The following is a 204,134-nucleotide window of genomic DNA, read 5'->3' as shown; positions in this document are numbered from 1 at the left end:
CTGATGGTACTCTACTGCTACAGTTCAGATCTTCAATGTCTCCAAATTGTCCATGTGTTAAAGGCTTGGTCCTGGGACCATAGTGCCTTAGGGAGGTGGTGGAACCTTTAGGAGGTGGGGCTATATGGCAAGAAGCTAGGTCACTGGAAATGTGCCCTTTAAAGGTATATTGGGACCCTATTTCTCTCCTCTCTCTCTCTCTTTTGCTTCCCAGCTGCCATGAAGTGAGAAACTCCTCTACCCCACACTTCTACCATGATGTACTGTGCTGCCAGAGGCCTGAAACAATAGGACCAAGCAACCATGGACTAAAACTTCTGAAATCATGGGCCAAAATATACTTTTACTCCTTATAATAAAATCGATTTCTCAGGTGTTTTGTCACAGTAATAGAAAGCTGACCAACACACCTAAAGAGTTCAGGCACTGGTTGGAGTAGCTGAGGGGAGTATGGCATTGCCCCCAGGGCTGTAACAGTGAGTGGACTTCAGAAAGCAGTGGCTGAAGCCCCAGATCCATCACATGCCCTAGAACCAGGCATATGAGTGGCATAGTCTTAGAACCTACCATATTATAAAATCCTGCCAGTGATGTCAGAAAGAATGATTTGTGGGCAATGTTGTACTAAAGGAAGGTGACCTTTTAAATGGAAGAGACTGAACTTCAATGTCATCTCTTCCCCCTTCTTGCTCTGTCTCACTCTGGTAGGCCAAAAAATCCATTCCTTCTCTGCCTCCCCAAAAGATAACCAGGGCTTGGTGGTACAGCAACTTTGGAGGCTGAGGCAAGAGGACCACAAGTTTGAGGCCAGCCTCAGCAAATTAGTGAGAACTTATCTCAAAATAAAAAGGGTCTGGGTGCCGTGGTGCATGCCTATAATCCCAATGGCTTGGAAGGCTAAGGCAAGGGGATCTCGAGTTCAAAGCTAGCCTCAGCAACTTGGTGAGGCCCTAAGCAACTCAGCGAGACCCTTCAAAGGCATAACCCTTCAGCACTTTCAGGTGTCAGCTAAGTGTGTTCATCAAACCCTGCCCTCTAATCCTTGTCTCCTAAGCACTGAAAGATTGTCAAAAACCTCCTATTATTTTCAGAGACTTTATGCTTAGCTTCCTAATCTCTTACCTCAAACAACACCAGAATTTGGCAAATGTCTTACAGAAAGCTGGCCATGTGTCAGGCTCCATTCCCTCTACCTCTCTTTTCACTGAAATTTTGGCATCCTAATGGATTGCAGGTTTGATCTGTCCCTAAGGATGCCCTGTGGCAAAGCGAGGCTCAGAGTCTCAGCCTGTTCTCTTACCCTGTGCCCCAAATCAGCAAATGTCCTCAGGGAAAAGGCAGCTTCACAATCTCAGCTCACCTTTTTGCATTCCCTTGCTCTCCGGAAGCTTGGGCTCTCTGATCCTAATTGATTATACAACTTTCCAATGCTTCTGAACAGTTTTTGTTTATAATATGGCTTTTTGAGCTGTTCTTAGTGGAGGCACTGATTTGTTAAAAAAAAAAAAATTATGATTTTCCTATTCTCTATCAATGAGCAAATAAAACAAAACAAAATGATTAGAGGGACAAAAACATATTGAGTGGTCTCTAATAAATCACATGTGAAAGGATTTAGGAATACAGGTGATCCTTAATTTACGATGAGTAACATCTCAATAAATCCCTTGTAAGTTGAAAATGAATACAATGATAAACCTTGAGCTATTATTGACCCGGTTGAATGATGTATCAGCCCACTGAATGATGTATCTTGGTCACAGCATCGTTCAGAGTGTTGGGCCTTTCTTCTCATGAGCACACTGCTGACTGGGAGCTGAGGCTCACTGCCATTGCCCAGCATCACAAGAATGCCACACTGAAAATATCAAGAGTTGGGAAAAAATTAAAATTTAAAATTCAAAGGATGATTTCTATTGAATGCATATTGTTTTTCACTGACAACAAAGTCAAAAAAATTGTAAGTTGAATCATTGTAAGTTGGGAACCCTCCACATGGCAATTACTATCACTGCTCATCTAGGCAAAAGATGCTGATCCTAATGGAGAAAAAAAAAATGGTATTGGGGATTGAACCCTGGGGGCACTTAACCACTGAGCAACATCCCTATCCCTTTTTTATTCTTTATTTTGAGACAGGATCTCACTAAGTTGCTTAGAGTCTTGCTAAATTGCTGAGGCTGGCTTTGAACTTGTGATCCCTCTTCCTCAGCTTCCCAAGCTGCTGGGATTACTGGCATGAGCCACTATACCTGGCTAATGAAGAAAATTTTTAAAGAATTAAAACACCCATATATAATTGTATACCTTTCCCACTAGCCCATAACTATAAGCCATGATGGCCTAATATCATCTCATCCTTACATCCTTACCTTTGGTCTAATAACAAGTATATATATTTGGTATTTTTCTCCTTTTTTAAATATTTATTTTTTTACTTGTAGTTGGACACAATACCTTCATTTTATTTATTTACTTATTTATTTTTATGTGGTGCTGAGGATCAAACCCAGGGTCTTGCATGTGCTAGGCGAGTGTTCTACCGCTGAGCCACAACCCCAGCCCCTATTTTTCTTCTTTTGGTACTGGGATTGAACACAGGGGTGCTTTACCACTGAGCTACATCCCCAGCCCTTTCTTTTCTTTTTTTTTTTTTTTTTTTTTTTTGAGACAGGTCTCGTTAAGTTGCTGAGGCTGGCCTTGAACTTGAGATCCTTCTCCCTTGGCCTCTTGCGTCACTGGGATTACAGGCATGTCTGTGCCACCAACACTGGGTATATATGATTGCTCTTGGCTCTGGTATTTCATGCTTTCAAGGCAGCTTACTGTCAAAAGTCCTTGCAAAGAACTTCTAGTTGACTTGTGTTTACTGCATTCCCAGTTCCTTGAGCATCTTCTGGAAAGTCAGATCCTGTTGTGTGCACGCTGGTGCTTAGCTGAATCCATTCACTGTGGGAGGAACCAGAGTTCAGTTCTGAAGGAAGGTGAAGCAAATGATGAACCTGGAGCTACTATTGACCCAATTTCAGGGTAGTGGCTGCTGACTCAGCAAGCTATTACTTGAGGGAAGCACAAGGAAGCCCAGAACATTCTGCAATCACTGGCTGTGGCACTAGGAAGTAGGCCTACTTATGTGAAGCTGATCCAATTTGGGAAGTCAAGTAGGTTGAGTCCAATATTAGCCTATTGTATAATATAAAACTAAATCTGGGAAAGGTAAGTTGTTAACTAACATTAGATGGTGGAGGAAGGAAAGGAAGAAAAGTATGCTAACATACTCATGGTTCATAGTAAGAAACTGATGTCTGACCTAATGTCTGAAGGAAGAGAGAACTGAGCCAAAGGATATTACATAAAGTTGCATATATTCACCAGAATGAAAACATAAACTTTTCTAAATATCAGAAGTGAGAAAAGACAACTCTTCTATGCAGAAGAAACGCAAAATATTACGTAGATGCTCTGCTTACATTAGCTCTCTATAGCTGCTATGCCACATTCCTACGAATGGAATGGTTTAAAACAATACAGATTTATTATCTTACAGTCCTGGAAGTCAGAAGTCTGACATGGGTCTCACTGGACTAAAATCACAGTGTCAGCGGGGCTGTGTTCCTTTGAATGCTCTAAGGAAGAATCCACATTCTTGTCTTGTTCCGGCTTCTAGAGGTTTCTAGCTTTCCTTGGCTCAATGCCTCCTTCTACAAACCCAGAACCAACTGGTTGAATCCTGATACTCATCACTCTGAAGGGCTTTTCTCTTCCACGTTAAGGAACCTTGTGAATACATTAGGCCCACCTGAATAATCCAGTACCATTTCCCTATTTTAAAACTAAAGCCTACATCAGGCATGTAATCCCAGCAACTCAGGAGGATTGCAGATTCAAGGTCAGGTTCAGCAACTTAGTGAGACCCTGTTCCAAAATAAAAAATAGAAAGAGCTGGGAAAAGAGACTCTGAGTTCAATCCCCAGTATCAAAAAACAAGAACAATACAAAGCCTCAGGGCCCGGTGTGGTGTGGTACTTGCCTATAATCCCACTGCTTGGGAGGTTGAAGCAGGAGTATTACACATTTGAGGACAGCCTCAGCAATTTAGCGAGACCCTGCCTCAAAATTAAAAAAAAAAAAAAAAAAAAATTAAATGTCGCTCAGTAGCTCAGTGGTAAAACATCCCTGGGTTTAGTCCTTAGTAATAATAATAATAATAATAATATAGTAATAATAATAAGAAGAAAATGAATAAAATCAGTTGATGAGCTCACTTTCTAGGAGTGTGTGGTCTGTGAGATACTATTGCCACCAGCTGAACCATGGCAGAAGAGGGGGGGAGGGGGACATACCACGAATGTGAGGCACATAGCTGGAACCAACCACACATTCTAAGACAGCAGGTATACACTGTGATCCTGATGGTGTACTCTATAGGATGTCATTATGCTTGTAATTAACTCAAAGGTTAATGATTCAAATTTACATTAGGGATTAAATTGTACCTTTAATAAGATTATAACACAGTCCCAGTATTGCTCCTCCCACACCTACCCTGCCCTGATCTTTTTTCCTTTTTCCTTTTTTTTTTTTTTTTTATTGTGCACAAGATTGAATCCAAGGGCACTCTACCACTAGCTACATCCCCAAACTTTTTTTTTTTTATTAAGAGTCTCACTAAGTTGCTGAAGCTGGCCTTGAACTTACCATCCTCCTTCTTCAGCCTCTTGAGTCACTGGGTGCTCTTGCCTTTTATATGTCCTTTCTTCTAATCAAGTGACTTTTAAACTTTGGATATATGTGTATACAGAATCAACTTTCCTGAAACTACTCTTACCTTTACAAACTGTGAGACATTCTGACATTTTATAGTCTACTTCATATTTTATTCTACTGGCGATTGAACCCAAGGACACTCTACCATTGAGTTATATCCTCATCACTTTTGAGTATTTGGGGGGCGGGGTACTGGGATTTAACCCAGGGGTACTCTCAACTCCTGAACCACATCCCCAGACCTTTTTATTTTTTATTTTGAGACAGATTCTCGCTAAGATACTTAGGGCCTTCCTGGCTTTGAACTCATGATCCTCCTACCTCAGCTTCCTGAGCCACTGAGATTATAGGCGTGAGCCCCTGGGATTATAGGCATGAGCCACCGAGCCCGGCTAACACATATTTCTTTATTGTACAGAAGGAAGTACTTCTCAAATGTTTTTCCTGAAGAAAAATAATCAGAATAGCCAGATATCAAACACAAAAGCAGTCCATAATATACTTTTTTAAAATAAAACACTTAAAAAATACATAGTTAATTGTGTTAGTCAGCTTTTTGTCTTTGTGACCAAAATACCTGACAAGAACAACTTAAAGGAGGAAAAGTTTATTTTGGCTCACAATTTCAGAGGTTCTGTCCATGGTCAGTTGACTTCATTGCTTTGAGGCAGAACACGATGGTGCAACAGAATGGCAGAAGAAGCTGCTCAGTTCTTAGCAGCCAGAAATGAGAGTCCAAGCGAACACCCCTACAGTTATCACCCAATAGTCCATTCAAATTATTAATCTGTCAAATGGGTTAATTCATTCTTGAGGTTATAGCTCTCATAATCTAATCATTTCACTTCTGAACATTCCTGCATTGACTAACAGATGAGCTTTTGGGGAGATAACTCATATCTAAACCATAACATTAACAAATCAAAAGAAAAAGAAGTATGTCTTCTGCTTAAAGTTACAAAAGTGGGCTGGGCCCGATAGCATATATCTGTAATACCAGCAACTCAGAGAGGCTGAGGTTGGAAGATTGGGAGTTCAAAGCCAGCCACAGCAATTTAGCGAGTCCCTAAGCAACTTAGTGAGTCCCTGTCTCAAAATAAATAAGAAGGGCTAGGGATGAGGCTCAGTGGTTGAGTGCCTCTGGGTTCAATTCTCAGTGCTGAAATAAATAAAAATATAAAAAGTTACAAAAGTAATAGCAGAATTCACTTCTGTAATTCTAGCAACTCAGAAGGCTGAGGCAGGAGAACTGCATGTTTGAGGCCAGCCTGGGCAATTTAGTGAGACCCAGAAATCTCAAAATAAAAAAATAAAAAGACCTGGGATGTTGCTCATTGTTGAAATGCTCCCAGGTTCAATAAATAAATAAGTAAAACAAAGACATAATAACTCAGTGGTAGAGTGCCAGTACCACTTAAAAAAAAAAAAAAAGGAAAAAGAGGGGAGATGTTGATAAATGTTGATACAGTAGAGATGTTCAGTTGTCACATTCATGTTGCAGAACCCAGAGGTTGATACAACTCATATTTTCTATGTCAACATATAAAAGAGTTGACATTGCCGCCAACATCTGTGGGGATTTGGGGTGGTACAGCTTTCATCCACCCCATTCAGTAACAACTTTAAGAGCTGTGTTTCCTAATCCTATTCCACCTGGTTTGGGTAGAATCGTCTCTAACTTAGTTTATCTGTTCTTGCCAAGTGAATCAACCATGCAGCTCTGAGAGCTTTAGCCTGTGGCCCAGGTTTCTACCTGTAGATTTTCTTGCTTCTGCAGGGGCAGCACCTGTGAAACGGGGTATGTTTAATGATAAGGGGGGCTCTAAGCTCTTTTATTTCTATGTTTACATTCTCTTTCATTTATCAGGAGGGGGAATGTTGTCTTGACTCTATGGGTGGAGAAGGCTCCAATCCCTGCTGTGGAAAAAAATTTCCAGGCCAATGGAATGGGAGAAGGGTACAGGACACTTGTGTGTATCATGTGACAGGTGCTGTGGGTGTGCCACACATATCCCCTGAGCACTCACCCCAGCACACTGAGGTTGTTTACTGTGCACTGCAAACACCTCTATGTCCTCTGAGGCTTTTCTTTTATTTTTTCTTTTTGTCATAAGAGCTAGGTTAGCTGCCAAGCTGGTAAATGGGACAAGCTGGACATTCCAGAAAATTAATGTCTCTGGAAGTAGCAAGCTCTAAATCAATGATACATGAAAAGTTGGTGGCTAATGACCCCAACCCTCTCATCCCTCTGTTGGGATAACTCTGATGTGACTTCCACGCGGTCTCCAGAATTCTCTAGTGGAGTCAGGCTCTAGTTACCCACAAAGGAAACTTGCTTGACAACGCAAACTTTTTTTTTTTGTCTGTTATTTTTTTTTTGGAACTGGGGGGTCAAACCCAGAACTTTGGAAATGCAAGGCAAATGCTTTGCCACTGAGCTACATCCCAGCCCAACACAACCTTTTTTTATTCTTATTTTTTGCAGTACTGGGATTGAACCCAGGGGCCCTTTGTCACTGAGCTGCATACTCAATCCTTTTTGTTTCTTTATTTTGAGACAGGGTCTTGCTAAATTGCCCAGACTGGCCTCAAACTTTGATCCTTCTGCCTCAGCCTCTGAAATCTCTGGGATTATAGCCATCATGCGCTGCTGTGCCTAACAACTCCCCCCACTCACCTCACCCCGGAGCTGGGGATCAACCCAGGGCCTTGTGCCTGCTAGGCAAGTGCTCTACCATGGATCTACATCCTCAGTCCCAAGATTCTTTATTGATATTGACTCTCCTCCTTTTCTTGTTTCCCTACTCCCTTGAGATCATGTCTCAAACTATTTGTATTTTAATACAATCATGCACAATATAACAGAAAGCACAAGCAATATGTTCCCATAAGATTATCATGGAGCCAGGTGCCATGGCCCACACTTGTAAACCAAAGAATCAAGGCAGGAGGATTGCAAATTGGATGCCAGCCTCAACAATTAGCAAGGCCCTCAGCAACTTATGGACAGCCGATCTCAAAATAAAAAAAAAAAAAATTAAAAGAGCTGGAGATGAAGTTCAGTGATAAAGCACCTCTGGGTTCAATCCCTGGTGCCAAAAATCAAATAAAACAACAACAAAAAGATTACAATGAGCTGAAAAGTCCCCAGCACCTGGTGATAGTAGCCATCACAATATCATAGCTAGTGGCACTGGTGTGAACAATTGCACTGCACTGTCAGTCATATGAAAGCATAGTAAGTACCTAATTATTTATAGTACCTAATACTTGGTAATTACGATTAACAACTATGTTATATATATTTACTGTATTCTTATGTATTTGTTATACTCTGCTTTTGTCATTGAAGTGTACTTCTCTTTATTAAAAAAAAAAAAAAGTTTATGAAGCTGGGTGTGGTGGTACCTGCCTGTAGTCCCAGCAACTCCAGAGGCAGGATCACTTGAACCCAGGTTACACTGGCAATATCTTATACCTCTTGTGTTTATCTCCTCTCTTAATTGCATCATTTTCTCTTGTGCCTATTTTAATCTCATGTTGTTTTGTTCATCTTGGCCCTAGGAGCAATAGGCTACTGTGTGTGTGTGTGTGTGTGTGTGTGTTGTTTATATCACATAAAGCCTAAGTGCGTAGTACGATAGGCCATCTAGACTTGTGTAGCTACCCTCTATGATGTATACACAATGGCAAATTCTTCCCATTAATAAAGTAACACATAAGTGGACTTGGGGTCAGAGCCTGGGGAAACTCACATTAAGATACATCCAGACCTAGTCTTTCAATAATAGCTCCAGAGTTTTCTTGAGCATCCCCCGCCCCCACCATCACCATCACCATCACCAACACCAACACCAACACCACTCACTTTCCCTCTAGAATTCCATAGTGGAGGTTGCCTTTGCTGCTGTCGCTTTGCCAGCCTGTCTGAAAAGAGCCCACAGAGAGGACTTCTAGGTGCTAGGTGAGAAACCAGACCCTGTGGTAGCATCTGAGCCCCTGAAAAAAAAAAAAAAAAAAAAAAACAGAAAAGAGAGGGCTGGGGTTGTGGCTCAGCTGTAGAGCGCTCATCTAGCACATGCGAGGCCCTGGGTTCGATCCTCAACACCACATATAAATAAATAAATTAAATAAAGATTTTTAAAAAATAGAAAAGAGGACATCAAAATGTGTTTCAAGCTAGAAATATTCCAGGAATTTTCAGTTAAAAGACCAATGAAATTCCCAATTTAGTTTAAATCCAATTTGAGTTTAACAGAGTTTTAATCCCATTAGGGAAACCCAATCCCTAATGGGATTAAAAAGTGAGAAAGAGTTGGGCAGGGTGGCACACACCTGTAATCCCAGCGATTTGGGAGGCTGAAGCAGGAGGATCTCAAGTTCAGATCAGCCTCAGCAATTAAACTGGGACCTAAACAACTTAGTGAGGCCCTGTCTCAAAATAAGAAATAAAAAGAGGCTGGGGATGTTGCTCAGTGGTTAAGTGCCCCTGTGTTAAATCATCATCCCACTCATCCCGCCCGCCTCCCAAAAAAAGGGGAAAGAGGAGGGGACTTTCCGCTCCAGGTGTGGGGAGAAAAAGAAAAAGCCTTCCTGCCTTGGCTTTGTGCCAATGCAGGTACAGAAACAGACATGATGGGAATTGATCTCTACTTGCATAGGAGGAAAACCCCACGTGGGCTTCTTTGGCCTCAGGGGCCAAGCACTCCCATGCCCAGGGGGAGAAGGGATGGCCAGTAAGTTTAGCTGGTCCCCTGGAATAAGAAGAGAACTGCCAGAAGTCCCTAGTGAACATTCTACAATATAAAGCCAGGTAGCATTAAAGGGCAATAGATCTCTGCTTTTCTTCTGGGAAAAATCTGAGCCCCAAAAAAGATGAATCGGGATTTACATGAAAGCAGAGTCTGCTCCTGAAGGTGGTTTTGGGGAAACTGGAACACTTTCCCTACTCCACAAACACCAACATTCTAGGCCAATGTTGTGATATAATATTTCTCCTGTGCAATTCAGTACTGCTGCAAATCAAAACGCAAATGCCTCTGCTTGAGGTGGCAATATTAGCTATTATCAGATATCACTACCTAAATGAGAGTTGCTTATTTATTGTTTGTTTGTTTGTTTGTTTGAGAAGGAAGAGGAATAAGAGAGGGAGGAGGAGAAAGGAGAATTGCTTATTTCAGAGTGTCACAGAGAGCATATTTTGCAGGGGGCATAAGGCAAAGAACCTGGAGGGAGGGGCTCAGACATAAACTACAATGATTTCGGAGCTAGGATCTCTACTGTACCTGGAGTAGACTTTTTTTTTAATAGGGATTGAACCCGGGGGCACTTAACCACTGAGCCGTAACCTCAGCCTTTTTTATTTTTTATTTTGATATAGGTTCCCTTTGAGTTGTTTAGGGCCTTGCTGATTTGCTGGGGCTGGCTTTCAACTTGCCATCCTCTTGTCTCAGCATCCTTAGCCTCTGGGATTACAGTCATGCACCACTGTACTCGGCTCCTAGAGTAGATTTTAAGACTGTTAGAAGACAAATTATAATACTTCAGTTTAGAGATCCTAATTGGTTTTATTGTCCATTCTAGAACTGGGCAACACATCATTCCTTCAAATACAATGAGTGTCAATAAATGAAGCAGAGGAGGTTGGTTTTATAGACAGAAAAGTGCTTAAGAAAACAGAACTAAAACTAAAAAGCTTCAAAGTTACTTTCCTTGTAAGGCAGGGACATTGAGACAGATTAGGGAAATAACTGATTCATTAGTATCAGGTTGCTTCAGGTTACCCTTTTGTGTGTGTGTGAATGGATTAAGACAGAAGGAATTTTATTGTCATGCCAATTGGAACTGGCCAGTTTGGGGAAGTAATCTGTTTGTCATCTCTCTAATCCTGATTTCTTGGAAATTTAGATTAACAGTTTAGTTTCTGTTTGGTGGTGTGGAGCTTTAGTGTGATCCCATTTTGATTCTTAGCCTAGTCTATCAGCCCAGTGCAAGAGCTTAGTTCAAAACAATGACCTCTTATAATTTTTATTTAACAAAACTGGTAAGAGGGGACAGGGAGGTAAAGGAGAAATTCCCTTAAAGATAAAATCTTTTTTCCTTACATTTACCTCATAGTCAGCATCTACCTGATTCCCCCAAGCCCATTTTAGGCCGAATCCAATCATGCCCATACATTTACTCGTGTCTCTGGCTACTTTTGTAATACAACTGCAGAGCTAAGTAGTTGCCTTGGAAACTAGTTCACAAAGTCTAAAATATTTGCTATCTGGTCCTTTTCAGAAGAAGTTTGCTGACTCCTAAACCAGTGGTTCTCAAACTTGAGCATGTATTAGAACTCCCCAGAGGGCTTATTAACACACCAAATTGCTGAGCCCCATCCCCAGGTCTCTGATTCATTTCTTCAAAGATGGGAGCTACGAATAAGTTTGCTGCTATTGTTTTGCGAACCGTGCTTTGAGAAGCACTATGCCAAGCTCACAATGCCAGTATTTAATGTAATGCCTTTTCTTTCAGTGCTCCATCTCATAGCTTGGGCTGCTAAGGCTCCAGACTACATGGCGATTTTGCCTGATTTAGCCCATGAGGCAATTCTAGATCTGCAACCATGAGTCCCAAGTCGCTGATGCTTGGGGGTTTCTGATAGAAGCTGCTTTATGAAATTTCTGGGGAAAAGTATAGGCTTTGCCATTGTTACAGAGAGAAACCCCCCCCCCCCCGCGCCACAAATACAGCAGCTTAAATAAGAAAGAGATTTCTCATTTCAGTGTTCCAGTTGGTCCAGGATGACAGGTTATTCTGAATCACATGATTGTTCAGGGACCCCATTTCTTTACCTTATTTTTATTTTTATTTATTTATTTATTTTGTGTGTGTGTACAGGTGATTGAACCTATTAACTTTTTACCACTGATCTATATATCCAGCTCTTTTTATTTTATTTTGAGACAGAATCTTGCTAAGTTACTGAAGTTGGCCTTGAACTTGCAATCCTCCTGCCTCAGCTTCCTGAGAAACTGAGATTACAAGTATGTATCACCAAACCTTGCCCTGTTTCTTTACATTTTGTGGCTCTACCATCCCCATCAGATGTAATTCTTATTTGCATAGTTACAGGCAGATCCTTGCCATCTCCACATTCAGGTACCCAAGAAAAGGTAAAAGCAGAAGTCCATGGCCAAAGTTATAGAATCAGCCTAGGCACCCACCAACCATGAATGGATGACGAAAGTATGGTATGTATACATAATGGAGTATTATTCATTTGTACAGAAGGATGAAATCATATAATTTACAGGGAAATGGATGGAACTGGAGATCACCTTGTTAAGTGAAATAAGCTAGACTCTGAAAGAAAGACAATGTTTTCTCTCATATGGGGAATCTAAGGGAAAAAAAGATGACATGAAATTAGAAGAGAAACTATTAGAGAAGAAGATTGGGAGGTTGAGTGAAGAGAGGAAAAGTGGAAGCATGAGGGGTTGGAAATGATCAAAATATATTATATGCATACACCACAATGAAACCATTATTCTGTATAATTGATATGCACTAAAAAATAAAAGGTCCATGGCAAGTGGTTCATTGTAAGTTGGAGATTGTCAGGAAGTTGCTCCTATCTTTCACTTCTGCCTACTTCTCATTGACTCAATATTAGAGGCTGGGGAATGTAGCTTCTGGTCAGGCAGCCATTTACCCAGGAAGAGGAGAATACATTAGAGAGGACAGCTAGGCCCAGAGTATGGCATTATTTTCTAGGGGCTTAAGAAAGTGAAGGCTTAGTTCTTTCTCTCCCATGTTGACATGTCCAACCAGGTAAGCTAGAGGTATGCTCCAGGTTACTGTGGGGCTTATTTTAGGATCCAGGTGATAGATGGAAGTGCTGCATTTAAAAAATTTTTGCTTTTAAGATAATTTGTATTAAAATGCAACATGTATACATAAAAGTGCACAAATTGGAAGTGTATCACACAGTGACTTTTCACAAAGTGTTCACACCCAGGTTAACAAAGTAGAGACTCTACATATAACTTGAGCATTGCACCAGAAGTCCCCTTCTCCTCCATTGTCGCAGTCCGGCTGCAGCAGAATAACTGGGGGGTGACGAACGACTTGTGTAGATTGATACAGCAGGAGTAGGAGCCATTTATTGTAGGACAGGAGCGGTATTTATACATTCCACACAGCTTATCTAATTAACATAAACTAGATACATCAGTCAACCAATAAGGAATCTCCACATTTAATGGTTCGCTGGTGTTACTTCACAAACTACTCCCTCTGGCATTTTGCCAGGTGCCATCCAGACTTGTTTACTAACTCTAACATTCCCCTGGCAAAATGCCAGGTGCTATTTTGACTTGTTTACAGACTCTAACACTCCATCTAGTCACTATTCCCTTGTCCAGGGCAGTCACCCTTAAACCTAAAGCACAGGTGAGTTTAACCTATTTTTGAATTTTCTATGCCAAAGGAAATGGGGATGTGGGGCAACCAGGGCTTTTACACACTGTCTCATATGGTATGATCTTTTCTTTGAATCTTTCACTTGACATTTTGTTTTGTGTTATCTGTTGTTTCATAAAACACACATATATTTCCATTGTGAAGGTTTTTTTTTGCATTGCTTAATATTTCATTTATGATTTATTCATCAATTTGTTTAGCTTTTTTGAAAATGTGTACATAGAGTTTTATTGATTAATCACAGAAGTTAATTTTTTTTAAAAAAATTGTGATAGCTTTTCATCACTATAATAAATACCTGAGAGAATAAACTTATAAAGAAAAAAAAAACAGTTTATTTGAGCTCACAGTTTTGGAGATTTCAATTCACAATTAGTTGACCCTCTTGCTGTTTGACCTGTGGCTAGGCAATATGTCATGATGGAGACATGGCACAGAAAAACCACTCATCTCTTGACCAGGATGCAAAACAGAGAAAGGGAAGGGACCAGGGCCTCATAATTTCCCTAAAGGGCATGACCTCTGAAAACCTGAGTAACTCCTACGAGGCCCTGCTCTTTAAGATTCCACAACTTCCCATTAGTATTTCCCTAGGGACCAAGACTTTAACATGTGGGCGCTTGGGGGGGGGGTTATTTCAGATCCAACTTATAGCACCATTCTACTTTTGATGGCCAGTATTTGTTCCCAGGATTTGACTACTACTGATAGTGTTTCTATGAAAAAGAAATATGTGTGTGTGTGTGTGTGTGTGTGTGTGTAATATATCAAGGATTGAAGTCAGGAGTGCTTAACCACTGAGCTAAATTCCTAGTCATTTTGTTTTTTTTTTTTTATTTTGAGACATGATCTCATTCAGTTGCTTAGGTCCTAGCCAAGTTGTACAGGTTGGCTTTGGACTTGCAATTCTCCTGCCTCAGCCTCTCAAGCCACTGACTGGGATTGCAACTCCTGGCTCCATGAACATTCTAATGCCTGTCTTTTAGTAAACATACATTTGCTTTTCTCTTGGAGTAGTATTGTTGGCTAATCTTATTAGTTATTTACAAACAGTTCTCCAAAAGGATTAGAGCAGTTCACACATCCATCAGCAGAGGATAACATTACTACACATGTGCACCAACACTTAACAACTTCAAGTACTGATTCTGATCCGGTTGGACTTTGCTGTAAAGTGTTAGACTTTCCTTTTTAATAACCACACACAGTGCCTGGAGATACACAAATGAAATGTGAAATGAGCATGACAGCTTGTCCAGTGCTCTCCATCAATCACTAAACCAGGAAGCTAGTGGCCTAGCTATAAAACATGGAGGTTTTATTTTAAAATCTGGGTATTTTAGGGGAAAAAAAAAAAAGAAATCCATCAATAGAAATCCTATGTTTCCTATGACTATAATTGTCTGGAGTTCAAAGCTGGTGGTTCCCATTCCATTCATTTTCATGGTTCTCTTTGCCTCCCATGACTGACCAACTTTATTCATTTACCTTGGCTCCCTGATCATAGTAGACAATTGAGTTTCATGCATTGTATACCCTGGACTCCCTCCAACCTTGGTCAAGGCATCCAATATAACCATTCAAGCATGGCAGTATGCCAGAAATACTTCTCTGTTCAATATCTGTAACTATTATAATTTTTTACTTAATGCAGAGAATTACTTTCTTCCTGCAGACATCTTAAATAGAATAAGATGGACATGGTGAAATAGCAAATTGTTTTTCAGGGTGAATAAGATAATTCATATGTCTTTTCATATATCTGTTGCTGTGTAATAACATCAATATCTTAATGCAAAATTTTATTTGAGGGCTGGGGCTGGGGTTCAGTGGCAGAGCACTTGCCTAGTATGTGTGAGGTACTGGATTCGATGCTCAGCACCACACTAAAAATAAATAAATAAAATAAAAGTTTAAAAGAATTGTGGGTCAGTAACTTGGTCAGAGTATGGTGTAAATAGCTCATCTATGTTCTACCACATCTGGGGCTTCAGCTAAAATAGTTCAAATAGCTGAGGTCTGGCTAAAATAATTCAACTGGGGCCATATGTCTAGACCTCAGACCTTGCTATTTGCTTGGCTCCTCAGTTCCCTCCTCATGGCCTCTCCACAAAGTTATCTTGACTTCCTCACAGCATGCTGATCTCAATGAAGTTGGACTTCTTACAAAAGCTACCAGGCCTTCTTCAAGTGTTGGTTTGGAACTGGAATATCATCACCTATGCTGCATTCTGTTGACCAATGCAAGGCACAAAATCAGCAGATTCAAAAGAGTGAAAATAGCCTTCAATTTCTTCATGAGGAAAACAGCAAAGACTTAGTGACCATCTTTAATCTATCCACTTTTCATCTGTCTCAGTCCATTTTTCTGTTGCTATAACAAAATACTGGAGGCTGGATCCTTTATAAGGAAACGAAGTTTATTTAGCTCCATGTTCTGGAGATTCAAGAGTATGGCACTCATATTCACTTGGATCTGACAGGGACCTTCTGGATATATTACAACATGGCAGGTGGCATCATGGTGAGAACACACATGGGGGAGAGAGATCACATGACAAGACAGAAAGCCAGAAACATTCAGAAGCTATACACACTCTTTTTATAATAACGTGCATTTTGGGGAGCTAGGTGGGAGCCCATGAAAATTACATTAGACCCATCACCTCCCACTAAGCCCCTCCTCTCATACCACTACACTGGGAAAAGAGCTTAGAGCTTGTGAACTTTCGGGGGGGTCACATGCAAACCATATCCAAACCATAGTTCTACCTTTTTCTCTCTTTCTCCCTGATCCCTCTCTGCCCTGCTGTTTTTCACAAGCATGTAGTATGTTCCAGTCTCTAAGTTAGAAGCACAAAGACAAAACATAGTTCTTGATCTCAGGAAGCTTCCAACCTAGTGGATAATACAAACAAACTGACAGTTATAATATAGAGTGGGAAATGCAACGATACATATTCACAGGTTTTTAAAAGAGGACAATGTAGGGGCTGAGGTTGTGGCTCAGTGGTAGAGTGCTCCCCTAGCACGAGCAAGGTGCTAGGTTCGATCCTCAGCACCACATAAAAATAAATGAATAAAGGTACAATGTCCATCTACAACTAAGGGGAAAAAAAGAGGACAATGTATTGTTTATATTCAGAGCCTGGATAAGACCCCTTTATAAATGTTAATTAAACTAAAGAATGAGTGAATGCTATTAATCATTAATACCCAAGAATGAATGAGCTTATTTAAGCTTTTTTTTTTTTTTTTTAACAGTGTTGGGGATTGAACCCAGGGTTTCAGGTATGCTAGGCAAGCACTCTACTACAGAGCCCTCCCCCACCCCCAATCTGAGTTCTTCCTATGTGGAGAAACATCTAGAGGACAAAGTTTGATGAGATTAACTGCCCAGCTATTAACTTACCTAGAGATAATCTCAGAATTTAAACATTTCTATTGTTTGGCATAAAATGTTGTATGTGTTAATATCTGTGTGTGTGTGTGTGTGTGTGTGTGTGTGTGTTTTGAAGCACCCCCAGCATCATGAGCATTCTCTCAGGGTACCTATGGATAGTAACTAGAGTGGGCATTCAAACATCCCTGGGCCCCGTGGGGGGACATAAAAAGAAGGGACCATCATGGAAGGCAGGTTCCTGAAGGACAAGGAAGAAGAAGGTCAAGAGGGATTCCTTTATCTCCTGGTTCTGCTGGGAAACTTGCAACTACACTGGTGCTTGTCCCCTTGTCAAAATTGCCTGAGGAAAACCAAACACCTATTTGTTTAAGTTACAGCTTCAGGGTAGAAAGGGAACAGGTTTTTTATTAACTGCAGTCAAGTGTTTTTCTAACTGGACAGCCCATAGACAACAGAGGCTTCAGGAAAGGGGGACGGAGAAATGGATGCTGCAGAGGTACCTTGGGTCAGGTTTCCGGGCAGCTAGGCTGAACTTGGGGAGTGGTGTGCCAGTGCTTTCTTACAGGGATGGGGTGCTCACAGGAAAGACTTGTGAGGGACAGAGGGGGCAGGATGAGCCAGCAGGATGTGGCTTATGAAGTCCTGGCACAGCCAAGTCCTGGCTCAGCACCCCCCCCCCTTCCCTTGGGAGCTCTGAAGTATAAATTGCAACACTGAATCTTTCTGCCTTGGGGCATGGGACTGGGCTTTTGTACCCCACATCAGTCAACCTTTGGTTTCAACTGCCTTAGTGTGTGTGTGTGTGTGTGTGTGTGTGTGTGAGAGAGAGAGAGAGAGAGAGAGAGAGAGAGAGAGAGAGAGAGAGAGAGAGAGAGGAGAGCGGTTTGGAAACTGGCTACTCCAGTTGCCCAAGGACACGTGCAGGATAAAGTTACAGGTGTGAGGAAGCCCTTAGCAGCAGCACCTGCTGCTGCTGTGGAATAGTAAAAGGGATCTCAGGGAATCTGGGCAGGTCACCAAAAGCATCTGCTGCAGATGACTAATTCTTTTCATGATTTATGACAAGCTTTAAAATCTAGTTATGTTTGCACCTTCAAGAATGGCTAAAGTGCTACATACACACGGACCAGGATGCTGCTTAGATGTGAGTGAAGACAAAGCAGTTAGAATTTTCTTACACTGCTGGCTCAACCACTTGGGAAAACTCTCTGGCTATACTGCCTGCTGACATTAAACATACAAATGTCCTATGATAAAGCAATTCCACCCCCACGAATACACCCAATAGAAAAGAGTGCTTATGTTCATCAAAAGACATGTAATAATGTCAACAATAAAAAAGGAATGTACTGCTGATAAATAGCAAAGGAATTATCTGAGTGAAAACTCAGTCTCCGATGGTTACATGATACAGGTATCATTCTCAAAAGGACAAAACTGTGATGATGGAGAATAGATCTCTGATTGTAAGGGATTAGGGTTGAGGTGAGGGGTGACTACTTCAGGAAAGGGGGACCGAAATGCTTTAAAATTTTTTTTTGTTTTATTTTTTAAAAATTATATGTGACAGTCAACTTTGATATAATATACATGCATGGAGTATAACTTCCCATTCTTGTGGTTGTACTTAATGTGGAGTTACATTGGTCGTGCATTCATATATGAACAATTTATGTCCAATTCATTCTACTGTCTTTCCCATTCCGATCCCCACTCCCTTTCCTCCATTTCCCCTTGTCCAGTTCGGTGAACCTCCACCCTCCCATACCTCTACTCCCACCTATTGTGAGTGCATACTAGAGAGAATATTCGGCTTTTGGTTTTGGAGAATTGGCTTATTTCACTTAGCATGATAGTCTTCAGTTCCATCCATTTATCAGCAAATGCCGTAATTTTATTCTTTTTTTTATTGCTTAGTAATATTCTATTGTGTATATATACCACATTTTCTTTACCCATTCATCTGTTGAAGGGCACCTAGGTTGGTTCCATAGCTTAGCTATTGTGAATTGAGCTGCTATGAGCATTGATGTGGCCTCATCACTATAGTATGCTAATTTAAAATCCCTTGGGTGTATGCTGAGGAGTGAGATAACTGGATCAAATGGTGGTTCTATTTCAAGTTTTCTGAAGAATCTCCATATTGCTTTCCAGAGTGGTTGCCAATTTGTAGTCCTACCGGCAATGTATGAATGTATCTTTTTTTCTTCCACGTCCTCACCAACATTTATTATTACTTGTATTCTTTTGGGGGGAGGGCGGGTACCGGGGATTGAACTCAGGGATACTTAACCACCGAGCTACATCCCCAGCACTATTTTGTATTTTATTTAGAGACAGGGTCTCACTAAGTTTCTTAGCACCTCACTTTTGCTGAGGCTGGCTTTGAACTTGCAATCCTCCTGCCTCAGCTTCCCAAGCTGCTGGGATTACAGGCATGTGCCACCCTGCCCAGCTATTACTTGTATTCATGATAATGGCCATTCTGACTGGATTGAGATGAAATCTCAGTGTAGTTTAAATTTGCATTTCTCTAATTGTTAGTGATGTTGAACATTTTTTCATGTCTTTGTTGACCATTTGTATTTCTTCTTCTGGGAAATGTCTGTTCAGTTCCTTTGCCCATTTATTGATTAGATCATTTTTTTTTTTTTTTGGTGTTAAGTTTTTTGAGTTCTTTATATATCCTGGAGATTAATGCTGTGTCTTAGGTGCAGGTGGCAAAGATTTTCTCCCATTCTGTAGGCTCTCTCTTCATGTTCTTGATTGTTTCCTTTGCTGTGAAGAAACTTTTTAGTTTGATAAAACTCTCATTTATTGATTCTTGATTTTACTTCTTGCAGTTTAGGAGTCTTGTTGAGGAATTTGGTTCCTAAACTGACATGATGGAGATTTGATCCTACTTTTTCTTCTAGTAGGCATGCAGGGTCTCTGGTCTAATGCCTAGGTCAAGGACATGTTTGATATGGAAATATATCCTGATTGTTGTAGAGATTATATAAATCTATATGTGCTGAAATTCACACTATCATACAACAAAAAAAGGTGCTCCTGTGCAAAAAAAAATTTTTTTTTTTTTAAATATGAAGAGCTGGAGATGTAGTTCTATGGTTGAGTGCTTGCTTAGATTCCATGACTGCCCTGGGTTTGATCTCCAGTACTGGAAAACAAACAAACAAACAAAATGGCTATTCAAAGCAGCTTTATTTATGCCAGCCTAAACTGGGAACCTTCCAAATGTCCATTACTAGGAGAATGGCATGTAAATTGTGATATGTTTATATTATAAATGCTACTCAGCACTGAAAAAGAACATGGATGATGTGGTAGTGCACACCTGGAATTCCACCTACTCAAGAGGCTGAGGTAGGAGAATATCAAGTTTGAGGCCAGCATGGGCAACTTTGTGAGACCCAGTCTCAAAATAAAACAAAAAGATCTGGGGATATAGCTCAGTAATAGAGTGCTTGCCTAGCATATATGAGGTCCTTGGTTCAATCTCCAGTATCTTTTTTTTTTTTTTTTTAAAGAGAGAGAGATAATTTTTAAATATTTATTTATTTATTTATTTATTTTAGTTTTCGGCGGACACAACATCTTTGTATGTGGTGCTGAGGATCGAACCCGGGCCGCACGCATGCCAGGTGAACGCCTGACCGCTTGAGCCACATCCCCAGCCCCAATCCCCAGTATCTTAAAAAAAAAAAAAAGCAAGGATGAATTTCACAGACATACTTTTAAGTATGTGAGACCCAAAGAGAACACAGTGTATTGTTCCATTTATCCATTTATGTAATGTTCAAAACCAAGCAGAATTTTTAAAAATATTTTTTAGTTTTTGATGGACTTTTATTTTCACTTATTTGGAAGTGGTACTGAGAATCGAACCCAGTGCCTCACGCAAGCTAGGCAAGCATGCTACCGCTGAGCCACAATCCCAACCCCAGAATGAATTTATGATAGTACAAGTCAAGACTGACTGGAAGGGTAAATAAAGAACTTTCCAGGGTGCTAGATATATACTATATTGTGACCTAGGTGATGGCTCCATAAAAATATTCATTTGTTAAGTTTCATTATGCTATACACTTAAGATTTGTACTTATACTAGCATAAATAATACCCCAGAATTTGTTTTTTAATATATTTTTTAAATTTTTTATTAGTTATTTATGGACCTTTATTTATTTATTCATTTGTTTATATATGGTGCTGAGAATTGAACCCAGTGCCACACACGTGCTAGGCAAGTGTTTTACCACTGAGCTACAACCCCAGCCCCTTAATATTTTTTTTAGTTGTAGATGAACACAATACCTTTATTTATTTATTTTATGTGGTGCTGAGAATGGAACCCAGTGCCTCACACATGCTAGGCAAAGTGTTCTACCATTGAGCCACAATCCCAGCCCCTACCCCACTGTTTTAAAAAGCTTTTAAAATGTAGATTATAGTGGACCACGCACACCTGTAATCCCAGTGACTCAGGAGGCTGACGCATGAGGATCTCAAGTTTGATTATCTCAAGATAAAAAGAAAATTTAAAAGGACTGATGATATGGCTCAGAGGTAGAATGCCTGTGGGTTCAATCGTTAATAACACACACATACACAGAGTGAATTTTCCCCTCTGATTTGTACATATCTAGGAGAAGTTGTACAAAGTGCTAAAATTCATTCTGGATCATTAGTTTCTTGACAGCAGACTCCTTATTTCTACTCAACAAACAGGGCACAATTCTAGGCCCTGAGGACCCATGAGAACAAAGACATGTCCTGCCTTTGATCAATATTTGCTCTTGATAACAAAAGGGATGATGATATTTGGAATTCAGGATTATGTTTTGTCCTGAGAACAAATGATCATTTTCCTCAAAAGGAAAAATTTTTTAAAAAATACTTGTAATACCACAGTGGGATTGGCTATAGATTAAACCTTACTTAACTATGGACCACTTCTAAGGGAAGCTTTTGCTTTTGAACCATAAAAAAGCATGGATCAGAATTCATACTAGAATGATCAGAGGAGCAGGGATTTTTTTGGTGAGTCATTTAACTTCTGATAGAGCTTTCTGGAAATATATTATTTTTTTCTTTTTGTTCTTGGTTAATCTGATTTCTTCTTGGTTTTGTCTTACACCTTCATGTTCCTCACAGAGTTTTCAAATAAAAATGGGAGTCTATTCCTTAGAAAACAAAACAGCTAAATCTTGATTCAATTATTTAAGGAAGTTTTTAATAGATGTTAAGTTTGAATAAAGTTCTGATATGAGTTTTTATACTTATCTTTTTATAGACTCCCAAAATACTATTGACCTATCCTTTAAATGCTAAAAGTATTCCAACTATAAAGAAACTGAGACAACCATATGGTTTTTAAAAATATAATTTAAAAAACACAATGGTTATGAAACTGGGTTACTATTGGAAAAGAGTAGGTGTAACATACATTTTCCCAGTAGTAACTCATTTATTCCACAGAGATCTGTTGATCATCTTTTTCAGTTTCTCTCACTTTTACTGACCATGTGAGAGGTGCTGTAATAGATGAAGTGCCATGAAAGATAAAAGATTTTCCCTAACAATAATAGAAGAGTTAAAGAAACCACACATGACTATGTAAGGATTTTTAAAACTTCTACAAGGATATCAAACATAGGAGCAGTGGCATCAGTAGACACGAGCTGATTAAAAGCTATTGCAGGCCAGGTGTGGTGGTAAATGCCTATAATCCCAGTGGCTGGGGAGACTGAGGCAGGACCATCTCAAGTTCAAAGCCAGGCTCAGCAAAAGCGAGGTACTAAGCAACACAGTGAGACACTGCCTCTAAATAAAATACAAAATAGGGTTGGGGATGTGGCTCAGTGGTCGAGTGCCCCTGAGTTCAATCCCTGGTACCAAAAAAAAAAAATGCTATTGCAGTTGATATCCTACACTGTGTTTTTGGCAAAGACGAAGAAAATATTTTTATTTGCTTAACTGTAGAGAAATTTTGGAGAAATCCAGAAAAAAACTAAGAACAGGGGCTACTCATGGGACATGGGGAGAAACTGGGCAAATGAGAGGCAGAGGTTTCACTGAGTACCATCTTGTACTCAGAAACCTTATGAGATGTATAATATTTGTTTACCGTGAACTCAGGACTGTGATAATCAGGTATGGCAAGATATACAGACATAGAAATGATTGTTATAAAGGAAGAAATTTACAATATTTACTAATGCTGAGAAACAGACAATGTAGCCCTTCATGCTGGGACGGGGGAAAGCTTTGGGGTCAGTTAGGAGACAGTGAGAGAGTGTAGGCAAGTGTCTTAACTGTGGTTTCCATGGGGTGGAACCGGTAAGGCAAGGTAAGCAGGTTTAAGAATGGCTTGGATATTCACAGTGGACTCTGGAACATAGGGCCTCTTCCTAGTTTTGTGGTACCTGACTCTGGGTGAACAGGGCAGGAGAGTATGGGACATTATGAAAGCCTGGTAGAAAAGGTGGTTCAAGTGTGGACTTCAGATTGACTTATGTGAAAGGCATACTTGCAGGGGAGTCCTTTAGGATTTGGCCCGCCTTGAGAGAGGCAGTCTTTTCAGATCTCATTTCTCCAAGAAGTCAAAACATCAGAAAATAAAGACATGGTTAATAAAAATGTTGCATGTGAAATTATTAAATTTTAACATAAGAGTGTATGAGTCCGCTTTGGGGATGGCTGCCTGACCTAAACTTCCACTTTCTCCAATATCCAAGATGACACCCAGTGGCCACATCTTTAATATTGTATGCTGATTTTGTTCCAGGATAGGTCCAAGATGGACCAATGTGGTTCTCTCTTGTGGAAATTTGAACATAAAAGACAGTAAAAAAAAAAAAAATTGGAGTTGAATTCCTTCAAGGCAATAATCATTTTCTATATCTGACTATCCAATATGATAGCCACAAACCACGTGGCCAGTGAGCACTTAAAATGTGGCTAATCTGAATTGAAATGTGTTGTGTGTATAAATTGTACAGTATATTTAAGAGAACCAAAAAAAGATGTAAAAAATGTCCTTAATGCATCTTTATATTGTTTATACGTTGAAGGGATATTTTGGGTATTTATTTGGTCAAATAAAGGCTACAAAAATTAATTTGACCTCTTCCTCTGTTCCTCCTTTTCCTCCTTCTCTCCCTCCCTTCCTCAATTCCTTTCTTTTTCTTTTTATTTCTTTGTGGCTTCTAGAAAATGTAAAATTTGAATTAAACACATACTCGTGTCTTGGCTATTACAAATAAAAACCCAATTTAAAAAAAATGTTGTGGTTATAACAAATATCTGTGGCTTATATTTGTCTTTTGGTGAATACTGCTCTAGACAAGAGGGCTATAAATGTTTAGTGAGGATCTCCTAGCTTCTTTCCTCCCCATATCTTGGTCATTCAACGGTTCCTTCAGTTATTTGAAAGCCATAAGAATGCTTTATATATATGTGTGTGTATAAGCTAGCTGTAGATCATTTTTGTTTCTTGTCACAAAGTTAGAGGAGAGAAATGGTGAATTAAATGTGGATTGAAAACGTACATTTTGATGTTTTATATTCTTGAATATACAAAAATAAACCATGGGATTAAAAAAATAAGCATAATAGTAGCCGGTGTGTGGTGGCACACACCTATAATCCCAGTGGCTCTGGAAGCTGAGGCAGGAGGATCTTAAATTCAAAGCCTGTCTCAGCAACTTAGTGAGCCCCTAAGCAACTTAGGGAGACTGTCTGAAAATTTTAAAAGGGCTGGGGATGTGGCTCAGTGGTTAAGTTAAATCCCTGGTACCAAAAACAACAACAACAAAAAGGGCAGGGAGTGGGATTAGATTTAGTTGATAAAGAGTAAGGTAAATCAAATGCTGCCACAGGGGGCATGGAGGAAAGGAAGGAAGCTGATTTTTGCAACAAAACCCTGTAACAAAGTAAAGGTCAAGAGACTGCTGAAAACTAGGATATTTTAGACCGGGTAAAGTAGTGCATGCCTGTAATTCCAGTGACTTGAGAGGCTGAGGCAGGAGGATTACAAATTCAAAGCCAGCCTCAGCAATTTAGCAAGACCCTGTCTCAGAAAATTAAAAGAGCTGGGGATGTCACTTAGCGTTTCTGGGTTTAACCCCTGGTACCCCACCCCCGCCAAATGGACTAGGGTGTATTAGTTACCTATTACCGAGTAACAAATGAATTTCCCCCAAATAGTAGTGATTATTCCATTTGAATTAAATTAAATTTAATTATTAATTATTAAATTTGAATTAAACACATGTTCATGTCTTGGCTATTACAAATAAAAATCCAAATTTTAAAAAATGTTGTAGTTATAACAAATACAATCATTTATTATTTGTCATGATTCCTGTGGGATAAGAATTCATATAGGGCACTGTGAAAATGGTTAATCTCTGCCTCACAGTGTCTGGAACTCAGTCGAGAGACTCAAAGTTTGGGGCTGGAATCAAGTGAAGGTTCATCCACTCACATATCTGGTGGTTAATGCTGGCTGTTGGCTAGAACATTAGCTGGGATGGTGACACACATGCATATGATCTCTCTATGTGCTCTGGGTTTCTTCATATTGAATTCTATGGTTCAACTAGGAAATCCAATTGTTTCGTATCTGAATATACCTGCATTAACACAGGAGCATAGATGAAGCTGTGCTTCCTGAATTAATACACCAGGCATAGGTGAAACCTTACCAGAAATGGGGAATTGAGCTAGTTAGTCTACTGCATGGGGTTATTCCCAGTGTTTTTCCTGGTTCCAAGGATGTTGACTGCCAGATCTATGACCTTGCAGGCAGGAAATTAGAGAATTTCTTTCTGTAGAAACTATCCACATAAGAAAAAAGACCTACAGATATAAACATTTCTTATCTAATATATGTATTTAATGCTACAAATTTCCCTCTAAGTACAGCTTTCACTGCATCCCACAAAAATGTGTGTGTGTGTGTATATAGTGTATATCTGTGTATATATATATGTATATGTGAGAGTGTGTGTTTTATTAATATTACTGTGGATTGAACCCAGGAGTGCTGCTTAACCACTGAGACACATAAGCAACAAACAAGCTCTCTTTCATTCTTTTCCAGCTCAAACACAGAGCCTTGTACACACTAAGCAAGTGCTCTACCACTAAGCTACATCCCCAACTATGAATCTGTCTTTATCTGAAAGAGGAATGTTGAAGTGAAATAAAGGATTCATTTATTAGTTCTTGCCCCATGTAGTTTTACACTCTGTTACTAGACACATACATATTAAAGATTATTATGTCTTTTGAAAAATCTATTCCTTTTTTTATTATGTAAAGCCCCCCCCCATCCCTGATAACTTCCTTTTCTTTGAAGACTGCTCAGTCTGAAATTAATGTAGATACTCCTTTCTTTTAATTAGTTTTAGCATGGTGTGTCTTTCTCCATCCAGTTACTTCTAATTTATAAGCATCTTTATATTTGAAGTGGGTTTTCTTGTAGAGAATATATCATTGAGTTTTATTTTTTGATCCACTCTGATAAAATATCTTTTAATTGATACATTTAAACCATTGCTATGGTTTAGATATGAGGTGTCTCCCTAAAGCTCAGGTATAAAACAAGCAAGAATATTCAGAGGTGAAGTTATTAGATTATCAGAGGTGTGACCTAATCAGTTGATTAACCCACGGACTTGGATTAACTGGGTGATAACTAGAAGCAGGTAGGGTGTGGCTGGAGGAGGTCCTTGGGGGAGTGCCTTTGGAATTCATATTTAGTTCCTGGTGAGCAAGCTCTGCTTCCTCCTGCCTTGTCCCGAGCTGCTTTCCTTCTCCACACTCTTCTGCCATGATGTTCTGCCTCATGTAGGGTTCAGAGCAATGGAGTTGAGTGTCTATTGGACTGAAACCTCTGAAACTGTGAGCAACAAACTTTTCCTCCTCTTTAATTGTTCTTGTTGGTCTTTTGGTTACAGCAGAGAAAAAGGCTGACTGAAACAACTATTGATATTCAAACTAGTTACTTTGATATAGTTGGATTAATATTTACAGTATTTCTTATTCTTTCCTATAAGTTGCTCTTGCTCTTGGTTTCTGTTGTGTCTTCTATTTTTCTTCATTTCATGATCTTAATTGAGCATTTTATATGATTCCACTTTCTTTACTTTCTTGTATATCATCTATACATTTGAAAATTTATTAAAAAGTGGTTGCCCTGGAATTTGCAATATATAATTACAGCTAATTGAAGTTTTAAATAACACCATACTACCTCCCCATTAGTATACCTTATAATAACAAAATAGTTCTAATTCCTCCTATTAAGTATACATAATCTAACACATTGTTGCTATTATGATTTTGAACAAACTGTTCAATTAAGAATAAGAAAAATAAGCTGGGTGCCCGCCCGCGGCTCTGGAGGCTGAGGCAGGAGGATTGCAAGTTCAAAGCCAGCCTCAGCAAAAGTGAGGTGCTAAGCAACTCAAAATACAAAATAGGGCTGGAGATGTGGCTCAGTGGTTGAGTGCCCCTGAGTTCAATCCCCGATATCCCCTTCCCCTCCCCCAAAAAAAAGAAAAAGAAAAAAGTTTATTTTTTCTTTTCTTATTCAATGCACTTTGTTTTCTTCACGTAGATCTAGTACTAGTCACCCTTATCTAGGGGGTATGTGTTTCAAGATCCCCAGTGGATAACTGAAACCATGGATAGTACCAAATACTATACATTTTGTGTTTTTCCTATACATACATATACAACTTTAATACCTTTTTCATCATAACAAAGTATTTATCACAGACTGCAGCTGGAACTTTTACACTTTGAGGTGCAATAACAAAATAGCATGAATTTCTTTTTCCTTCTTCACAATTTCACAGATAAATTTGTTCTTACTGTTGATCTTAGCAACACTGGCATTCAATGTTTTTCTTTCCTTTATTAATAAGGCAAGAACTTTTCACTTAGAGGAAGTACTTTGTGGCTTCCTTTTGGCATATTTGAAGTGCCAGCATCACTACTCTTGTGCTTTGGGCACATCATTAAGTACTACAATGCTGTGACAGTTTCTGATAAGTAATCCATCTATTAAGTAACTTATGAGTAGGTAGCAGATACAAAGAGGATACAGTGGGTAAAGAAATGATCCCCAAGGATGGTACAAGATTATTTCACATGAGTCAGAGTGGCACATAATTTAAAACTTATGAATTGTTTATTTCTGGCAATTTCCATTTAATATTGTCAGACTGCTATAGACCATAAGTAAACCTTCAAAAAGTGAAAGTATGGATAAGGCATGATGAATGTATATTATTTTCTTTCTGTCCATAGGACTCATTTTATCATTTCTTTTTTTAAAAAAACATTTATTTTTTAGTTATAGTTGGACACAATACCTTTACTTTGTTTATTTATTTTTATGTGGTGCTGAGGATTGAACCCAGGGCCTCACACATGTTAGGCAAGTGCTCTACCACTGAGCCACAACTCTAGCCCCTGTTTTATCATTTCTTGCAGGGCAGGTCTACTGACAAGAAATTACCTGAATTTTTCCTTGTCTAAGAAGTCTTTATTTCCATTTCACTTTTGAAGGATAATTTTTCAGGGTGCAGAATTATCAATGATGACTTTCTTCTTTCTCTCACCACTTCTAAGTATTCACTTTCTTCTTACTTTTATGGTTTCTGTGGAGAAGCCAGATGTAATTCTTACCTTTGCTCTTCTATAGAGAGGAGTTTTTTTCCTATTATTCTTTCAGGAAATTTTCTTTATCTCTAATTTTTGGCACTTTGAAAATGATATATGTAGGAGTCTGGGGTTGTTGTTATTGTTGTTGTTGTTGTTTAGGCTACTGTCTCACTTGTTGTTCTTGGAGCTTTCTGGATCTGTGGTTTGGGGTCAGACATTACTGAGTGGGATAATCTCAGTTATATTATTGTTTCAAATATTTTCCTCTGCTACTTTCTGTTTTTCCTCCATCTAGTGTTCCCATTATGTATGTTTGTCGTCATTGTTTGTCTGTTGGTTTTAGTTGTTTTTCAGTTCTTGGATATTCTATCACGGGTTCCTCCTTCTCCCCTACCCCATTCCTGTCTTTGTTCTCTTTGCTTTTTAGTTTTGGAGGTTTCTGTTGATATATCCTCACAGAGATTTCTTCTTCCACCATGTGCTGTCTACTAGTAAGCCTATCAATGGCATTCCTCATTTGTTACAGTATTTTTTGTTTGTTTTTGTTTTTGTTTTGGGTATTGACTGTTACAGTGTTTTTTATATTTTATTTCCTTTTTTAAAGATGGGGTCTTTCTGTGTTGCCCAGGCCGGCCTTGAACTACTTCTCTTAAGCAATCTTCCTACCTCAGCCTCCTGAGTAGCTGGGACTACATGTTTGTGCCACCCCCCCAGGCTTTTAGCATTTTTTTTTAGTGGTTATTTATTAGAATTTTCATTTTTCTGCTTACTTTATTCTAATATTTTTTGGTACCAGTGATTGAACCCAGGGGCACTTAACCACTGAGCCACATCTCCATCCCTTTTTATTTTTTATCTTGAGATAGGGTCTGACTTAGTTGCTTAGGGACTTGCTATACTGTGGCTGGCTTTGAACTTGGGATCCTCCTGCTTCAGCCTCCCAAGCCATTGGGATTACAGGAGTACACTGTGCCCAGCTGTCCTAATATTCTTGCATGCTGTCTACGTTATATATTGAGACCTTAGCATATTAATTATAGTTCCTTTAAATTCCATGTCTGATAATTCAAACATCATTTCCAAGATTGGTTCTGATGCTTGCTTTGTTTTGAAACTACCTTTTTTTTTTTTTTTCAGTATGCCTTATAATTGTTTCTTAATAACAGGATACGATGCACTTGGGGAAAGGAACTGGTATAAATAGGCCTTAAGTAATATGGTGGTCTGATGTACAGGGAAAAGAAGCATTTTATAAGCTGGGCACAGTGGCACACACCTGTAATCCTAGCAATTTGGGAGACTGAGGCAGGAGGACTCCAAGTTTGAAGCCAGCCTCATCAATTTAGGCCCTAAACAACTTAGCAAGACCTTGTCTCAAACTAAAAAATTGAAGGGCTGGGAATATAGTTCAGGGGTAAAGCATCCCTGAGTTAAATCCCCAGCACCCCTTCCCCAAACAAAGGAAACATTTATACACCTAGGATTAGGTCTCAGCCTTTTAGTGAGTCTATAGCTCTGTGAACTTCACATGTGCTTCTCAGTTTTTTTCTGCTCTGTGAAGTAACAGAACATCTAGAGTAGGTTGGAACTAGGTATTTCCCTTTCTTCAGATCAGTTAGTCTATGATAATACCCTAGCAAGATCGCCTCTACTTAACTAGTGTCTCCATTTCCCTACTGTTCTGAGTTTGTGCCATGAAACTGAAAAAGCTAGAGAAAAAAATTTTAAATGCATGTCAAGAACTTTGCTTGGGTACACTCATACACTGCTGGTGGGACTGCAAATTGGTACAGCCAATATGGAAAGCAGTATGGAGATTTCTTGGAAATCTTGGAATGGAATCACCATTTGACCCAGCTATCCCTCTCCTGAGTCTATACCCAAAGGACTTAAAAAATAACATGGGACACAGCCACATCAATGTGTATAGCAGCACAATTCACAATAGCTAAACTGTGGAACCAACCTAGATGCCCTTCAATAGATGAATGGATAAAAAAATGTGGCATATATGCATAATGGAATATTACTCAGCAATAAAAGAGAATAAAATTATGGCATTTGCAGGTAAATGGATGGAGTTAGAGGAGATAATGCTAAGTGAAGCTAGCCAGTCCCAAAAAACCAAATGCTGAATGTTTTCTCTGATATAAGGAGGCTGTTTCATAGTGGGGTAGGGAGGGAGAGCATGGGAGGAATAGATGAACTCTAGTTAGGGCAGAGGGGTGAGAAGGGAAGGGAGGGAGCATGGGATTTAAAATAATGGTGGAATGTGATGAACATTATTTTCCAAAGTACATGTATGAAGACACGAGTTGGTGTGAATATACTGTGTATACAACCAAAGACATGAAAAATTGTGCTCTATATGTGTAATAAGAATTGTAATGCATTCTGCTGTCATATATAAATTTTAAAAATTAATTTATAAAAGAACTTCACTTGGATCCCTGTTGCTGCCCAGGATTCATAATTATTCTTCTCTCGTCCATTCATTCCCCCATTTTCCTAGATGACTATTTCACACCTTCTTTCTCATCAAACAGCCAATATCTCCTTCTCCATCTTCACTCAACAGATGACCTCACTTCCTACTTCAGGAATCTTTGAATCTTAGGGTGTAGCGTCTCCACTCTGCTGCTGCCACATCTGCCCACCTTCACCATCTGCACTACATTCTGTTACACAGATGCTATAGGCACTATTTGTCCTCTTACCTAAAGACAATCCTCCTTCTTCCTTCTACAGTAGATCCCATCCTTTTTTGTTCACTGAATGAAATCACTCCAGATATTCTACCCTTTCTTTCCCATGCCATTAACATTTCCCTCTCTACTAGGTCATACTTAACTGGACATAAGTATTCTGTTACTGCTCACAACTTTAAAAAACAAATGAAAATTTCTCTTAATTTTACTTTCCCCGTCATCTATTACCTTATCTTTATTTTTCAGCCAAACTCCTCTGAAAGGTTGTCAATATTATTATCTTCAATATATTTCCCCATTCTTTCTGAAATCTGCTCTTATATGGCTTTCATATCTATAAGAAAAACCCCTAAAACAGTTGTTTTCATGATTACCAATACCTGCATGTGGAGAAAACCAGTTTTAGCCATCCTCTTTCTTGAAGTATTAACATTTGACACGGTTGATTACTTTCCCTTCACTGTTTCTTGGGACACTGCGTCTGTTGGTTTTCTACTTCACTGGCTTTCACTGGCTGTTCTCTCTCAGTCTTCTTTAATAGTTTCTCCTCTTACCTTCAACAGTTTCATGCTGGAGTGTCCTGGGACCTGTCTTTGATCTCTCTCTCTCTCTCCCTCTCTCTCTCTCTCTCTCTCTCTCTCTCTCTCTCGGCTCAAGATTTAAAAAAAAATTAGTTGTAGATGGATACAATATTTTTGTTTTATTTATTTATTTTTATGTGGTGCTAAGGATCAAACCCAGTGTTTCATATATGCTAGGCATTTGCTCCACCACTGAGCTACAACCCTGGCCCCTGATCTCTTTATTTGTATTCATTTCCTTGGTAATGTCATCTAATCATATGGCTTGAAATCCACATATCTAGCAACTCCCAGAATTATATATCTACAATGAATTCAATCTTAAATTCCAGGTTTGTATAACTAAATGTTTAGTCAAAATCTTCACTTACTTATATTGTACATACGTCATGCCTAAAATATATAAAGGAACCATTGATCTTTGCCCCCAGGTCGTATATCCACAGTCTTTCTTATCTCAGTAGATAGTGACATCATCCTTTCAATTGCTCAAGCCAAAAGCCTTGGAGTTGTTCTTGGTGGCTTCCTTATCTCATCTCCCACATCCAAACTATCTTCAGAATGTATCTAGAAACTATTTGCTTACCATCATCTCCACTGCTACAAAGCTGTGGCAATCCACTGGTATCTCTTCACTGTGTTATTCAAACAGCATTCTAACTGGTCTTTTGCATTTACCCTTAACCCATATTGTGTCAGCTGTCTTCTGAAACCCTGCAATAGCCCATATTCCATTTAGAGGAATAGTCAACATCTTTTCTATATTCTATAGGACATGAAATAATTTGATCTTACCATTACCCTTCTAATCCTCTCTTCTACCATTCTCTTCCCTGCTTACTCCATTCTAGCCACACTGCCCTCCTTGTTATTTTTCAAACATATCAGGCAGTCCCTCTCCTGGGATCCTGTGCACCAGCTCCTCCTTCTATTTGAAAGACTTTTCTTCCAGACATCTACATAGCTCCTCCACCCACTCCTTTACATCTTTACTCCAAGATTGCTTTATCATTGAGGTCTACCTTGACCATCATATTCCTAATTGAAGTCTAATTACTTTTCCCCACTCCACTCTGGCACTCCCAATTCTTACACCATGTTCTAGTTTCTTCTACTTTCTTACAATATAATGTATCATATAATTATGATGTCTATTTGTATTCTCTGTTTTCTTCCACTAGAATTCCTGAAGGCTAGATCTTTGTGTGTTCCCCCGCCCCTCCAGTTGTACCCCAGTTATCAAAAGCATCACCTGGCATGTGGTAGGAGTCAAATACTTTTTTGAATTGATGAATGTATGGAAGTGGGAGTGAGTGAGAATTCAGCAAAGAAGCCCCATTTGTGTATTAGTCTAGTAGTAGTGAGGAGGATGAAGGGAGAAGGGGAGGCTAATTGTAAGCAGTTTCAATATTGTTTGGCTGAGGAGAAGTTAAAACTAAAATAATTCACTAGCTATGAACTTCAAATCATGAGCAGAATTACAGATGTCTTAGATTATGTCCTGACTCTTCTCCCATATAATCCTCTTCTACCAGAGAGAACTCACTTCATTCAAAGATGGGTAACAATATATTTTTTTAATAGCAAAGATCTGTAGAAATGCCTACAAGAAAAAAGGAGAAAAAGAATAGAAACAAACAAGCAAAAAATAGGCAAAGAGCATTCACCAGAAAAACTTGCCCAGAGTAGAATCCGAGACAGTGGAATAGAAGAGGTCGCTTCCTGGCTACTCCATGGCGTGAAACCAAGAAAGCAGACAGGCAGCTTCTCCACAAGGTGGGTAAATAAAAAAGCAGGGGGTACTTTACTGGAACCTAAAACTGGACATTCAAAGCAGATTGGGGACACAGGAGGTTGGATATGATAAAATAAGGAAAAAGTCCCCATTGGCACAACTGCTGCCACAGCCAGGCTGGAAACTCCAGCCAGAGAGGTCTGTCTGTGAGCATAGAAGAGGGATAAGGAAATTAAAGGAACCTGTATTTTTCGGAGGCCTGAGGCATATCTGGGTATGGAGCTTTTAGAAACCAAAGACATTGGCCAACAGAACTGAAGGACACTCTTGCTTCACAACATCTGTGAGTGGGGAAAGATGCCACCATCTCTCCAGGCAGCACGTGGAGGACAAAGGAAGGAACCATTTTTCAACTGCACACAGGGGCCGGCAATGGATGAAGCCAATTCTGGGAAATACAGGCCCAGAAAAGACAAGCTGCATGACATAGAGTGTGCTTAAGTGACCAGAAGAAATTCAAATGTGGAGAGAGATTTACACAGGGAACAACTGGTTGCAGAAACCCTCCCGGCTCTACCCCTCAACCTCCAATCTGAGTGCTTGTAGGACCAGCTGGGAGAGAGGCATTTGCTGAGAATTCAAAAGGGGTGAGGGACAGTCCAAATAAATTGGAGACTGAACCCGAGACCAGGAAACATGGGGTCTTCAGGTGACGTAGAGGACCAAGAATTGGCTCCCCACCACAAGAATGGAACCCAGGGAACCCTGGGGTAAAGTCCTCCAGTGTGGACCAGCAAGTACTGGGCACTGGAGGTGTGCTGATTTAAAATCTCCAGATCAATTAGCATTCAGTGAAGAGCCTAGAGCCCTCCTAAACCTAAATGCTGCCTCCAGGAAGTCTACCTATGGGATTACCTCTCTTACTCCAGCAATCCAAAGGGTGGAGCATCACATCCCACCTAAAACTGCTGAGAAGCTGAGAATATTTTGAACTCTAATGGAAAAAAAAGCTTTAAATTTTCATCAAGATTTTTTTTATTATTCTTTTTCAGTTTAATTGTGACCTTAATGTACATGGACATTTATACAGTTTCCTTTTTTTTTTTATTCTCATCTCTAACATATTTGAAGCCAGTTATTTTACATGGATTAGTTTTTTGTGAACTAGTTTGTTTGATTAGTATATTTGAGTTTTGTTTTGTATTCTTTTATTTTTTTATTTAAATTTTTTGCTTTATATATTTTTTCTCCTACCTATTTCCTTTGATTCTCTTTTCTTCTGCTAACAGCCAATCTCTATTGTTCTCTTTCATGCTTCCTTTAATCTTTTACTTCTGTCTTCTCTCTTCCTCCCTCATGATCATTACATCCTGTCACTTCTGTTCTCTCCTTGTCTACCATTTGAAATGTAAACGCTTTTGCAAACTTGCTGTTTTTATCATAGGAATAACTGGTCATATGATTTCTGTTTATTGTGATAATTAACAGTATAGACATCATAGTAGGAACTGTTTGATTTAATGCTGTAAATTGTTTGCATTGGTTGTTGTTATTTGTCTCTCTCTAAACAGTGAGGTACAGGAAACCTTCAGGGATACCCTAAGTCCACAGGGTAGAAATTTTACTGCCTCAGATCCATACTGTTAGAAGGGTAGATATACAAAAAAAAAAAAAAAAAAAAAAAAACAAGGAAACAAATCACCCCAAGCAAACCAAGATACTCTAATAATATAGTACATATATATCGCAGTTGAAGAAATGTCAGAGAAAGAGTTTAGAATGTACATAAACTGATTTACGAAGTAAAGGATGATGTAAGAAAGCAAACATAGGTAGCAAAATATCACTTCAATAAAGAGATAGAGATTCTGGGAAAAAGAAAAAAAAAACCAGAAATCCTTGAAATGAAGAAAACAATAAACCAAGTTAAAAATTCAATGGAAAGGCTGGTTGCAGTGGTGCAAACCTGTAATCCCAGCCACTGGGGAGGCTGAGGCAAGAAATTCAAGAGTTCAAAGCTAGCCTCAGCACTAAGCAACTCGTTGAGACCCTGTCTCTAAATAAAATACAAAATAGAGCTGGGGATGTTGCTGCTCCTGAGTTCAATCCCTGGTACCAAAAAAAAAAAAAAAAAAAAAATTCAATGAAAAGCATCACTAACAGACTAGACCACTTGGAAGACAGAACCTCAGACAATGAAGACAAAATATATAATCTTGAAAATAGTTGACCACAGAGAGAAGATATTAAGAAACCATATACAGAACTTCCAAGAATTATGGAATAATATGAAAAGACCAAATTTAAGATTTTTGGGGTAGATGAAGGCATAGAGATACAAACCAAGGGAATGCACAATCTTTTCCATGAAATAAATCCAAAATTTCCCAAATCTAAAGAATGAAATGGAAAATCAAATACAAGAATCTTACAGTACCCCCAATGTGCAAAATTATAGCAGACCCACATCAAGGCACATTATAATGAAAAAGCCTAGCATATAGAATAAGGATAAAATTTTAAAGGCTGTGAGAGAAAAATATCAGATTACATATAGGGGGAAAACAATTCAGATCTCAGCTAATTTCTCAACCCAGACCCTCAAAGCTAGGAGGTCTTGGAACAACATATACCTAGCTCTGAAGGAAAATGGATGCCAGTCAAGAATCCTATAACCAGCAAGTTTAAGCTTCAGATTTGAAGATGAAATAAAAACCTTCCATGATAAACAAAAAATAAAAGAATTCACAACTAGAAGCCCTGCACTTCAGAATATTCTCAACAAAATATCCCATGAAGATGAAATTTAAAAAAAGAAAGAAAACCAGTAAATAGAGGACCTACCTAAGGGAATAGTCAAACAAAGGAGAAACTATTCAAATTAAAATCTAGAAATAAACCAAAATGACCGGGAACACAAACATATCTCCATAATAACCTTGAACATTAACGGCCTAAACTCATCAATCAAAAGACATAGACTGGTGGATTGGATTAAAAAACAAGACCCAAAAATATGCAGTCTCCAAGAGACTCACCTCATAGGCAGAGACATCTACAGACTGAAGGTGAAAGGATGGGAGAAAACATATTACTCACATGGATTGTGTAAATATGCAGGGGTTTCTGTTCTCTAAAATAGACCAAATGATGAAGCTATATAATTGTAATTATACAATTGTACTATTACCTTAATACATGTGTAGCATCTGTAGGGTTGTTTTGATATCTCTCTTTCCATTGATATTAATTTTTTCTTGCTTTTTGCTCAATTAGACTTGTTAGATTTTTGTCAACTTCTGGCTGTATTATTTCTTTTCTATTTCACACATTTCTGCTTACTTTTATTTGTTCTTCCTACTACCTAATTTGAAAATAATTTGATTGTTAATCTAGCTACTTTCTGAGACAAATACTTTAAGTTGTAAGTGTTCATCTCAGAACTATTTTGTCCCAGAGATGCTGATATTTTAAGCTTTTATTATCACTTAGTTCAAAGCACTTTTTATTTACTTTTCTTGTGCTTTCTTTTTTGATCTGTGAGATAGTTATCAATGTGTCATTTAATTTTGAAGTAGTAGAGACATGGGGGTGGGGTTTTATATATCTTAAGGTGATTGATTTCTAATGTAATAAATCATGCAGTAAACACAGTCTGCATGATTTCACATCTTTAAAATTTCTCAAAGCTTATTTTATGACAGAATGTAGTCTATCCTTATTAATTTTCTACTTGTTATTTTTGTGTATAGTTCTCTATAAATAACAAATAGATAAAGGTGGCTGATAATCTTGTTAAGCCTTCTAAATTATTACTCCTTCCAGCAATGTGAGGAGCTTAAAATTGTCACGTATAATTATGTATTTGTCTTTTTAGTTTTATTAATTCTTACTTCATGTATTTTGAAAGTACATATACATTTAGAATTATTATACTTTATTGAAGAAGTTAACCTATTATGGTTATGAAATGTTCCTCTTTATCTCTGAAAATACTTTTTTCTTGAAATTTATTATATATTAATAATGTTACTTCAGATTTCTCATGCTTATTTACCTCTTATTTTGCTTTTAATCTATTCATGTATTGATATTTAGTGTGACATATGTATAGAACATACAGTTATTGTTTGCTTTTTACACATCAAACATATATACCCTTTAATGACAACATCTAGTTTATTTATATTTAAATTAATTATCGATATTGTTGGAAAAAAAAGAACACCTGACATGTCAGTGGAAAATTGGGTAGATAATAAGTTTGATGATGCAATATTTTGGAAAGTGGGTTGAATAGTCCTGCTGTCAGGCTCAGAGAAAAGATTGTTGGAATACTTTTGTTGCAATTGTTCATTCTCTCATTTATCATATGGTACACAGCAACAGATTTATTTTATTGTTTGTTAACACTTTTTATTTTGTAAATTTTAAAATAATATATGCATATGTGTGTATATACATATAGATAAATATATATGTATATATGTGCATATATATGTGTGAAAAAAACACAAAGAAACAGGAAACACATATAGGCATATATATGCGCATACACACACACACACATACACACACACACATGTATAACCATAGGCAGTCTTTTAGGTATCCCATAATGGTTTTAATGTGACATTCTCTAACAACAAATAATGCTGGGTATTTTTTAATATGCTTATTTGCCATTTGATTATCCTCTTCAGTGAAATTTGTTTATATGTTTTGTTAATTTTTAATTGCATTATTTGCTGATTGTTGAGTTTTCCAGTCTTTGTATATTTTGCAAACAAGTATATGTATTGAAAAAAAAACTTGCCCAACATACAAGAAAATGTGACCAAACATTGCCATGACTTATAAAACTCAAAGAATCAATACCTGCAAAACAATAACACAAATCAGAGCTACAGCAGATTAAGAAATGAAACAACCAAAGAGATGAAATGAGTAACTTCAGCAAAATGATGAACTATGAAGCTCAAAGCTCTTGTTCACTTGAACAAGAAGGATCAAGAAATCAACCAGAAACCATATGCCCCAACTTTATGAGAGATTTTGAAAATAGCCAAAGTTCTACAGTGGCCAAGCCAAAACTCAAGAAAAAAACAGCTGCAAAATAGTAGAAAAGTTTTATAAAATTTTACTTGCTCTTGCCCACTGTTGAATGGCACAGTGGTGGTTTTGGTCTTGAGCTGTAGCAGCCCAATACAAAACTGTCATCTATGAACCAGAGAGAACAGAGCAGAGCTTATTTGTGAATTATTATGTAAGTCAGTTCTCACCTGGCAAAGAAATACCTGAAGGACTTGTTCGCTATCTTGCAGAGCTCAAAATATAGACAGGAAAAGCAAAAAGCAGTGCTCATGAAAGCTACAAAGGGACCTCAGACCAACAGATGCCTGAGGCAAGCAAACATGGAGAGATGGGTACACTAGGTAATCCATAGTCCAGAGGAGAAGCAAGGGTGAGGTTATTTGGGAAATTATGGCATTCAAAGGCAACTATGTATATGTGGAAATTTTTTGCATTCTTAGCCTAAGATTTCACATTAGGCTTGCCTCTAGGCTCAGAACAAGCCTAACTAACTGGTGAAGAACTGTCCTAACACAGAAGTGTGCAAGGAATGGGAGTGAGAGATGATTATTCTTCCTCTTCCTTCTCTTTATCTTTCTCTCTTTCTCCTTTCTGCTTCTTCGATTCTTCATTTTTGATCTGTTTTAGCTCCTGGTATTCAAGGATATCTCTAACAATATTGTCTCAACATTAGGAGAAAAGCAGCGAAGACTTCAGTAAACACACAAGACAAAGGATACCTTTGCAATAACAGTTTGGAAAAATCTCAAATCAAATGGATGACTACAGCCTTCAACCATTGAAAAAAGCAGACCTTGATAAAGGTGTAGAATGTGATTTCCACATAATCATGTGCCCAACTTCTAACAAAAAGTCATGAGACATACAAAAATCAGGAAAACATGGCTCACTGAAAAGAATAATATAGGGGCTGGGGTAGTGGCTCAGTGGTAGCGCACTCATCTGGCATGTGTGAGGCACTGGGTTTGATCCTCATCACCACATAAAAATAAATTAATTAATTAAATAAAAGTACTGTGTCCATCTACAACTAAAAAAAATTAAAAAAAGATATAATAGTCTAAAATATTTTTTAAAATAATAACAATAAAATAAATTGAAAGTAACATGAAGAAGACTATATATTGAACTTACCAGGCAAAGTATTTAAAACAACTGTCTTAAATATGCTCAAAGAGCTAAGGAAACGTAGAAAAGGAGAAGAAAATGAAATTAATTATGAAGATTGAAATGGTAGCATGTGCCTATAATCCCAGCTACTTGGGGGGCTGAGGCAAGAGAATCACAAGTTTGAGACCAGCCTTTGTAACTTAGTGAGATTCTGCCTCAAAATATAATAAAAATTGTGGCATATGTAGCTCAGTGGTAGAATGCATGCTTAGTGCATGGGAGGCCTGGGTTCAATCCATAGTACTACAAATAAAAAGAGGAAGAAAAGAAGAACAAAATAATGTCAAAAAGATCTAGAAACTATGAAAAGGAACTAAACATATTCTGGAGGTGGAAAGTACAATAGCTCAATTCTAGTGAAGTTAAACAGTAGATTTGAACAACCAGAAGAAGGAATCGGTGAACTTACAGTTAGAACAGTTTACATTATTGGGCCTGAAGAGTAAAAAGAAAAATAATGAAGAATGGTGAGTTGATACTAAAGAACCTCTGGAACACCTTCACTCTGACCAAAATACATATTATAGTGATATTATTTGAAGAAATAATTGTTAAGTACTCCCCAACTTGATGAGATACGTTTATCTACAATCCAAGAAGTTCAGCACACTCCAAATAGGATAAATTCAAAAAAACCCACATCAAGAAACTTTATAATCAAATTGTTGAGAGACAAACATGAGATAAATCTTGAAAGCAGACAGAGAAGTGAATTTTCATATGTAAATGATTCTCAAAGAGCTGATTCATCTAAGAAACCTTGGAAACCATAAGGCAATTAGATGATATATTTGAAGTGCTGAAAGAAAAAAAAGAATACTGTCAATGAGTTAGATATCTGGCAAAAGTGTCCTTCAAAAATGAGGGAGAAATTGCAGGGCATGATAGTGCATGCATGTAATCCCAGCAATTCAGGAGGCTGAGGCAGGAGGATGGCAAGTTCAAGGCCAGTCTTAGCAATGTAGTGAGAGCCTGTCTCAAAATAAATAAATAAATAAGCAAACAAATAAAAAGAATTGAGAGTGTAACTCAGTGGTAGGGCAGCCCTGAGTTCAATCCCCAGTGCTGGGGAAAAAATGAGGGAGATATTAAGAGATTCCCAGATAAGTGAAAGCTAAAGAAATGAATTATTACCAGGCCTATCCTACAGAATGTTAAAGAAAGTTCTTCAGGTTGAAATGAAATCATGCTCGTGGTAACTTGGAGTCATATTAAGACATAAATGTCACCAGTCTAGGCAAGTACATGGGGAAATTAAAAACCAGTATTGTTATCTTGGTTTATAAATCCACTTTTGTTTTCTATAGGATTTGGAATAGAAATAGATAATAATAATTATAAATCTGTGTTAATGAGAAAGATATATAAAAATGAATTTGTCATATCAATTAACATAAAGTGGAATTTTTAGAGGAGTAGTATTTTTGTGATTGAATTGTGTATTAATTAAAATGTTATAATTTGAAGATGTTATATGTAATTTCCACAAAAAACCCAAAGGAAATATCCATTGAATGTATGAAAAAGGAAATGTGAAGGGAATAAAAATGTGTTGCTACAAAAAATCAGTTTAACACAAAAGAAGGCACTGCTAGAAGTAGTGACAAAGAAATATGAGACCTATGGAAAACAAAGAGCAAAAGGGTAGAAGTCCTTCTATGTGAGTTGGTAGTTCTCATTAAATGTAAATTAATTAAACCCTGTAAACAAAGAGCTGAGATTGGCAAAATGAACAAAAATGACCCAATTATATGCTATTTATGAGAGTGCAGTTTATATTTACAGATAAAATTAGGTTAAAAACAAAATCATGTAAAAGATATTCCATGCAAATAGTAACTAAAAGAGAAATGGAATGGTTATACTAATAAAAGACCAAGAAGAATTTAAGTAAAAAACTGTTACAAGAACATAAAAAGGTCATTATGTCCTAATAAGAGATCAATTTACTAAAAACTGAAATAATTAAAAATGTGCACCAAATATTAGAGCTGTAAAATATATGGAGGAAGCATTTGTTGGGGGCCATGGCCAAGTCGGGATGGCGCCTGGCATTTTGCCAGAAGGAGTGGTTGAGAAGTAACGCCATCGAGCCATTAAGATGATGATAATTGAGTTAAGCTGTGTATAATTATTAAGATAATGACTGGTTGCTGTAACTGGATGATGCTAAATTGAAACAAGCAGTGTATTCAGTTGTGTATATAAACCTCTGCTGTCCGGCAATAAGGCGGCTCCTGCTACCTCGGGTGCCCGCTACTTTTGAGTTCTTGCGGAGTTCCTGTTGGCTCTTGTGGAGTTTCCGTGGAGTTCTGGAGAGTTCCCGTTGGGTTCGGGTAATAAAGTAGTTCCTGTTTGAACCTACAAGTGGCTCGTGACCTCCCGGTTATTTTGTGCCCAGCCAGACTGCGGCAAGCATTGAGAGCATTGAAGGGAGAAACGCATAGTTTTAAGATGCAGCTAGAGGCTCAACACCACTTTCAATAATGGATAGAATAGCCAAGCAAAATATCAATAAGGAAATAGAGGTTTGAACAATATTATAAACAAAAATATCCTAACAGTCCACCCAACAACAGCCAAATATACATTTTTTCCCCTCAAGTACATTTGGAAATTCTCCAGGACAATTGTTAGACCACAACACAATTACTAACAAATAAAAAAAGATGGAAGTCATAAAAATATATTTTTGAGTCACAATAGAGAGAAACTAGGAATCAATAACAACTAACTGGCAAATCCACAAATGTGGGAAGATTAAATTACATATTTTGAAGCAATTAAAAGTCAAAGAAAAGATCACAAAGAAATTAGAAAAATGACCTAAAACAAGTGAAAATGAAAGTATAACAGAGGGCTGGGGATGTGGCTCAAGCGGTAGCGTGCTCGCCTGGCATGCATGCGGCCTGGGTTCGATCCACAGCACCACATACAAACAAAGATGCTGTGTCCGCCGAAAAAACTAAAAAATAAATATTAAAACTCTCTCTCTCAAAAAAAAATTTAAAAAAAAAGAAAGTATAACAGAACAACTTATGGGATGAAATGAAAAAAGCATTAAGGGAAAAATTTTATAGCTGTGACCACATACATTTAGAAAGAACAAGGTTTTTTTTTTTTTTGGTGTTGGGGACCTTGTGCATGCAAGGCAAGCACTCTACCAACTGAGCTATATCCCTAGCCCTAGAAAGAAGAAAGATTTTAAATCAGTGAATTAACTTTGTACCTTAAGGAAAAACAAACAAAACCCTAATCCAGCAAAAAAGAAGAAAATTGTAAATATTAGAGCAGCAATAAATAAAACTGAGACTAGAAAATTAAAAGAGAAAAATCAGCTAAGCCAAAAATGTTTTCTTTGAAAAATTTCAACAAAATTGAAAACTGCTTAGCTAACTGACAGTGATAAAGAGAGAACTCCTTACTAACATCAGAAAGTAGAGGTGTTACTATTGATTTTTTAAAAGTAAAAGGATTATAAGGGAGTACTATGAACATCTGTATATTGAGAAATTGGATAACACAGGTAAAATGAACAAATTCCTACAAACATACAACCTACCAAGACTGAATCATGAAAAAAAAAAAAATGGAAAATTTGAGTAAGCTAGTATGGAGAATGAATCAGTAATCAAAACTCTTCTAACAAAGAAATGTCCTGGTCCAGATGGCTTCTGTTTAAAAGAGAAGGAAGTCACGTACAGCATTGCACTCTTGTGATCCCAGGGACTTAGGAGGCTGAGGCAGGAGGATCTCAAGTTCAAAACCAGCCTTCCAGGAACTTAGTGAGACCTTCAGCAACTTAGTACCCTGTCTCAAAATAAAAACAAAGGAAAAAAATAACTGGGAATATAGCTCATGGTAAAGTGCCCCTGAGTTCAATTCCAGTACCAAATAAATAAATAGATAATTTTTAAAATAAAAAAAAAAAAAAAGTAACACCAGTCTTTCTAAAAGTTTTCCAAAAAAATTGATGTGGGAACACTTCCTAACTAATATTATGAGGCCACCATTGCCCCAATACCAACACCAGAAAAGAAACCAAGAGAACAGACCAATATTTCCTATGAATAATGATGCTAAAGTCCTTAACAAAATATTAACAAATAGAATTCAATATTATTTCATGCAAAGTTATATACCTTGACCAAGTTAAATTTATTCCTGGAATACAAGAATGCTTCAATATATGAAAATCAACAAGATAGCATCTTAGAAGCAGAAGGCAGCTTTTAATAGACACCAATTCCAGCTTCTTAATCTTGGACTTAGCCTCCATAACTATAAGGAATATTTTTTTTGTTTTTATAAATTATCTAGTCTCAGGTATTTTATTATGGTAGTACAAATGGACTAATAGAGCCAAATATGAAAAACCCACACAGTTAATATCATACTCATTGTTGAAGGATTGAAAACTTTCCCTTTAAGATCAGTAATAAGACAAGGGATACCCACTTAAATTTTTTTTTTTAATTTTTTAGTTGTAGATGGACACAATACCTTTATTTTATTTATTTATCTTTTTAATGTGGTGCTGAGAATCGAACCCAATACCTCACATGTGCCAGACAAGCACTCTACCACTGAGCCATAACCCCAGACCCAAGGATACCTACTTAAAAAAAAAAAAAAAAAAAAAAATTGTTGTTGTTGTAGATGGCAAAATGCCTTTATTTGTTTATTTTTATGTGGTGCTGAGGATCAAACCCAGTGCCTCATGTGTGCTAGGCAAGTGCTCTACCACTGAGCCATAACCCCAGACTCAAGGATACCCACTTTTGCTACTTCTATTCAACATAGTATCGGAGGTTCCAACTAGAATGATTAGGTAAGCAAAAATGCATTCAGTTGGATACGAGGAAGTAAAATTATTTCCGTTTGCATGAATTTTTTTTTTTTTTTTTTGTGGTGCAGGGATTGAACCCAGGGCCTTTGTGCATGCAAGGCATGCACTCTACTGAGTTATATCCCCAGTCCCCTGTTTGCATGATAATATATGCAGAAAATCCTAAAGATTTGTTTCACAAGAAAACTTTTGCAGCTAAACAACCAATGAAACAAAAGATTCAGAATACAAAATCAACACACAAAACTGAATTGCATTATGAATCAGACATTGCTTTCCTATGTTCATATATGAATACATGACCAGTGTAATTCCACATCATGTACAAACAAAAGAATGGGAAGTTATAATTCATGTATGTATAATATGTCAAAATACATTCTACTGTCAAGTATAACTAAAAAGAACAAATAAATAAAAAAATGAATTGCTTTCATACACACTAACAATGAATAATCCAAGAAGGAAAATAAGAAAACAATTCCATTTAAGACAGTATTAAAATAGGATATTTAGGAATTAATGAAGGAGGCAAAAGATTTTTATGTGGAAAACTACAAAACATTCTAAAAAATTTTAAAAGACAATAGATGGTACAAATATGTAACAACAAATACCACCATTATGTACAACTATAATGCATCAATAAAAAATATGCCAAAAAAAGACATTAAATGGAAAGTCACCACTTGTTCACAGATTAGAAGACTTAATATCAGTGAGATGACAATGTTATGCAAAGCAATCTACAGATTTTATATAATACCTACCAAAGTTTAAACATTGCTTTTTTTTTTTTTTTACAGAAATAGAAAACTAACCTCAGATTCATATAAAATATCAAGTGACCCCAAGGAACTGAAACAATCTTCAAAAGAAGAACGAAGTTGGAGAACTCACGTTTTTTGATTCCAACACTTATTATAAAATTATAGTAATCAAAACAGTATAGTACTGACAGGCATAGGACAGATACACAAAGGAATCTAACTGATTAGAGAGCCCAGAAATAAACCCATATGCAGTCAGTTGATTTTCAATGATGATGCCATGATCATTCAATGGAGAAAGAACAGTCCTTTAAAAAATGTTTTGGGGAATATTGGACACCAATATGCAAAATAATGAAGTTGGACCTTACCTTACAAAATATACATAGATAAACTCAAAATAAGTGAAAGATCTAAATGTAAGAGCTAAAGCCATAAAACTTATAAGAAAACCCAGAGGGAAAGCTTTGTGACATTGGATTTGTCAATGGTTTCTTGGATGTGACACCCAAAGCAAAGGTACCAAAAGAAAATATTAGATAAATTGAACTTTAGCAATTAAACACTTTTGTGCACATAGGGACACCATTAAAAGTGAAAATAGAAGAAAATATTGTGAATCATGTATCTGATAATGTATAAAGAAGTCCTGTGGGCTGGGTATATAGCTGTCGGTAGAGTGTTTGCCTCACATGCACAGGGCAATCCTGGGTTCAATCCTCAGCACCACAAAAATAGGGGTGCGGGGGAGAAGAAGAAGAAGTCTTGGAACTCAACAACAAAAATGAGTGAAGGACTCAGACATTCTCCAAACAAAATTATGTAAGCAGCAAATAAGCACATAAAAAGATGTTAACATCACAAGTGATTAGGGAAGTGCAAATGAAAATCCCAGTGAGATACCACTTCTAGCTATTATATTATCGGAGGAGGGAAGAGACAGATGGAGGGCACAGAGAGAGAAACAGAGAAGGGAGAGAAAGAAAAAGGGAGGGAGGAAGGAAAAAAGAAAATAAATGTTGGTGAGGATTTAAAGAATTGGAACCTTCGTGCATTGCTGGTGGGAATGCAAAATGGCACAGTCACTGTAGAAAATAGTCTATCATTTCCTCAAAAATTTTTTTTTTTGGGGTACTGGGGATTGAACACAGGGGCACTCAAACACTGAGCCACATCTTCAGCCCTTTTTTAGAGACAAGGTCTGGATAAATTACTTAGAGCCTCAGCCTCCCAAGCCGCTGGGACTACAGGCTGTGTGGGCCAGCACCCAGCTCCTCAAAAACTTGAGTGTGTGTGTGTGTGTGGTTTGTATTGGTACCAGCATGGAACTCAGGAGTACTTTACCACTGAGCTACATCCCCAGTCCTTTTTATTTTATTTTATTTGGTACTAGGGATTGAACCCAGTGGTACTCAACCACTGAGCCACATCCCCAGCCCTTTTTTATTTTTTATTTTGAGATAGGGTCTCACTGAGTTGCTTAGGGCTTTGCTAAATTGCTGAGGCTGGCTTTGAACTCAAAATCCTCCTGCCTCAGCCTCCCAAGCTGCTGGGATTTCAGGCATGCACCACCATGCCTGGCTCCTTTTATTTTTTATTTTGAGACAGGGTATCAGTAAATTGCTAAGGCCCTAAGTTGCTGACTCTGGCCTTGAATTTGTGATCCTCTTGCCTCAGCCTCCTGAGTTACAGGATTACAGTTGTGCACCACTGTGTCTGGCTTTACAATTTTTTTTTAAGATGAGATATGAGTTAAAAGCATTGGAAAAAATAATAGGAATTTTAAAAATACATTCTAAAAATCATTGCCAAAGTATTTTGTAAAGCTAGAATTGAAACTGCTAAAGTGAGAAACATACTGAATTGAATTGAGAAACATGGGTAAATGCAATCAAAGTGACCAGAGTTAATAAAAAGATGAGAAAGAAAAATGATAAGTGTGGAAGGCAAGCAGAGGAGACCCAATATACACAAAATTCATGTTCCTGCTGAAGAAAATGGAAGAGATAGAACAGAAACTATATTTACAGATGAAATTTAAAATATTTTCAGAGATAAAATTATGAATCTAAAAATTGAATGGGGACCTCCTACCCATGGAAAATTGGCTCCAAAACAGTCTAGTTTTTGAAGTTATTGGTCTTCAGAGATAAAGTATACTTTAAGCAACTAAGCAAAGTAATGTAAGTAATGGAAAAGGAGATTAGACTGGCCTCAAAGTCTTTATAGCTATATTAATATTGGAAGATAGATGAGTGAACTTTATATAGTCTTCATGAAGAGTGTCAAGAAATTTATACTCAACCAAACTGTACCCCAGGTACAAATGTAACACAAAAATATTTTTGTGTGTGCTACAATTCAGGAAATACATTTCCTACAATTCTTTCTTAGCAATTCATTTTTTGGTGGGTGGGTAAGGTACTGGGGATCCAACTCAGAGGCACTCAACCACTGAGCCACATTTCCAGCCCTGTTTTGTATTTTATTTAGAGACATAGTCTCACTGAGTTGCTTAGCAACTTATCCTTGCTGAGGCTGGTTTTGAACTTGCAATCCTCTAATCTCAGCCTTCTGAGCCATTGGGATTAGAGGTGTGGGCCACTGCACTGGCACTTTAGCAATTCTAATAGAGGGAAAATGGAGAAAATATCCTGGAGATCTTTAAATGGAAAAGATTCATTTAAGGGGCTGGAGATATAGCTCAGTTGGTAGAGTGCTTGCCTTACATGCACAAGGCCTGGGTTCTAATCCCCAGGACCACACACACACAAAAAAGATTCATTTAAATATGGAACTAGGTAAGATTAAAGCAAATGTGGTTACAGAATAGAATGTAAATATTATAAACTTTCATGGTGAAGGAATGATATAACCAACAAAACTTGGCTGAGAAAGAGAGAGGAGATAGCAAGTAGGTTATGTATGCTGATATCTTCCATCTTTGGAGCTGATGGCCAGGAAAAATGCCATTTAAAGTTGATAAATATTAAAGGATAAAGGTAAAGACTAAACACAATATAACCCCCACCAATGAGTGGTATGGCGGGTGGATATATCATGTTTATAGAAAGGAGTAAAAAATAATAATCTAAGGAAGATCCCAGGAAAGAGTGTCAACTGTGACAGGAGAATCTGTTTTTGCAAATGTATGAAACAACTTCACTGAAGGGGTGAGAAAACGGTTCTGAATTAGTAACTTTAGAATGAATGACGTCACAAAATAAAACAAATAGGAAGTGCACATAAGCACAGTGCCCTTGTTCTTTCCTGCAGGGCTACAGATAACAATCCTGAGACTGCTGTACATGTATACTGAAGCAAGCAATTATATAAATGATGGCAATGGTGGGAGCCAAAGGTTGGAGTAGGAGTTTACAGATAAACAAGTGGAGACAAGAATAATCCACATGATAATGAACTAGAGTTGGAGTCCTCACTAACAACTGATGTTTTACTGCATATAGATTCAGATGATTACACATAGAAAAATTTGTAGGAAAAAAGAGAAATATTTACAGATATGTGCACATATACAGGTTGGTATACATGTATATATTTATTTGATCCATCAATTGAGAGGATTTAAATGAAAGGACAATCCATTAGCAACAAGCACACCTTCTTGCATAAAAAGAACCAGGGAAGCCAGGCACAGTGGTGCATGCCTATAATCCCAGAGGCTCAGGAGGCTGAGGATCACGAGTTCAAAGCCAGCCTCAGCAATTTAGTGAGGCCCTAAGAAACTCAGTGAGACCCTGTCTCTAAATAAAATACAAAAAAGGGCTGGGAATGTGGTCCAGTGGTTAAGCACCCCTGGGTTGAATCCCTAGTACCATTAAAAATAATAATAATAATAAAAGCCAGGGATCCTTGGAGGAATGGCTAATTTTAGGACTAGGGCACAACATTTATAAGGGGGGACATACCATAGCACCAGAAAAGAAGGAAGTGTTAATAAAGAAAAGCTCACGTTGATGGGATTTGTCAAAGGAGCCCTGGAGCCAAATGAAAGAGCTCCCAATGGCCAAAGCAGGAGCCATCTGAGTATAAAATATAGTAATGTTATATTATAACCCAAAGTATAAAATAGCCATGAGTACATGTTGATATAAATAAATGATTGAATAAATTTTAACTGGGGGGTGGGGAAGAGAGAAATCTCCCGCACAGAATTCCAAATTAGTTTTGGAGATACATTATTGAGTTCACAGCAATTAATCCTGGTGCTGGAGGAAAAACCGGTGGTTTTGGATTTCCTAAGAATGTCTATTGTCTTCAACCTGTCACCTTCTGTGTTAGTTTTCAGTCACTGTAACAAATACCTAAGAAACTTATAATGAGAAAAGTTTAACTTTAGCTAATGGCTTTAAGAGTTTTCAGTCCATGGTTGCTTGACCCTGTTGTTTTGGGTCTGTGGCATCACCTCATGGTGGGGAGCGTGAGGTGAAACAAGGCTGCTTACCTCGTGGGTGGGAACTGAAAAAGACAGAGGTCACTCTATCCCCTTCAGGGCAGTGACTGCAAGATCTACCAGTAGGCCTTCCCTCTTAGAGGTTCCACCACATCCCCAGAGTGCCGACTTGCAGAACTAGCCTCTAACACACAGGCCTTTAAAGGATATTCCAGATCCAAGTGATAGCACCTCCTATGGGATTTTCAAGGGTAGTTTTGACTATATATTTTAAAATTTTGGCTTCAATATGCTGACGGCACCCTTAATAACCTCAGCCTGAGGAAGCTGGGATTCAAAGACACTGGCCACAGGTGGAGCCTACTACAGGGCCATCCACAAGGAAAGGCTTTTTTGCTTTTATTTATTATTAATTATTTATGTACTTATTTGTGGTACTGGGCACTGAATACAGGGACATTCTCCCTCTGAACTATATTCCCAGCCCTTCTTATTTTGAGACAAGGTCTTGCTAAATTGCCCAGGCTGGCTTTGAATTTGTGATACTCCTGCCTCCTGAGTAGCTGGGATTGCAGGTGTGCACTCCAGACTTTTTTTTTTTTTTTTTTTTTTTTTTTTTAGCTTTAGGAGGACACATATCTTTATTTTTTATTTTTATGTGGTGCTGAGGATTGAACCCAGTGCCTCATACATGCTAGGTGAGCATTTTACTGCTGAGCGACAACCCCAGCCCCACACTAGACTCTTGTTTGCCTTTTAAATGATCATAATGGTGCCTTAGGGGGTGCCATGTGGCATGATATTTCTGCAATCATCTGATACTGAGTTGGAAACATTTACAGGAAAATCAGTCACTGATGCCAATGCTGCCAACACCCTCCACCTTCTTCCCAAACAAACCCCCCCTCCCGCCTCCTCTTTCATTCTCAGTCCTGCCCCATATAATCATTGCTTTCTAATCATTACTTCATGCCTCTCCCCTTACCTGTTAAGTTCATGCCCACTGTGGATTCCACCTTAAACCTCTGCCTTCCTCTGAAAACCATCTAGTAGAGTACTAATGATTACTATTCTTTAAGACAGAGGTGACTTGAAACCCATCTCTTCCATAATCACTACAAGGACCTGGCCCTGATTCAAGCCAAATAACGTAAGCCAAATTACACATTTCAGTGGTGAGAGCATTTTTCAAGTCCCCACCCTGTGTGAGTGAAGGTGGAACAAGCATTCTGTGACCACATTGTTCAAACATGGGGTGATGACTGTGTTCCCTCCTCTTACTTTTTTCTTTTCTTACCACTGACTACACCTCCAGTCCTTTTTATTTTGAGACAGAGTCTCACCAAGTTGCGGAGGCTGGCCTTGAACTCATGATCCTTCAGGCTCAGCCTCCTGAATTGCTGGAAAATTACAGGCAAGTGCCACAGCGCCTGACTTAGTTTTCAATTCTTGATTCTTCTCAAGCCCTGTACTGTTTGATGTTGCCTCTTACTTACAGGAGGCTGAAGGGAGAGGAAGAGGGTAGGATGCTGTTGTAAAGCATTTGGAGCAGCCATTTTTCCCTAAAGGAGAGCAGTGGTTACTCTGGGCACACCTAGGTCAATCCAAAATTGAGAGGGGCATGTGATTGAGAGCTGATGTGATCTTGGATGCCAAGACACTAGAATAAGCCTTGGTAACATCTGTAATCCCAGCTACTCAGGAGGTTGAGGCTGGAGAGTTGAAGGTTCAAGGCCAGCCTGGGCAATTGTTTTTTTGGGGAAAAGAAAACTAGAATAAAGGCAGATAAACAAGGTTCAAAAATTCTAACCTAAAATCATATTAAATTAGCCATGCTTCCTAACCTTTGTCCCACCCAGTAAGCATAAAAAAAAGATAATATTTGTATAGCTTGCTGAGATCAAACTTGAAGGAGTTTATATAATTCTAAATGAAGCTTCAAGGATGATAATTACATTTCCTTCACTTATAAAAAGAAAAAATAAAAAACACATCATATAATTACAAGACAAAAAGGAAAAAGTATTGAAGTAGATTTAAATATCAAATTTGTGTAAAATTTCCTGATAACATTTATAATAATATTTCTAAATGAAAAACTAGAACTTGCTTTTTAAAGTCTAATTTATATATATAATTTTTTTAAACAGTACCAGGGATTGAATCCAGGGGCATTCTATCATTGAGCTACATCCTTACCCTTTTTATTTTGAGACAGGGTTTCACCAAGTTGCTGAGGCTGGCCTTGAACTGCAATTACAGGTGTGTGCCACAGCACATGGCTTCCTGAATTTGTATTTAAAGGATCTAACATTTTTCTTCTATAATCAATGTATTTTTTTTTTCTAGTAATTGTGAGTGAATTTTGAATCCAAGAGAACTTAGTCATACCAAATATAGATCATCCTAGACTTAGGTTTTACAATTTTTGGACTTTACGATAGTGCAAAAGCAATATATATTCAGTAGAAACTGTACTTAAAATTTAATTTTTTTGGCAGGGTAGAGGGAGGATTGGGGATTGAAGCCAGGCCCTTAAAAATGCTAAGCATGCAGTCTAACACTGAGCTACCCACCCAGCCCCAATTTTGAACTTTGATCTTTTCCCATGCTAACAAAGTGCAATGTGATCCTCTTCATGATGCTGGGAGGGCAGCATCGCACAACTCCAAGTGAGCCACAGTATCATAAGGGAGACAACTGACACTCGATGGTGTGCTATGTGGCTTAGTTGGGATATTTCTTCGAAAGGTGAGGTGTATTCAGTGCATTTTCAATTTACAATATTTTCAATTTACAACGAACTTGTTGGTAGCTAATCCCATTGTAAATTGAGGAACATCTATATTTTGAAACAGTGAAACTCTAATTCACAGTTTGGGCAAGCACTGTCAGAGGGATCATACTGTCACCATCTGGGATCTCACCAAAAGCCTATTCAGCTACAAACTGATATTTTCAAAACATGTGAAGACAAGGATTCAGAGCCACTGTCCACAGCCGAAGAGAGAGGAGCCCTCCCTCTGCCTTCCCCCATCTCCTTCCTGCAGGATTGAGGGGGTCCAGGTCTTCTGATAGACCTGGGGGCCCCTGGGGGCTCATTGGCTGCAGTGCTCTCACATGCCTTTTGCCACATGCCTCACTTTGGTGCAGTCATACTAGTAATTAACCATCTCAACTAGCACACCAAAAAGAAAAAAGACATTATTCTCCCCATAGTATAGAGGAGAAAACTAGGCTCAGAGAAGTAAGAGATTGTCCCCAAAATGTTCAGCATGGGATCAGCTGCATTAAGCTAAATGTTCTACTTCCCACCGGTTTCTTGCTCGCAAGGCCAACTTCTGATAATGACATCCAAGCTGCAGGGCTGCAGCAGCTCTCCTGCTTGAAGGGAAGCATGCAAGACCCAAATATGGAATCTTAAAAGGCACGTTTCAGCTCAAGTCCATTTTCAGGTGAGCAAATAGCATTCCCAGAGGGCAAATGCCATTACTTGTGTATCAAGTGACTGTCATTTTGTTGTTGTTGTTGTTGTTTTCTTCTATGTTTCCATTCCCCCTCTCTCACCTGTGTGTCTATTCATATCTCTTTCCCTCCCTCTCTTCCTAGTTTGTAATGGCCATCTTCTTGCTGTGTCCTTACATGGTAGAGAGAATAAGTTCTAGTTTCTTTCTCTTCTTAAATAGGAATCTCATCAAGGGACTCTAGCTTCATGACCTCACCTAACCTTAATTACTTCCCAAAGTCTCCACCTAATACCATCCCTTTGGTGATTAGGTTTTCAACATATGAATTTCGGGGATGGGAGAGGTACACAGCATAACAATTCGCTACTTATCAATATCATTTTTGTCTGTTTTACTGTGATTATTTGACACACCAATCTGTCTTCCTTCCATGAATTTAGTTGCTTGAGGGATGGAGGGTGACCTTGAATCCACTCCTCCTGGGACATTCCCAGTTTGTTGGAAGAAGGAAAGTAATCAACACAGAAAAGAGCTGATCAGCAAGTCTGGATTTTTCTCTTTGAAACATTCATTTATTCATTCATCTTCAACTTAAAGAAACTCTTTAAGTTTTCCTAGAAAACTATTTTTATTCTAAAACATTGCATATGCTTAAAAATGTACTTAAACTAGATGGAAATTATTTTAAAGAGAAAAAATTACTTTTCAATGTTTGATGGTATGCAGTCACTCTCTCAACTCAGTAATTTAAGTGACAGTAATCATACAAAAATCTTGCTTAAGTTTATAAATATTTAAACAGATAATCCACTTTTTAAATTTCAGTTCATACCCAAAGGATTTTTTTTTAAGTAGAGTTCTTTTCAAGAAGACAAGCTGAAAAATCACAACAGAATGAAAGGTCATCTAATGACCTGATAAGGACATGCATCTCTGTTGAACCCTCACTGATCTATAGGGGGAAAATATCTGGGATCTACCACAAGTAAAGAGCAGTCAAATATAATTCTATTTCTTTAGATTAAATGTGTAAATACACCATAAATTAAATTGGTTCTCATTCCAGAGTTCATTAGGAATGGAACTTCATTTTCCAATTTTTAAAAAATATTTTTTAGTTGCTGATGGACCTTTATTTTATTTATTTGTATGTGGTGCTTAGACTTGAACCCAGTGTCTCATGCATGCTAGGCAAGCATGCTACCACTGAGCCACAACCCCAGCCCTCATTTTCCAATTTAATAGTACATTCTCCTCAGGCTGCAAAAAACAAAAAAACAAAACAAAAAAAGTGCTGTGGCTGGACTGACATTTGAAAAAGGTATCTTTTAAAATTTTTAAAATTATATTTCAATATTTTTTAAAAATATATTTTAGTTGTCAATGGACCTTTATTTTATTTATTTATATGTGCTGCAGAGAATAGAACACAATGCCTCACACATGCTAGGCAAGTACTCTACCACTGAGCCACCACCTCAGCCCCTACATTTCAATATTTGAGTGATATTTGCCTCATACTATTTATGCTCATATTACAGAGCCTGGAATGAACACAGATTAATGGTGGAGAAGCACTTAACTCTAAGCAAGACCTACCCCTAATCAATATGGTATGTAACTATTTTCACAGAAAGAAGCTTTTTCAATATGTATTTTAGTGGGAAAGACTGATTTAACGTTAAACATGTCTTTATGTACTGCACTATCAGACACTTAAAGTTTTCTGCCATGCGTGGTGGCCCATGTCCATAATCCCAGCTTCTTGGGAGGCTGAGGCAGAAGGATACAAAGTTCAAAGCTAGCCTCTTAGTGAGGCCCTACCTAAGCAATTTAGCGAGACCCTGACTCAAAATAAAACAAAATAAATAGGACTGGGGATATAACTCAGTGGTGAAGTGCTCCAGGTTCAATCCCAACCACCACCCCCTGCCCCGCAAAAAGAAAAAAAAAAGTTTCTGGGAGGCCATACCTCTTTATTCTAGAGAACTGAAAATGATGCCTTACCTAGTTCTTAAGCTACATTCTATCATTTGTTTTCCTAATAATATGATTATTATCATTACTGATCAAGAACTGAGGCTTCAAGGGTGTAAAAGTGATCTCTTAAAAAATTATGTGGGCCCCTCACCTGTAATTCCAGCGGCTCTGAAGACTGAGGAAGGAGGATCAAGAATTCAAAGCCAGCCTCAGCAAAAGCGAGGCGCTAAGCAACACAGTGAGACACTGTCTCTAAATAAAATACAAAACAGGGCTGGTGATGTGGCTCAGTGGTCGAGTGACCCTGAGTTCAATCCCTGGTACCACTGAAGCCAGATTTAAAGTTAGGTAGTCAGTGTAGTTAGGTAAATAGGGTCTAATAGCGAGTGAAATCTAAAATGGAGGCCATGCTGAGAATGAATTCTGGGAAACGCAGGACAACTCATGGAATGTTAATGACCTAGGCCCAAAGTCCATCCCAAAGAAATGTTAATGAACAGCAAACTTAAAGATGCTGACTTGGAAGTGCCCAGATTACTTCTTTGGCCCACCTGTGTCCCACCCCTACGGCCTTCCCACCTACATTCCATCAGCGAAAACTATAAAAAGGGGAAACAACCGCACTTCCACATTCCATCTCTTGGGTCCCTTCTTTCTCGGGAGAAGTCTTTTCTGCTGTCCTTTAATAAATTCTAATTTTCCACTCTGACCTTGCCTCGGGGTACTTCTCTGGTGTTATTCTTCAACATTGGGGAAGCAAGGACTCATCACCGGTCAACAGCAGTAACACCACCCCCACCAAAAAAAAAATTATTAGGGCAGCTAGGTCAGGACAAATTTCCTATCAGGAGGTGTGGCTGCCCAGTTAGCATGCTGTTTAGACACTTTTGGGTTTTGAGAAAACTCAGAGCTTGACGGTCCCCCCACCGCGTGAACGTGAAGTCAACTGTATCTATCACGTTTAATTATGGGTCCTCAAGCCAAAACTCCACGACTCCCACCCGTGTCCCTGGAGCCACCAAACTACCGGTGGTGGCATCTACTCCACAAAAGGACAACAAGGGCCTGTGTTTAGGTGAGGTATCCAGCAAAACACCTGGGTCAGCCAGATGGTCAGAAGTATAGGTGTGGGAGAAGGGTCAGCATGCTACTCCAGTGTGAATAGCGGACCCTCTAGGACACTCCGGGCCGCTGGGGTGAGGTGGGGACGAGACCGAGCTCAGGCACGGAATGCCGAATCTGGCAAGCTGCTGGGGTCACCTTTGGGTCGGAGCTTTTTGTAATTGAATCGGGCTTGTCTTTCTGCCCGCCGGGTAGGAAAAAGGTCCCACTTGTCCCAGGGGCCCTTGTCAAGCCACTCAGTGAGCAGAGCAAGGGCGCATCTCGGTGCTCGGCTCTCGATTGCTTGAGCCTGGAGGCGGGCAATACACAAAAAATCTGCGCTCGAGGTGTCACGCCTGGCCCGAACCGGCAGCGACGCGCTGACGGCTGTGGCCCCGGCGCCTGGGGCTGGCGGGAGGCGGCCGGGGCGGCTCGCGCGGGGATGTCGAGGAGCTCGAAGGTGGTGCTGGGCCTCTCGGTGCTGCTTACCGCGGCCACGGTGGCCGGCGTGCACCTGAAGCAGCGGCAGGACCTGCAGGTCGGTGTCACGTGACCGTCTCTTCCGGGGCCCGTGGGCTGCAGCCTAGGGCCTCTGGTGGGCTCTGCCCGCGTGGTCCCCGGCTGCTCCCCACGACTTTGCCCCCTCCTTCTCGCCTCTGGGCTCGGCGGTGGCGCGCCCTGCATCCCCACGCATTCGCGGCCGTGAACCTGAGGTCACCCCGGCCTACGGCTCCCGGAGGCCAAGCAACCCGGAGTCCTGGCTGACCCGCTGCTGGCCAGCGCCCAGGAGCCAGCTCCAAGGGGCCTTTCCCGCGAACGCACGCTCCTGGGTGCTCAGCAGTTCTGTTTTCAGCTCACAGCCAGCCCGCTGCCAAGCGAACCTGTCAGCGTCCCGCTTGGGCCGCTAGAAAGTACCAGTCAGGGAAGCGCTTTTTTTGCGGGGGTGGGATGGGGGCTCATTCTCAAGTTATCCACCTCTCACCACCCCTCGGGCCCCAGGTTGGCGCTGAACCCTAAGGCGGTTGAGTGCTAAAGATTTTATCCGGTGGTAAAGCTGGCTCCTCCTCACCCACCCACTTTCCGTGCCTTTTGGCCAAGGTAATTTGATGAGATGTTTGTAATTTTTGCTTAGGTGAATATTGACTATGGAAAATGTAGACTCTGGGAATGATAAAGATACAGTCCTCCAAATTTTCTTTTTGGTACTTCTATTTCTGGAGATGTCTGTGACTTAACTAATCCATGACTGACCGTCAGTCTCTCTCTCTCAGTTCGTATTTTCTTTCTCAAGTTGGCATATCTTTAGTGATTAATCACTCTCTGCCAGGCATAGCGCTAGGTACTTTGGGAATACAAAGACAAAGAAACAACCGCTCCAAAGTCTGTAAATAATTTACAACAGTGCTAAATATCGCAAGCAGTTCATTGTTGAACTTTCAAGTAACACCTTCTCAGGTAGTTGAGTAGAACCTAGTTTGCCAAGGGTAGATGTAATGATCTGAATGATCAAGAGTCAACAGTCTTCTTAATTTACTTGTCCAGGATTTGGACTATGCTATGTGGTTGGTATATGGAGATGAAGCAGATGAGGTCTTTGTCATTGGTGTTCATAACCTGTGGAGACAGGAGAGAAATCTTGTAATGGCACAAGAATTTTGTGATGGGGTTGGGATAACCACTGATGAAAAGGCACAGAAAGGATTAGAGATTTGGGATTAAGGTATGTCTATCAGAAGGTAGCTTTTGGAATAGAGGCAGGGTTCTTCCTGTGTTGAAGGAAAAGATGATGGTCCTGAGAAAAATTGAGATGAAGGGGGTATCTTTCTGCTCTCTGGGTAGGAAAGAGATGAAGAAAAAGATTGCCCTGTTTTTACATCCAGACCTTCACTAGGTACTCTCTAACAATGGGAAAGAATAGAACTAGAAGTACATGGTAGGTGTGTCTGAAAGTTGAAAGAAGCAAGAAGTTAAATAGTGACTACTGTTTCCTGACTGGAGTCTACCACATACCAGACACTCATGTTCAGTACTCATGGGTTACTCTTCCTTCCAGAAACCAAGTATAGATGGTCCCTAACTTACAACTCTTCTACTTAAAATATTTTGACTTTACAATGGTGAGAAAGCAATATGATTTGCACTCAGTAGAAACTGTACTTCAGATTTCAGTATTTTTCCAGGATAATGATTAGGGACTGTAATCCTCTCTTGAGATGTTGGGCAGGTGGAGTAAACCACAGTTCCCAATCAGCTACACACACATGATTTCAGGTAAGTGGTGCTAAGCTGTAATGTTTGGTAGGTTGGGTGTATGTAACACATTTTCTTTTTCTTTCTTTTCTTTTTTTTTTTTTTTTTTTTTGTGGTGCTGGGTATTGAACCCAGGGCCTTGTGCATGCAAAGCAAGCACTCTACCAACTGAGCTATATCCCCAGACCAACACATTTTCGATTTCTGATATTTTCAACTTTAAATGGGCTTATCAGGATATACCTTATCTTAAGTCAAGGAGCATTTGTAGTGCTACATGAGCTAGAGTTCAAGGTATCAGAGTTGAGATAGTGAGGAGGTCTTAGGTGGTAAGAGAGGTTCAATTCACAGGAAGGATGTATGAAGCAGTCACCTGGAGAAAGATAACAAATGATGGAATGGCAAGTAAGATCGGAGCACATGCTGACATCTCTGAAAAAGGAGATGAGGACCTGGGAGGCAGATGTAGAAAGAATGATCTCAACCAATGGTATAGGCTTTGGGAATAGGATGTGTAAATGTAAGGAGGTTGGTGACAGGTAGACCTGCGGTGGGGAAAATGGAGTAAGCACCTGTTGTTGTCTCAGTAGGGATCTTGCCAAGGACACAGGATTTAAGAAAATCTAGTACCAGTTGAGTTATCAGTCCTGGGACTCTTAAATTTCCCAACTCCCTCATAATAGCCAATGAAACTCCAGGCCTGGAAGATGTCCAGCAAATAGGTACTAGGTGAGTTTTTAAAATGGATGAAATTTTTTTTTTTTACAAACCAAACATACTCAGCCCTAAATTAATTCTATTTTTAAAAACTGCTGTTAAAAATTTATTGCGGGGGCTGGGGATGTGGCTCAAGCGGTAGCGCGCTCGCCTGGCGTGCATGCGGCCCGGGTTCGATCCTCAGCACCACATACAAACAAAGATGTTGTGTCCGCCGATAACTAAAAAATAAATATTTAAAAAAAAAATTATTGGGGGATGTGGCTCAGTGGTAGAGCACTTTCTTGGGTTCAATCTCTAGCACCAAAAAACCAAAACAATAGAAACAACAACAAAAATGCCTTATTACCTTACTGAAGTATTTTTGAGCTATGAACTATAAAATATTAGTTATTAGTAATGATTGAATTGATATTTTAAAAAGTCTCAAGCTGGGCATGGTGGTAAATGCTTGTAATCCCAGCTACTTGGGATGCCAAGGCAGGAGGATGACAAGTTCAAGGCCAGCCTGAGAAACTTAGCAGGACCATGCCTCAAAAATAAGTAAATAAAAAAGGGTGGAGGGTGTAGCTCAGTGGTAACCCCTGGTTTCAGTCCTCAGCATCCCACCCTCACACACACAAACACACACACAAGTCTCATCTTAGGTACCAAGTCTGCATTCTGAAATTTCTCCTTTTTAGTGCTTATTAAGGTAACTAACTACTATTGATGGGTTTTATTTTTACCTCTAGAATTAGTAGTCTTTTAAAAAAAAAACTTTTCTTTTTACATAATTGATAGTATTTTGTATAATTTCTACCTTTTCACTTTATATACTAGAAGTCCAGTTCTTTATGTTTTTTGGTTTTTGTGGTGCTGGGATTGAACCCAGTGCTTTGTACATGCTAGGCAAGTGTTCTACCCACTAGACTGTATCCTCAGCCCATTAACCCAATTTCCCCCCCCCCCCCCTTTGGTGGTGCTGGGGATTGAATCCAGGGCCTTATGCATGCTAGGCAAGCACTCTACCAGCTGAGCTATATCTCAGCCCCTCTTTGTTTTCTTGTACCTAAATTGTTAAGATAATTTGTTCAATTTTTAGTAACCTTTCTTTTTCTCTTGATGTTTATTATTCACCTAGGATAACTGTTAATAGAAAAGTAGTTCAGACTATTACTTAGTAACAGCTAATTTTTAAAGAATCTTATATCAGCTAGATTTTAAAAATTCAACATAGTGCCATTTAAAATTTATTTTTATTTTTTGTTATTTCCCAATAAGTTTTCTGGACAAAATGTTTAGGAATATCTTAAAATGAGAAGGAAATCATTTTAGTAATGATATTATAGTGCACTACCTAATTTATCTGAAGGTTTCTTTGTTACATTTTACATTTGTACAGAAAGTTAAAATAGTAATTGGGTATTTGGAATCTGAACATTTTAAGTGTATTTTGGTAACACTGTTATTTGGATTTGAATGGCACAAGGATAGGAACCACCTGTTCAGGGTGTTACTGAAATCTGTTTCTTTCGTTTTTAGAGGCTTCGTGACGGAGTGATCAGAGATATTGAGAGGCAAAATCGGAAAAAAGAAAACATTCGTCTTTTGGGAGAACAGATTATTTTGACTGAACAACTTGAAGCAGAAAGAGAGAAGATGTTATTGGAAAAAGGATCTCAAAAAACATGACTTCAAAGGAATGTGAAATAGCACTGAAACCGTGTGTGTTATGTATGTGTGTTGATAGAGATATAGCTTAGTGAGATCTTCACCCTTCTTGTGACAGTCCTTTTAAATTTGGTAAAGGACAGTAGATCCTATACTCTAAATGACTTTAAGAATCCCCTATGTTTGAGCAAAGAAGTTGTGGGCAGACACTCTGAAGAGTTTCTACCTGTGTGATTCTGATAGAAGCCTCTTTAAGTTCAGCATCCAGAGTTAGAACTGTTACTGAAGAGCACTTCTGAACTTGTGAAAAGGGAGGGATGGATAGTAACATCCACCTCAGTAGTTTGATAAGTCGACACGATGATGAAGCCACAAGAACATCTACCTCAGAAGGGCTGGAAGAGGGTGAAGTGGAGGGAGAGACTCTCTTGATTGTTGAATCTGAGGATCAGGCATCTGTGGACTTATCTCATGACCAGAGTGGGGATTCCCTCAACAGTGATGAAGGAGATGTGTCGTGGATGGAGGAGCAGCTGTCCTACTTCTGTGACAAGTGCCAAAAATGGATACCGGCCAGTAAGGAGCTTCTCAATTCCTTTATTTGTCAATTCCTGTGTGAAGGTTTATTTTTCCAACCTGTGAAAGAAACATGAATGTAAAATAGATCTAAATAAAAGGATAATTATTACATTCATTAACTTAGATGATCAAATACAAATTTATATAACACATAGACACATTTGTACTAATAAAAATTGTTGCCAACCACTATTCCATTGTTAAATTAATATTCTTGATGGTGACCCAATAAAAATTAGAAAATTAGAAATCCTGTGTTACTGAAGGAATTAAACCACATTTTTCTAACAAGATTATGTTATGGACTGGGGTCCAGATTCTAGCCTGAGTGTAGAATTAAAAGTTCAAGTTCAAAACCATTACTGTGGTATATTTAACTTATGTGGAAAACTATCATCTGTCACTTTAACTTACAGTTAAAGTGAGGTTAGAATTAGCAGTTTGAAGGTATTTAATGGCCTTTCCTAGGACCAGTCTTGTTTCCCACTTGCAGTTCTCTTTATCTGCTGATAAGAGTTATGCACACACATCTTGTTTTTAGCTGCCAGCTTCTTAACTCCTGAGCTTGCTTTGCTAGCCATCATATAATTTGCACTAAAACAGGATTTTCCATCAGGCAAGAAACTAGAAAAGACATGTGCTAAAGAAATGCTTTGTGTAACAGAATTCATAACTAAGTGAAATTTATATATTATACATACATTTATATACATATTACATACATATTATATATATGTATTATATATATTTATGTATAGTGAAGTGACTAATTTTCTGGTATGTGGCTGTGTTTATGAATGAGTTCAACTTTTCAAATTAATAATTACTATTAATAAGGTTTTAGCTGGCTTTTGCGGTCTTGTTTATTAGTGCAGGGTTTTGTCCTGAATATCTTGGTGGCTGTTTGTCCTTAGAGGATAAATTTTAAACACCCTTGTGGTCAGACCCCTGCTAATTTCTTCAGCCTCTTCTATCCTTCACATTAACAGAACTTTATTGGTAGGATGAACTTTTCATTTTCCACAAACAATTCTTTCTTATCCCTGGGACTTTGCACATTTTTATTTCCTTTCTGGAATATGTATCTCAAGGGTACATATGGCCCCCAACCCCACCACCAATTTCTAGTCTTCCCTCAGGTGCCTGTAGACCTCTCTTCCCAATTTAATCTTGTCTCCCTTTTATGTGCTCTCAACTGCCCTATGGTGCATATCATGTTCCATTCCTGTGATTTTCAAGTCCCACAAAGCATTAACATCATCACCTAGGGAACCTTAATGCAGAGGCCTAGGCTCTACCTCAGAGACTGATTCTTTTCATCTGGAGAGACCTAGACATAGTTAGAAAAACAGCAGCTCCTTGAGTGGTTCTGATGCACCATAAGAGGGGAAAAGTTCCATGCAGCTGGTACCTATTGCCTATTTTCTCCTTTGCTACCCTCCCTGACTTCTAGACCAGTGAGAGCAGGCACTATGCCTTTGTCTTGGTTATTGTATACCCAATGGTTCCTAGCTCAGTGCCTGGCAGATTGTGGGAGATCAAATGTTTTTTGAAAGAATGCTAAAGGGACCCGCCTAGAAGAGTCCAGGTATGTAACGATTGGAAAATCCAGTTAGAGCAATCATACCTGCTTTTCCAGTACCTTTCTCCTAAAAGTTAAGGATCCACAGATCCTTGTAGGGGTGTATATCTGATGTTAGAAGAATAAAACTCCTCTCCCTTTCCCAGGCCCATCCTGCTATTGTGGGTTGGCTGATAAACTCAGCATACTTAGAAATCTGGTTGACAAACTGATTAAACCTTTGGGTTGCCTGTGCTCTAGATAAACCTGTGATGTGACCTTTTTTTTTTCCCCCCCTAGGTCAGCTGAGGGAACAGCTCAGTTATCTTAAGGGTGATAATTTTTTTAGGTTTACTTGTTCTGATTGCTCGGCGGATGGCAAGGAGCAGTATGAGAGGCTGAAGCTGACATGGCAACAAGTGAGTAAAAAGCTCTTCTCTAGAATGTCATGTTGGGTCCTCCAGGAAATTTGTTGGAATGAATATTCAGAGCAAGGAAACTACCAATGAGCTTTTGTTGTGTTTTAAGAGATACCATTCATTTCACGATGAAAATTGGATATGGAGTGTGTGGACAGAGGAATTCTTGGTAAAAATAATACTTGATGTTAACTTAGTAAATTGGGTTTAAAATTCTTGAAAATGTCATGTAATTTTATGTATATCTAACACTAAGCTCTGATTTTAATTGAAAGTATGGTTTACATTTTTTCTATTAGCAATTTTTAGAACAGCAAAATCCATAGGATGGTTACATTGGAAATAGATTTGGAAGAAGTAATATAACTAGATTGTAAATACCAGTGTAACCCAGCCTTTCTACATTTGAGCTCAGATGTTTATTTTTTTGTTGATGAATATTTAATATCTACTTTTAACCATCTCCCATACCAGCACTCTAATCCAAGCCACCTATGACCTGAGCAATAGATTTTTTTTTTTCAATTTTTTGTAGTTGTAGATGGGCAGAATGCCTTTTTTTTTTTTTTTTAATTTATTTTTATATGGTGCTGAGGATCAAACCCAGTGCCTCACACATGCTAGGCAAGCACTCTGACACTGAGCTATAGCCCCACCCTTGAGCAATAGCTTATTTATTTATTTATTTATTTTAGTTATAAGTGAACACAACACCTTTATTTCATTTTTATATGGTGCTGAGGATCGAACCCAGGGCCTCATGCATGCTAAGGGAATGCTCTACCTCTGAGCCACAACCCCAGCCCAAGCAATAGCTTTTTACTGATCTCTTACTTGTATTAATTTTTTTAGTTTTGTTTTTGTATTAATATTTATATATAATAAGCTACCAAGGTATAAATAGTCTTGAAGTTGAAAAAAACAAATGAATTGCTCAGTTTTTGTGTACATCCATTTGTGTGTGTGTGTGTGCGTGTGTGTATTTTGTTTTGTTTTTTGTGGTGCTGGGGATCAAACCTGGGCCTTGCCTATGCTAGGTTAAGTGCTCTATTGCTGAGCTACATACCCAGCCCTCAGTTTTGATGTGTATTTAACAAATACTCACTCCTCAGTCCCTGTAGTGAACCAAATACTTTTCTATTCTAGATCTTCGTTTACTGTGGTAAATGAGACCACAAAGGCCACTGTCCTCAGGCGGCTGACATTCAACATTTACTTTAGATAATAAACAGATAAACATGATAATTACCCATAGCACTTACCACTTTGAAGAAAATAAACAGAATGATGAGAAGGATTTTAGATTATACCATTTTGGCCTTTATGGTGTTCCTTGTAAATTGTTGCCATAGCAGCCTGAGACTATTATCTTAATTACTAGTACTTTATTAGACTATCTCATGAAATCTGTCACTGGTGAATTTAGAAAACCTTTTTTGACTTGCCAAAAAAAAATTTTATATATGTGTGTGTGTGTGTGTGTGTGTGTGTGTGTGTGTGTATGGAAATAAGGGAAGTTTGAATTGAGGATATAATCACATGAATATTATTGGGATAGTTTTCTCAACGTATACATGGGATAATATATATAGGCAAATCATGTTAATATTAATTGAGCAGATTTATATTTGGCTGACAAGTGGATTCTCATAAAAGCAGTAAATGGAAAAGCAGCAAAATATTTGCTGTAATTTGTCATTTTTAAGAATGGGTTTCTGGGGGCTGGGGATGTGGCTCAAGTGGTAGCGTGCTCGCCTTGCATGCGTGCGGCCCGGGTTCGATCCTTAGCACCACATACAAACAAAGATGTTGTGTCTGCCGAAAACTAAAAAAAAAAATAAATATTAAAAAAAAAATATCTCTCCTCTCTCTCTCTCTCTCTCTCTCTCTCTCACTCTCTCTTTAAAAAAAAAAAAAGAATGGGTTTCTGTGGAGGTTGTTTTTAAAAGAAAAGCTAGCTTTTTTATTATATTGCTCAGAATATACAATATTGGCTCAATTTGCATATTTAATCAGCATCACTTGAAAAATATTTTTTCACTTCCAGAAGACTATCAACCGTGAATAATACCCTGGTAGGATGAAGTGACAACTTAGGTCACACACATGGTTCTCAGCAAACTACTGACCAGTATTTCTAGTTACATCTGAAAAAGCCCATAGTTCATCAAAAGTCTGAAAGAATCAGTTGGTCTTAAATAATTCCATTGATGTCTCCAAATACTTAGGATATTGGAATGTGGACTTTCTCTTTTTTAAGTCTTAAACTCTGACTTATCAAAGTAATAAGTAGGCTAGGTATGGTGGTACATGCCTGTAATTCCAGCTTCTTGGCAAATTGAGGCAGGAAGATCATAAGTTAGAGATCAGCCTGGGCAACTTAGCAAGACCTGTCTCAAAATGGAAAAATAAAAGATTGAGGATGTAGCCCAGTAGTAGAGCACCCCTGAGTTCAATCTGCAGTACTGGGGGGAAAGAAAAGTAATAAGTAGAAATGCTTTTAACAAATAGCATTTCATTTGTGTTACAAAATACCAATAGTGAAGAGTCTGGTTTCTGAACCAAAAGTCCCCTTCCTTCTAAACCTCTTCCTCCTTGGTGACTATTGAGAACAAGTCTGATATATAGAAGAAAATTTATCAAACATTTAAGAGGGAGGGGGCATTTTTGCATTCATGTACTAGAGACTCATGGCACAGGTGAAGATATCATGATCTCTGCTTATTTTTTTTCTGATTGTTTTTCAACAGATAGTTCCTGTGGCATTGCCAATCCTGAGCTAGGCCTTGGGGATACATTGATCCACAAGGCTGGCTTCATTACTGATGAGCTTAGTCTGGTACTGTGAGATTAGAAAACTCAACTGGATTCATTCTTTCAGATCACAAATGCCAGAAGAGGTGGAAAAACAGGTTCTTTATGTATTAGAATATAGTTTGTCCAGTAAATAATAAGTGATGATACTGAAAAATTATTTTCAAGTAGGTATGTGAACTTTAACTTGTAAGTCATTAAATATCTCAGGCATAAAGGAAAGTACTGGAAATGTAATAACAGATACATACCTATGTTTGAGATTGAGTGAATGCATGTTTCTGAATACTCTTGTATCTGAGAGTGGGCAAAGCTCATTCTGTAGTCAAAGTATTTATTGAACAGCATCCATCTCCAGAACTTTTATCTTCTCTCTGTGGGCATTAACTGTTAAGGAAGTAATTTGTAGGGGCTGATGTGGATCAAATGCAAAATTAAGAGGAAGACTTTTTTTTTTTAGAGGAAGACTTATAAAATCTGGTAATGGGGTGAGTTGTATAGTACACTCTCTGCAAGTGTTGTGTGTTTAAGGATGGCAGAAATTGAAACTCAGTGAGGTATCAGAATTTCTGAGCCTATCTGGTGTAGACATACCTCTTCTCATAGAATTATTAGGGATTTAACGCTCTGAATAAGATGCTGGGGCCACTAATTGCAGTTTTCCAGACTTCTAAAAGCTGAAGGCTTCTCCTTATAGAAAAAGTGTTATTTAAAAATCTTTTCTAGATTCTGTGTCCTCTTTTCTGTTTCTTTGGCCCAAAATAAGTTATGATTTTTTATTAGGTGGAAAACATGGTTTTGAATAGCTTCTACAGTTTTGTCCACTTACATAAAATTACATATATAAAACATCTACATAAATGTGAGTGCAAAGAAATGTGTTTGGGCAGCCAGTGATTGATTGAACCCCAGGCCTTCCCCATACCAGGCATGTGCTTTACCACTAAACTACACCCTATCCCCTAAAAGTGGTTCTTTCTTTTTTGGGGGGCTGGGGGGATACCAGAGTTTGAACCTAGGCACACTCAGCCACTAAGCTGAATGTGTGTGTGTATTTTGTTTTTTGTGTTTAATTTTTTCTATTTTATTTAGAGACAGAGTCTCACTAAGTTGCTTAGTGCCTCTCAGTTGCTGAGGCTTGGCTTTGAACCCGCGATCCTCCTGTCTCAACATCCCAAGCCGCTGGGATTACAGGCATGTACCACTGCATGTGGCAAAAGTGGTTATTTCTTTTCTTTTCTTTTTTTTTTTTTTTTTTTTTTTGTGGTGCTGGGGATTGGACCCAGGGCCTTGTGCATGCGAGGCAAGCACTCTACCAACTGAGTTATACCCCAGCCCAGTAATTTCTTGATGGTGGATTTCAGTGATTTTTTACTTTTTTCTTTTCTCTTTTCTGTATTATTAAAATATTTTACAATGAGCATGTGTTATTGATATTCCTGGAATAAACTCTCTGTCCAGGGCCATGAATCCTTGTCTAAAAATAATTAGATTAGGAGTTTGTACACTGAGCTTTGGGGTGACTTGGAGCCCACTGTGTATGGGTTGAGCAGCCAGGCCTTTTTAGTTCTCTGCCTCTTGTGTGGTGGTGATTACATTTGAAGAAAGGTTTCCATAGCTTACAAATGGCTAAATCACTGAGTATATAACCTCTAAGATAATTTTCAGCTCTGAAATTCTGATTGTCTTGTTTTTGCCCTATAAAGAGCTTTGAAAAATATATATGCAGGGGTGATTTTCAAAATATTTTGTAAAGGGTAGCACCATATAGTCAAAAAATGCTGACTCTGTAGGCATACAGTTGTCCAGTAGTTAACCCTTCATTTAGGGCTGCATTTCATAGAGGGTGGGGTGCTTGCGACAGTGCCTGTTCATCAACCCTCTGAGGTAACTTAGCTTAGCCACGCATCTGCCCTACCTGTGTTACGCTGCACGTGATATCTTACAAAAGCAAAAAAGAAAGCAAATAATTCACCCAGAATATGTCAAAGTATCATCCTTCCCTTATTCCACCATTCCTTACCATTCCTACTCAGAATTTAAACAATGCTTTAACCCCCTTCAAGATTAACATCCCTAATCATGCCTATCTCAGGACTCCTGTTTTATTTGTGTTTCAGGTTGTCATGTTGGCAATGTACAACTTGTCTCTGGAAGGAAGTGGACGGCAAGGTTATTTCAGGTGGAAAGAAGATATTTGCTCTTTTATTGAGAAACATTGGACTTTTTTACTAGGGAATAGGTAATGTGGTTTTTAAAATCTTATGCTTGAAGGATGTAAAAAACAAATATATATGATTTGACTCAGCCTAACATAGCCCTGTTATTAGAGATTCACAGGATTTGTTTGTGGAAATCATAAAGAATTTTTGAATTCCAGATTTTTTGTTGTTGTTGTTGACTTTTTTAAAAAACCCTTTTTTAAAATTAAAAAATTTTTTTTTTAGTTGTAGTTGGACACAGTGCTTTAATTTAATTATTTTTATGTGGTGCTGAGGATTGAATCCAGCACCTCGCATATACTAGGTGAGCACTCTACCGCTGAGCCACAACCCCAGCTCCTGTTGTTTACTTTTTTAAGTTAGAAAGATTTGTTTATGAAAAAATCAGAGTAGAATTATATGCTATAAAATTGTAGGTTTCCATAGTTCTCTCATTCTACTGCAGAGGAAAGTGTTGGTTTCTACCAACTATGATATTTTTTTAAGTAATTCTTTGTTAAAAAAAAAATTGAGAGTTTTACTAAATGGGGGATGTTCAAGTGGTGGAGAAATAAGTATTTAATTTGGAGAAATAGGATTATTATGTCCTTTTAAAATCAATGACTTACAGGTCAGAAGAAAAAAAAGATAATGGTAGTTATTTATATTGCTCTTAATTAATTGAGGTATTATTAGAATTTGTTTTTATTAACTTGGAAAGGTAAATACTTTTGTATACTACTTGATATTTGTAGTGCTTAGCAAAGTCTGAGTGCATTAACATGTAAATGGTTTACTCATTAATTACTCTTTTTATAATTTTGCTTTAATTTTTGCTGGAGAGTGTTCCTCCTTTGGGTCATTACACATAAGGATCAGTATCTGTCTTAGGATGCACAGGCACTGAGACTATTTGTTAAAGATCTGTGCCAATTTAACAAGAATTTTATTGCTATTAGGTGAATTTTGTTTAAGATTCTGATTGTGTCTGAAGTCCTGTATAAGATTCATAAATCTTGCATAATTACTGGGTTTGGTGGCACATACCTATAATCCTAGCAACTCAGGAAGCTGAGGCAGGAGGATTGCAAGTCCAAAGCCAGCCTCAAAAGCAATTTAGTGAGGCCTTAAGCAACTTAGCAAGACCTTATCTCAAAAAATAAAAAGGGCTGGGAATGTGCTCGGTGGTAAAGCACCCCTGTATTCAATGCCCAGAATCCCTGCCCCCCCCAAAAAAAAAAAAAAAAAAAAAAACCTTACATTCTTACATAGTTAGGTCAGTGTAGACACAACAGAGCTTCTCATAACTTTAGGTCAAAGTTGGGAATTGTATCTGTCCTCACTGGACTCACCACAGCCTCTGTTAACCTTCAGTTCTGAGAAATCAGTTTGCTCAGGTTACAGAGAAGAAGGGAAGGCAGTGGAAAGGAGGGGCATCCTCTAAAGATTTGCTGTGAAGAAAAAAACAAAATAGACTCAGAACATTTTACAAAATGGGATTATTTTAGTTATTGAGTTATTTAGTGCTGAGAGAAGAACTGACACTATGACTAGCTCTTTCTCATAAGGAAAGGACTTCTGTTGTCTTGGTTTAATGCTTTAGCGCTATTTATGGAATTTAATATACCCCATTTATAAGGGACAAAAAAGAGAAAAAACTGGTAAAATTAGATCTTGGAATTTTTTCATGATCTCTGAGTGCTGTTTTATTTAGTGGATTATTTTCTGGAAGAAATTGGATTTAAATAGCCTGCTCTTAAGAATATTGTTGTATTTTAATAGAAGTTGCTCAGTTTCATTTGTTCATTTCTAGAATATGTTCTGAGAGGAATCAGCTAAAGCTTTTTTCTTTTTAACCTTCTAGTGAAACGCATTCATTGCTTTCCAGCTTCTATGTAGCTTAACTATTAAACTAGAGGTATTTTGCTATATTGGCATATCACTTGAATTATTATTTACTTAATATTTCTATTTAATAGAAATATTAAGTAAATAATAATTACTTAATTATTAGTCACTGATCTGGGCATGGTGGCAAACGTCCCTAATTCCGGCATCTCCAGAGACTGAGGCAGGAGGATCACAAGTTCAAAGCCAGCCTCAGCAATTTGGCAAGGCCATAAGCAAGATCCTTTCTCTAAATAAAAAATGAAAAGGGCTGGGAACATGACTCAGTGTAAGTGCCCCTGGGTTCAATCCCTGGTACCAACAAACAAACAAACACCCCCCCCCCAAAAAAAAAAAAAAAAAACTATACAAGAGCTTAATTAATTAAGGTTAATTGCCATTGTGCGTATGATTATTTAATCTACTTTTACAATCCTGTTTTGAATTCTTGTAGAAGGTATAGTTTTGATTACTGAAGAATATTTTGAATACTTTCTTCTGTTATCATATTTCATTGACTTTAAGATGCATAATTTTCACATTTTGACATTTCTGATAGTTGGATACATCTTACAGTTGATGATATGTCATAATTTAAATTGGTAGCCAACTCTTTCATATTTGTACTTAAAATGGTGTATCTTAAAGTCAATGAATGTTAGATTTGATGGAATGTGATAGAGTGCATTCATATGAATTACAATTCAAAAAACTGAGGTGGGTCCAGGGAAAGCAGTATAGGAAGCACTAGAAATTTGTCTCCCCACCTAGACAACAGTAGCATTGATAGAAATCTGTTTCTGAGAACTATTTTGGAACTCTGGAGTCTAATGAAGTCTTACAACTTCTAGGAGAAGGCTTGGACAATAAATTGTGATTTATTATGGTCAGTTTAATTATTGACAGTAGCAACTACTTATCCACCACCTCCAGCCCTCAGATAGGGAGCTATGCGCTTGTGTTTTTTGTTTGTTTGTGTTTGTTTTTGTTTTTGTTTTTGTACTGGGAATTGAAACCTAGGGAACTTTACCACTCAGGTATAGCCCCAGCCCTTTTTATTTTGAGCAGGATCTCACTAAGTTACTCAGGCTGCCCTTGAACTTGAGATCCTTCTGCCTCAGCATCCCCTGTCACTGGGATTATAGTATATATTCAAAGAAATTGAAAGCAGGACCTGAAAGCTGTGTTCACACCCATGTTCATAGCAGCATTATTCACAGTAGCTAAAATTTGGAAGCAATGCAAGTGTCTATCAACAAATGAATGAATAACCAAAATGGAGTATATACATACAATGAAATATTATTCACTTATTTATTTATGTATTTATGTGGTGTTGGGATTGAAGCAAGGACCTTGTGCATGTGAGGCAAGCACTCTATCAACTGAATTATATCCCCAGCCCTATTTATTTATTTTTCAGTTTGATACACAGTCTTGCCAAATTGCATAGAGCTTCACTAAATTGATGAGGCTGGCTTATAACCTATGATCCTCCTGCCTCAGCCTCTGGAGTAGCTGGGATTATAAGCCTAATACCACTGCATCCAGCATTATTCAGGTCTTAAAAAAGAAGGGAATTCTGGCACATACTGCAACATAGATAAGCTCTGAGGATATAATGCTAAATAAAATAAGCCAGTCACAAGAATACTGTATGTCTTTACTTCCATGAGGTATGTAGAATAATGAAAGTCATAAATAAAGAAAATAGAACAATGGTTGTCAGGGTCTAGGGAGGAGGGCAGAGGGCATAATTGGGAGTTATGTGTTTAAGGGATATAGGATTTGTTTTGCATTATAAAAAGAATTTTGAAGCTGGATGGGGGTGATGATTATAGAGGATGAATCTTCTATAATCAAGGTGTTGGTAAGCTTGGTTCCTTTTTTTTTTTTGGTATCAGGGATTGAATTTAGGGGAGTTTAACCACTGAGCCACACACCCCAGCTTATTTGATATTTTATTTAGAGATAGAGTCTCACTGAGTTACTTAGGCCCTTGCTAAGTTGCTAAGACTGACTTTGAACTCAGGATCCCCCTGCCTCAGCCTCCTGAGCCATGGGTTAGTTCCTTTTGAGGGCTGTGAGAAACGGTCTATTCCAGGCCTCTTTCTCAGCTTTGTTAGTCTCAGATAATCCTTGGTTTCAGATAGATGGCTTTCTCCATGTGTCTTCACATTGTCTCTCCTCTGTACACATTTGTCTCTATGTCCAAATTTTATTGGATAGTATCCAACTTAATGACCTCATTTTAACTTGATCCTCCTACAAAGATGCTGTTTTCTCATTCACATGTCCTAGGGGTTAGGACTTCAGCATCTTTTTGTGGTGGGGAGGTAATAATTCAATCTGTGACAGTGATCATTAACTTTATGAACACTTAAGTTATTCCAGCTTTCCCCCATTTAAATCAAACTTGTAAAGAATTTTCTTATGTATACATGCTCTGTAGTTTTGAGATTAGAAAATTTCTGAGGTCAGAGGATACACATATTTTGGATACAAATTATGAAAGTAACCTCTAGAAAGTATACACCAATTATATTCCCACTAAATGCATGATTGCTCACTTCCCAAACTCCCATCAACAACACATTAGTTTTTAAAATATTTTGAATTTTGTCAGCTTTTTGTTTATTTATTGTGATTTAAAAAAAAAAATCTAAATTTACATCTCTTAGCTTTTTTTTTTGGTACTGGGGATTGAACCCAGGGGTTTAATCTTATACCTATCATTAAACATTTACCACTGAGCCACATTTCCAGTTCTTTTTATTTTTTATTTTAAGACAGAATCTCCCTGAGTTGCTTAAGGTCTTGCTAAGTTGCTGAGGCTGGCCTCAAACTCGTGATCTTCCTGCCTCAGCCTCCTGATCTTCCTGCCTCAGCCTCCTGAGTCACTGTGATTACAGGTGGACACACCACACCCAGTCCATCTTAGCCATTATTAAGTGTTGCAGTTATGTGATACTAAGAATATTCACATTATTATGCAACAGATCTACATAATTCTTTCTTCTTGCAAATCTGAAACACTGTACCAATTAAACAACTGTCCTTTCTCCCCTCTTCTTAGCCTCTGATAATCATCATTCTACTTTCTGTGAATCTGACTCTTCTAGATAGTGGACTCCTATAGTATTTGTCTTTTCATGACTAGCTTTATTTCACTTAGTATAATGTCCTCAAAGTTTGTCCATGTTACAGTCTGTAGTAGGATTTCCTTCCTTTTTAGGACACTGTGTGTGTGTGTGTGTACATGCAACTTTTTATTATTATTAGTAGTATTTTTTTATTGGGAATTAGACCCTGGGATAGTTGGTTCACCCTTTACCACTGAGTTACATCCCCAGCCATTTTTATTTTTTATTTTGACATGGTCTTGTTAAGTTGCTCAAAGTTCCTCAACCTCCAGGGTTGCTGGGAATACAGGTGTGTGCCACCACACCCAGCTACATACAACATTTTGTTTTTTCATCCATCCCTATTTGGATATTTGGGTTGCCTCTATCTTTGTTGATCTTTTTTGAGAAGCTGAAAAGAATCATTTCTCTTTCTAATCTTACTTTGTCATTCCAACATTCCCAACCTCCTATTATCTGTTGGGCAAAGTGAGGTTTGGGGACCCATGAGGCTTATACCATCCACTCTTATTTGTTATTCAATAAAAAAGGTACATGTAGGGCTGGGGATGTGGCTCAAGCGGTAGCACGCTCGCCTGGCATGCGTGCGGCCCGGGTTCAATCCTCAGCACCACATACCAACAAAGATATTGTGTTTGCCGAGAACTAAAAAATAAATATTAAAAAAAAAAAAAAAAAAGTACATATAGTAGAATGGATTTTAAGCTTTTTGGTCTCAGGATCCTTTTATACCCAAACATTATTGAGGATCTCAAATAGTTTTTGTTTATGTTGATTATTGCTATTGATATTTTCTGTTTTAGAAATTGAAGCAGAAAATTTTAAAATATTTATTAGCCTGACACAGTGGTTCAGGCCTGTAATCCCAGCAATTTGGGAGGCTGAGGCAGGAGGATCACAAGTTCCAAGCTAGGCTCAGCAACTTGTTGAAACACACCTTGAAATAAAAAGGGCTGGAGATGTAGTCCAATGGTAAAATGGCTCTGGATTCAATCCTCATTACCCCCCAAATTTTTATAATTAATTTATTTATAAAGAATAATAACTAACAAATTTCTTGTTAACATAATATTTTTGTAAAAAATATTTTCCAAAACAAAAATAATAGCAAGAAAGGTCACATTGTTTCCTTTATTTACTGATCTCATCTTCAATGTACGGCTTGTAGAAGATGTATTTCAATATCAAGCTATAAAATTGCTGGAAAACTACTACACACTTAGTGTGAAAAAGGCAAACAACATCTTATTTTTGTTATGAAAATAATTTTTATCTCATGTATTCCTGACAGGCTTCAGCCCCAGGGGTCTCAGGACCTCATTTTGAGAATTGCTGGTACAGCCAAGCTAAGCTGGTGTCAGCCATTTTGGAAGGCATGATATTTCACTTCTTTTTCTTGAAACCATGATGGTCAAATTAGAAAAACCTTCCTTTGAAAGAGTGAATTTTTTTTTTTTTTTGGTACCAGGGATTAAACCCAGAGGTGCTTAACCACCAAGTCACATCCCTAATCCTTTTTATATTTTATTTTAAGATAGGGCCTCACTAAGTTGCTTCAGGCCCTACTAAGATGCTGAGACTGGCTTTAAACTTGCAATCCTCCTACCTCAGTCTCCTGAGATGCTGGGATAACAAGTATATACTATTATGCCTGGCAAAAGAATGATTTTCAAGTGATGGGTGAGGTAAGAAAACAAATAGAGTGGTTTCTACCCTAGTTTTATTCCTTGGGTGAGACAGAGGATTTTGGAAAATTTAGAAAAAAGTAGGTAGTAGGAGAGGTTCCCTGCGACCAAGGGCTAAGGTTGGAAACCAAGTTATTATTCTCCCCATTTTAGCTTTCCATTACTGTAAGGGTATATCTGACATAAGATATTTATGAAATAAAGAGATTTATTTTAGCTCAAGGTTCTTATAGGTTCAAGCCAAGATTGTATGTATGGCCCCTTTGGTTTAGGCCAGTGGTTAGAGCAGGTGGTCACATCTCAAGCCAGGTACAGAGAGAGAAAGAGAAGAGAGAGACTAGAGTCTTATAGTCCTCTTTGAGGGCACACCACCAGTGACCTAAGACCTACCTCTTAAATGTCCACAGTACCTTCCATTACCACTGTGTCAGGGATCGAGCTTTTACATATGGACCTTTGGGGGACACTCAGCCAAACTGAAAAACACTGAAGAAGTGTTTTTTTTGTTGTTGTTGGTTTTTTTTAGAATTTCTTGTTCACTTACATTTTCAAGATGGAAATAAAATAGTTGCCTTTAAAATAATTTTCAACAGGAACTTTTTTTTTTTTTAAAGAGAGAATTTTTTAATATTTATTTTTTTTTAGTTCTCGGCAGACACAACATCTTTGTTTATATGTGGTGCTGAGGATCGAACCCGGGCCGCACGCATGCCAGGCGAGCGCGCTGCCACTTGAGCCACATCCCCAGCCCTCAACAGGAACTTTAATAGTTGATTTTTTTTTTTTCTAAGTCATATAGGCTCTCTGTATTTGTGGAACATACCATGTAATTTTATTACCATTTTAGTATATCAGAGCAAACTGCAGCAGGCTGAGAGATGCATCTATCACCCTGGTAAAGTGAGCCATTTACCAGGACTTATCATAACTACCCAGTCTTGGATTTATGCTTCTTGTGTGCTTTATTTCTTGAGAGCTGTGCTCAATTTACATGTAAAAGCAACTTAATTAAAGCTTACAGAACTCTATAGCTTAATGAGTATGATGAGAACTGTTTTATGTGCTTTGTTTGAGTTCTTTCATTCAATCCTCTTAGCAACCGGTGGAGTAAATTCTATATTCTGATTTCACAGATTAGGAAACTGAGACAGTGGAAAGATGATAGAGCCAGGATTTGAAGCTAGTTAGATTCCAGAGCTTCTCTCTTGACTCTTATGTTCTGTTCCTTCAACAATAGGGGGGATCCATAGCATGTCATAGTCTAGAAGTCAAAGAGAATATATGTAGAGTGTATTTGCTATATGATGATCGACTTAAAGTGCTAATGGTTTGTAAATTCTTGGGAATTTACAAATTTTTTCCTCTTTAGGAAAAAGACTTCAACATGGTGGAGCACAGTAGCAGGTTGCCTCAGTGTGGGAAGTCCTATGTACTTTCGTTCAGGTGCTCAGGAATTTGGAGAGCCTGGATGGTGGAAACTTGTTCATAACAAGCCCCCAACAATGAAACCTGAAGGAGAGAAGTTGTCTGCATCCACTTTGAAAGTAAAAGGTACCACTGTAAAAGGTGCAATTCAGACAGAGCAGAGCAAATGTTAGCACAGGAGACAGTCCTGCTTTTATCAGCCATAGCTCATCAGTCTCTCTGGAGCTATTCCACTTGACAATTTTATGATGACACTATTCTTTTATATTGTAAATAAATACTATGTAAAAACAACATTTTATTGTTTCTTAATCAAGTTACCAGTCTTATAAATTTCCTCTGATGTCTGAAAGGTTCAATGTTTTTAATCTGATTTCTTTTTAACTTTTTATTATGGAAATTTAAAAGCATACAGAGGTAAAGAAAATACTATACTAAATTCCCATGTGTCTTTCACCTTACTCCAACAATAGTAACTCCATGCCATGTGCTGGGCTGGAGGATACAAGTTCAAGGACAACCTGGGCATTAATAAGATCTTGACTTAAAATAAATTAAATAACAACAACAACAAAAAAACCCCACCAAACCCAAAAAAACAAATGTTGAATGTTTTTTCTGATATAAGGCTACTGATTCATAATGAGGATGAGGGGAGCATGGGAGGAATAGACGAACTTTAGATAGGGCAGAAGGAAGGGAGGGGGCATGGGGGTAGTAAAGACGGTGGAATATAATGGACATCATTACCCTAAATAAATATATGAAGACACTAATGGTGTGACTCTACTTTGTGTATAACCAGAGACATAAAAAAATGTGCTCTATATGGGTAATATGAATTGAATCGCATTCTGCTGTCATATATAAAAATTAGAATTTAAAAAAACATATATATATATATATATATATATACACATATATATGTGTGTGGGTATGTGTGTGTGTGTGTGTGTGTGTGTGTATATATATATATATATATATATATATATATATCAGTAAGAAATAAGGATTCTTTCCTTTTCATAGCCTAACCATAGTGCTGTTTTACATTTTTTAAAAAATTAGTAACTCCTTAGTAGTACCCATTGATCTGATTTTTTTTCCTTTGGGCAATACTGGAAATTGAACCCAGGGCCTCATGCATGCTGAGCACATACTGTACCACTAAGTTATATCCCCAGCCCTGCCCCCCTTTTTAAATTAATTTTTATTTTGAGACAGTGTCTCACTAAATTATATAGACTGTCCTCAAACTTGAGATCCTCTGGCCTCAGCCTCCCAAGTAACTGGGATTACAAACGTGTCAATGTATCAGGCTAGCTTCTGGGGTTTTTTGTTTTTTTTTTTTAATCCAAAAATTTTTAAATGAGCTTTAACAATTTTCAACATATAATGGTAAAATATCAAATGGTATTGAAGGGTATAAAGTCTGAAAATCTCCCCTCTCCCACTACAGTTTTACTCCCCAGAGTAACCAGGGTTATCTCTCATGAATGCTTTTAGAGATTACCTCTGCATTTTAAGCATTTTTTTTAAAGCCTAAATACACTCTAATACTTATTCCCCATTTCCCCCCAGGACACCTTGGACATCCTTCCATTACAATACATATAGGTTTACCCTATTTTCCTTTATTTCATTGATTCGATTATATGGTTTTATGATTATGTATTAAGCCATTCCCCTGTTGATGGACATTTTGATTGTTCTGCCAGTTGTTACTTTAATCAGTGCTTCAATTGCACAAATTTGTATACATGTACAAACTGCAAACAGTTGCTGTATCAAAGGGCATATTCATTAAAAAATATGAACCTCCAGACAACCATCTTAAAACTTATACCCTATTAAAAAGTCATGAAAATGCCTATTTGCTGAGCATTATCAAACTTTTAATGTTTACCCATTTTAATAAGTGAAAGGTAATGTTTGTTTAGATTTACATTCTTTTTTAGAATTTAGATTTAACTTCTTTTTTATTAAGAGGTATCTAATTCTTCTAACTTAAGGCATTCATCAAACATTTCTATATTGAACATGGTTCTAAGTTCACAGTAATACATTACAAAAAGAAATTAACATTGAGTAGTTATTTTAAAAGTTGGAGCTGGTATTCCGTACCTGTAATCCCAGCAGCCCTGGAGGCTGAGACAGGAGGATTGCGAGTTCAAAGCCAGCCTCAGCAATGGCAAAGCGCTAAGCAACTCAGTGAGATCCTGTCTCTAAATAAAATACAAAATAGGGCTAGAGATGTGGTTCAGTGTTGAGTACCCCTGAGTTCAATCCCCAATAACCGAGAAGAAAAAGAAAAAAAACCTAAATAAATAAGTAAAAAATTAAAAAAGAACTAGGGATGTAGCTTAGAGGTTAAGTACCTCTGGTTTCTATCCCTGGTACCAAAAAAATAAAACAAAATAAAAATAAAAGTTGGATATTTACTTTCTAGCAGCCTCAAAACCAGCATTGGATCCCATCATTACTGTCGAGGGACTTAGAAAACGGGTGAGCCGGAATCCTGTGGAATCTGCCATGGAACTAAAAGAGAAAAGGTCTCGAACTCAGGAAGCCAAAGACATTAGAAGAGCCCAGAAGGAAGCAGCTGGCTTTCTGGACAGAAGCACATCTTCTACTCCTGTGAAATTCATAAACCGAGGCCGCAGGCCAGACGTGATTCTTGAGAAAGGAGAAGTAATTGATTTCTCATCCTTGAGCTCTTCTGACCGCACCCCTCTAACAAGCCCATCTCCTTCTCCCTCTCTGGATTTCTCTGCCCCGGGGACGCCTGCCTCTCATTCTGCCACTCCTAGCTTGCTTTCAGAAGCTGATCTGATTCCAGATGTGATGCCACCGCAAGCCCTGTTTCATGGTAAGACTTAACCTTCCTCAAATTTTTTTATCTTGGGTGTGGGCCAAGTCCTTTATCTTGGGCGTGAGTTTTCACCTCTTGCCTTCTTCTTTCCTATGTCTTTTCTTTTTTTAAACTTTCCTGGTGCTGGGCATTGAACCCAGGGCCTTGTGCTGAGCTATACTCTTCTTCCCTATGTCTTGATACTACTGTTTTATACTCTGTGTAGATGATGATGAACTGGAAGGTGATGGCGTCATAGACCCAGGGATGGAGTATGTTCCACCCCCATCTGGGTCAGCAGCTTCTGGGCCAGTGATTGGAGGCAGAAAGAAGGTCAGAGCACCTGAACAGATAAAGCAGGAGGTAGAGAGTGAGGAGGAAAAGCCTGACAGGATGGATGTTGACAGTGAAGACACAGATTCAAACACATCTTTGCAAACAAGGGCTCGAGAAAAGAGGAAGCCTCCACTGGAGAAAGACACAAAACCTAAAGGGCCCAAGTACACTCCTGTGAGCATCTATGAGGAAAAACTTCTGCTTAAGAGGCTGGAAGCCTGTCCCAGTGCAGTTGCTATGACACCAGAAGCTCGGAGACTGAAGCGGAAATTGATTGTCAGACAAGCAAAAAGGGATAGGGGATTACCACTTTTTGACTTGGATCAAGTTGTTAATGCTGCTCTTCTGTTAGTTGATGGGATTTATGGAGCCAAAGAAGGAGGAGTTTCCAGGCTTCCAGCCGGACAAGCCACATATCGGACTACCTGTCAGGACTTCAGGATTCTTGACCGATACCAGGTGATGTGAGCATGCACCCTAAAACTGTTAGGGGTTGGGTGGAAGTCCGGCAGGCAGCATCTGGCAGTGGACATGTTACGCTTGACTTTTTTTTTTTTTGGTAGTGGGGATTGAGCCCAAGGGTGCTTTGAGGCATATCCCAGCCCTTTTAATTTTTATTTTGAGACAGGGTCTCACTAAGTTGCTTGGGGCTGAGTTGCTGAGGGCTGGCCTTGAACTTATGATCCCCTGCCTTGGCCTCCCAAGTTGCTGGGATACAGGCATGTGTCATCATGTTGCTATGCTATGACTTTTACAATCATGAGTAATTTTAGGAGAGAAAAGAAAAGAATAAGGGAGGAAAATGCAAAAATTGCTTGGCTTTATGTTTCAAAATTATTCAATACATCTTCATTTTCTTTTCCACTGAGCATTTAAGACATAACCTAGAGGATTTTTTTCCTGTCTCTCTGTCTCTGATGGTAGTTGTACATGCTTCAAGTCATTTTGATTGGCAGATTTGTTGAGGATGTGCAGTGTCCCAGACACTGTGCAGAGCAGGACCTGCAGGTGTATAAATATCTGTATAGTTAGGGCAAAACATAAAACAACATGAAATGGTAACTGAGGTATCAGTGTTTGGTCCCCTCTGCTCAGAGACTGTTCAGTGGAACCCACGTTCTGTGAGTGCTCCTGGAAACAATTAATTCCACTCAGAACTTCTGGGACTTCCCACTAGCAGGTAGGAAATGTCTTATTTCCCTCTCTCTTTGCTAGCACTAGATACTACCCAGTCTTTTCTATTTCATTTCTTTGGTTACAGGTGAGGTTAAACGTGTTCCCTAGTTGTTTCTTACCCTGTGAATTTTCATTTTTCTGTTTTCTTATTTTTCTCTGGAAGGTAATGGCATGTCTCTTTATTGCTCATGGTCAGATATTACTCAGTGATATACCAAGGATGGGGCTTCTTTCTTTTGTTGTGCTGGTCATTTGACTTGTAAGTCCTTTCGATTTGACATGCCTTCTTCCTGAGTTCTAGAAAGTCTTGATTTCCTGTCTTCTATTTCCTCTGTTCTGTTTTAGGAACTTTCCTATTGTTGCACATTGGACCCTATAGACCAGGGATTGGCAAACTTTCTTTAAAGGCAGTAAATATTGTGGGTCACGCAGTCTAGGTCATATTTATTCAACTCTGCTGCTGTAATGGGAAGCAGCCATAGTAAATGACTATGTCCCAGAGAAACTTATTTAATAAAGTGGGCAATGGCTGGATTTGTCCTGTGGGCTATAGTTTGGCAAGACCCCTACTCATCTTAATTGTCTTTTCTTTTCCCACCTACTTCCCATCTTTTCTTTCCTTTAAAGTATTAACCTGCCTACCTACAATCCGGGAGCCAGGTGGGGAGTAACCAGGAGCCTACCTACCTTTAAAGCAACCTCCCATGACTCTCCCTGCCTTCCAGACAGGCCTTACTTCTAGCTTGGTTCCCTGTGTCCAGAATTTCTCGAGACTCTGTGGAGGGTCCAGTCTTCTTCCTATGGAGGGAATGATAATTTCCTATGGATGAGCAAACAAAGAGCCTCTCATTCCGTAGTCCCACTGCCTGCCCTCAGCTTTAACAGAGCCTGATCCCTCTAATATCTATGATTTCCTGAGGCTGTTGTGTAAATCACTCTGTTCTCTGCCTGTCTTTATTACAACCTAAGGTTTCAGCTTTCTTTAGTCTATTCAGTCATTTTCTGCATATTCGCATGCTTTTGCTTATAGTTATCTGTTCACCTGTTCTTCATTCTTGTGTGTCTGTGTTTTTAATCCATATACTTTATTTTTTTTTCTTGATTTGTTCTATACTTTATTTTTTTAACTTTGAAATGTGTCTTAGAGGTTATTTGGGAGACTAAGGCAGGAGGTCAGTTTGAAGTCCAGCCCCAGCAATTTGGCAAAACCCTATTTCAAAGTAAGAAAAATAAATAAATAAAGGGCTAGCTCAGTGGTGAAATGCCCTGGATTCAATCCCCAGCACAAAAGCAAAAACAAACACTGAACAACATGCACAAATCTAACTTCAAAGAAATTGTCACTTTTAGAGAAATGCTGTGAAAGAAGATAATGCAAAACAGTTTTTCTGAATCATAGATTTGGATTAGTTGTGTCTTTCAAAAGGATCTATTGACACCCCCACCTCTGTTACCTGTGAATGAATTGACCTTATTTGGAAATAGGGCTTTTATAGATATAGTCCTATTAAAATGAGGTTATTCTAGGGTAGGGTGGACCCTTAATCCAATTCAACTGATGACTTTATAAGAGACACAGAGATCAGTCACTGGGAGAAGACCACATGAAGACAGGCAGATATTAGCCGTGCCATCTATGACCCACCAGATCCCAGGGATTGCCAGCAGCACCAGAATCTTAGAGAAAGTTACAGGACAGATTATCTGGTAATACACTCAGAGAGAGCATGGCCCTACCCATACCTTGATTTCTGACTTTTGAGCTCTGAAGCTGAGATAGTTAATTTCCTTTGTTCTAAGGCACCCAGTTTATGATACAGTCAGTTTTTTGTATCCACGGAGAGGGAACCCACAGATTCAACCAATTGTAAATGGAAAAAATTTTGGGAAAAATTAAATCTGTACTGAATATATATAGATTATTTTCTTATCATTATTACCTAAACAATTTGTATGACATCTTTTTACATAACATTATTTTATGTATAATAAGTAATTTAGAGGTAATTTTAAGTATGTGGAAGGATGTGCTTAGATTATATGCAAATACCGTGTCATTTTATATAAAAGACTTGAGCATCTGTAGATTTGGGTATTCTCAGGGGATCCTGGAAACAACTTCCTGCAGATACTGAGAGACAACTATACCTTGTTCTGGTAGCCCCAAGAAATACAGTTATGTTCTGGCTTCAGTTTCCATGAGCCCTGCCTGGGCAAGTAAGTGATCAGGGTCATTAGGGGTCCTGGGAAACAGAATGCTCACCACAGTTTGAACATCAGTTAGAGTTGTCGTATATATATCAGGAACCATGGCAGAAATCTGGGCAAAGCCAGGCATGGTGGTATACAACTGTAATCCTAGCAACTCGGGAGGCTGAGGTAGGAGGATCGTGAGTTCAAGGCCAGCCTCAGCAACTTAGTGAGGCCCTGTCTCAAAGTAAAATATAAAAAGGATTGGGGATGTGGCTCAGTGGTTAATAGCCTCTGGGTTCAATCCCCAGTACAAAAATAAAAAAAAAAAAAAGAAAGAAAAAGAAAAAGAAATCTGGACAGAGGGAGTGAGATTCTCTATAGTTCCTGCTAAGGCTGACATGGCTTCTATCTTGTAAGTAAGTCAGTGCAACCTGTGTAGTGGGTATCCTTCTCTGATCCAGGGGGCATGTACTGAGAGGGTACAGGAGGCTCAGAGTGCATGGTTTAGAAAAGCTGAGCACAGCTGAGATTATTCTGGGCCACCACTTATTCCTTAGGTTTAAAAGATGGTTGGTGGTAACAGGGACTTAGTGACGACAGCCTCTTGTGTCTGCCCCTGGAGTCACACTTGTCCACTTTGTGCTGGCCACTTTTGTGTGTGAGACTCAGCAGGGGTCCTAGTTTTTCCCTTCTCCTGCAGTTCCTTTGCCCATCCTGTGTGTTTGATTTGTTTCCTGTGGCCCTTCTTTACCTGTTGGTTTCCTAAGCAAAGCTGCATAGGAGCTGGGTACAATGGCACACACCCATGATCCCAGTGACTTGAGAGGCTGAGGCAGGAAGATTGCAAGTTCAAGGCCAGACTGGGCAACTTAGTGAGACCTCATCTCAAAATAAAAACAAAAAGGGCTGAGGATATAGTTCAGTGATAAAGTGTCCCTGGGTTCAACCCAAAAAAAAAAACAAAAAACCAACCAAACAACAACAGCAACAAAAACAGATGCATGGGAGGTAAACTTTGAGATCTGCATGTTTGAAAAAGCCTTAAGTTAAACCAGAATTTCAAGCCAGTGGCAGATGAAGTTGAAAGCCAACCTAATAGCAAACTGGAACCAAGTAGACAATGGGCAATGCTTTCAAATTCTGAGGAAAATGCAATTAAACCTGTGATTCTGTGCACACTCAGAGTCTAGGTGAGTCCTCTGTGGCAGGCCCTAACAACTCTGCTTTTAAGTCTCTCCTCATGAACTGGTCAGAGTTCCCAGGGAAGAGTTTCCAGATTCAGAAACCTGGTTGCCAAGTGAGAGAAGAGGGACCTTCCCACTCACCTTATTGCTATCAGAACCCCTGTTACACCTTCTGTAGAGATGGTACTTCCCAACTGCTGCTAGGAGAGGGCAGCCACCCACAGCAGGGAATTGAGGGATAGGGGATGAGGAATCTTGCCAACCACCTAGGTTTTTAGTTCTGTGGGTTCTACAGCATTGACTGGGCTAGTTCTCACTGTATCCAAAGTCATCTTAGGATTTTGATTAAATCAGTTATTATTTGTCCATTTGCTCCCTAGTTTCTATTGTTTCTTTTCTCCATTTTTCTGTTCTTATGTGTTTACCACCTCACCCCCCACCATTCTGTTTCTGTAGTTTTAATAGGGGGTGCTTGTAGTTAATCCTCCATCTTAACCTGGACTTTTTCTTTTGGTACTAGGATTTGAACATAGGGGTGCTCTACCGCTGAGCTTCATCCCCAGACCTTTTTATTTTTTATTTTGAGAGAGGGTCTTGCTAAATTGCTCAGGCTGGACTCAAACTTAACCATTCTCCTACTTCAGCCTCCCTAGTCTCTAGGATTACAGGCATGTACCACCATGCCAAGCAGCCTGGACCTTTAGTATGAGTTTAATGCAGTTACACAGGTTGGCAGTTGCACATTCACTTATTCTATTCATAGTCTTCCTTACTTTCTGACAAATGTGTATTCATAGTTATAAATATCCCTATAAGTACTGTTACCTATAATTTATGGCTTTTAAAATGATGTGACTTTATTACCAATCAGTATTTAACATTCTGTAATTTTCTTCATTATTTCCTCTTTGCCCAAGAATTAGTGCCATCTTTAGTTTTCAGATAAAATAATTTTAGTAATCAGTTTTCAGATAAAATATTTTTTGGTAACTAGATTTATTTCTAGTCAGATTATATCATGGTCAAAGAAAATAGTCTGTGATTAATTTTTTTAAGTTATACATTTTATTTTTATTATTTTTATAGGTCCTAACTTAAGACATTTATTTATTTATTTGTTTATTTATTTTTAAGACATTTATTGTTCTGTACTAATTTTTTAATGTTGTCATCTGGTTTTCTTCCCAAACTAAAGTATTTTTGCATGCTCTCATTTGTATTTTTTCTTTGCATTACTTATTTAAGTGGTAAGTAAATTTTGCTACATTGTTTATTCTCTCTGGTTTCTCTCTCTCTCTCTCTCTCTCTTTTTTTTTTTTTTTTGATACTAAAGTGATTGAACTCAGGGGCACTTGACCACTGAGCCACATCTTTAGCCCTATTTTGTATTTTATTTAGAGACAGGGTCTCACTGAGTTGCTTAGCTCCTCACTTTTGCTGAGGCTGGCTTTGAACTCACGATCCTCCTGCCTCAGCCTCCCAAGTCACTGCGATTACAAGTGTGCACCACCATGCCTGGCTCATTATTTTTTTTTCTTTTTAAATGTTTATTTTTTAGTTATAGGTGGACACAATATCTTTATTGTATTTTTATGTGGTGCTGAGGATCAAACCCAGTGCCTCACGCATGATAGGCAAGTGCTCTACCTCTGAGCCATAACCCTAGCCCTCATTATTTCCTCTCAAATTAATTTCTTGCTGGACTTCTTCCTCCTAGGGTTCTTTAAAATGCAGTCTTTTTGAGGTTAATTTTGAAAATCTGTATGTCTAAGATATCTTCATTTCATTCTTGCATTTAAATGATAGCATATCTAAATATAAAATTGTGATTTTTTTCCTCTGACATTTTGAAATTATAACTCTGTTATCATCTTACATATATTTTACTTCTGAGAGCCCCAGTATCAATCTTATTCTTATTTCATTGTGGCCTCCTTTTAAAATTCTCCCTTCTCCTGGAAGCTTTCGAGATTTTCTCTCCATTTTTTTATCTTAATGCATTTTTAAGTGTTTTTGCTGTCATTTAACTTGCTTGCAACTCTTGACTTTAAGTCAGAGGTGTTGCTTGGCATTTATCTGGCTTGGTGTTCTCCAGATTTCCTAGATCTGTGGTTTGCTGTCTGATATTAATTAGGGGTTGTTGTTGCTGCAATTCTTTTTTTCTTTTTCTTTCCCTTCACTGGTATTATGCATATGTTACACTCTTGTATTTGTCCCACATATTTTGGATATTCTATTCCATTCTTTCTTTTGCAGACATTTTTCTCTTTGCATTTCAACTTTAGAAGGTTTTAGTGACATGTCCTCAAGCTTAGAGAGTCTTTTCTTAGCTGTGTGTCCAGGCTACTAATGAGCTCATTATTCAAAGCATTCTTCTTTTCAGTTATTTGCTTTTGGTCTCAGAATTTCTTGTTGATTCATGTTTAGAATTTCCTTCTCTCTGTTTAAAGTACCCATCTATTCTTGCATGTTGTCTACTTTGTCCATTAGAGCCCTTAACTTTTTTTTTTTTCCCTTTCTTTCTTTTGGTACTGGGGTACTGGGGATTGAACCCAGGGGTGCTCTACCACTGATCTATACTCCCAACTCCTTGTATTCTGTTTTTGAGGCAGGATCTCACTAAGTTGCTGAGGCTGGCCTTGAACTTTCAATCCTCCTGTTTCAGCCTCCCAGATGGCTGGGATTACAGGTGTAGGCCACCATGCCCAGCTAGTAGGGCCCTTAATATATTAATCATAGTCATTTAAAATTTCTGGTCTAATAACTCCCACATAACCCTACTATATCTGAGTCTGGTTGTAATGCTTTTTCTATCTCTTCCTACTGTGTTTTTTGCCTTTAGTATGCCTTGTATTTTTTTGTTGAAAGCCAAACATGATGTTTTGGATAAGATGAACTATAGTAACAAGTTCTTAGTGGTGCCAGGAAGTGTTAGTTGTTCTGTAGTCCTGTGATTTAGGTCTCAGTCTTTTAGAGAGCCTGTGCCTCTGGGCTATGAACTTCTCTAGTGCTTCTCAGTTTTTCTCCCCAATCAGTGGGAAACTCTCAATCAATGGGATGACTAGACAGTGTTGGAGTTCTAGAGTTGGGTATTGTCTCTTCTCTAAGGCCATTTATCCACTGAGGAAACCCCTGTGGGTGAGGCTTTAGTAAAATAATTTTTCCTGAGAGAAGGCATCGTTAAGAACAAAGTTCTCTATCCTATTTCAAAGTGGTTCCTTTTCCCCCTCCCCTGCTGATGTGGGGCTTAGGAGGTTCTTTGATCTTCACTTTGAGAACCTGGTCCAACTCTTGGAGATAAAACGTAGAACAGTGTGGGGTTCCCCCTCAGTCTGGGCCCTCTAGAATTGTCTCTGCCTTGACCACACTGAGATTCCAGAAATTCAACTATAGTTTAGGTTTTCCTGCCCCAGTACTGATTCCTGTTTCTGCTCCAGTCTCTCTCTTTAACTTGGGGGGCAGCAGTGTGCCTTGTCACCTCACTTCCGGTGCAGATCTAAGAAGAGCTGTTGACTTTTCAGTTTGTTCAGTTTTTTGTTAGGATGACATGAAGCCAGGGATGCTTTACCACCGAGCCACATTGCAGCAAAACCTCCTCCTCTGCCCCTCCCGCCCCCCACTTTGAGACAGGGTCTTACTAGGTTACTAAGGGCCTCATTAAGTTGCTGAGGCTGGCTTCAAACTCACCATCCTCCTGCTTCAGCCTCCCAAGTTTCTGGGATTGTAGGTGTGCACCACTGTGCCCAGCAACACCAGTACATCTTTTTTCTCTTCCTTTGGCTTTTTAAATAATTCCTTGACCTTCCCTACCATCATTCACTGAGTGCTTTATTTCAGCAACCGTGTTTTTAATATCAGTTATTAAATAAGAAACACTTCATAACTAATCCTTCCTATTTCCAGACACCTCCATTACCTTGGAGTCTTATTCATTATGCTTTTGCTTTTGTAGCAGCTTCATTGAGATACAATTCATGTACCAAACAATTCACCCATTTAAACTGAACATTTTAGAAGTTTCTAATATCTTCACAGAGTCTAAGCATAATCAATTTTAGAACATTTCATCACCCCCAAAAGACACCCTGAGCCCTTTTGTTTATACTGCCCAAATCCCTACTCCTATCCCCATTAATCTACTCTTCACCTCATAGGCTTCCCTATCTTGGATATATATAAATGGAGTCACATATGATTTGTGACCACCTTCTTCACTTATATAATGTTTTCAAGTTTCATGCATGTTGTAGCATGTATTAATAGTTTATTCTCTTTATGGCTTAATATTCCATCAGTTGATAGACATTGGGATTGTTTCTGCCTTTTGGCTATCATGAATAATGCTGCTGTGAACATTTGTGTCCATGCTTTTGTGGATATATGTTTTGATTGGGTGTATATTTAGGAGTGGAATTGCTGGGTCAGATGATTTACTGAATGTTTAACATTTTGAAGAACTGCTAGACTGTCTTCCAGAGTGGGGGCATCATTGTTCACCATGTATAAATGTTCTGATTTCTCTGTATATCCTCACCATGTTGTTATTATGTCTTTTTTTTTGTAGCCATCTGTGGGTATGAAGTGGTATCTCACTGTAGTTTGGATTTGTATTTTCCTAATGACAATTATTGTGCTTTTTAAAAATTCTTATTTGGTAAATTGTTTTTCCAATAGTTTGTTATACTCCTTTAGTTTTATTGTACTCACTTACGAGTCTTGGTATTTCCTCTTTGAACTCTTATTTCCTCAGTCTTTTCAGCTATCTTTGTTGGTAGCATACACCTGGCAGAAATGCAAAGGCATGTTCCTAGCTTGTGACCCTCTTGGCAAGTTTGGTAAAATGGCGTGCTCTGGGCTAACCCACTTTCCATCCTCACCTTTTTCCAATCAGGCAGCCTCACCTCTCAAGGGTCCTCACAGCACCACCAGCCCTGGGACTGCCTTTTTCTCCCTTTGTTGTCACTGCTGGATTATGTAGTGCTCAGGGTTGTCCACAGTGGAGTCTCCCCTCTACCTCAGGAAGACTCCAGTGCTGCTCTGACATAATCCTCCATCAGAAATATGGCTGACAAAGTTGATTTTCAGTAATGTATTCACAGCAGCACTGGGAGAGAGGTTGTGTAACCAGGCAGCTCCCAGCCTCATTTGGCGGAGAGCTGTGTTCTGCTTTCACTGCCTCACTAGGTCCCAGCACCATTGATCTCCCCAAGTCTTTTCTCAGCCTTGTGTTCCATCTTCCCTGTATTCTCCCAGGTCGGGTTTTGGAATGGATCCAGCAGCCAATCTAGCTCTCCATTGTGTTTAGAATTAGAATTTTGAAGAATATAATATTGTTCATACTTATTTGACTTTGGGTTGTATTTTCCCCCTTTGTCATTTCCCACTTTATCATTCAGATGTAACTTGAGTACTTAAGATGTGCCAGGCACCAGTCTACCTGGGAATACTGCAGAGTTAAGATTGCCTTTATGGAGCTGACGACCTCAAGCAGAGAGATGATGGTGACTAGTTTAATCAACACAGAGATCTCCTGATCCAAAGCAAGTACTGTGGTAGAGGAGAGGAGCAGAGGGCAGTGGCACCACTTTGTTCTGGGGGGTTAAAGGTAGCCTCTTAGTAGAGGTAACACTTGAACTAAGTCCTGATTGGCAAAGAGAAGCCAGAATAAAGAAAGCTCAGGGTTGAAGGTCAGGGAAGTCCAAAGGCAGGAGTAAGGCTGGTTTGTATGCCTGGAACATGGTGATGGCGGAGGAATTAATGGGTGGAAGAGGAGGCTTTAGGAGTAATGCAACCAGATTCTACATGATCCTGCAAGTCACAATTGAGGAGTTTGAATTGTATCATGAATATATAGTGGGAAACTACCATGGGAATTTTGATCAAAGGATGTGGATTTTTCTTTCTTTTTTTTTTTTTTAGGATGTGAATTTATGTTCTTTTTTAAATTTTGTTTTTTGGTACTGGATATTGAACCCAAGGGGCATTGAGCCACATCTCTAGGCCCTCTCCCCTTTTTTAAAAAATTTGTGTTTAGAGATAAGGTCTCACTAAGTCACTTAGGGCCTTGCTAAGTTGCCTAAGGTGGCTTTGAATTGTGATCCTCCTGCTGCAGCCTCCTGAATCGCTGGGATTATAGCCACCATGCCCAGAAGATTCTGGCTTCTCAGTAGATAATGTGGGGCGATGTAGTAGTAGCAAAGAGACCAACAGGAAACAGTGATGGTGGTCCAAGCAGAGTGTAAGTTGGTTCAGCATAGGATGAAAGTAATGGAGATGGAAGAAAGTTGGGAAGCATTATAATATCCAGGGGGTGCCACAGGACCCACCTTGAGACTAACCAGATATTTTGAGTATTTTGTGGGCTACCTGTTAAGTGCCTAGTGTGTTAGTTTACTGTCGCTGCATTATAAACCATTCCAATTTAGTGGCCTATTATAATAACTATTTAATATTTCCTCTGATTCTATGAATTTACTGGGCTCAGCTGCGTTGTTAACTTCGAGTGCTGAAGACTGGGGTCACTTATATGGCTGTACTTGCTAGGGAACTGGGTTGCGACTGTAATACCCAGAATACTTCTCTTCTTCCAGAGTCTGTCTCCATGTGGCCTCTAGTCATTCACTGGTTTAGCACATGCATGCCAATTCAAAGAGGGAGATATGGGAAGCTGCTAGTGTCTTTAGACCTAGATTCCAAAGTTCATGTTACTTCTCTCATTTTCTGATTGGTCGAAACTATTCATAAGACCCACCCAGATTGAAAGGGAGGAGCAATTGACTGTACCTTTGGATATGAGGAGCCACTTATACCTACAGGGATGATTACTTTGAAACTTACTTTAAGCCTTGGAAGAATTTCAAAGATGGCTTTTGAAAATTTTGGTGTCCAGGTTGGGAAAGTAAGAGCAAATTACAAAGGAAGAAATCTTGCTCTTCTTTCAACAGAGTTATTTTCTAGGCTAAGAGAAAACTGATTCTACAAAAACAACTCAGGTTTCTAAACTTCATCCAACCCTTGGCAATCCACTTTATAAATGTGCCTTTTAATCTTACTTCTGAGCTCTTTGCTATAAAACCCTAATTGCACATGTTCTGTTACTACACGAATGAGGACTCTGGAGCAGCAGTCATTGCAGAAGAGCATGCCTTCAGTGCTGCTCTTGGGCTTCATAGGGAATGTGTGAAGTTCCCCAGTTCTGCTAGGATACCCTCCCTCTGAGAGGGCCTCCCTGCTAATTGAGATTTGTTTTCACTCCCATTTTTGTCAGTTTGGCTCATGAAAAATTGACATATTTCAGAAAACCCATACACAAGGACAGCAGTAATTGGCCCCTGTGGCACATTGCATAATAGTGTAGTTATACAGTATGTCCCATGTGTATGTTACCTACTAGATGCTAGTGCTGGTTAGTATTTAGAGACTGGCTAAAATATAACATAGACAAAAAGAAGCTGTAAATCCAGTGTTTAGTCCTGCATTTCAGTCAAGTGACTTAAGATTTTTAAATTTTTAGAAATCATTTTGACTTTATTATAACTGGGGTTAGTTTTTTGTTATCTAGTTAGCAAAAGTTGTCTACAAAGTTTTAACTGAAATTTGAGCTTTCCAAATAAGTAATGCAGAAAGACCTACTTTCTGACACATAGAAATACCATAAGTACTAATTACATATGGAAATTAACCAATCCTTTGAGTAATTTTATGTTTATATAACCACGTTTCTTTCACATAGACTGCCTTGCCATCCAGGAAAGGATTTCGGCATCAGACCACCAAGTTTTTGTATCGTTTGGTGGGATCAGAAGATATGGCTGTGGACCAAAGTATTGTCAGCCCTTATACTTCTCGAATTTTGAAACCCTATATCAGGTATATGGGGAAGAGATGTGGTGTTGAGTGTGTCACAGGGAGTAATGTTTGTGCTTTCTGCACTCCATTTTTCTGTGACCAAAAACTTCTGCTTTGGGTGCTCTTCCATCCTTTCTTTGTTTCAGCTGTCCTTTTATAGACAAGATGGTCCTTTTATAAAACAAAGATAAATCAACTAGTAGATTTTTTGTGATTATCTTAATCATTTTAATTTTAAATCTTATAGTTTAATAGTCTCTGAAATGAGAAAAAATGCAGAGATGTCTCAGTTGAGCCAGTATCCAGACTGGCTTAGGATAATTTCGAATAATGAGTCTATCATATAGAGCAGTGTAAATTAGTTTAAAATTTAAAGTAGATCAAAGTATGTGTGAGTTAGCTAGGAATAATATAAGCTATTTTTCTTGACTTGAATTTGTTTATTTTCTGTGTTGCTGGAGGCGTGATTATGAGACAAAGCCACCCAAACTACAGCTTCTGTCACAGATTCGTTCCCACCTGCACAAGAGTGACCCTCATTGGATACCTGAACCCGACGCGCCTCTCGATTACTGCTATGTCCGACCAAATCACATCCCAACGATCAACTCTATGTGTCAGGAGTTTTTCTGGCCTGGTATGTTCCCCCTTCCAAACCAGGCAGATCAATTTTCTATATAGTTCACCTTTTTAAATTAGTGTATGCCACATGACCCTAAGACCTTTAGTCATATGATTTCATGTAGTTTGTTTCTACTAACATAGAAATATTAAATTATAAATGCCTCTCACTTTCCTAAGATCAAGAAGAAGCCAGCAATTAAAGTAATAAACAGTGTTTTTGTTTGTTTCTCTTCCCTGTTTGTCTCTGCTTCCAGAATAAAAGATTCATCCTGTTTTGCTTCTACCTATGTTTAGATACCAGGTAATGTCTATCAAAGATACACAGACTGGTAGCTTGGGTGCGTTTGGACACTTTTGTTTTTGGCTTAATAGTTCTTTATGCTTTGTTGGTTTGGCTGTTCCTTAGTGAGTGTTAGTACTGCCAAAAGGTGTTTTTAAAAGTCCAAATACCTCAGTCATGGACTTTGAGAATAAAAGTAAACCCAGTAGGGTTTGTTATCTTATCAGCCTTAACAAAATTGTCTCTGAGGACCAGAGCCATCAATTAGAGGAACACATTTTAATTGCTAAATATTACACATGTTGTTTTGGATCTGCTTTGAAACTTAAAGGATTATTTAATCCATGTCTTCCAGATGTTAGGATTTCACCAAGATTTAGAGCCATGTCATCTTTACTGCCTAATAATCATGTAATAATGCATGTGGTGGCAGAGCTGTGCTCATTCTTCTGGGAGTGGTACTGGGGCCAAAAGTAGCATTCTGGGAGCATCTGCTGCTTCTGCCATTATGCTAGGTACCTTCATACATCATGCACAGAATCATTTTTTAAATTTTACTTCTTTATTATAAAAGGTAGCATTTATATAAAAAACTTATAAGTTGTATATGGAAGGGGTAATATGAAATGGACACTCTCTGGGATCTTTACCCAGCTCTGTCAGGTCTGGGTATGCTCCTTGCTTACATGTTGCAGGAACTGAGGCCCTGAGACATTTTGAAATGTGCCAAGTCACACACATGGTAGAGGAGGCTGAGTCAAAGCCAGGTGTGTCCGGTTCTGAACCTGAGCGCTCTCTCCTATCCAACCTGTCCTGCCTCTCATCTTTTTAACATATGTATTTAGAAAAGACTATGTTAATTTTGATATTTTCTAAAATTCATTTTTGTGATTTGAATGTGTGGTATCTATGGTAATATCTTTGCCTCCAATTTTGGGATTTTTTTAGCATGCAGGTATAGCTATAAGTACAAATTGAACAGCTTGGTGTTCCTTAATTCCAAAAGGCACACAGTTTGAGTCTCTGGTTGTTTCTTTTCTTTAGGCATTGACCTGTCTGAGTGCCTGCAGTATCCAGACTTCAGTGTAGTCGTCCTTTATAAAAAAGTCATTATTGCTTTTGGCTTCATGGTTCCTGATGTGAAATATAATGAAGCATATATTTCATTTCTGTTTGTCCATCCTGAATGGAGAAGAGCGGGGATTGCAACTTTCATGATCTATCATCTGATTCAGGCAAGTGGTCTGTGCTCCTGATTTACCTTTCAGGGCTCCACTAAATGACCTGGAGTCATGAAGCCGAGGTGGTCCTGTCCAGCACAGCCCAGTGGTGGGGCCTCAGAGCCCAAGTGAAAGGAAGCCAATCATTACCACTCGGGGCTATAAGAGCCCCCCCTAAAATAAAATTACTGTTCAAACCCTGGTTTCAGAGAAACCATTTTGTGAATATATGTCATAAATTAAACAACAAAACACCTAAATGTAAGACTATAACGTATGTGTGCTATCCATACTGGTAACTGCTGCTGCTCTTGGACTCAAACTGTCAAAATTCTGAGAAGTTTTTGTTTTGTTTTAAGTAGTTATAATATTTTAGCACAACTGTATCAATAAATAGCATATAGTCTATTTATTTTAATTTGGCTATCACTGTATAAACTGTTGTGACCCTTCTACAACTTGATTCTAATATTCAATTCTTCCTTTGATATATCTCTTTTATCTTTGAAGAAAATATATCACATATTTGTATGCTAATGTCAAATAAAAATGCAATAATTTCCCCTCTCCAAGGAATTATTTTTCTCCCTGGTAATGTTTCTGGTAACTATTGTTTAGGAAGTATTTTGTATAGAGTACTGAGTGTAAACTTGATGTGACCAAGATTCCTTCTAAAGAGAGGCTGGAGATGATAAAATGTTTTTCCAATTTTTAATGGCACTTCTTTTCCAATTTGTAATGAAACTTTATTAATAATTCCCAAATATTGGTAGGATCCTTAAAAACCATCTTGCTAAAATTGCTTTATTCTCAAGAAATCATTCCTAGCAATTAACCTGTGCTACCTTATGTTTCAACTGAGACCCATTCAGTTATTTCTACCACATCCCACCCACAGAATGGATCTTCTCTGCAGGGTGCCTATAGGGTTCTCTGCCTTTTGTGTTACCAGAAAGGGCCTGTAGGGAGGGCAGGGATGACATCTCAGTGTGTGTTCTCAGTGCTGATTATAAGACCTGTCATGGAGGTGATCTTTGCTAAATGGGTGGAGGAGTGGTTCATCTTTGTATGTATGTATCTTGCACCCCATTCAGATCATCAATCCCAGGGCCTAAATTCAGGGGGCTCAATTGGTAGTACTTGGTGATTGTCAAGGTTGGGTGATGTGTATTTGTCATCTAGAAAACACTAACATCACCCCACAAAATTTACTTTATAAGCTCAATATGCCCTTGTCCTGGTTATAGTGGCAGGGCTCTTTTGTCCCCCAAAATGGCTTTGGGTATAAATTGTGGGTTAAGCAGAGAAAAGAAGGTAGCTGCCAGGTGGCCTTCAGAGTGCTTACAGAGAGGCCTTGGGAATCATGGATTAGAAATCTCAGGACTCGGTCAACTTCAGTCCCCGTGCCTTCCTCATTAAAAAACAACTTCTTGCTGGGTGTAATGGTGCATGCCTTTAATCCCAGCAGCTTGGGAGGCTGAGGCAGGAAGATCACAAGTTTATGGCCAGCCTCAGCAACTTGGCAAAGCCCTGTCTCAAAATAAAAAGGACTGGGGAAGCACCCCTGGGTTCAATCCCTGGTACAAAGAAAAAAGAAAAAAACGAGTTCCTAATTTCTCTGGCTTTTGGAACACCTTATTCTGTGTAGCTGGTTAAAGAACCTAAGAGTGTCTTGTGTTCACAGAACAATTATTACCCTTTTCCTCAAAGATTAGGCCAATGCAAAATTCAGGAATATCATTTCTGTGAAGCAAATACTGTCAGTTTTGGAGGGATGGAAGGTGGATTTGGGATTCAGAGGGTCTGGACAAGGTCCTCAGGTTTTATGATTAAATTCTTAATATTTAGTAACAAGATCATGGCATTTGCAGGGAAATGGATGGCATTAGAGCAGATTATGCTAAGTGAAGTTAGCCAATCCCTAAAAAACAAATGCCAAATGTCTTTTCTGATATAAGGGGCGGGGGGATGACTCAAAATGGGATAGGGAGGAAGAGCATGAGAAGAAGATTACCACTAAATAGGGAAGAAAGATGGGAGGGAAAAGGAGGGAGAAGGGGAGTTGCACGGAAGATGGAAGGAGATCCTCATCGTCATGTATGATGTTGTGAGGAGAAAAAGAAAAAAGCAGTGTGTCACATTAGATTGGATAGAGAGAAGTGATGGGAGGGGAGGAGAGCGGAAGGGGGGATAGGAAGGGCAGCAGAATAAAATAGACATTATTATTGCTGTATGTATATACGTGACTGAGCAATGTGATTCTGCAACCTGTACAATCAAAAAAATGAGAAATTATACCCCATTTGATTCAAATGTATGAATTGTCAAGATCATTGTACTGTCATGTGTAGCTAATAAAAAAAATTCTTAATATTTAGTATCTATGTGTGTAGTTTAGCACCTTTTCTAGCACGTCTAGGGAGGAATTTGTATGTTGGCGGGGCAGGGTATGAGATGACATTTAGTTTATAAAAGTAGAACTATCTCAGTCTCTAATTCTTGAAGGTTGTCATAGAGTTGATGCTGATATGTTTGACATTTAAATGTAATTCAATTATAAGTTGACAATAAAATATCTCCCTTGACCCTTTGATTCAGAGGAAAACAAAAACAATGCCCAGATTTTCATTATCTCCTTAGTCTTAGGAATGTTTAGATCAGCAGCAAAATGTCCTTCGGTTTCTAGCCGTTGCTAAGTACTGTGGTGCCTCGGCCTCAGTCCCTTATTTCCCCAGTTTCCATAACTAACTGCCTACGCTTAAAAGAGTTTCTTCACCTACTCATTTTCCCTCAGGCCTTTTTGTTTTCATCTTGTATTTTTCCACTCTTTTGGCAGACCTGCATGGGCAAGGATGTAACCCTTCACGTCTCAGCAAGCAACCCCGCTATGCTGCTCTACCAGAAGTTTGGATTCAAGACTGAAGAGTATGTTTTAGATTTTTATGATAAATATTACCCGTTGGAGAGTACAGAGTGTAAACATGCGTTCTTTCTGAGGCTCCGGCGTTGATGTGAACCAGCTCTTCCCAGAGAAATGTGTGGGCTATCAGGGAACAGGTATTCACAGAGTCCTGCAGGCAGTTATTGGTTTCATAGTGAGCTCAGATCTCCTCTGCCATTAGATGGATGGTTCTCCACACCTCAACTGGGGAGAACCAAGCAGCAGGCAATGAAGTGAGTGCTGAGCAGCCCTTCAGCATAGTCACCCTCCAGTCTTTCATGGAGCGACCTTCAACTGACATCTTGGATTCCACCATTCACTAAAACTGAATGCTGCTGCTGTCCCTCCCTCCACCTGACAGCTTGTGAGAATAAAAGAACTTCTAGATTGATATTCTTGGTGAGAGAGAATCTGTGTGTCCTTATTGAGAGGACAGGAAACCCAAGAAAGCACTGTGTCCTAGGATGAGAAATTATAGGATGATTATAAAAAGGGGATCCCACCCTATTCCCAGCCAGTGATGTGCTGATATTAGATCCAGGAGGACTTCTAGGGCATTGAAGTTCTTGTCTTTTGCTGACTTTTGTCACTGCCAGGAAAAATAAACTAAATGTCTGTGTCTACATGTTGCCTTATCTATTGTACCTGTTGGCATCTGTTTGCAGAGATGGACCTGGGAATGAGGGATCTCTTTCTCCCCGTGGTCTGAGAAGTCAGTAGGGGATCCGAGTGGTCGAGCAGGCTGCCATTTAGATTGCCTCCCCTGGCATGCCCAGGACATTTGCAATATATAAGTGGAGGTGGAGGTGTTTACAAGCAGAACCTGCCATGGATATGACCTGCCCCATCAGCAGGACAAGGCTGCTTGGTGTGTTTGTGGATTTTGGAGATGGACTGTCAGTCTGGTGTTTTGGGACCCAGTGAGAACATTTCTAAAACTATCAGATATTCTGAAATAAAAATTGTATTAACAACCCATGGGAAGGGCTTCAGTCCAGCAGGTGGCTTTTTAACCCTCTTTAAGAGCAGAGGTTCTTGGACTGGGGCTGTAACTCAGTGGTAGAGTGTTGGCCTTGCCAATGTGAGGCACTGGGTTTGATCCTCAGCACCACATAAAAATAAATAAAGATATTGTGTCCATCTACACTAAAAAATAATTTTCAAAAAGAGCTCAGATTCTTAACTTCTGTGGAATATGAATTACTTTAAAAATCTAGAGGAAGCCAAGTACTCTGTAGAAAACTCTAGTGCATTTTTAAGATTTTGCGTGAGGGCTCCGTGGATACTAGATTCTATTCCATGGGCTATATTTGCAGCCAGATTGAATCCCTTTGTTCAAGAGAAGCATGTTCAGCTCCCATGGTAAGATGGTCAGCCAGTTGTTCTGTACCTGAGGAAGTCCCTTAGGCTCCATTTCAATTGTATGGGAACTCCTAGCAGCATTCCTCGTGTCTTTTTTCTTCCTCCTGCTCTCTTCCAGGAGTTTTCTACCTTTCAAAGATTTTTTTGTTGACAAAATGAATTGTAAGCCCCACAAGTAAGATTGAGGAAACCACCTTTTCCAAACATAGAAACCAACTTGTAACTGTTGTGTGTGAATGATAAGACTTGTTGTTGCAGAGAGTGTCTCAGGTGATTGTCTCCATAATTTCATGGAGCTGAAGAAGGCCATGGTTGCTTTAATTGACTTTTTTTTTTTTTAACCCAGGGGCACTTAATCATTGAGCCACATCCCTAGCTCTTTTTAAATTTTTTTATTTTGAGATGGTCTTGCTAAGTTGCTTAGAGCCTTGCTGAATTACTGAGGCTGACTGAACTCGCAGTCCTCCTGCCTCAGCCTTCCCGGTCACTGGGATTATAGGTATGTGCCATAGCGCCCAGCTTTAATTGACTCTTTGTTTTACATCTTTTAATTATGAAAATTTCTAGTCATGCACAAAGTCAGAGAATGACACAGCAGAACACCACTACCCATATTCAACACTTAGCAAGAGCCCCTGATGCTGAAAAAATATTTTAAAGTAAATCCCAAGTATCATACATTCTATCACTACTCATTTAAGTAGATATTTTTAACAAATATGGATATTGTCTTTTTAAATTTTCATTTCTATTATCTTTTAAAATATTTCTTTAGTCATATTAATTGTAAAAATTAATGGATTTTGCTGTAACATTTCCATACATGCATATATCATATTTGAATTATGTAACTATGGATATTTTCTTAAATCAATGCTTATTATCATTCTTCTAACCAAACACACATTTTTGGAATTGTCTCATTGTCAACCTGTAGTCAGGCCATCTGGATTGTTTCACAGTTGGTTGGTTTATAGCAGCAGCCAGGCATGATCCATGTTATAACCAGTTAATTTCCTGCCTCATTATTCCCCCTGTCACTGATTTGTCACAGAAACCAGATCAGTCACCCTGTGGAATGTCCCTTGTGGTTTAACTTTTTGTCCTTGAGGTGTCCTTTGTGGGGCAAGACTAACTGGGGAAGGTGAGGAGTGGACCTGACCTTGTTTCTCAGCAGGAGTCCTGGAGGAAGCCTAATTTCCTTACCTGAATCCAGTCCCTGCTTGGGCACTGGGGTGGGGCCATTTCCTAATGTAGGCATATGGGGCTGCTGTTGATTTTGATCTACCTTCTTCAGACTTTCCCCTGGACTAGCACCATAATAAATGCTTAACTAGTCTTATGGAAGATGTTTTGATAGATTTGCAGTCCTAATTTACTTTGAAATTTCAAACAAGGAGAAGGGTTTTTTTTTGTTTGTTTTTTTCATGACACAAAAATGGTCATGAGTTTTAAAAAGCTGAGGAACCCTATCTAGAGTTGTATATTCCTGAGGAGTTTGGATTGTCCCCTGAAAGTGGACTTTTATAGTCAGCTGGGCCCCTCAGTACCTTGTAGGGGTAGGAGTGTGACCAGAATTAATGATGTCCCTATTTCCCCAGACTTTCTAGGAAGGTTGAGTCCTGTTTATAAGCAGGATATTTGAGAGCTGGAACCTTAATTTTGAATTTTCTAAATATAGTTAACATACTTTTCTGTAAAGTGTGCATCATCTAAAAGCCACAGTGCCTTGTGCCTTGGGAGTCTCTCCTGGAACTGTCTCCTGTGCCATCCCCAGCCCTAGGGAGAAGCTCCCAGGTCAACTCCACAACCCTAGGTTGCATTGCACACTGTGATTAAGGATATTCTTCAGGCATGTAATTGCAGGAAAATGGGATAAAGAATAATGTATCTCAATACTGGGAATGGCCATAGGGTCATAATACTTCATTAGAACACACTCACCTTACAGACTTGGTCCATTAGTACATACTTGACCCTAAGAAACATCACTATCATCTATTAAAAACAGGTTAACTGTGCATATTATACTTCAGCTGCCTCATCTGTAAAATGGGTTGATAATACCTACCTTTTAGATTTATAGTGACAAGCTCACCAAGGTTGGGAAAATCACAAATAGAGGACTCTTAATTCAAAGCTGGGCAGTGTGGCAGAGGCTACAGCCTTCCCTGCTCTGACTAAACCCTGAAGGAGGAGGAGTGGGAGGTGGGAGGGAAACCTGCGTGTGCTTGACTCACATCTACTTCCAGTGCTAGCACAGGGTGCAGCTCCACACATGTGGAATGAATGATAGAGGAAATAAACTGTGTGCATCAGGGGTTCAGTGGAGTGAGAGACCTCAGTGATACCTCTTGGTTTTTTTCACTCTTCAAATTTGACATGCGTATTTTGTTTATCACAAATTAAGTGTTTCTCACTGCACCTAACTCCTTCTTTCTCTCTTACTGCTTAGAACCTTACAACATTGTACAGGTTCCCTTATGTCTGAGGAACCCCTACAAAAGTAACCAAAGTCTGTAAGTTTGGATTGTATGAGCTGAGGATAAAACTGATGGTGGCTTAGGTAAGAAGCTGGAAAGCGGCCTGTGGCTGTGCCATCAGAGATGCTGCTATAGCTTGAATATGGTCTGAGTATATCCCAGGGTTTTATGTATTGGAAACTTTGTACCCAGGTGCATTGGTGGGAGGTGATGTGAAACCTTTAAGAGGCAGAGCCTAGTGGGAGGTCCTTAGGCCAGTGGAGGGTGTGTCCTTGGAAGGCACTGTGGAACCCATCTCTCATATGTATGGATGGGAAAGCTAGCTTCCTATCTGTAGATGTGATTTCTTCTTCCCACAAATGCTCTTACACATGCAAGTGCTCACCAGAGCTAAACTGATGCTAGTGATATGATATGCCCTTGAACCTCCAGAACTGTAAGCTAAATAACCTCTTTGCTTTTTTGTAAAGCTCCCTAGCCTCAGATACCTTATAGTAATGAAAAATGACTAATGTCGATGGAATGGCTTCAGGAAAGCCCATGTGGAGGGTATTGACCATTGACAGGGTGAGGAAGGGAGAGGGAGAGGAGCAACAAATCAAGTCCTGATGTGTAGCGTTTTCTGATTTGTAGGGTATAAATACTCTCACTGTGGCTGATTCCTAGCCACCAATGTGATATTACTGTACCAGAGTAGGACAAGCATAGTAGCACTTCCATCCTACAGACAACAATGGGTAGAAACAATACATGGGCGTGAGAACACAGATAATAGTAATGTGTAGTAAAGTAACTATTGTGTTGTAAATTTTGAATATCATCTTTTTTTTCCTGTTTTCCTTTTTCATCTTCTTCCCCACCCCACCCCCCTTTCTCTCTTTCTTTCTTCCTGATTAAATCCAGGGCCTCACACATGGTACACACACACACACACACATATTCTACCACTGAGCTACCTTCCCCAGCTCCATCTTTATTTTTTATATGATTAATTCAATTGTAAATGTATATAATTTTAGCTTTTACTAATGGTTTGTTGTTGAGAGCCACAGCCGAAGGGGCCTCAGCAAACTTTCAGACTGCCAGCTGATGATTGGCTCACAGCGCCCCAGCAACATCTAGCTGATTGGCTCCTCTGTGGTGATGCTCATTGAGCTGTTTCCCCACCCTTTCAGACTGCCAGCTGATGATTGGCTCACAGCGGCCCCAGCAACATCTAGCTGATTAGCTCCTCTGCCCTGATGCTCATTGGGCTGTTTCCCTGCCCTTTCAGACCATGGAGCTGCTCATTGGGGGACTTTTTTGGCTCCGCCCATGCAACCCAGCCAATGGGCCTCAAGAGCAGGAGGATTGTGGGAGGTGGAGAGGCTTGTGGGAAGCCGGTGGTGGCAGTTGGGCTCTGAGGGTTTTTCCTGAGGAGCTGTTTTGTTTGGCGTGTGTGGCTCTAAAAGTTCGTTTCTTTTGACAAGTGGCTCCTGAATTGTGCCCAGCCAGACTGCGGCAGTTTGCAAAAATCCTGTAACTGCTTACTATCAGCTCCTGTGTGCAGTCATCATGGACCTTTGCAGAGTGGGATCCACTAGCTGGCCTAGTGGTCCCACAGGCAGAGGTCATATGACCAGCTTCTAGCACTTGCTGTGTGTTGCCCACAGTGCCTGGGCTAGGGCAGGGATAGGGCTATGTGCTAAAGGTTCCTGTGCTGCCAGGAGTAGCTGGTGGGGGTAGGCAAGGAAAGAAGAGGGAGGCTTCTGAAGCCCAGGGAGGTGGTGGTCACAGCCTCACATTTATCCATTTGTAGCTGTAGTGACCTCCAAGTCGGTTGCAGGAGACCCTCCTACAGCTTAGAGCTTCTGTATCACTTAAAACCACAATAAAGCTGTTAGTCTAAAAGCAGGGGGTAAAGCACTTGCATGCACCAGGCTTTGGGTTCTTGGGTTTGATCCCCAGCTATGTGGAGAGGTACCAAGTCTCCTCCCCCAGCCATGTCCTTTAGCACCACTCACTACCAATGCATCATCCACTCTAAAAACTTCAGCCACCGCTTGCCCTGTCCATATTCCTCCTGGCCAGTTGGGACCAAGTTCTGAATATTTGTGTCCCCTGCAAAAATCAAATGTTGAAACTTAATCCCTAAAACAATGATATTAAGAGGTAGAGCTTTGGGGAAGAGAGCACTTGGGGAGTAGGATTAGTGCTCTTATGAAAGAGGCCCAAAGGGGTCATCTGCCTTTCTGCATGGAGATTCATGGCTGTCTGAACAAGAGAGTGAACCCTCACCAGGTGCCTTAATCTTGGACTTTGAGCCTCAAGAACTTTGAGCAATAAATATCTATTGTCTAAGTCATCCAGTCCATGATATTTTGTTGCAGGCTGCAACAAAGTTGCCCTGGCTGGCCTCCAACTTGCAAGCCTCCTGCCTCAGCCTCTCAGATCACTAGGATTTACAGACATGTGCCAATACGCTGAGCTGTCAGCTTATTTTTTATTATTGATTTTTTTAGTTATATATAACGTTAAGATTCATTTTTACATTATTATAAAAACATGGAATATAATTTGTTCTAATTCAGTCCCTAGTATTTCTTTTACCTCCTCCCTCCCTTTGTTCCCTTCCCTCTATCCTACTGACCTTTCTGCTATTTAATTTTTAGTTTCAGCTTATTTTTTGTATATTTTTAGTTGTAGATGGACACAATACCTTTATTTTGTTTATTTAATCTTTTTTTAATATTTATTTTTTAAGTTTTTTAGGTGGACGCAATATCTATTTTACATTGATGTGGTGCTGAGGATCGAACCCAGTGCTTCATGCATGCCAGGTGAGCACTCTACCGCTGAGCCACAATCCCAGCCCCAATCTTTTTTTTTAATGTGCCTCACATGTGCTAGACAAGCGCTCTACCACCGAGCCGAAACTCCAGCCCAAGTTTCAGTTTATTTTTAAGTCTAGTGTAATCACGGTACATGAAGTTTTCATGTCCTGCGTTTTATCATTGTTATAGCATTACCATTTTCCAAGTTGCTAAATAGTATTCATAACCATTTTTAATGACTCTATTTTCTTATTCTTTTATTTTTCCTTATTAAGATATATGCACTTATAAATAACATTGCAGTGAATACACTTGCGCATGGGGGATTTTTGTTTGTTTTGTGTCTGTGTGTTTCATATTTTACACCATGGATTGAATTTTTCTTTTTACTTCTGGATAGATTTCCAGAAGTGGATTTCCTACATCAAAGGATGTGATCATTTTCATTGTTACTTTCTCATTGTTACTTTCACCATTGAAGTATTAAGGTACGAATCTCACTTCAAAACTGCCAGAATTGGGTATTGCTATTTAAAGTTTGGGTTTTTTTACTAATTTTTAAATAAGCAATAATTTGCCTTGTGAAAAATTATTAGCATCTTGAACATTTTTTTTTGTTTGTTTCCTAATAGCATTTTTTTTTTTTTTTTGTACATTATCCTGTCCTTTGTTGATCTCAAGGGAATAGGGTGATCTCATTTGTTAATGAGTTCTTCAACGTAGGTATTGATCCTCATCATGGTTCCATCTGGAGAATTTACTTCATGAGGTATTAAAGGAACAGGGATGTTGAGGGAGGGAGACAAAAGAAGGGAGGGACCAAGACCAGGGTAAGCAGCCCAATGGCAGGACTTGCAGCATCTTTTCTAGGCCCTTGGCCAGCCCCAGTACTAGTCTCTGAGCCCTGGGAGGAGGCAAAACTGGTCACCTGATCTCTGGAGAGGCCCTTTGCTCCAGCTGCTCTCCTGGGTCATAAAGGGAGCCTGGCTTCCTTCCCTGGGGTTCCTCTTGTCTGCAATAGCAGACTGCTCTTATTTCCCACCCAGCCCCAACCCCCTTTTTTAATCCCACAGAAATAGTTTTATCTCTTAATTCTGAGGTCATTTGCATCAGAGATGGGTGTGAGCTGGCTGTAAAAAGCCTGGCCTTTTTTGTTTTCTTGGGCCTGAATCCTGCACCTAGTCATCTCACTTTGTAAGTGTATTCCTCCCCTAAGCTCCAAGGTCTGCCTGAGCTTTTGTAGCTCACCTGCTGGAATGAAGGACCTGCTGGAATGAAGGACCTGCTTCTTTACCTTTTCTAGGAAGAAGTTAACTGAGTGTTAAATTCCATTTTGTTCTCATGACTTTAAAAAAAAAAATATATATATATATATATATATTTTAAATATATATATATATATATATATATATATATATATATATATATATATATATATCATATTGGTGATTTTCCTCCCTTCCTGCATTTTCTGTAGATAGAAAAACAGACTCAGGACTAACTTTAGGGCTCTAAAACTTTAAACCCTTGGGGCATTCTTTTTTTTTTTTTAATTTTTTATTGTTGGTTGTTCAAAACATTACATAGTTCTTGATATATCATATTTCACACTTTGATTCAAGCGGGTTATGAACTCCCATTTTTACCCCATATACAGATTGCAGAATCACATCAGTTACACATCCATTGATTTACATATTGCCATACTAGTGTCTGTTGTGTTCTGCTGCCTTTCCTATCCTCTACTATCCCCCCTCCCCTCCCCTCCCCTCCCCTCCCCTCCCCTCTTCTCTCTCTGCCCCCTCTACTGTCATTCATTTGTCCCTCTTGTATTATTTTTCCCTTTCCCCTCACTTCCTCTTGTATGTAATTTTGTATAACCCTGAGGGTCTCCTTCCATTTCCATGCAATTTCCCTTCTCTCTCCTTTTCCCTCCCACCTCTCATCCCTGTTTAATGTTAATCTTCTTCTCATGCTCTTCGACCCTACTCTGTTCTTAGTTACTCTCCTTATATCAAAGAAGACATTTGGCATTTGTTTTTTAGGGATTGGCTAGCTTCGCTTAGCATAATCTGCTCTAATGCCATCCATTTCCCTGCAAATTCTATGATTTTGTCATTTTTTAATGCAGAGTAATACTCCATTGTGTATAAATGCCACATTTTTTTTATCCATTCGTCTATTGAAGGGCATCTAGGTTGGTTCCACAGTCTTGCTATTGTGAATTGTGCTGCTATGAACATCGATGTAGCAGTGTCCCTGTAGCATGCTCTTTTTAGGTCTTTAGGGAATAGACTGAGAAGGGGAATAGCTGGGTCAAATGGTGGCTCCATTCCCAGCTTTCCAAGAAATCTCCATACTGCTTTCCAAATTGGCTGCACCAATTTGCAGTCCCACCAGCAATGTACAAGTGTACCCTTTTCCCCACATCCTCACCAGCACTTGTTGTTGTTTGACTTCATAATGGCTGCCAATCTTACTACCCTTGGGGCATTCTGAGGAGCACAGGTGCAAATTAATGTTTGGGGAAAGCAAATCAGGTTCCCTGGGGCTAGAGAAGATGAGGAGGGGAGGCTTGAAGTAGGGAGAAGGCTGTGCAGGTGAATTTGACAACAACTGAAACCCCTACTCAAACTAGTTTAAACAAGTACCACCACCAATTATTGTCTGCCTAGCAGTTTGTACCATGGTTACACAGTTTACTAGATTATTAACCCTTTAGCTTTGGGCAAGTAACTTAACCTGAGTTTTCTTACATGAAAAAGAATTGTTGGTATCAAATGACTTATTATAAGCAACTACCACCATAAATTGTTGTCTCAGCTAGAATAAGTCTAGAGGCAGTGTATCTCATGGTCACCCAATTTATCAACTCATTAGCTGTGTGACCTTAGGTAAGTAACTTAAGCTGAGTTTCCTCATTTATGGAAAAGGATTGTTGGTATTAAATGAATTAATATAAATAAAAATCTTAAAGAAATCACTAGCATACAGTGCTTTATAAGTATTCATAAGCAACTATATAGGTCAGTCATTGCTGCATAACAAATGCACAAATCTCTGTGGTTTACAACAGTAAGTATTTCTTTCTGATGTGTCTGCAGGTTGGTAGGGCTTGGCTGGGCCATTCTAATTCATTCTGTGTGCACAGTTGATTTTAGTTCCTGTGTTGGATGAGCTGAGTTCTCCCTCTTGGTGTTCCTTCTGGGACCCAGAGTGGCCCTGCAGCAGGAACCAGAGGAAGGGTGGAATCCCAAGATTGTAGAAAACAAGGCTGTGGTCAGGAACTGGTATTCCGTCATCCTGCCACCTTTGTTTTGGCCAAAGCCTCACATGTCCCAATATCAGCAGGGAGGGAAAATAACCTCCTCCCACTCCAGTGGGTGGCAGTGTAAAATCACATGGTCACAGACATGGAGAATTATAAATGGTGTACAGAGGAAAGTGATCAGTAGGTAAAATCTTAACAGCAAGTAAATCTCCTTATTTAACATTGTTAAATTCGAAATATTTTCTAATTCCTTCTGTGACTTCCTCTTTGATCCGTGGATTATTTAGAAGTGAATTATTTAATTTCTATATCTTTGGGGAATTTCCTATATCTTTCTGTTATTGATTTCTACTTTAATTCTCTTGTAATCAGAGAATATGTTCTAGTGTCAATTAAATTTACTAAAGTTGCTGGCTGTGTTGTGATTATGTAATAGAATGTCTCTGTGCTTCAAGGAAACACTCTGAAGCGTTTAGGGGTAAATTGTCATAGTATATCTGACCTACTCTCACTTGGGTCAGAAAAAAAGTCTGTGTGTGTGTGTGTGTGTGGTGTGTATATAGTAAGAAAAGAAAGAAAAAAGGAGAGGGAAAGAGGAAGAGAGGTAAAATCTTAACAGCAAGTAAATCTGAGTGGAGGGTATACAGGTATTATTTGTTATTTGTACTTTTATTCTTGCAACTTTCTGTCTGTTTGCTTTTTTCTTTGTATGGGGATTAAACTCAGTGCACTTAACCATCAAGCCGCATCCCCAGCCTTTTATTATATTTTATTTAGAGTCAGGGTCTCATTAAGTTGCTTAGGGTCTCACTTAATTGCTGAGGCTGCCTTTGAACTCCTGATCTTCCTGCCTCAGCCTCCTGAGCCACTGGATTACAGACTTCTGGCTGCGATTATTTCCATATATTAAAAAATAAAATAAACACAAAGGAAAAGCTAACAATCTCTCCTACCTTGTCCAGTCTCATAGGTACGTATCCTTCCAAACCTCCATACCTATACAAATTCGTACTAATATTTATACACTTAGACGGTGTTTTAGTGAGCTTTTTCACTGCTGTGAACAAAAGACCTGTCAAGAACAGTTTGAGAGAAGGAAAAGTTTATTTGGAGCTCTTGGTTTCAGAAGTCTCAGTCCATTTATGACCAGCTCCATTGCCCTGGGCCTGAGGTGAGGCAGAAGTAAATCATGGTGTGAAAGAGTGTGGTGAGGAAGAAAGCAGTTCAGGATGTGGCCACCAGAAAGCAAAGAAAGCAGGCTTCCCTCACCACTGACAAAATATAAAACCAAAGGCATGCCCTGGGCGACCCACCTCCTCCGGCCACAGTGTTCCTACCCAATTGATTGCTCTCAGAGGATTAATGCATTGATTATGTTAAGGCAATCATTACCCAATCTTTTCACCTCTAAATGTTCTTGCATTGTCTCACACATGAGCTTCTGGGGGACACCTAAACCATAACCGATGTGATTTTTTTTTTGTTTATAAAAATAGGATCATTCTCTGTGCGATAATTATTCTTCAGTTTGATTTTTTTTTTTTTTTTTAGAGAGAGAGAGGATTTTAATATTTATTTTTTAGTTTTCGGCAGACACAACATCTTTGTTTGTATGTGGTGCTGAGGATCTAACCGGGGCGCACGCATGCCAGGCGAGCACACTACCACTTGAGCCACATCCCCAGCCCTGATTTTTCTCTCCTAAAAATACATCTGTAGGTCAAAAGATAATTTTAGGGCTGGAGTTGTAGCACCAACCCTCCAAGTGGTAGAACACTTGCCTACCACATGTGAGGCACTGGGTTTGATCCTCAGCACTACATAAAAATAAATTTTTAAAATGAAGGTATTGTGTCCATCTAAAACTAAAAATATTTTTAAATGATAATTTTAATTTACTTTGAAAGTAAATTAGATGTACAAGTAGCACATTTCTTCAACCACCTCCTATTGGTGAACATTCTGGCAGCTTCCAGTTTTGTTTTTTTGCCACCACAAACAAGACAACAAAAAAATACTCTCATACATATACCATTGTGTTGGTGTAAAATCTGTGACTCTCTTCTGAAACTACGATTTTATCAAGATCAAGGTCAACAAGTCCTTCCAGATCCATTAAACTCCAAGCTGTGGGTATAGGGTGGTCTCCAGATGTTGTCTGCTCACACCTCGTGTTCAGTTGCCCATCATTTTCTGGAGAAGGGCAGAACATCATCAAGAAAGCTGGACATACCAGGTTTCTTTTTGAATATGAAGAGACTGTCGGCGGTGTTGTGGCTGGTCCCCCCTATTTGGCAGGTGAGTCCAACATTACCATATGTCTACCAAACTTCACACATCTCTTCTTAGCATGTTCATGGGTGCCCGCTAATTATGTACCCTTAAAATTGTTTTGCTGGAAATGTTATGCAGGCCCTAGGTTTCTGTAGATGAGGTCACATATGGTCCACAAGCAGCTGGTTGGAACTCAGATGGAGTCCATTTCTAGTGCAAATAATTTAGCTGAGATCATAATTTATCTATTACCACAATAATTCTGCATAAAATCACCAAAAATCTTAGTGGCTTAAAAAAACACTTATTATTTGCTTGTGTTTCTGTGAGTAATTTAGGCAGCGTTCAGCTGGGTAGTCTAGTTTTGACTGGCTTCCCTCATACATCTGTGGTCAGCTACAGGTCGGTTGGGCACCTCAGCTTCTGGGAGTTGCGGCATTTGGCTGGAGTGATGGGAAGTTTTAATCCTTGTGGTCTCTCATCCTCCAACAGTTTAGCCTGGACTTATTTATATGTAAGGAGATAACACAGGGGTTGAGAGTGGGAGACAGATGGAGAAGAAGAGAAAGACAACGAACACAAAGATTGTGGAAGGCTGCCACAAATTTGGTATATCACGTGCTCACTTCAGCAGCACCTAATGGTAAAATTAGAACAATACAGAGATTAGCACAGGCCCCTGTGAGAGGATAAAATGCAAATTCATGAAGTGTTGCATATTTAAAGAAACAAAAATTGGCACTTCACTTTACCACATTCTCCTGGCCAAAGCAAGTCACAGAGCCAACCCAGATTCACTGCATTGGAAAATAGACCTCACCTTTTTGGTGGGGGAGTTGAAAAGTCACATGGCAAAGGGGATGGATACAAGGAAGAGGAAATGTGGCCATGTTTGTAATTTTTCTCACCTGTTTTTGCAAGTCACAGGAGTGAGGAATTGAGAAGTTATGTAAATTGCCTAAATTCACAAAGCCAGCAAATGGCAGGTTTAAACCTGGACGATCAGACCAGTGCTAAGCATTCAGCCCCCTTTCCCATCTTCTTGACTATTACAAGCCTCAGCAATCTTACCTTCTTCAAAAATTCTCAGCATAGAGTTGACCTCCAGAAGAAAATCATTTCCAAAGATCTTCTTCCTTGAAGAAGAGGTTTTAACAGAACCTGGAGCTGGTGTTCTGGTGGGTTTGTGGATAGATTTGGGTAGACTGATGAGTGGTTGAGTAGACAAGTGGGTAATAGGGTGGATGGATGGGTACCTGAGTAGGTATTTGAATGGGTGAGTGGATGGATGGATGGATGGATACATAGGTAGGTTTATGGGTAAGTAAATGGGTGGTTGGGTGCATGGGTAGGTGGATGTTGGCAAGTACAGGGGCTAAGGATAGCTTCTGTCTTATCTCTATTTGGGTTTTACCAAAGTCGAGGGCAGGGAATAAAGAAATCTGAGGTGGGTACAGTGGCACATGCCTGCAATCCCAGCAACTTGGGAGGCTGAGGCAGGGTGATCCAAAGTTCAAGGACAGCCTCAACAATTTAAATATGATTTTTAGCAACTTAGTGAAATCCTTTCTCAAAATAAAAATAAAAGGGGCTGGGGGTGTAGCTCAGTGGTAAAGCACCCCTGTATCAAGGAAGGAAGGAAGGGAGGGAGGGAGGAAGGGAGGGAGGGAGGAAGGAAGGAAGGGAGGAAGGGAGGAAGGAAGGAAAAAGAAAAGAAAAAAAAAATCTGAGCCTCCAAGGCAAGAGATGTAGCTCAGTAGAAGAACACTAGCCTAGCATGTGCAAGACCCTGGGTTCAATTCCCAGGACTGCAAAAAACAAAACATAAAAATAATGGTAAGGATGTGGGGTGGGGGGACATACTCATACATTGCTGGTGGAACTGCAAATTGGCACAACCATTATGGAAAGCAGTATGGAGATTCCTCAGAAAACTTGGAATGGAACCACCATTTGACCCAGCTATCCCACTCCTTGGTTTATACCCAAAGGACTTAAAATCAGCATTTGCAGTAATGCAGCCACATCAATGTTTATAGCAGCTCAATTCACAATAGCTAAACATGGAACCAGCCTAGGTGTCCTTCAATAAATGGATAAGGAAAATGTAGTATATATATATATTCAATGGAATATTACTCAGCTTTAAAGAAAAATGAAACTATGACCTTTGCCAATAAATGGAAGGAGTTGGAGAATATTGTGCTAAGTGAAATAAACCAATCCCCCTAAACCAAAGACTGAATATTTTCTCCAATATGCAGATGCTAATTCACAATAAGGTGGGGTGGGGTGGGGCACTAGGGAAGAATAGCATTACCTTAGATTAGGTAGAAGGAAGTGAATGGAGGGGAGGGGAGTGGGGATAGGAAGGATAGAAGAATGAAACAGACATTATTACTTTATGTACATATGTGACTCTACAATATGACCAATATGATTCTACAACATATACACTCAGAAAAATGATAAATTATATTCCATCTATGTATGATATCAGAATGCATAAATGCATTCTACTGTCATGTATAACTAATTAAAACAGATTTAAAATTTTAAAATAAATAAATAATTGTTTTTTATTTTATTTTATTTTTTGGTATTAGGGATTGAACCCCGGGCATTCAACCCCTGAACCTTTTTATTTTTTATTTTGAGACAGGGTCTCGCTAAGTTGCTTAAGGCCTTGCTAAATTACTGAGGCTGGCTTTGAACTTGAGATCCTTTTGCCTCAGGCTCCCAAGTCCCTAGGATTATAGGCATGTGCCTGGCAAGAAAGAATAGTTGTGAAAAAGAAAGAAAGAAGGAAATCTGAGCCTTAAGGTGGCATATGTTGGAGCCTTTAGGTCTGAAGGCCACAATGAAGCAGGACGGCCTTTCCAATCAGGGAGCTGTGAGCCGTGTGGGGCTCTGAACTGAGAGTTGTGAGTGTAAGGCTTTCCTTCCTCCAGAGGAGTGAGTGCCCAGGGTCCATTTTAAAAGGTATCATTTAAAATTTAGTCCTTAAGCACAAGCTGATCACCTTCCACATCTCTAGTCTGCTGCAGGGTGTGGGGATTCCAAGAAGACCCTGACAGAAGGAGTTTTGGACAGGGCCCCCCCTCACAGAGAATGTTGTATAGACTCAAGTCCTGGCTGGTGGCCACAGAGGCCTTCTTTCTCCCTCTTTGCGGGTCAGCTGGATAATTGTCGCGGACCCATATCTGTGACCCATTTGTTTCAAGGATCCCAGCCTAACCTAAAGAGATTTGTGGGCATTCAGGCACAAGTACCCTGGTCCATAGCTAGCATGCTGTTGTCTATGACTCCATTTCCTCCCATAGAACTCTGAGGAGAGGGATTGGGGCCCCACCTGGGGCAGGTATAACACCTCTCAGATGAGGCCTCAGGGTGCTGCAGGCTGAGCAGCTGCTTCCCAAACTGGTTCCACACCCACCAGTGTCCTCCCAGTACCAAATGCTTGCTCCTCTTTCTTCTAAATTCTTTTGAGTCTTCTTGGTGGCTTTTCACCTAGACATACCAGATGTCTAGATAAAGGCAACAACCCTTTTCAGTCCCACAAGTTTCCCTGTGCCTCTCTAGTTGGTACTCTCCAAGGTTGTCTTTCTGACTTTTATCTCCATAGATCACTTGTGCTAATTCTTGACCTTCCTAAAAATGGAATCATTTTATAAATATCTCCTGTTTTCCGAAGGTTACACCCACTGTTAATTTGAACTAGCCTTTCCCTGCGGGGCTAGAGCTCTGAGGGCAGGTGTAGGTCTTAATCATCTCTGGGAATCCACGGACCCACCCACCCACCCACTTACAGCTCCACCAGCCCTCAGGGTAAACAGTGGACATTCGTTCAGTCCAGCGATCACAGCACCCACCATGGCTAAGAGCCCCAGTTACCCACTTTCAAATATGGATGCTCTAACTTAGAGCACTGTGTGAACTTGAGTTTGTTTCTTAACCTCCCTCTCTATTTTTGCTTTATTCAGATCAAGGAAAATGATACTACTTGACTTCTAGTGTCATTGTGATGACAAGACACATCAATATTGTTATTAATTTAGTTATTGGTGCATTATGATTATACATAATAGATTCATTGGGACATATTCATACATGAAATGAATATGCACAAAATATAATTTGATCACTTTCATTCCCCTTCCCCCACTGACTGTGTTGGTTTCCCTTCCTCCTTCTCCTCCTCCCCCTCCTCCTCCTCCTTCTTCTTCTTCTTTTGTAGTGCTGGTGATTGAACTCAGGGCCTCATGCATGCTAGGCAAGGGAGCTATCATTAAGCTACATCCCCAGTCCTCTCCCTTCTATTTTCATAATGTCCCTTTTAAAATATTTTTCTCTATCTTCTACATATAAGAGAGAACATTCGACCCTTGACTTTCTGAGTCTGGCTTATTTTATTCAAACACAATGCTCTCCACTTCAATCCATTTTCCTGCACATAATATTTCATTCTTCTTTATGGCTAGATAAAATTCCATTGTATTCATGAACCACATTTTCTTTATCCATTCATCTGGTGACAGATACCTAGACTGATTTTATGACCTGGATTTTGTGAATTGTACTGCTATAAATGTGGGTAATTTTAAAGCTCTTCCAAACTGGAATATAGTAGATCTATATAAATATTTGTTAAATGAAGAAATTTCTGAAAATGAATTTTTTTCTACCTCAGCAGCCCTATTTTTAACCTTCATCTCCTAAGCCAGGGATCCACAAATTATTTTTATTTACTTATTTATTTGTTTTTGCAGTGCTAGGGATCAAAACCAGGGCCTCATGCATACTAGGCAAGCACTCTACCGCTGAGCTACATCCTCAGCCCTGCAAATCTATTTTCTTTCTTTTTTTTTTTTGGTACTAGGGGCACTTACCCACTGAGCCACATCTCCAATCCTTTTTTATATTTTATTGGCTTTGAACTTATGATCCTTCTGCCTCAGTCTTCTGAGCTGCTGGGATTGCAAGTATATGCCACTGTGCCCAGCTGCAAATCTATTTTCACAAGAAGTTTTTATTGGAACACAACCACATTGATTGGTATATATTTTGTCTGATTCCTCTCACACTACAGTGGCAGAGTTGAGTAGTTACAATGGAGCTATTTATAGCCCATAAAGCCTAAAATAGTTGCTGCGTGACCCTTTCTAGAATAAATATGCCAATCCTTGCCCTGAGTTCTCCAAACCCTCCATAAAAAAAAAATAAAAAAAAAAACTACCCTATAGCTTTAGTACAAACTGCTCTGACCTGGTAAAAATATAGCTTCTGTGGAAGTTTTATGTTCAAATGCCTATCTTTTGTGTGAAAATCCTCTTGAGTCCCACATTTCCCTTGATCTTCAACATGGCTCTGTGGGCCCAGCCTTTGGTGGCTCTTTGTTGGGGGAAACAGGGTGGGTTTGAACTTGCAATCTCTTAGAGACAGGTGAGAAGAGAGCAGACAGGCCCTCTGGGAATTCAAGGCCACACAGAGAGAGGCTGGCTGCTCCCTCCCTACCAGGCAGGACACTCTCATAAAATAGCCCTGTTTGAAGTTCACTGTTAAGTGTTGGCCTCAGGGGCCTAGCTCTGGCAAGCCTGCCACCTATCTAGCACTTTCCACTAAACTGGCTATGGGAGAGATTACTCAGGAGGGCCCCAGACACATGATAATGAGATCCAATTATTATGTAAATCTAGGGCTGGTTTTAGCAGGCCATAGGTTTCCTGGGGCATTGCTTAGGGCCTTACTGTTGTTCTTGAGAATGGACCATAAGAAATAGAAGTTAAGAAAAAATAAATAAATAAATTCAATCTTAGTGTAGTTCTTTGGAACCACCTACCAGATATATTGAGCCAAAAGTACAAGAATAGTAGCTGGTGCTGTGGCACATGACTTCAATCCTAGCTTCTCAGGAGGTAAATGTAGGAGGATCTCAAGTTCCAGTCTGGCTTCAGCAACTTAGCGGGGAGACCCTGTCTCAAAATAAGGAGATGTAGCTCGTTGGTAGAATGCCCCTGGGTTCTACCCCAGAACCACAGGGGGAAAAAAAAAATCAGAATAGTGCATGAGTTTAGTATTTTTTATGTTGAAAGGGGGGAAATTGCATATATATTTATTATTATGTATATGTAGAATAATGCCTCCCGCCAAGATATTTACATACTAATCCCCAGAACCTGTGAATATGCATTGTACATGAATGGCAAGAGGTAGTTTGGGTCTCTAGTCAGCTGACCTTGAGATGGGGGGATTATCATGTGTCATCAGAAGGCCCATTATAATCTTTGGCCTTCTCCTGAATGACAGAAGGAGCCTCAGAGTCCAGTGATCTGAATGATAGAGCATGAGAAAGATTCCACCCACCTTCCCAGGCTATGAAGATGGAGATCAGGAGACCTGACAGGGAATGCAGGCAGCGCTAGAAGCTAGGAAGCCATGTCTGGTCACACCTGGACTTGTGGGCTTCAGAACCATAAGATAACGAACTTGTTAGGTCATTAAATTTGTGGTAATTTATCACAGCAGCAACAGGAAGCTTGTATAATTATATTAGAAATTTGTGCCTGGGCTGTAGCTCAGTGGTAGAGTGTTTGCCTAGCATGTGTGAAGCACTGGGTTCAATTCCCAGCAGCACATATAAATAAAATAAAGGTCCATCAAAAACTAAATATATACACATATTTTAAAAATTATATAAAAATATGAAACAAATGTTTCTCCTCAAGCAACTAATCAATCCCTAGGGAATCAGCATTTATTATTATTATTAATATTATTTTGTTATTATTAGTCATAGTGGTAGTAGTAATAGTAGTAGTACTATTACTATTATTATTGGATCAAAATAATTGACCAGTCAAGTACTAGAAAAAATTCTCTTAGTCCAACAGCATTAGGAGTCTCTTCCTCACCAAGGGTCATATTGGGTTTTCTTTTTCCATTTTTTTGTTTTTCTTTTTCCTTTTCTTTCTTTTCTTGTGATTGAACCCAGGGCCTTCTACTAATAAGTGACATCCCAAGCCCTCTTCAACCTTTTTAAATTTTATTTTGAGACAGGATCTCCCTAAATTTCACAGACCGACCTTGAACTTGGGATCCTCCTACCTCGGCTTCCTAAAGAGCTGGGATTACAAGTGTGCACCACCCTGCCCAGCTGGATTTTCTTTTAAAAGCTCAAAATTTATTCAGAATGTCTATAAATCCTTACTACTCAAAGGGTGGTCGCGGACCAATAGCACTGGCCTCCCCTGACAGCACATTAGACATGCTGAATGTCGGCCTCCCTCTGCATTTTAAAAGATGCCAAGTGACTCATATGCCCATTAAAGCACAGGAAACACTTATCCAGCTCATCTTTCCTGGGCCAGGTGCCTTAAAAGAACACATCATACTCTTTAATCAGCATGAGAAGTAAGGCAAGTTTATTTCCCCATGTTTTTCTTTTCCCACCTCCAAACTATCCTCCATTCCCACAGAAGAGTCTCTTCCCCTCTGCTTGGACAAAGTCCCAAGTGATCACCTTCATAACTTGCCTTCCCCATGAGATCTGTAGATCACTTCTGTTTGGCACTTGGCCACCCTGAGGACTCAATGTCTATTCTGCATATATTCCCTGGGAGCCTGCCTGGCATCACGCACCTGTTACCACCAGGTCCCCTGTGACTTGTGCCCATTCTCCTTCCAAGAGAGCAGGGCTGCAGGACTGCACTACCTCCTCCCCCTCTATCCTTCACAGGTGTTTCCTCCCTGATGAGGGCTGGGCTACCCACCACACCAGAGTGGAGTTTCTTGGTCTTCAACAAAGGGTTTCTGTCATTCGTCATTGGTTGCAATCAAGATAGCTGCCCCACTTGTCCAGGGGGCTGCTGAGTAGATGACATCAGTGTAAACTGTCCCTTCTCCCTCTTCTCCCCACCGCCCTCAAGCAGAGCCTCTTCACACTTTATGGTCCCAACTGATTTCCTCAGTGACTCAGTTTTTCTGTAAGGACACATTACTATTTTACCTCAAGTTCTCCCTGAACACCCGAGAGTATGTTGTGCTCCTTAATTGACTTCACTCAACTGTGACCTGGCATGAATTGGGAACGCAGTTTCTCAACAGAACTCCTGTGCCTCAGAACTAGAGATGCAGCCTCTGAAGTTGTGCATCTGAGAGGCTTTGCCATTGAATTTTCCAGAACAGGCTTTGTGTAGTGGTCACATGTAGTTTTTGTGTAGTTTTCCATGATTCTCTCTCCCTCTACCCTACCTCAGTACTGGGGTGTTGAACCCAGGAGCACTCTACTACTGAGTCACATCCTCAGGCCTTTCTATTTACTTTTTATTTTGAGACAGGGTCTCACTAAGTTGCTTAAGGCCTCAATAAATTGTCCAGAATGGTCTTGAACTTAGGATCCTCCTGCCTTAGACTCCTGAGTTGCTGGTATTACAGGTGTGTGCCAATGTGCCTAGCTGATTCTCATTTTTTTAAATTTATTTTTTATTTATTCTACTTAGGTGTACATGACAGCAAAATGCTTTTCAATTCATGGTACACAAATGGAGCACAACATTTCAATTCTCTGGTTGTACACTGTGTAGAGACACACCATTTGTGCAATCATACATGTAGGGAAATGATGTCCATCTCGTCCCACCATCTTTTCTAGCCTCATAACCTCTCCCCACCCTCCCCTTTGCCCAATCCTCCCATGAGTCAAAAGAACCATATTCAGAATAGTAGCTGGTGCTGAGGCACATGACGTCAATCCTAGCTACTCAGGAGGCAAAGTAGGAGGATCTCAAGTTCCAATCTGGAGTTTCAATATCCACTATTCAGAAAAAAACATTTGGCCTTTAGTTTTGGGGTTTGGCTTACTTCGCTTAGCATTATATTCTCCAACTCCATCCATTTACCTGCAAATGCCATAATTATTATACTATATACTCAGAATATTTAATGCTGAGTAATATTCCATTGTGTATATATACCACAGTTTCTTTATCCATCCATCTATTGAAGGGCATCTGGGTTGGTTCCACAGTTTAGTTATTGTAATTTATTGTATTTTAGCTATTGAATTCAGCTGCTATGTCATCATAATATTCTGATTTAAATCTGCTGGATGTAGACCGAGGAGTGGGATAGCTGGTTCAAATGGTGGTTCCATTCCAAGTTTTCTGAAGAATCTCTACACTGCTTTCCAAAGTGGTTGCACCAATTTGCAGTCCCACCAGCAATGTATGAGTGTGCCTTTTCCCCCACATTCTCTCTAACAGTTATTATTGCTTGTATTCTTGATAACTGCCATTCTGACTGGGATGAGATGAAATCTTAGAGTAGTTTTTTTTTTGTTTTTTTTTTTTCTTAGAGTAGTTTTGATTTGCATTTCTCTAATTACTAAAAATGTTGAACACTTTTTCATATATTTATTGATTGCTTGTATATCTTCTTCTGAGAAGTGTCAGTTCAGTTCCTTAGCCTATTTATTGATTGGGTTGTTTGGGTTTTTTTGGTATTAAGTTTTTTTGAGTTTTTTATATATCCTGTGTGGTGGTCACATCTGATGTATGTGTATGGTAAAAATTTGCTCCCATACTGTAGGCTCTCTCTTCACCTCAATGATTGTTTCTTTTACTGAGAAGTTTTTAGTTTGTGATTCTCATATTTTAAAGATTTTCAGTAAATGTAGAGAATTGGGCATGGTGGTGAACATCTGTAATCCCAGTGACTCAGGAAGCTGAAACAGGGGGATGAAAAGTTTGAGTCCAGCCTTTTCAACATAGTGAGACCCTGTCTCAAAATAAAAAGTAAAAAGTGCTGGGGTGTAGCTCAGTGGTAGAGTACCGCAGGGTACTGAGGATTCAATCCTCAGTGCACAAAAAGAAACAAAGAAGGAAAGAAAGAGAAAGAAAGAAAGAACCCAAATTGTCTACATAGAACTACATATCATGGTAGACTAAGATATGGCCCCCCCAGTACACCTGGAATTACCTAATAAGTCTCCACAAGTTAGTCTCTAAGGCGATATGCAAACTTGAGGTTTGTATTTTCCTCACCTGGCTATGGGGGCAGAACCCTAGGACTAATGTTTAAACTTGCCAGTGAAGTAAAAAGGGACAGCTATTGTCCAAAAGCAAACAATGCTTCTCTATTTCCTACTTCAAGAGGAAACCTCAAGTGTTTGTCTTAGTAAGAATCCAGGAGACAGTAGCATTATGACCTGTGATCTCCCTGGAAGACTTTGATTTCGACAGCTTGCCCAGGAGGAGATGATCAGTTACCAGGAACTTTCCAACCATGGTTCCAAAAGCAAGTTTCGAAGAGAACATTAAAATTCTAAGGCTGGGAGAGAAGGTCATCACGAGGCAAGATGGTACCAAGACTGGGACTGGAAGTATCATGACATGGGACTTCCCTGCCCTGTCTTCCAGGTGGGGAAACCAAGGCACCAGGAGATCATGTGGTGAATTCAGATGTGCCAGACCCTGCCCAGTAGTGTTAGCATCCAGGGACAACTGTGTATGTTTTCTTTCGGCATTAACTTCATGGGTGTATTTCCATGGGGCCTCTCTTCTCTTAGTATCCATCTTAACCGTTCAGATCACAATGAAAACATCTCTTAAGATCCCAGGAGTGGTGGATTTGGAAGTCCCACAACATTGTAAATCCCTGAATTAACAAAATACTATATACAAGCTCGAAGCTGAGGTAAAGCAACAGTTATTTTATTTTACTTGGATTTGGAAATTAGCTGCCTTTTATTAAACCTCTTACTAAGATTGAAATGGACCAAAATGACTCTAAAGTCATGTACTTGACTCATGGCATGCCTCTGCCTATTATTTTTGCTATTAAACCCAACAACTTATAGCAATTAGTATGTCTTTTTTTTTTTTTTGCTCCCCCCCCAACAATCATTCAGAGATACATCTTACATGCCATTAGGTTACCCATTTTTAAGTGCACAATTCAATGGTTTCAAGTACATTTACCAGAATTGTGCAACCACCACCATCATCCAATTTCAGGACAGTTTCATCATGCCCCAAAGGAATCTTGAGACATGAATAGGTCAACAGTCATTACCCAAGCCCACCTGACCCCCTCAGATAATAAGAGCTTTTGACTAGCCCTTTACTCCATGCCCAAAGAGTTTATTATTAACAGGCAGCAGAATTTTCACAACAGTGAGACGGAGGTGAAAGGGCAGGCTGAACTCCACAGAGACCTGTTCTGCTTACACTGACTTCCTCCAGCAACTGTTCAAGCACAGAGACTCTCTGTCGCCTGTTGGGCTGACTTCCTCCAGCAGGAGTTTGTTTTTTCTGACTGCTGGATTACAGAACATGGTCATTTCCACTGCCATTTCTATTTTTGGATGGAAGAACAGTCTACCCAAGTTCTTCCTGTACGTGAAGAAGCAACCACCACCTTTTTTTTTTTTTTTTTTTTTTGTACCGGGATTGAACCCAGGGGAGCTTTCCTTTTTTATTTTTTTATTTTGAGACTGGGTCTCACTAAGGTGCTGAGGCTGGCCTCCAAGTTGCAATCCTCCTGTCTCAGCCTCCTGAGTTGTTTCAATTACAGGCATTCACCACTGCTCCTGACACCAAGCACCATTATCTTTTTCACAAATGACAAGTGATCATTTGTCTAGGAACTTAGTTATCAAGCCACCAGGACACAGAAATGGAATCAGTTTGACCATAATAATGACTGAGTTTCATGTAACCATTTTTAGTTTCCATGTTTGAGAGAGAATGTGATATTTTTTTCTGTGTGTGGTTTATTTCACTTGACAAAATGTCCTTCAATTCCATCCATTTTGCTGCAAATCACAGAACATCATAATTTTCTATGGCTGAATAATGTTCCTTTGTGTGTGTGTGTGTGTGTGTGTGTGTATCATATTTTCTGTATCCATTCATCTATCAATGGACTTTTTAGTTGATTCCATATCTTGTCTATTGTGGGGATTGCTGCAATATACATGAAAATACCTACATCTCTTTGATATGCTGATTTTATATCCTTTGGATATATACCCAGAAATTGGATACCTGGATCATTGCTAGATTTATTTTTACTTTTTATTATGTATCTATACTCTTATCTATAATGGCTCTATTAGTAGTTTCCCAAGAGCCTTCCTATGCAGTTTCCATTTGATATCATCAACTTCTCTGTGAGGGTCACATACATATTTTCATAAACACTCGAACCCTTGCTGAGAATATAGCCAGGAACCAAAAATGCTAATTGCCCTCTATTTTCCCTTGTCTTCTGTTCCATGCTTACACAACCAACAAATTGCATTAATTTTTGTTTAAATTTTAATTCGATATATATATATATATATATATATATATATATATATATATATAAATAAATATATATATGCAAGAAAAGAGAAACCAGATGAAACAAATTAAAAACAAATATCAAAATGGTAGACTCAAATCCAATTATACTATGTACATTGAATATAAATGCACTCAATACCTCAATTAAAAAGTCACGAGGCTGCAGTGGTAGAGTGCTTGCCTCCCATGTGTGAGGCCCTGGGTTTGATCCTCAGCACCGCGTAAACATAAATAAATAAAATAAAGAAATTGTGTGTGTGTGTGTGTGTGTATATATATATATATATATATATATATATATATATATATATATGGAAGAGTTCATCAAACTAAATATAAAAGCAAGACTCAACTATATCCTGTTTACTAGAGATGTAATTTAAGTTTAACCAACCCCATGGTTTGACAGTCTTACCTGGGAAAGGGTATCCTAGGGTGGTCAGGCCTTAGCACTAGAAAGACAAATTATCAGAACACGTTTCTCTACAAGTAGTTGAATTCAAGAAAAGGGGCATCTTAATTGAGAGGACAGTCCAAGAACTTGTGTCTGGAAAAAAAAAAAGGCACAAGAATTGCTATAGTTTGGATCCTAGATGACCTCCAAAGGCCTTGTGTGGAAGGCTTGGTCCCCTGTTCATGGCATTATTCAGAAGTGGGGGCGGGGCTAGTGGAAGGAAGGAAATTAGGTCACTGAGGGCATGGCCCTTGAAGTGGACATAAGGACCTGGGCCCCTTCTTTCTCTCTCTCCCTCCCTCCCTGTCTCTCTCTCCCCCCACCCCCCTTGCCTCTCACTCTCTTCTCTTGTGGTGCTGGAGATTCAACGCAGGGCCTTACACAGGCTAGGTAAGTGCTCTACCACACTGAACTATATCCCCAGCCCCTTTTTAGTTTTTATTGTTAGATGTGGTCTTGCTAAGTTGCTGGCATGGACTTTGAACTTGCGATCTTCCAGCCTCAGCCTCCTGAATTGTGATTTCAGGCAGGTACCATTGTGCCCAGCCCACAGGTGGTATCTTTGAATTAGCCTAACTTTGTGCCCTTTGAGCCCTAGGCTGACTAGGGGAGGGTTGTCTCACCTCGGATCTTCATGTTTCTTTCTTTGCTTTGTTTACTGTTGCTGTACACTCCCTGGCTTTGCAGGTGACTCCCATAGGGAGTATGTCTGGCCAAGCCCTGTCCCACGCTTCCACTGAGCTTGCAGTGCCTGGAGCAGAGCAGCGGGTTGAGGACCTGAGGACAGAGATGAGACTCACCTCTAAATTCTTCACCCCATCTGCAAAACAAATAAATAAATAAATAATAAGCCTCTGAGTCAAAGGGTGACAGGTCCTGGCTGTGTGATGATAACTGAATCATGTATGTGCTTCTTGGCTGGAGGCCCAGGTAAAAGCTATCTATGGAAAACACTGGCAGAGGGAAAAAAAAATTCCCTACATTTGTGTAATCTGTTGCCTTGTTCTTTCTCATCAAGGTGAGCTGGCAAGGTGGGGTGGCTGGGCCAGCAGGCTTGGTGGCCCTCTAGAGGTGGGGACACTTTGACTCTTGCTCTAATCTTCTCTGCATCCTGCTATCTTTTTCCTCATCTCTCCCATTCTGGGTTCTGCAATGAAGGTTCAGAACTGAGAGCTATTCTGGGCATAAGACCTGAGGTGATCAAGAGATGGCTGCAGCTCTTTCCTCTAAAAAAAGAAGAGAGAGAGAGGGAGAGGGAGAGGGAGAGGGAGAGGGAGGGAGAGAGAGAACCCAATTTACATATGGATAATGCTTCTCAGACTAAGAAAGGAAAATGCTAGCATAGTCCATGCATCCTTAGAGGGGTTATTTTCTTTGCCAAGCTCTGGGATGGTTTTTCCTCGCTGGACCTTACTATGTGCAGGGCTCAGGCAGTATTGGCCACAAGTAGCCATTTATTCCACAGATATTTATTGGGTAGCTTTTATGCGCCACCCACTGCTCTAGGTGTTAATTAAATGAAAGAAAAAATAGAATAAAACCCTAGTATCTAAGCTAATTACAGAGTTTCTAAATGTTCATACAGATATCTGGGATGTTCTTTTAGTTCTATCATGTAGATATCAATAATCATATTTTATTTTGTTATGATTAATTAGGCAGTGATATTACTTATGCATCTATTCCAGTGCTGGGGCAGGGAAGTCGCAAGATGAGCCTGAAGCATATTGAAAAAAGGATGGAAATACATCAAAAGTTACCACAATCAACCTGAAAGGGTTCCTAACAGCCAAAGCTGGAAAAAAATCAGGCATAAATAAATAAATAAATAACAGCAATACTGGGTTATAACTCATAAGATAAAATAAACATGAGTCCATACTAATATGGTAAGCTTTTTAAAATAAGTAAATAAATAAGCAAGTAAATAAATAAATAAATGGGAAAGGACAGCTCCTCCTTATGGAAGAATTATAAATAATACATGTAGGGGAAGAATGAGGAAAAAGAAAATCACCTTGCAAAAGGAAAGTAGTAATTGTTGGGTTCACTGATAGATTGTTGAAAGGAGTCATCAAAAGTTTGAGGCAAAATAATATATTTTCAGTCTCAAGTATTTCCTTTGAGATGTTTATTAATTGCAAAGAGAAAAACAGTAACTTTACAATAGAAAAAATCCAGCAGAAACTACCTTAACCAAAGTGCTCAGAGATAATATCCCCCACTGGGAGACCCATTGGCAAGGTACACCACGGTATGATGCACTGAGGATACGGGTGGGGTATGGTTGTTTGTTTGCCATTATAAGCAATATAAAAACCAACTGGTGCTGGGTTTGGTGGTGCATGCCTGTAATCCCAGTGATTTGGGAGGCTGAGGCAGGAGTATGGCAGGTTCAAAGTCAGCCTCAGCAACTTAGCAAGACCTTGTCTCAAAGTAAAAAAAAAATAAGGGATTGGGGTTGTGGCTTAGTGGTAGAGCGCTTGCCTAGCATGTGTGAAGCATGTGGGTTCAAATCTCAGCACCACATATAAATAAATAAAATAAAGGTCCATTGACAACCAAAAAATATTAAAAAACAAAAATAAAAAGTAAAAAGGGCTGGTGATGTGGCGCAGTGGTTTAGCACCCGAGTTAAATTCTCAGTAGAAGAAGAAGAAGAAAAAAAAAAGACAACAACAAAGAAAAACAGTTGGTGTGAGTTTTCTTTCCCTGTCTTCTTGATCTTGTAACTTCTTCTGGACTGACATTGGCATATCCATGTTCTCAGAGACCGGGACCAGAAAGATCACACCTCTTAATCCATGGCTTTTGTTACTGGGACCCAGCTGATAGGGAGGAAATAGAGATAAGACATTTCTCCATACTAATTAAGCTTTTAGGACCTTCTGATACAAAGGGTCAAATTTCAGCTACCAATGGAGTTTTGTATATCATTGTGCTTATGCAAATCATAGAAACCAACAGTTAAGAAGAAATTTGTATGTTGCCTTTTGTACTGCATCTAGGGAACAGCTGAGAAGCTGAAGATTCCCTACTTCTATCTTTTGGGTGTTTTTCAAAGAAAACATTTATTTATTTAATTGTCTTTGCAGTGGGGGATCAAATCCAGAGCCTCACAGATGGTAGGCAAGCACTCTACCTCTGAGCTACATTCCTAGCCCAGAAAACTTTATTTTTAAGGAAACTGATTTTTATTTTTCGGTGCTGGGAATTGTACCCAGGGCTCCCCACACATGCTAGACAAGTGCTCTATCACTGAACTACATCCTCAGCTCTTATTTTTTATTGTGAGTAAGGGTCTTGCTAACTGCCAAGCCTGAACTTGGGATTCTCCTTCCCAAGTAGCTGGGACTATAGGTGTGGATCACTGTACCCGGCTAAGGAAACTTTTTTTTTTTTTTTTGGTACCAGGAATTGAAACCAGGGGCAATTAACCACTGAGCCACTCCCATCCTTTTTTATATTTTATTTTGAGACAGGGTCACACTAAGTTACTTAGGGCCTTGCTAAATTGCTGAGGCTGACTTTGAACTCGGGATCCTCCTGCGTGAGTCACTGGAGCCACTGGAATTACAGGCGTGGGCCACCACTCCTGGCTAAGGAAACTTTTCCAATGCCATGTGCTATATGTTCTTTCTTGATCTATGAAATAATAACACTGGTACATCAACAGCTGTGCATGTTGTCTACTGCCAAAAGGCTCTCAGGTGAGGGACAAGCAGAGGTTGAAGTCCATCTTCTTCCTGCTCCCCAAGGGGCATGCCTCTGGGGTTTATCCACCAGAGGAATGGATACTTCTAATTGCACAAGGTGCTGATTGGGCTACTTACTGTTGGCTCTGCCAGTAAGCATAGCACATGGGTGATAGAAGCAGATCAAAGATATTTAGTTTGATATGTCAAAGGCATTTTGATGGTCTATGGCTATTAAAAAGTTTTTTTTTTTTTTATCATTTTACAGCAAATATCCCATTCTAAGTCTAGTGTTTTATTGAAAAATTAAGACTTAGGGGGCATGGTGGCACATACCTATGATCCCAGCAACTGGGAGGCTGAAGCAGGAAGATCCAAAGTTTGAGGGCAGCCTCAGCAATTTGGTAATACCCTCGGTAATTTAGCAAGACCCTTAGCAACTTAGTGAGATCCTGTCTCAAAACAAAAAATAAAAAGGACTGGGGAAGTAGCTCCGTGGTGAAGCATCTCTGGGTTCAACCCCAATTAAAAAATAAATAAATAAATAAACGGAAAAGAAAAGAAAAATTAAGACTCTAATGTCCCAGAAACCCATTATGCTACTCATGCATCATTGAGAAACTTCCTGGGCTGGGGACATAGCTCAGTTGGTAGAGTGCTTGCCTTGCATACACAAGGCCCTGGGTTCAATCCCCAGCACCTCCTGCACACACACACAATTCCTGTACATATACAATATATATTTGTACACATATATGCATATATACATATTGATCTATTCAAAGGCATCTTACTCTTCAATTCCCCATTTCTTTAAATAATATTCTTTTTATTATTATTATGGTAAAATGTACACAAAATTTCCTGTCTTAACTTTTTTTTTTTTTTTTTGTGTGTGTGTGTGTGTGGTGCTGGGGATTGAACCCAGGCAGGGTCTTGTGCATACTGAGCTTTATCCCCAGCCCCCTATTTTAACAATTTTTAAGTGTACAATTCATCAGTATTGATTGTACAACTATCACCACTACCTATCTCCAGAACATTTTCATCATTCTAAATTGAAATTAATTCTGTATTCATTAAACAATGGCTCTCCATTCCATTCCCTTCTCCTCCACCCCATCCCTTCACCATCACTATTCTATTGTCTGTATGAATTCGACGACTCCAGGTCCCTCATTTAAGTGGAATCACAAAGCATTTGCCCTTTGGTGTCTGTCTTATTTCATATAGCATAATCTCTTCAAGGTTTGTCCATGTTACAATACTTTGGGGGGAGGGCACTTGCTTTTTTTTTTTTTTTTTTTTTTTTGATGCTGGGCATTGAACTTAGGAGCTCTCTACCACTGGCCACATCCCTAGCCCTTTTTATTATTTTTTAAAAAAATTTGAGACAGGGTCATGCTAAGTTGCTTAGGGTCTTGCTAAAGTGCTGAGGCTGGCCTCCAACTTGTGATCCTCCTGCCTCAGCTTCCTGAGTTGCTGGGAGGCCAGGCATGTGCCACCATGCCCAGCCCTTGATTTCAGATTAGCTATTGTGAAGAATGCTACCTTGAATATAGATGTTAAGGACCCCTTTAACACACTACTTTAAATTCTTTTGAGTCTGGATTCAGAAGTGGAATCACAACATCATGTAGTAATTATTTTTTTGTGTGTTTGGTACTGGAGGTTGAACCCAGGGCGCTCTGCTACTGAGCTGCATCCCCAGCCCTTTTCATTTTGAGACAGGGTCTTGCTAAATTGCTGAGGCTGGCCTTGTGATCCTCCTGCCTCAGTCTCCCAATTTGCTGGGATTACAGGTGTGTGCCACCATGCCGGCTTGTGTTAATTTTATTTTTAATGTATTCATGAGCTATATTTGTGTTTTCTACAGCATATAACTCATTTTATATCCCCACCAGCAATGCACAAGGATTCCAATTTCCCCATATCCTCACCTATGTTTCTTTTTAGCTTTTTCTTATTGTAATATCCACCATAGGGTGTGAAATGATATTTTATAGTGTTTTTTTATGGATCTTTTTCTCTTTTTTTAAATTTATTTATATGTGGTGCTGAGGATTGAATCCAGTACCTCACACATGCCAGACAAGTGCACTACCACTAAGCCACAACTCCAACCCCATCATGGTGGTTTTGATTTGCATTCCCCTAGTGATGAGTACTGTTGAGCATTGTTTCATGTGCTTATTGTGGCTATTTGTAATTTTTTTTCCCTTGAAGTACGGTTTATTCAATTTTTGCCCATTAAATCGGGTTGTTCAGTTTTTGGTTTTGAAATTTAGGTTCTTTACATATTCTGGATCTTAATCCTTTACCAGTTATATGACTTGCAAACAGAATATCCCTGAAACACAATAAAGCCAAGAGTAGGTATATCTGCACAGGTATATTTTCTATCATTCTGTAAGTTGCCTTTTAACTCTGTTGATAGCATACTTGGATGCACAAATGTTTTTAATTTCAGTGAAGTCCAGTTTGTCCATTTTTCTTGTTCATCTGTGCTTCTGATGTCACAGCCAAGAAATGTTCAACAAATTCAATATCAAGAAGCTTTCCCCCTGTGTTTTCTTCTAAGAGTTAAGTTTTCACACTTACATACAGGTCCTCCATCCTCAATGAAAAGATCCAACTTGATTCTTATGCATATGGATATCCATTTTTTTTTCCTAGCATTTATAGAAAGGATTGTATTTTCTCCATTGAATTATCTTGGATCTCTTGTCAAAAATCACTTGACCTTGTGTGTGAGGGTTTATTTCTGGTCTCTCCATTCCATTGGTCTTTGTGCCTGTGTTTATGTCAGTACTATACAATTTGTATTATTGTTGCTCTGTAGTGAGTTTTGAAATAGTGAAGTATAACTCTTCTGATCTTTTTTGGGGGGAAATGAGGTGGGAGATTGGAACCCAGGTGTGCTTTACCACTGAGCTACCTCCCCAGTCCATTTATTTATTTATTGGTCCTGGGGATTGAACTCAGGGCACTTAGCCACTGAACCACATCTCCAGACCTTTTTTGTATTTTATTTAGAGAGGGTCTCACTGAGTTACTTAGGTCCTTGCTAAATTGCTGGGGCTGGCTTTGTTTTTGGTACTGGGATTGAACCCAGGGGCATGTTACCATTGAGCCACATCCCCAGCCCTTTTTTATATTTTATTTTAGAGATAGGGTCTCACTGAGTTGGTAAGTGCTTCACTAATCTGCAGAGACTGGCTTTGAACTCACCATCCTCCTGCCTCAGCCTCTGGAATAGCTGGGATTACAGATGTGCACCACCATGCCTGGCTTTTTAAAAATTTGAGACAGGCTATTGCTAATTGCTGAGGATGGCTTTGAACTTGGGATCCTCCTGACTTGGTCTACTGAGTCCCTGGGATTGTAGGCATAGTCCACCATGCCTAGTGAATCCTTCAGTCTTTTTCAAGATTGTTTTACTATTTGATGTCTCTTGGGATTCCATATGAAGGTAAGGATGGATTTTTCTATCTCTAAAAAAAAAAAACCAAAACATCATTGGGATTTTGAGACAAGGTGTATTAAATCTATAAATCTCTTTGAGAGTATCCACATCTTGTTACTGTAAGAAATTACCTGAGATAATCACCTTATAAATGGAAAAGGTTTGTTTGGGGTGTTTTTGGGTACTGGGGATTAAACTCAGGGGCACCCAACCACTGAGCCACATGCCCAGCCCTATTTTGTATTTTATTTAGAGACAGGGTCTTACTGGGTTGTTCAGCGCCTCACTCTTTCTCAGGCTGACTTTGAATTTGCGATTCTTCTGTCTCAGCCTCCTGATCAAGCCGCTGGGATTACAAGCATGCGCACCGCATCTCACATTTTGGGAGGTTTGGGTCCATGATTAACTGGACCCATTGCCTTGGACCTGTGGTGAGGCAGCACATTGTGACTGGAAGCACATAGTGGAACAAACCATTCATCTCATGGCCAGAACATGAATAAAAAAGAGAGATTGCCACAGTCTGGCTGGGCACAATTCAGGACCCACTTGTCAAAAGAAGCAAACTTTATTTTTAGAACACACACACCGCACCACACAGCTCTTCAGGAAAACCCTCAGAGCCCAACTGCCACCACAGGCTTCCCACAAGCCTCTCAACCTCCCCCACTCCTCCTGCTCTTGAGGCCAATTGGCTGGGTCACATGGGCGGAGCCAAAAAAGTCCCCCAATGAGTAGCTCCGTGGTCTGAAAGGGCGGGGAAACAGCCCAATGAGCATCATGGCAGAGGAGCCAATCAGTTGGCAGCTAGAAGTTTGCTGGGGCTGCTGTGAGCCAAGCATCAGCTGGCAGCTGGAAGTTTGCTGGGGCCCCTTCGGCTGTGGCTCTCAACAAGAGGCAGAGACCAGGATCCCACCATCCCCTTAGGAACATCTCCCCAGTGACCTAAGGCCTCCTACCAGACCCCACCTCTTAAAAGACTCTTCCCAGTAGCACCAGGGACTGGGTACCAAGCCTTTATCACATGGACTTTTGGGGGACATAGTGATACCTTGTCAATATTAAGCCTTCCAGTCCATGACCCCAGGTTGTGTTCCCATTTATTTATGTCGTCTTCAATTTCCTCAGCAATGTGTTGTAGTTAATTCTGAAGCATTTATTCTCTTTGATGCTACTATAAATGGAATTTCTTTCTAAAATTCCTTTTCAGATAATTCATTGTTAGTGTATAGAAACACCATTAATTTATTATTATTATTATTATTATTATTATTATTATTATTATTAGAGCCTTGTGGATCCTGACAAGCTCAGACATCCATGGAAATAAATTTTGGTTTGGCTAATTTCACTGAGCATGATATTCTCCATTTCCATCCATTTACCATAAATGCCATAATTTCATTCTTTTTTATGGTTGAGTAGAATTCCATTGTATATGTGTGTGTGTGTGTGTGTGTGTGTGTGTGTCTTACAATTTCTTAATCTATTCATCTATTGACAGCTATCTATGTTGATTCCATAATATAGCTATTGTGAACTGTGTTGCTATAAACACTAAGATGGCTGTGTTCACTGTAGTATGCAGATTTTAGAACTTCAGGGAAAATAGCCAGGAGTGGGATAGCAGAGTCATATGGTGGTTCCATCCCTAGTTTTTGAGGAATCTCCAAACTGCTTTCCAGAGTGGTTGTTCTAGTCCCACCAACAATGCACAAGTGTACCTTTCTCCCCAAAACCTCACCAGCATTTATTTGTATTCTCGATCATTGCTATTCTGACTGGTGTGAGATGGAATCTTAGTGTGTTTTTATTTGCATTTCCCTGATTGCTGGAGATGTTGAACATTTTTTCATATATTTATTGGCCTTTTGGAAACAACTAATTTTGCATGTTGGTTTTCTATCCGGTCCTATCCCTTGCTTTTTAAAATGTATGAATTGAGATTTTTCCTTACGATCAATATAGATGAATATACATGCATTAAATTCGGCTTCAGATGTATCTGTAGGGTGAATCCCTAAGAGGGAATGAATTACAATAGTAAGAGGCAGATGCACTTTTATTTGAGACAGTTAAGGCCCTGGAAAGAAAGTACAGTCATTTATCTGTAATCAGTGGTTCTTCTTTCTCTCCATGTTTAAAATGTGAATTATTGATCTTTTAAATTTTTTATTGTCTCATTGTTAGAATTTTCATTTCTTTAATTAAAAGTTAGATTGAATGTCTTTTCATCTACAAAATTTCTTTCTTTTGCTCTTGGATGGATCATCATTGCTATTTATTAGCTCTTGTTTTTATTAACAATTCATTATAGATTAAGGCAAATTGGGCCTTTGTCATGTGAGAGGTGAATGTCCTAAGTTTTTCATTAAAAAAAAAAAACTTTTAAAATAAGTATTTTTCTCACATTAACTATATATGTACTAGAACATGGCAATCTTTTCTTTTTTGGCTTCTGGATCTTATGTCTTACATAGGAAGATCTTCCCTATTTGGAGACAATTTTTTAAAACTCTCATGTTTTCTTCTGGTTCTCTTATGTTTTTAAAAGTACTTTACCATCTGGAATTGACTTTGGTGTAAGGAGTAAGGGATGGTTCCAGCTGGTAGTCAGCTGTCCCAAAGCCACATTCTGAATAATCCATCTTTTTTTTCACTACTCTGAAATGCCACCTTTCCATATGTATATTTGGATATAATTTGTTCCATTGATCTAACTATATATTCAAATGCTATTTCAAGATTTCTTAATTCTATATAGTTTTGAAAAGTCTTTATTATTTGGAAGAAATGGTCTCACTTTAACAGGTTTCTTATAGAATTATCTTGGCTTCTTGGATTTTTTTTTTTTTTTTTATACTATGGATTGAACCTACTGAGCCACATCCCCAGGGTCTCATTCAGTTGCTTAGGGCCTCACTAAGTTGCTGAGGCTGGCTTTGAACTTGTGATCCTCCTGCCTCAGACTTTTGAGCTGCTGGGATTATAGATGTTAGCCACCATACTTGGCGATCTTGGCTATTTTTGCATGTTTTATTTTTCATACGAACTTTAGAATCAGCTTGTCTAATAAGAAGTTGGAATTTCATTGAGATTACATTAAATTTTTAGATAAATTCAAAGAGAAAAAATATATTAGTTCTTTCTATTCAGAAACAGGGTGTATTTTGTTATTCATGTTTTAAAAAAAGGTTTATTTGCTATCTAACTCTAAAGTTTGGGTCCATATAAAATAATTTTAATTGAGTTTATTCTTAGGTATTTTGTGGGTGTTATAACTGAAAAGTTCCTTCTACTTTATTTTTTAACAGGTTCTTTGCACATGAAAAATCAATTGCTATGCTCATACATTGCTGGTGGGACTGCAATCACTGTGGAAAGCAGTATGGAGATTCCTTAGAAAACTTGACCCAGTTATCCTACTCCTTGGTTTATACCCAAAGGACTTAAAATCAGCATACTACAGTGATGCAGCCACATCAATGTTTATAGCAGCTCAATTCACAATTGCTAAACTATGGAACCAACCTAGATACCTTCCACATATGAATAGATAAAGAAACTGTGGTATATATACAAAGTGGAATATTACTCCGCCTTAAAGAAGAATGAAATTATGGCATTTGCAGGTAAATGGAAGGAGTTGGAGAATATCATGCTAAGTGAAATAAGCCAATCCCAAAGAACCAAAGGCCAATGTTTTCTCTGATATGTGGATGCTGATCCATAATGGGGGGGGGGGCAAGGGAAGAATAGAGGAACTTTGGATTGGGCAGAGGAGAGTGAAGAGAGGGGTGAGGGGGTGGGGGTGGGAAAGATGGTGGAATGAGATGGACATTATTACCCTATGTACATGTATGATTGCAAGAATGGTGTGACTCTGTATCATGTACAACCAGAGAAATGAAAAGTTGTGCTCCATTTGTGCACAATGAGTCAAAGTGCATTCTGATATACATGGTAACTAATTGGAACAAAAAAAAAAAATCAACTCTGAATAACCAGGACCCAGTGTCTGCTCCTTTGCCTTTGCTTCCTAACCCATAGCCACCATGCAGGAGTGCATCTCCATACACGTAGGCCAGGCTGGTGTTCAGATTGGAAACACCTGCTGGGAGCTCTGTTGCCTGGAACATGGCATCCAGCCTGATGGCCAGATGCCAAGTGATAAGACCACTGTGGGAGGAGATGACTCCTTCTACACCTTCTTCAGTGAGACAGGCTCTGGCAAGCCTGTGCCCAGGGCAGTGTTTGTAGACCTAGAACCCACAGTCATTGGTGAAGTTCTCACTGGGACCTACCATCAGCTCCTCCACCCTGAGCAGCTCATCATAGGCAAGGAAGCTGCTGCCAGTAACCATCAGAGGCCACTACACCATTGGCAAGAAGATCACTGACCTTGTCTTGGGCCGAATTCATAAACTGGCCAACCAGTGCACAGGTCTTCAGGGCTTCTTGGTTTTCCTCAGCTTTGGTGGGGAAACTGCTTCTGGGTTCACCTCCCGGCTGATGGAACGTCTCTCTGTTGATTACAGCAAGAAGTCCAAGCTGGAGTTCTCCATTTATCCAGCTGAAGTTGAGCCCTACAACTCCATCCTCATCACCCACACTACCCTGGAGCACTCTGATTGTGCCTTAATGATGACAAAGAGGCCATCTATGACGTCTGTCTCAGAAACCTTGACGTTGAGCACCAGACCTACACTAACCTTAACTGCCTTATAGGCAGATCTTGTCTTCCATCACTGCTTCCTTCAGATACAATGGAACCCTGAATGTTGACCTGACAGAATGCCAGACCAACCTGGTTCCCTATCCCTGCATCCACTTCCCTCTGGCCATATGTTCCTCTGTCATCTCAGCTGGGAAAGCCTACCATGAACAGCTTTCTACAGCAGAGATCACCAGACAATCAGATGGCAAAATGTGCCCCCCGCCATGGTAAATACATGGCTTGTTGCCTGTTGTACCATGGTGACATGGTCCCCAAAGACATCAATGCTGCCATTGCCACCGTCAAGACCAAACGCAGCCTCCAATTTGTGGATTGGTGTCTCACTGGCTTCAAAGTTGGCGATAATTACCAGCTTTCCACTGTGGTGCTTGGTGGAGACCTGGCCAAGGTACGTTGTGCTGTGTGCATGTTGAGTAACCTCACAGCCACGGCTGAGGCTTTGTTCACTGGTACATGGGTGAGGGGATGGAGGAAGGAGAGTTTTCTGAGGCCTATAAGGACATGGCTGCCCTAGAGAAAGATTATGAGGAGGATGGTGTGGATTCTGTTGAAGGAGAGGGGGAGGAAGAAGGAGAGGAATACGAATTAGCTGCTCCTTTCAGCCCTGCAGCATGTCATACTCCCAGAACTCCAGCTTCAGCAGTAGCTAACAGGCATTGAAATTTACTGATTAGATTATCTTCACACAATCATGATCATGTCTGTCTTTTTCCATGTGTACCTGTAAGATCTTTCCATTATGTCTCAAAGTAAAGGCTTTAAAGAAAAAAAAATCAATTGATGTCAGGCGCGGTGATGCACACCTATAATCCCGGAGACTGGGGAGACTGAGGCAGGAGGATTGCAAGTTTAAGGCCAACCTCAGCAGCTTAGCAAGGCCCTAAGCAACTTAGCAAGACCCTGTCTCAAAATAAAAAATAAAAATGAATGGGGGTGCTGGGGATGTGGCTCAAGCAGTAACACGCTCACCTGGCATGGGCGGGGCACTGGGTTCTATCCTCAGCACCACATAAAATAAAGATGTTGTGTCCACTGAAAAACAAATATCAAAAAATTCTCTCTCTCTCTAAAAAAAAAAAACAAAACAAAAACCGAATGGGGATGTTGTTCAGTGATTAAGCCCCCCTGGGTTCAATCCCCAGAAAAAAAAATAATAATAAATTGCTTTTTGTATATTAAATTTTTACTGGTCTTATTGATGAATTTTCTATTGCCATTTAGTTTTTAGTTGTTCTGAGTTTCCTAAATATACACTCACATTACCCACAAGTGAAGATAATTTTACTTTGTCTTTAAAGTTAATTGCATGGTTCTTTACTACAAGATTTCATTGCAGGGTCATGAAACATTTTGTTCTTCTAGGAGTCTGGGTTATGCCATCTCTGCATTTTGGATCCTAAGGGCTTATTTCCCATAAGCTTAAAACTTAACAGAAAAGTACTTGTATGGAGCCATAGGATGGGACAGGATTTAGAATTAAGACACCATCCCATTCAGGTGCATGGTGGTGCATGCCCACAATCCCAGATACTTCAGAGGATGAGGCAGGAGGATCACAAATTCAAGTCCAGCCATGGCAACTTAGTGAGATCCTGCCTTAAAAAATGAAAATAACTGAGAATGTTGCTCGGTGGCAGTGTGCTTGCCTGGCATGTGTGAGGCCCTGGTCCCATCCCCAGTATAGGTATGGTGGGTACAGGGGGCAGAGCACGGGATCATCCTGGTTGCCGAGTGGAGAACAGGCCACATAAGAGAAGGGTAGGGGGAAGGAACCTGGTTTTCAGATGGGCACATCCATCACGCCAACACACCAAGCTGTGGGGCACAGGGCAGTAACTGAATCTGAATGAGATAAGGTGGTTGAGCCAACTAAGACATAATGAATCTCTGTGTCTGGGATTCAGCACTTCAAGCCCAGCCAGCCTGAGATGATGTTCCACTGTTTGGAAGTCACCTGCCAGGGGGTGGAGCCAGTATTTTGCCTTGGAAGAGGAGGAGTCTTGGCGGTCTTCTGCCTTGGGGAACTGCCGTTTAGTAGGACAGTTGGCAGGAGCAGGGGAAGAGGATGATGGGTCTAAAATTTGACAGTCTGACGAATCCACAGCCCAAGGGCAGGAGTAGGCTGAAGGCAGAGATGTGGGACAAGGCTTCCTCCATTCCCAGCAAGTTGAGATCTAAGACCTGCCTCCAAGTCTTTGCCCTGCAGTAGGATCTCCACCTGGGAATGAGACATCCTAAAGGCTGACTCCTGTTTCTTGTGGAACCCCAATGATGGCTAACTCAAGGAATGGCTGTCATCTTGCATCTTTCTAGTGCGAACTACATTGCCCGGCTGCAGACTATCCTCCCCCTCAAGGAGCCCCTGACGCTGGTCCATCAGTCAGACTCACCTTCCTCCCTCATTGCTGCCCTGACTTCTCTGCCACTTACCAGCAAGGAGACCTCTAAACTGTTTGAGTTTCAGACACCTCACCTAATGCTAAATTGGAATTGCTGGTAGTACCAACCTTGAAGGGTTGTTAGGATTCGATGAATTAATATTAATACGCACACGCACACAAATGCTCTGTTTGTGGAGTTAAGCAAATGAATGTGACTAGTATGGGATTGAACCCGAGGGTGACTTACCACTGTGCTACATCTCCAGTCTTTTTATTATTTTTTTTATTTTGAGATAGGGTCTCACTAAGTTGTTGAGGGTCTTGCTAAATTACTAAGGCTAACCTCAAACTTATGATCCTTCTGGAATGAGCCACCACCTCCAGCCAATGAAACTAAAGATTTTTGTATGAGTTGTATTATGTGTCGTAAGAATTATTTAGAGGTTGGTGCGGTCCAAGAAAGAAATGATTTTTTTTTTTCTTGGTAGTGGGGACTGAACTCAGGAGTGCTTTACCACTGAGCCACATCATTAGTCCTTTTTATGTTTTTATTTTGAGACAGGATCTTGCTTAGTTGCTTAGGGTCTCTCTAAGTTGCTGAAGCTGGCCTTGAACTTGTGATCCTTCTGTCTCATCCTCCAAATTGGTGGGATTACAAAAGTGTACCGTAGTTCTCTGGGTAAAAACTGGCTTTGGGGGTCTCTACCTGCCCTCACCTCCTTAGCCCCAAAGCTTTCTTCCCCCTGATAGTCCAATGTGTGTGGTGAGGTGGCTGTATGATAATTCTCCTACTGTGTTTAGCTTCTTCTCCCACTATGTGTCAGTCTTTCATATTCATTACATTTTTCATGTTTTATATTTTTATCATTACAAAAACATTTTTAAAGCCACTATTAAAAAGTGTCTTAAGGAAATGTATAAAAAAATAAAAGAAAAAATAAAGAAAGAGCTGGACACAATGGCACACGCTGATAATCCTAGTGGCTCTGGAGGCTGAGACAGGAGGATCTCAAGTTCAAGGCCACTCTCAGCAACTTAATGAGACCATGTCTCAAAATAAAAAAAAAAAAATGCATTGGGGAATGTGGCTTAGTGGTAGAGCACCCCTGGGTTTAATTCCCAGTACAAACACACACACACACACACACATGAAGAAAAATAGTGCAGATAGTACTATTATAAAATAGCAATGTGTTTTACAAAAATATAAACCCAAAATATTATTTAAGAAGATTTTGCTGAATGGGGCAAAAGGTAAAGTTGTCAATAATTTGAGGTTGGCAAACTAGAAGAAGTCATGGATGCGCTTATTCATCCACTGTGTGGAGACCATCAGGGATCTACACTAGGGCAGGGATATATATATATATATATATAAACAGGGAGACCTGTGCTGTGAGAGCTGTCTTCTCAGAGGCCTTTTCATCCCTGAATTTAATACAACCTCAAAGCCTTTGTCAGGATGACTAAAAATGTTAATATGTGGGAAAGTTTTAGAAGAGCGCTTGACCTGTCAGAAGAGCTTACTGTAGGTGTTGGATCAACTTAGTTATTGTTATGACAATCATAACACAGTTGGCAATTTACCCCGACCCCTTTAAGTATTTCTGGGGCAAGGACTACATTTACAAAATGAAGAGATTTCCTGCCTCCCGGAGCTGTAATACCTCTTTGCTAAAATTATAATCAATTCAAAGAGTACCTAATCCACTTAGCTGGGAACTTAAAATTTTAAAATAGCCAAAGAGACTTTTAACAGTTCAGTGTTTTTACAGTTCACGCCCAGGGTCATGTGGCACTGTGACACTTCCATTTTCCTGCCCTATGAAATAGATACAAACCCTCAAGGTGGTAGAAAGGTGCTTTCAGCTGTTTTGTTGATACTGATAAGTCCTTGCTTAGGGTGAGATTGAGAGATTCCAGGACCCGGGGAATTCTTCCCCTTTCCTGGGTTGCCTGGGACACTTGTGCATCTGCCTTCCCCACAGTGAGATGCTGGGGGATTCTCTGAGTTCAGGCTGGGAGGAGGCAGAGAAGGTCCTGCCCATCTTCCCAGGCACTTGAGGTGCTGGTTCCTGGGTATTGGCTACAAACCGTGGGAGAGTGCAGCACCCACTGGTTCCTTCCCCAAGGGCATGGCTAGGGCATTCATTAGTCACCAGAAAAGTCCTCTGTGTATTTGTTCATATAATGCAGCAATGAAGTGGTTATACGCTGGCATCTTCTTCGTTATCCTGACTCTGGTCATCTCAAGAAAGCTTCATCATGTACTCAATCACGCTGCGGCTTACTCACAAGTACAGTTGCCGGTAAAAGCATAGAGCCAGAAAGAAGGGCTGCGTTTGTGCTCCGCCTGCTCAGGCTGCTCTTGATTCCAAAAGGCCTCTGGCAGCCCGTCCTGGAATCAACTAAGCTCAAGATGTCACTCCCTGGTAACGCCTAGATTCTTGACTGATTTATTAAGGTTTGCAGGGAAAGGTTTCTTTTTTTATTATTTGCTACGCAAATACTTTCTGGCCCGTGTTCAGAGACGCTTACTAGAAGTATGTGGCGGAGAAGTCAGATGTGGTCCCCAGAGTTGCGCCAAGCAGATTTCACAAGGCCCGAGGGCCTGGGCGGGAGGTGTGTAGGGCTGGGCTGGGGTGAGTCATTGACCTGAAGATCTGGACACAGACAAAGCGAGGGTAATGCTGAACACTCCCTAGGGAGTCACAAATCCAGGTCCCCCTAGGCCAGTGAAGACTGGTGATGAGCTGGAGAAAACTTGTCCCCGCCTGGTGGGGTTGGGGGCCCAGCTTTGCCTAATTTTCAAGAGAAGCTGGGAATTTGGAGTTGTAAAATTTTCAATGACAGCAGTTAATTTAAAAACACCCAAAACATTGTATAAGCTCATGAAAAGATGCTCCGCACCAGTAATCACTGGGGAAATGCAAATCAAAACCACATTTGATACCATCTCAAACCCGGTAGAACGGCAACTATCAAACACAACACAAAACAAAACTAGAAAATAACAAGAGCTGGTGAAGATGGAGAGAAATTGGAGTCCTTGTGCCCTGTTGGTGGGAACGTAGAATGGTACAGCTGCTATGGAAAACGGTACCCCAATTCCTAAAAAAACTGAGACTAGCATTATCATATGGTCCAGGAATTTCACTTCTGGGTTACACAAAAAAAGTTGAGGTTGGTGTTTTTGTATTTTGGTTTTTTAGTACTCGGGTACTTTCCCACTGAGCTACATCCCTAGTCTTTTGTATTTTTTGTTCAAAACTTGAGACAGGGTTTAGCCAAATTGCTGAGGGTCTTGCTAAATTGTCCAGGCTGGCCTTGAGCTTGTGATCCTCTTGCCTCAGCCTCCCAAGCTGCTAGGATTATAGGCGTGTATCACCGTGCCCTCCTGAAGGCAGGGTCTTGAGGAGATTTTTGTTCATCCATGTTTATAATAACACTATTCATTCACAATAGCTAAGATGTGAAATTAACCCAAATGTCCATCAAGGGACAAATGGATAAGCAAAATATGGTGTGTGCGTGTGTGTGTGTGTGTGTGTTCACAATGGAATATTGTTCAGCCCACTGTCACACACACAAGAAGAAGGAGGAGGAGGAGGAGGAGGAAGAAGAAGAAGAAGAAGAAGAAAGAGAAAGAAAGGAAATTCTGACACATGAAATGTGAGGACATTATCCTAAGTGAAAAAGCTTGTCACAGGAGGATAAATACTGTCTGATTCTGTTTATATGAGTTACCTAGAGTAGTCAAATTCATAGAGACAGAAAGTAGAATGTGGTTGTCAGGGCCACTGGTGGGAGCTGGCAGGGACAAGGCGAATAGGAAATTATTGTCAGGAGTTTCAGTCTGGTGCTGCGTGGGTTGACGCTGGCTTTTAATCCCAGTGGTTCAGGAGGCTGAGGCAGGAGGATCATGAATTCAAAGCCAGCCTCAGTAATTTGGCGAGGCCCTAAGCAACTCAGCGAGACCCTGTCTCAAAATAAAATATAAGGGCTGGGATTGTGGCTCAGCAGTAGAGTGCTCGCCTAGCACGGGCAGGACCTGGGTTCGATCCTCAGCACCACATAAAAATAAAGGCATTGTGTTGTGTCCATCTACCCCTAAAAAATAAATAGTTTTAGAAAAAGAGTTTTAAGAAATAATAATAAAATATCAAAAACGGTCTGGAGATGTGGTTTAGTGGTTAAGCGTCTCTAAGTTCAATCCCTGGTACAAAAAAAAAAAAAAAAGAAAGAAATGAAAAAGTTCTGGAGAGAGATGGTGGTAGTTGCACAACAATATAAATTATAAATGTATTTAATACCACTATACACTTAAAGATGATGAAGATGGTAAATTCTATGTAATGTGAATTTTACAAAAAAAAAAAAAAAAGAGGAGGAGGAGGAAAAACAGGCATTGCAAGTACAATGCAAGCCAAGTCCTGTCTTTGGGCTCAGCGGGTCCCAAGGCTGCCAGCCTGTCCCCTCTGCTGTACATGATCCTCCATGTTGGCCCCTGTCCTGCATCCACTTTCCTGCCCAGCCTGCTCTGCTGGATGTCAGGATCCGGGCACACCTGAGTTTAAATCCTGGCTCTGCTTCTCAACAGTCATGGGCTGATGGCTTCTTTTCCTAGCAATAGTTCAGGGATTATAAAAGCTGTATCACTGACTCTATTTGTTTCCTATTTGAAGGTTTCTGGAGGTTGAAGGAAAGTGATCACAACACTTGGAGTGACCAAGAGATCTTTATTGCAGCGGTGTAAAAGAGGAGAAAGAGAGAGAGAGAGCAAGAGAGCAAGAGCAAGGGAGAGGGGCCCGGCAGGAGGGAGTTTTTATAGTCCAAATCTAATGGGGTCTTTGGGTCTGCAAGCTGCCTTGTTGGTGTACAGTGATTGGATCATACAGTAGTTGCTAAGGTGTCATCTTCTGCCTTCAAGCAGATGGGGCAGGGATCAGATATGGGTTTCTGTTACACCAGATGGGTGGGGGTCGAGTGTTCAGCCTTGAGTGGGGTTGAGGATTCAGACTTGACGCAAACAGGTGATAAAGGACCAGACAGAGGGGGGTTTGAGTGTGTGAGTTATCCTGCAGCTAACATTTGTTCAGCCTGCCCTGCAGACAACATAGTTCAGCCTGTCCTGCACCTAACAGAGGTACTGTCCCCAAAAGCCTCAGCCCAGGTGCCCAGATTCGCTGACCTGGACATAACATCGTCTATCAATTTGAGTATGTGTGATACCCAGGGTAAGTTTAGCTCCTGGCCACAGAAAACTAGCTACCAACAAACTGATTGGAAATGGTACTTTAGAGTGACACACTCTATTTAAACCTGTTCTTGATATTTTTAGAGGAGGATGGCAAAATTGCCAAGGCATGCTGAGGGCAAATATTCATGTGTGCCAGGCTAAACATCACCAAGAAAAGAAGAAGGAAGAGGATGTATCAGCAAGAACCCCCCCCCCAAAAAAAAAAAAAAAAAAAAAACAACTACTGTATTTTTTCTATTTTTCTATTAGGGCTCTGACCCAGGGGTACTCTACCTAGGTACACCTACAGCCCTTTTTATTTTTTATTTTGAGATAGGGTCTTGATAATTTGCCCAGACTGGCCTTGAACTTGCAATTCTCCTGCCTCAGTCATTTCTCCATTCCTACCTTCTGAGAACTCCTCCTGGTCAGATTTGAACTTCTTAAATGGAAACTCTTATGTGTTTTTACCTTTACTGTGTTGTCTAGTACTTCTATAGAATGACTTAATTTCCATATTTGCATTTTCAACATCCAAGAGCTTTTTCCTATTCTCAGGTCACTCCTTTTTGGTTACATTTCAATACTGCTTTCTACACATAACATTTTATCAAATTTCTCTAAGTACATAATTCAATTGTTCCTTTAAAATCGATTCTCTTTATTCCTCAATTATTCCTATTTTTTCCAGTGTCTGTTTTCCTGTTTGTTCTCTTTGACCCCTTTATGTTGCTGGTTTCCTCACATGTCTGAAGAGTCTTTCCTTCCCTTGCCTTTGGTGTAGCACTGGGGACTGAGCCCAGGGCTTTGTACATAATAGGCAAGGGCTCTACTAGCAAGCTGCATCCCGGGCCCTGGGTGTATATTTCCTACACTACAGTGCATGAAGGTCTGTTTCCTGGAGAAAGGTGAACTGGGAGCTTGCAATAGACATCCAGGGTTTCTCCCTGTTGAGCAGATTTCCCTTCAAGGGCGTAGCCATGTGCTCCACTGAGAGATCTCTGCCTCAGGGCACAATACAGGAGAAAGCTTGGCTCTTTTTGGCTCTAACTTTGGTTAGAGAAGAGTTTCCTGCTTTTTTTCTTTTTTTTAACTTTTTCCCCTCTGCCTGGGGAAAGCCAGCTGCTGCATTGTTCCTTTGCAGGGGAGTAGGATGGTGATCCAATTGTTAGGAATTTTCCATTTATAGGCTTTTAATTAGATTCCTCAGTTTTCTGTTCTTGGAATATTTTTGTCTGATTTTGGCTTTAAGGGAATGCTGGTCTCAAAGTATGAGTTAGGAAGTTTTCCCTCTGCTTCTATCTTCTGGAAGAAATTGTAAAAAAAAAAAAAAAAAGTGCAGTTTTTCTTTAAACATTTGTTATAATTCACCATGAAGACATCTGGGCCTGGTGCTGTTTTAGAAATTAACAAATTGTTGGTTCTGTTTCCTTAATAGATCCAGGCCTATTAAAATAATTGCTTCACCTTGAGTGGATTTTGATAGACTGTCTTTTTCATGAAATTGGTACATTTTATCTAATTTGTCAGATTTGTGGGCACAGAGCTGTTCATCCTTTTAATGTTCATGGGATCAGTAGTGATGGCATCGCTTTCATTCCCAATATTAGTAATTTTGTCTTCTCTCTTCTTTTTTTTCTTCATCAGTTTTATTAATTTTATAGACTTTTCATAGAATCAGTTTTGGGGTTTGTTTAGTTTCTCTGTTGGTTTCCTATTTTCAATTTCATTGATTTCTGTATCAATTTATTCAAGTTCTTTTTTTCAGTTTAATTTGCTTTCCTCTTTTTCCCTAAGGTCTGCGTTGATTTTTAAATTTCTTTTCTAATAGACACATTCAATGATATACATTTCTTGCCAAACACTGGTTTTGCTGTATTCCATCAATTTTGAAAAGTTGTACTTTTATTTCTACTTGGTTAAAAATATTTTAAAATTTCTCGTTTTTTTTTTTTAACCCATGTAATACTTAGAAGTGTGTGTGTGTATGTGTGTGTGTGTGTATTTTACAAGTGTGTTGTATGTTTTTTTGTTTTTGGTACTGGGAATTGAACCCAGGGCCACTTAACCATTGGGCTACATCCTTAGTCCTTTTGTATTTTTTATTTTTGAGGCTGGCTTTGAACTTGCAATCCTCCTGCCTCAGCCGCCGCCGCCGCCGGCATCTCTTTGGCATTACAAGTATGTGGTACTGTACCTGCTAGAAGTGTTTTTTTGGGGGAGGGGGAACCAGGGATTTAACTCAGGGGCACTCAACCACTAAGCCACATCCCCAGCCCAATTTTATATTTTATTTTATTTTTTTCATTGGTTTATGCAACTTTATTGAAGAAAAATAAATCAATTACTAGCAGAGCTATTAGTTGATCACTCATCCATTGACAACTTGCATCATTTATTCAGTGCTATATTAAACAGTGTATTGGAAGATAGATTAACTAATAGCTCCAAGCCTCCTAACAATTTAAATGAAAATTACAAAATGTTTTGAGACCCTATTTTGGAATACAAAGGGTGTTTGACTTCCAATTTCCATTCTCTATAGAACAAGAACAGGTCATTCCTTTATTGACATGCATAAAATACATCACATTTTCTGTTCTGCTGATGCTATAAATTCAATACCAATTCTCCAGCCACATCAGTTATGAGCATAAAGTATAACATGTAACCTCAAATCTCTAACAGTGGAAGGTTTAAACAAAATGGATGCTGCTAGAATAATGCTGCTTCCTTTGATGTGACAACTGAGCATCCATCTCCCTCCCCCTCAGATGATTTCTTCAGCATGTTAGAGCAGTGAGGAATGGTTTAGTCTCATAACCAAGTTAGAGTGAAGACATTGGCCACATAATACACATGCTCCATTTTTTAAAAAAATTCTGAATCTTGGGCAACTGTTCTCTTGTAACTACTTTACAGTTTCTAAAAGCAGTTATTGTCCAAAGCTGGAAGAACTTAAGTCTTCTCAGATGAGCATGTGAATGAATGGAGGGAGGTAAACAAAAAATAAAATTAAAAAAGATGAGGTCTGATAGGGGAGCAGCCGGATAAGAAAAATCAAAAAAGGAACAGTAATTTAAAGTTTATTCCAGCTATAATGCAGGTTATTCTGACTTTAAGGTAGCATCACATGGCATACTTCTGAGTCCATTCCCGAGATATTCTGTTGTACTTATCTCTGTCTGTTTTATAGATCCGTGCAATCTCTGGCACTAAAGGGTCATCTGGGTTTGGATCACATAGCAGTGAACAAATGGATAAAAGAACTTTAGAAATAGTTAAAGCAGGAGACCATTGTGATCTTAGAATATCAAGACAAATGCTGCCATTACTGTTAATATTTGGATGATAAATTCTTGTTGTAAATGCAACCTTAGGTGGTTTGAAGGGGTAGTCTGTAGGAAAATGAATTGTCAAAAAGAATACACCACCTTGATATGGGCTGTCATTAGGTCCCATAATTGTGGCTTGCCAATGAAACATATCATCCCCAACTGGACCTGCAGAACATTGTGCTGGAGGGTCACGGGCCAAATCACTAAGTTCCTTATTAATCCGTTTCAGCGCCATAGTCTGTGCTTTTCGTCTGGCTCCTCACTATCTCGGTGTGTGCTCAAAGGTCCGGCCAAAACTCTTGATTATCCGGGCGGCGGGGAAGGATTGTCTCTTCGTCTCACACCGCTGTGCCAGACACAGGCGCTTGGTATTGAGGAGGCGGGTCTCGCGAGAACCTCGTGGCCGGCTAACCGGAGCTGCAGCTCTGCAATGATTTAAGGGCAGTTTTGTGCGCTCTTCCTGACTGGGTCCCGCCCCCAAATCCCCAATTTTGTATTTTAATAGAGTTAGGGTCTCACTGAGTTGCTTAGCACGTGCCATTGCTGAGGCTGGCTTTGACCGCACAATCCTCCTGTCTCAGCCTCCTGAGCTGCTGGGATTACAGGCATGTGCCACCACACCCAGTTTAGAATTGTTTTTTTTTTTTTTTTTTTTAAAGAGAGAGAGAGAGAGAGAGAGAGAGAGAGAGAGAGAATTTTTAAATATTTATTTATTTTTTTAGTTTTCGGCAGACACAACTTCTGGTGTCTGAGGATCATGTGGTGCTGAGGATCGAACCCAGGTCGCACGCATGCCAGGTGAGCACACTACCGCTTGAGCCACATCCCCAGCCCATAGAATTGTTTTTTAATACGAAAATATTTTGGATTTCCCAGCTCTTCCTGTTCTTGTTTCCTAGTTTAACTCCATCATGGTCTGAGAGTACACACAGTATGATTTTTTAAAAAATTTGTTCTAGTTAGTTACACATGACTGTAGAATGCTTTTTGATATATCATACACAAATGGAGTGTAATTTCTCATTTTTCTGGTTGTACACAATGTAGAATTAAACCAGTCATATAACCATATATGCACATAGGATAATAATGTCTGATTCATTCCGCTGACCTTCCCACCCCATACCCCTCCCTTCCCTTCCCTTCCTGCTATATAATCCAAAGTACAGCTATTCTTCCCTAGCCACCTGCCCCATTGTGAATGAGCATCTGCATAGCAGAGAAAATATTCAGCCTTTGTTTTTTGGGATTGGCTTATTTCACTTAGCACGATAGTCTTCAGCTCCATCCATTTACTTGCAAAAGCCATAATTTTATTCTTTAAAACTGAGGAATATTCATTGTGTATATGTACCACATTTTCTTTATCCAGTCATCTGTTGAAGGGCATCTAGGTTAGTTCCACAGTTTAGCTATTGTGAATTGAGCTGCTATAAACATTGATGTGGCTGCATCACTATAGTATGCTGATTTTAAGTCCTTTGGATATAAACCGAAGAGTGGGATAGCTGGGTCAAATGATGGTTCCATTCCAGGTTTTCTGAGGAATCTCCATACTGCTTTCTATAGTATTTGCTCCAATTTGTAGCTCTACCAGCAATGTATGAGTGTATCTTTTTCCCCCACATCCTTGCTGTCATTTATTGTTGTCTGTATTCTTGATAATTGCCATTCTGACTAGAGAGAGATGAAATCTCAGTGTAGTTTTGATTTGCATTTCTCTAATTTTTAGAGATGTTGAACATTTTTTCATATATTTGTTGATCAACTGTATTTCTTCTTCTGTGCAGTATCTGTTCAGAACCTTATGCCATTTATTGACTGGATTATTTTTTATTTTTTTTTAGTGTTAAGTTTTTTAGTTCTTTATATATCCTGGAGATTAATGTCTCTCTGAGGTTATATGGTAAAGATTTTCTCCCATAATGTAGGCTCTCTCTTCATGTTATTCATTGCTGCTTTTGCTGTGAGGAAGCTTTTAGTTTGATTCCATCTCATTTATTGATTCTTGGTTTTACTTCTTGTGCTTTAGGGGTCTTGTTAGGAAGTCAGTTTCTAAGCTGATATGATGCAGATATGGGCCTACTTTTTCTTATACTAGGCGCAGGGTCTCTATTCTAGTGCCTAAGTCCTTGGTCCACTTTGAGCTGAGTTTTATGCAAGGTGAGAGATAGGTGTTTAATTTCATTTTGCTACAAATGGATTTCCAGTTTTCCCAGTACCATTTGTTGAAGAGGCTATCTTTTCTCCAATGTAAGTTTTTGGTGCCTTTCTCTAGTATAAGATAACTGTATTTATGTGGGTTTGTCACTGTGTCTTCTATTCTGTACCATTTGTCTACTTGTCTGTTTTGGTGCCAATGTTTGTGTTACTATGGCTCACAGTATGATTTTTTTTTTTTTTAAAGAGAAAGAGAGAGAGAGAGAGAGAGAGAGAGAGAGAGAGAGAGAGAGAGAGAGAGAGAGAATTTTAATATTTATTTTTTAGTTCTCGGCGGACACAACATCTTTGTTTATATGTGGTGCTGAGGATCGAACCCGGGCCGCACGCATGCCAGGCGAGTGCGCTACCACTTGAGCCACATCCCCAGCCCTCACAGTATGATTTTTATCCTTTTAAGTTTGTTAAGGTGTGTTTTATGATGTAGAATGTGACCTGACATAGTTAATGTGAGCTTGAGAAGAATGTATGTTCTTTTCTTGCTGAATGAAATAGACTATGAATGTCAGTTACATCAAACTGATTGATGGTGCTGTTCTCTTCAACTCTATTTTTACTGATTTTCTACCTACTGAATCTGAAAATTACTTAGAAAGATATGTAAATCTCCAACTGTAATTGTGGACTGATCTATTTTTCTATCAGTTCTTGGCTCATATATTTCAATACTCTGTTGCTAGGCAACAGTTAGGATTGTTGTGGACTTCTTGGAGGATTAACCTCCTTCTTTAGCCTTGATAACTTTCCCTGCTCTAAAATCTGTATTTTATTTTTCTGGTACTAGGGGTTGGGATTGAACCTAGGGGGCTTAACCACTGAGGCACATCCCCAGACCTTTTTATATTTTATTTATTTAGAGATAGGGTCTTGCTGAGTTGCTTAGGGCCTTGCTAAATTGCTGAGGCTGGCTTTGAATCTTGATCCTCCTGCTTCAATCTCCTGACAGCTGAGATTACAGGTGTGCACCATTGTGTCTGGCTAAAATCTGTATTTTCTGAAATTAATATAGCTACTTCATTTTCTTTCTTTTTTTTTTTGGTCGGGGACTGAACTCAGGGACACTTGACCACTGAGCCACATCCCCAGCCCTATTTTGTATTTTATTTAGAGACAGCGTCTCACTGAGTTTGTTTAGCATCTCGCTTTTGCTGAGACTAGCTTTGAACTGGCCATCCTCCTGACTCGGCCTCTCGAGCTGCTGGGATTACAGGTGTGTACCACCACATCTGGCTTCATTTTCTTTTGATTGGTATTACTTTTAATCTATGTCTTTGTTTTTTGAGTATGTTTCTTGTAGACAATGCATAGTTGGGTCATTTATTTTTATCCACTCTGTCATTCTTCTTTAATTCTTGTATTTAGACCAGTCATACTTAGAATGATTTTTGATATAGTTGGATTATTATCTATTTGCAGATGTTTTCTATTCATTGCCCTTATTCTTTGTTTCTCTTTCATCTTCTTTGTGTGTGTGTGTGTGTGTTACTGGAGATTGGGCCCAGGGATGCTGTATCACTGGACTATATCCTCAGCCTGTTTTGTTCGTTTTTGTTTTTAGTTGTAGTTGGACACAATACCTTTATTTTACTTTTATGTGGTGCTGTGGATCAAACCTAGTGACCCATTTGTGCTAGGCGAGTGCTGTAGTGCAGAGCTGCAACCCCAGCCCCATCCCCAGCCCTTTTTTAATATTTATTTTTGGGACAGGGTGTAAGTTGCCCAGGCTGGCCTTGAACTTGAGATCCACCAGTCTCAGCCTCCCCAGTAGTTGGGATTATAGGCATGCAACACCTTGCCCAAATTCTGACTTCTGTAGTTTTAATTAACATTTTTTAGGATTCCGTTTTCCTCTCTTGCCATATCAGTTATACTAACTTTGTAAATTTTTTTAGTGGCCACCTTTAAGTTTACATTTAAACTAATCAAAGCCCACTTTCTAATAGAAAAACACTACTTTATTTCTAGCATAGGTACTCTGTAACATTTCTTGTAATGTGTTAATCCTTATTCTTCAATGTTATTTTCTGGTGTCTTCTCTATATATACTTCTTCTTTATTCATATACTGTACTTTGTTGTGGTGGTGGTATGAGGGAATGACCCAGGGGCGCTCTACCACTGATCTACATCCAAGTCCTTTTTTATTTTAAGACACCCTTGCTAAGCTGCCCAGGCTGGCCTTGAACTTGCCATGCTCTGACTCAGCTGCCCAAGTTGCTGGGATTTACAGGTGTGCACCACTGCACCTGGCTGCCTATACTATACTTTTAAATAAAAATATATGCCTATTGACTTTTTCCACTTAACATATTGCAAATACAAGGCAATTTCAAAATGCTTATTAATTTTCACAGATATTTACATACTTCTTATTTCTAGTATGTAAAAGTATACAAAACAGATGACTAGCATGTAGGTACCGAAAGCCTAAATCCCCATGTAAGTTTGGCCCTTAGCCTGCTGTGTAATTAGAGTTAAGTGATCTCATTGTGCTATGTTAGTATTTTTGAATGCCTATAAAAAGGCTTAATTAAAAACATTAAGGTAATTATATTACTTATCCCTTAGTTTCTCTTTCTATATAATGACTATTAGGGCAGAACACCTTCCTAAGGGCATGCTAAAAGATAAAAGATAGATAACAATGCAAGATATAAAATACCCAATAAAACACATGATGCTAAAAGAAAAAAGCAGCACAGAAAGACAAATACTGTCTGATCTCACTTATATGTGGAATGTTTAAAAAGTCAAATTTATAGAAGCAAAAAGTAGAATGGTGGTTGCCAGGGGAAATCAGGCACACAGTTTAAATCAGATAAGATGAATAAGTTCTGGGGACCTATTGTACAGAATGGTGGCCATAGTTAACAATAATGTATTTTATATTTGAAAATTGCTAAGAGAGGAGATCATAAATGTTCCTACCACACATACACACAAAATAAGTATGTGAGGTGGTGGATATGATAAATAGTTTGATTTAATCATTTCATGGTATATATGTATAGCAAAATATGTTATACAGATAATAATTATTATTTGTTGATTATATCTTGATAAAATGGGGGAGGGGTTAAAATAAAATAACCAGGTTATTAAGTTTCAAACTTCAAATTTAAGATTTCATCCTATTCATAGCATTTTACTGGGGAAGCAACAAGACACAGTTAGAAGAGCAACTTTTAAACTGGGCTCAGTGATTTACTCTTTTAAATCCCAGTGACACTGGAGGTCGAGGTGGGAGAATTTCAAGTTCTAGGCCAGCCTCAGCAACTCACTTCTCAGGGTGTGACTGTCTCAAAATTAAAAATGAAAAGAACTGGGGATGTAGCTCAGTGCTTCAATCCCCAGTACCAATAAATAAGATTAAATTTAAAAAGTGACTTTTACACTATAGCCCCAGTGCATTCCTTAAGAGATTCATGAGAAGAATTCCTCGGCCAGAGTACATTTCCCAAGCTAATGAGCAGGAAGCTCTGTTTCCTGGGGAGAGGTGGAAGAAGCTTATGTCCTGGGCTTTCTGATGAGCATCTTCATTGCAGATGCTCCATGTGCTCTGCTGAGGAGAGCTCTTCCTGGGTACCAATACAGGAAAAAGTATCAATTTTTGTTAAGGAAGAGTATGATATTGTGATATAAAAATATATATATAATTAATCTCTGCCAGTCCTCTCCCCCTCTCTCCCTTACCCCTCCCTCTCCATCCCCTGCTTCCTGGTACAGAGTCCCTTACTCTCCCACACGGGAGAATTAGGAAAATCTTTTGTTCTAATATGTGGTCTTTGCCCCTGGGTTCCTATCACAGAGCTCCTAACACCTTTGTAATTTATCCAGTGATAACATCTGACACAGATCTCCTTAATCCCTTGGAATTTCCTGGGTTATAGGAGCAGCTTTTGTTCTAGTGGGATCGCTCTTGGTGGGCTCCTGGATAGCCCCAGGATGGGGGCTGGTTGCAGGGGAATCAACTACATGATTGGAGGGTTGGGACTTTGAACCTCGCCACTCTCCCAAGAAGGATGATCCAGTTTACCACCAGTGATTTAATCAATTGTGCCTATATAACAAAGCTTCCATAAAATCCCCAAAGGTAGTGAGAGGGGTAAGTGCCTGGAGGGCATTCTGACACCCACCCCACACCCCCAACCATCTCCGAGCCTCAGGATTGTTTATGTTGTTAAAATCAATGTCTCCTAGGTGGACGTGGACAAACAGATGACTTCTTTGGCCCACATTCACTTATCCTCCATGTCTAAGACATGGATGTATTACCAACCTAGAGCACATGTGCTAGGCAATGTCATGAAGTATCCTCAGAAAGTGAGGGTTTGGCCCACATTTGTAATCCCAGAAACTCTGGGAGGTTGAGACAGAAGGACTGAAAACTTGAGGCCAGCCTCAGCAATTTAAGCAACTTAGTGAGTCCATTTCAAAACAAAAAATAAAAGGGTAGGGCTGGGGATATAGCTCAGTTGGTAGGGTGCTGGCCTCAAAGGCACCTAAATAAATATATTAATTAATAAAAATAAAAGGGCTCAGTGAATAAGCACCCCTGGATTCAATCCCCAGTACAAAAAAAAAAAAAAAAAAGTAAGGGTTTGATTGCTGAATACAAGGATGATTTTACTGGGACTGTGAATGCAGCTCAGTAGTAGAGTGCTTGCCTAGCATGCTAGAGGCCTCAGGTTCAATCCTTAGGACTGCTAAAAAAAAAAAAAAAAGCTGGGAGGGAGGAAAAGAATGATCATACTGGAACACACCAGTGCCTGCTGGAGAGCACAGGGTTAAAGGATAGTTGTAAGGAGCGTCCCATCATTACACACCATCCTATTTATTGTCTGATATTCTTCATTCTATTATCATTCTCTGTCCTTATAAAACACCCCACACAGTGATTTCCTTTAGAAAGCTGACAGTTATCACAAAACAAAGTGCACTAGAGTAGATGTCACTAAAAAACAATTAGACTGATGGCTATAATTGTTATGGCTCCATAATAACATTCTCTTCCAAGAGGTTGAGACCCACTTGCAGACATAATCTCATTTATCTATACAAGGAGCCTACACACAGGTGAGGTATTAGCATTCCCATTGTGGCCTTGCAATTAGGACTGTTAGGACTGTCTCAAGAGGACCTGGACAACTGATCATAAAGATGAGATAGGGAACTTAGCCTTGCAAGTGTCATTTTTGTTCTGGACCTATTAGAGCTGTTATCACTGACTGCAAGGTTATTGAGACATTTGGAAAAATGCATATGAATGCACCAAAATAGACATGTAGACCAATGGTACAGAATAGAAGACACAGAGACCGACCACATAAATACAGTTATCTCATACTAGACAAAGGCACCAAGAACATACATTGGAGAAAAGATAGCCTCTTCAACAAATTGTGCTGGGAGAACTGGAAATCCATATGCAGCAAAATGAAAATAAACCCCTATCTCTCACCATGCACAAAACTCAACTCAAAGTGGATGAAGGACCTAGGAATTAGACCAGAGTCCCTGAACCTAATAGAGGAAAAAGTAGGCCAAAATCTTCATCATGTCGGATTAGGCCCTGACTTCCTTAACAAGACTCCTAAAACACAAGAAATAAAATCAAGAATAAATGCAATGGATTCAAACTTATTTTGCTTCCTCTCAGCAAAAGAAACTATCAATGAGGTGAACAGAGAGCCTACATTTTGGGAGCAAATTTTTGCCACACACACATCAGATAGAGCAATAATCTCTAGGATATATAAAGAACTCAAAATACTTAACACCAAAAAAACAAACAACCCAATCAATAAATAGGCTAAGGAGCTGAACAGACATTTCTCAGAAGATATACATTCCAGTAACAAATATAGGGAAAAATATTCAACATCTCTAGTAATTAGAGAAATGCAAATCAAAACTACTCTAAGATTTCAGGGCTGGGGTTGTGGCTCAGCAGTAGAGCGCTCGCCTAGCATGTGCTGGGCCCTGGGTCTGATCCTCAGCACCACATAAAAATAAATGAATGGTATAAAGGTATTATGTCCAACTACAACTAAAAATATAAATATTAAAAAAAAACTAAGATTTCATCTCACCCCAGTCAGAATGGCAGCTACCAAGAACAAAGACAACAATAAATGTTGATGAAGATGTTATTCTCCAACTCCATCCATTTACCTGCAAATGCCTTGAACTGAGCACATCTTAGTCTGACGTTAACACTAAACTTATTTTTGAAGTCAGAAAAGTTAATTAACTACAACTATAACAGAAACACAATTTTAAAATAAAACTGAGGGGATCTGAGGTATAGCTGAATGGTGAGAGTACTCACTTAGCATGTGTGAGATGCTGGGTTCATCCTTAACACTAAGATTAAATTAAATACTGAAAGCATTTCTAAGGCAGTAACTTTATTATTGTTATTATTTTCTGTTACTGGGAATTGAACCCAAGAGCACTTTACCACTGAGGTACATCCCCAATTCTTTTCCTTTTTCTCTTTTGGTATTGGGGATTGAATCCAGGGGTGTTCACACTAAGCCACATCCCCAACCCTTTTTTTTTATTTTGAGACAGGATCTCGCTAAGTTGCTTAAGGCCTTTCTATAATGCTGAGGCTGGCTTTGAACTTGAGATCCTTCTGCCTAAGCCTCCAGAGTTACTGGGATTCCAGGAATGTGTCGCCGCATTCAGCATCCCCAGTTCTTCATAATTTTTGAGACAGGGTCTTGCTAAATTGCCCCCAGGCTGGCCTTGAACTTGCAATCCTCTTGCTTCAGCCTCCCAAAAAGCTGGGATTACAGACTTGCTCCTTTAATTTTTCATTATTCATCCCATATAATCAGTTGGAGCCTTCAAAATCAGGAACCTAAAAGAAAGTAGTCTATTATGTAAATATCTTCATTTTTATTTCCCTCTGGTATCTTAAAACCATAAACCATGGTCAATTGGCAAATAAATATATTTATGGCAAATAAATATAATTACTAAAATGATGTCCAAATAGAAACTATTATAAATTATTTGGCATTTATAATAATTTTTAAAATAAATTATGCCTTAGAGTTTGGTTTTCATGTGATCAAACTGATGCAAAGCTTCCTAGTACATGCTTCAAGACTTGGGGGCATCTTGTGAGATGAGATGGAATATGGAATACCAGATTTGTTTTGTGGAATCAGCCTGTGTACCTGCCTAGGTGATCCCCAAAAACAAAACAAAACCCTACAGTACCTCTACCTTCATCATGAAGGATCAAGCTAAACCAGAAAACTCCAGAATCCTTTCCTAAACTTACACCTGCTTATAGTTGAGTTGGCTTAATGACACTGTGTACCTTTTTCAGCCACACCTTGGCCCAGTCTGTTTCCCTCTGTGATATATATCCCACCGTCATCAAGAAAATTATCCAGCTGGCTTCCCATGCCAACAGTGTTGAAGGCTTTTCTACATTTCCCATGTTGCCTTGTGAATATTTACTTTGTCATCTCCCCAGTGAGACTCTGAGCACCCTGGGTACAGAAGCAGGATCCCTTCCCTTTGCATGTCAGGGGCCCAGCTGATCAGAATACAGTGAGCACCCCAAAATGGCTGGTAGCTGATGATACATTAGAGCATGTACTCAAACCACTGTAAGTGAATATACTTGCGGGAGAAATTTGTCTTGTTTTTAAAATTAATCTACTTACACAGTCACAATCAAAGATGAGGGAAAAAAAGTTCTGAAAACAATCTGTTTCCCAGCCAAAAAAGAAAAAAAAAAAAAAGGTTTTTCCATCAGTAAATGTAAGCAGGAAAGATAATAAGTGGGCTGGGGATGTGGCTCAAGCTGTAGCGCGCTCGCCTGGCATGCGTGTGGCCCTGGTTCGATCCTCAGCACCACATACAAACAAAGATGTTGTGTCAGCCGAAAACTAAAAAAAAAAAAAAATAAATATTAAAAATTCTCTCTCTCACTCTCTGAAAAAAAAAAAAAGATGAGACCCATTCTATTTTTATTTTCAGTAGTGGTGAACTCCAAGGAACTCAAAATACTTCAGCAATCCAATTCACTTTTAGACAATTTTGAGTAATAAATTGGAGGGTTTTTTAAAATAATGATTTAATATCTGACTCCTTGCTGAATCCCATAAATCAATTCTAAAACTCTGAAATTTCAACTCACTCGTATTAGTCAACTTTCTGTCACTGTGACAAAACACCTGAGATAAATCAAGCTACATAGAAGAGAGGTTTATTTTGCCTCATAGCTTCAGAGCTTTCAGTCAATGGCTACCTGGCCCTGTTGCCTTTGAACCTATAGTACAGCATCAATATGGGAGTGTGCTGTGGAGGAAGCTGTTCAGCTCATGGCATCCAGGAAGCAAAGAGACAGAAGGGGGCTGAGTTCCTAGTACCCACTTCCAGGGCATGCCTCCAGTGACCTAATTTCCTTTCACTAGGTCCCACCACCTCCCAAAAGCCTAAGGACCAGGCCTTTAACACATGGGCATTCAGGGGACATTCTAGTTCCAAACTATAGAATCATTGAATTGGTGTTTTTTTCCTTAACATTTGTCTTTTTAAAGATGTTTTCCTTATAGTTAATAGCATAGGTCCTTTTGTTTCATTTTATAAAGCCCCAATTCAATGGAACCCCAGAGCATCAAATGTACAAAAGAATATTCTGGTAAAAATTCTGATGTTTAACAATCTGAGTTTTCCAGCTATCTCAACCACGAGTGGACCCTCAGGGCAACAGCAGTCTCTTCCCATCCATCCTTGAAACTCATCAAGATTGCTCAGCAGACCATGGCACCACAAGTCTGTGTCATTATCTTTCCATTTCAAGGTTCAACCAGAGTACATCCTGAGTGTCATCGCAGAGTGTTTTAGGAGAAAAGGTGAGAGCTGGCACCTTCCTTGGAGGGAAAATCAAGGGGAAACACATTGCAACTTATGATAAAAAATTTTAAGGCAGAAAATTATAAAAAGTAGTGGGAAAGTCAAAGGAAGGAGAGTGGGGATGGAGAGACTTCAGAGAAGAGGCAACACTTGAGCTAGACTTTGAAGGATGAATGAGTCCACCAGAAGGAGCTGGTGGTATTCAATCCCTGGAGTGCAGGAAGAGGAGGGGCTGGGAGCAAAGCATTTTGGGACAATTCCAAGAAGCTTGAAGACAGGGAAAACCTTAGGGAAGGGGGGGGGAGCGGGGGAGGGGGAGCAGAGAGGAGAAGAGTGAATAGTGGTTAGGAGTAGGGGCAATATGGGGTACATAGGATCAGACTCCAGGTAAGGAACTGCTAGAGATTTATAAGCAGTTCACTCATTGGTCACAGTTTCCTTCAAATAACAGAAGAGCAGAAAATTCAAGAGGCGGGGAGACTTAGGAAAGTCTAAATCCCTAGCCAAGACGCTGGTGCTGTAGTCCCAGGGAGGAAGGACAAGGGTGCCTGGTCACATCCAAGGCTGAGGCAATGAGTACAGAGAACCCAGCATATTTAAGAATGCAGAACAAGCAATATGTGCTTGGGAACTGATGGAGAGCTGCAGGAAAAAAGGACAATTATTTGTGAAACTGATTGAGGATCATGGAATCCATGGAGACCAGGGGACCACAAGAGAAAGAGGATCAGAAAGGGTATTTGAAACACACTTGGGTGTGTGATAGTCATTCAAGCAGATGTCTGCCTGGTGTTGGAGAATGGAAATCGATATAGGATGGACCTTGCATCCCCACTCACAGACGGAAACACAGATTTGGTTTCATTCAAGAGATTACAGAGCCAAGGTAATTCCAACGCTGGGAGGACATACTCATTCAACAGAGGCAATTACAGCAGGAAAGCTAATGTGGTAGCTGAAAAAATGTTCGGATGCCAGATTAGACCAGGAGTTTTCTGATTTTTTTTTTTTTTTTTTTTTTTTGGTGTTGGGGAAGGGTGTTGAAATTTTATTTGTTGAGGTCATCTAAATCTTAGCCGTCTCCTCCCAAGTATGTATTTAATCCCTGGTAGCTGGTATAAACTTATTCCCCATTGGCATAAATCTTTATGTCTGCCAGTAGGTGAGAAGAATGTGTTTTGTCACATGGATCACAAGGGGGGAAAGCAAAAAGAAGGCAGTTGTGAAATAAGTTGTACTACTTCTTCTTTTACTTTTTTTTGATCCTGGGGGATTGAACCCAGAGGCACTTTACCACTGAGCTACATCCCCAGCCCTTTTAATTTTTTGTTTTGAGACAGGATCTCATTAAGTTGCTTAGGTTCTCACTAAGTTCTGAGGCTGTCCTCAGACTCGTGATCCTCCTGCCTCAGCCTTCCAAGTTGCTGGGATCACAGGTGTGTGCCACTGTGCGGGGCAGTAAGTTGTACTTCTGCTTCTGTCCTCAAAGTACCTGGTTAGACCTATTAGGAGGGCAATGTGATATGGTTGGGCGGGGTCTGCACTGAACAAAATTAAGGGCAGCAATTCCCATTTTAGACCTCATAGAAATAAAGAATAGTATAAAAAACCTTATCAGATAGCAGCAATATGCCTTAAGGAGGGGACATCTTTTTCTAATTTGGGCCAAGATGCTGTCTGGGCTACTAGAAGCTCTCCCTCCTGGCTAAAGATGGTAGGCTGGTGTGAAACTTAAGACCAGTAACATATATTCATCCCACCCAGAAATTAGAAGGCTGAAAGGAAACACAATCCATTCTCCAGTTGCTGAAACCAGACTCTAAACAGCAACCTAGAATTCAGTCTTTAGCCAGCACAAATGCAATGCAAAAAATAACGAGGCTCAAAATCTCATTGCAGTCAAATGCAATGTTCCTTTACCAAAAGAGAATGTGTAGCATCGTTAGTTTCTGCTTATATCTTGTGGAAGTGCAGAAGGAAGCCAGACAATACCTTCACTTATCCAGTTCTTTGCTAGAATTCATGTCAGTTCCTTAAGCGGAAGATGTTCTCTTACATGAATGTGTATCATCATGAACAAATCATATTATAACATCGCTAATATTAATTCCAAAGAAAGAAATGCTACTTACATTCATCACACCTAAACTTGCTTACTTTTTTTTGTGTATTTATTACCTGGCATCTCCTTGGAAATTGTAAGCTCCTGAGAAAGTAGGAGCTCTGTCTTATTTATTGGCAAATTCTTGCCTGGAACAGTGCAAGGCATATAGTAGGTGCTCAATAAATACTTTTTTGATTGACTAAGCAAAAATTTCAACCTTTTATTTTTTTTTAATATTTATATTTTGGTTTTAGGTGGTCACAATATCTCCATTTTACATTTATGTGGTGCTGAGGATCGAACCCAAAGCCTTCTGCATGCTAGGTGAGTGCTCTACCACTGAGCCACAACCCCAGCCCCAACCTTTTAAACTAAGATTTACTTAGAAAGGCCTTCAACAACTTAGCAAGACCCTGTATTAAAACAAAAAATCAAAAGGACTGGAGATGTAGCTTAGTGGTAAAGTGCCCCTGGATTCAATCCCCAGTACCAAAAAACCAAAGCAAAAAAAAAAAAAAAAAAAAAAAATACTCTAAGATTTAAAAGAAAATGAAGTCCATGTAGAGGTATATGCCTGGAATCTCAGCAACTTGGGAGACTGAAGAGGAGGATTGCAAATTCAAGACCAGCTTGGGCAACTTTGTGAGATCCTATCTTTTTTTTTTTTTTTAATTTTGTAATAATTATTATTTTTTAGCTGTAGTTGGATACAATACCTTATTTATTTTTATGTGGTGCTGAGGATCGAACCCAGTGCCTCCCACGTGCATTCTACCACTGATCCACAACCCCAGCCTGTGAGATCCTATCTTAAAAAAAAAAAAAAAAAGAAAAGGACCTGGCATTTGGCCCAGTCATAGTGTGCCCTGGCTTCAATCCCCAGTACTGCTAAATAAATGAAAATAATAAATAAATAATTAAAAAATCAGGAAGGGGGGCTGGGGATGTGGCTCAAGCGGTAGCGCGCTCGCCTGGCATGCGTGCGGCCCGGGTTCGATCCTCAGCACCACATACAAAGATGTTGTGTCCGCCGAAAACTAAAAAATAAATATTAAAATTCTCTCTCTCTCTCTCTTAAAAAAAAAAAATCAGGAAGGAATGGGGCCAATTGAAGACTATTATATTTTGATGAGCTTAGGTACTATTTATTGAGTGATTATTAGGTATTCTGATGGTTTAAACCTATGGACCCATGGAACCTCACATAGGTTAAGATATTTCCCCAGATGAAGCTCATTCAAATGTGGGGAGCCTATTTGTAGAATCTGTGTTGTTCCCCACCATATAGGCTCTTCAATTGCCATCATTAGGTTGATCATTACTATCCTTACACTACCTGAAACAGATAGACTAAGGTAGCTTTCTTGTCCTTCTTTCAAAAATGATGTGTCCATACATATAACTCATCCACCAATCATTTTCAAAATTACTCCATTTTGCTTGCAGAAAAATTCCTGACAGATAAGCAGATGTCCTGCCCCTGAGCAGTTTTCTTTCGATACTATGTGGTGTTTATAAGGTCCACATTCTTGGTCAGTCTAAATATGGCTCTATTTTTGCATTCTAAAGCCTAAGACTATTTCAGGGCACCATTCTGAAAGTGTTCTAATGATATAAGGTTCAGTGAGGGCAAAGGCTTTATTTTGTTAATACAATAAACAAAGAGTAGTTGGCATACAGCGCACCCTCAAAAAATACTGAATTAATTAATCCACATCATGGGAATCCTAGGATAATTTGTGACCTTATTTCTGCAAAGAAAAAAGAAAAAAAAAGTGTGTGTATATATATATATCTGCTTTTTATCTCAGTGCAGTGAATTACAATGAAATGATAGAATAACTGTGTTTTCTTTTGTCTTCTTCGATGATATCCATAGTTAAAACATTAAAAGTTTCAATCTCACAAATATTTGGAAAAATACAAAGCCAACAGATTCCTCTGAGTCCTTATCTACCCATACTGTCCAGGGAAAAGGATGGCCTCTGGAAAGCTGATTCTTTATGGCTGAGCAGTTGGCCTCCTGAGGTTCTTCACCTGGATTGCAGAAGGGCAGGCAGGGAAAAGAAGGGATCACTGTGTTCAGGGCGCCCCCTTCTGTTCAAAGGGTAGAAAAGCCACGTGGAGAGCCCAGTTAGGGCTTTCCCTTGAAAAGGAAGATTGGAGAATCACAGACTTTTGTTCCTGGAAAGGACCCTAGAGAAGACAAGTTCAAACTTATAGGGAAACTGAGACCCAACCAGGTCAAATGCCTTGTTCATGGTCACAAAGCCAGTTTAATCCTGAAAGAAGCTGGATTGCCTGACCTGTGCCTCCCATTAACAAGGGGAAGCAATTCACAGCTCCAGTCTCTTCTGCCTTTGTGAAAATTAACATTGATCAACCATAAATTGATTGTGCTCATTTCTTATTATTTATATCTTCAGCTTCTTATAATGTGAATCAGTCATATATCCAATATATTTTTTAAAATCATTTTTGGATCTCAAAGTCTTCCCAGGCATGGATTTCCTTAAGAACTAAAGACACTACTTCTGTTTGGCCTAGCCATTCCTTCATTATTTTCCTCATATTTAAGTGTGAGTGTTTTTTGTTTTGTTTTGAATGCTGTGAATCAAATCCAGGGTCTAATGCACTAAGCTACACCTCCCAGCCCTTTGAAGATTCTGAACCTACCAAACAAAGCTCACACACTTCAGAGTAAAAAATGCATCTCCTTATTTTAAAAAGTACAGACACATCTACCATTATGAGATGTCATGCTACTGATAATCATTGAATTAAAATTAAAATAAAACACTTAAATTGATCAGGGTGGTGCACTCCTGTAATCCCAGCAATTTGGGAGGCTGAGGAAGGAGGATCTCAAATTTAAGGCCAGCCTGGGCAACTTAAAGAGAACCTGTCTCAAACACTAAAAATGGCTGGGGATGTTGCTCAGTTATAGAAAGCCCCTGGGTTCAATCCCCAGAACTGGGGTGGAGGATCTAAAACATTTTATTGATACATTATAAAGATGCTGAAAATGTTAGCTATTATAAATATATAATTATAGCCCAAACTGGGGCTGGGTAGGGGGGAGTATTTTTGTCAGTCTGCACATCCTTGTATAAGATGAATATATCTTTCCAATTGGAGAAAAACTAAAATTAATAAGATTTCCCAGATAACTCTGGGGACACCAGGGGGAATAAGAGCCCTAGGCTGGGCTGATGGCAATAAGCAATTAATCTGCCAAGCTGGGAGGGATCACTCTGCTCTTGCAAGGAGTCCAGATGCTCCTGGGTCTAGTATGCTGAATGTGACCTTGGTATGAAGGGCATTCCCTCCAATCTTCTTGTTACTCAACCAAAACAAACATTTGCTATAATTCTTACAGTTTGTTTGTGCAACTATATATAGTTGCAGCTAGGTTCAGAGATGGGGCTTTTAGACAATGATTGGATAATGGAGGTCTGACTTCATTAGTGGAAAAATCCATTTGGGGGATTAATCCATTGACAGATGAATGGACTACTGGTAGCTGGGGTCTAGTGGAAGAAGCAGGCCACTGGGGACATGTCCTGGAAGGGTTTGTTCTCCCCAGTCCCTTCCTCTTGCTCTGTTTCTAGCCAACTGTGAGCCCAAATAAATCTTTCTTCCTTTAGATTGTTCATGTTAGGTGCTTTGGTCACAGGAAAAGCTGACTAGCTCATGGATATAAATCTGGTATTTAGAAGATGTGCTGAATATGTGCAATTCTTTGCTAAATTCATAGCCCACCCACTCCCGCAAAAAAAAAAAAAAAAGATCAAATTCCATTTATGTGACGTTCTATAACAATAATCACTAATGATCCACCTTTAAATCAGTGAAGATGAGGACTGACTGGGAAGGGATATGAGGAAACCATCTAGAGGGATGTTCTATATCTAGAGAAGGGTTTGGGTTCATGGGTGTCCACATTTGTCAAGATTCACTAAATAATAGCCAGGCACAGTAGTGCATGCCTGTAATCCCAGTGGATCAGGAGGCTGAGGCAGGAAGATCACAAATTCAAAGCCAGCTTCAACAATTTAGCAAGGCTCTAAACAACTTAGCAATACCCTGTCTCTAAGATGTGTAAAAAGGGCTGGGGATGTGGCTCAGTGGTTAAGCTTCCCTGGGTTCAATCCCTGGTACTAAAAACAAAAACCAAAAAACTTCCTGAGCTGGGGCATGGTGGTACATGCATATAGTCCCAGCTATATAGGAAAATGAGGGAGGAGGATCACTTGAGCCTACCAGCTCAAGACCAGTCTGGACATTATAGCAAGATCCTATTTCAAAAAGAGAAAAAGAAAAACAATCCTATTTAAATGCCTATTGTTGGGGCTGGGGATGTGGCTCAAGCGGTAGCGTGCTCGCCTGGCATGCGTGCAGCCCGGGTTCAATCCTCAGCACCACATATAAACAAAGATGTTGTGTCTGCCGAAAACTAAAAAATAAATATTAAAAAATTCTAAAAAAAAAAATGCCTATTGTCAACTGGAAAATATGAAGGGAATACTGATATGGGAACTCAGCTTTGTGACCAGTGGAGTAAACTGGTTTAGGCAGGAATCACTAATTGAGGCATGACTTAAAGCATCGCTCCAGAAAGGTACCATAGGAAAACCAGTAACTATATGAGGCAGAAATTGGGCACTACCAAATATGACATCTTAAGAAGAATAAAACTTCATTTATGTAAATAGGACTAGCAAGGCAAAATCTGAACCTAATCATGTGGAAACTTTACATAAATCCCCCAAAAGAAATGTTCAACTACCAAAAAGGACCCTTTTCTCAAACATGACATAAAAGATAAAATCAAAACAAAATGGAAAAATTCTACAAGACCAGAGACATGACAACTAGACCTAATCCTAGGCTGGAACCTGTAAGAAAGGAGGAAATGTTATAAAACACATGATCAGATCAATTGTCAAACTGGAATGTGGATGATAAGGTATGTAAAAATATTATGTCAGTGTACCAACGTTCAACTAATTGAACCTGATTACCCTACTGTGCTCAGTAAGAGAAAGTCCTTTTTTTTTTTCATTTGTTTGTGGTGATGGCATTGGACCCAGGGCTTCATGCTTGCCAAGCAAGTACTCTATCCAGTATATTTATTCTGAAGAAACACATATTTGGCATATAAAAAAGGGCCCATGATGCATGCAACTTACTTTCAAATGACAATATATATATGTGTGTGTAACAGAGCAAAAGTGAAGGAGCGAGAAAGTTTCCCCACTTGGGCAAATAAAAAATCTTGGGGCAAAAAGTTTAACAGGTGAAATGAGGAAGGTGAGTTCTGGTGTTCTGTGTTCTACTTTTGCAACTTTCCATTGAGTTTGAAATTATTTCCAAATAAAAGGCCTAAAGTTTATGAAAATATATTTGTTTCCAAATTTAAAAACTATGCATAGAAATAAAAATGAAAAAAAAATCAATGTAGAAATAACCTATTTCATGGCCTGTTTCTTTAAGCAGAAGTAAACCATACTATCAGTAACAAAAGTACAATACTTTGTGAGAAACTAACTGGAAAGATGAGACTGGAATGTGGTTGGAAAAGGTAGACGTGACAGTAATGAAGCCTACCTAACAGGTACTGAGTTCTCACTTGTGCCAGGTACTCTAACTGCTTCCCAAGTATTATCATAATTTTACCGTTTTCTAGTATGTTCATTTATGCTTTTGTATTTTTTTATTTTTGTAACCTGGGTTGATGACTTTGCATATTTTTACATTTAAAATTCTTTCTATCAATAATAAAAATCATTTAATACAATGGATTTGTTGATTCAAATTCCAGTTTATATAGAATAGGTTAAATTTATTACACACATCACTGAAAAGGTTTCTTGAATTGTTCATTGGGGTATTTTAAAATGCTAGAAGTGGAACATTTCATTATGGCTGTGTGTTCATTAAGGATTGAAAGCTAGCCCACTGGGTAGATCAAACGAATCCATAGAATTGTTTCTACAAGAGTAAGATGTTCCATTTATCAGAGGCCAGGAAAATTCTTCAGCTAGAACCCCCAAAGTTTTGCTTATTAGGGTCATCCAAAGCTCACAGTTCTTTTTTTTTTTTTTTTAAAGAGAGAGGGAGGGAGGGAAGGAGGGAGGGAGAGAGAGAGAGAGAGAATTTTTTAATATTTATTTTTTCGGCGGACACAACATCTTTGTTTGTATGTGGTGCTGAGGATCGAACCCGGGCCACACGCATGCCAGGTGAGCACGCTACCGCTTGAGCCACATCCCCAGCCCAAAGCTCACAGTTCTTAACAGGTACAGATGAAGGGAGATAGCATTGTTTTATTAACCTCTAAGCAAGTGATGCTGTAGAGGAAGTATTTTCCTTTTATTGTCTCTTCTTTTGGTCTTTTCCTAAAATGAAAGCAAATATTTCTACAAGTAACAACCAAATTCTCAGTTCTTAGTTCTCCACCACCAGACTGTTTTCAATATCTGTCTCTAGAATTTATTGGATTTTATTAGAGTCACCTCAATTTCCTTTTGCTACAGAATCCTCTGCGGTTTCTACTAATGGGTTGGCATCTTTGCCAAAGTATTAATACCCTGTTATAATGACATATTTGTCAGCAGTAACAATTAGGGGCAAGGACAAAAATAACATAACTAATATTTGTATAGAATTCTTCGATCAGCTTCTCATTTGGCTGAACTAAGTCATGTAAAAGAAAATCGGAAGCATTTACCCAAATACAACCAGAAGTGATAGCCAGCACATAAGTGATGGGTCAATAAATATTCCAAAACAATTCTTTTGTCTAGCATCTTTTGCAGCACATGATTTAAAGTTTTGTTGGGTTTGTATAGTAGACACAAAATATATGAGCCATGCTTGACATGGTAGGGGATAGCTTTCAAACAGCCTACTGGGCCTGGAATGGTGGGTAGTTCACTGATAGAATATGTGCTTAGCATGCATAAGGACCTGAGTTCAATCCCTACAGCACCAAAAGACAAACTAGAAAAAGAAATGTATCCCGTTAAATTCCTGCACTCAAAACTACGGGCATAAAACAATGGAAACCAATGTCTCCAACTCTGCACTTCAACAGGCACACTGCTGAGAGAGGGTTAAGTCATCTGCGAACTCACTAAATGGTGTACACATATTAAACGAAATAATGACATAAATCCATTCCTCAGGGGCAGATTCCCTCCTTTCTCCAAGACTGACTCTGTGTAGTACTCATATCTTGGCATGAATAATCATTAAGCTGGGAGGGATACAAACAGATGTCAGGGAGCCAAAAATAAGAAAATATGCCTATAATTGTGGTGTAAAGGTGTAATTAATTTAACCAGCATGAGGGCACTGAATAACTAGTTGAATGTAAAGTGTGTAGTTACATCTACAAATTAACATCAGCACAATTATGTGTGCCAAGCCCTGTAGCATCAGAATTTCCAAGAACATTAATATCAATCATATACTTTTTTTTTTTAATATTTATTTTTCAGTTCTCGGCGGACACAACATCTTTGTTTGTATGTGGTGCTGAGGATCGAACCCGGGCCGCACGCATGCCAGGCAAGCGTGCTACCGCTTGAGCCACATCCCCAGCCCCTCAATCATATACTTTTAAAATTTTAAACCTATTAAACTAATTTTACTTTACCTCAAAATTGAATACTGACTATTCAATTGTGAGTGAGGTATATTTTGTAAATCAAACAGAAATATATCTTCTTTTTTTATGGATGAACCTTGTCATAATGGTACCTAATTTTTTTATTTTTGTAGGATGTTTTAATAAAAGGTACCTTGCTGGTATTCTAGACAAAGAATACAAATTCAACAACTCAGAGTTACTTGTGCACCTGGGGCCTTGTTGATGCTAACAAATTAGTTGTTAATCATATTTTTGTCACTGTGACAAAATACCTGAGAAAATCATTTAAAGAAGAAAAGATTTATTTGGTTCATGGTTTCAGAATTTTCAGTACAAGGTCACTTGACCCCATCTTTTTGGGCCTTTTGTGAGGCAGAACATCATGGTGGGGAGCACATGGTGGAGCAGAGTTACTCACTTCATAACAGCTAGAAAGCAAGGAGAGAAAGCAAGGGATCAGGAACAAGATATACCCTTCCAGGGCATGCCTCCAAGGACCTATTTCCTTAAAGTAGGCCCTGCCTCCTACAGTTTCCAGCAACTCCCAATAGTTCCTTCAATTATAAACCCATCAGTGGATTAGTTCACTGATGAGGTAAGAGTCCTTATGATCCAATCACTCCCCAAAGCCCCAAATCTAAACATTGCTACATCCAGGACTAAGCTTTCAACACGTAAGTCTTTGAGGGACATTTCAAATACAAATGATGGCAGTTACCTAAATAAGGATTAGCTCTAGAATTAGAATGGTCAGAAAAATATATTTTTGTGATTTAAAGTAGTTATGAAATGAATTGGTTCTACTGGCTGAGATAGAGTAACTGGTACCAGACTATTATTTCCATTGTAAATAACCATAATCCAAGAGAAACCATAAAGCAACTATTTTTGTACTTTGGACCACAGGTGGCACAAAACTGATCCTCAGGAGATAGGAAACTCACAAGGTGTGTCTTATATTTTCGCTGGCTAACTGGAACAATTTACTGGTTATGATATAGAATGGTGAGGCCAGAATATATTGGTCCTGCTGATGAGGAGACAGACAACTTTGGGAACAGTAAAACAGATGGAATTTATAAGATAAATCTCAGAAAGGAAGCAATTGTACAGAGGGGCCAGAGCTCCTTCTTGGCTAATGGGGCTTTACTTGTACTATGCAATGATTATCAGAAAACAGCTGTTATGGAGTTAAATGAAGAATGGAAATACTGGAGGTTGGGCAGCGATGGCAACTGTAGAAATTTTAGCTCACCTCAAACTCACAGACATCATTAACACCTTGATCATTCAGCTGAGAAACCAGAGAGGCCATAGGAATATGGACTATATCTTATAGTAGGTCTTGTAGATACACTCTAATAAAAAGAGTCAAAAATATCTGCATGGGTCCAAGAACTGGAGTTTGAGTCCTGCCAAAGTAGAGGAGTTGGTAAACACCTGCAGCTTTCAAAATCTACCCTAATAAACATAAAGCCTACACAAATGCAAAATAATCATCCAGAAATTAAACTTCCTGAAGAAATTTACAAACCTGAAGACAGTTAGACAGAGACCCATGAACTATGGGATAATACCAGATGGTCCAACATATGCAATAATTGGAGATCCAAAAGAAGAAGAAATTGAGAAAGAGACTGAAAAATTATTTATAGGTATGAGAGCCAAAGTTCCCAAATATAATGAAAAACATTGGTTTACAGATTGGAGAATTTCAATAACCTCAAACTGGATAAATATTAACAACAACAAATAATCTAGACATATCAACATCAAATTGCTGGAAGACAAAGAAAAACTTGAAGAGCAGCCAGAGACAAAGTACAGGGAACAGCAGTATACAGCTAACTTCCAGTGAGAAAAAATGGAGGCTAAAATTAAAAGGGAACACATCTTTTAAAGCGCTAAAGGAACATCTGTCATTTAAACTCAATATCCAACAAAAATAATCTTCATAAATGAAGGCAAAATAAAGATTCCCAGACAAATCAATGTAGAATTTATTGCCATCAAACGCACATTACAAACTGCCAAAAAAAAAAAAAGGCAAAAATATGTTCTTATAGCAACAGGAAATTAATGCCAGATGGAAATGCAGATCTACAGAAAGGAACAAAAAACCCTAGAAATGGTAAAGGCAAAATATTTATTTTTCTTCTCTTAATTTCCTTGTAGTATAGCTGACTCTTAAAAGCTAATGCTGTTGCTAGGTGTGATGGCACACCCCTGTAATCCCATCTGCTCAGAAAGCATAGGCAAGAGTTTCACAAGTTCAAAGCCAGCCTCAGCAACTTAGTGAGACCCTGCCTCAAAATAAAAAATAAAAGGGCTGGGGATGTGGCTCAGTGGTTAAGTGCCCTGGATTCAATTCCTGATACTAAAAAATAATTTTTTTAATATAAAATTATTTAATGATCCAAGAATTTCAAGAAACCAGAAATTATTAATTCTTCATAAGTCACAGTAGTAAAGTTTCACTTTTATTTTTATAACTGAAAACCATGATCTTGACCAACTTTGAGCAGGCAAGTAATTTACCTATAATCACAAATAATTGGGACCAGATATCCCAAGTCCAAACTTTTGGATCAGAACACAGGTGGGATAGACACTCAATACAATTTCTTGGGCAATCTTTGGCACCCAAAGTTTGTGAACCTTTAAGATTAGGGAGACTGAAGTATATAAATAGAGTATAAGCTAGAGAGGTCAAGTAGTAACAGAAAGGGCAGTTTCCCAATGGAGGAAGGGGACACAGTAGACCACAAAATCTTCTCTTGGTTAAAGATGAAAGCTTAGAAAGGAAGCAAGATGCTATGGATTGAATTATGATCACCCAAAAGTCCTACTTAGAAGCTTAACTTCCTATGCTACAAAATTTGAAAATGGAGCCTATGAAGACAATTAGATTTTGATTAGGTCATGAGAATGGGCCTTCATGATGGGATGGATTAGTGCCTTATAAAAGACACCAGAGAGTGAAGAACCTTTCTCTGTACCATAAGAGGGTATAGCAAGAAGATGGCCAACTGCATGTCAGGAAGAGGGCCCTCACCAGAACCCAACCATACTTAAACTCTTATTTCAGACTTCCAGCCTCCAGAGCTGTGAGAAGATAAATTTCTATCACTTAAGCCACCCAACCTATGGTATTTTGTTATGGCAGACTAAGTTATAGGGCTGAGCAGTGTAAATAGCAGCCAAGAGAATAGCCAAGAGGATGCCAAGAGAACAGCTTTCTCCTCCATACCTCAATGTGTTACCTGCTGACTGCTGTGTCACTGGATTGAGCTCCCCTTCACCTAGATAGGGGCCTAAGGTAACTTCTGGACAGCTCCAGCTGAGTGAGAAGTTTGGGTTCAGACAAGTGAAATTTCTGTTCATAGAGAAATACAATGAGGCAATTGTAGGTTATGTACTTATGGTACCATTTCAGGGTAGAGGTGTCCAGAGTGCAGCAAGAAAGACCTCAGAAGGGTGAGCTCTAGCAGTGGAAAGGGAAGGGAGCCTCAGATTAGCAAGAGAGCACACCGAATCTACTCCTTACTGGGTGAACAAAAATCTTCCACTTGAATCAAGATTACCTAAGAAAACCCAGCTGGGGGAAAAGGCCTGAAAAATAGTATATGCAGGCATGCATGCACACACACACATCTATGTACCTATTGTCAACTGTACACACACACACACACACACACACACAAATTCCAGACCTTCCCTGGGAGAATGTGGAAAAGCATGTCTTTGTTTTCAAGTTGAATCCTAATTCAGTTATGTCTGGCAGCTGCTTTATGCACTACCTTTTCAGCACAAGGGGTTTAAGTTGTTCAGTGGATCAGATTTTAAGTTTTAACAGAAGCCATCATCATCACCCAGTAAGATCAGTGGCTATGGTTCTCCATCACTTCCCTGTACAGGTTTGGTTTTTTTTTTTTTTTTTGGTACTGGGGATTGAACTCAGGGGCACTTGACCACTGAGCCACATCCCCAGCCCTATTTTGTATTTTATTTAGAGACAGGTCTCAATGAGTTGCTTAGAACCTTGCTTTTACTGAGGCTGGCTTTGAACTCGAGATTCCCATGCTGCTGGGATTACAGATGTACACCACAGTGCCTGGCATGTTCAGATCCTTTTAAGGATTCTACAGGCTCCACTTTTCCCACATGAGATCCACAGCCACATCCCTCAACACAACGAAAACCTGTTATGCTGAACACAGCTCTATTCACTCTGCTGCACTCTCGCCCATGGTTCAAAATGAGGCAGTTTAAGAGTGGTGCCTTGGGGAATGTTAAGTAAAAAGTTTGGATCTTTCTTTTGATTCTAACCCTCGTGTTTGTATTTCAAGACTGTTAGCTCTGGTCTCTATCCAACTCCTGTCATTTTTCTACCATGTAGATCCAAGTCTGGCCAGTATCTAGATTACAAGTAAATACAGAATTCTTAAACTTGAGGCATTTTAAGAAAAAGACACATGAATATAAAACATACGAAATCCTAGTCTGAATTTTAGGAATTTGAAGATTCATTAATCCAGCTATGTATATTAAAGGATCTGAGGCCCTGGTTGAATTAAATCTTTGCTACCTATTTTGGTCTGAGGACAAGCAAGGAAGCATTCCATAAATGATGATGCCTAGGCTCTACTCAGACATGCTGATTTGTTTTTTGTAAGGGGAGGGTACAGGAGTTTGAACTCAGGAGTACTTGGCCACTGAGTCACACTCCCAGTCCCATTTTGTATTTTATTTACAGGGTTTCACTGAATTGCTTAGCATCTCTCCATTGCAGAGGCTGGCCTTGAACTCGAGTTCCTCCTGCCTTAGCCTCCGAGGCTGCTGGTATTACAGATATGTGCCACTGTGCCTGGCCAGACATGCTGATTTATAAGTTTGTGTTTTACAAGATTCCAGTTGATATATATGCATGTTTGAGAAGCTCCAGATTAAATTACCTACTCAGATAAACTGTTCAGCTATAGCAACAACTAACCAATAGTTAAACTTCAGATTTCTAAAACGGGATCTTTCCTCATTACTGCATCATAAGAATAAAAACAAATTTGTTATGAATAATGGATGTCAGGGCTCTGCTCCAAATTCATAATTGCTTAGGGTGATGTTCAGGCAATGCATGCATTCATATATTCATATATATATGTGTGTGTGTGAGAATATATATATATATATATATATATATATATATATATATATATATCTCCAGTGATTGAACCCAGGGGCACTTAACCACTGAGCCACATCGCCAGCCCTTTTTTGTATTTTATTAGACAGAGTCTCCCTGAGTTGCTTAGGGCCTAAGTTTCTGAGGCTGGGTTTGAACTCGTGATCCTCCGATATCAGCCTCCCAAGTCGCTGGGATTACAGGTGTGTGCTACCACACTTGGCAAGGCACTGCTTTTATAAAAGGCCCCAAGCATAGCTGGGTATAACAGCACACACCTCATCCCAGTTACTAGGGAGGATGAGGGAGAAGGATCGCAAGTTTGAGGCTACCCTGGGCAATTTAGCAAGACTCTGTCTCAAAATAAAATAAAAAGGGGGCTGGGGATGTGGCTCAAGCGGTAGCGTGCTTGCCTGGCATGCGCACGGCACTGGGTTCAATCCTCAGCACCACATACAAATAAAAATGTTATGTCCACTGAAAACTAAAAAATAAATATTAAAAAATTCTCTCCCTCTCTCTAAAAAAATAAAAAGGGCTGGGGGTACAGCCAGGGGTAAAGTGCTTGCCCATAATGCATAAGGTCCTGGATTCAATCCCCAGTACTGCAAAAATAAATAAATGAAAGCTTCCAGGTATAGCCAGGGTCAGAATAATCTCAGTAAGTCCCTTCAAGATAGAGTGATCTGGAAAAGCTTCATGAAAAGAAAAGGATTTCATCTTGAAGGATGGACAGAATTTAGAGGAGAAAAAGCATGTAAGGTAAATGAGATTGGGGGTAGGTGGAGTGGATGTATTATGAGAAAAAGAAGTGTTTTATACAGGAGGGACTCTAGATTTCAGGATGGAAAGCCCTGATTATTATGGCAAAACACCTGTATGCTACAAATCGATATCTAGACAATATCCTTGCCCATAAGCATGGAAAATCAGCCTGATGCAAGATCATTTGTAAATGAAAACCTTTTTCACTGTGGTTACAGTCTTGTCGGTAGTTCAGGCCATGAGATTAGATCATAGCCTACTCTTCTCACTAACGTGTTATGCTCCAACTCTTCTTGCCTACCTCTTCTTCCAGGCAGCTCAGACAGTTGCTCATCCGGAAGTCTCACCCAGTCTCTCATCTCCAGGCCCATAAGATCTCGGTCGTTCATACTTTTCCTGTACAGCAAGCATCACTAGATACTTAAAGAAAGGTGTGTTCTTGCATGTTACTTTGAACCCCCAGCTAACTTGTTGGGAATGAAGAGTCATGGGTGGGACAGAGGATGTCCAAGAATGGGCCCAGTAAGACCGGGCCCTTGTGAGCTAAGATGGAACGGAATTCACAACAAACAATGCAGCCTCAGAAAAAAAAATGGGAATGGATTCATTCTCCAAGAGGTAAGAAGGAATTTGAAGAAATTCTCACCTTTCCTTGGCTCTAGGACCACATGGTCATTTCCTAGAGAAGGACGAAGTGTCAAAAAGCATATTTTAAGAAGACAAGAAGTGAGTGGGTGCCCAGACGTTAAAGCCCTCTCATGAATGATGAGGATTCCTCTTTTGCTCCCAAATTGGGGCATAGGCCTGTTCTCAACCAAGATTCTGAAAAGATCCAGAGAATAAGGCCAGCAGCGCGCTCTGCCCTAAGGTATGGCCTAAGAGTGGGGCTCCTGTCCTCCAGAAGAGTTTGTAATTTCGCAGACCCCATTAAGATGAAAAAGGTATTAGGGCACCTGCGGAGACTATTTTTGGTGTGAGGGCCTGGGCTCCAAATTCAGATCCATCCCGTACTGGGTTTGAGACCTTGGGGAGACCGCTCCCCCTCTTCCCGGCCTTAAATGACGTCTAAAGATATATGTGCTAGACAAAACTACGCCTGCCTGGCACTCACGGAATACGGGCGCAGGTTTCCAACCCCACAGCTGCAGCAAGGATAAACCAAGAAGAAGTTTGGTACAGAAACCGCCAGCCAGGACCACAAGCAAAAAATCGAGCTCCTCTGATACGTCACTACCGCTCGTCGCATGGCCGCTGACGCCGGACGCGGAAGTCACTGCAAGGGTCAGTGGGAAGTGTAGTCTTTGAGGCAGAGGCGTTCAGGGAGAGTTACGGCAAGGGGAGAAGCCTCGTTTAGGAGCTTTTGCACGACCTGTGATCATGCCTTTAAGAAAAACGTGGGGTGCGACAGTGGTCTTCCTCCAGAAGACCGCCGCACGTTGCTTGGAGACGGACCAGTTGGAGGCCACTGGGATGAGAGTTGCCGGCCGTCAGCGCGCTTCTGGTTGCGCTGAGCATCCTGGGAGGTGTGGTTCCCACCCCCCCCCGCCCCCGGCAAGCCGAGGATTCTGGGTGGTGTAGTCCCGACGCCCTGATGAAGAAGAGCCCCAGCCGGTGGCTGGAGAGACCCCTTGTTCTTTGGTGGCGCTGGTGAGTGAGATTACCTAGGGACTCTTGCAGTGGCGGTGCTCTTTTCTGCCCGGAAAAGAAGGTCCTGAAAGGCTAGTCTATGGGATGAGCCTGGGGACCGTGCGGATGGCGCAGGGAAGCGGGGAGAGAAGGGGACGCGCTGGCGTGGCTCAGGCCATCCTCTCCCGGATGTCTTATTTTGGGAGTGTGGGTGGGCATCTCCGAATGAGTGAGGTGAACCTCAATCGCGAACCGGGTAGTAGCTGGGTGCAGGGCTCTGACCTTCTGTCCTGGGGTTCTTGTGGGTGGTGGCCTTGGTTGGGATCCCGGTATTGGAAGAAGAGATTGCTGATGCCATAATCGTTTCGGTGGGGTTGAGTAAGTAGGCTTTTCAGGGTCTGATACTTCCTAAGTGGTGGGTAGGAATTGTCTCTAGGGCCCAGCGTTCCCAGGCTTTGGGTCGTTTGGGGGCTGGTGGTGGCCTTCGGATCCAATCACCCCTCGGCTTTGCCAAACACGTCCAGGTTTGACCGATTGTGGAGTGGCCACAGTGGCGTGATCATAGGCTTCCAATTCGCCTTGGAGGAGGAGGTTGAGCTGGGACCCATTTGGCAAGTTTTTCACTGACAATAAAAATCACAACATTTTAAAGATTTATTATGGAGAAATTTCGAATAGCCAGAAACAGAACTCCACAGACTTGTCATCCAGATTTAGCACTTAACTTCTACATGACCAAAGGTAATTCATCTCAAAGTTGAACACACTGAGAGTTCTTACAACCTGGTCTCCGCAGTCTGATTTCTACAGGCTGTCACTTTATAGTTTTGTCACCTTGGGCAAGAGACTGATCTCACTGGGCTTCAGTTTTTTTCATCTGCAAAATGGTAATACCATCTACTTCATTGGGATGTTGTGAGGATAGAATGAGATAAAACTCATATAATAACTGGAATAGACTCTGGTATACACTAAGTGCTCTGTAAGTTTTACCTTTCATTAATAGTAGTAGAAAGGAACACTTCATGCTTGGTGTCAACATTTTGTCAGGGCAGGTTGTTAGACTAATATCTCAGCTCTGTTCTTGGGAAGCTGCTCATAATTCTTCTTTCCTTCTGTAGCAGGTCCATTCTTGATACTTTTAAGGAAGAGGTGGTGCTACCCTGTTGCAGCTTAAGGATTTCCACCAACTTTCCTGAATGCTTTTTATTCTTGTTCTGCCTCATATGACCCCTGGCTGCCTAGAGAAGACTGCCTGGTGGGGAAAGGAAGGACTCCTGGGCTCCTGACTGCTCAGCTTCAGGTCAGTGCCACTTAACCTTTTGCATCTCAGTTTGTGAGTAGGTTTCTTTTGTTCAACTTTGCCATCTATTGTCATCTACGATCAGAGACCCAGCTGGTTCCTATAGGAAAACAGGCCTGTTGTAAGGGAGACAGTTTTCACAGATAGTCCAATCTAGTGTCCTCATTCATAACTCCTTACGTTTCTCCTCTCAGCATTTTTCAGGCTTCTCATTTCCACGGGTTCTCTGGTGCTGTGACATTGTCAGCGTTTCTGGGGCTGGGGATATAGCTCAGTTGGTAGAGTGTTTGCCTTGCATGCACAAGGCCGTGGGTTCGTTCAATCCTCAGCACCACCACCAAAAAAAAAAAAAAAAGGAATTGTCAGTGTTTAGTTCTTGTGTCTTCCAGTGCCCTTATTTATTTTTTTCCATGCTAGAGTAGTTTACAGCAAATTCCAGTTTTATCAATTCACCTGCAAATAACTTGAGAAGACATCTCTAACACATAAGGTTGTATATACATATGTATAATTTTATTTTGATGTTTATAATTTTAACATGTATAATTTCATTGTTACACCTTATAAAATTAATGATTATTAATATTTAATACCCAGTCCATATTTAATTTTCCCCAGTTGTCTTTTTCCCCCAGTTAAAACAGCCCTGGTGAGAAGCAGGAGAGAGAGAAGTATCTGGAATTCTTGATGGTTTACCCTGTCTCTGCCTGTCTCTACTCTTACAGTAACTTCTACTTCGTGACACAACCTGGGCCTCTCAGTTTTCCTGTTCTTTCCAAACTTACTTTTGATTTGATGGCAATTGCATCCTTTGGTTCCACCCATGCATACTCCTCGATTCCTTTTCCTTTTCTATGTCATCATACTATACCACCTTATCCTTTTGTCTATTCTCCACTTCCTTGCCCTGTGCATTTGCTTCCATTAAAGTTGAACTCCTTGAAAAAAATTATCTCTATTTTGCTGTCTCCATTTCTATCCTTCTGTCATCTCTCAAACACACTACAATAAAGCTTTTTTGGTCCTACTTATCAAAAATAACCTTGTTAATGTTTCCATTATTCTCTCTGTGACTAAATACCATGGTCAGTTCTGAGCAACACTTTACATAGTTCCTTACTTCCTCTTTAAAATATCCTTTCACACAGTTGCTCTTGGTTTCCAGAGAGTACTCTTCTTCTGTCCCTTTTGCTGGTTCCTTCTCTACTTTTAAACCTCTATTGTGTTCAGTTCTTGTCTTCTCTAAGTGTGTTCTCTTATTGCTGATACTGTCAAATCTCAAGGCTTTAGATGTCATCTCTCTGAGGTTCAGCCTACATCTCTACCTTCAACTCCACATCTTAGTCTTCTACTGTCTACCTCACAGTTCCACTTGGATGTCTCATGGACAACCCAAATTTAATGTATCCAATAATAAATTCCAATCACCACCCCAAACATGCTGCACCCTAGTGAGGTACAGATAGTTCTTTAAAAGGAAGCAGAGACCTGGAAACTCCTTGTAGATTGCATGGTAACTTGACAGATTGTCTGAGATCTGGCAGATTGCTCAGGCTCAAAACCTTGCAGTCATCCTCAATGTATTTCTTGCTCTTACAAACTCTATAATAAGCAAGTCTGAGCTCTAACAATCTCCAGCCCCTGCTGCTTCCACCATAGTCATTGTAAGGGTGCACTTGGATCGTTGCCTTCAAGTGGTCTCTTGACTACCCCCCACCAACCCCCCAAAGATTTTAGTACAGCAGCCACAAGGAGCTTTCAAATACAAATCAAATCATGACATGCATTTGCTCAAAACTCTGCAGTAGCTTTTTATTCCAACCAAGGTTAAAAACAAGTATCCTACAAGTTTGGACTTTGGACTTCATCTCCACCACTCCATCTCAGTCATACCACATCAAATATAGTGAACCATCTATCTGTTCCTTCGCTTGCCAGCCTGGCTCTTTCATCAGGGTCTTTGCACTTGTCTAATATGTTTACTCCCTTACATTCTTCAGATATTTTACTCAATCATTTCAGAAACTCCTTCCGTAATCACCCTATTTAAAATTTCAAAATTTGAAAGTGGCCCCATTTTTACAAATTTTTTTTTATTTTGTTTTAATTCGTTTGGTCCTACATCTGTTACTGCTTTTCTTCTATGCTCTACTTCTCTTCAAGTCACTCATCACTTACTGATAAACTGTGTTTTATTGATTTATTTCATGTGCCCATCTTTCCCCTTTAGATTTTAATTTCATTGAAGAAGGAATTTTTGTCTGTGTTCACTTCCATATGCCCAGTATTTGCAACAGTGCCTATCACATCTTAGAGGCTCAATAAATAATAACTGAACAAAAAAATGACTCAACCTTGTGTATATAGAGCTCATTTTGGGAGTAATAGATGAAGCAGAGTAGGACATTGGGCAGTGGTCTTTATAGACTGTGTCAGGAGGCTTTTGCCATTGTCCTAGTGTCTCAGCTGGTAAGAGTGAGGGGAGAGTTGGCAGAGGAGGAATCAGTCAACCTTGGTAACTGGTTTGATGTGGCAGGTAAGCACATGGATGATGGGGAGTGTGCTTTTGTCATTAAGAACTCTGAAGAGAGAAGGTACCATATGTTGAAAGGGTTCTGATTACTCATTACTGATTACTGCACAACTAACCTAAAACCTGGTGGTTTAGAAGAGCAACCATGTTAATCTCACCCAATTCTTTGTGTTACCTGCATTAGCTAAGTGGTTCCTGTGCTCTGAGTTACAGATCTCACTTAGACTGCAGTCATTTGGGGACTCAATATTTATTTCCTCACACATTTGGTGTCTTAGTGGGTTGGCTGGAAGGCTGGGATCAGCTGGGTACTGGGCCTTATCCTCCATGTAGTCCTTGAGTCTCTGCCTCTCTGCATGTTTCTGCAGGGTAGTTGAACTTCTTAGGGCTCCCATGAGTGAAAGCTTTCTAGCATTCTTATGACTTAAACCTGTAAAGCCAGGCATTGTGGCACACATCTGTAATACCATCTACTTATAGAGCCTAAGGAAGGAGGATTATAAGTTTGAGGCCAACCTTAGCAACTTAGCAGGACCTTGTTTTAAAGTAAGAAATAAAAAGGACTGGGGATATAGCTTAGGGGCAAAGAGTTTCTGGGTTTAATCCCTAGGACTGAAACCTCAAGTGGCATACTGTCACCCGTGTCACATTTACTGGCTAGGGCAGATATGAGGCCAACCTGAAGGGACCCACCCAGTGTTTAAAGCTGGAATAATTTGAACAGCAAAATAATAACAATATTGTAAACCCTAGGATAAAATATGAACCCATACTGATATAAATAAATAATTGAATACAAATAAATGGGGGAGATTCTTGCTTACGGAATTCTAATTAATGAGTTTAGAATGAAAGAGGAAAATAAAACATTGTCATTTGGTAAATATAGTAATAACTGTTACAGACAGGTTTCATAGAAGTATGCCAAAATCAGTGTGTGGAAGTTTGAAGAGAAATGGGATATTTGCATAATCTCAAAGTATCTTTATTCATTATAAATGGAGTGTAGACACCACCCTAACCAAGTGGCCAAGATCAAGTTCAACATCACCAGTTGTGAAACATACCAGTATGAACTCATTGATGTGATGCAGTGAAAAGGACACAGCATCACAGCCTCTGAGGTATTGTAACCTAAAGGGAAATAATCTCATTCTAATCATGAAAAACATCAGACAAACCAAAATGGAGAGTATTCTTCAAAAACATCACAGATCTGTTGCGGATGAAAGGAAATTAAATACATGGAAACTAAATGAAATGTGAGAAACTCTGTTGGATTCTGGACCAGAAAAAGAACATTATTAGAAAAAGTGGCAAAGTTTAATTAAGTCAATAGTATTGTGTCAATGTTAATGCCTCATTTTGATCATTGTATTATGGTTTTCTAAGATGTTAACATTAGAGAAAGCTGGGTAAAGAGTGTATGGAAATTGATATTTTTACAATTTCTCTGTAAGTCTAAAATTAGTTCTAAATAAAGAGTTTTAAAAGTTCATCAATCTTATATTTTTGAGGGATTTTTTTAAGTGACTAGTAGTTATTTAGTTTTTTAATATAATTATTAACACATTAATTGAACAAATTAATGGACTTCACTGTGGCATTCCATACATACCTATATCAAGCTTTGATCATGTCCACTCCCTTCTCTTACCCTTTCCCATTCCCTAGGGTATTGAGTTTTGTTGGACTATCTGGGCAAGAAGGAGATAATCATGACTTCTCCATAGGTCTGCAAATATGGTGTATTATAATAATAAATTTCCTAATATTGAACCAATCTGAGTAAATTTCACTTTGTCATGGTGAAATATTTTCTTATTGTGATGTTGGAGTCTCCTTTCTAATATTTTTTTTGTGGGGGTGGTACTGGGGTTTGAAGGCAGAGCCACTTGACCACTGAGCAACATCCCCAGCCAGATTTTGTATTTTATTTAGAGAAGAGGTTTCATTGAGTTGGTAAACATTATTGGAAAAAGTAGCAAAGTTTAATTTTTTGCTGAGGCTGGCTTTGAATGCATGATCCTCCTGCCTTAGCCTCCTGGGATTACAGGTGTATGCCACTGCACCCAGCCCTAATATTTTACTTAGATTTTTTTTTCAATATTTGTAAGTGATAATTAGTCCATAATTTTCTTCTTTTGAACTATTGTCAAGTTTCAGCCCCAGTGTTTTTCCTTACTTTATAAAAATAATGAGAAAATTTTTCTTATTTTTCAATTATCTGGGACAGTTTTTAGAGCATAGAGACCATCTGGTTTGAAGGTTTAGTTTGACTATCTAGGGTCAATTTTGATAAGTTGTACACTACATCTGTGTATACAGACTTATTTGTATAGAGCTCTGTAAAATGATCTAATATGACTTTAAAATTCTTTTTTTTTTTTTTTTGTGGACTGAGGAGGTACCTCAATGTAGAACACTTGCTCAGCATGTGTTAGCCTCTGGTTTGATCCCCAGCACCATTAAAAACTAAAGTTTTTTAGTGGCTCAATATTTATTTCCCTTGTCATTTCTTACTTTGAATATTTACATTTTTGGTTTATTTCACCTAGCATATCTTAATGGTTCATCCATGTAGCATGTTTCAGAATTTCCTTTCTTTTCAGGCTGAATGATGAATTCCATTGTCTGCAGATACCACTTTTTGTTTATTCATCTGTTTACTGTTACTTGGGTTGTTTCTGTCTTTTGGCAGTGTGAATAATGCTGCTATAAACATGAGTACACAAATAATTCATTCGAGTTACTCTTTTCATTTCTAGTGTATAACTAGAAGTGGCATGGAGGTTACTTAATAATTCTATTTTAAATTTTTTGAGGAACGATCATACTGTTTTGTGGCTGTACCCATTGTAACCTGTAGGCAGGTGTACATTTCCACCTATAATGTACAATAGTTGAATTATGAGTTTGAAAAATGTGATGGTAGTTGGTATTTTTTGCTTAGAATCTTTTTGGGTTTTTGTTGTTATTGTTTAAAATCTGATAGTTTTTCTAGTCTATGTCTTAGAGTTACAAGTCAGCTTTTCCATTGTATCAGGTTATCTATTCTTGAAATGTTTCTTTAATTATACTTTTAAATACTTGTTTTGTTCTATTGTTTTTTGTTTATTTTGTTTTTAGGAATATATCACTGTTATTCCTTTGTCTGTTTTTCATTCTACCTTCTTTCTCTCTGATCCTTTTTACTTCTTTATTTCATTTTTTAATTCTTCTTTTCTGGTTATTCTTAAGTGCCCATCATGTTTTTATTTAAATCTATTTTTCCTTGGACATCTTGTAATTTGGACTTCATTTTGCATGCAGTAATCCTACAAGTAGGGTTTATTTTAAAGTTCAGTCATATCTTATTTTGATTTCACTTTTTGCCTGCATCTTAGTTTCTTGGTTTTTGGATTTTGATTCAAAATGCTATTTTATATCCTGAAATGTTTGAGACTATTTTATTCAGCTTGAAGTTATGGTTTTATTATGGATTTTTCTGTGTCAGTATAATTTTTTTGTATGTGTGAAATTTTCTTTAACTGAAGTGTTTGGATTCTCATTTTCTCTCTCTTTATAGATGATGATTTCATGTATGCATTTCTGTAAACAGATTGAAAGTCTAGTATTTTTGAGATATTTTTCTAGTTCAGGAAAATTCTTATTAGTATAACAAAGTAGTACTTTCTGCTTGGTTACAAGGGAAGGAAAGCTTGTGTGTCCTTTGATTTTTTTTTTTTTTTTTTTAATATTTTGTTTTGCAAGACTTCACATTTTTGTCCTTGCTTGTTTTTTCCTTTAACTTGCTGTATCCAAGGACTACTTTTTCCTTGCTTTTTCACACTTCCCTTTGGCCACTGCTCTACCACTTATAAGGTTAAAGAGCAGGCTCTGCCACACTCATGGAAAGAGTGTTTCTACCTGACACCCTCTCATTTCTGTTTTCCTTACCCAGATCTACCTTCTGAATATCATCCTTCTTTAGGGAGTCCAGGAAAAGTGGCCACAGGGTCCCGGAGAGCCAGGGGAATGGTGAGTGTTTCCTGTCTCCATACTGGCTATCAAAGGATGGATACATTCGCTTCTCCTGTCCTGACTGCCTTATTGATACTCAGCTCCACTTAAGGCTATGAATCATCTTAACTGAAACCCTTATTCAGCATTCCTCTCTGCTCAGTCCATGACTTGGTGATTAACCTAGTATTAGCACTGAGCAACACACAATCTGTAGTATAAGACAGAGTACAGTATATACATTCCTTTATTCAGCTTCACAACTTCTATTGGTTTAGAGTGACATCACAATAACAGAATAGGAAGAACTCGTAATCTGTCTCCCCACCTACATCACAGTTGTGCTGGTGGAATCTTTCAGATGTACCTGTTTTGGAAGAGTGTAGCTGAAATTTTCAGCTTCCAGGGAAAGGCATGAATGGTATATCACAGTTAATATCAGCTCTTAGTGTAGTAGTACCGTCTGTCCCCATCCTCTTGGTCCTGTGGCAGCAGCCATGCACATGTTAACCAGAGCAGCTTGCATCAGGGTGGAATATAAGGATTTTATATCCCAGGTATCAAGGATCTGTGTTCTGATTGCCTTTCCTGATCACAGAGATGGTCTGCTGTTGTTCCAACCCTCACCAACTAAAATGACTTCCTGGAGATTTAAGGAGTCACCACCTGTCCCCTCCCTTTACTTTTCCTTTTTCAAATGTCAGGTATTTCGGGACTAAGACAAAAAGCAACTGCATCTATAGGGTAATTTAGAAAGTCACTATGTACACCTATGGGAAGGTATAACATTATACCTCATTCTAATCCTAGGATGGAGATACCCTATATCAATTTAAAAACAACAAAAACCTAGCAAACTTTGAATAAGGGGAAGAATCTGTCTTTCATAGTTGCCATATTTTAAGATTCAAATGTTCCATTTTCAAGAAAAACCACAAGATGTTAAAAAATATATAGCCCATTCAAAGGGGAAAAAAATAGGTCATAGGAAATATAGACTTCCAGAAGATGACTTTAAAATAACTTGAAAAGATTCATAAAGACCTAAAGGATGTGGACAAAGTTAAGAAAATAATGTAAGAACAAGATATAAATGTAAATAAAGAGTTGTAAAGTAAAACTTTAAGCCAAAAAGAAATTTTGGAGCTGAAAAGTGTAATAAATTAAATGAAAAATTCATTAGAGGGATTTTGAAGCAGATTTGAGCAGACAAAATAAAGCAAACCTGAAGATAGGACAATTAAAATTAAATCATGTCCACATAGTGGCACCCACTTGTAATCCCAGGAACTCGGGAGACTGAGGCAGGAGGATCATGAATTCAAAGCCAGCCTCAGCAACTTAGCAAGACTGTAAGTAACCTAGCAGACCCTATCTCAAAATAAAAAAATAAAAATGGCTGAGGAGTATGGCTCAATGGTTAAGTGCCCCTGGGTTCAATTCCTGATACCAAAAAAAAAAAAAAAAAAAAAAAAATTAAGTCAGGAACTCAGAAGAAGAGTCAACAAAGTCTATGGAGCAAGTGGAAAATGATCAAGTGGAAGTGGACCAACATTTACATTGTGAGATTACCAAAAGGAAAGGAGAAAGAAAAAAGGAGAGAAATTATATGAAGAAATAATGACAAGAAACTTTCCAAATTTGATGAACAACATGAATATGAACATTCAAGAAACTCAACAAAGTATAAGTAGGATAAATTCAAAGAGACCTACATCAAGACATGTTATAATCAAAACATCAAAACCCAAAAACATCAAGAGAATTTTGAAAACAGCAGAAAAAAAGCTGCCTTACATACAAGAGATCCTTGATTAGATTATCAGAAAATTTTTTTAGAAATCTCAAAAAGCAGAAGGCATTGGGCTGATATTTTTAAAGTGCTCAAAGAAGAATAGAAAAAATGTATATATGTACATGTGTGTATTATAGTGAAGTTTTGCTTAGCCTTAAAAAGTAAAATTTTCAGGCAGCAATCTTTTTTAAAACAGAGGACTAGAAAAGGAAGAGCAAATTAAATCTAAAACTAGTACAAAGAAAAATAATAAATATTGGAACAGAGTCAATTAATATAAAGAATAGAAAAATAATAGAGGAAAACAATCAGAACAATGAGAAGGACCTCCATTTATGTATGATGTGTCAAAATGCATTCTGTCATGTATAACTAATTAGAACAGATAAAAAATAAAAATTTGTAAAGTAACATCTAAGAAAAGGAAAGAAAAATAATAGAGAAAATTAATGACACTTGAAATTGGTTCTTTGAGAATTAAAAACCTGGGCTGGGGTTGTAGCTCAGTGGTAGAGCGCTCGCCTAGCACGTGAGAGGCACTAGGTTCGATTCTCAGCACCACATAAAAATAAATAAATAAAATAAAGGTTTAAAAAAAAGAATTAAAAACCTCTGTATGCAGAGAGGATACTAGCATAAATATAGATTTAGAGACCAATGGAATAAAATACAGTCCTCCTACATTGCTAGTGAAAATATAAAATGGTGCACCTGCTGTGGAAAATGGTACATCTGCTAATTTTTATTTCTCTGTACTTTATTTTCTTGGTTCTAGCCATTATTATAGGTGTAAAGTAGTATGTCCTTGTGGTCTTCATTTACATTTCTGTAATGATTAGTGATGGTATCCTTACATATGCGTACTGGCTGCCATGGTTTAGATGTTCACTGTAAACTTACCATTTGATCCAGTAATTCTACTTCTGGATGTATACACAAAAGAATTGAGAGTAAGAACTCAAACAAATATTTATATACCAGTGTGTATGACTGAATTATTCACAGTAGCTGGAAACTATGCCCATTGGTAAAATAAACAGAATATAGTATGTATATGCAGTGAAGAAGGAATGAAATTCTGAGTGCATGCTTCTGTGTAAATGAATCTTGAAGATGAATGCTACATGAAATACGCCAAACACAAGAAGATATAACATTGTTGGGTACTGTGATACAGGCCTGTAGTACCAGCAACTTGGGAAGCTAAGGCAGGAGGACCAAGTTTGAGACCAGCCTCAGCAACTTAGTGAGGCCCTAAGCAATTTAGTGAGATCCTGTCTCAAAATAAAAAATTTAAAACGGCTGAGGATATGGCTCAATGGTAAAATGCCCCAGGGTTCAATCCCAGTACCCGGATAGATTCAAAGAGACCTACATCAAGACATGTTATAATCAAAACATCAAAAGCCCAAATCATCAAAAGAATTTTGAAAACAGTGGGAAAAAAGCTGCCTTACATACAAGAGATCCTCGATGAGATTATCAGAAATTTTTTTAGAAATCTCAGAAAGCAGAAGGCATTGGGCTGCCTTCCACCAAAAGACATAACTTTGTGTGATCCCCTTATCTTAGGTATAGAGAATAACCAAATATGTAGAGACAGAAAATAAAATGGTCACTACCAGGATCTGGGGGAAGGAGAGAATGGGAAGTTATTGTTCATTGGTTAAAGAGTTTGAGTTATGGAAGTGCTGAAAATATTCTCTAGATGGATAGCAATGATGGTCGTGCAATATTGTGAATCCATTTAAAGACCAGTTCCAGGCCCAGTATTAGGAAACTTCATCCCAATGTGTCTTCCACTTTGAAATAGTGCTGAGGAGATAAAAAGAATAAAACTAAGCAAGGGGATTAGAACAGGATGGGGAGATTAGTTTTTTAATTGAATGGTCAAGAAGTTCCACTGTTAGTATCTAGTGTGAGGAGGAAATTTTTTTTTCTTTTCTTTCTTTTTTTTTTTTTTTGGTGACGGGGGATTGAATCCAGGACCTCACGCATGCTGGGTAAGTACTGTGTCACTGAGCTACATCCTCAGCCTGAGAAGTTTAATGTATTGTTATTCTTGTTTCCCAGTTGAGAAATCTGAGACATTAGTGGCAGAGGTGGGCCTCAAACCCAAACACTATGGTTCAAATACTTCACCACTCCCCACTTGTGCTTCAGGCTAGAAAAGCTGAGATCTGTGGGATTTGGGGAAAAACTGAATTTTAGATTAGTCTTTGCCAGTGTGGAACTGTATGAACTTTAATCACACAGCTATTTTAATGCTAATATGATACCTATTTGATCTTCTAAATTCTTTTTTTTTTTTTTTTCCTTTTCTTTTGTGGTACTGGAGATCAAACCCAGGGCTTTGCTCACGTTAGGTGGGCACTCTACCACTGAGCTAGGCCCTGATCTTTTAAATTCTTTTTTTTTTTAATTTTATTTTTCAGTGGACACAACATCTTTTATTTTTATTTTATGTGGAACTGAGGATCGAACCCAGCACCCCGCACGTGCCAGGCTGCTTGAGCCACATCCCCAGCCCCTCTTTTAAATTCTTAAAACTCAAAAAGTCTGTTGTGCTTTATTGTTATTTAATGTCATTTGTTCTTTTGACTAGATCTAAAGTTTCGCAAACTTAGGGACTCTTAATTTCACATATATATCCCAGATAGTCCACTGAGGACCTTGAGTATGTAGGCTCCCAAATGCTGCTGGCTGAATAGACATGGGATTTAAATGTCTTGGAACACATGGCAACAGTCAAAAGCAGGATCTGTATATTTCATTGCCTCCCCAGAGTAGCCTTCTCCATGGCTCTCACCCTGAGCCATGAGCAAGCAGGAGAGCAGGCTCTATTTTGTGTTACAGGCACACATGGCATTCAGGGATGTGGCTGTGGATTTCTCCCAGGAGGAGTGGAGCCTGCTGAGCCCTGCTCAGAGGACTCTGTACAAGGAGGTGATGCTGGAGAACTATAGCAACTTGGTCTCTCTGGGTAAGTGTGGTATCTCTTAGAAATTACATTCTTACTGCTGGGAAGTTTGGGCTAAGCTTGAAGTAGCCATCTTGCTTTCTGACTTGGCCTTTGGGGTAGGACTTAGAAAGCAAAGGCCTTTTGTTCCCTGTTTCCTTGGGGAAAGGTCTCATTTTGTAGAATTGGAAATGAATAGTTTGTGTGTGTGTGTGTGTGTGTGTGTGTGTTTGGGGGGGTGTGTGTTGTAATACTCCGCATTTCTAGACCTTTTCCTCTAGGCTGGGCTCTCTTTTTAAGTTAACTAAATTTTTTTTATAGGCATTTATCCATCTGGCATTGAATAGAATCAGTGTGCTCTCATCTGAGTTAATCTTCCCCATTATTTTCAGGTTTTTGTACTATAGAAGGTCCTCACCCAGTTTGACTATGAATTCTCCCCCCGCCCCCACGTTTTATTTGGTGCATAGTTGTATATAATGGTAGAATTTTTTGTTATACAAGCAATATAACAATATAATTTGGCCAATGTCACTCCCCAGAACTTCTCTTCTCCTACCCCCTGGTCCCTTTTACTGATTCTACTGATCTCCCTTTGATTTTCATGAAATCCTCCCACCCCGCCCCACTTTTTTTTTTTCCTTTTTCCTCTCTAGCTTCCACATATGAGAGAAAACATTTGACCCTTGACCTTCTGAACTTGACTTATTTCGCTTAAAATAATGGTCTCTATTTTCAGGCAAATGACATAATTTTATTTTTCTTTATGGCTGAATAAAACTCCATTATGTATATATGTTGTGGGAATCAGACCAGTCAAGAAGCTGCAATGGCACTTGGAAGGTGGGAGAACTCAAAATTTATTTTACACCAGTGGGCCCAGAGGAGATCAGACTCCAAATTCTGAGCCCCCATCTCCAGTTTCTCACAACATTTATAGGTTATCTGTTGCCATAAAATAATTTCTAGTCTATACAATAGAAGACAGAGTGGGCTGGATTTCTAGCAGGGGAACTTGTTTACAGAAGCAGAGTCTTCCTTTCTTATATCTCCTGAGGTGCAGTTGGATTCCTAGAGGTGGTTATTTACAATCTAAAAGATAGGGGTCTATGGTGTTAATTAGGTTCAGGTTTCCTGAAGAGCTGACTAAAAGGGGAGGGTAGTTCTTCCTTTCCTAGGAACAGTTTATTGTAAGAGAGAGAGAGTGTGTGTGTGTGTGTGTGTTTTGTTCTTTGTACCATAGATTGAACCCAAGGTCGCTTTACCACTGAGCCAAATCCCCAGCCCATTTTAATATTTTATTTAGAGACAGGGAGTGAGTTGCTTAGGGCCTCTTTAAGTTGCTGAGGCTGGCTTTGAACTCATGATCCTGGGATTATAGATATGCACTGCACAGCCATTGCTAGTGTTCTTATAATTTATTTTACATCCAGGCCTCTTTTTGTCATCCATCACACATATACCACATTTTCTTTATCCAATTCATCCATTGGTGGACACCTAGACTGGTTCCATAGTTTGGCTCTTGTGAATTGTACTGCTGTAAACACGAGCATGCATATATCATTTTAGTATGCTTTAATTCTTTAGAATAAATACTGAGGAGTGGTATAGCTGGGTCATGGTGATTCCATGCCTCGTGTTTTGAGGGACCTTCATACTAATTTCCATGGTGGTTGTATTAATTTACAGTCCTAAAAATAGTGTAAAAGTGTTTCTTTTTCTCTGCATCCTTTCCAGCATTTATTATTGTTTGTATTCTTGATGACTACCATTTGACTCAGTTCTTGAGTGGACCCTTGACTCCATCCAACAGCCATGTTTTTTCTTTTCCTGAGAGCAGGAATTCCATTTTCTAAACCAAAACTCATCACCCAGCTTGAGCAAGGGAAAGAAACATGGAGAGAAGAAAGAAAATGTCTATTGTCTACCTGTCCAGGTAAGTGGGAGAACACTGGGCAAATGGGACACAGAACTGTCAGAGGGCAGGGTTGGGAGAGAGGAGACATTGATAAGGTGTTGGGAAGGGAATTTGTTCTCTTGACTTCTTGAACTGCCTTTCAGATTTCCAGACAGCCTCCCTTCAGACCTCCATTTTCATTCTAATTGGGGCTTTCCTGGCGTCTCTTTTCTCCTTCCTCCCCTGGGACCCTTTTGTCCTTTCACTGAGTTTGTCTTCTCCACCCCGGCTACCTCAAGAATGTAGTATAACTTAACATTTTCTGTTTTCTTCTGTTTTTATTTTTATTTTTTAAGATTTGAGTTTCCCCTAATATTGTTCTTCAGCCTTAAACAGTCCATTAGCATTTCTTGTGATGTAGGTGGCATTATATTTTCTCATATTTGATTTCGCCAAAAGTGTCTTTATTTCATCTTCACTATTGAAGGACGTTTTTACTGGATATAGAATTCTAGATTGGTTATTGTTTTAGTCAGCTTTTTCACTGCTGTGACTAAAAGACATGACAACAATTTTAGGAGAGGAAAAGTTTATTTAGGGGCTCACAGTTTTAGAGGTCTGATGTATAGAAGACTGGCTCCATTCCTTGGGGCTCAAGGTGAGGCAGAATATCATGGCAGAAAAGTGTGGCTGAGGAAAGTGGCACATATTAATGTTCAGAAAGCAGAGAGAAAGAAAGAGACTCCATTCACCAGATACAAAACATATCCTCCAAAGGCACACCCCCAATGACCCATCTCCTCCACCCACATCGTACCTGCCTTCAGTTTCCACTCAGTTAATGCCATTAGGGGATCAATTCACTGATTGGGTTAAGACTCTCATAACCCAATCATTTTTCCTCTAAACTCTCTTGCATTATCTCACACATGAGCTTTTAGGAGACACCTCACTTCCAAACCCTAACAGTTATTTAGTTATTTTTTAACACTTAAAAGATACTATTTGAGGGCTGGCATGTGGCTTAGTGGTAGAGCACTTGCCTAGCATGTGTGAGGCACTGGGTTCAATTCTCAGCACTACATATAAAGAAATGAATAAAATGAAGGTCCACCAACATCTAAAAAAATAAATAAATAAAAAAGTACAAAAGATACTATTTTGCCCACCATTATAATGAGTAAAAATATCTGCTGTCAGTTGTATCATTATTTACCCTGAATATAATTTCTTTGTGTCCTCTGACTACTTCCAATGTGTTCTTCATATTTCTCCTTATATTTCTGGCATTCAACAGTTTGACTATGATGTGATTACCTTTAGGATATTATTTCTTCACATGTTTTTCTCTGCCATATTCTTACTCTTCCCTTTTAGATCAAAAATTACACATTTTTAGAAGTTTTTTATTCTTGTTCTTTCTGCAGATTGGATAATTTCTGTTGCTCTTCTCCAAGTTTACTGTCTCATCTGCCATCTCTACTGACTCTCACCAGTAATACTTTTAAGATGTTTTTCAGTTCTGTAATTTTCATTTAGTTTTATAATTTTCTATTTTTGTGATGAGATTTTTCATTTTCTGTTCATTAATTATAAGCAAGTTTTTCTTTACCTCTTTTGAAAAATGGTTGATACTGAATGAATATATTATTAAATGAAAAATTTGCATAATGGTATTTTATTCATTTCAGTCTTTTGTTAATAAAAATGAAGTTTGTGAAAAAGTATATGTTTTTGTGAGCATAGAAATCTATTGTTATTTACCATTACTAGTAGTTGCCTGTATGGAGATAGAATCCTAGAGGGTACAGCAAGAAGTTGCTGAGAATTTTTTTCTTATTTGCATTATTTTAAATTATAAAGGTATAGGTAACTTTATTGTGTGTATAAGTGTTTTAATTTTTTTTAAATTCCTTTGATAATATTGTACTTCCCGTTCATAAAATAAGTACACGTAACAAGGGGAGAAAATGAGGAAGGAACAAAAGGTGTATTTTTTTTTTAAGGTATATTTTTTTGGGCAAGAAATTTTTTCCTCTCGGTTTTATTAAATTTAATATAGAGCCTTACAATTAATTCTGTCTTAAAATCAAGGAAATATAACATATTTAATAGAAACTATTGCTATTTTTCAAGTTTTGTTTATGATTTTCAACTGCTTGTGGGTGTCATAAAGCTCATCATGGTTATTGCAATTAATATCAAATTCTCCACTTATTTCTCAGTTTTTGACTCAACTCTTTATTTCACTTCTTTGTATTTATTAGATGTGTAAAGGCTCATGACAGTTTTCTCTCATTTTTTAATGAAGTATGTAACATTAATGTTCTCTTTATTTCATAACTTCCTTTTTATTTCTTATTGTCTTAGCACCTTACTTTCTTATGTATATTTTTGGTATGGTATTTTTTTATTCAGCCTTATTTAATTTTTACATGACAATAATGTGATCTGGGTGTTTTGCTTGTAAGCGTCTGCATGTCACTAGTATTGCATTTTATGTCAAACCAAGTGGTGTTGTCTTTTAATAGGGACTTTAATCCTTTCATAAATTATAACAACTGGTAAGTTTCATGACACTTAGGGGCTGTGAGGCAGATGAATAGGTGTTTTACTACATGGGTAGGAAAGGAGGAAATCAGGGCATCTGTGTTAGTTCAGTCCAGAAATTAATTTTCTCGTAGTTTGGGAGGCCGGAAGTGTAAGATCAAGGTGTCAGTTGGTTTGGTTGCTTTGAGGCCTTACAGATGGCCATTTTCTTGCTGTGTCTTCACGTGGTCTTTTCTCTATGCTCATACACTCTTGTTGTCTCTTTGTTTTTCTATAAGCACACCGATCCTTTGGTTTAAGATCCACCTTTATGACCCATTTAACATTAATTACTTCTTTCAAAGCCTAGTCTCCAAATACAGTCACTTTGGGAGTTAGAATGTGAGGATGGAGAGGATGTGAGAAGGTTACCAAGTCTGCAGGGAAAGATGTGAAATCAAGAGGCGTGTGGATGGTCCTAAAAGATGCATGGTAGGCAATGATGTGGAAGTCGCATTGAAACAAGGACATTGACTCAACTCTAATGTTTGAAAAAATTGTCAGTCTGCTTGAGGGAAGAGGTAGTAGGTCTAGCCAAGCACATGGAAGGAAGGTGGGACAGAAAGCAATAGAAGGTAGGGGCTTTATCTGTTCTGAGTGTGCATTCTAGAATAAGTGAATGCCATATACCCTGGCCTTTGTACATTTATACGTTTTTTTTCCTCAACCTGAAAGCATATAACTATATTAATAATTAGCACTTTACCTATAATTGGCTTAAAGTTTAACTTATCTTTCTGATATCTTTTTAAAAGATCTTTTAAAGAAAAATAGCAGCTCTTGCAATAGTGTTGAACAGATTAAAGTCATAAGAATGGTGTACAAATCCATGGTGAAACAAATCTTTGTGATTGCCCAGGCAGTTATCTTAGAAACCCAAAATATAGGTGTACAGATGAAAAGACTGTCTTATTTTAGGTGTAAAATACATTGTAACAGTTTTATTGTTACATATTTAGTACTTGGTTTGAGGAAAGGTAATATCAGAGTTCTTAAAACAAGGTGGGTAGGTACACAAAAAGCAGAGTCATCTCTACTTCATTGATCAGAATGTTAAATAAGCATAACAGGTTTATTTGCAAAAACATGGATGAACTGGAGGATATTATGTTAAGTAACTAGGCCACACACAGAAAGACAGATGCCACACTATCACACTTATATGTGGATCTAATAATGTCAAATTTACAGTAGCAGAGTAGAATGGTGGTTATTAGGGGTTGGGGGTGAGTGAGAAGTAGTTGGGGAGATGTTGGTCAAAGGCTAAAATATTTCAGATAGGAATAAATTCAAGGGATATATTGTATACATGGTGACCATAGTTATTAACAATGTATTGAATTCTTGAAAATCACTGAGAGTAGATATAAGATGTCCTTATCACAAAATGATAGTTACAGGAGGTAATACGTATTAATTAGTTTGAATTATCCATTTTACAATGTATTCACATTTCAAAACATGTCCATAATAAATATATTCATTTTTATTAGTTCTTAAACAAAAATATTAATTTTCATTATCTAACAAGAAATCTTAGAAATTGAAAAGGAACACGATCAGTGTTGATGTTAAAATTGCCTGGAAAATATTCTATTTCAGAAGTCTACTTTGAGTAGAGGAACCATAAATTTCCAATAATTCTGGCACTGCTTGCAAATTACATTGTTTGGACATGTATGTCTACATTCTCCTAACATTAAACATTTCTGAGTGTAATTTTAGCTTATGATTTCTCCAATCAGTAGAGTCTTGGAAATTTAATTAAACTAACTTTAAGAAATTGAAGCAAGTTTTTTTAATCACTAAAATGTTATATTAATGCTGTATTTACACTGTAATGAAGTCAGGAAAGAGACATTTCACCTAATTTCAAGACTTTACTGAATTTTTGAATTATTAATTCCCCTTTTATAGTTATATGCCAGCTATTAAAGTTCTTTTTAAGCCCTGAGTGTCTCTTATTCTTTCAGTGTAACCTGATAATCATGATTCCTAACTTAACTAAAATTAAACATTTTTCTTTTTCATTTTTTTGTTTTGAGGTACTGGGGATTAAACCCAGTGACATTCTACCACTGAGCTACATGTGCAGACATTTTATTTATTTTTATTTTGAGACAGCATTCTTACTAAATTGCCAAGGCCAGCCTCAAACTTGTAGCCTCAGCTGTGTGCCAATAAGCCCAGCAACTTTTTTCTTTAGATCTACCTGTCCAGCTGCATCAAGAAAATTCCCTTCAGAAACCAGACCATCAAAATCATTAGGAGTTCATTTATTTATTTTGGCAATGTGGATTGAACCCAGGACCTTGTGCATTCTAAGCATGTCCTCTAACACTGAGCTACATTCCCAGCCCTCCTTTTTTATTTTAATATGGATATTCCTGGGTTTTAAAAATGTACAATTGTATCAGTACTCACTAGTCTCTATAAACCTATCAGTACAGGAACACCTCTAGATTTACAATATTTTATAAATGGATTAGTTGATTTGATAGTATTTCTGTTCAATCTTTCTCAGACTAAATATTCCTAAAGTGTACACATAATGGCCAATTTTACAACCAACTCAAAAGGTTGACCAATGGAGAATTGAAATTTCATTTTTCCTGCTTCTTCTGTTATTCCATATAGATGTTAAAGCCATGTTAAAAGTTAAAATTTTTCTTAAGAGCCCACTATAATTCCAAATTGTGTTTTGTGGAAATAAAAGCCTGCCATTTTCTGGGCATAATGGCACACACCTATAATCCCAGCGGCTTGGGAGGCTGAGACAGGAGAATCGCGAGTTCAAAGCCAGCCTCAGTAATTGTGAAGCACTAAGCAACTCAGTGAGACCCTGTCTGTAAATAAAATACAAAATAGGGCTAGGGATGTGGCTCAGTGGTCAAGTACCCCTGAGTTCAATTCCCCCCCCCAAAATAATAATAATAAAAAGCCTGCCATTTTATGTATAGCCACAGAAGTTAGTATACATATCAGAGACTTTGGTCCCCATAAGGATGAGTAGGGGTATTTCCTGTATCAAAATCACAGTCACCCAACTTATCCAAAATAGACATAGGAGTACCTTCTACGCCGAAAGATCTGCTTACCATGTCCCTGTGATCTAATGTGTATGAATATTGACCAAGGAGATATCAGCAACAGGCTTTCCTTCTGTCATATTCAAGAGGAAAAAGAGCCAACAAATCAAATCTAAAAACGCTACCCACTCCAGAGTTACCCTACTCTTAAGGAGTAACTGGCCAGAAATAGAAATAATGAAACCAGTTATGAGCTCTGGAATTTCAGACAAGCTAGATTAAGTAAAATAAACAGTGAGAGCTCAATGAAAGCAGTCAGGTTCAGTCACTGCTGAGAACAGTCTTGAGGGACCACTGGACAACCAATTCTAGTTACTGTGCATGACAGCAGTGGGACTGGGGAGAGGCAGGCATCAGGCTAGATCAGTGGTTTCTCATCCTGTCATCCAAGTCTGAAGTAAAGGTCATTGGAGCTACTGAAAGGAAAGAAGGTGAGCTATTTACTTGCCAGGCACTGAAACACAAAAGGAAGGTATTCATTTCATGCTTTTCTGAGTGGAAAGAGACAAAACTTTTAAGTGTTAGGAAAGGGTAATTATACTAATTATAATTAATTAATTATTATGCTAATTATGATAATCAGAGTCAAAATAACATTCTGTATAAGAGAATCATTCTGGAATCTAGATGGGTACACATTTCTAATAAGTTTTATTATTGCGGGCTGGGGATGTGGCTCAAGCGGTAGCACGCTCGCCTGGCATGCCTGCGGCCCGGGTTCTATCCTCAGCACCACATACAAACAAAGATGTTGTGTCCACTGACAACTAAAAAAAAATAAATATTAAAATTCTCTCTCCCTCACTCTCTCATTAAAAAAAAAAAAGTTTTATTATTGCTCACAAAAGAATATTTAGGTAGACTTAAGATCTATACCTCTCAGATTGCTTGGTTATTGATTGTTTTAGCTGACTAGGACCAATAGCAATGAAACAATATATTTAATGTTAACATTTCCTACACAAGAAGTACTATGCAGGAATTTTTTTCTTTCTTTTTTTTCTTTGTGCTGGGAGTTGAACCCAAGGCCTCATGCATACTAGGTGATGAGTGTTCTACCATGAACTATGTCCCCAGCCTGGAAAATCTTTTTTTACACTGGTTACTGGGAGAAATTTACATTAATTATGGAAATTAACAGTTCTTAGGGATTGGTCAGGGACACCAGGAGGGAGCATCTTTTAAGTTAGTTTGTGTTGTCTGACTACATTTGTGTTGACCAATGCTGAGGGCCTACTGCCTTGTAGAAATTTTGACACAAAGTACTCTTCTCTACATATTTGTCAGTGGATGTGAGCCTCAGAGTGTTTCACACACTGTCTCTTTAACCACTCATGTATGTTACTTTCTAGTCTAGGGTCCTCTGGCCAGTCTGAATGACTGCTCTTTTTGTCCATTTGTCATACCAGGGAAATGGGGAAAGACATTTCACCTGGGCCTTACAGTTATAGCTGTCAGTCAAAAACAATAAAAAACAAAAAAACTTACAGACAGGGTTCCTATCAGTGTGTGATATTAGCTCAAAGGTAATTATGTGGAGGCTGTGGCTTGTGGCCCTATTTACATACCCGAACTGCCTGTGATGCTTTTATAGCCTCACTTCTGTTGTGGTTTTTGGATTATAGTAGAAGATGTATGGCGTATGGTCTGGAAAGTAGGTCGTATTAAGAAGTCTTGGTTGGGTAGCACTTCAGTTTAAGCATTTTGAAGAATGGGATCAAGACTCACCATTAGATGAGGCAGATTGTTTGGGCTGTCCCTCTGAGGACTCCGTTCTGACTCAGTTTTTTTCTCTGCAGCAGAAGCAAAGCCAGAACTCCAGCCTGGTCCTTTGTGCCCTCCGGATTTCTCCAGTAAGAAATTCCCTGTGCAGCAGGTGCTGTGTAATCATCCCCCCTGGATCTTCACATGCTTGTGTGCAGAAAGTCATGTCGAGCCTGGGGATCCATGCCTGGAGGACCAGACGCAGCAGCAGCAAGCCTCTGATGGAAGCTCCTGGAGTGATCAGGCAGAAGGCCAAGAGAGAGAAGGGACCAAGCCTTTGTTTGGTAGGATAAAAAAAAGATCTTTGGGAGCTTTTTCCAAGCCACCCCAAAGGCAGCCAGTCAGCTCTCAGAATGGCATCAGAGGGGTAGAAATGGAGGCCAGCCCAGCTCAGACAGGGAACCCTGAGGAAACAGACAAATTGCTGAAGAGGATAGAAGTCCTCAGATTTGGAACCATCAACTGTGGAGAGTGTGGACTGGGCTTCAGCAAGATGACAAACCTCCTTAGTCACCAGAGGATACACTCAGGGGAGAAGCCTTATGTGTGTGGCGTGTGTGAAAAAGGCTTCAGTCTAAAGAAAAGCCTTGCCAGACACCAGAAGGCACACTCTGGAGAGAAACCCATCGTGTGCAGGGAGTGTGGTCGCGGTTTCAACCGGAAGTCAACCCTCATCATTCATGAGAGGACACACTCGGGTGAGAAGCCTTATATGTGCAGTGAGTGTGGGCGAGGCTTTAGTCAGAAGTCAAACCTCATCATACACCAGAGGACACATTCGGGGGAGAAGCCTTATGTGTGCCGGGAGTGTGGCAAAGGCTTTAGCCAAAAGTCAGCTGTCGTTAGACATCAGAGGACGCACCTAGAGGAGAAGACTATTGTGTGCAGCGACTGTGGCCTTGGCTTCAGTGATAGGTCAAACCTCATCTCCCACCAGCGGACACACTCGGGGGAGAAGCCTTATGCCTGTAAGGAGTGTGGGCGATGCTTCAGGCAGAGGACCACCCTTGTCAACCACCAGAGGACACACTCAAAGGAGAAGCCTTATGTGTGTGGGGTATGTGGGCACAGCTTTAGCCAGAACTCAACCCTCATCTCTCACAGGAGGACACACACGGGGGAGAAGCCGTATGTGTGTGGGGTGTGTGGGCGAGGCTTCAGTCTGAAGTCACACCTCAACAGACACCAGAACATTCACTCAGGGGAGAAGCCAATCGTGTGCAAGGATTGTGGTCGAGGTTTCAGCCAGCAATCAAACCTCATCAGACACCAGAGGACACACTCAGGGGAAAAGCCCATGGTGTGTGAGGAGTGTGGGCGAGGCTTCAGCCAGAAGTCAAATCTCGTTGCACACCAAAGGACACACTCAGGGGAAAGGCCGTATGTGTGCCGGGAGTGTGGGCGAGGCTTCAGTCACCAGGCAGGGCTTATTAGGCACAGGAGGAAGCACTCAAGGGAGAAGCCTTACATGTGCAGGCAGTGTGGACTAGGCTTCAGCAATAAGTCGGCCTTAATCACACATAAGCAGGTACACTCAGAAGAGAAGGCTTCTGTGTGCCGAGAGTGCGGCCAAGGCTTTATCCTGAAGTCACACCTCATCTCACATCAGATGGCACACAAGGGGGAGAAACCTTATATGTGCAAGGCCTGCGGGCAAGGCTTCAGGCAGAAATCTCATCTCAAGAGACACAGGAAGTGCATCCACCACAAACCGACACTCCAGCCCACCTCGGAGCCCTGCTTGGGGCAATCTGATCCCTTGTATTCCCTTTGAAAGTGGAGAGGACTAATGGTCAAAATCTTTATACTTCCATGTAATGGAGTCGGAAAATGCATTCCATAAGTGACCAGAGGACATTAATTTAGCGTATTTTCTCCCCAGTAAATCTCCATGTTTTGTGGCCTTTTGTTCTAATAAACTTTGCTTCTATATAAATCTGGAACTTTAGCTGTGTGCCTCATTCTCACATCTTATAAGAAATAAGGAATGAAGGGCTGGAGTTGTGGCTCAGTGGTAGAGCATTTGCCTGGCATATGTGAGGCCCTGGGTTTGATCCTCAGCACCACATATAAATAAAGAAGTAAAATAAAAAATCCATTCACAACTAAACAATTTTTTTTAGAACTAAAAAAATATTAAAAAAAGAAATATGGAATGATACAGATACAATTACGTAAGAATTCAGCCCCTTAGCAGACGTAAGGACTGAGTCACTCAGTGACTTTGTGTGAGGAGAATCTTAAGAAGTGTATGTAGGGGCTGGGGTTGTGGCTCAGTGGCAGAGTGCTTGCCTCGCACATGTGAGGCACTGGGTTCGATCTTTAGCACCACATTAAAAAAATAAAGATATTGTGTCCATGTATAACTAAATAATAATAATAATAATAAATAAAAAGAAGTGTATGTAGGGAATTTAGGTGAGAAGGCGGAATCTCCCAGTTTTATCTGCAGCTACCCTCTTCCCTTGGCTTTTTATAGCTCTTTTTATTTTTTATTTATATTAGGGATTGGACCCAGGGATGCTTCACCATGAGTTACCTGGCCTCCCAGTTCTTTTTTTTTTAAGACAGGGTCTTGCTAAGTTGCTAAGGCTGGCCTCAAATTTGTGGACCTCCTGCCTCATCCTCCCGAGTGGCTGGGATTACAGGTGTGTGTCACCATTCCCAGTCCCTTTCTTGCTTTTTGCCTTATCTCTTGAAGATCTATGTTTTGCCTTTGCTGAATCATCTACTAAGTCCCTTTGTTGCTTTCCTCATGTTTGGTCCCTGGTCCTCCCATCTGGGACCTTCCTACCAATACACTGTCCTTAGCACTGCATTCCCAGGGCTAGTTCTGTAGTCTCAGAGCTTTGGGTCTTAGATACACCTATATCAGACCACCAAGAACATGGATAGTGCCCAGGCACCTCAGTTGTACTACCTCATTGGCACTCCAGTACTTTAATCATGTGTCTTTCTCAGCTTCCAATAATAGGGATAATTATCCTGTAATACCAGAGTATAGGACTTTTAATCATATTCCTCAGCATTCTATCCTAGGACCTAGAGCCTGTACCAACCATCGAGTTAATTGGCCTAAGGCCCCTTGTCCATAACACCTTTGGTAGTTCTCCAATTGCTGGGCTAATGAAATTTAACCACATTTAAAGAATGTTAACCACACCTCCTCAACTGTGTTCCAGACCAAAGTGGTTTTGCTCAAAATGGTCTTTAAAGTAAAGATCATCTCAAGGGTGAAGCTGTAAGACTATCTTTTTGTGTGTATTTTTAAGATTTCAGGAAGATTTAACTGAACGGCTCTGAGACTCTATACAAAATGGTTTCTGTGAATGTTAAGGGTACTATCCCAGAGCACTCTGACACTCAACCCAAACCAGAGAGAGGCTTTTCTTGAAGATCTTTGTGGATATGGTTTTGTCTAATGGAATGAAATTCAATAAGAAACATAGAATCCAAGACATTTGCAATAGAGACACCAGCTTTGTCTGAAAAGGACAGAAAAGCCCCTACCTTCCTATGGGCAGGGAGATAGGCAAACATAGTCTGTCTTGCATGGAAAAGGAAGAATAACTCAAAGAGTACAGACATAAAAGCTGTGGATAATCACCTATGCCAAGAAATGAGGATACACACACACACACACACACACACATATACACACAAACAACCTGCAGTTTCTGGAGCTGGATTTTTCACTGGGAAGGTAGAAGATCACTCATTCTTTGTACACATAAAGCCTGAAAATATCTGTACGCTTTTGTGTATCATCTTAGGATCAAATGACACAGGAGGAATGAGCAAAGAAAGGGTAATTTTTGTCCATGTTTTCCACGTGAAAGAAACCTTTGAGAAATTATTATGTTTTGGAGGGATTGGGGTGCTAAGGAGAAACCAAGAGACTTTTCAACTTTATAGTAGGCCAGGGACAAGCAGAAACCCGAATCAGAGGCACTTAAGAACAGACAAGGGAAAAAAGCAACTGAGGTGAGTTGATGGAACTTCCTGTAAAAGAAAGTAGTTGGCAAGTGAAAAATTATGTGGAATATACCCCAGCAAGAAAAAGACTAACCTTCAAGGCACCAGAGCCAGGACTCCTGATGCTGGGGCCTGGCCACCAGTTAGGGACACCACTGTTACTAGATCACAGAGGATGCCTCACTTCCCCAAGAGAAATCCATTTCATGCTGGAGTGCTTGTGCTCCTGGTATTCTACTCACATGGAACTTGGAAGGCAGGGACCGCTAGGAATATTCCCACATAAGATGGCTGTTTGATTCCACGATACTCAAACACAGGTGACTTTAAGGGTTAAGAAGGAACATGTGGCTGTTTTGGAAACCAACCACAGGGAGTAAAGTAAAATGTATTAGCTAAAAATGGCATAAAGGGTCTCAGTCTTTAAACACTGTTTTCTTTTAACTTTATTTTATTTTACTTATTTATTTATTTTTATGTGGTGCTGAGGATTGAACCCAGGGCCTTGCATGTGAGAGGCAAGAGCTCTACCACTGAGCCACAACCCCAGCCCCTTAAACACTGTTTTCTATCCAATATCCAGTGCTGTCTTTGGTATCTCACTAGAATAGTTTTCTAAGAAAAGACTTATCAGAGTGATGATAACCAAACTCCTTCCTTCCTTTCCTTTCTTTCATCACTGTAGCCTAATGTCAACATTCCTCTTTTCCATTCATTATGCATTATAGGACACCCAAGAAAGTTATTTTAAAAAACAATTTAATATGGCATACTGCCTTCAAAATTTTATAGAAGACATGTTGCCTTCTATAAAAATGTATTTTTTTTAAAAGTGAATCATGTGAATGAATGTGTACAGAATAAAGACAAGCACAGAAGTGCAGAACAGGGATAGCAGCTGTCTACCCAGAATTTAAAATTGTGCCAACCACTAGGAAAACTGGGAACTCTCATAGTCATTCCAAAAGAAATCTGATGCTTAACATAAATATTTTGAGGACATCTAATAAGTTAATATTTTATGTATGTTTTTCTTATTTATCTTTATAGTAAATCTGACACAGAAAGACCTCCATCCCCAGTCACTCCGTTCCCATTTAAATGGCTCTTTGCATGTTGTATATGATATGTTATTGCCACATTGCCACCAGCTTAACCAACCTCAGACTCCTCCAAGGCCTGGGCACTTCTGAAAACTAGGGAATAAACATACATGTCAAGAGTTAATGAATGACAGCTTTAATTTCTCATAGACCTGGCTTTCTTTTCCTTCTCTCACTAGCTTGTGACCAGGTCTGTGTGATAAGATCTGGGTAAAGCCATGTCTTGCATACACTACTCAAGGTTCTGTATAGGGGGTGCTCCCCTTAAGCACCTGCTGAGTATGAGTCACTGAGGGTGATAGATCCTGGAACATTGGGAAGATGAGGAGCCTGAAAGTAAAGCTTGTGCAGGCCCTTAGAGAAGCTTGTTTTTCCTGACAAATGGAGGGAAACCATAGAAACATTCTAATTGGTCACTGTCACGGTCTCCTTTGTATAGGCAGCTCCAAAAGGATAAGGCCATGAGTGGAGACATTGTAGGGTGGTGATTTTGTCAAACCTGTTAGACATTGGCCAAGCTGGTGGTTTCAGGGATAAAGTAGGAAAAGCAGCCAGGAACAATCTAGGAGATAAAACTCTCGGAGCCTGACAATTGGACGTTATGTGGGAGGGAGAAGGGAGAACAGACCTGTCTCAAGGAGGAGGCCTGGGCATTTTGGTGTTGCCAGCTGAGACAGAGAACAAGTTATAGTGACTCAGGATTAGAGCTCACCCAGTGGCACAGCATAGCCAGGTAGGCCTCATCATGGAAGATTCTTCTTTCCAAAATTGAACAAAGGTGCTCGATAGTTTTAAACTCCCTGTCTTCATTCATTTTCTGTTGCTATAACAAAATACTTCAAACCGGGTAATTATAAATAATGGAAGTTTATTTAGCTCATGAATCTGGAGGCTGAGAAGTCTAAGAGCATGGGGCTGACCTCTGGAGAGGGTCTTCTTGCTACACCATAACATGGTGGAACATATCACATGGGGAGACAGAGCAAGTATTCTAGTTTGGGGCACTCTTCCTCGTCTTATAAAGGCACAGATACTATCATGTGGCTCCCACCCTCATGATCTCATCTAATACCAATTACCTCCCAAAGGCTCTACCTCCAAACACCATTAATGTATGGATTTGGAAATTAAGTTTCCAATACATGAAGTTCTGGAGACATATTAAAATCATAACACTCACCAAATGTAGCTTTATTTTTACAAAAATAAGTGCAAACCAATTGATGCAACTTCAGTTTGTGCCTTTGACCCAAGAGGGTGAAAATCAGGCAGCAGAGCAGGAATTGTGCTTAACCTACAGCCTCTCTATGCTATCACCTCCCAGTGATGTGCCTTCATGAAAAAGTCACATGTGTGACTCATCATCTGTAGTGACTTACACTCAGCAAAACAAAGGACCAGTAGCTCCCCCTCAGCAGAACCTTGAGTTTTTGTGTAAAATGTGACTTTACCCAGATCTGATTAAAAAGACCTGGTCGTGAGGAGAAAAGAAAGCAGGTCTATAAGAAATTAAAGCTGTCATTCCTTAACTCTTAAAATTCATATTTATTTCCAGAAGTTGGGGCATCACCATGTCATTGCCCAAAGCCTGGGGGAGAAGTCTGAGGTAGTTTAAGCTGATGGCAGTGTGGCAGCAGCATATCATACACAATGATAAAATTCATTTAAATGGGAACAGAGTAAATGAGAATGGAGGTATTTATGTGTTGGATTTTCTATAAATGTAAAGAAGAGACCATGTGAGCATAAGGTCAGTTCTGAGCACATCCCCAGGTAAGCTTTTTGAACCCAGGTACAGTCACATGGGAGTAGCAAGAGAAGAGCCAGGAGTCATGGATGGGCCTGAATGATCAAGGGGTCACGAGCCAAGTAGAGAAGGGGTTTTGGATTTCTCAAGGGGAACCACAGGGGATACCCGTTGATGGGCAAGGACCCAAGATCTAAGGACAGGGGGAAGAATACTTGCCTCGCATGCACAAGGCCATGGGTTCAATCCCCAAAAAATCCAAAAAAAAAGGAAGGATTGGAGTGTCCCCAGTGTGGGCCTTAGTTCTCTTTTTTGGGTCTACATGAAAAAGGAGGGTCACTTCACCTCACCTGTTGTAGGTCTTACAGGGCCTAAACTTAGAAAACTACCGAAGCTGGGATGGGGTTGTGGCTCAGTGGCAGAGCGCTTGCCTTGCATATGTGAGGCACTGGGTTCAATCCTCAGCACCATGTAAAAATAAATAAACAAAGATATTGTGTCCATGTATAACTAGGAAAAATTTAAAAAGAAGGAAAGAAAACCACCAAGAAGCTATGCTCAAATTTACTTGAGGAACTGGAAGATGGGTGAGACTCAAAGAAACCCGCTTAATTTTCTGTTTGGTAAGAAAAAAAGCAAAAACCAGGTCCTAAAGCATTCAGAATAGAAGTTGGGGAGAAATAAGTCTGGTGTTCTACCTCAGCCTGGTGGCTGGAGTTAACAATCATGAATTGCTTATTTCAAAATAGCCGGAAGAGAGGATTTTGAATTTTCTTACCACAAAGAAATGATAAATGTTTGAGGTGATGGATATGTTACCCTGATTTCATCATTATAGAACATATTTCTATCAAAACATCACATTATATTCCACAAATACGTACAACTATTATGTATCAATTTAAAATAAAGAAAAAGAAGTTGGAATGGAAGCAAGTGATGTGAATTCTTGAGGCAAGGTGCCTTGGAGATGATAGAGATAAATGACCCTATGAATGTTCTTTATCCTACTGGGCATCTTGTTCAGCTCACCCAGGGCTGAAACCCTGCACAGGTTAGGAAGGTTAGGGGGAGGATTATTTCTGGATTAGACAAGGAAAACTCACCAATCACAGAGACAGGTTTCCAATGGACTTATCTGTGCTTCTAATACACAAGTGAGATGGGACTTGGGATGCAATGACCTCCAGGGATGTTATCACACTTTTACCAGCTACCAGAATTGCTGTTGCCACCCCCATACTCCCTGGTCCTTCTGGACACTGGTCACCCATACAAGCAGCTTCTCTTACACAGAATGCCTAGAGGCTGACCTGGGAGGAAGCAAGTACCAGCTCCCACCCAGACTTACAGGGGCTTGTGTCCCAGTGACTCTGAACCTCCCATCCTTCCAACATACAGCCACCCAACCTAGGGGAAAAAAAGCACAGGTCACGACAATAGTACTGTCCACCACAATGACTATTATTTATTATGCAGAATTAATTATTCTAAATTAATAAATATCCTACTTACATACATTAACAGGGGGTCCACAAGTCACAATTACACATTCCTGCCAATATTTTATTTAAAGCTGATCTGTCAAACAAGCAACAAACCATGATGATAGGAGTAACCATGAGTTCAACATAAAAATTTCAATAAATTCAACTTTACATTCTAACTTGAAACCACCTACAAGACATATTTTTTTTTAAAGGACAAAGTGCAGAACACTGTGCAGTTTGTTACTATTTATGTTAAAAAAGGGGGAAAAGGAATATATGTGCTACACGGTTTATTTGTATACTCCATGTATACATGTACGTATATCATACACACATGCCTATCTAAATCCTGTACTACTGCTAGAAAGATACAGCTAACACTGGTGTCATTCGTGCCTCTGAGGAGGGGAGTGG

At 39.4% G+C, this 204,134-nt stretch overlaps 4 protein-coding genes, 2 long non-coding RNA genes, 1 other non-coding gene and 1 pseudogene across 14 annotated transcripts; 6 read left to right on the top strand and 2 right to left on the bottom strand.

The window, feature by feature from the left end:
* The first annotated feature begins 56,544 nt into the window (after positions 1-56,544).
* On the top strand, positions 56,545-60,828 carry Pet117 (PET117 cytochrome c oxidase chaperone). The gene is made up of 2 exons (XM_027955764.2): positions 56,545-56,725; positions 60,679-60,828. Exons 1-2 carry the CDS (start codon positions 56,630-56,632, stop codon positions 60,826-60,828), a joined length of 246 nt encoding a protein of 81 aa, XP_027811565.1. The 5' UTR covers positions 56,545-56,629.
* Positions 60,829-61,121: 293 nt separating this feature from the next.
* On the top strand, positions 61,122-97,797 carry Kat14 (lysine acetyltransferase 14). Of its 3 annotated transcripts, none has more exons than XM_027955744.3 (10): positions 61,122-61,383; positions 63,248-63,366; positions 68,301-68,422; positions 76,466-76,647; positions 78,974-79,390; positions 79,599-80,167; positions 91,994-92,130; positions 92,571-92,746; positions 94,058-94,248; positions 97,070-97,797. In XM_027955744.3, exons 1-10 carry the CDS (start codon positions 61,125-61,127, stop codon positions 97,241-97,243), a joined length of 2,346 nt encoding a protein of 781 aa, XP_027811545.1. In that variant the 5' UTR covers positions 61,122-61,124; the 3' UTR covers positions 97,244-97,797. The 3 variants fall into 3 exon arrangements, with proteins under 3 accessions (XP_027811545.1, XP_027811537.1, XP_027811553.1); XM_027955736.2 differs by having other exon boundaries at positions 78,971-79,390; XM_027955752.2 differs by lacking the exon at positions 97,070-97,797 and adding an exon at positions 92,988-93,034 and having other exon boundaries at positions 78,971-79,390; positions 94,058-94,143.
* A 4,960-nt stretch (positions 97,798-102,757) lies between these two features.
* Positions 102,758-123,036, top strand: LOC117794783 (uncharacterized). Its single transcript, XR_004618648.2, has 2 exons — positions 102,758-103,838; positions 122,866-123,036. It is a non-coding gene; the product is annotated as an uncharacterized lncRNA (long non-coding RNA).
* LOC114081265 (U6 spliceosomal RNA) lies at positions 109,996-110,101 on the top strand. The gene has a single exon (XR_003580764.1). It is a non-coding gene; the product is annotated as a U6 spliceosomal RNA (small nuclear RNA).
* A 10,166-nt stretch (positions 123,037-133,202) lies between the features above and the next one.
* On the top strand, positions 133,203-135,123 carry LOC114080997 (tubulin alpha-1B chain pseudogene; annotated as a pseudogene).
* Positions 135,124-144,766: 9,643 nt separating this feature from the next.
* Positions 144,767-145,428, bottom strand: LOC139704750 (ubiquitin-conjugating enzyme E2 D3). The gene has a single exon (XM_071608701.1). It carries the CDS (start codon positions 145,268-145,270, stop codon positions 144,827-144,829), a length of 444 nt encoding a protein of 147 aa, XP_071464802.1. The 5' UTR covers positions 145,271-145,428; the 3' UTR covers positions 144,767-144,826.
* An 8,219-nt stretch (positions 145,429-153,647) lies between these two features.
* Positions 153,648-173,070, bottom strand: LOC114108225 (uncharacterized). 2 transcript variants are annotated; one of them, XR_011706735.1, is made up of 4 exons: positions 172,957-173,070; positions 172,147-172,241; positions 154,943-155,167; positions 153,648-154,122 (listed from the first exon to the last, which is right to left on the bottom strand). It is a non-coding gene; the product is annotated as an uncharacterized lncRNA (long non-coding RNA). The 2 variants fall into 2 exon arrangements; XR_003585444.2 differs by lacking the exons at positions 153,648-154,122; positions 154,943-155,167 and adding an exon at positions 166,183-166,326.
* Positions 173,071-173,420: 350 nt separating this feature from the next.
* Znf133 (zinc finger protein 133) lies at positions 173,421-197,348 on the top strand. 5 transcript variants are annotated; one of them, XM_027921828.3, is made up of 6 exons: positions 173,421-173,492; positions 174,593-174,774; positions 181,251-181,327; positions 185,961-186,087; positions 187,907-188,002; positions 195,444-197,348. In XM_027921828.3, the coding sequence occupies exons 3-6, from the start codon at positions 181,325-181,327 to the stop codon at positions 197,177-197,179; spliced, it is 1,962 nt and encodes a 653-aa protein (XP_027777629.1). In that variant the 5' UTR covers positions 173,421-173,492; positions 174,593-174,774; positions 181,251-181,324; the 3' UTR covers positions 197,180-197,348. The 5 variants fall into 5 exon arrangements, with proteins under 5 accessions (XP_027777629.1, XP_027777619.1, XP_027777634.1 ...); XM_027921818.3 differs by having other exon boundaries at positions 195,441-197,348; XM_027921823.3 differs by having other exon boundaries at positions 173,443-173,492; positions 174,596-174,774; positions 195,441-197,348.
* Positions 197,349-204,134: the final 6,786 nt, after the last annotated feature.

The sequence above is a fragment of the Marmota flaviventris genome, chromosome 2 (assembly GCF_047511675.1).
Source record: "Marmota flaviventris isolate mMarFla1 chromosome 2, mMarFla1.hap1, whole genome shotgun sequence".
Taxonomy (NCBI): Eukaryota; Metazoa; Chordata; class Mammalia; order Rodentia; family Sciuridae; genus Marmota; species Marmota flaviventris.
Note: the sequence above shows the minus strand (reverse complement) of the source record. Positions and strands in the feature narration are given on the sequence as shown.

Excerpts from the sequence above, each read along its gene's own strand:
- LOC139704750 (XM_071608701.1), bottom strand. The coding sequence starts at position 145,270 with ATGGCGCTGAAACGGATTAATAAGGAACTTAGTGATTTGGCCCGTGAC.
- Pet117 (XM_027955764.2), top strand. The coding sequence starts at position 56,630 with ATGTCGAGGAGCTCGAAGGTGGTGCTGGGCCTCTCGGTGCTGCTTACC. Across the intron at positions 56,726-60,678 it reads AGCAGCGGCAGGACCTGCAG|AGGCTTCGTGACGGAGTGAT; the intron begins GTCGGTGTCACG and ends TTTCGTTTTTAG.
- Znf133 (XM_027921818.3), top strand. Across the intron at positions 186,088-187,906 it reads TAGCAACTTGGTCTCTCTGG|GAATTCCATTTTCTAAACCA; the intron begins GTAAGTGTGGTA and ends TCCTGAGAGCAG. Across the intron at positions 188,003-195,440 it reads TCTATTGTCTACCTGTCCAG|CAGAAGCAAAGCCAGAACTC; the intron begins GTAAGTGGGAGA and ends TTTTCTCTGCAG.
- Kat14 (XM_027955736.2), top strand. The coding sequence starts at position 61,125 with ATGGATAGTAACATCCACCTCAGTAGTTTGATAAGTCGACACGATGAT. Across the intron at positions 63,367-68,300 it reads TGAAGCTGACATGGCAACAA|GTTGTCATGTTGGCAATGTA; the intron begins GTGAGTAAAAAG and ends TTTGTGTTTCAG. Across the intron at positions 92,747-94,057 it reads TCAGGAGTTTTTCTGGCCTG|GCATTGACCTGTCTGAGTGC; the intron begins GTATGTTCCCCC and ends TCTTTTCTTTAG.